The 285,366-nt window shown below is 48.0% G+C and overlaps 2 protein-coding genes and 1 pseudogene across 3 annotated transcripts; 2 read left to right on the top strand and 1 right to left on the bottom strand.

Moving 5' to 3' along the window:
* Positions 1-17,237: 17,237 nt before the first annotated feature.
* Positions 17,238-26,677, bottom strand: PEX26 (peroxisomal biogenesis factor 26). 2 transcript variants are annotated; one of them, XM_069489867.1, is made up of 6 exons: positions 26,565-26,677; positions 26,135-26,429; positions 24,595-24,735; positions 21,516-21,811; positions 19,774-19,920; positions 17,238-17,401 (listed from the first exon to the last, which is right to left on the bottom strand). In XM_069489867.1, the coding sequence occupies exons 2-6, from the start codon at positions 26,347-26,349 to the stop codon at positions 17,298-17,300; spliced, it is 903 nt and encodes a 300-aa protein (XP_069345968.1). In that variant the 5' UTR covers positions 26,350-26,429; positions 26,565-26,677; the 3' UTR covers positions 17,238-17,297. The 2 variants fall into 2 exon arrangements, with proteins under 2 accessions (XP_069345968.1, XP_069345969.1); XM_069489868.1 differs by lacking the exons at positions 17,238-17,401; positions 19,774-19,920 and adding an exon at positions 21,125-21,232.
* Positions 26,678-91,116: 64,439 nt separating this feature from the next.
* MICAL3 (microtubule associated monooxygenase, calponin and LIM domain containing 3) lies at positions 91,117-276,544 on the top strand. The gene is made up of 32 exons (XM_069490679.1): positions 91,117-91,228; positions 169,261-169,597; positions 171,511-171,718; positions 174,123-174,239; positions 174,625-174,726; positions 175,283-175,438; positions 176,424-176,524; positions 178,738-178,995; positions 179,337-179,452; positions 180,647-180,773; positions 181,833-181,929; positions 184,076-184,223; positions 186,280-186,476; positions 188,032-188,144; positions 188,233-188,295; positions 188,789-188,962; positions 202,121-202,307; positions 206,227-206,315; positions 207,193-207,280; positions 228,554-228,749; positions 236,771-237,036; positions 240,868-241,005; positions 245,986-246,099; positions 246,845-246,991; positions 247,520-247,602; positions 248,805-250,614; positions 251,073-251,167; positions 257,627-257,737; positions 258,548-258,641; positions 274,442-274,541; positions 274,694-274,767; positions 275,162-276,544. The coding sequence occupies exons 2-32, from the start codon at positions 169,334-169,336 to the stop codon at positions 275,344-275,346; spliced, it is 6,018 nt and encodes a 2,005-aa protein (XP_069346780.1). The 5' UTR covers positions 91,117-91,228; positions 169,261-169,333; the 3' UTR covers positions 275,347-276,544.
* Positions 94,183-94,330, top strand: LOC138397831 (U2 spliceosomal RNA; annotated as a pseudogene).
* Positions 276,545-285,366: the final 8,822 nt, after the last annotated feature.

Raw genomic sequence — 285,366 nt, 5'->3', positions numbered from 1 at the left:
GCGCGTGCACGCGTTCTCAGCGTACGCCCTGTGAGATCAGGCTTCACAACTCCATCTGCCCGGGAAAGCGACATAAAAACGCTGAGACAAATTGTTCATGCCTCCCCAAACTTTCGCTCTCCGCCGCCGCCATCACTAGTTGGCCCGGAGGGAAAGGCCCCTGGTGGGGCTCAGCTGACCGCAGCCACCCTCAACCCGGGAGACGGCCGAGCGGCCCGGGCTCGCGGGGCTGGCTGGCGCGGGAGCAGGCTCCGCGAGTGCGCGGGGGCCTGTCAGCCTCCGCCCGGAAGCCGGGTCCTCCCACGAGCCCACCCGCCGCCGGAGTCAAGTGCGACGGCGCGCGCACAGCTCCTGAGACGCAGCGGGCGCTCCGTGCTTCGTCTGTGCCTGTTTTTGCTACTCTCAGCGCACCTCCCCCTCCACCAGTATTTTCAAACCTCTGCCCCATCCCTTCCTACGTCTAAGTCCCAACATCAGGGTTCCCGCGGCCTCTTGCCCAGCAGTAGCGCCGCCTCTCTGCGGCCACGCAACCTGGAAGGGCAGGGTTGCCCTACCCACCCCCTAGTTGGGGGCGGGGGGGGGGGGATGAGCCTGGCCTTGGTTAAGAGCCCCTCTTTACACATTTTATCACTTTCATCAACCCTTCCTCCGCTCCCCTCGCCCCACTGGGGTGTGGGCTGCATGGTGGTTTTTCCTTGGTCTCACTGCAGAATTCCCCACCTGGGGCTATTTCATGCTGAGGGTGTAACCCCTGCTTCTCCTTCTCTGCCACTTTCCTCAGGCACCTGACCTCCAGGCACCAGGTCGCCGCAGACAAGGCCATAGTTTCTCCTCCAGACACTACTACCTAGAGTAGCGCTGCTGTGACCCGACGCCATGACTCGGAAGGTTCCAAGCACAGGTAGAGGTTTACCTTCCCTTTCACTCCCAAGAGGTGCCTATCTCTGCCCAGGAGAGAATGAGAACAGATTTTTCCTTATCTACGCAGCAATTGGTTCTGCTGGCCACCCATTCATATATTTTCCTATTTATATTAAGAGTTTGTAGAGGATAAGGCTTGTCTTAATCATCTTTGCATCTGAGAGAGTGCCAAACACAATGCTTTACTCATTGATGCATACAGTACTTAGTAAGTTATCAGTTGAATTTTTGTCTATCTTATAATGCAAAATCCTGAAAATTAAGAATCATGATTAAGCTAACTGTGCCAAGCACATGACAAATGCTCAATAAAGGATGATTATTATTATTGACTCTATATTTATTTCTCTTCCAATCTCATAGCATATTCCATTACTTCTTCCATGGTATTTATTTATCACTTTCTACTGTGGATTATAGGGGTGTGTGTGTGTGTGTGTGTGTGTGCTTAAACACTCCTACAAAACTGCAACCCTATTCATCTTAGTGTCCTCCTCGCCAAAGGTAGCTAGTTGAGTGCATCAGATATGCTCCATAAACATTGCTGAATAAATATATCATGAACAGGTTGTTACAGTCTCTGGATAAAGATGGTGATGATGATGATGCTAGCTAGAAATGATGGTGGCACTGAATTACCTGTCATTATGATGGTGTTCTTGAATCTCCTTATCTTTCCTCTTTATGGAGTTTGGGCCTGGACGGAGCTATGACTACACCATGAATGCTGAATATAGCATCTCTTGGTTCTAGGGAGATAAAAAGAAGGTTGGCTATTATGGACTGAATTGTGTTCCCCACCCAAATTTATATGTTAAAGCCCTAACCCCCAATGTAACAATATTTGGAGATAGAGCCTTTAAGGAGGTGATTAAGATTAAATGAGGTTATAAGAGTGTGGCCCTAACCCAGTATAACTGGTGTTCTTCTAAGAAGAGGAAGAGACACCAGGAGTGTGCAGGCACAGAGAAAAGGCCCTGTAAGGACACAGTGGGAAGGCAGCCATCTGCATGCCAAGGAAAGAGGCCTCAGGAGAAACCAGCTCTGCCAACACTTTGACCCTGGACCTCCAGCCTCCAGAACTGTGAGAAAATAAATTTCTGTTGTTTAAGCCACCCAGTCTATGGTATTTTGTTATGGCAGCCCTAGCAGAGTAAGACTGTGGTCTTGGAGTCTTTGGAGTAAAAAATGTCTACTTCTTTTTGGTTTTTGAGTCCTCGCTCTTAAGTTATTTGACATGTGGCATCCCAGATCTGTTACTGACTCTTCTCCCATCCCACCGCTCTTCTTTCCCCACTGAGCAGAAGTTTGGAAGGGAGAAGGGACAAGATTTTTTAGTCCCTGTGATGTTGAATTTTATGTGTTGCCTAGAATGGGCCACGGTTCGCGCAGACATTGGTCAAACATGACTGTGGGTGTGTCTGTGGGGTGTTTCCAGATGAGACTGACATTTGAATCAGCAGGACAAGTCAGGCAGATTGCCCGCCCTGTTAGCTGAAGAACACAAGAGAACAAAAAGGCTGAGTAAGAGGGAACTTCTACCTGCCTGCCTGACTGAGCAGGAACCCTGGTCTTCTCCTGCCCTGAGACTCGAACTCACGCCATTGGCTCTGCTGGTTCTCACACCTTCAGACCCAACTGGAACTGCACCATCAGCTCTCCTGGGTCTCCAGCAAGCCAACTGGAGATCTTGGGGCTTCTCATCTCCCAGAATTGCATGCGCCATTTCCTTCTAATAAATCTCTAGATATCTAGGTAGACAGATGGGTAACTCCCATTGGTTCCGTTTCTCTGGTGAACTTTAATACAGTTCCCTTTTTACAGATGGAGAAACTGAAGTCAAACCCAGGCTGTTGATGAGAAAGCCACCGTACTGTGTGACTTCAGCCTGTTAAAGAAATTACCCGACCTCTAGCACATTCCAGTGAGTATGTGTGAGTGTATTTCTTCTTGTATTAATTTTTGTGCTTTGAGGTCATTTTATCAAATATAATAATTACAGTTATGGCCTAAAAAGTTGAGCCACACTCATTTGAGTAGGAGGTAAGGTAATTTCTATCAATCGCCCAGGAAAAGAGTTAGTCTTTATGATATTTACATATGCATTATTTATGCAATATTTCCTGACACTGAGCACTTTTTATGTGCCAAGCACTGTGCTAATGGCTCTTTTAATCCTCATGACAAACCTCTGAAATTAAATTTGTATTATCCCCATTTTACAGATGAACAGTCCGAGACGTGGAAATGTTACCTCTTATTCCCTATCACGTAACTGATGAGAGGTGGAGCTGGGCTGCACTCAGGGAGTCTGAGCTCAGCTGGATGGAGAGAGCAAACCCATATAAAGAGGGCTGATCCTTGTTCTCTGAGCTCACACTTGGGAGTCCAGATGTCTGGGATGGTGCTCCAGGGTAGTGGGTGTTAAAGATGGAGTTCACCATGTAGAGGGAGCCCGGAGGAAGACGTGCAAAAGAGCTGTTCATCGCCAGCCACCCACACAGCTGGGGTGAGCCAGTGAATTACAGAAAGCAAGCAATATCTTAGGATCAGATTATCTAGATTCAGGTACTTGCCATATGTATTTAACTTTGGTTATCCCCAGCACCTTACGTACATTCATATTTAGTATGTGTGAGTGCATTCCAACCGTGTGTCAGATGCTGTAGGGCAGTAAGGGATGAGGAGGATGAACATTTTGGCCATGGTATCATACTGACAAAGTGCTTCCCCTTTGAGGTCCACGTGGTTGCAGCACCGTAATCAAGAGACCACCAAAGAAAAAAGTGAATCCTAGGACAAATTTGGGGCCGCACAATCCAGCTGGCCCTTTTCCCAGGCAATTCTCCTTCCAAAGCCAACCCTGGAGGGCCTGGACTGTTCTGCTGTAAGTAGGCGAAGGCAACACTCTCCTCTGGTCCTTCCCCTGCTCCCACTCCTCCCAATGGGTTGATGAGAGACGGCAACTTGCAGAGCATCATCTCGGCATTAGCTTTTGACCCCTGTTAAATTCACCTCCCGGATGGGGGTGCTAAACTAACATCAGGCAGTCACAAAGAACTCAGCAGAAACCCGAGGCAGCAAGAACAGAAGGCAGTGAGCACTTGGAGCTGGAGTCAGGGTGAGGCTACGAAGTCCTGCCCGCATCCAAGGCTCCATGACAGATCAGATAGCCACCTTCTTCCTCAGCTAGCTCCTAAAAAAGCACCGACAGGGAGGGCTGTGTGGGATAAAGTGGCACCACAGGAAAGACAAGGCCGTGGGTCGTTCTCTCCGTCCCTCTGAGGCCGTGGTGCTCTGTAGACAGTTAACTCCTCACTCTTCTGGGTATTTCCCTCCTCTCAGACACAGAAACAGTTGGTTGAATTGTCTCTTTTTTTTTTTTTTTTTTGGTCCGGTTATTTCACTTATTGCTATGAGCATTGCAAAGTGATCCAATCTTTCTGGAGCACATCCTAGCGGTGTGGTATAAGAGCAGGAAAACAGTTTTCTCTGTGGATATTGTAGATCCACTTTTGAAAACTAGCCCAAGAAAATAACCCAGAAAGAAAATACCAGTTTTGTCATCTTAACTGGTTTACCCAGGATTTGGCGATTTCACAGCATTTTCATATCTATCTCTTTAGAGCCATATTATTCTTAGCAGCAGACAGTTGAGGGTGGTGCGGAGGTGCTGACCAGGCTGGGTGGCCTCTTTTGGGCGTGGTGGGGCTCTGGGGGGCATGCAGAGCCTGGACCGATGGGCCACGGGCAGCGGGAGCTGCCAGCTGATGGACGCCTCGGAGGAAGAGGGCCGCGTGCTACTCCCCACCTTTGAAGCAGAATTCGATGCTGTTGTTGGATATTTAGAGGACACTATCATAGATGATGCGCTCCAGCTATTACAGAGAAATTTCATGGACAAGTACTACCAGCAGTGTGAAGACATGAAAGAGAATCAATTCATCTACATACCTACTTTTTAACATTTTTATTAATACATATTTGTACATATTTATGGGGTACATGTGACATTAAATATTTTATTACAAACATAGACTGTGTAATGATCAAGTCAGGGTATTTATTACTTCTATGTGTTGGGAACATTTCAGATCCTCTCTTCTAGCTATTTTGAAATACACAGTACGTTGCTGTTAACTATAGCCACCTGCTCTGCCATCAAGCATTAGAACTTATTCCGTCTATCTAACTGTATATTTGTACCCATTAACCCACCTCTCTTCCTCTCCCTCCCAACACACCCTTCTCGGCCTCTGGAGCTACCATTCTACTCTCTACCTCCATGAGATCAACTTTCACATGCCTCTGTCTAACCAATACATTTCTGTGGTAGAACAGCCACTGGAGCAGATTCCTGGATTTAGCAGGTGACTTTCCTAACATGATGGCACTATAATGACAAAGGGGCTGGTGCCGTGTTTGACACACTGTTCACATTTATGGATTTTCTGGCTTTTAAAGAAATGTTTCTGGACCACGGAGTAGAAAAAGAAGGCCAGAACTGGACTTAAGCAGTAGTTTAGTGGTGCGTTCCTTGCACAAATTATGCCAGCTTCCCCAGACAATCTGCAGCACTGGGTCCCATCTCCAGGCACTGAATGGGATCATCTTGATGTCACCAGCCTGATAGACTTGATGAGGACAGAAGAAAACATCTTGGAAAGACTGACTCTGTTCTGCAACTTCTCCTTCACATTAGGTATTGATGGGTCAAAAACAAATGACCTGACCCTTCCAGATCTGTTTCTATTAAAACGGCTTCTTGTATTCAGCAACCCTAGTACTCCTCCCCTCCCCAAGTAGACGCCTCTCTCGGTGCTTCTGAACCAGACTTCCCTGAAGCAAGTCCATGTGGAACATTCCACCGGATGGAGCCCTTCCCCAGCACGTGTTGGTGTACACGTGTCGGTGTGTCAACAGCGTGGAATAACCATCACCAACCCCCTTTGTCCCAGCAGGCTTGGCAGAAATCTTTTTATGCGCTCACAGTTCTTTCTCACGTGAGTTGGAGATTCAGTCCTTCAGCTTTGATGGGGTTTTTGATTATTTGTGGGAGTATTTACTCAAGCTAGCTGCCCCATGTTGAGATTTCTGAATCTCCTATGATCACAGCCAGTCTTGGCTATAGGAATCAACTGACAGCCATATCCTCTACCTAAAAGCTACATGTGAAAATCAACTACCAGTCTTACATTTGCAGTCTTTGTATCACTATGACTTCTGCTGGTCCTGACAGTCCTACTTTTTCTAGAACTCTCTTTTAAGCATTATTTGTATAGACAAATACTCAGGCTAACCCTAGTGGATATGATTTTGGAACTTCCATGGTTACCAACTCAAAGATCAAAGCATTATATGCTGTATGCTTTTCAGTTGTTAGTGCTGTGAGGGCAAAATCACTTTCTATGTTGGCGTTCCCATTTTATGCGGCACCAATGAATGTATGTTGTGTGCTGGAAAATAGACTAAAAAGTATCCTATTCTTATAGCATGTTAAGTATGTTTGTGCATGTTTGCTTAAAATGCTTTCTGTATAAACCAGTTTGTTAGGTTTTCTGCTGGGGTAGATAGGGAGTCCGCAATTTCTTCTTCCTATCAAAATCTCTCCTGCCAAGATGGCGTTCCACTGGTCTAGCTCAGCATGAGTAGGAGGCAGTAGACAGCTTTACTGGTCATCTGTCTGCTTTGGTTTAGTACAATATTTGGTAGAATCTTACTGACAAGAAAACATGTATGTCACATCTCTAGAAAGAAGAAAAAGCATAACAGTTCAATTCCCAGTATGTACCTTTCATGTTTTTTAAGTGAAAATAAGAATCTGTACTGACTTTCCCTGGGCTGTTCTGGTTTTAAAGGATGAGCTACAGGCCATGTGTTTTTCTGTAATGATGTGTTGCTTTTGTACCATGAGTAAAACTTGAGGTGTTTTTCAAGAACCATCATTTTAAAAACAGGTTGGAAAGAACTGAAATGGTTAACATGGAAATAGAAAGAAACACTGCATGACTACTAATAGGAACTAGAGGGTTGAATTGTGGCTCCCAAAAGATATGTCCACCCAAAACCTCAGCATGTGACATTATTTGGGGAAAGAGTCTTGTTGTTATTAAGGGTCTCAACATGAGATCATCCTGGGTTGGGGGGGGTCCTAAATTCAATGCAATGCATCCTTCTAGGAGACAGAAAAGAAAACATAGAGACACAGAATAAGGTCGGGTGAAGACAGAGGCAGGATTGGCATGATACTGCCACAAGCCAAGGAACACCGAGAGCCACCAGAAGCCAGGAGAAACGAGGAAAGATGCTCCCCTAGAGCCTTCAGAGGGAGATGCCTTGATGGACTTCTGGCCTCCAGAGCTAGGACAGAATAAATTTCTGTTGTTTTAAGCCTTAAATTTGTGGCAATTTGTTGCAGCAGTCCTAGGAAACAGATGCATATGGTAAGGAAGTGGACAATGTTGAAAGCTGAAGAGATGATGACGTTAAATGGAAAAGAATGCAGCACTCAAAATCGTAGCTATATGGTTGTGATAAGCACATATCAGTCAATGCATATTGAAGAGAACACGTAGGTTATTTTATTATCATGGGTTTTTTTTAGTAAGGTTATTTGAATGAATAGAAAGCATTTAATATCTTACAAATACAATAGCGTGGAATGTTAAAAGAAACCTGAAAATAAAGTGCTGGCATCCCTTGAGGCAGCAGAGCCAGGCTAGGACCCAAGCTATCTTTCAGACTGGTCGGTTTCATTTTTGGGATTTTGGCCCCAGCAATTTGCCTCACAAACCCATTGTTAAAATTCAAGTACCCCCCAAAACCTTATCCACCTGTGCCTGTTTCCCTGAAGTGGACTCTTGCCTGTCTTTCAGAATAGATTCACACCTCCTCGTCCACAAGCCTCCAGCCTTTGTCTTTAGCCAAACAGAATATTGTCTCTCAAACTCTATTGCCTCCCACTCATGGCCTCCACCATGTTCTTCCTACAAGTCTTCACTAAAAGATAAGGCAGAGGGCATGTTCTTTTTTGGCCTACTACCTGATTATTTTAAACATCCCAGAGAAAGTGCTGATTTGCAGTTGCCTATGTAATTGTATACACAGTATACACAGTTCTCTACTGGACCATTTAAATCTGACTTAACCCAACCAAATGTGCCTATGTGCAAAAGTCAATATCTATTTAACCTTTCTATTTCATGTATCTATTTTAGTTTTAATCTATTTTAATAAAAAGACTTAGACATCTATTTTACAATATTTAGTATTCTGTGGTGTTTTCAGTACTCCATTGCATATACATATGTATGTGTGCGTGTGTATTATTTAATGCCTTTCAAAGTTTTTTTAATAGACTTTTGTTCATTTTAAACAATAATATTATAAAGAAAACAGAGCAGGTAATTTTTTCCCCATCTTTGAGGTGAAAAAATTGAGACCCGAGAAGATAAAATGGTTTATGCAAAGTTATAGGCAAATTAGTAACAGAGCCAGAACCAAAACCAGCCCAATCCTGCATCCAGAAGTCCGCATTATAATTACATACTTTCCTTTATTGTCAAAATCATACCACTTCTTTGAAAAAAAGCAAGGAATAAAACAGTGTGCATAATATACTACAATTGTGTTTTTTAAAAAGGAGAAAAAAGATCCACGTCCATATTTATTTTGTATATGTATAAAGAAACTCTGGAAGAATAAGTTAAAAACTAGTCACAGTGGCTGCTCTGGGGGACTTGGAGAACTTGCTAGATGGAAAGATGGGAGGCTTTTCATACTATACCTTTCTGTACATTTTAAAACACTATATGTATTGCATATTTAGAAAACTAAATATATTCTGAAATAAACATATGTAAAAAGTCTTAGCCCTTCCTTAAGTAATTGGAGCCATTTGCAAAGCCTCGGTGCTAGGCTGAGAACCAGGAGTCCGAGGAGGCTGCCCTTTCCGTGGTGTGACGTACACGTGACGCTGGGTGCTACCGTCCCACCTCCCCGCCCATCTCACACTGAACTAACAGCAACGGTGACAATAACTAGCACCTGCTCTCCACTTGCCGGGCACCTCTGAAGTGTTTTATATGTATTAGCAACATTTAGTCCTCACAACAAACCTATGAAGTAAATACTATGATTATCTTCATTTTACAGATACGGACACTGAGGCCCAGGAAAGCTGATTTGCCCAAGGTCAAAGCAGGGTAGTTAAGATATGAGGCCAGGCGTGGTGGCTCACGCCTGTCATCCCAGCACTCTGGGAGGCCGAGGCGGGTGGATCGTTTGAGCTCAGGAGTTCGAGACCAGCCTCAGCAAGAGCGAGACCCCGTCTCTACTAAAAATAGAGAGAAATTATCTGGACAACTAAAAATATATAGAAAAAATTAGCCAGGCATGGTGGCGCATGCCTGTAGTCCCAGCTACTCGGGAGGCTGAGGCCGTAGGATTGCTTGTGCCCAGGAGTTGGAAGTTGCTGTGAGCTAGGCTGACGCCACGGCACTCTAGCCCGGGCAACAGAGTGAGACTCTGTCTCAAAAAAAGAAAAAAGAAAAAAAAGATATGAATCCAAGCATTACAGTCCCAGGGGCCACACACTTCGACACACCCCACACTGTCTCTTGCTTACACAGCAAAATTACTCCATTGGGGTTAGGGTTTGTTTGTCAAAAAAGCCTTGTAAAAATTCATGCATTTCCCAGGTTGATTAATAGGGCATGTCTTGTAGCCATTGTCTTTGGCACTTCTGAAAACAGGTGATTGTCATCTAGGAGACCACAAAATCTGCAAACAGGACAGAACACTAACGAGTACTTAGTGGAGGATCCCCAGAATGTTCCAGAGCAGTATGTGCCCACTAGAAGGAGGTTGCCATTCACTGTCTGAGCCCAAAGTCTCAGAGGTGCTGGAAATGGGTAGGGTGTCTCTTGTAGGGTGACAAAGCAATTTTATCGGTGGCTCTTCTAGGGTAGCAAGGCAATTTTACCAGCTCCCCAGCTTGGCAGTGGACTAAGAGAGTAAGCAAAACTCCCAGACAACACTTTGGAAGGGGTCAAAGATGCAAGTGGCTTCCTTTCAGAGAAAGCAGCCCATTCCTTGGGACTCAGCTAAAGCCACTGGTAACCAAGGGCATGGCTTATCTGTGGAGTCATCTGATGGAACCACCAGCTTGTATTCATACCTGCATGGAAAACACCCACCAGGCTATCTTTGTCATCGCTGGTACATTTGAGAAGGAACACCTCCTGCTCTCTCCCTGTGCAGGAGCTGAGCAAAGCTACTGCTAAAACATATGTCAAGGCTGCCGTGTCCTCACCCTCCCTCAACCCCACCCTTCAGCCCTGACACTGGCCTTTATTGCTCATCAACTTTTGTTGCTTCTGTTTCTTCCTTCCTAATTCCCAAGGCCAAAATCCAAGACCATTCAACAAATCTTTATTACATGGTCTCTTATATGCATGGCCTCATTCTAGGTGCTATGGGGGGGAGGGGGAGATAAGAATGGGAACTGTGGTGCCAGTCTGCCTAGGTTCAGATCTCAGCTCCACCACCTAATAGCTGTGGGACAGTGGGCAAGCTGCTTAGCCCCACTGTGTCTGTTTTGTCATCACTAAAATAGAGACAATAACACCTACCTCATTGGCTTGTTACAAGATTCATTAGGTAATGTATGTAAAGTTCCCAGGTGCCTGGCACACAGCAAATACCTTATAAATGTTAGCCATTATTATTACTCTTAGAAGACATGGGGGGGTGTCCCCGCCCCACACAAAAGGTTTTCATGCAGTTGGAGAGATAAGATATGGCCTCTCAAAACAGTTAAGAAACAAAACAAATGTCTATTGACTTAGTGAAATGAATGGTTTGATATGAAGTGCCAGAAAGAGTCCTGAAAATAGAAATATCCTTCTAATAGTGGGCGTGGCCAGCAGGGCCTTCCCAGAAGCAGAAATGTGGCCGGACAGTAAGTCGGGATCCGAAGGATGAACTACGGAGAGGTGACGAGCAGGGAAGAGCACCGGCCTGAGTGGGTTGGGGGCCAAGCTGACCAGCAGTAGGAAGGAAGGCCAGGAGTCTGGCTAGGGGACAAAGGGTGGGGCTTTGGGTCCAAGCTGCCTGTGCAGTTGGAATTGTAATTAGACCCAGGGAGGTCAGGGTGGATTCAAGACTGGGAGTCACTTAGGTCAAGGTGAGAGCTGAATCCATGAAAGCAAACAGACTCAGCAGGGAGCAAACGTGTAGAAAGAGGAAAGCACACTCCCTCCAAGGTTGAAGGCCACAGAAAAAGAGAAACTGGCTAAGAAAGCAGAGCCAGAGTCAGGGACGTAGAGAAGGAGCAAGGCGCCGAGGAGGGAGGCACTACTCCACTTGGAGAATGAGCCTTCTACATAAAAGTATGAATGCTTCTTTCCCAGAACGTAAGCTTTCCGAGGGTGAGAACCTGTTGGTTACATTCTAAGGACCATACAAATCCGTTTTCTGCCCAAGAAACCTCTCCACATAAATAATGTGGATGTTTTTGTTAAAGTGGCTTTTTTCTGAGCTGACACACATCTACAAAAATCTTTTCCTTTTTTAAGCAGCCTTCCGAATTATTATCTTAGCCTGTCAGTCCCCACCTAATCTAATGCTCCCATGCTCCACCTCGGATGGTACAAAAGTGACAAGAGGATGTTAAAGTTTCAAACAGGCTGTTGGAAAATATGAGCTGGGAAATATGTAGAGCTAGATATGAGCTTGTGTCAGCGTTAAAGTTAGAAGTGGGGCCAGGGGTGGTGGCTCACATCTATAATCCTAGCACTCTGGGAGGCCGAGGCAGGAGGATCACCTGAGGTCAGGAGTTTGAGACCAGCCTCAGCAAGAGCGAGACCCCGTCTCTACTAAAAATACAAAAAAACTAGCGGGGCACAGTGGTGCTTGCCTGTAGTCTCAGCTGCTCAGGAGGCTGAGGCAGGAGGATCACTTGAGCCCGGGAGCTGGAAGTTGCGGTGAGCTGTGATGACACCACGGCACTCTAGCTAGGCTGACAGAGTGAGACTCTGCCTCAAAAAAAAAAAAAAAAAAAAAGAAATGGGCCATAAAGTCCCCACCCCACCTGCTTGGACCTGGCCCTGTTGGTGAGATGGGCACTGCACAATCCCTCATGTACCTGCGGCTGTTGCGCCATCCTCCAGGATGAGATGTCTCCAGGAGGAGTCCCCAGCCTGCCCTGTCCTAGATCACTTCCACTCTCTTTAGCAGAGGACACCCAGCTGCCTGTTGGTCCCTCTCATGCATAAACCATTCTGTCTGCAAACTGCCATCTTTTCACAGATTCTGAAGTGCCCAGGCTGCCAAGAGAGTTGGGTGTTTAAATTAAAAAAACAAAACAAAACAAAAAAAACCTGAAGGAAAAATCAACGAATATTAACGGTGATTATCTCTGAGTGGTGGGATCATGAGTCCTGTATTGTCTTTTATGCAATTTCGAATATTTTCTAATATACATATGCATTGCTTTAAGACAAGAAAAATATTTGCTGCTTTATCAAGAGGCTGGCAAATAATATCTGGGTCCCCACTTCACCACTGGAGAAATGGCACAGGGAGGGCTCTGGCAGGCTCCTAAGCAATGTGCCCACCACCTTTAATATAGCTTCTTATCAGGTCAAAATACTGAGATTTCCAGGGGGAGAGAAGCAAAGGGACCCTACTGTTTTCCTGGTAAACACTCCATGTATTATGTTCCAAAGAGGTGTTAGGACAGGGAGGTGAGGAAGACCTCGGCCAGGCCACAGGCAGCTTGCCTAAGCCAGAGTGAAATCAGAATTCCAACAGACCCCACCTGCGGGTTCCAGAGGCCAAAGTCCATTAACCTAGAGGCTTTTCCGTGCAAGGAGGGAGAAAAGAAGGTGAGGTCACAGGTGGTGCCCTACTTGCAGTTTATGCCAGGCCTTTCCCTTTCTGCCATTTCTGGATGCTTTAACTGGATGGCAGAGGCTGCCCAAATGCCATTCCAGATTTAGAAAGAAACTGGGCGTCCAGAGTGTGCAATGGCCTGCTCTTATCTCCCCAAGACGGTGGTGGTGACTGCCAGCAGGTTGAGCAGCCTACTTAGTGTCTGCCCAAAAGTAACAGTAAAGAGGTCTGACCATGACTGTTAATCTTAAACTTGGGGTTGTCGTGCTTCTAGGCTTTGGAAAGGGTAGAGAGATTTCAACACAGTAAATAGGGAAAGAGCACCAGGTATACGGTCTGTGTTCTATTGCACAATGGAATAACACATGGCCAGTAAGAATGGGCAGCTCTACATGTGCTGATAGGGAACAAACACCCAAGACTGATGAAGTTTTTCTTAAAGTGTGGCACCGTGTGTGTTGTGTGTGTGGTATGCTATCATTCGTGCAAGAAAAGCTTAACACCAGAGAATATCCCTGGAGGGATAAAAAAATCGGCAACAGTGGTTGCCTCTGGGCAGGAGTGGGGGATGGAGAACGGAGGTAGAAAAATAGACTTTCTGGCCAGGCGCGGTGGCTCACACCTGTAATCCTAGTACTCTGGGAGGCCGAGGTGGGCGGATCATTTGAGCTCAGGAGTTCGAGACCAGCCTGAGCAAGAGCGAGACCCCATCTCTACTAAAAATAGAAAGAAATTATATGGACAGCTAAAAATATATATAGAAAAAATTAGCCGGGCATGGTGGTGCATGCCTGTAGTCCCAGCTACTCGGGAGGCTGAGACAGGAGGATCGCTTGAGCCCAGGAGTTTGAGGTTGCTGTGAGCTAGGCTGATGCCACGGCACTCACTCTATCCTGGGCAACAGAGTGAGACTCTGTCTCAAAAAAAAAAAAAAGAAAAAGAAAAATAGACTTTCTTTTCCATGCAATACCCTTTTTGTAACTTTTGAATTCTGGATCAGATGTGTTAAACTAATATATTTTTAAATGGTCTACATACACACATATGTAAACACATACATGCAAAAGAGTGGGGATCAGCTGCACGAAGCTATGAACTGTTTCCTGTCTCTTCCAACCCCTCTCTAGAAGCAGAACCCTACATCGTCCTCCAAGCACCATCTGTTCTGCTGCCCACCCACCTCCACCCCTGTGCTCACCCACGGTAGCATAATTTTTCCTCTCCCTTTCATCCTCCACCAGCCTCCCATCTGACCACAGAACAAGAAGATTACCAGTTCCTGCTTTCCTCAGCACCCCTAAACTTTAAAATATCTGTTCTATGTTGCATTCTTCAGGACCTTGTAGAACTAATGAACTAATCCAACTGAAGTTACCCCTCCCAGATGCATCTGCATACTAAGAGTGGGGGACTTTAGCCAGGGAGTGTCAGAAAGTGAGGATTTTTAGGGCAAGTGAGGCAGAATCAAGGTGTAGTGAAATGAACACTACCAGACCCAAGGGTCAGGAGACCTTGGTCTTATTCAGGCTGTGTGACCTGAGGCAAATCACTTCACCTCTGAGGGGCTTAATTTCCTCAACTGAAATAGTATACGATCTGCACTAGATGATCTTTCCAGATCTCACATCTTGCAAAATCCCACCGTGCAGTGCTGCTCCTCCGGCCTCCAGCCCCCTCTGAACTCAGCGATGTGTGCCGCGTGTGCTGAATAGCCCTGTCCAATAGAAATGGAATGCGAGCAACGTTCTGGGAGCAACACTAAAAAAATAAAAAGAAACAGATGAAATAATTTTAATAGATTTTATTTAACCCAGTATATGCAAAATAGCATTTCAACATACAATCAATATAAAAAATTACTGAGTTTCCTTTTATTTTTTAGTACTAAGACTTCAAAATCTAAGTGTGTACTTTACATTTACAGAATCGCAACTTGGACCAGCCTCCTGTCGAGTGCTCAAAAGCCACATTTGATGAATGGCTACCATATTGGACGGTGCATGTGTGAGTCCAACAGGGAAGCCCTCCCTTCGCTTCTGACCTCATGAAGCCCAGGGCTGATGACTGATTTGAGCACCAGCCTACATTCTTCGAAAAGGTCAAAGTACAAGGGCAGTTTGGGTTCTGAGTTCCTTGCCTGACTAGGCAGGGAGCTGGGGCTGGTAGCCAGACAGCACTGCAGAGCTCTGGATACACCTAAAACAGCAGCCGGAGGGCCTGCACACAGATCAGCACTGGCGAACTCCAGGCGAGAGCAGAAAAGTGAACTGGGCATAATCAGGTCCTCTTTATGTTCAGGGTTGCACCACAGAAAACCCCACAAGCTCACCACAAGTACACAGACCTCTTGTCACGTCAGTTATACCAATCTACTCCCTTAAACACCTCTGAGCACCTCCTACCTCCTGGGCACTCAGCTGGCACTGGGACACAACCACTCACGAGAGCTTACTCGGGGCACGTCATAAGCACGATCTCGTTGACTCACCCACAGTGCCTATGAGACAAGAACTTAACAGATGAGGGCGCTGAGGCTGAGAAGGGCAAACCACTCTCCAACAGTCACGCATGTGAGAGCAGGGATCTGAACGGGACTTACACGCTGCGACAGCTACACTCCCCAACTTCAAAGAGCTCACCGTTACTGGAGGCAACAATGAAGTTCACAAAATTGTAAGTCCAGGTGGTCACTACCAAAAAAGGGATGTGAAACAGTGGCCTGGAAGGGTTGGAAAGGATTCCCTGAGTAAGTCTGGAAGGTTGAGGAGCTCCGTAGGCCAAGGGCAGGAACAGCATGAGCTAAGGCACAGAGGCCCGAGGGAGCAGCCGGTGCTCAGGACTGGCCAAGACTGTCCTGAGTGACTGGCCGAGCAGAGGCCTCCCATCAGAGTGGAGGTGTCAGACAAAACCGGTACATACGGGCCTTAAATTCCACGAAAAGAATCTGGATTTTATCCTGTGGGCCATGGGAAGCCGTGCCCAGTATCAGCAGTGAATGGGACCAGATGTTCATTTTAAGAAATCATTCCGTAGGAGGGATTTCAAATCTTACCTGACTCCCTTTCTCTCCCCAAGGTTCTAAGCTCTATTTAAAGGCTGATATGAAAAAGCATAGATTTGTTTCCTACAGAGTTGGGCCATGCCCTAGGGACTGAATTCTAAGGGCCAGTGAAGCTGATGTACTTTATTCATTCTTCTAAAGAGACACTGTTGGCTGGCAGCATCAGACTGAGGTCCCCGGTATGGGGCGGCTTGCTTGGCCTCTGGCTGCAGAAAGGCTGGCCCTGCTGGGAACCTTTCACAATCCTGACAGCACAGTAGTGCTGTACATTTACTTGCACAGAAACATGTAAGATTCTGCGGCTAGTGAGAAAAAACACTGAAGCATTTCAACTCCTTAAATGCTAAGGCCCCACTGCCTCCTCCCCTAAGGTTTTACCGTTCACTGTCTTCAAAACCCATGTCTCCCCTCTGCCCTGCCCCCCACCCCTCCCAGCTCACCTGATTACTCAGTTCCATTTTCAGCTCAGCAGCCTCTGAGCTGGCCTACTTTTCAAGGCCACGTGAGCAGAAAAATTTGGGCATTATACAAACAACAGAACATAACTAGGACAACAGGGCATAGAAAGTGGGGAACCTGCAGCGGTGTGCACCAAGGAGGCCAGGATGCAGGCAGAAGCTGGCGAAGCAGCCTGGGACAAGTCTGCAGAGCACGAGGGAGGGAAAGAGTGGGCAGAGATGCCGAGCGTAACAGCAGGGCTTGGCTGCTTATAACGTGGAAAACTGAGCTGAAGACCAAGAGGCAGCCAGCAAGATCACCTTACCCCATGATATGAGCTGAGCAGGCTCACTGTTTTCAACAGTCCCCCAGGTGGCTCTGAAAGCCATGCCCAGTCTGAACAGCGAGAGGGCTCAAGCAGCTTTGAGCCCACTGTGGACCACGGGAACAGGGTCCCAATACATGATTAGACTCGCTCTGTGGAGAGGAGCACGGGAGAGAAGACAGAGGCCCTCTCAGATCTCACTCAGCTAATTAAGGTACTGCCCTGTGGGGCCATTCTTAGACATGGTTCTTCAAGGACGTGAAAGGCCAAGGGTCACTCCATCAGGCTTTTTCTGAACTTCCAGCTCCATCAACACCCTGACCTGAACAATCATCCTCTTGCCTTTGCCAAGAAGGTGGAATGTTTCAGGGACACAGTCCCTGTTCCCAAACCCTCCCTTGTGAGGGGCCTCTGGGTGTGAGGCAGTGCTGTTCTGGGGGAGTTGCACCCTCTGACCCCACTTGTTTCCACATCACAGACCAAGGCCACCCAGAGTGGGGTGCAAAGGGGAGGGCACCCAGGCAGCAAGACACAGCACGCCCGACAAGATGGGCTCTTTCTGGAATCAGGCTGGCCCCACTCCTGCAGGATGGGCCCCCTTGCTTCTGCTGCAGCGGGCAGGGAGGGCGGCGAGGTCCAAGTACGTGGGAAGACCGCTCAGTCCCGGACACGGAGCTGGTAGAGGCGAGAAGACACGGCCTTCTGGATCCAGCGGAAGAGCTGAGCCAACTTGTAGAGGAAGGGCAGGGAGGAAGGAGACGCTGCAGGGTACAGGACGACTGCTGTGAACATTCCTCCCCTCTTCACTCTGCTGACTCCCACCCATGGCTCCCCCCATCACTCCCCTCCATCGGCTCCCCCCATCAGCTCCCACCCGTCAGAAACACTACCACCTTGGGATCAGGCATCATCTTTTTAAAGCATATTTTGGTGCTTAATGTAATTTGCATCCTCCCCAATAATGAGAATTTTACTTTCTCTAGGATATATTCTCTGGGATATATTTTCCTTACAGTGACCTTAAAATTGCTAAGAAAAAGATCCAAATGTATTAAGTTTTAATTCAATCTTTTTGCTCCATAAGAAACAGGTAAGGCCGGGCGCGGTGGCTCACGCCTGTAATCCTAGCACTCTGGGAGGCCGAGGTGGGTGGATCGCTCAAGGTCAGGAGTTCGAGACCAGCCTGAGCAAGAGCGAGACCCCATCTCTACTAAAAATAGAAAGAAATTATATGGACAACTAAAATATATATAGAAAAAATTAGCCGGGCATGGTGGCGCGTGCCTGTAGTCCCAGCTACTCGGGAGGCTGAGACAGGAGGATCGCTTGAGCCCAGGAGTTTGAGGTTGCTGTGAGCTAGGCTGACGCCACGGCACTCACTCTAGCCTGGGCAACAAAGTGAGACTCTGTCTCAAAAAAAAAAAAAAGAAAAGAAAAGAAAAAAAGAAACAGGTAAAAGTGGCGGCTGCTAGGGAGAAGAATTTTGAGAGAGACTTTTCACTACATGTTATACCTTTTTGTACCTTTTAAATTTGGAGCCAAATGACAGTATTATTAATACCTATTTTTATCATAAGTTAATTATATTGAAGGTAAAATAAAGTAAAATTCTACTGAGTTTGTATTCCTTGTTTAAATAACTGATTTTTTTTTTTTTTTACAGGGAATGTATAGTTCTTTCTTAAAAGGAAAAAATGTTACTTTTTTAAAAAAGCTATTGACGATCTACACTCAGATATCTTTCTACCAAGTTTCGACCGAGGCCCAGGCACAGGCTCTCCCCAGCCCTTGCGTCAGCACCATGAGTCCAGCCGCCACTGAGTTCAGGGACCCCTGGGGAAGGAGCTCCAAGCAGTCTTGCAAACAGCAGGCTCAAATGGCCTCATGCTGTCCCCACTAGGAGACTGGGGTTTATGAAACTAAAGAATTTAAATTTTTATCAAGTCTCTGGAACAAAGTAGAAAGTCAGAGGTAGACAGGACTGAACACCAACTATCCTTAGCATTTCTGAGAGCTAACTGGTGACACTTCTGTAAAGCACACAGAGCTATTCGGAAGGAATTCCTGCTGCCTGTTCAGCAAAGGGTCCAGTGGACAGCCCTGAGCTACTCGGAAAAAGCTCAGTAGGAGAAAGGGAAACGGGGAAGGAGGGAAGGTCTAAAGACTAAGTCAAGAAGTGGCCATTTTAAAAATAGACAAATTGTGTGACCCTGGGCTAGTCACTTTACCTCTCTGGTTCCTCTTTGGTTTCTCAACCAAAAAAGAAAGAAAATGAAGGGACTAGATAAGGGTTTGCGGTTTTCCCTTCAGTTTTGAAAGGTCTGTAATTTTATAAGTCTAAATTCATGAGAGGAATAGAGATTAGATCATAATTCACACAGAGTAACACACATGCTAAAAATCTAACGGAGTGAGCACCTAATCTTGGTCCAGTGCTTATGCACCTGAGGGATTAATTTCCCAGAAATGACCAGGTTGTTCCCAAATACCACTTAGGGAGCTCATTTCTACTTCACAGTGAGGCAGAAAACAGAATAGTCAAAATGTTCAACAACAGGGGGTTGTTAAATCAGTCATGGAAGTTTCCATATAGTCAAATATTTAGCCATGTAAAGCCATGCTTGAGAGCATATTTACAACACACAACTGCCTATAATATCTAAATATCTAATATCTAAATCATTACAGTAGCAGATTTCTGTTTTCTTCTTTATGCTTTTCTCTATTTTCCATATTTTCTAAAATGTATGCGTATTTCATCAATGATTTAATATATTTTGAATTAACAATTTTTATAGATATTACAATGAGGGGAAGGTTTTTTTAATTCTGAGGTTCTGGTCAGAGTTCACCCCTAGAAAAAGTACCTGACCAAATGACCCAGCCAGTGTCGGGGGGTCAACAGGGCAGAAAAGACTGTCCAGACTGCTCTCAGGGACTCTAGGACGGGTCTCTCCTTGCAAGTGGCGCCAACTCTTGCTCAAGGGCAGCAATTCTCCGTGCAGAAGTGACTGGGGAGATGTCACAGGAGGAAGCTCCATCCCCAGCAGGGCCCCCTGGTGGCGTGCTGAAGAGCTCCTACTCCCACAGGCACCTATCCCAGGGAAGGTGGAAGGGAGGCTGCATCACTCACCTGGATCAAACCTCACCACCAAGAGACAGAGGATCAAGGCGGCCAGGAGGCTCTTTCTGAAGGGCAGAGAAAAGAAGTGGCTCACTGCAGAGTCCCACAGCTGGCGAACCAACGTCAGTAGTGACAGGAACCTGTGAGAGAGAGCACCTGGCCAGAGAGAGAGGACAGCTTCAGGGGAAGTCAGAGGAATCAGCTCCCCTGATTCTGAGCTCTAAGCTTGCTTATAAGACTTGAGCAAAAGGGAATGAGAATGATTTTCTCACATAGCTCATAAAGTGGTTCTGAAGGAAATTTCAAAAGCTTCAAAAATGTTTTAAGGACAGACCACACCACTAGACTACCATTGCCTTAGGAGAGGACTTTGACAGACAACAACTATGAGCTGGGTAAACTTGGCATATGTGGTTTCTTTTTTAATGGCCTCGTTATTTTATAGCATTCTTTATGTTCTGGGCTAAGATGCATGCACAGAGTTATATAGAGCAACAGTTCTGATTATCACAACAATGCAGGGAAATGAAGGGCCCTTAATACATACAGTAAAGCATTCACAAGTCGTGAATTGTGAATATAAACACGAACACTACCAACCCAAGAACCAGTGAGGCCCAGTCCTGATAGACAGCCTGGATTGCCATCAAACCCCTTTCTCACCCCCGCCTCCCCAGGAAGTGCAGGGCAGGAGGCTTGGGCAGCCGCTGGTCATCCCCAAAGACAACAACCTGCTGGCAAAGAAGTCATTCTATCTCAGCAGGTTGTGCTCTGAAGCACACAAAGAAAAATACTTTGGAGAACAGGAATTACAGTCTCCTAATTAAGCTGAAGGGCTTTCATGTAAAAAAGAAAAAAAAAAAAAAGGAATAGGCCTATTCTATGATGCTGCCAAGAGAAAAAACAGGATCAATCAGTGAGTAAAAACTACCAGGAGAAAAACTTAAATTCAGTATAAGGAAGAACTTTCCTACAGAACTGTCCATAGTTAAAAATTCAGGAAATAGTAACTTTTCTGTCCTTGGAAGTATTCACACATAGACTAGGTTATCACTCAAGGAAAAGGGGCTAAAAGGATTCAGGGACCAGGAAAAGGGTCTGGAGTAGACGACCTTTAAAGTCCCCTCTGATAACACAATCCCCAGACCACCCCTGCATAGGAGCCCTCATACAATGCCAGCCAGGCGTACAGCGTCGGGTCTTGGAGTGGTTTCCCTACAGAAGCCATCTTGCACTCTAGCAGGCAGGGGTATACATCAATCATTGACGAGAGCACTCAAAGCTCTAGTAAGTGAAAGCAGACAGAAGGCTGGGCAGGGAGCCCCCAAGCTGAATATATAAAGTCAAGTTACCAAGTTACCATGCTAGTTTTTTTTTTTTTCTGTTGGTTATCCCCAGCATGTCTCCACTGTGTCTGTATTGGGGCCAGCATTTAAAGGAAGAGTAACATCACACCGGGGCCAGCATGCTGGAGGCAAGAAATTTAGTCAGAGGACCCCAAGGGGAAGGTGACTTTTCAGGAGACAAGACCCAGCAACACGCCCCCACATGGAGCATCTCCTTCCATTGCCAACTTCAGAGGTCTGGGCTTGGCCTTGTTGAGCAACTCAACAGGCTTCCTATTCTGTGATTCAAGAGTTACTCATACAAAGAATTGCTCCCAAACTCCCAGGAATATCATGATGGACTCCAAGGTGTAGGGAAAGCTCACAACTCCACTTTGCAGAAGCCATAGAGGGATAGTGTCCTACCTTCCTGGTTTAGCTTCTGGGCCTCCTTAGAGCCTGAGTATTGCTGTTTCTGTTGTTGCCTCGCTGTGTGAATGGCCTGGAGTAAATCCAGCTGCTGCTCCTCACCAAAGGCTGCAGAGCTCACCACTAGCTCTTCAGCCTCTGACAAACAGCCCAGAGGCAGCAGGACCCGCTGCAGGTGAAGTTCTGCCAAGGCTCCATATTCTGGAAGGTCCTGGTTGGCTGGGTCTTGGAGCCAGGCACTGACCACATCCAGCACAGCTCCAGGCTCTTGCATTTTGCTGTATAAAAGAATACTGCAGCCCCAAATAACCCAATCCCCAAAAGAGAAGACTCAGTGCTCCACAGTTGGTTTATTTCTCATAACCACTATGCTTCTCCTGTCCAACCCCTCCCCTGTGTTCCCCAGTCCTTCCCTATGGAATGCTAAGATTGTTAACAATGAGGAATTGTCTATGACAAACCCACCACTAACATATTGAATGGGGAAAAGCTGAACGCTTTTCCTCTAAGATTAGGAATAGGATAAGGATGCCCACTTTCACAATTTCCATTTGACATAGTACTAGTTTCACAATTTCCATTTGACATAGTACTAGAAGTCCTAGCCAGAACAATTAGGCAACAGAAAGAAATAAAAGGCATCCAAATTGGAAAGGAGGAAGTCAAATTGTCCCTGTTTACAGATAACATGATCTTATATGTAGAAAACCTTAAAGATTCCACCAAAAAACTATGAGAATAAATGAATTCAGTGAAGTTACAGGATGCAAAATCAGTGTACAAAAATCAGCAGCATTTCTATATACTAATAGTATACTATCTGAGAAAGAGATCAAGAAAACAATTCCATTTATAATAGCTACCAAAAAAAAAAAAAAAAAGATACCTTGGAATAAGCTCAACCAAGGAGGTGAAAGATCTCTATACAGAAAACTGTAAAACACTGACGAGGCTGGGCATGGTGGCTCATGTCTGTAATCCCAGCATGCTGGGAGGCCAAGGCAGGAGGATTGCTTGAGGTCAGGAGTTCGAGACCAGCCTGAGCAAGGGCAAGACCCACTCTCTACTAAAAATAGAAAAAATTAGCCAGGCATGGTGGTGTGTGCCTATAGTCCCAACTACTTGGGAGGCTGAGGCAGGAGGATCGCTTGAGTCAGGAGTTTGAGGTTGCTGTGAGAGAGGCTGACGCCACGGCACTCAAGGCTGGGCAACAGAGCAAAACTCTGTCTCAAGAAAAATAAATAAAGAAAGACATAAAACACTGATGAAAGAAACTGAAGAGGATACAAATAAATGGAAAGATATCTCATGTTCATGGATTGGAAGAATTAATATTGTTAAAATGTCCACACCACCCAAAGTGACCTACAGATTCAATGTAATCACTATCAAAATACCAATGACATTCTTCACAGAAATAGAAAAAATAATCCTAAAACTCATGTGGAACCAAATAGCCAAAGTAATCCTGAGCAAAAAGAACAAAGCTGAAGGTATCACACTACCTGACTTCAAAATATATTACAAAACAGGAAGTAAGTAAATATGGCACTAAGAAATAAATTTAAAAAAAGACAAAATACACTACAAAGCTATAGTAACCAAAACAGCATGGTAGTGGCATAAAAACAGACACATAGACCAAAGGAACAGAATAGAGAACCAGAAACAAATTCACATACCTATAGCCAACTGATTTTCAACAAATGGTGCAGGAAAAAATGGGTAGCCACATACAGAAGAATGAGACCGGAACCCTTCCTCTCATCATATTAAAAAAAAAAAATCAACTCAAAATGTATTAAAGACTTAATTATAAAATCTGAAACTATGAAACTACTAGAAGAAAACATAGGGGAAACACTTCATAACATTGAGCTAGGGAAGGAGTTTTTAAGTAAGACCTCAAAGCATGGACAACAAAAGCAAAAACAGACAAATGGGATTACATCAAGCTAAAAAGCTTTTATACAGCAAAGGAAACAATTAACAGACTGAAGAAACAACCTACAGAATAGGAGAAAATATATGCAAATTATACATCTAACAAGGGATTGATTTAGAAAATATATAAGGAAATTAACAGCAAAAGAAAAAACCTGATTAAAAAATGGGCAAATGGGCCAGGCGTGGTGGCTCACACCTATAATCCTAGCACTCTGGGAGGCCAAGGAGGGCGGATTGTTTGAACTCAGGAGTTCGAGATCAGCCTGAGCAAGAGCGAGACCCGGTCTCTACCAAAAATAGAAAGAAATTATATGGACAGCTAAAAATATATATATAGAAAAAATTAGCCAGGCGTGGTGGCACATGCCTGTAGTCCCAGCTACTCAGGAGGCTGAGGCAGGAGGATTGCTCAAGCCCAGGAGTTTGAGGTTGCTGTGAGCTAGGCTGACGCCATGGCACTCTAGCCCGGGCAACAGAGTGAGACTGTCTCAAAAAAAAAAAAAAAAAAAAAAAAGGCAAATGACCTTAAGAGATAATTTTCAAAAGAAGATATACCATACTGCGAGTTACGGGGGGTGGGGGGATGGGAGGAGGAGGGAAGACATACCAAATGGCTAACAGGTATATGAAAAAATGCTCAACATCACTAATCATCAGGGAAATGCAAATCAAAATCACAATGAGATACCACTCCACTCTAGCTAGAATGGCCATTATCAAAAAGACAAAAGAAAACAAGTGTTGGCAAGGATGTGGAGAAAAGGGAACACCTGGCATAGTGTTGGTGGGAATGTTAGTTAGCACAGCCGTTATGGAAAACACTACGCAAGTTTCTTTTAAAAATTCCTAGGAAATAACAAACAGCTCTCTCAGCTCTGTCCACTGTCGTCTCACTTCACTCCTATTCCGTGTCCCCTCTCTTCTTCTTTTCCTCTACCCACTCCTAAACTCCTCCTTCCTCATCCTTATTGCTGTTTTGTGGTCTGAAAAAAGGTGGGGGGAAAGAATTATATTTGGAAGGAAATGGTAGGGAAGGGGAAGAGAGGAAGTATTAGATCCTGATTTAGCAAAGGACGTGAAAATCCTCTTGTTCCTGAACCGATCCAATGAGTCAGCAACAAGGACCTACCACAGCTCCAGGACTTTGGCGGGTAGCTTTTCAGGGACCTGGTAATACTGAAGGACCCAGGAGAGGACTTCCCGCCACCGATCCATTTCTGCCAGGGCCTGGATCCCCACAACACACAGGGAGCATTTCACCTCCAAGGAACTGTCAGCAGAAAGACCAATTAGGGTTAGAAGTGGTTCCCCTCCATCTCCATTCCCACACCCACCCTGGGACCGTTCTCCAGCTCCCAACTCTGCAGCCGTCATCTCTCTCTTTCTCATTAGTATTCTGGTGGCCCTCATAATGGACTGCTAGAAGTTCCCGTAAACTTCTCAGAGACAAATCAGCTATTGCCAAACACACGTCTGTATCCATGAAATCAAGTTTAAATGAACAGGAAGGGTAATCCTGAGGGGGAAATGACAACATGCAGCACAGGTGTGTGGGGCAAAAAAGAGCTGGTTTGCTTAGTGAAGAAACAGACTTGGAGCAAGGTGTCTGGCTGACTGCGGAAGGTACAGGAACCCCACAGCTGGCCTTTTAGCACGACCTAGTATGGTTTCTCCAGACATCCAGAAGCAAAGCCTTCAGCATTCACTGCAACAAGCCCACACCCGGCACCCTAAAAACACAGTTCATCTTTCTCTGTGGTCAGCTTTGATTATTCTACCCACCACCTCCCTCGTGTGGTCTAACCAAACTTTACAATCTACAGAGAAACACCATCATCTGCCAAAGGAGGCTGGTGCCATTAGAAAGAGCACTACAGGAACAAGGCTTTCTGCAGGTTCTTCAACACATTGACTGCCACACCAGGAAAAAAAAAACTTTTCCCTGGGCCATGGTGTTTTACTACAAAAACAGAATAAAAACTTTGAAAACAAAATGATCCTTTCTAATTTAATGAAAAATTTGTTATTTTTTGTTTTTCTGTGTGTGAGTTATATGCCACTCTCGTGGCGCTAGAATCAATTTTCACATTGCACGTCAACTGAGTTGTATGTGACTGACAAATACTTATTGAGTTTGTTTCAGAGAATTGAGTCTTCCTATGCTTCACGAGGCCCCAGGCTCAAAACTAGCCTGAGTTAAATACATCTCACATGGCAGTTAATGTGTTAATCCAATCCTCTCATAGGACCAGAACACTACCCCCGCCAATGGCCCCACTGCCCATCATTAGCCAAAGTCAGAGTAAACAACTTGGGGACAGTGGGAAGGTGTCACCTAGGAGAGGACTTCCGCCACCTGCTTGCAGACAGAATTTAATTTAATACACATTCAACCTCCCCATCATGCCATTCTACCCTGGAACAGGGAGCAAAGAACTGGCTGTGGGTTCCCACTAAGCTCTGTTATGCAACTTGACCACTTCATTGTACAGTGCCTCGGTTTCCTCCTCCGTGAAATGGGCACAATATGTGCAACGGGCCTCTCAGAGAGAAACCTCTCATGAAAGCGAGGTGGAAATTCCTCGTGAGCAATCTGAGAATGACAGAGATCCTGAGATCTTGAGGTCCTTCCCAAGAGCACCCCGACATGAACGGCGCCCAGCACGTACGTGCCCGCCGGCTCCTCCGCCAGGCCCCGCCAGGCGCGGTCGCAGGCCTGCAGCGCCGCACGGAAGTCCAGGTGCACCACGAGGAGATCGGCCGCCTCCTCCAGCAGGTCCACGGCCGGCGCCCGGGCCGGGGCGGCGCGCACCGGCTCGCTGCTGCGCAGGGGCCCCCCGGCCCCCCTGAGCGGGGCTGCAGACGTCGAGGAGTCGCTCTTCATAGCCGGGCCGGGCTCGGGGCCTCTCTCCTCAGACGTCAGCGTGGCCGCGGGTCGGGAGACGCCGGGATTCCCCGAGTGGCCTAGGAGAAGGCAGAGAGCGCTACAGCCTCGCCCACAACCCTGCCCGAGCTCGACTCCTGGAGAAGCCTACCCAAGGGGCCGCATCTAAAACAAACAAAGGCTGGGCTGGCCTTGCACCCGGGGAACCGGCTTACACCTCGGATTCGCAGAATTGCCGCATCCCTGGAACACCTGGCCCGAGCTTCTCCGGCCCCACGGCACTTGCCGGAACCACCTTAGATCCGCGCTCCTTGTTGCGAGCCGAACCCCTCACCGCCGGCGCCAGCACCCCGCACGGACATCTCTGGAGAGCCCACAACGCTCGCAGACACGCGGCTTCCCGGAGGCGCGGAGCACTCCGGGAGTTGTAGTTTCTCAGCTCTCGGCTCAGCTGCCCTGTAGAAGCAAACGCGAGGGCTCGGACTCCAACCCCCAGCATGCCGCGCCCCAGAAACTGTCTCTGTCCCAGGCGAAAACAAACTGGCCCAACAGCTTCGGGATGGGGAACGAGGGCAAGGGGACCATGAACAAAACCGAAGCTGTCTTGCGAAATGAGGGGATCCTCTCACGCTAACCGGTTCCAGCGGAGGCTGGACGGAAGAAATTCCAGTAATGGAGGGGGAGTTACCTGCACGCTTCTAATTCTGAGCTTCTGCGGGGGTGGCAATTAGGACGTCAGGAGAGTAGTCTAGGAAAGGGGCTGAAAAGAAACATCACAGCTCGCCGCTTTTCCTGAATATGTTCCGCCTTCCCAGGCCTAGCTCACAGTTATTCAGGGCTAAAAGGCCCGGCACTGCGTGCACTCTTACTTAATTCTTTCCTCGGCTCTTGTAGGTTAAGGACAACTGCTATCCCCATTTTACAGGCGAGGAAATTGGAGCTTATTTAAATAATTTGCCAACAGTCATGCAGCTAGTAAGTGACAAGATCTCAAACCAAGGCCCTTTTGTCTCAAAGACATGTATTTAGCCATTTATTCTCTGCTGCAGGGACGGAACTAAGTCTATGCTTTCTATTCAGGGGCTGCACACTCCTCGCAGGAGTGAGTTACATAAGCTCCTTGAGCCTTCATTTTCTCATATAAAATAAGGATATTGTGAAAAACAAAGCTGTACAGTGTGTAATGCAATTTATAATAAAGCACTGGGACCAGAGTAGGTATTCAATAAATTGTAGCTATAATAATTATTACATAATCTTACACAGATACATAAATCACGCTTACTAGATTCTGTGCTTCACCCAGGCTTTGCGAAGCCTCCCACATTTATACTAGGCTCTCTTGGTTTTAGTTTCTCCCCAGTTCTCTACCTCTTGAACTCTCTCCAAAGCTTCCCTGGAATCATTTGCTCCGCTAGAGATGAGATTAGACAGGCCAGGCACAGTGTAAGCATCATACATCCCTTTCCCTTGTCGCCAGGCATAGACACACCCATCTTCTGGGCTTTCAGCTCTCTGCAGAAAGTCTTCATGGAAAGCTGAGTCAGGAGCATCAAGACCATCAGACTCTGAGGAAAGAGAAGTATGGACCCTATAATCACGTGAAACTGAAGCCAGAGCTCCACTTATTCCACAAATACTTTTTGACTACCTTCTAGGTGGCAGGCACTGTTCTAGCCATGGGGGATCCCATGGTGACCAAAAGAGACAAAAATGTCTGCTTTCATGAGCTTACAGAGACAATAAAAAATAAGCAAGTAAAATATATATGGTAGTATGTCAGATAGTAATAAATAGTAAGGAGAAATAAATTTTAAAAAATAAAGACGAGGCCGAGCATGGTGGCTCACACCTGTAATCATAGCACTTTAGGAGGCTGAGGTGGGAGGATAACTTGAGGCCAGGAGTTCGAAACCAGTTTGAACAACATAGAAAGGCCCCATCTCTACAAAAAAATAGACAGATTAGCTGGGCGTGGTGGCACACAACTGTAGTCCTAGCTACTTAGGAGACTGAGGTATGAAGATCACTTGAACCCAGGTGTTTGAGGTTGTAGTGAGCTATGATGATGCCACAGTACCCTACCCTGGCAATAGAGTGAGATCTTGTCTCAAAAAATAAAAATAAAACTAGAAGAGAAATTGAGAGTGACAACAGTGGGGAAGTAGCATTGGTATCTGTATTTAACTTTGTTTTCAAACAGCAAATTCAGAGTAGGGGACAGGGCAGAGAGAAAAATGTGGCCCTCAGACGCAGGACTAGCCCCTGTTGATGGGGGTCACTATTCATTTTGTAACATTGCCCTTGGGATCAACATATTCTCAATGTTCTTCGTGAGGGGCTCCACTCTAAGTCCCTCCTCCTCACCAGGCCATAGTCATTCCCCCACAGAAAACTCCAGAGGCAAAGGCAAGATGCCTGGAAAGTGCACATCAATCTAAACTGAAGTTGCCAAAATGTTTGATCAAGTCTGTCTGAGATGTGACATTAGATGATGAAGATCATTAGTAATAACATAATTATTGGGCTACAAGAAAATAACAACAACCTGTTTCTCAGAACCAAGTTTAGAAGTCTGTCCTGAAAAATCAAGGAAACAGTAGGAGCATTGAACATAGACCTGACCAGGCCAAAGCAAGTTGAGACTGGCACAACCATGTCACTTCCAGGCGCACCGCCTCTAAGTGGCTGCTACCTGTAAGTCCTTAATCCCTGACAAATTTCTTGCTATTCCAAATTTTTCCAGGAGATGGCAGCACAGCCTTAAAAGAAGCAGCCTTTACGGAAACAAATTTGCCTATTTAGTAGCTAGGCAGCCAGAATGAGGTCAAAGTGTGTAAGGTGGGAGGGGGGAGTGCTAAAAATCAACAAAAATATGATTGTACTCCATTTCTATGATTCACCCAATTTTCAACTATACAGGGCTTCAGAACAGTCTATGTAACCACCTAACCTTTAGCACTGTAACACCCACAAACTGATTCCTCAACACACGTCCGCTGTAATACACCACCATCTCCTCTATGTCTGAATCTGCCCAGAATTTCTTAAGCTAAGGCACAGAAATCTCAAACAGAAGTGAATTCATTCCACCAGAGGGAGAGTAAACAGATATTGTCTACACCTAAACAGCCAACTTTCTTTCTGACTCAGGGCTCGTGATGCAAGCTTTGAAATCACCTCTCTCCCATTTTCTCATCCTTGGGATAAAACAAGCAGTGGAAACAAGGACAGATCTATAAGGCCTAGCCCATGTTAATAGCTGTATTGTGGGAATTGTTTCACTTTGGGGAAACTAGCAGAGCACATAGAACGCCAGTATCCCCATTACAACCTGTCCCCTAACCCTGCCCAAGCTGTGGCACTGGGTATTCTTTCTTCCATTGGCAGAGTGCTCAGCGTATCTTTCAATCTCAGGATGGTGTAATATATTGGGGCCTGAGTAAGAAGAAGAAAGAATCTCATTCCACCTCAAAGTTTTGTAATCTTACTTTCAGACTTGGAATCCGACTCTTGACTCTTCCATGCAAAGGCCACAGGGGCCCACATCTGTGGTCAGCCTGGCCTGTCTTGCTCCCTCCTGGCTGGTTGCACATTTCAGGCCAATAAACAGCATCTGCAGCTGCCCCTCAAACACATTCCATGCAGCCAGAGCCCCTCAGCACAGGGACGTCTGGGGCAAAGCTCTGCATACAATAAGATCATGCCAAGTATGGACCTTTGACCAGAAACAAGCCAAAGAGATAAGTATTGGCAGGGTGGAGCGGATGTTTTTCAGGATGGCCGAGAGGCACGCCTCTTTCCCTCCAGACCTTCGTCAGTTAGATGGCATTTTTATAGCTCTTTTTTAAAGCCTAGACTAGGAGTTCAGGGCAGAACTCAATGCTTCCCATGTGCTCCTCTGCCTATAGACACAGCAGAACGCTCTGCTTCTGTATCTAGGAAGTAATCATCATAATCATAGTCAACCTGTCTGAGACTTCACAGCAGTAACAATGATGGCTCACCTTCTGCAGTGCAGTATTAATATGCACCAGGTGCTCTTCTGAGCGCTCTACACTTAACTCATTTCAATCCTCAACAGCCTTATGATGAAGGTCCTAGTATCATCCTTATTTTTGTAGATAAAGAAGCTATGTGCAGAGGGGTTAAGTAACTTGCCCCAGGTCACCCAACAAGTGCACAGCAGGGGGAACTTAACCCAGGCCACTGGGCTCCAAAGTCTGTCTTCTTGACTGGTATGTAATAGTGGGCTTTGCGAGATACTTTCACTTGTCTCATTCGAGCTTGACAGCAAACCTGAGAGCAAGGTAACACGGGTGTATTATTATTATTATTCCTATTGATAGATGGGAAACTAAAGCTCAGAAACTCTACCCAAGTTTAAAACCCATGATTTCAACAGCAAAGTGGGGACAATGACCCGAGGTTTCTCACCAGATCCCATGCCCAGGGGCCATGTGTCAAAGGGCCATTAATAGCTCCTCTTCGTTGATCTTGAAGGTGACTGGGGCAGCCCCTCCATGGAGACCTTTTCTCACCCACCCCAGGAGTAGAAGGTCCACTCAGAGAAGGCTAAACAAATCTTCACACTGCCAGACCAATCTGTTCCCTCACCAAGCCTGAGAAATGGAACAGATGGTGGGTGCCCCCTGGACATAATTCGGCCCTGGCTCTATTGTGGAAGGGTGTAAAGATGTTCTCTCCTCCCCCGAGTGTTTCTGATCCTACCTAGTTTGAACTAATCACTTCTACCTTCAAACTCCCAATTGCACTTCATGTTTTTATGCCTCTCCTGTGGGTCCTTCCCAACTTCCGTGTTTCCTTATATAATAGTTATTTGTGTCATTTCCCTATTTCTGCCCTTCCTGTGGACAGGGACAGGATCTCACTATCTCTAGGACCCCTATGCTGTGCAGCATGGTGTGAAACAACAGCATGCAATGCTCTGGAGGAGCCCTGCCTCCCCTGAGCTGTTCTGCATCATTTGATCTTGACTTTCAGATGCCCTTGCTAGTGATCACTGAATGAATAGGTTCACTGAGAAAGTATGTGCCCTAGCCCAGCCTCTGCAAAAAGAGACTGATATCCCCAGCCTGCCTTCTTGCCTAGGAGTAATTTTTATTATTATTATTATTTTTTATTTTATTTTATTTATTTATTTTTTGAGACAGAGTCTCCCTCTGTCACCCAGGCTGGAGTACAGTGGTGTCATCATAGTTCACTGCAACTGCAAACGCCTGGGTGCAAGTGATCCTCCTGCCTCAGCCTCCTGAGTAGTTGGGACTACAGGCGTGTGCCACTGCACCCAGCTAATTCTTCTATTTTGAGTAAAGATGGAGTCTTACTATTGCTCAGGCTAGTCTTAAACTCCTGAGCTCAAGTTATCCTCCCACCTCTCCTGTATCATTTGCAATGTCCTTGCTAAAGTTCTCTTCCTTATTTCCTAGGAAATCACCTAATAAACTCAGTCACTCTGAGCTGTAGAATTATAGAGTTGGAGGAGCCTTATCATATGACAGTCAAGAAAACTGAGGCCCCACTCAGCATCTGTTTCTGGAGCAGAGTAAGAATGACACCAGATGGAGCACTAAAAAGTTGGTAATGTGAAGAAAACAGGTGACTGAGCATATATTTGAACCAATAACAATTCAGTTCATTTCAGAAGTTAAGGGCTACTCAGCCAAGCTCCAATCTACTTGGTTTTATAAAGACCTCTTTCTCTGCAAGTCAGTATGCTCAGGGAAAATGACCCTTCCTGGATTCATATGGCACAACTCTAAGAGGTGCCAATCACATCAAGCCTGTATGTATGTCATGGCGCCCCTCTGGAGTTGTTCAGTTTACGACCTGCAAGACCCAACATGGCAGCCCTCTTTCTTCCTGCTCCACACTAATATGGGCTTTGATGTTGAAGTCCAAATACATTCAGTTATTTCTGGGGACACTGAGTTGTTTGTGGCAACAGCAAAGAGCCTGCCCGTCCCACCAGCCCCAGTCTTTTGTCCTCACTGGGGATGGGCTGCCCAGCACACACACACTGCCTCCAACATGTGCAGACCTGCCTATGGGGAGTTCTCTGGGAAGAAGAGTATCATGAATGGTAATGCATGCGGTCATTATCCCTTCTGTTTCATGTCCCCCTGGGAAGCTTGTTTGTTCTTTGTGCATCTGGTTCTGAACCGCAGCGGGACAGTGGAAGTATATTACAGGTAGGCTTCCCACACCCATTCCCTAATCCCTCAAGACAAAAGGTGATTGGGCAGCATGAATGAGGAGGTGAGTTCACAGTTCTTTCTGACAGCCAGAGTCTAGGGAATCAGAAAGAGCAGAGGTGGAAAAACAGGAATCACATGTTGCCATAGCAAACAAGGAGATTCGTGTGTACACAGCCTGTGATTGAAGCCACCATATTATTACAGCCCATGAAATAAACAGGGATGAAAAGGCGTCTCTTCCTCCCTTTCCAGGGCCATTTTGAAGGGACTCTATGCCCCTCTGACTACTTGTCACAGGCATTTGTCATTGTGATTTTTGCAAACTGCTCCTTGCTCCCAGAAACTCCATTTTCCATACCCAAGAAAACCTTCTCTGGGGTTAAAGGAGCATCCTACGGATCCTTCCAATGTTTTACAGACTGAGATCTGATCATTCAATATCCATTGTCTTTTGTCTTAGTTGTTTTGTTTCAATGATACATACTCAGAGTAACAATAATCCAAACAAGACAAAAAAGTACATAGAGAATGAGACTCATCGGAAATCCCGCTATACATAAATGACAACTTTTGATATTTTGCTGAACACCCTTCGGTGGCACACATAGTCTGTATGCATAACTGTACACAGCCACACTGCCCCGGACCTGGCTTATCCACTCACAGGATGCCAGAGGAGTTCTTTTCATTCTTCCATTGGATATTGGTATTACCTACTATCTAAAATGAGAAATCAAATAATCCTGCTCTTACTAACCAGTTACATGTTTGCAGTTCTTTTTTTTTTTTTTTTTTTTTGAGACAGAGTGTCGCTTTGTTGCCCAGGCTAGAGTGAGTGCCGTGGCGTCAGCGTAGCTCACAGCAACCTCAAACGCCTGGGCTTAAGCAATCCTACTGCCTCAGCCTCCCGAGTAGCTGGGACTACAGGCATGCGCCACCATGCCCGGCTAATTTTTTTTTTTTTTTCTATATATATATTTTAGTTGGCCAGATAATTTCTTTCTATTTTTAGTAGAGACGAGGTCTCGCTCATTGCTCAGGCTGGTCTCGAACTCCTGACCTTGAGCGATCCACCCGCCTCGGCCTCCCAGAGTGCTAGGATTACAGGCGTGAGCCACCGCGCCCGGCCTGTTTGCAGTTCTTTGTAGCTAAAAAGCAAGTGTGTCCTTGATCCCATATAGCTCTGAAGCTGGAAGGGGAATGCTCTTCCCTCTTTGTATGTTTAATTCTAGTAATCCCTCACATTTGTGTATACTTTGCAACTTCAGAAAGCTCTTTCACATTATTTTATTTGATGACCACAAAGTGAGATAATCAAGAGTGAGATATGTAATAATAATCCAATGACAATGCTGGTAGCCTTAGCTACATTCACTGAGAAATGAGTGTGTGCTAGGTTTTATGCTAGGTCCATTACACGCACAGTCTCCTTTAATCCTCATTATCCCATGTTAAAGACAATGAAACTAAGGCTTTGAGAGGTTAAGAAGTTTTACCAAATTTTCACGGCTAATCCAGGTGGACTTCTAATCCAGGTGTGTCTGACTTTAAAATTCCCTGTTAACCACTGCATCATACTGCCTCTTGTAACAACTAATCTTTGTGCACTTTACAAAAAACTCCAGCGTATATTGTTATCTCTGTTTCATAGCTAAAGGAACTAAGGCCAGAGAGGTTAAATGATTTGCCTGAAGTCTCAGAGCCAGGATTCTAACCGTTTCAATTCTGCGTTTGCTGCTGTTTCTACTATGCTGTACTGCCTCTGTCCTCACAGTAAAGATGCTGGATCTCAAAACTCTTCTTTCAAGTCTCCAGAAAAGGGAGTTCTTATTAAGATCATTCAAAAATCCTTCTTGCTGCAACGAAATCGCAGTTCCTTCTTCTGTGGGAACAAAGGTCAGCCTCTTCCACAGAGACCGGCCCCCAGCTCACTTTATGCACTGGCAGGAGGAAGGAGGGGAAGTTTGTGGAGCTCAAATCAGGTCCAAATCTCTCCTTCTTTATAACTTTCTTGTGCCTTTGGCATGGGGCAGAGTTGGTCTGTCTCGTCTCGTCTCTTCTCTTCTCTTCTCATCTCTTTTCTTTTCTTTTCTCTTTTTTTTGACACAGAGTCTTGCTCTGCTGCCCAGGCTAGAGTGAGTGCCGTGGTGTCAGCCTAGCTCACGGCAACTTCAAACTCCTGGGCTCAAGCGATCCTCCTGCCTCAGCCTCCTGAGTAGCTGGGACTATAGGGGTGCACCACTGCGCCCAGCTAATTTTTTCTATTTTTAGTTGTCCAGCTAATTTCTTTCTATTTTTAGTAGAGACAGGGTCTCACTCTTGCTCAGGCTGGTCTCTAACTCCTGAACTCGAGCAATCCTCCCACCTTGGTCTCCCAGAGTGCTAGGATTACAGACATGAGCCACCACATCAGGCCTGTCTCATTCTTTTCTTTCAGAGAAGAGGAGAAGGGGTGTTTATTCTTGAGGATATGAAACTAGAGATGATGAAACCAAACAGAGTGAGATGCAGGGAAACCATTTAAGCACAGCGTGGGTGGCAGGCAATTAAACAGCATCTTTTGGACGCATAGGCAGAGTTGGTTTATGGAGACAATTAGGCAATCAAAATTAATATTTTCCCCTTTAGAGATAACAATTCTTATTTATAAAGCACTCCTTGCTGGAATGAGCTGAAAGCACTTAATGGGTGCTGACTAATTACCCCACCCAACAAACAATCTGGCAGCCAGGAAAAGAGAAGATAATTATTCCCATTTTATAGGTTTGAAGACTGAGCCACAGAAGAGTGGGGTCTTCCTCAAAAACAGCTCACAGAGAGGTGAAAATAGAAAGCAAGGCTCCTAATAGCGCCCTTCCATCTCACTGTGCCCAGGTTTCCTGTTTCCAGACGTCCTCCTGAGAAAGGACAGCCCATTGCTGGCCAGAGAAAAGCAGCCGCCACTCATTGGGAACTACAGCTCCCAGCAGACACCGAGGGGAGCCGAGGCCATGGCCTAGTGCCCGTTCCAGATTCCCAAGTATGGAGAAAGACTGGGCTTTGAAAGAAGAATGGAATGCTCACCCTTGAGAGAGACAGAGAGAGAGCGGGGGGATGAGGTAAGTTTGAAATATTTAACTCTGTCACCTAAACGTCTTCCTGGTCTTTGAAATGTAGCAGCCAAAGTCATGATCTTTTAATAAATCTTTCTAGATCTCACTTTGTAAATCAAGCAATTAGTTCAGCAGAACCCCGCTTTCTCCTAGGGTCAGTGTGTGATGACAGGGCAGTTGCAGTCCTAGGCGGTCGGATACCGTTTTCCTGACTCTGAGCAGCTCAGAAAGTGACGGTGGGAAGAAACCCGGTGCAGACCTGCTCTGCTGCAAAGGGAACAGACGTCCCAGAGGCTGGGCTGGGTGCAGGCCGCCCGGGAGGACAGGGTGACTCCTTCTCTGCCTCACAGGCTGCCGAGCACCCCGTGGGGAAGGCGTGAGGGAGCCATTTCCACCAGCTCTGTCTCCATTCTCCCGACAAACATAGGTGAAAGAAGCCAGGCCAAGGGCACCGGCTGCATGGCTGGGGGAGCCAAACACAGGAGCGGATCTCTGCCCGCAGGAGGCTTACTGTTGGGGGAGAAGGTGGTGCAAAGGGAAGAAGGACACAGCCGACTCAGGACAGTGTATTCCTTGTACCTTCCCTTCAGTTTTATTTAGCCACGTGCCAGGCACTGCTCTGAGCCCCTTGGAATACAATGGTGAATGCACCAAAAGAAAAAGCTTCTGCCCTTATAGATTTTACTTCTCGTAGCCCCTGATGTCTGGGGAAGAGTCCGCCAAGCAGAGGGACAGCCAGCAAGTGCAGGGCCTTGAGGTGATGCGAGTGTGGTGAGTGTGTGAGCGGAAGGCCAGTGCGACTGGAGGAGATGAGGTCAGGGAGCCAGGCTGCGCTCGGATCACACAGGGCCTCCTCGGGATAGGAAGGAAGAACTGCGTTCTAATTCTACTGGAAGCCATTGGTTTTCAGCAGTGGTTTGATGTGCACTGTGCCAAACAAGGGGAAGAGACTTCTAAAAGAGTCAGAGAATAGAGAGGTGTCACTGCACTGGGGTGACAGGAGGCTTCCAGGCAGAATGGGATGCCAGCAGAGCTTTGATGCTCAAATAAGGATTCTGATCTAGGGAGAAGGCGTGGCCGTCGAGAGGAACCTCAGAGCCAGGTGTGAAGTCAGGCTGGCACGTGACACGTTAAGATCATCCATCTGCCCAGAGACCTGGCCATGTGGGGAGTAGGGCACAGTGAGGCTGGAGAGGAAGGAGTAGGAAGGTTTTAGAGGCCACTCGGTGGGAGGCTCTGAGCCTCAGGTCAGCAGAAACGGGCAGACTCGGATACACAAGAGGCATTTTTCACAGGTTTAAATGTCCAGTCTGAGAACCTGGTCTCCACCAGGAAGCCAACATTTTCCCCAGAGAGATTTGTTGCTTTGAAGGCTTTTGAGTGCCACGTTGAAAGCAAGGCAGCTAAGCCGCACCACTCCAGAGGGCACCGTGGATTTGTGTGGCATGCGGAAGGTGCCCCTGGTGTGTGACGCAAACCACAGGGAAGGGCACCGTCTGGAGCTGTGCAATGGCAGGAGGGGCTGAATACCATTTGGGAGGATGACGTGCCAAACCTGCCCACAAGGACACATAGTGCCTTAGTAGCTCCGAGGAACGGGGGTGAGAAGAATGGGGCTGGGGAGCGGGAGGGGAGAGTGGAAAAGAGAGGACTAAGGGGCAGGTAGGGAAGAAGCACCTACCACAGGCCATGTTTTTGCCTGGTGAAGCAGGAGGGGGAAATAAAGGATTGGGAAGACAGGTAGCAAAACGGGAGCAAAGGATTGTTCAGGTAGCTGAATTGCGAGTGGTTTCAGAATTGTCCTGTGGCTGTGATTACTCTCGTGCAATCTCGTGCAATGCTGCCAGTCTGTGGAGTTCAGGACGGTGGCAAGGTGCTGAGGCTACGGTCTCAGGTGTCTAAGGAAGACCCTGCCCCTGAGAAAGACCTGGAACCACCGAGTCACTGGACACGCAGGGTCAGCTGTGAGTCTACATTAAGCAAGGAGACCTCACTAAAGGGTCTCCCCTTGTTTCCTTTCTGTCTGAATTTCGGGAAACCATAGTGCTACCCCCGTAGGTCAAAGCATATAAAGCCAAAGCACATGATAATCCTGCCATGCTTTCTTCTCCTAACCCCACAGTCAAACGGAGAAGGGAATCCGCATGAAGAGGGAGATGGCATGCTCCCTAGGAAAGGGCAGGGTGGGGTTTGGGGATTGGTATGTTCTCTGTCCAGTTGGATCCATTTTAAATTCTCAATAACAGGATGTAATAATAAAACAGTCCCTTGGCCGATCACACTGGGTTCCACACTCTCTCGGACATCGTAGAGCCAGCTTTCTAAAGTGAGCCGTTTAACAGCCGGGACCCACATTCCGACGGCGTCACCTCCCTGGCATCTCACCTCGCCTCCCTTCCCACAGCAGCGTCACTGCATTTAGAAGAGTGCTGCCCTTTCCTTCCCGCGCCAGGTACAGCTGGTAACATACAGCTGCCAGCACAGCCGCCATGCCTCGTCCTACCCTACAGAAGCCCATTTTCAAGAGCCAGTGAAGAAATTCCTGATGTCGTGTGGTAGCCTCAAAGTCTATGGGAAGAATCCTTGATCCTTTGAACTACCCAAGAATCCCACAGATATGCCCCACCAGGCTGGCTGAGAACCCACCTGCCCTGCCCACCTCCCCTGAGCCTGGGCTCTGGGACGTGTTGCCTCTGAGGCTGAGGGTACAGCCGCTGACTGCCCATGGGTGTGAGCACAAGCCCGTCCCTCTGTTGGAGGCGGCTCGCCCCATCCTGCAAGATCCAGCCCCTGCCTGCCTTCCCAGCCTTATCCCCTCACACGTAAGTCTCTCTGCCGTTGCCTTGGCCCTTCTGCTCTCTCTGAACCTGAGACTTCGAGCAACTTATGCCCTTCCCTGCTTCCTGGACTGGCTAACTCCTTTTAAGCCTCCAGAGGTCAGCTCAATTATAATATCACCCCTTCCAGGAAGGTTTTCTGGAATCTGTCCTCCCCTCTGTCACGGGGATGAAGTGCCCCCGTCTGTGTTCCTCCACACCCTGTACTTAACCCGAGCTGTGGCCCAGCCACTAACCACCTGTTTACTGAACCGAATCCCCCGCTAAACCGCTAACTCCTGCAGGGTTCAGCTGTTCCTTTTATCTCCGTATTTCCAACTCCTAACCCAGCGAGTCAGTCCTTGAATATTTGTTGAATGAGCACATAATCAGGACCGCTTGGCCTAGGGAGTAACCAGGTTGCCGGCAGTGAGGTGAAATAAAGAAGTCAGGCCTTGACCTTGACTTTCCAGGCCAACCACCTATCTCAGCAAACACATCCACTTCCTGGAAAATCGACTTCTGCACCCAGACTCTCAAGGCCTCCCTCTGCCTTCCCCTAGCCTGCCAGGTCCTCACCCCTACACCTGCCAGGCTCTGCCCCAAGGGGCCCCTTGGGTACTTGTGTGGCTAAGAAAACACTAGCATCTCTCTGGATTGCCAAAAAGAGAAGACACTGTGTCCCGGGATATAGCCTTCCTTTCCCCCTCCTGTTCCCACATCGGGAGAACGGTGGCTGCCAGCACCCTCCCCATGCTGTCGGGTCAGCCTCTGCCCCCACCCACCCCAGACCCCACCTGAATGGAGGAGGGAACACAAAACCTCAGAGGGGATCTAGAGGTGAAGACCAAGTAGAGTTTGAAAAATAGGATTTGAGCAAGCAAAATAGAGATTGAGAACAGCAGCATTTAGCTGGGAAAGCCGAGGGCAGCCCCACTGGACTCTGCCCCTGCAGAGGGCCCTTTCGGGCAGGTTGGGATGTAAGGCAGGGAGAAAGATGAAGTCAGATAGCAGCAGGAACCTCCTTGATTCCCACTGCAGGGGTTGTCTGCTTGGAGTCAGGGTAGGGAGTGGGTGTGAGGCCCCTGGAAGCCCTTCCTGCCCTGGAATCCAATGCTCAAGGCCAGCTGTGGCCTTCCTGGGACCCAAGTTCCATTGGAGCTATTTTGGTCCACGGTAAATGAGCTAGTTGGGGGAGGATGGGAAAGTACCGGCTCCTAAAGGAAGCAATTCACTAGGTCAGGATGCCCTGAGGCAACACTGGGAGTCCCTTTGGATCCCAGAACAATGGTGTCCTGTGTTCAGGATGCCCTGGGTGAGGTGGGCAAGCTCAACAGAGCCTGACCCATCAGCAGAGAGGGGCAGGGCCAGGACTCTCGATAAAACTGCAGAGACTTCCGAACCCCTGGTGCTAACAGCTCCTTCCACCATTCCTAACACCAGCTGCTATTCACTGAACGTGCGTGGCCTATGGTCCAAGCTGAGTCTTAAAAACAATCCTGCTTGGTGTTTATTAGTATTGCCATGGCTGAAGCTCAGAAGGGTTAAGAAATTTGCCTGAAGTTACCAGCTAGTAAATGGCAGAGTCAGGATTCTAACCTAGAAATGCGACACCAGTGCTACCCCACCCTCCCTCTCCCAGGAGCCCAGCAAGAGGAACCGTTCACTGAGTTGGCTGGCGGGGGTGGGGCAGTCTGGCTAAAGCTCCCCTCTTCCCTCCCCAGAAGTGGGATAAGAGGGAGGACTGAGTTCTCAGCACCCATCAGACTCACACATGTGGCACGCAATGCTGCCTCCGAGGACCAACATGTATGAAGCCCCAGGTGTCCCTTGTCCTAGCTGGGGCAGCCCCTCCTAGAGAGCACACACTCTCAGTGCTGTGCAGAAAAAGCAGGCCTGGAGGAGGGGGAGGGGTCTGGACCTGAAGAGGCATCCTGGGAGGAGTGGAGAGAGCCCTAGACCTGGGCCAGAGCGTCCAGGTTCCTTTTCTAGGTAGCACAGGACAAGTTACCTGCCCTGTGATCCTCAGTTCCTTTCTCAAGGAAAAGCGGTGCGGGGTGCAGAGTAGCGGTGGAGGGTAAGCGAAGGCCCACTCCACTCACCTCACTGGGTTATAAAGGTAAAATGCAGTCATGGATATAATAGAACATTGAAGAATATAAAGTGCCACATATAACAATGTTTTATAAAGGGCCGGGCGCGGTGGCTCACGCCTGTAATCCTAGCACTCTGGGAGGCCGAGGTGGGCGGATCGTTTGAGCTCAGGAGTTCGAGACCAGCCTGAGCAAGAGCGAGACCCCATCTCTACTAAAAATAGAAAGAAATTATATGGACAGCTAAAAATATATATAGAAAAAAAAAAAATTAGCCGGGCATGGTGGTGCATGCCTGTAGTCCCAGCTACTTGGGAGGCTGAGGCAGTAGGATCGCTTGAGCCCAGGAGTTTGAGGTTGCTGTGAGCTAGGCTGACGCCACGGCACTCACTTACCCCGGGCAACAGAGTGAGACTCTGTCTCAAAAAAAAAAAAAAAAAAAAAAAACAATGTTTTATAAAAATCCTTAAGTTCTTGTGCGTTGAATCTCCAGCTCACAATGTTTTACTGATGCTCTTGAGGTGTATTTTTTGGTGCTCAAATGGCTCAGCCTAAGCATTGAGGTATCCTGTCTGTGAGCCTCCCTGGTCAAATCACCCATCAAAATCTTGGCAAGATCAGTCCCCGCCTGGCTGTGCACTCTCGAATGCTGGACTCCTGACGGAACCTCGACTCTGCTCTTCTGAACAAGCCAAACTCTGTGTCATCACTGGGCCTTTGCAAACTCCAAGTCCTTAGCTCAGAATTCCTGGTCTGATCATCCCTGCGCCCCAGCTTAGGCCAACATTCAAAAAGCAGGGACGGTCTCGTTCGAGTTGTATTATATCTTTAACATCATTGCAGCACAGAGTGGGTGCTCCGTGAATGTTTAGGAATACATGAATTTCCCTCTGATTTCCCTCCCACCCTGCCTGTTTTTTCGTTGCTCCTGAGATGGTGATCATTCTGACCTCATCCCGTGGGGATGCCACAGAGATTAGCTAATTAATGATGGTGAACTTCTCCTGGTACTTTCTGTTAATGTGTAACACAAATAGCTGAGGGCGTAGTGGCCCAGGGAGACAATGGAGAAACACATTGACCTTGGATCATCATTCCCAGCAGCTGCCCCAGTTCTCCTCCTACTGCACTCTGTGGCAGCCTGACCCTCGCTCTCCATTGCTGCCCTGCGCTGGTCCCTCAGCAAGGCACTCCTCCAGCAGCCGCCACCCCCTGTCCTGGACATTGCCTTTCCCTCCAGGGAATGCTTGCAGCTGTGGGACACTGGAGTCTTTGGAAGCATGCAGGGTCTGCAGGCCACAGTCACCTCCTGCTGAGGTTCCCACCCCTCCTTCCACATTTCCAGGTCAGACTGTGGGAGCCAGGGAATATGGAAAAGGGTAGTTTATTTGATTATTCCTAAGACAGAAAAGGGGAGGGGAGAGGTCACTAGCAGTGAATAAATCAAAGCAAAAGACCCATGCCAACTGGAGACCATTGGGGAAAAACAGCAAATCCATGAATTACCCTGTTTACACCAGATATAAACTGATCCTATGGACCTTTCCTCGATAGATTGTGCTGAAATTACAGGCCACTCATGAAAACAAATGCATGGAGCTGTGCGTTTGCCCCTCCTTATTCATTGAAGGCTTTGGCACCACTCCACGCCAGTCTCACTGTCATCCTGGGTAACTTCAATGTCCAAACAGACCGATTATTTACAAACTAGGGGTCACACCCATTACTGTGTCATGAAGTTGATTTAGAGGATTGTGACCAGCATTTTTAAAAGAAACAGAATAGAAATACAACATCAGAGTACTTCACATGTAGGAAGGGTAGTTTTGGGGTAAAACATTTATTTCAAAAATATACATTATATAAAAATATATGCTAATAATATATTTTTTCAGTAACATAATGTATACATGTGCATTAGCTGATGATGTAAACTACATTTCTTATTCTGGGCCGTAATCAAATGTTGAAAAGAGACAAGAGTATGTACAATGGAAAGTTATTCAGCCTTAAAAGGGAAGAAAATTCTGACGCATATTACACCATGGATGAACCCTGGGGACATTATGCTAAGCGAAATAAGCCAGTCTCAAAAGGACAAATATTGTCTGATTCTACTTTTATGAGGTCCCCGGAATAGTCAAATTCATAGAACGGTGGTTGCCAGGGGCTGGCCCAGGGAGTGCGGAGGGAAGGGGAGTTACTGTTCAGTGGGTGCAGAGTTTCGGCTTGGCCAGATGAAAGAGTTCTGTGGACAGATGGTAGTGATGGTAGCACAGCAATGCGCATGTCCTTAATGCCACTTAAAACACTTAATCCACTTCATATAATGTGCTTCATACACTTAAAAATGGTTAAGATGGTAAATTTTATGTTATAGGTATTCTACCATAGTTTTTTAAAAAGCCCTAGTAGAAGCCTCCCAGGTCCTTGGCCTCACTTAAAGTGACCCTCTTATCCACTCACATCCAGCTCCCCTGCTCAAGGCCACACCCTTGTCCTGGCCATCGTCAGGAACTGCTATCTCCACCCTCTGATCTGAGCCTCCGGTCTTTCCAGCGTTCTCCCTCCTCTCACTCCCCCTGCACCAAGGCCTCTCCCTCAGTGCATTGCTGACACTCTCGCCCACCCTGCCTTCTCCTGGTCAGACACCTCCATTCCTCCCTGAATTGCTGCAACAGCCTTCTTACTGGTCTTCATGACTAGAGTGCTGCTCCCTCCACTTCATCCCTCAAGTGAGGTCCTGTAGCACTTTCTGCTGATCACATCCGAGCGCTCACCACTCTGCGCTGTAATTGCCTGCTTACTTCTCCGTCTGCCCTGACCAGACTGTCATCTGCCTTCCTGAGGCCAGGCACGGTGTCTGATTTGTCATGGCATCCCTGTGCCTGTTACAATGCCTTCCACAGGGTGGACACTCTCTGAGAGATACGTGAGTGGGTAGACAGGAGGATGTTCAAATGGATGGATTGTAGAGGTTTTGAAATTCAAACCTGGAAATCAATTTCCGTCAATACCTTCAGCTAGGAGCACCTTTGATCAAGGACAAAGGATAGTTTATCCAAATTAAGAATGAGGAAACTATGGTTCATCAGAGGTCAGAAAGTTAGTGAATGTCAGAGCCAGGACAAGTGCTCACATCTTCCCTCCAATCGCTCTACGCTGCTGCATTTGGCCTTTAGCAATGAAAAGAATCAGAATAATTAATCCTAAAATCAGAACTTTTCAGAAAATAGGGAATATGCATTTTCTGTCTTCTACAAGGTCTTACCAAGGTCCTCGTTCATAGGTACTTGGTAAGTATTAACCAGCTCCACTGCAGCAAAACTGTCCTTACTGTGCCTTGCTTTTGCACATTTTCCAGAAAAAGAAAACCAAGGACCCCAGGTATGGCGTGGTGGCTCACGCCTGTAATCCTAGCACTCTGGGAGGCCGAGGCAGGAGGATCGCTCGAGGTCAGGAGTTCGAGACCAGCCTGAGCAAGAGTGAGACCCCGTCTCTACTAAAAATAGAAAGAAATTAGCTGGACAACTAAATATAGAAAAAATTATCCGGGCATGGTGGCGCATGCTTGTAGTCCCAGCTACTCGGGAGGCTGAGACAGGAGGATTGGTTGATCCCAGGAGTTTGAGGTTGCTGAGAGCTAGGCTGATGCCACAGCATTCTAGCCTGGGCAACAGAGTGAGACTCTGTCTCATAAACAAAACAAATGGGAAAAAAAAAAACAAAAAACAAGTACCCCAAAGGACCAGTGTCTAACAACATACTGAGATACCTCTTTATATCCACCCTACATCTCTGCCGTTGCATATCAAATCCAGTTTCTTTTATCCGGTCCTCAGCGGAGAGAAATAAATAAAGCATGAATATTATTTATATCCCATCTACATCCAAAAAGGCAGAAAAAGAGAAGAGTTTATCACTACTCCCCATATAAATAACCTCTCCCATCTGCCTTGTCTAGTCCAAGTTTAAGCAGTCCTAATTGCATTTTGCATGGGATCTATTTTTCAAGCAGTCAGTCATTTTATTTGTTCTTTTTTTTTTTTTTTTTTTTTTTTTTTTGTTGAGACAGAGTCTCACTTTGTTGCCCAGGCTAGAGTGAGTGCCGTGGCGTCAGCTTAGCTCACAGCAACCTCAAACTCCTGGGCTTAAGCGATCCTACTGCCTCAGCCTCCCGAGTAGCTGGGACTACAGGCATGCGCCACTATGCCCGGCTAATTTTTTCTATATAGATTTTTAGGTGTCCATATAATGTCTTTCCATTTTTAGTAGAGACGGGGTCTCGCTCAGGCTGGTCTCGAACTCCTGACCTTGAGCAATCCACCCGCCTCGGCCTCCCAGAGTGCTAGGATTACAGGCGTGAGCCACCGCGCCCGGCCTATTTGTTCTTATATGGACCATATCCAGTTGCTCCCGGTCTCTTTTACCTTTAAAGCCAAATCTGGACATGAGTCACCAGTAAGATTCTGCTTACAGCCAAGAATAGTGGGAGGATGACGTCATGGACCTTGAGCCTTGCCCGAGGTGCTCCTTTGAGTGCAGCTCAGGCACACACGTCCACAGGGTGCGTCCACAGAGCAAGGTGAGCCCCGTGGGGTGCAGGCTGCTGCTTCTGCCCAATGGAAAGTGTGGAAAGAGCATCTGGACTGCAAAGAGCTCTTCCTTTTCCTGCACACACACCCACAGCCACTGTGGTCTCTGTCTGGGTCCATTAAGTACTGGTAACTGCCTTTTGCAAAAGTGAAGCTTGCCAAAGCCAGAAGCTCTGATTGTAGGAACACTGAGAGAGCCCCATACCTATGTAATCACAAGTCCTGGATTTTCCAGAATCATTTTGACTTCAAAAACCCTATTCTGATTTGCCAAAAACTATCAAACTCTCCTAGAAGTTCCAACATGTCTGTTTCTAAACCACACCTAAGAGAAGCCTCTTACATGTAAAGTCAATAAAAAAAAAAGATGTTTTGGCAGACAGTGTGTCCATATCTTTTATTTTAAATGATATGGCCAATGAATCCAAGTGTTTCAAAAAGCAACATCCCTTCTGCTTGCTCCAACCTACAGTTCTGCCGCTAGAGCCATACGTATACGTTTTTGTCTTAACTTGTTGTCAGGCCTCTTAGTGAGCAAATATTCTTGTAAGAGGTGCTATTTTAAACTATAATCAGATGTGTATCACTTAGCAGAATTGTGTTTTAGATTCTTTGCTGAAAGCAAAGCTTTGATCAGGAGAGAGAAAGGCAAGAGCATCTGAGGAAGGATGAGGATGCATTTCTCAGCCTTATTGCCATTATCACTCCTGTCAAGAATGTTTCTAACCACCTTTGTGTGTGCTGTACGTATGCCAATGCTGTATGCATAAAAGAGTGTGATTTTTGCCAGTCCCCCAAGAATCATCTCCCTGCCTCAGGAGCAGTATTTCCCGGGTTGAGAAGCCATGACCCCAAGGGAAGGTACATGGTGGCCAGGAGGGGAGGGCACCAGCCTGCTCCCTGCACAGCACAGCCTGGCTGTTGTGGACACGGCTGTGCTGCCTCCTTCTGCACCCTGGAACGCACAGCCATTCCCAGATGGCAGGAGCAGAGTTTAGCCCCCGTACAGTCTGTCCTCAGCTTGCGGGGTCCCATTCTCCTGGCCCTGGCCGTTCCTAGGTTAATGGCGCCCAGGTAGAGACAGTGCTGCTGGGCGAGCCGGTTCCTAACCGAGCTGCCATCTTAGTCTCACAGGGACTCACTGGGGGCCGGCAGGCGGGCTCAGATGCCGCCGCGGGTAGTCAGGGTTAGTTCAGAGGTCTGTGGGGAGGGTCTGCACTTGTCACCCTGCCATGGCTGGAGGGAGCATGTGACTGGCAGAAAGGAGAAGGGAACACCAAGTTCCATGCTCTCCTGGGAGGCCACGAGACACTAAGAAAAATCATCACAAAGTGCTCAGCCGGAGCCAGCATTGTCTATTTTCTTATAATACTAGTTACTGCATTGGTAACTAGAAGTTAAAAGAGCGGCACAGATGAAACCTAAGAGAAGAAATACAGAAGAATTGGAACTCCAACAGGGCTAAGAGCAACTGTAAGAAGCTGCGCCGCAAATGCAAATCCAGATGCAGCGAAGGTGAACAAGATCTCATGGCCAGGGCTGATGGAGCAGGCAGGAAAGCGCTCTCTAAATATAGCCAGAAAACAAATGTTTGTCTCGGCTGACGAGGTCGCCGCACGGCTCATGATCAGGCTCCCGTGTTGCTCCCGTACATGAAGCTTGGAAGAGAGCAGAGATGGGACTGGAAAGCGGGCTACTGGCCCACAAGCTTGCAGCAAGCCGGTGCAGGTATTTCTAATCAGGTGCAGCTGAAGTCACTACACCTCGGCACCATCCATCTGGAAGGCACCCCTGTTTTCACTGCCCTGCCGGCCCCACCCTTTCCACCCACACCCTACCTGGCACCGCGCTGGCTAGTGGCTGACCCACACGGGGCAGGAGGCAGACGGCCGAGGCTGGACACAGGCCTGGAGGCGGGGAAAGGCTGAACAAACCCCAGTTCCCGTTCCCTGGGACTTCCTTTTTCTCCGAAGGATACTCACTGTATAGGCCAGGAGCCAGAGCAGAGCTGGAGACCACCACCGATATTCAGGGCCCGCCATGTGCCAGGTAGGGTTCTAGGTGTTGGGAAGAGAGCAGTGAACAGACAAGTCCCCACCTGAGGGAGCCAGAGGTGAGAGACTTGGGGGCGGCTGTGGACAGACAACATAAACAAGGTACTCTGCCGCTGATAGGTGCTACAGAACACAGGCTGGAGGGAGAGTGATGCTGGGCTCCTTTAGCTCATGAGGTTGGGGCAGGCCTCTCTGACAGGTGGCATCAAAGTTGCAGCCTGAAAGGTGAGGAGGCTGGAGGAGGTCACACACTGGGGAAGAATGTCCTGAGAACATTTGAGTCAGAACGTCGAATCGGAAAAGAGCTTGGCATGTTCAGGGGACAAAAAGACGGCCATAGGACAGTACCATCGTGACCCAGGGGAGGAGAGGGGTCAGCTGCAGAAGCAGGCAGGGCCAGGTGCATAGGGCCTTGTGGGCACGGAAAGGGATTTGGATTCTGTTGGACTTTTTTAAGGGAAGAGGGCTGTGCTGCAAACCTACTTTAGAAAGACCATTCCGGCTGCTTTGTAGAGGACAGGCCAGAGGGGGCAAGAGTGGAGCTAGAAGACTTAGGGAGGGGCATTGGCGCCAGGAGGAGAGGGCGGAGGCTCTGATCTGGGTGGAGGATGTGGAGGTGGCCGGCAGTGGTCCATCGCGAAATGCACTGGGAGGTAAGATGGAGAGGCCTGATGCTTCATTGTGAGATGTAGGAGAAGGCAGAGAGTCAAGGATGAGGCTTTTGTCCTGAGCGACACAGTAAACAGTGGTTTCATTTAATACGATGGAGAAGACTAGGAAAGAGAAGGGTTTGCGGTGGGAGGGAACCAGGCGCTTGGTTTTAGACACGTTGAGTTTGAGACGCCAGCTGAATGCCAAGAGAACACAGACGGGGACGTGGGCACACCAATGTAAAGCCCAGGGCAAGGCCAGCACAAGCCACGATGAGGGTTACCACCATTTTCGTGGTTCCCACAGCTGTTGGGGGGACGAGCCCACCGAGGGGTGTGGACAGAGGGACGCAGTGGGAAGCCGGAGGACAGTCAGAGAACAGGAACATGCTGAGGCCCAGCTGGAGAGGGAGAGGAAAATGGGGTGGCACAGAGAGCAGGAGGGGACCATGCTTCTAAAGACGAGTGAGATGGTCTGTGCTAAGTCCCCAGAGGCAAGGAAGGCGGCAGGCGAGGGATAGTCAGCCATTGGCTTTGGCCAGAGGTAGGTCAGCCTCGGGAGGAGCCATCAGAGGGGACATTCGGCTACCAGGAGGGAGGGGAGGAGAGACCGTCGCAGGGAAGGGCAGCTGGTGTGATTGCGAGGCACTTTGCTGCAAGAGGAGTAAAGGAGGGACCACAGGAGAGGAGCCGTTGACACCGAGCTCTCGGCAGGTGGCAGGCAGGCTGTCTGGGCCCCCAAGTCTACCCCATCAGCGGCACAACCTTAGACAACCCATGCCTCCCTTTCCTGTCTCTAAAATAGAATGGCACCTGCTCCCTTAGAGGAGCGACACAAAGAGTCGATGAGCTGGTTTGTATAAAGCAGTTAAAACGGTTCCTGCCACAGGGTAAGCAGCACGATAGGAGTGTTTGGTATTAATATTAATATGAAGGCAATTTTTTTCTTTTTAATTGCAAATGAGAGAGAGAGACTAAAGCTTGGAGAGAAGGGGGAGAAGCCAAGTGAGGAGAGGAGGGGTGGCTCCCCGAGTCCAAGTAGCAGCCTGGCCTCGGGAATAGGGGCACTTCTGGGGCTGGAACAAGGAAGCCTGCGTGGCCCACATGCAGCTGGCCTGGGGCAGCTCTCCTCTGACCACACCAATCCCCTCTGTGAAGCATGAGGCAGGTCATTAGCTGACGGGAAGGGCAGGAAAGGGGTGCTAGAGATTTTAAATGAGTATTGGGCGTTTAAAACTGTCTTCCCCTTGGCCGGGCGCGGTGGCTCACGCCTGTAATCCTAGCACTCTGGGAGGCCGAGGTGGGCGGATCGTTTGAGCTCAGGAGTTCGAGACCAGCCTGAGCAAGAGCGAGACCCCACCTCTACTAAAAATAGAAAAGAAATTATATGGACAGCTAAAAATATATATAGAAAAAATTAGCCGGGCATGGTGGCGCATGCCTGTAGTCCCAGCTACTCGGGAAGCTGAGACAGGAGGATCGCTTGAGCTCAGGAGTTTGAGGTTGCTGTGAGCTAGGCTGACGCCACGGCACTCACTCTAGCCTGGGCAACAGAGTGAGACTCTGTCTCAAAAAAAAAAAAAATAAATAAAATAAAACTGTCTTCCCCAAAGCGGGGGAGAGCTTACCAGGGAGGCAGAGTCTGGCAGGAGAGAGAATCATCGGCATCGCAGACTGCCTCACACAGTGCAAGGTGGATTGTGCTGTTCGTTCCAGTCGTTTAATGTTAATTTTAATTTCAGTTGAGCAAGTTATAATGGGTAGCTGCTGTGCGTCTCTCGCTGGGCTGCGTGCTTTCGGCGGGTAAAGGGGGTTCACGGTATTGTGCAGTCTGGCTAAGGAGAAAGGTTCTATGGTAAATGGAATAATTTGAAGACAAATATAATTCAATCTGGAGCCTAAAGACCGTACTACAGAAAACACGCTACCAAATTTAGAGGAAATGGAACTCGTTGTGTGCTGGAGCTACGAAGGATGGCCTCTCAGCAGGGGTGAGGCCCAAGTAGGGCTGTAACTGAGCTTTGATGGGTGGGTTACAGGAACTCAACCATCCCGCAGCCAGGAGCCTCTGCTGCCGTAATCCGTGGACCTTTGTGTCCATCTCTGTCACGAATCCTGCCCAAGACTGCTCTAACAATCGAGCAGAACTGCCTGGCCTGCTTTGTCTAATCAGGGGCCATCTCGTGCCCACAGTAGAAATGGCAGCAGAAGCCTCCAGTTGGCGTCTGTTTCTCTGGGGGTACTGTCCTCCGATCCAAGAGAAGGCCCCCCGTCTTTGTTGGCTTTCCTCTCCCTAACTTTGTCACCTGCAGTGCGTATGGGGAAGAGCTCATTGGGCGGATTCTGGCAGGAAGAGAACCAGAAAGGTCATGCTGAAACCCAGCTACTGCTCTCTCCCCTGACAATGGGGCCCATATTCTTCTTGTTCCTTGCACAAAAGAACAGTCTGTTTTGCTGTCAATAATCAACCATATCCAACTCGAAGGCCAGACTTCCTCTGAGGCCCCTGGAACCTGCCCCAGCAAAGGGTCATAAGAGTCTCCACTGCCTCCCTTAAGCAGGCGGTGGGCTAAGGAGTGGGGAGATTCAGGGTTGGACTCCAAAAATGTGCTCCTCACAGTGTTCCAGATAGAAGGAGCCAAGACTTGATCTCTGCTGGAAGTTATTTTTCAAACTGGAACTGCTGGTAAGGCTGCTTCCCTAAAAGGCAACTCAAATCCTGTCTTCTGCCTGCCTTTCCCTGGAGCCATGGCTCCCTGCCATCATGCTCCCACGGAGACTTCGCCAGTCTCTCTAGGGGACAGGGTTCCTTGAGTCCATTCTCCCCTATCCCAATCCCTTAACTCTCCCTTCATCTACCCTCAGCCCACCAAGATAAAGTTGAACATTTGGAAAACTTTTCCAATAATGCTCTAGAAAAGCAAAACACCCCTCATTCCATGTGGTACAGCCCAGCCCATCCTTTCAGACTCTGGGATGGTACGAGAGTATCCTGGAGTCACTTCCCAAAAGGCTTAAGGTCAGCCCAGGACACTGCAGAACCTCCACCTGTGTGGTCTGAGCTGGTCTCAGGTTGTCCCTGGTTGTCCCTGGTCTGTCAGATCACTTGGAAGCCAGACGAATTCAGTTACCTCTTCCAAATGACTGTGATCTGCTCAGAGTAGGGTGGTTATCATAGCGGAAGAGAAAGATGGGTTCATAAAAGGCTGTGGGTTTCCTCTTCTCTGCCCTCTGAAGAGCAGATTTATGACACAGGAGAAGGAGAGGTGAGGGACCACTCCCGAGGCCTCCTGAGGCTCCCTTGGGTTTACACACTGAGAGTAAGGACCGTGACCCAGGCCCTGTGTATAAAAGCCACATCTTGCCATCTTTCTCTGCTCTGGGTGCTGCCTTCCCTGCCTTCTTGCCTGAGCCTTCAGGCGAATTCTTTCTTGGGTCAATCTGACTTCCCAGGCCAAGGGGTGCTAGCAAGAAACAGGAGAAGTTTCAAAAATCCCCATAAAAATGAAGTCATGAAGCCCTTAGAATAGGAGTGGGGACACTGCGATGTCAAAAAAAATTTTAATTTAAAATTTTAAAAATTAAAAAGGAGTGGGGACAATAAGGGAAATCCCTTAAAGGCAATAGGAGACAGACGAAAATTGGTGGTTGAGAAAAGAGGTGAGTAAGAGGAATCGGATGAGATGACAGGAGTGGGAGGAGCCTGACCCAATGACAGCAGCAGCAAGCTGCGCTCGTGTTTGCCCCGCTCCGTAAATGGAGAAGAGCAGAAAGGGTTTCTGTTTGCCTTGCACAGAAGCAACTAATCCCCTTGGGAAAAGAATGGGTTCTAAGAGTCGAAGGAGCTGCTGGAGGCAGCTCAGGACTCTGCAGAAGTAAGGGAATGTAAACCAGCCGGAGCAGGTCGCCACCGCGGCATCTGTTCTAGTCGTGCTGCTGGCTTCCTGTGAGGTCCTAGATCTGGCGTCTGCTTCCTGGATTCTTAAATGCACGAGAGCACATGGTGGGGACTTGACATTCTCAGGCCCTAGAGAAGAAGATTCTTGTTTATTCTCAGTAGTTTATTTACATCGCATGACACCCACACGGTCTCCGTAACAAAATCAATGAGAGATATGACTCTATAGTCACAGGGTCTACAGTACCAGAGGGTGTGGGTTGAGATTCCAGATTATAGGGTATTATATCTATGCCATTAGTGCTGCTTTAGAACAATGTGCTTTGCCAGAAAGTACTGTAAGGGCTGCTCCCCTCAAAGGGCCCTGGGCTTTCCTGAGCATCGTTGCTATTGGTGGAGAGATCCCCAGAACACCCTTCTGAAGAGAGTACTCTATTTTAACTCAGTCATTTGAGCCTTCAAGTTGATCTGTCTGTTTCTTTTTCCTTCTACAAATGATTATTTGATTTTGACCCAATAGGAAGCCCCCCTAGATGCTATGCAGATACACCTTAACTTCCACTGCTTCAAGTTACCATCTTGAAACAAAACGACACACAGCATAGGTTCCCAATGGCATAATTCTGTATTCATCCCGAGAAAGGCCGAATCGTAGGTTATGGATTCCATAGACTGTGGGTGCCACAAGGGCCTTAAATGTCATGTAACAGATGGGGAAACCAGGTCACGTGCCCAAGGGCACACGGCAAGGTGCCAAGCAAGATCAGGTCTTTATTTCCACTCAATCCTGTAGCATTTCATGTTTATTTGTAGATGCCATGATAACATTTAGAAGAGTTGATGGCTGGGCACAGTGGCTCACACCTATAATCCTAGCACTTTGGGAGGCTGAGGCAAGAGAGTTGCTTGAACCCAGGAGTTCAAGGTTGCAATGAGCTGTGATGACGCCACTGCACTCTAGCCTGGGTGACAGAGCCAGACTCTTGTCTTTAAAAATAATAAATAAATAAATAAAAGAGTTGAGAGATTATGACCAAGGCTGACACAGTAGAAAAGCAGATCAAATAATTTTGGTGTTGGTTCAGTTTATCATCTTGAAAGAAAATGACAGCCAAAAAGTTTGTCAATAAAAGCGTGACTTTTTATTGGATATCAGTGATACTTGGCAAGGAGTAGGCTACAAAATGGATATGTCTCATGAGAGTACAAAAGCTCAAGTTTGCCACCTCAAAAATCACCCACTGGATATATTACTGTCAATATTCTGTTTGTATAAATTTAAAGGGTACAAGTATAGCTTTGTTACATGGACGTACTGCATAGTGCTGAAGTCCGGGCTTTCAGTGTAGCTACCATCCAAACAGTGTACACTGCAACCATTTAGCAGTTTCTCATCCCTCATCCCGCTCCCACCCTCCCACCCTTTCCAGTCTCCAGCGACTACTATTCCACGTTCTGTGTTCACATGTACACATTGTGTAGCTCCCACTGTTAAGTGAGAACATGTGGTATTTCACTTTCTGTGTCTGAGTTGTTTTACTTAAGATAATGGCTTTCAGTTCCTTCCATGTTGCTGCAAAAGACATGGTCTCATTCTTTTTTATGGCCGAATAGTACTCCATTATGTATATATATCACATTTTCTTTGCCCGATCATCTGTTGATGGACATTTATGTTGATTACATGTCTTTGCCAATGTGAATAGTGCCGCAATGAAAGCATATGAGTGCAGGTATCTTTTTGATGTAATGATTTTTTTTCCTTTGGGTAATTGCTGGATTGAATGGTAGTTCTATTTTTAGTTCTCCATAGTGTTTTCCATAGAAGTTGTGCTACTTTACATTCCCACCAACAGTGTATGAGGGTTTTCTTTTCTTCACATCTTTGCCAACATCTGTTATTTTTTGTCTTTTTAATAACAGCCATTCTGACTGGTGTAAGATGATATCTCACTGTGGTTTTAATTTGCATGTTTTCTGATAAATAGTGATGTTGAGCATTTTTTCAAATACTTTTTGGCCATTTGTATGTCTTCTTTTGAAAAATGTCTCTTTCATATTCTTTGTCCACTTTTTAAGGTTTTGTTGTTGTTGAATTGAGTTCCTTGTATATTCTGCCAATATTGTAATTGTTAACAACTGTCCTTTTCACTTACATTACCAGGATGTGTGACATATCTATTTATGTAGCAATACTTTTATAGTGCTTTTTCTGAGTATTTTTTTATTACTTTTTAATCCCATTTAAAGGGTAGGCAGGCCTGGGCACAGTGGTTCACGCCTTTAACCCTAGCATTCTAGGAGGCCAAGATGGGAGGATCACTTGAGCTCAGGAGTTCAAGACCAGCCTGAGCAAGAGCGAGACTCTGTCTCTACAAAAACTAGAAAAATTACCCGGGCGTGGTGATGTGTGCCTGCAGTCCCAGCTACTGGAGAAGCTGAGGCAAGAGTATTGCTTGAGCCCAGGAGTTTGAAGTTGCAGTGAGCTATGATGATGCCACTGCACTCTACCTGGGGCAATAGAGCAAGACTCTGTCTCAAAAAAATAAATAAAGGGTAGGCAGAAGTGAGTATTTTTTTTTTTTTTTTTTGAGACAGAGTCTCACTCTGTTGCCCAGGCTAGAGTGAGTGCCGTGGTGTTAGCCTAGCTCACAGCAACCTCAAACTCCTGAGCTCAAGCGATCCTCCTGTCTCAGCCTCCCGAGTAGCTGGGACTACAGGCATGCACCACCATGCCCGGCTAATTTTTTTCTATATATATTTTTAGCTGTCCATATAATTTCTTTCTATTTTTAGTAGAGGTGGGGTCTCGCTCTTGCTCAGGCTGGTCTCGAACTTCTGAGCTCAAACGATCCGCCCACCTCGGCCTCCCAGAGTGCTAGGATTACAGGCGTGAGCCACCGCGCCCGGCCCAGAAGTGAGTATTTTAAAAAATCAAGACCCAGGAAATGTTCCTTCTCCACCCCCACTGCTTCACTTGACCAGCCTTTAAAAAAAAAAAAAAAAAAAGACCCAGGGAAGTAAAGATGGCTGGTTTAAGATTATATGGGCAATGCACTGTGGAACTGGCAATAGTCTAACCAGAGTATCTAGGTCTGGGGCCTGTGGTAGTACTAAGGCTCCAGAAGAAAGTAGGGACAGATGGGGTGGGGATGAGTCAGGAGAAGTAAAGAAAGAAAGAGAAGGATTACGAGGGCACCAGATTGGTTCTGCTTCCTCCTGAAGGCCTCCTAGCAGACGCTGTCAGCCAAGAGCAGAAGCATTGCATAGAGAATCAGGAGCACGGCAGGCAGAGATGTTTTAGCACTATGCACAACCTGAGTTTAAGAGTCGTACTGAGCTGGTCCCGATATTCAAGTCACACAGAACTTACTGCACTTCCAGGCTTCATTCCCCCTCCAGAGGGTCTCCTTCCCTCTCCTGTCGCCCCAAACTGGAGCTCTTCAGCAGTCTCCCTGACCTGTAAGAGTGCCCCTTAGTCCCTCCAAAGAGAGGAAGAAGAGCCTGTTGGTTCTTGGGCCCTAAGGCTTCACGCCCAGGAGTTGAGAGGACAGGAGGGTGGGAGGGGGTGAAGAGCAGGGGGAAGGATTTCATCTCCAGGCACGGAGCCAGTCTGGTGCGGAGAGTGATGGTGAGTAGAGTCTGGCTGTTATTTTTCTGCTGGGGTTGGGAGTTCCTGGCAGCTGGCTTTGGCCCTGGCTTTGGCCTTTGTTTCCCTACTCTCTTCTCTTGGCACAGTCAGAGGCTTTCAGTGTTGTGCTTTCAGGGTCACATGGTTAAATCTTTGCACAGCTGCCTGGGGAAAAAGAGAAAGCAAGGGAACGACTGAAACAGAGAGAGCACCCGCTCTGTTCTTACCATATATGAAGCGAAACAATTATTATTGGCATGACTCAAACCCCATCAAAGCATTCTCTCCCTGACTCTTACCCCTAGTTATGTAACAACTGCCTCTCACTCTACTTCTGGGCTTTTCACACCCAAATCATCCCTTGCCCTCCACACACATGTTTTTACTGACCTTCCCACCCCCCTCCCCTGAGTACACACACACACACACACACTCACACACAAACACCACAAAGGATGTGTGCATGTACTATCACACCTGCTTAAAGAAAAGTCAACATTTTAATCAACCTGATAACTTGTGCATGTGATATTGAATAAATAGTTTGATTTTTTTTTTCTAGAAGGTATCAGTGGCTCTGGCAATTACACACACACACATACACATGCACTGTCATGTGTGTGCCACTAGCTTTTTCCATACTATTTTAAGGTTTTACAATCCACGTCCTTAGCCTCTTTCTCCAGTATAAACTTGTAAGCGCCAACCTACTGTTTTTCCACTAATGCTGCACCTTTCCCATCAGAAAAGTTACGTACTATGATCAGACTTCACACAACCATGGTTTTTTATATATATATATATATATTTTTTTTTTTTTTTTTTGAGACAGAGTCTCACTCTGTTGCCCAGGCTAGAGTGAGTGCCGTGGCGTCAGCTTAGCTCACAGCAACCTCAAACTCCTGGGCTCAAGCGATCCTCCTGCCTCAGCCTCCCGAGTAGCTGGGACTACAGGCATGCGCCACCATGCCCGGCTAATTTTTCTATATATATTTTTAGATGTCCATATAATTTCTTTCTATTTTTTTAGTAGAGACGGGGTCTGGCTCCTGCTCAGGCTGGTCTCGAACTCTTGAGCTCGAACCATCCACCCGCCTCGGCCTCCCAGAGTGCTAGGATTACAGGCGTGAGCCACCGCGCCCGGCCAACCATGGTTTTTTTTAAACTAACCCTCATGTCTCTCCAGCCTCCAGTAGGAAGTGTTCCCCACAGCCTTTCCCACAGCACCTCGACCACTGCTCTGTTGTTTCTACGTGTTTCTATCACTACTAGTGGCTTTTGTCACCTGCTGCAGGCAGCAGGAGCTAATGGAGCAAGGCCTGTGGGCTGCCCCCGGCTGCCTCAGGCTCCCGCAGATTGGTCTATCTTAGTTTAACATCAGGAGTGGTCAACAGTAATGTGGTTTTACAAAGTGTGGTTATGAGCAAGATGATTGGTTTTCTTAAACAAACAGACCAAGTCTTAAATATTCAAATAAAGCTTCATGTAATACTGTGATCAGCGTCGCCAGGATTGGTCTCTTCCCTCCGAAGGTCATCAACAGGAAGGCAGCGTTCATTTAGATGTGAAATTGTTGATATGTTGTTCCAAAACCAGTCTTATTATTTTATAGGCCCAGTCCTGCCACATCCGAGGAGGTTTTGAAACATACAGAAGCACAAAGATAACTAACAAACACGTAGTGAAGGCTCACATCGCTCAGACCTTGGGTTATTTGTAGAAATTGTTTCCTGTGTAGGAGGGGTTGGCAGACTACGGCCCGGGGGCCAAACCTTGCTTTGTATTCTACAAGCTAAGGATGGCTTTGATATTTTTTAGGTGACTGGGAAAAAAAGCAGAATAATATTTCATGAGACATGAAAAGTATATGAAATTTGAATTTCAGTGTCTAGAAATAAAATTTTACTGGCGCACAGCCATGCTTCTTTGTTCACATAGTCTCTGTGGCTGCTTACGCACCGTAACAACAGAGTCTCAAGCCTAAAATGTTTATTATCTGGCCTTTTACCAGATAATGCTCTACAATATAGCTTTTCGATCCTTAAATATCTTTGGGAAAATATATGTATCGTTCAGGAAGAAGTTTGGTTTACTAGAAAAAGAAGCCTTAAATAACAGTGGCTTAAACAAGGTAGGGGTTTATTTTCCTTTTACATAAAAGAAGTCTGGAGTCAGGCAGACAGGACTGGTACAGTGACCCTGTGGTCATTAAGGACTGAGGCTTTTTCTGTCTTTCTCCTCTGCCGTCCTTACTGCGTGGCTTTCATCTTTAAGATGGCCTCACCGTCAAATAGTGGTTACTGGAACCCCGGCCATCACATCACGTTCCCAGTAGTAGGAAGTAAAGAGGTCAGGACAAAGAGTAGGCCTGCCAGCTGGGTTAGCGCTGGTGAGACAGCCTCCCCAGAAGTTCCATCCAAACATTCCTCTTAAGGAGGCTGAGTTTTATAGCGGAGAACATTGCCACCCAGACAACACCAAGGTTCTGCTAGTGAGGCAGAAAGAGAGAGCAGGTAATGGTTAGATAACCGGCAACCTCTGCCCTGGGAACAGAGGACCAAGCTCCACATTCTTTTCCGTCTATGCTGCATCACGGTTTCTCGTAAACTTGGGTTCTTCTTCAAGGACCATCCATGTCTTTAAGCATACATCCTCGCTCAGCCTCCTCAGGTCTAGCTCTTCACACAGTGCTTGTTTTTACACATATTGAGTCATTTCGTCATTTAGTCCCTACAACAACCCTGGGAAGCCCAGTCACTACTGGAAAAATGAGGACATTGAAACTCGGAGAGTTTAAGGAGCGTGCTAGAGGTCCCTCAGATTAGAAGTGGCAGCAGGGAGGCCGGGCGTGGCTGCTCAGGCCCAGCCTTTGGGAGGCCGAGGTGGGGGAATTGCCAGGAGTTCGAGGAGGCAGTGGGCTGTGACCCGCCACTCTACTCCAGACTGGGCAACACAGGGAGACCTTGTCTCTAAAAAAAAGAAGTAGCAGCAATGGAACTCAAGCCCAGGTCCCCAAATCCAGCTGGTTTTTGTGTTTCCACCATACCAAAACTGTACCCGCACTGATCTGATGTTACAGACTCCCAGACTGTTCCTACCAACAATACCCACGATCTTTCGTTCCCTCTTTCAACAATTCTCATCTTTCCCATGTCCTTCACTCCTCCCTAACACCTTGGCGTCATTGAGGCCCTGAGTATTTCTTCCCTGGAGACTCACAGCAGCCTCTTTTCTGGTTGTCTGGCCTCTGATCTTGTACTTTTTTGTTTGTTTTATTAAGTTTTGTGCCAATGCCATTTTTTTTGTATCTTTATACCAATAATCATATTTAAGTAACTACATGAACAGTGACATAACTTTAAATCAACAGTATATATTAATGTTCCAGGGGTCAGGTTTTTTTGTTTTTTTTTTTTAAACAAAGCTATTAACAAAGATTTCAACCAAATGAGTGGGCTGGCCTCATTCTCTGCCACTTTTCTTAATTCTTGCTGAGTTTATACTTGCTTAAAAGAACCAAGCCTTTTATCGAAGAGTCACCAAGTTTTCTATTTGACCATAGTTGTATCATTGTAAAATAATTCTTAAGTAATAAAATGTATAAAAGTACATCCAGTGAAAAGTCTCCTTTTCATTTCTGTCCCCAGCCACTAGCTCTCCTAGCTGAGACAACCACGTCTTCTTGAATATCCTTAGAGACAGTCTATGCATTTCCAAGTACATATACATATATACATACACATAGGCCTGAATGATGTTTTACTAGCAGAAATGGCAGTATATTCTATATACTGTTCTGCATCTCACTTTCCTCATGTAACAGTCTATCTTAAGGATCATCCCACCTAGATCAGCCAGATCTATCTAAAACTCAGAACTGACTATGCCACCAGGCTGCTTAAAAGTGACTGTGTCACTGTACTGCTTTAAATGTGGCTTTCCATTCCCCGCTGAATGAAGTGCATGCTACTTAGCTTAGCTTCGGGGTCCTCTCTAACCTGGCTCCTCCTGGGTCTTCAGTCCCTTCTCTGCTGTTCACTGACTCCTGATGTTCTAGTAGCTGTACACTGTAACTTGCCCTCATACTCGCTGGGCGTTCTCACAACTCAGAGCCTTGGCAAGGCCCTTCCTACTTTTCTTCACCTTCTCCTTCAAGACAGTTCAGGTGCTTCTCCCCCTGGAGGCTTTACCTGAAGTCCCAGCCTGGCCCAAAGAGCCCTGTATGCCTCCCGAGGCCCCCTGCACACCTATATCATAGCCTTTATCCTATAAGATTGGAAGTATGTTCGTGTGTGCATTTCGTCACTAAACCGCCTCAAAGCAAAGACTACCATCCCTTGTTCACTTTTGTACCCCCTGACCCTAGCACTGTGTCTAGCGTATAGAAGCTTAAGAAACATTTATTGACAAGGACTAATTTGAACTACTGCACTTCCTCTGAGCTAAGATTAGAACCTGTTTTTAAGGCTGCAAGAGAAATGAAACAGTGCACATTTCCAGAAATAAAGAGTTGTGATTCATAGTTTGGGATGGGGTTGTAGAGGAACTTTTTTGAAAAGTTGATTTGAACATGTTGGGGGTGACAGGCAAATCCTGCACTGGAAACTGGCCACGGGGCAGGGAATAAGGAAAGAGAACCACCATTAACGAAAGGAGAGAAGTGGGGAGGGGAGTGCAGTGGGGTGGGGAGGGGGCTGTTAGGCCCCAAGTCGGACATGCTGGGGATAAGGTCGCAGGAGGAGCTTTCAGCAATAGCTTCTAGTACAGGAGCTTTGGTCGCTGATAGGCAGCCGCATATCAATAGAGAAGGCCATCTCCATAGTTCCAAAAACGGCCTTCTTTCCTCCACCCTTCACTCCCTGATGTATGAGTAATCATTCTCTCAATGGTGTGAAAAACAAAAAAGCTGAATTCTCACAACGATGAGCTGAGAAGATGGACATGGAGCTGATTAGCGGCAGCCGTGGTCAGCGCTCTGCCTGGCGAATGCAGGCGCCGCCAGCACCCAGAGCAGGGGACCACCTTCTCAGAGAGGCCAGGGGAGGCGTCCCTGAGGAGAGAAGTCCCAGCTGAGTTCTGAAGGCTCCACAGGAGTTAGCCAGGCAAAGGGAGAAGGCGGGGAGGCGGCTCACACAGAGGGAAAGCCACACGGGTGGAGCCCGGGGGCAGGAAGATGGAGGAGCCGAATGAAGACTGGTGTGGGGCGCCTGGCAGGAGACAGGCTGCTGAGGTGGGCAGGGGTCCCGTCAGGCAGGGCCACAGGCACTGCGTACTTTATCCCAAGAGCAATGGAAAGCATCGTAAGGTACAGAGGAATGTGATTTGTGTTTATAAAATATCACTCTAGTCCATCAACATGTGAATGAATAAACAAAATATGATATGTGCAAACAGTGGAATAGTATTCAGCCTTAAAAATGATGGGAATTCTGCCACATGCTACAACATGGATGAAGCTTGAAAATACTACACTAGGTAAAATAAGCCAGACACTAAAGGAAAATATTGTATGACTCTATGTATGTGAGATACCTAGAATAGGCAGATTCATAGAGACAGAAAGTAGAACAGAGGTTACCAGGGACTGGCTGGGGTTGGGGGGCAGATAGGGAATTACTATTTAATAGGTAGAGAGTTTCAGTTTGGGATGATGAAAAGTTTTAAAAATGGATAGTGGTGATGGTTGCACAACATGGTAAATGTACTTAATGCCGCTGAATTATACACTTAAAAATGGTTCAAATGATCCCAAAGGGCCCCAAAGAGCCAAAACAATCTTGAGAAAGAAAAACAAAGCTAGAGGCCTCCCCCTTTCTGATTTCAAAACTTATTACAAAGCTATAGTAATCAAAACAGCACAGTACTGGCATAAAAATGGTTATGTAGACTAATGCTACAAAATAGTTTGTCCAGAAATAAACTCTTGGGTATAAGGTCAGTGATCCTCAGCAAGGGTGCCAAGACTACAGCACGGTGAAAGAATTGTCTCTTCAACAAACATTTCTGGGGAAACTGAATATCCACTTGGAAAAGGATGAAGTTGGACCCTTACCTTACACCTTATACAAAATTAACTCAAAATGGATTAAAAATTTGAACATAGACCTGAAACTATAAAAATCCTAGAAGAAAATATAGGAGAAAATCTTCATAACATTGGATTTGGCAGTTATTTCTTGGATATGACATGAAAAGTACAGGCAACAAAAGCAAAAACAGACAAACGGGACTACATCAAACTTAAAAATTCAGCACAGCAAAGGAAACAATCAATAAAGTGAAAGGCAACCTACATAGTGAAAGAAAATATTTGCCAACCATATATCTGATAAGAGGTTAATATTCAGAACATATAAAGAACTCCTACAACTAACAAGTAACAAGTAAACAAATAACCTGATTTTAAAATGAGCAAAGGACTTAAATAGACATTTCTCCAGAGAAGATAAACAAATGGCCAAAAAGCATATGAAAAGATGTTCAACATCACCGATCATCAGAGAAATGCAAATCAAAACCACAATGAGATATCACCTCATGCCCGTTAGGATGGCCACTATGAAAAAACCCAGAAAATAACAAGTCTAAAGGATGTGGAAAAATCATAACCCCTGTGCACTGTTGGTAGGAATGTAAAATGGTGCAGCTATTATGGAAAATATGAAGGTTCCTCAAAAAATTAAAATAGAATTACCATATGATCCAGCAAGCCCACTTCTGGATATATATCCAAAAGAATTGAGAAGAGGAGATCAAAGAGATATTTGCACACCCATGTTCATAACAGCATCATTCACAATAGCCAAGAGATTGGAAGCAACCCATGTCCCTCAATGGATGAATGGATAAACAAAATATGGGACGCATATACAATAGACTATTACTCAGCCTTAAAAAAAGAATGAAAGCTGTCACGCTACAACATAGATGAACTTTGAGGACATTATGCTAAATGAAATAAGCCAAGCACAGAAAGACACTGTGTGATTCTACTTACATGAGGTCTCAACAGTAGTCAAATCTTAGAAACAGAATGTAGAGTGGTGGTTGCCAGGGGCTGGGGCTAGGGGAAGGGGGGGTGTTGTTCAATGGTTATTGAGTTTCAGGTTTTCAAGATGAAAAAGTTCTAGGGATCTGATGTACAACAATATTTATGTAGTTAGCATTACTACACGGAACACTTAAAAATGGTCAAAATGGTAAATTTTATGTTAGTTTTTTTACCACAATTTAAAAAGCTGGTCCAAATGATAACTTATGTGGTATATATGCTTTACTACATTACAAAAAAGACATCACTCTCCCTACAGGGTGAATTTAAGAGAGATTAAGAACACGGACTAGGTGTTTTGGTAGATCCAAGCAAAGAGATGATAGCTTGTGCCAGAATGGTGATGGTGGAGTTGAAGAAAAGTGCACAAAATGGAGATAAATTTGGGGGGTAAAATAGACAGGTGATTGGATGGGTGGAGGCTGGCATAGAGACACAATGCTGCCCATAGTCTCCAGCTCCCACAGTTGGGTGAGTGGAGGGCTATTTCCTGGGGGACTTGGAGTCAGGACCCTGGGTTTTAGTCCCAGCTCTGGCTCTGGGACATCAGGAAGGTCACTTCCCCTCTGTAGGCTGCAGTCTCCTCATCTGTAAGCCCTTCCAATAAATGGCTCTACAATCAAACTATTAGACATTTACATCTTAGTATAAATTCGTTTCTGAGATGAATGTTTTCCATGGCACTGGGTGAGATGTGACGTGGGCTTCGAATGGAAAGGCAGATGCAGGGGAGAAACGACTTGCAGGGTAGGGTTCTGGAGGCCTGGAGGCAGCTCAGAGGGAGCGCGGAGACAAGGGGTGGTATCACGAAGAGAAACATGCAGAGTGGACACTAAAGGGTGCACAAAACAAACTATTCCCGCATCACAGGCTGGCCAAGGGTCAGCCCTCCCCTAGAGGGAAGGTTACAAGGGAGGAATTTTGACAATGATTAATCAGTTACAGCGGGAGAGAAAGCCTCAAAAATAGCCAGGAAGGAAAAAGTAAAAAGTAGCATGATCCAAATCTGATGGGATTTCATGAGATCTCTCCCTCTAATCCACTTCCTTTTGCTTTGTAATTGATTTAGGTTTTAGCCAAAGCAAGTCTCCCCAAGTTAGGCTGCTATTCCCAACCTTATTCTTATATTTGCTTTGAGTGTATTATCTCCCCAGTGAAAATGTGAGCTCCCAGAGGAATGAGCTCGTAGTCTTTTTCTTTCATATCCTTATACTGTATCCATAACAGAAACACCGTAAATGCATATTGATACATCAGGTCTAGAAGTTACTACAGAAAAATCGTGCCTGACCTGGAAAACAGAGACATGGACTTAATGCCTTTTTCTCACAAGTTCAGTGATTTGTCACTCCATGCCATAGAGGAGCTTTGGGGGGAAACTGGGGTCTTCTCTATAGAACTCCGTAGAATGGGGGGATCTTCTGGCCTGGGTCTTGGAAGCTGCAGGCTTTCCTCGGGTCAAAGGAGGCCCTAAAGCGGAGTAAGAAAGGAAGAGCTTCCCGTGTCTGGGGGAAGAGGGCAGCCAGCAGATCCTGCAGCTAAATGACATCCCAGGGAAGCGGAGAAAAGGCTTGTGAGCCAACTCTCCCACTGCCCTCACCCTGGCCCGCTGCCACCAAGCTAGCTCACTTTCTTCCTCCCTCTGTGTCACAAAGAGCCATCAGAGCAGGGAATGCCTGCAGTGTCAGCCCGTCAGATGAGGACTGCGGAACAGAGAGAAGTGAGAAATGGTGGCTCTGGAAATCTGGGGGTGGGGACAGAGAGCCCTACGTGTGTTTTCTAGGCCAAATAAAATCCTAGAGAGGGGACTGCAGACGTATGTGAAGCCTGCAGCTTCCTTATGTGACAACATGCTTCTGACTTTTGGAAAAAAAATCCAAACAAATAGGCTTTCCTGTATATACACGTGTATGTGGTTTTACCTCGGTGTGTGTGTAGCATGAATCTGTTGTCCAGGTTGTGTTATCTGCTTATGTATACATATGATTCGCACACACGGGACAACGTACATCTGCAGAGGCTGGTTATGTCTGTGTTTGTGTGTGTGCCTGGCCAGCGAGGGGAGGTGCAGGGAAGGGTGTTGAGCTGAGCTTCGTCCCAGGGGCCCCTTGACTGTGCTTCTGGACAGAGGAGAGGCAAGTGAAGGGAGCAGGCTCTCCTGCTGCCAGGCCTCCTGCTGCCTCGGGACGCAGGCTGGCACCTTGCCACTCCCCAGCCCTCTTCGCTTCCCCTCACCCTGCTGATGTGGGAGATGATCCCCATCAACCACTGTCTGATGAATGAGCCTGAGAAGGTCTCTGCCTCCCATAGAGTGGGCTGGGGTGGGGGCTCCTAAGGGTGGCTCGGCGGGAGAGAAGAGAGGGCTGCCAGGGAGCTGAGCCACGGGCCACCCATGCTTCTGGCTTCCTAGCGCATTTAACTTGCACCCCAAAGCCCCTTCTTTCCATCAGGAGACATTTGATTGAATAGGTTTGAGACTCAAGAGACTTGATTTCTACTCATCTTCATTCAAGACCACACATTCTTTGCCCACTCCCATTTCTCTCCAACTCAAATTCTCAGCTTCAGCCAAATTAGCCTGAATGTAGCTGAAGATTTCCTGCCTCTGAGTCTCTACCTGCTCGTTCCCCTGCCCTAGAACACACCTCTCCACCACCATTCCCATTCCCAAGCACTATGGCAGTCCCGCTCCTCTGAGAAGCCTTCCCTAACTGCCTGGCTGAGAGTGAGCTCTCCCTCCTCAGAGCTCCCTGGCTCTAGTCCATATTGCTCACCCCCCACTGGCCATCTGCTGCTCCCATTTAGAGATAGCTCTCTCCCTGGGCCTGCATCTCACCTCCTTAAACTAGATTACAAACCCTGGTGTACCTGACCAGAGGCCCCACTCACACTGTCTTCTCAGGCCATTTAAGTGTCCACAGAGTGTGTTTCCACACCCAGTGTCTGTGACATTGCTTTTCTTTTTCTTTTTTTTTTTTTTTGAGACAGAATCTCACTCTGTCACCCTGAGCTAGAGTGCCATGGCATCAGCCTAGCTCACAGCAACCTCAAACTCCTGGGCTTAAGCGATCCTCCTGCCTCAGCCTCCCGAGTAGCTGGGACTACAGGCACGTGCCACCATGCCCGGCTAATATTTTTCTATATATATTTGTAGTTGGCAAGATAATTTCTTTCTATTTTTAGTAGAGACGGGGTCTTGCTCTTGCTCAGGCTGGTCTCGAACTCCTGACCTCGAGCAATCCTCCCGCCTCGGCCTCCCATAGTGCTAGGATTACAGGCGTGAGCCACCGTGCCTGGCCTGTGACATTGCTTTTAACACACAGCACAGGCATAACAAAATGATCAAACAAAACACCCTGCTAACCACGCATGGCCATAGTCAATTTGCAGCCACTGACTTAAACCAAATATTAATCAATTAAGAGTGTATTTTTCTCAACTTGGGGAATCTCAGGAGGACTGGAAGTCTTTGTTTCTTGAGTTCTTTACTCAGAGCACTAAGTCTTGATAATCTTCTCTGGAAAATCATTTAAGGGGCTCACTGTTGTTTGTTAGTTTGGGTTTTTGTTTGTTTGTTTGTTTTGTTTTGTTTTTTGCTTTCTTGGTCTATAAAATCACCCCTAGGAATGGATGAATGTTGATTTGGGACCTGTGCCCTGGGTTCTGTCCTTACCCACTGTGGTGAGCTCCAAGAATTGACTGGCCGGTTTGGGAAGGATTTGAGCCATCTGCACTGTTCTCCCTTGAGCGCTCTGATTTTTTTCATAAACATCTCTCTCAGGGGTTGGCTTGGGTAACAACGACACGCTTACTGCTAGGTCTCTCATCCCAGACACAGTAAGCAGCTAAAAGCGTTCACTAAGGATGAAGTTTCTGATACCAAAAATGTAGGCTTTCCCCTCAGTGAGCCAAAGTTGCCTGCTTAGGAATCTGAACCAGAAAGCCTCGGCAGCTGTGGAGACGTGAGCAGATTCCACGTCTGCCTGGGGACGTGTATCTTTCCACCTGGACAGTGACACCGAAGGCTGCTGGGCAGACAGGCAGGGATCCTCCCGCAGGGGGACTTTCATTTGCTCCAGCCAGTCAGTGGCCAGATTGGAGGTACCTGGCGATTTCTGAGCAGCCCAGGATAGGAAGCCTCACTCTGTAGGGAGACCTTGTCGAAGCACCTGCATCCTCAGCAGCTGTTACATCTGTCTTGGCTTCAGACTTTGTTTGAGATCACCTTTTGCTTGACACTGACTCAGTTGCCTGATGCTCAGCTCTGCCTGGAGCGGTCCTACTGTTGTGACCCAGACTGATCTCCAGCCAGCCCTGAATTCTGTCGGGTTCTGTTCCTTTACTAGGATGAGTATGCAGTTGCCTGCCTCTTCTGCACCTCGTCTGTTCCCTGCAAGTTTGCACTGCACCTCCCGGTCACAGCCCTGCCTGCCTGCCTGGGGCAGAACATGATGAAGGAGGTGAGAAAAGAACGGCAGCTCTGTTTTACTATTCCCAAACTATTCTGGCCAAAACTTGAGTACAGGAACAAACTGATAAAACTGTTATTATTTATTTTAAGTAAAATAAATAAAAATTTCTAATAATCCTTTGCATTTTCATAGCACTATGAAAGCTTACAAAGTGTTTTCATATTCATTGCCATTTGCTCCTCACACACGCCTGTAAAATGGGGGAAACTGATGTTTCTAGTCCCATTTGACAGAAAAGGAAATATGTGCTCTACAGAAGTTCACTGATTTGCTCAAAGTCATGTAGCTAATAAAAGATACTACCGGAACTCAAACTCAGTGTCTAAAGACACTCTGCTTTTTCTTTTTTCTTTTCTTTTTTTTTTTTTTTTGAGACAGAGTATTACTCTGTCACCCTGGCTAGAGTACAGTGGTGTCATCATAGCTCACTACAGCCTCAAATTCCTGGGCAAAATCCTCTTGCCTCAGCCTCCTGAGTAGCTGGGACTACAGGCACACGCCACAACATCCGCGTAATTTTTCTATTTTTAGTAGAGACGGGGTCTCACTCTTGCTCAGGCTGGTCTTGAACTCCTGACCTCAAGCAATCCTCCCACCTCAGCCTCCCAGAGTGCTGTGATTACAGGCGTGAGCCACTGAACCCAGCCTCAAACTCAGTGTCTAAAGACACTTTTAAAGTACCGTTAGTGTTCAATTACCCTTGCTCATCCTGTAACAGGGCCAGATCAGAAATGAAAGATCTGAACATTCTCTGCATGACCTCCTAAGTGCAGCCTGTGTCCAGCCTTGGTCTTGGTAGATTGGGCTGAGTCCACAGAGGAGCACTGATTGTTTCCAGGCACACAGGCTCACTGTGTCCAAGTGGAGAAGAGTATTGACCTGCTCATTTATTGCTTTAAGCTAAGGAGCCTCTTCCAACACTTCAGTGCCCAGGGACCTCCTACAATAGAGAACATTCACTGGAATAGGGATTCACACAACTGTAGACAGTGCGTTTGGTGCCAGTGACTCAGCTGGTTAGCATGAAGGAAAGGGCCTGACTCCTGGCTGTGTGGGAAACTGTATAAAGGAGGATGAGGTTCCCATGGGCACACCCTTTGCTTCTGCCTACCCTTGGGCTTAGCTGTATCTAACAGGAACAGCAGCAGGAAATGCCAGGCACAGACTTGCCCCCCTTGCACCCTGGCCTGGACAAAGCCATAGGCAGGGCTTGGTCCTATCCCTATCTCCACCTGACGTGAGATGTCATCATCAAAAAGCTCCCATTAAGCGTCTACCTGCAGGTCATAGGTGAAGAGTGATTTCTGCAACACCATGCCCTCTAGCAGCAACGCAGGCTTCTTGCTTTTGCAATACTGCGGGGTAATTCTAAGTATCCTTGGGGTGGGGTGAAGGGGCAGGAAATGTTGATACATTTTTAAAGCTAAATGTATCAAAATTCACATTGATTTAAAAATAAATGTATACCATCTGGTATTTTTAGAAAAATGAAGAGGTAGTGGGTTTGGGGAAGAAGAATTGCTAAATGGCACAAAAATAGGCTATAACCACTCCAAACAGATGTGAGTCACTCTGAGCAGCTCAGTTGTGTCTTTCATTCCAAAGTCCTGAGCCAAGCAGACCTGGTAGCAGAGCTGGAGAGCAGCCAAGCCCAGGAGCTGGGCTGGGGAGGGGAAACAGCAGGGCGGCTTCTTCGCTGATCTCCGGGGAACAGAGGGGCAGAGGACGGGTAGAGGAATCCATTACCACCTGGTATCTTCCTACTAAGAAGCCAGAACTCACTTCAGACTTTGGTCCCTTGGTGACTTAATTAAATACACATTGAGGGTAGACAACTTCCGAGAGACAGAGGGTGCAGTGCATGAGGAGCACAGTATCTGGAGTTGGTAGGACGGGATGAGTAAATATACTTCAGTCATCTAGAACAGCGCCTGCGTTCTAAGTAAGTGAAATACGAATGGTGGTTATTGTTACTGCTGGGTACAGTGGAGAGCTACAGAGGAAGGAAAGCCAGCATCCCAGGGCAGCAATAGCCTGCAACACAAATGCATTGAAGACAGAAACCTGTTCTGAAGGTGGGAAGAGGTGCCAGTAGATGCGATTATGGCAGTCTGGGGCTTACCAGAGGCCAAGTTCGTGCTACCTCATTGGAGCAATACAGTATAGTTCCAGAACTGTGACTTACAGCCTGAGCAGGCTGTAAGAAATCCACATCCCATGAACTCTTCTACCAGACTCTGAGAAAAAATAAAGGAAAAACATTTCCTGTCTCATATTTAAGAAAGTCAAATCATTCAAAACATGCTGAGCATCTACTCTGTATAAAATAGTCTGATATTTGTTGTTGGAGTTAAAATGAAGTAAAAGATTTGTCCTCTGTCATTAAGGATCTCATAGTCCTGTTAGGAAGCCAAAGCCAACACTAATACAGATGAACATAAGAATCTATGATATCACACATTTCTCTCTTTGCCCAGACTTTGAGCAACCTTAGATTTAAATTCAGTGCCCAAATTCTGTAACAACTTACTTTTTCTCAGAGGTCCTCTGGACTGAATTTTTCATTAAAAGTTTTATTTGTTTTATTAATATATATATTCTAATATTTATAAACTATTCTGAATTGTTTTTGGAATCAGAAGGTCAAAAGCACTAAAATGTTATCTACTGGAGTAAAATAGTGGCACAAGAAAAATAACCCATATAGACTTTCAGAATCTTCCAGTTAAAGGGGACTTAGAAGTCATGCAATCAACTTCTTTTCCAAAGTAGGTATCCTCTTAGAAGCTCTAGAGTGTATGGATGCCATCATTTCCCTGAACACACTTCAAGACCATTCTGTTGTAAATCAACAATATTGGAAAATTCTTACAGTGAACAGAAATACCTCTCCCTTTAGCCCTCATCCCTAATGATCCTCCTTCTGCCCCATGGAGTCACATAGAACAAGCCATCTGACAGCCCCTCAGATATGTGAAGCCAGTACTCGTGTCCTTCAAGGCCTCCAGGCTAAACATGCCCAATGGGCCTGGTTCCTCATCCTGTGGAGCGGTGCCCAGGCTCTTACCACCCTCCTCTGGTGGACACCTCCTAGTTTCTCAAGGTCCCTCTTGGAACCTGGTATCCTGTACAACCACATACAGTGGTACAAGTATGACCTGGCCCACACCAAGTATTCCAAACCGGTCACTCCCTGCACATTGATCAGTCTCTGTCCATTAATATAGCCTCTGAGGTGGCACTGGCTGTTTCAGCAGCTGCTGCCCACGTGGGGCTCTTACTGAACCCATGGTTGACTTAACTCCCCCATCTTCTGTTTCACATGAACTTTAGCCAAGTCAGGCCTGTACTGTGCCATAGATTTTTCAAACAAAAAGTGCGTGTAATTACATTTATTCATGCTAAACCCCAACGTACTAGTTTTAGCCTATCATTCCATGCAGACTATTTCAATGTTTATCCTGTCAACTATAGATTAGAAACAAATTTTAATCTATTTCTATTAGTTATGTATCCTAGCTTTCTGTTGTCTGCAAACTTAATCAGTCTGCCTTCAGACTTCAAAATCACTAACAAGATGCAAGATGACCTTGAACTAGTCATTCTACCCTAGAGGCTTTGGTTTCTTTATATGTAAAACAAAGGGGCAGGGAATGACCAGCTAGGTCCCAAGGAATTTCAATACATCTTATACACATTCAAATGAAAAGATTGGGAAGTAGTAAAAAGAATGTACTGACCCCTTCCCCTTATGGCATAAAGCGGTCAAGTAAATGTTCTGTGTCCAAATATATGGATTTCAACTGAGAGAAACCTCAGGCATTCTCTTAAATTAATTAAACTCTGAAAACAACATGGTGGATAATTTCATTCATAATTAGACATTCAACGTTTGCATAGCTCTAGTTTGTGGGGGAGAAAAGCTGCAAAGATTTACAGGCATTTTGTCAATTTCATTGCAATAAATTCAATTCCTAAGTTCAGTATGCTGTCTAAAACTACTTGATGAAATATGAGTCTTATACTCACTTTAATGAAACCCATGCTAAACACTTTTTAATATCCAGAAATTCACTCAATGAGAGATTTTATGAAAAGTCTATTACCATGTTATATCCACTCTCATTAATTTTGCAGCAGCTTTTAGCCCTTTAGTAGAGAGCAAAAACCTTTTGGCCTGATCTGGTTTTAGAAGCTACCTTTTTAAATAGTTAAAAAGACTAGATCCCCTTTTCTCCTTGTCACACTTAGCTTTCTCAGTGGGGAAATAACAAATGCCTAAAAGGCTTGCAGAGATTCCAGGGTCGGTGTTGCCTCTGTCTCTTCTCTACGAATCCTCCCTCCTTTGCCATCTTCTCCAAAGGAAGAAAAAAGCCAGCAATAGGCTTCATTTCACCTTGGTGACTGTCAGTGATGTCATGCCACCTTATCTCCAACCTTTGAAAGGTGTAGCTGCTTTTCTAAGTCTCCCCCACCCTGCCCATCCGAGCCCAACCCTCTCTGACAATGCTTTTTAATTTACCTAATCACCTGACCAATGGTAAACAGTGAAATAAAAATGTGAGGATCAGAGAGAAATCAAGGGCAGCTTTCCTATAGCAGGGGTGGGCTGAGGCTGTCACTAGAGTCAACACCAAATGAGCTCCAAGTTCCAGCACTTTTTACTGACCCTGGGAAGCTTACCACTTCTCTCTCACATTTTTCCTCCCTAAGGCCTAGTGTTCATTCATTCTTTTTTTTTTTTTTTGAAACAGAGTCTTGCTCTGTTGCCCAGGCTAGAGTGCCATGGCATCAGCCTAGCTCACAGCAACCTCAAACTCCTGGGCTCAAGCGATCCTCCTGCCTCAGCCTCCTGAGTAACTGGGACTACAGCTACGCGCCATCATGCCTGGCTAAGTTTTTCTATTTTTAGTAGAGATGGGGTCTTGCTTTCACTCACACTGGTCTGGAACTCCTGACCTCAAGTGATCCTCCCGCCTCAGCCTCCCAGAGTGCTAGGATTACAGGTGTGAGCCACCACGCCTGGCTTCATTCATTTCTTGCTTATAGAGGATTTTAAAGTAATAAAGGAGATACTGAGTTTCTCTGAGTAAAACAAGCAAACAACTACAAAGAACTAACCCTAGCTTAGCAAAAGGTTTGTGAGATAAACTTGAATGCCAAATGCCAGGCAACGGCAGAGCAGATGTAGGGAGGTGGGAGAGTGGAGTGGACTGTGCGTGCCTTGTGAGGAAGGGGCTCCGTGAGTCAGAAGTCCTCACTGGAGAGGAGGATTAGAAGGTCTCAAAAATGTTCATACCCTTTGACCCCATACCCCACTTCTAGGACTTAACTGCAAGGAAATATTCACAAATATGGGCAAGAATTATAGAGAAAAATTTTATTGCCATTATTTACAATCAATAAAAATTGGAAATAACTCAAATATTCAATAAAAGAGAAATTATGATTTATTCATATGATAAAAATATATAGCATTTAAAGTAATGTTTATTTATTTATTTATTTATTTTTTTGAGACACAGTCTCGCCCTGTTGCCTGGGCTAGAGTGCTGTGGCATCAGCCTAGCTCACAGCAACCTTGAACTCCTGGGCTCAGGTGATCCTACTGTCTCAGCTTCTCTAGTAGCTGGGGGACTACAGGCATGCAACACCACGCCTGGTTAATTTTTTTTTTTTTTCTATTTTTAGTTGCCTGGCTAATTTCTTTCTATCTTTAGTAGAGACAGGGTCTTGCTCTTGCTAAGGCTGGTCTTGAACTCCTGACCTCAAGTGATCCTCCTGCTTCAGCCTCCCAGAGTGCTAGGATTACAGGTGTGAGCCACCATGCCCGGCTAAAATAATGTTTTTCAAAAATCCTCAAAAGAAGGAAAATTTTTCACAAAGTTATTTTAAGGAAAAAGCAAGATGTAATTACATATATTGATATATTTAGTTTTATCTCAACTTAGTTTTTTTTTTTTTTTTTTTTGAGACAGAGTGTCACTCTGTTGCCCGGGCTAGAGTGCCGTGGCGTCAGCCTAGCTCACAGTAACCTCAAACTCCTGGGCTCAAGCAATCCTCCTGCCTCAGCCTCCCGAGTAGCTGGGACTACAGGCATGTGCTATCATGTCCGGCTAATTTTTTCTATATATATATTTTTTAGCTGTCCATATAATTTCTTTCTATTTTCAGTAGAGACGGGGTCTCACTCTTGCTCAGGCTGGTCTCAAACTCCCGAGCTCAAACAATCCGCCCGCCTCGGCCTCCCAGAGTGCTAGGATTACAGGCGTGAGCCAACGCGCCCGGCCTGAAAGGAAATATGAATATTAATCATGGCTTTCTTAGGGTGGTAGGTTTAGGGATGATTTTATTCCTGTATGTTTCTACATTTTTCAATTTTTCTAAAATAAACATTTTATTTCTTTAAAAATAAAACAGTACAAATAGATAAAATTAGTAAATGAAAGGTGGGAGAAATTATCAGAGATTCTGGAGATCCTAGAAAGTTTTCCCCCAAGAACCACTTGGGCCATACCCAGATGGCCTCAAGCCTTCAGCTTGGCATCAGACAGAATGGGGTGGGGGGTGGAAATTCTAGCTTTGCTGCTTATCTGGCTGCATAACCTTACACAAGCAAGTCACTTACTCTTTGTGCTCTTAGGTTCTTAATTTGTAAAACAGTGATGTAAAATCCTACAGGCTGACCAAAGAATTAGGTGAAATAGCTCACGAAAAGCCCAGGCACATCGTTAAAGCTCAGTGCAAATGTGTTCCCTTCCCTGTGTTAAAGCTGGAGCAAAACACTTGGGATTGCAGGTGGAGCAAGTTAGTGCGCGGAGTGGTGCGATGAGGGAAGCCTCCCAGGAGGAGCAGGGACTGCCTCTGAGCCTCAGCCCACCCAGCAGTCCCACTCCTCACATTATGGAAATGAGGGGAACACTAATGAGGCAGATGATGATCTGATTAAGGAAACACCAACTGGGACAGGCAAGAGCCCCTTCTCACCGTGTCACCAGCCCAGGGCCAGCTCTCTTCTGAGAGTGTTGACTGGAGTCAATCTGCTTTCAACCACAGCTTCAGATGGACATAACACTGAAGCCAATGATCCTTGAAGACAAAATAATCTCTCGGCTTCTTTCTGCTCTAGTTAGAATGCTGTGATTATAATAAGCAGATGCTGATAGGAGTTTGTTCAAATCCATCCTGTCATCCATCTAATTTAGTTTAGTGCCTGGTAGATTTCTTTCAAGTTCCATGGGCAGTGACAATGCAGGGGGATGTTTGGAAGTGTGGAGAGGACTCCCCCCGCTCCAGCAGCAGGGCCTTTCTCAGAGGGCTGAGAAGGGCATGTTCTGAGTCCTGCTGCCTCTGGCACAGGTAGCCTTCCCCCAGGGCCTGTGCACTAAGCTTCAGGCCATTGTTGTAATAGCAATGATAGCAACTTCATTTTACAGCATTTTGCATTTATAAGACAACTTCGTGTCCCTTATTCTCTGGAATTTCACCACAATTCGGAGAGATTAAGTGACTGACTCAACATCCAACACTTGGTTCCCTCTCCTGCTCCTCAGAGACCTGGACTGGAGCTGCTGCTGCTGGGAGCGGTATTTGCAAGGGTGAGCCTGGCAGAGGTTTAGCCTTGTATCTAGCAGGATTCTCCGGGGTAAGGGGCTTCAGGATGGTGCTGGAATTTCCAGCCCTTAAGGTGCTAGTTTGTGTGTTGAGGTAGGGATTGAGAAAGGGGAAAAAAGGGAAAAAGACCAGGAGGGGGAGAAATGGTTTGGGTTTGGTTTTGGTTGAGCCTCCAGATCAGACTTTCTGGATGGTACCATCCAGGAGCCCCACTTCTCTTAGATCCCTGGTGGTTCAACAGCTGCCCAGGAGAGAGCCCAGCGCGCCTTCACTAATCTGTTACCTTTTCTCCACTGCCTTCCCCAGCGGCAGCCGCGGGAGTCGCCCGCTCCCGGTTACCATGGCAACCGCGCCGAGCCCGCAGCCAGCCCTGCTGCACTGACTTCAGCCTCCGCTGAGATGCTGCGGTGACGACCGACCAGAGGGGCAGGCACCCGGGACCGCGTTCCTTCCTCACTGCGTCGACCGTGAACCTCCTGAGAGAGACCTGAGAGAGAGCTGGGGGGACGGGGAGGGACAAGGGGTGAAAGGGGGGGACCTTGGAGCTTCCCGACGCTAACGACCGGGGGGATTCCGGCTGGAGGTGGAGTGTGCGGCACCCAGGATGTGCGCAGCCGTGGCGGCGACACCTGTGCCCTGAGGACCGACCGACCCTGGAGAGGCAGCGCAGCGCTCGCCCCCTACGGAGGAGATGCGGGGTTGAAGCCCTAATTGGTGAGTACCGTCCAGCCTTTCTTTGGGTGAGCACATCTCATAAAGGCCAAGGTTATGTGTCTTGATTGATGCCTTTAAAAAAAAATCACATGTTTAAATTGCTTGTGACGGGGAAGCATTTTCCTTTCCGACATCTTTGGGTTTCTTTCTCGGAACTATTTCATTCCCCTTTAAACGCACTACTGTCTTAACCGGTGGGAACTACACCCGCGTATCCCTGTCTGGGTTCCCGCGCGCGACCCCACCAGTGCGGACACCGTGCATCACAAACACTCCCCAAAGCCTGTGGGGAGGCAGCCGAGCTGAGTTTCCCAGCCATTTTCACCCAGTTTTCCTAATGTGCCTATCTCGCAGTCAAAGAAATAACGTCCCCAGCCAAACCAGTGGCGGGCCAGATGTCAGAGTAGTGCCAGCAGGCTCTTGGCGAGGCAGCGTCCTTTCTGGCGAGCTCGCGGAGGCGGCCCATGAGCTCACCCGCACGATTGTTCGCCGGCAGCGCCGCCCATCCCGCCCCAGGAGAGGGCGCCGCGCTCGCGCGCGCAGCCCCGCACGCCGGAGGGCGACCCCGCCGCGTCCGAGTCGTCTGCGCGGCTGCCGCGGGCGCAGCGCGAGCGCTTCTCTTGGGGAGCTTTAACAAAAGGATGGTTAAGCTCGTTCCCTCCTGGCAGCAAAGGGAAGGCCAAATGACTTCTGGAGGCCTGCATTTGTTTTGGACTCGGATGATTATGATTGCATGGCAAAATACTTTCTGTGTATCAAGTCCTCTCCTGGCCTTTCACCCCTTACTTCCTCCCTTCCCCCGAAAAAGCTTTCTTACTGGTCTAGCACTGTGATCAACTATTTAGAATTTTCACCGTTGTAAAGATTCAAGGGAAGCGAGAAGCCTTTGTTAAAATGGAAGACAGACTGAAGACTGAAATGCTGGGCCCTGCAGTACTCGGTTGGCTGCGGGCCCTGGCTGCATGTCGGAACAAACACCTAGGGAGCTTTAGAAAATACTGATGCCTGGGTCCCATCCCCAGAGACTCTGACTTAACTGGGCTACGGCGTAAACACTGGGATTTTTGTAAAGCTCCCATGTGATTCTAAGGAACTAAGGTTGCAGCTTACCATTCTAATCAAGCAGGAGACATTTTTCCGGGTGAACTTGGTGATAGTTTAGCCTCTCAAATAGGCCGCTGTTGTAGGGCAGGGTATGTAACTCTCATGAATGAAGCTGTAGGCAAAGAGAGCTGGCAGGGGTTTCGGCTGCTCAAAGGAGCTCAGGATGAAGGGGATGCTTCAGAGGAGGGAGGAGTCATCTCTCTCTGAACAGATCTTTCACTAAATGAAATGCTCTGATGTACGTTCCAGAGCAAGGGTAAAAGGAAATGCACACTTGTGCTAGTCTGTAGAGTAGGAAGCTGTGGCCCCCTATAGATTTGTGGATTTCATGTCTGCATATACTGGCCAGAGTCATGTGTGTAAATCGCCCCCCGCCCACCCACCCACTGCAAGGAGAATGGATGCTTAGAAGAGGGGGGGTTGGGAATGTGGCGGTCATTCTAGAATCTAGAGAAGGAGGAGGCAACAATAAGATCACCTAGAAATTATAGTGTTATCCTTCTCAGGCCTAAATCCTTCACAATGGCTTGAATGCCTCCTAAGCCTAAGGGAAATCCTAGAAACTTACTTTCCCTGAAAATTGGAGCACTAGGGCAAGATCCTCTCCACACGTACTATTGCAAACTGGGGGGCAGAAAGGTTCTTCTAACCCTTGCATTCTATGCATTCAGCTATTTCATGAATATTCATATATGCTGTGAAACAGGTGGGAGGCAGAAACCACACAGCAAGTCCACAATGACTAAGGTGCTCCAGGAATTTAGATAAGGCCTTAAAGCTCTGGGCCTGAGACATTAGAATTTTAAATACATTAGAAAGCGTTACCTACCAACCTGGGCCAGAACTTTGCCAGGCACAGTTTCCTAACCCTCTTGCTTTAATTTTGGTTAGAGGCCGGGCGCGGTGGCTCACGCCTGTAATCCTAGCACTCTGGGAGGCCGAGGTGGGCGGATCGTTTGAGCTCAGGAGTTCGAGACCAGCCTGAGCAAGAGCGAGACCCCACCTCTACTAAAAATAGAAAGAAATTATATGGACAGCTAAAAATATATATAGAAAAAATTAGCCGGGCATGGTGACGCATGCCTGTAGTCCCAGCTACTCGGGAGGCTGAGACAGGAGGATCGCTTGAGCTCAGGAGTTTGAGGTTGCTGTGAGCTAGGCTGACGCCACGGCACTCACTCTAGCCTGGGCAACAGAGTGAGACTCTGTCTCAAAAAAAAAAAAAAAAAAAAAAAAAAAATTTTGGTTAGAGAAAGGTCTCCTTGGGAGATAGGTATAAATGATAGTATTAATACTATGTCTTCAGAAACCCGTGGGCAAGGCTGTCATTCATTTCACTAACAGGCAAGGAAATGAAATGAAGATGTTATTTAAAAAGCATATAACCCATCTGATGTGGATCACAGATCCTCGTGTGTCAGGGGCCCTCAGGGAGTGGCTAGGAGGGATGTCCCCACTGCAGAATGGCCACAGCTCTCCCACTCTGCCCCGTCTGATCACTTGGCTCTGCACTCCCAGGTACTGACTACACAAGCCCTCCCCTTGTGCCCACTTACTCTCTCCAAGCAACCTGAAACAGTTATAACAACTTCCATCCTTCCCTTTTAGTCACTGTTTTTCTAGTCTGTGCACAGTCACACACACATTATTGTGTCCCCTCCTGGAGTTCACATGATCTCCTGAGACAAAGCTTTCACTTCACCTGGGCCTCCCCCAGTTTCCCCAGCACCCACTCAGCAGAGCTGGACTGTGGATGCTTCACTGTCAGCTGAGCGGGACCTGCTTCTGACTGGTTCCACGTAAAGGAGGGCTCACAGTGGCTTCTGCTACTTCCAGTCCAAACACCCTTTCCTGACAGGTCACCTTGGGCCTGCTCCACCCCGCCCCCGCACCCCGAGGCAGGCCAGGCCAACCTGCAGAGGCTGCCAGTCCAGTAGGTGGCTAATCCAGGGACAGCAAAACCATGTCTCATTTTTCATTACCCTCTCCCCGCTATGACCACCAATATCTGTCCTCTGAAAAGGGCAATTTACTTCATAGGCCACTGGGAGAAAATGGCTGATCTAGCTTAATCCACGTAGGTCAGTTCATCTCTAGGGACTACCTAAACTCGTAGTGGGAATATGGAGAGATTGTGATGCTTTAATAAAACCCTATTTTACACTTTTTCAAACTATGGATTGTGACTCATTAGTGGGTCATGAAATCAGTTTGATGGGTCATTTTAGAAAGAAAAAAATAGAATAATAGAATAGAAAATGTGAGTGCAGCATCATATCTAATGAAAGGAAGTTTTGTGTCCTGAAATTTGTATTTCAGTTTTATGTACTGTATATGTACGTTTTTGTTTGTGTGCACTGAGTCATGATGTGAAATATATTTCTCATTGTGGGTCATGCTCAAGAAACTTTTAAAGTCATTACCTTATGGCAAACACTGATGGAAACTAGAATTGAATCAAAATAAAATATTAAAAAGTCAAATTCGGCCGGGCGCGGTGGCTCACGCCTGTAATCCTAGCACTCTGGGAGGCCGAGGTGGGTGGATCGTTTGAGCTCAGGAGTTCGAGACCAGCCTGAGAAAGAGCGAGACCCCATCTCTACTAAAAATAGAAAGAAATTATATGGACAGCTAAAAATATATATAGAAAAAATTAGCCGGGCATGGTGACGCAGCCTGTAGTCCCAGCTACTCGGGAGGCTGAGACAGGAGGATCGCTTGAGCTCAGGAGTTTGAGGTTGCTGTGAGCTAGGCTGACGCCACGGCACTCACTCTAGCCTGGGCAACAGAGTGAGACTCTGTCTCAAAAAAAAAAAAAAAAAAAAAAGTCAAATTCTAGAAGAGCTAGCAAAAAATAGAATTCAATATATTTCAGATTAATGGATGATTTTGAAGTGATAGAAGAATCCATAAGGGGGAAAACTTGTTTTTTGGTTTTTTTTTTTGGTTTTTTGAGACAGAGTCTCACTCTGTTGCCCAGGCTAGAGGGCCTTGGTGTCAGCCTAGCTCACAGCAACCTCAAACTTTTGGGCTCAAGTGATCCTCCTGCTTCAGCCTCCAGAATAGCTGGGACTACAGGTGCTTGCCACTGTGCCTGGCTAATTTTTCTATTTTTAGTAGAGATAGGGTCTGGCTCTTATTCAGGCTGGTCTCGAACTGCTGAGCTCAAGTGATCCTCCCACCTTGGCCTCCCAGTGTGCTAGGATTACAGGCATGAGCCACTATGCCTAGACCATGAGGGGGAAAACTTAATTCACATTTAAAATTTCCAGGAAACGAAATAAACAGAGTGGGGGAAATATTTGCATTATAGATTACAGATTAGAAGTTACTATCTGTTAACACATTGACTGCCACACTAGAAAAAATTTTTTTTCCTTGGGGCCACGGTGTTTTATTGGGAAAACAGAATAAAAACTTCAAAAACAAAATGATCCTTTCTAATTTAATGAAAAATTTGTTATTTTCTATTGTTTTCTGTGTGTGAGTTATACACAACTTGAAAAATAGCTGTCTCGGCTCCCAAGGTGAAGAAATGTGTGAGTTACACACGCTTCATGAGGCCCTGGGCTCAAAACTAGCAATGAGTTAAATACAACTCGCAGGGCACTTAATGTGTTAAACAAAGAATCCATTTCAGAAAAGAAGAGCTGTGGGGGTGTGGAAGAGGGAGAAGCAGAGAGACTTAAGTATTGACTTGGGTCTTTGGAAGGCCCAGCTCCATATGGCCTTTTTCTTGGTGCGGTGGTACAGGAAAATAAGTTGTAAGGTAGAGTTATACCTTCTGTTCCTCCTACGCTGTACTGCTCTTTTGATATTGAGCCAACCTATGATAAAGCATTTTGAATACTGTGGAAAGAAAAAATCATTTAAAAAATTTTAAAAATCATTATAATTCCATGCATTACAACCTACTGTGTAAAATTCCATTTACATAACATTCTGGAAAAAGACAAAACTATTGGGAAAGAAAACAGAGGAGCCATTGCCAAAAGCTGGATGTATACAGGAGAACTTGACTACAAAAGGATACAAGGTGACTTTTCAGGATGATAGGACTGTTCTATAACTGTATATTTAAAAGTCATAGAACTGTATACCAAAAAGAATAAATTTTATAATATGTGAATAAATCTCAATAAACCTGACTGGAGAGGGAAAAAAGTCCATGGGTAAATTCATAGTCCGTGAAAAGAACTTCATCCATATGAGGAAATGCAATGAGCAAAAACAGATGTGTTCATTATTGACTGTAATCAAAAGTGCAAATTATGGGCCAGGTACAGTGGCTCACACCTATAATCCTAGCACTTTGGGAGGCCAAGCCGGGCGGATCACTTGAGGCCAGGAGTTGGAAACCAGCCTGAGCAACATATCGAGACTCCGTCTCTACAAAAAATAGAAAAATTAGCTGGGCGTGGTACTGTGTACCTTTAGTCCCACCTACTTGGGAGGCTGAGATGGGAAGATCCCCTGAGCCCAGGAGTTTGAGGTTGCGGTGAGCTGTAACAACATCACTGCACTCTAGCTGGAGTGATAGAGTGAGTCTGTCACAAAAAAAAAAAAAGTGCAAATTACAGCAACACCATGATACTGTATTATTTCTTGCTAATGATTAACAATTTTTAAAAGCCAAAACATATAATGCATTTGAGGTTGTAGTAAAATTGCAGTGTTTATTATGGGTTGCATTATAAATTGGTAAAATTTGGGGAGAATGCAACATAATGATATACAGGAAAAGCCATAAAATTACTATATCCAGGAATTTCTATCAATAAAGTTAGTTAACTTTTAAAATTCCAAATGCATAAAAAATATCCTCTACTGTGTTGGTTATAATAGAAGAAAATAGAAATAGCTGAAATATCCAATATTATAGGAACAGTTTAAAAAATTGTGGGATATAAGTACAATGGAATATTTTGCATTCACAACCAAAGCCTAAATCTAGAGACATGTAGAAAGAAATATAAAATATTTATGATTAAATGAACAATAGTAGAATACAGAATAGCAAGCCAATCATGTTTGTAATGTAAATAATCTGTTTGCCTGTGGAAGACAACACGTACCTGCAAGTAGCTGTGCTAAAGTGATGGATTAGAGATGAGTCTTAAGTTTGCAGAATTTGTTTGCTGTTGTCATATTGTCATTCAACAACAAAGATCCCTCAAATAAAACCTTCAAGATTAGAAGAAATGAATATAGAGGAGGAGAGGAGAAATCCCAGATATTACATATTACAATGTAGAATGTTGTTTCCTTGGTGCTAGAAATCAGAAACATTGGAGAGTCACAATTATGTTGAATAAATCAAAACTATGTGGATTTTCTGTCACTGTTGCTCCAAGCTAATGTTAACTTGGATAAAGTCCTTGCTTGTGGCAAGTAGTTTGTGAATCTACTGACTGACTAAATGTCCAGGACCACCTTTTAGTTGTACTTTTCACAACCACAGTCTTGGGAAAACCTGAATTTATCTCTGAAGAAGCATCAGAAATCTTAGTACAAATAACACTTTCACTGTAACTGTGTTTTAAGGGGACTTTAATTTTTCCAGCATAGAGAACACATCTTTGGGAACTTTTTTTCTCCCCCATTAAGAGAACTGTAAGAACATTTTAAGTAGGTCACAACTCTTAGGGGAAAGACAAGTGTGTAATGAACAGAGCTCCAGGGAAACTTTCTTAGAAATTTGCCTAATGTGGATGTTTAAATGATGTAGCTTTTTCTTTTCAAGTGGGAAAGAGGGAAGGGGAAAGAAGAAGGTGGGGGCAGGAGCAAAACCAACAACTTGGAAAACCTGTTCTTATTCTTCCAGGCTCTGGTATTTTCAGATCAAATGGCCTAGTATATAGTTCCTGGGTCCTCCTTAACCTTTGGTTTGCTATATAACCTGGAGACAAACATGTAGTGTCTGTGCTTCACTGTCACCATCCTTAAGAGGAATGAAAATTCTTACTCTATTCCTTCTCCTGAGGCAGGCTGGATGGAGGTTTAGAGTGTGCCAATATCTATGCACATCCTGTGCTCTTTTCCTAAGGGCATCTGAATTCTCTGGTAGGCCTTTCACAGGCAAGACACCAGGAAATGTCTAAGTTTAAAAAAGTAATGAGGGGCCAGGCACAATGGCTCACTGTAATTCTAGCGCTTTGGGAGGCTGAAGTGAGAGGATCACTTGAGGCCAGGAGTTTGAGACCAGCCTGAGCAAGAGAGAGACCCCATCTCTACTAAAAATAGGACAGTTAGTTAGCCAGGTGTGGTGGTGTGTGCCTATAGTCCTAGCTACTTGGGAGGCTGAAGCAGGAGGATTGCCTGAGCTCAGGAGTTTGAGGTTGCTGTGAGGGATGATCACGCCACTGCACTCTAGCCTGGGCAACAGAGCAAGACTGTCTAAAAAAAAAGTAATGAGGGTGTGGGGACAGGGGTATGAAGGAAACTCCCATGAACAAAACTTTGTGTGTGTGTGCGTGGAGAGGGAGGGAGACAGATAAAGAGAGATTGTACTTGGATCAACTCTGAATCAGTAATCTTTGAATTAAACAGAATGTCAATTATGTTGTTTAATTTACTATGCAGATATAATAATTTTAATTTTTAGGGAAGGAGCGTTAATATTTATTAAGCACATACTCTAGGCCAGGTCCTTTCATATATAGCATTTTCGTCAACCCTCGACAGCTCTGTGAAATGAACATTGTTATTCCCATTTTTTCTGATTTAGAGAGTTACTGCCATTCAGAGACATTAACATGACCAGGGATTTTACGTAGAAAGCAGAGAAGTGGGGATTTGAACTCATCTTGCCCTCACAACAAAACCCATGCTCTTGTCATGTCCCCATGTCAGACAGACTTGCGTTCAAATTCCAGCTGTGGCACTCGTTAGCTATGTGACCTTGGGCAAATTTTTTAACTTCTCTGAAGCTCAACTACCTTATATTGAAATAGGGATAATGACAGAAAATGAGGTTCTTAAGAGGATTAGAGCTTATACCTCTGGGGTTTTTTTGGTTGCAAACAACAGAAACATAGACTGTAGGGCTAATTTTAGGGAAGGGTGGAAGAAATTTATTAAAAGGATATGAATTAGCTGACATAAATGAACAAAAAGTAAACTAGGAAAGGTCTTGGGAAGGATGAGGACCCAGGGAGCTAAGGGGAGCCAGAGGATAGAGGGACAACTGGTTTCCCTCTTTGGGGTATTCTTGAATGGGTGGATCAGCTCTGCTTACTTTCAGTTCTGTGTCTCTCTGCTTAACACTTGAATTCCCAGGAAGAGAGGTCAGACAGGACAAGGCTGGGCCATGTGCCACCTGCCTCATGGATGGAGAGCAAGGTGCCTTGGTGCACGTGCCCACCGGGCCTGCAGGCAGCGGTGGAAAGAGTTCCCACAGTAGAAGACGTATGTCGTGCTGCCAAGCAAGAGGGCCTGTGTGCTGGGTGGGCAAAAGCTGCAGATGGCCACCGCACAGCTGACACAGTCAGACATCCCTGCCCAGGACCGAGCACAAAGTGGCTCCGTAAATACTTGCTTTGGTTGGTGGTGTTTTCACATCACCTCCTGCAAGGTGGCAGTTCCAGACCAGTAAATTACAGTGTAACAGTGCATCTAGAAATCCTATTTCTGTGCTCTCTGTATGTGTGTCCTGTTACGATACATGGGGTGAACTGACAAGGTGCTCCTGCAGGAGGAGGCTGATTGGGAGGCTCTGGCCCACCTGGCGGCTCTGGGAGCTGAGGGCATCAATATGTGACACCCATTAGTGATCCAGGGGTAGGAAAGCTCAGCTTCCATGGTAGAACTTTAGGCGGCTGCCATTGCCTAGCCTTAGCTCCGCCTGCCCCTCCCTTCCCCCTCCAGTGTTTAAAGACCTTCCAGCGGGCAGGGGCGTGGAGTCAGCAGTGGCAGCTCTGCCCTGGCTCCACCAGTGATCGTCAGCTGCCTTCTGTCCACTCTCTCCTTAGGGCTTTCATTGCCCAAAATTCAAGCTTTCCAGGAAATAAAAGTAACTTCTCATCTCCGTAGGGTTAGAAACATCTGGCCCCAGGGGCCTAGACTGTCTTAGAGGCTTTATCTCTCTGCATACTTGTCAGTTACAGTGTTGATTGTTAAAGTCAATGAGTGTGCTGTGATACACTCCCTGGAGGCACAGTGCTTTTCTTGTTGCGTGTAGCGGGGTTTCCAGGCAGGGCAAAGGCAGCACTGAAGACCTAGGATCAGGGGGTGGTCAGAGGACGGAAAAGACCATTCAATCTGAAAGAGATAGGGATGTTCTTCTCCATCCCTTCTCTTTTTACTCTTTTTTTTGGGGGGGGGGGTGGGGCTGGTGTTTTAAAATTATGCTTATTTTTTTCTTATTACGAAAGTGTGTTCCATACTCCATCTTCTCCCAAAATGAAAAAGCACAAATAAACAAAAAGAAGATAATTCAAAACACCCACATCCCCACCCATGCCTCTATTCATCTAGATGTTAACATGTTAGAATTTACCCTTCCAAATACTCTTTCTAACCCTCCAAGCCACCTCCTCCCTGAGGCAGTGAAGTGCTTCTCCTGAAGAATTCCTAAAGGAGGGTAGGAACTCTGCCCCTTCTCTGCAAGTGGGAACGAGGACAAGGAAAAAGGAGGCTCTCTTCTTGGAATAGCTTTTTTCATCTCCCCAGGATGAAATCCTATTTTTCTTTTGAGGGAACACTCGCATACCGGCTCTTCCATTAAACTTATCCCTGAGATGGAAGTCTTCTCAGGCTCAGGAGATAGCAATTTCCACCACACAAAGACTCTCTATTGCATGTCTCACTTTCCCTGTACTATTGTTAGCTACTTGAGGTCAGGACCTATGTCTAATTGTTGTTGGTACAGCTCTCAGCACCCAGACAAGTGCCTTGCCCATCACAGACACCCAGGGAGGAATGAATGAAAAAGAATCAGAGATTCGAATCAAACAGAAGTTCACACAATCTCAAATGGGAACAAAGAGAAAGATTGATCTCTGGGGTCCTGTGTATGCCCTCACTAATCAGAGGACAAAGGAATGTTTGACATCCTACCCTTCCCCACAGAAGGTTGAGCCCCTTGGATGTGTCTTCTCTTAAATTTGAAAATGCGAATTTGTATGCCAGTGATTTTGAGTTTGTTAGGTCCATTCTGAGGCTTTATCAGGGCATCTTCTATCACTATTCTATATCCTAAATGTGCAGTATCATATGTTTTCACCTTTTCTCTTCCTCCCTTCCCTTCCCTCAATCCTTTCCCTCTGTTCTTTTTTCTTTCACAATTGAAAACAGCGCTGTGTAAAGTAAGTCATATTCAGTTGGGCTGAACTTGACTTTTGCCACATGTAATTTTGAAGCTAATGATTTTATTTTGAAGAGCAATATGTCTGAGCAGTGGAGGAAGGTAAAATTGGAAAGACTGATAGTTTCTTCCCTGCCTCACTGCAAAAGGAACCAATCACTAGGGTGAATTTACTTGTTTTAGTTCTGCAGCTCTATAGCATTTAGTCCTCTCTGATGCAGGGCACAGAGTCCTAAGGCTTGTGCTCAAAGAATCTAAGTCCTACAGAGTGTGTGTGTGTGTACATCTATCATATATGAGATTTTTGTTGGTAAATTTTTCTTAGATGTAGCTGCATATGAAGATATAGGTCCAGAAAAATCCCATTGGCAAAATTAGTTGTGTTTACTAGAGATATTCAAGAACTCAGTCTAAATGGGCTTAGGGAAGGATCTTCCTACCAGTTACAGCAGGGCCATAGGAATCTCTGTTTTGATGATGGTTATGATGCGGTGGTTCTAGATTTTATTTTCCAATGTCTTTGGTGACTAGAGATTTCTTTCACATATTGCCATCTTGTTTTTGCCTGCTTTCACGGCATAGAATTTCTGGCTACTACAGAACATATATATGCCAATGAGTTGGGGGAAACACCTCCCAAGCTTTTGCTATGGTGTTATGAAAAATGCAGAAGTAGATTTGCAATTTTGTCAAGTTGCATTTAATTTCCTTCCTCCTGGCAGAGTAAAAACTTGCAAATCAGTCTGTAATTAGTTAAAAAGTAAAATATATATCGAATTTTTCCCCCCTCACTGTGAGATGTTAGCCTAGAGATCAACCCCAGAACCCAGGATGTCATCTTCCAGCTCTGGGACATCCCAATCCATGGATGCCCTTATCTTTCCTCTGGAAGTCTGAGTTGGTCCCAAACCAGTCCCTCAGCATAGAAGAGGGGCAAGAACATCAAGCCTTTCATATCCCATGTCTTCAGTCCGTCCATATGACAATGAATACAGCCCAGGAATCGAATCAGACCTCCCTGTTCCTCCTTCTGGACTCCGTTCTCCCACAGGAGGATGGGATGGGCTTCTGAGCCTATCCAGGGCATCCTGGGAGCCATTATGCTACACATGGCTTGGGAGTTCCCTGGAGATACCTTAAAGCTGAACACCCCTGGGGGGCATGGTAATCAGAGCTGGTGGCAGGCATGGGTGTAATATTTGGAATGCTTGGAAGGGATGGACTGAGTTCCCGTTGGACCGTGGAATCCATTCACAGCAAGTGTCTCAGTCATCATTCTTTGCTTTGCTAGCTAGTGACAGAAAGCTGACCCAAACTGGTTTAAGTTTAAAAAAAAAAAAAAGAAAGAAAGAAAGAGGGAATTTATTGTCTCACCTAACTGGCTTCCCATGAGACTTAACTCAAGGGCTCACAGATCTGAGCAGACCCAACTTTCCCTCTCTCCATTTCTCAACTCCTCTCCTTAGGGCTGGCTCTGCCCTCGTGGCCCACGATGGCTGCCAGTAGCTCCCAGAGCTACCTGCATCCCATGTCAAGTCCAGAGAGGGCTATGGTCAATCCCAACAAAACCACACCCAAACTGGGAACGGGGAAGGGTGAATTCCTCAGTACACTATAATAATTAAAACATTGAGATAACTTTTTTCATCTGTAAAATTGGCAAGGATTACAAAAGGAGAGAAATGCTCGGGATTGGTGAGAGTTCAGACAAATTGTTTGTCTATCGCTGGTGGGAACATAAACTGGTGTAAACTTCCTGAAAGACGATTTGGCAATATATGTGAGACATTTTAAAAATGTGCATACCCTTTGACCAAGCAATTCTACTTCTAGAAATATTAGGAAAGAATCATAAATATGTACATATATAGGCAATCCTTGAAGTTACACATAATAATGAAAGATTGGAAATAATGACTAAAAATTGAGTCTTGGCTAACTTAAGGTATTGCCATGTGATGAAGCTATTTAAAATCATATTTTAGAACAATATATAGTGGCATGGGAAAATTCCTAGCCTATCAAATAGAAAAGTAGATTGCAAAGCATTTTGGTCAAATTTTGTTAAAAAGATACATACAAAAAAAGAAGGTACATACACATGTACACAGAAAAAATACAGGAAAACATATGTATCAAAAAAGCAACAATGACATGCTGGTAAGGTCATGGGCAATTTTTATTTTTTTGTACTTTCCTCTATTTAAAAAATTCTTCTACAATAAACATGTATTATTTTGAAGTCAGAAAATATTTTTTTCTTAAAAATAAGACAGAATACACCACAAGTCTTCTAATGGCCAAATTGTGGATTGACATTAGATTATTCTCCCTACTGTTTGATACATGTCCACTTATTTTTGGTACCCTCAACCTCTCCACCTTTCTCCCCAGTACACCACCCATGCCCCCCGACCCCATCCCTTTTCTAGAACTCAATCCAACGCTCCTTCTCCTACTAGGGGACAGGACATTCCAACATGAGCTTGTACATTTCAAAGAAGATGGGATCCTGTCATGCACTTTCTGAGGAGCTCAGGCTGAATCCTTCCTCACTGACATGGGTCTGATGTTTATCACCCCATCCACTTGGTAGGTACACGCTTCATGTGTGATCCGTCAGGATAACCCCACACAACCTGACAGTTCTTTGCTCATAGTGGGTGCTCAATAAACGTTTGAATGCATAAATAAAGCAGTCAGATAAGCAGAGACATTTTAGAGCTCCTGGGTATGAGAAGAGACAGGAGAGCTATGGGAGTGAGAATTAACCAGATGGGTTGCCCGGAGCTAGGCGAGGCAAAGAGCAACTCAGAAGTATTGGCTTCAGAATTACCTCGCTCAGGCTTCTTAATCAATATTAAACGTTTGCTGTTCCCACACAATTTTACTAGCATGTCCACCCCTGTGAGTTTAAAAAGAATGAAATCATTAGCCCAGCCTGTATTTTCAGGGCTGTGTTCCAATGCCAGTGGAGCAGGATATTTTACTGAACAGCAGATTGAGAACTTCCCCCCAATTGGTTGACAGCAGTGCTGCACACAGAAGTCCCTTCCTCATGGACATGGGGCTGACTCTAGCTCCACTCCAGGCTATGGGGGAGCAGTTTTGTGGCCCTTTGCTATTGAATTTCCAGATATGTCAAAGACACAATCTCATTGAAAGCATATACACAACAAACCACTAAAAAGAAGTCCACAGTGCTTCTCACTCTTCATAGGTCTTCCTTGACTTGCTTTCTGCCCCAATTGTAAGCGCTTCTTGTGCCACACTCCCTGAATGCCATGGGATAGCTTTTGCTATTTTGTATTTGTTTTCTTGTTGCTTATAATTGTTCTCTTGTTGTTACATGTAAAAAGGTTGCTTTCACTCAGCCAGCAGAGACTGCAGTGGAAAGAACGTACAACTTGGAAAACCAGGCACCATGATTTACCAGCCTGTTCCCTTAGCCAAACTGGTCATCCTCTCTGAGCTGTAGTTTCCTTCCTTGTCTGTAAACAAATGACTACTAACTCTCCTCTCATGATTGTTTTGAAGCTGAAATGATATTGTAGGTGTAGAAATCAATGTAAAACATGATGTAAGTGTATGACATTATCTTTTGTATGGAATGCAGTAGATTCTCAAGAAATTGGAGATAGCATTGCATTGTGGGATTACGAGGGTGGGCACTAGAGTAAGACCTCTGTTTGCACTTGGGCAAATCAGCTTCTGTAAGCCTTAGAATAATAATGGAACTCCACAGAGTTGACATGAGGGTGAAATGAAATAATGCATGCAAAGCACTTCCCAACAGTACCTAGCACATAGTAAGCCCTTAATAAATGTAAGCTGCTGCTGTGCTCCAGTGAGAGATGGAAATATGTCAATAAGAAATGTATGTTGGGACAGAGAGCATGGAAAATTGGGGTTATGGTGGGGCAGACACAGTGTAGAAATGGGAGCTCTATAAGCTGGCAGCCTTTGGTAATCAATCTGAGAAGGCTTTGTGGAGGAACTGGACTTTCTGGAACTCTTTGGATTATAGTTGAAAAATGAGTTTTCTGGTTGGGAGTGGAGCTATAAGAAAGGGTGTCCCAAACACCTTATACAAGGTGCAAGCAGGTTGAGTGGGGGTGGGGTGACCAGATGTTGAGAGGTGGGAAGATTCTGAAATAAAGAAGGTGGAGTTGGTCTGAAGCTTGATAGCCCAAATGTAAGCCTAGCTGCCCTGTGTGAAGCTCTAAAATAGAGACTAGGCTCTCAAGGAGTGTTTGGATGATCTTAAATTTGACATGTAGTGTGCCTGCAAGCACAATTGGCCATGCATAGCTGAAGGGTGTGTTACAGACTTCAGATAGGGACAAGCACTTTAGCAGCTCTAATGAGGGGTGACCAGTGGGATTTGTTGCTGAACGCAGGAATGCTGAACAGTTCAACAGGCCAATGAATTATTAATTGAAGCTTTGTCTGATTATGAGGAGGAAGGGAGAAGGAAGAAGAAGAGGTGTCTCTTGGTTGAGTAGAAATTTTGAGATACTGGGGTTGGGGGGCGGTCTCTACATCTAAGAAGAATGCTCTTCTTCAAGAGATGAGGGACCCAGAAAGAATGTTGGATTTGGCTTTACAAAAAGTGGGGTTGATATTGTCGCTATACAGGATTTGGTGTCAGAAAGTCTACTTTCAGCCAAAGTTCTTTAAGATGGTGGTTCATGCCCCAAATTGAAGAAGACATGAAGATATTAGTAATCCTATGCAAAGGATGATAGGATCACAAAATATGAGAAGGGCCATCGGAGATCAACTGTAGTCCAATATCCTCATTGGACTAGATGAGGAAGCTGAGGCTGAGTTGGCATTACCTACTCAAGGTCATGCAGATATATCTGGTTCAATTCTCTCTATATTTTCTTTTAGCTCCCTCCTCCAAACATTTGAAGTTTCCTTAATCTCTTTGTTTCCCATCTGGATAGGGTGAGGAAGAAAGTCCTAGTTTTGTTTTCTGGAGGCTACAGCGCAACAAGCAAGTCCCCTTTAAACGCCTCCTCTCTTCTCTCCATCTGGCAGGATTTGCTATGCCCACCGTGTTTCTCCATTGGCCATTTCGTGTGGCTTCTCGCCCCCTTCCAAGACTCCCAACCAATCAACTCTTCCCTGTCTCATCCCGGCGGCGCTCAGTGGACTGTACCATATAGACCGAGCGGGGGCCGGAGAGGAGGAAGGGCGTGGCGACAGCTTATTTCTTTAGGTTATGCATACGATCCATGAGATTCTGGAAAATCTGAGCCTGCGCGTAGCAATGGGGTCCCTGAGGACCGGATCCACGTGCCGGTCCCAGAGGCTCACTGAGATCGCCCGCCCCCGAGGCCCGGGTCCCGTGGTCGGGCCTGGAGGGCCGCAGCCCCCGCCCTTCCATGTGCCCGCCCAGCCACTGGCGGCGGCGCCGCTGCTCCTGCCGTTGCCCGTGCCGGACCCTGCGGGCTGGCGCGCCGGGGCTGCGGGGCTGCGGGGCTGCGGGTCCCGGAGCGGGGCTGGGCGGCCCGGGCCGGCCAAGGGACGCCAGCGCCGAGGGGACACAACAGCATGAGGCGGAGGTGAGGACGGGGGTTCGGGTTCGCGGCCAGCCCAACCGCCCATGAGGAGCCGAATTCCCCCAGCTCCCCGAGCGCGGGGCTCCGGGCCCGGCTGGCTTCCACGGGCGGCTGCGGAGCCGGCGACCGCCGCGCCAACATGTGGGTGAAGCCCTCCCGCCCCGGCGGCCGTGAGCACCTGGCGCCTCCTTCTGGCGGCCGCTTCCAGCCCGCTCGCTGGCGGGCACGGCGCGAGCAAGCCCCTCCGGGCGCGCGGCCTTCGCCGGCCCTGTCCTTGACCTCAGGGCTTGGACGTGCGGTCGGGTATGGCGGGCGGGTCCCCGAGTTCCCGGGCAGGCTGGCGCCGGGGCAGCCGAGGTGGGCTCCCACTTCTTGTCGGGGTCAGGGTCGGAGTGGCTGGGGCTCGGGGGGCTGGGAGGCTTCTGGGGCGGGGCAGAGACGGCTCGGCTGGACCGAGGTCCGACGTCCGTCCTGCCGCCCGAGCCCGGCCCCCGGGAAGCCCCGTCTTGGTGGCCGGGTGTGGAGCCTGGCGTGCGCCGTGAGTGAGGGCTGCTGAGGCCGTCATGGCAGGTGGCCTCGAGAGAGCCCTGAAATGCTTCTTTAGTTTTTGGTGGCGGAGGTGAGTGGGTGAGGTGATGGCAGCCTCGCACGGCACTTACCTAAGGGCCGCCCCCTTCCCTCGCTGCCTTGCAAGGTGGTAGCGCTGTTGGAGGTCTCCGTGGTACGCTGGAGATTAGGTTTGAAAATCACCTTGAGGAGCCCTACACAGGTCCGTGGCTTGCCTGGTGTTGGCAGAAAGCCCGATGTAGCGAGAGCCTCAGCTTTGCAGGTTTCTGGCTTCATCAGCTCTTTCACAAGTGTTTGCTGGAAGGAAGGGGTCTGCCAGACCCCTCAGGCAGGGCCTCTGTACCTCATCCCAGTGAGCGACATGGACCTATATCTTGGCTGATTTCTCTCCTGGGTCTGAATGCAGACAAAGTATTTATTTCCAAGAATACAAAACCACATTCATATTCTTTTCATGTTGAGGTTCAGTGCAGACGTTAATTGTAGTTTGGATGAAACGGGTTAATGCAGAGGAATGTAAGTGAACTGTGGACGGTGTTTTTGTTTCTGTTTTTTTTTGTGTGTGTGTGTGAAATGGAGAGAATGGCATTTAAATATCAGGACACCAATGTTAATTTGGTCCCATCTGACAGTTTGCTGCATAGACAATCATTTAGGTTGATGGCTTGTACCCTAGGGGTGAGAATGAGTTAAGTTTTATGGTAAGAAAGACGTCTTACTATAAATCGCTGCAGCCGGCAGGAAGGCTTCCGCTTCTCATTACCAGGTCACATACATGCCAGTTCATTGTTGTGGTTGCCTTCTCCTGTGAGCATATCGCTGAAGGGCCTTTAAGAGAATATTATAAATTCCATATTTGATTATTAAATGTGCTACTCGGTCAGAAATTTGGCCCAGATTGTTTTAGCCCTACAGTGAGTTTTTCTTTTGCTCCAGGTCGTAAACGTTTTTAATCTTTTTAATAGTGTATTAAATAGCATGAGTTAATTTCAGAATTATAGGAAAGACATGATTTGGGTGTTCCTCTTGTAAAGAATGTTTCAAAACTTGGACCTGGTTCCTCAGCTAAGGCTCTTTTTTGTGTTCACAATGCTAACATTTTGAAGTCTCTAAAACGAGACTACAGATTATGCCCCCCACCCACCCATTTTGGATGATCCCCATTCAGTGGTGGTTATTTCATCGTGTTACTAGGTTTGGGAGAGAAAATGGGCTTTGGAAAGAATGTATGTTAAGTACTTAGCACAGTGCTTGGCACATGGTAGATGTTCAGTAAACATAAGTAAATTTTTCCTTTCCTCTTGGGTTTGAGACACCCGGGGATAATGAAATTGGATGCAGTTTTGATTGCATGTGCCATCTATAAATTAGAAAGATTAGCTGCCCCCACTCCTCCTTCTACTCCAACTTCCAGCTCTCTGGACATTCTAATGGTAGGTTAAAAATGAAACACCTTGGACTTAGAAATAAAAATAAGGAAAGATTGAGCTCTTTCTCCTTGGCTCATGTGTTGCATTTTTAAAGAAAGGATGGTGCATGCTCTGGAAGAGGTCTTATACCACCACTCAGTACAGGAGAGCAGATGGTAAGAATTGACCTTTTCCTGGGTCTGTTGAGTAGTCCCGCAGCAGGTGAGGATTTTGGTTGTTATTGGTTTGACATGTCCAGGTGGAACCAGAAGCATTACCTGATTTCTTCTGGCACTGGCATCTTAGAAGCGGCCCAGGATGGTCAAGGCCTGACCAGTGCCTAGGGGCAGGGTCTTGGCTTTGATGGGCCCTGCCTCTAAACAGGGTTGTACGAGCAGCAGTTGTTTCCCTCCTGCTTGTAGCAGGCTCCATGTGAGCAGATAAAAAGGCCATCAAACCTAATGTTCTTGAAAAAGTAAGGACCATTCATTATTGGCTTACTTATGTCCTGTAATCTTGGGTTTGGCATTTTAATAATCATCCTCTGGATTTACTTATTGCTTTTTCTTTGAGGAAGCGAAAGCTTTTTATCCCCTGTTAACTCATTGATTCTTGTCTCTGAGGTCATGAAAGTTTAGTATGGTGTATTATTCCCATTTTATAGATGAAATGGAGGTGATATGATTTGCTCTAAATTGCAAGTGAGTTGTCCCTGAGTTGGAACTTGAATTGGATCTTCCTTCTTATATTACATTTCATTGATACCTTTGGAGGAAAAAGCCCCACACACCTTTTTTTGGAAGCGAAAGGACTTAAAAAAGTGAAAGGCCAGGCTGGACGTGGTACGTGGTGGCTCACGCCTGTAATCCTAGCACTCTGGGAGGCTGAGGCAGGTGGATTGTTTGAGCTCAGGAGTTCGAGACCAACCTGAGCAAGAGCGAGACCCCATCTCTACTAAAAATAGAAAGAAATTATGTGAACATCACTTCTCGGCCTTTTGGCTAAGATCAAGTGTAGAAATTATATGGACAGCTAAAAATATATATAGAAAAATTAGCTGGGCATGGTGGCACATGCCTGTAGTCCCAGCTACTCGGGAGGCTGAGGCAGTAGGATTGCTTGAACCCAGGAGTGTGAGGTTGCTGTGAGCTAGGCTGACGCCACAGCACTCTAGCCCGGGCAACAGAGTGAGACTCTGTCTCAAAAATAAATAAATAGAATAAAAAAAAAGAAGCGAAAGGCCATTGTGCTTTTCTGATTACTAGATAGCTAAAGATGGTTAACATTTATTGAGTGCTTAACTGTGGGAACCTGCACTTGGTGCATTATATTCATTACTTCATTTATTCCTCACAACAGTATTTAAGTTAGGACCTACTCTCAATTTTACAGGGTTTGGTGACATCCCAGGTCAAGGGAATGACAGTAAGGCTGGGGCTCAGTCCTGGGCTTTCTGATTCCAGAGTGCATGCACGCTCCTGTCTGTAATGCTTTAATGGTGACTAATGGGTAGACCTCAGAGCCCCTGACACCTGCTGCTGCTGCATCCCTGAGTCTCATGGGTGGCTGTGGTTAGATGAGGGCCTTATTCTTCATTGCAGTACAGTTTTCACACTCCGGTCTTTTCTTTTATCAGAAGCATTCCTCTAGCCAGGTGGGAGTGTCATTACTTTAGAAAAAATAATCAGAGCTGAAAAAAATCTACATTTGGAGAATATGAAGTATTTAATAAGACCAGATGGGGAGATTAGGGACAGAGAGAATTGAAGTGGTTTGTGGACAAAGGAAATTTCTGGTAATCTAACCCAGAGGGCATCTGTAGTGCCCAGGCTTTTTTTACTTAAGCTGCTGGTTGAAATTGTAAAACTGGAGGCACGGCACTTGTGCTAAAATCTGTGCAGCAGATAAGACTCTCAGTTTCTTTTCTTTTCTTTTCTTTCTTTCTTTTTTTTTTTTGAGACAGAGTCTCACTCTGTTACCCAGGCTAGCGTGAGTGCCGTGGCGTCAGCCTAGCTCACAGCAACCTCAAACTCCTGGGCTCAAGCGATCCTCCTGTCTCAGCCTCCCGAGTAGCTGGGACTACAGGCATGCGCCACCATGCCCGGCTAATTTTTTCTATATATATTTTTAGTTGGCCTTTTTTTTTTTTTTTTGAAACAGAGTCTTGCTCTGTTGCCCAGGCTAGAGTGCCATGGTGTCAGCCTAGCTCACAGCAACCTCAAACTCCTGGGCTCAAGCAATCCTACTGCCTCAGCCTCCCGAGTAGCTGGGACTGTAGGCATGTGCCACCATGCCCGGCTAATTTTTTTCTATATATATTTTTAGATGTCAGTATAATTTCTTTCTATTTTTAGTAGAGACAGGATCTCGCTGTTGCTCAGGCTGGTCTCGAACTCCTGAGCTCAAACGATCCACCCACCTCGATCTCCCCGAGTGCTAGGATTACAGGCGTGAGCCACCGCGCCCGGTCAAGACTCTCAGTTTCTACTGTAGATGGCAAAGCTGAAACTCTGATTCCTTTTTGGTCTTTAGCTTTCACAAATAATGCAGTGCATTGTAGGAATAGTGGGAATGTTGTTTGGAAATTTACCTAAACTCTCTGTGGACTTCCCCTTCCCTCCAGCCACCCGGTCTGTCATCTTTGGTTGCACTTTTCAGAATTCAACTCTGATCCCATGGAATTGGGTGGGGTGGTGGGAAGTATCATTCACTCAGGTGCTTGGGATATTCCAGTGGACAGAACAACATCCCTGCATCCAGCAACATCACTGCCCCTGTGGGATGCAGGGATGTTGTTCATGAGTTGCTGTTTTCTTGCGGGTGGGATTTAGCCATCTCTAGGTATAAAGGCACCGTCATCAGGAAGCTGGGAGGGATGACCAGGAAACTATCACCTCAAACCCTGCGTTTCATTGACTTTTGTCATTGGTGAGTTGAAGTTTCACAGAGGAGAGAAAATTGTGCCGTATCTTGAAAAGAAAAGAAAAAGAAAGTGATCATTAGATTGAAGCAGGGAGAAGAAATAGGACTGTTGGCTTGTACCTTGGTGAAAAGTAGAAGAGGAAGGGTAGGAGTTTCTGCTAAGTAGTAAGTTCCTTGGGCAGGACAACAGCCTTTTTTGGCTCTGCAGTGCCCGGCTCAGTGTCTGTCACAGGAGTGGATGTGTGTCATGTGAGGGTGAAATCCAGTATGGGGGGCTTCCTGCATGAGGTTTTTACATGTATATCCAGCAAAGGATTCAGTCTGGTTAACTCTGGGAGGAGAGGAGTAGCACAGCCAAGTGGGTAACTAGTAGCTTATATTGACTTTTCCTTACTGCTTTAAGAAAATATGTAAAGGCGAAGTGAAACTTAAGTTACTCCCAGCCTTGCCCTTTCCCCTCCCCTGCTGATTTAAGTCGAGAGGGGGCTTGGGTCCTAGGAGGCCTTCTCCATGCCATTGTTGGATGCTTGGGAAGAGAGGAGGAGCAGCAATCGGGGAGAAGCTCCGGAGTGCTCACTCCTAGCACCTGCAGCCCCCCAAGTACAACAGACCTTGTTTAACATGGACTGTCCCCAGCCTACAAAAAATCAGCTTACTAAGGTTCCAGCTAATACTCCTCCCTGCCTGCCCCCTGCTCTCCTGCCTGCCCCGCCAAAGCTGCCTTGTGGTGATCGAGCACTGGGCTGTGGATGGACAAGGGACAGGAGTGGGAAAGCAGCACCTTATGCTAAGGGTGACAGCAGCGGTGGCAGCAGTGGAGGCTTGGAGACCATCAACTGTGCTGAGTGCTGTCCTGCGTGTCTGTATGTCTCAACGCAGTCAGTCCTCACACAGCCGGTCAGGGTGGATGCTGTTATGCTCCCGGCTTTACGCATGAGCACGCCGAGGCACAGAGGGCTAAAGAAAGTGGTGTAGTCAGGATTCAGACTTTCAGACTAAGGCACGTGGTTTCGGATGTGCGCGGTCACGGACCAGTTGAGGGCAGCTGCCTTGGGCAGAGACTCCTGTCAGGGTTATCTCCTTCCTGGGGGTCACCCCTTCCTCTTTCACGTCTGTCTCCTTTTCGCTCTTGAGTTACACATCTGCAGTGCTCCAGGAGAGATGCATTTAGGCTAACCGGCGTACTCCTTTGAATATTCCTGGCTTATTTCTCAGGGGCAGAGTCAGGAGGTAATTCTGAAGTACTAGGAAGAGAGCACTGGCCCAGGTGGGTTTCCCAAAGGGCACCCAGGACAGTATCAATGTCCTCAGGGACCTGGGGGCTGTGCCGTGGGATCGAGAAAGAGTGTTGCTTACAGCCCTGCTCCCAGAAAAGGTGAGGGAACCCTTCCCTTCCTTCTGGTTCCTAAAATGTAAAACTCAAGCAAGTCCATCATTACCCTGTCTAAACTACTTTGTGGATGACTTTTTAAAAAGAATGAGCTAGCCTGGGAGTCCTAACCACTGTATGCTTGACAAATGAACTTTCGGAACAGAACCTTTTGCCTAGTTTGGCCATGACTGGTCAGAGTCATTTATTTCCTTGGGAAAAAGGAAAAAGGAAGTATTTTAACTAGTGACATGGACTTGTGTCAGATTGTTTCCAAAACAGACAGGCTTTTCTCAAAACCAGCCTTGCTAGAGGTGGGGAAAAAAGTCCATTTTCTGCCTTTAGTATTTTAAGTACCTGTAGACAAGCGGGTCCTGTGGATGGTTACATAGAATAGCCACATAGTTATCACTTACTGGGTGTTGCTGTGGCCAGACACTGTACCAAGGGTTTTCTGTGCACACATCATTTCTAGTTGTCAGGTAGGTGCTGTCACCCCCATTTTACAAAAGAGGAACAGTTCTAGCAAGGTCAAGGACCCAGTGAGATACGTGGCTGGGCGACTCCAAATCCAGTGCATTTAATCACCTTGCTGTGAGATGGACTGTTGAGGGAGCAAAAGGAAGAGGAATGGGGGAGAAACAGGCAGTGTGAGGTGGGGGAAATACTCACAAACACTGTGTGCCTGGCCCTAGCAGGGAGGGTGGGGCACAAAAAAGCCCGTGGGAGCCAGGGAACAAAGGAGATTTGGAACTGGAGAGCTCGGAAGGGCTTTAGTAGGTTACACACATGGACTTTTTTTCAGCACATGTTTATTGAGCACCTACCATGTGTAAGTGCCAGATAATAAGACAACGTCCGCCTGCAAGAGGTCACATATTTCTAGGGGAGGCAGACACGTGCAGTAACCTGTAGCATGTTGTGATAAGTGACTTGACTGGCCAGGGAGCCCTGAGCATGGAGTGGGAGGCAGATTTATATTAACTAGCAAAATACTCTTTGATTCTGTTTTGTTTATCTCTTGCAATTTGAGAATTTCTAGAATTTACCTACTGTCTGCGGCTATTGTCTCTGGAATGTTTGTGTTTTGCAAATAGGCTCTTGTTGCAGCTCCTCCCTGAGCATCAGCCCTATGCCTTGGTTGCAAGAAAGGTTGGGGCCACCTCTCCTTCCGGGCTGCCCGAAGGCCCATCACCACTGTGAATCAGTTGGGTGTGGTGTGATTGTCCTTGCTTGACCGGCCACTGCTCACCAAGAGGTACAGGTGCTCCCATGGACGGGGCAGCCCTTCCTGGAGGAGTGTACGGCGAGCCATGCCCTTTCCCAAGTGTTGCTGCAGTGGTGGGAGCAGTACTGGGCAAGGAGGCGCCTCCTTGATGCTTTGGGCGTTAGCGTGACTGTGTTGCCTCCAGGGCTCCTTTCTAACTCCAGGACTATGATACTGTGCCTACCATAGCCTTGGAGCCAGTCAGAGCCTTGTGGTGTTGGCCAGCACAGTAGCACCCTCCCGTTCTTCCATCTTCCTTAAGCATTTCTTTGTCATGTGCTATATTTGGAAGCTGATGTATTGTGCAAAAAGGCCTAATAGGACTTATTACTGGTGGGTATGTTTAGTGGGATACAGTTTTTGTTTGAGTTTTAATCTTTTATTTTCCAAGACTTTTGGATCATTTTGATCAGGTCTATTCAAATAGAAATTACTTATATCTCCTGGTAGTTAAATATCTTCTGACCTCTGCTTCCTGCTATGTTAATCGAGGTGACTCAGTTTGGTAGTATTTCGGATGTTTTTACATGCAATTAATGAAAATTTCTTTCTGTCCGTAACCAGTGATCCCAGAGAAGTGTTCATCAGCTCAAAGGTATCCTTTATACTTTAAGCAAACGATTTATGAAAATGTGGATTTGCCCCCAAATAAAATAGTATATATCTGTATGTCTTAGCTTTAAATTAAATTCTTCATAGTAAAGGAATTTTTTGCAACAGAATTCATTCACTAGGAATGTAAAATTTTACTTTTTTGTATACAACTTTTTCAGGCAGCCTGATCTCTCACTATTGGTGGGAGTGACTGCCTGTCCTTGTCCCCCTACAACACAAACATATGCAGCCTCAGAGGCACAGATGCTAGCGGCTCTGCCTTTGCAGTCTCCCAAGGCCTGTCGTCTGGGCCTGTTAGTACGGCATGCAGAACTAGGTGCTGTCATGGGCTGTCAGTCCTGGCACATCCTGGCAGGGCCTGGCTGGCCCAGCCTTTGCTCATGCAGTATTCATTTGCACGCCAAGAGCCGTCTGGACCGTCTCTGTGCTGCCTCACTCAGTTCCATGTGCAGTTGCTTTCCTTTCACGCTTGTCTCCAGGCTATTTTTGTAAGCTTTTATGAAGTCCAAGTGCTTAGGCATAGGCAGTAGGCAGGAAAATCCAGAATGGCATGTAGATTGTTCCTTGATCTTAAAGGAGGTCATTTAGCTAAAAACCTCACTTGTATTGGGATATGGGAAAGGTGGGAAGGGCATTGACTTATCAGGAGTCTGCTTTGTAAATATACTTGATGGCATGATCTACTTTAATCCTTATAACAGTCTTACAAAGTTAGGTATATGGTGCCTACTTAACAACAGGTTGGGAAACATGAGGCTCAGTGAGGTTAGATGACTTGCCTGAGATCTCTCAGCTGGTAAATGGCGGAGCTAAATCAGATTAAGGAAATCAAAATGTGTAGTGGTTAAGTGCATGGATTCTGGAACCAGACCGTACTGTCTACACCAGTTACTAGAGTGTGTGACCTTGGGGTTATTCCTTAGCTTCCCTGGAACTCAGTTTCCCCATCTGTGCATTGAATGGCATAGCAGTCCTACTTACCTTGTATGGTTGTAAGCATTTACTATCCTGCCAGGCACATGGTGTCCTGCAGTGAGCACCCCAGTTGTCAGCAGTACCATATTGACCAGTGCTTAGGAAACTTGGAGTGGAATACCGAGGCTTTGGGCTTCCTCTCATTCAGGGAGGAGCCCACGGGTCCAGGCTATACGGTGCATCAGAAGCAGGTTTCTTTGCAGTATTTACATGGGTAAGAGTGAACAGTGCCAGCCCCATCTCTCCTGTCTCGTGGCCTTTCTCCCCTTAGTCACATCCAGGGCTGACTCCTCTCCCCTGCCCCCTTCCTCTGTCTGCATTCCTCATCAATATAGAAGTGCCCACAAATGCCTGCTCTTTGTCTTGTTAGCCCCTGATGATTTACATTTTTTTAAGGAATTCTTTAAACTTCCTGAAGTAACTTATTAATTAATTTTTTGTCTATTGGGTCTTTCCTCCAGATGTTGCACTATACTGGGAATTAGGGCAGGGGCCGGTTCATAGAAGTGTATGGCCTTGTCTCTGCTCATGACAAACCTGTCTGCTTCAGAAGATCCAGTACTAATTTTAATACACACAACAATTAGGGGAAAGAAAAGTGATGAAATCCCAAAGTGGCATGGACAGTGTGATTTAGGTGTTTGAGGAAAGCAAGGAGGGTAACTGTCACCTTTGGCCAAGTGCTAGTTTAGATGCTCTACATGCATTGTAAGCCCTGCAGGTTAGGTGATACTGTGTCAGCCCTGCCTTACACGTGAGGATGCAAAGATAGAAGCATCTTGTCCAAGGGCACTCAGTGCACAAGTGGGAGGAGCCTAGGGCTTGAACCCCAGTCCACACTGACTTTTGTGGGCCTACCAGGAGATGCGACTTGAACTGTGTCTTAGGTCATTGGTAGGATTGTCTGGGTGAGATGAGGTGTGCTGGGGTGAGCAAGGGCTCAGAGCTGAGAGTGAGTGGGATGCATTTAGGGGCAGCGAGGAGGCGAGCCTGGCTGCGCTGGAGTAGAGCTCAGTGTTTATGAACAGCTGTGCCAGGTTCTGTTGGGGGATGGGAGATGAGTAAGATGTGTTCCTTGCCCTCTGGAATCTTGCCGTAGCTGGGGAGACAGACACACAAATAGATGATTTCAGTGCTGCGTGGCAAGAACTGTGATGAGGGTAAGTATAGGGTGCTGTGGGAGCAGAAGAGAGGGAACCAGGAAATGTTCCCAGAGCATTCAGACAGTGGCAGGCTTAGCAGTTGAAGGCAAGGAGGGTTTCCTCAAAGGCAGAGAATAGAGTGAACGCAGGCATGGCCTTGTGGGCTTTTCTTGTTAAAAACCAGTTTATGGTACAGAGTGGAGTCTACAGGCAACGGAGTCCGGCAGGGGTGTTTGAACACAGCACCAGCGTGGAAGTAGTGTTATCTTAGGTCAGTTAATCTGGTGGAGGCAGGAGAGGTGAGAGTCAGCAAGATCAGCTGTGGGAGGAGTCAACAAACTTTTTTCTGTAAAGAGCTAAAAAGTAAAGGTTTTAGGTTCTGTGAGCTAGGTGGTCTCTCTGATGCAGCTATTCAACTCTGCTGTTGTAGTGTGAAAGCAGCCACAGATAACACAGAAATGGATGGGTGTGGCTATGTTCCAGTAAAGCTTTTAATTTATGGCCCCCAAATTTGAATTTCAGGTAATTTTTACATGTCACAAAATAGTCTTACTCTGATTTCTTCCCCCCCCCCAATGATTTTAAAATGTAAAAAATGACTTTTTGCTTGCAGGTTGGATTTGGCCCATGGGTCATGGTTTGCCCACCCCTGAGCGATGGGTAATAATTCAGGTGTGACATGACAAGGAACTGGAACAGAATGTTGGCCGTGGAGATAGCGAGGAAGGGACTTGATGCCAGAGACATTTTGGAAAGAGGACACTGATTAGATAGAAGAGATAAGGAGAGGGAAGAGCCCCAGATAATGCTAAAGTTTCAGGTTAGGTGCCTTTCCAGCCCCATTTGTTTTCCACTTGCCAAGAATATGACTTGATTCTGGAGAAAAACCCAGGGATAGTTGATGCCTCAGGTGCTCCCTGACTTCTGTCAGCATTGTTAATTGTTCTGAGTGTGTCCCTTGAGAGTGTCACTGAGCCAGTTGCATTTGCTGCCCTGTCTCCCAGGTGCGTTGGGGGGAGGCGGCTCCCACTGTCACTGGGACAGCATGCCCACTGTTTGCTGGCCACAGGTACAGTTTCTTTTTTGGTTAACTTTATTTTGATAGAATTTCAATATTATAGAGAAGTTGCAGGAGCAGTCCTGGGAGAGCTTCCCCCACACCTGGTATCTACATTTATTAAGTAGATTTTATTATTTACATTTTGTGCCATTCTCCCCCTTGCATTTTTTCCTGACCAATTTGAAAGTCAAAGACATTGTGCTCCTTTACCCTAAATAATTCAGTTTGGATTTATCAAGAATAAGGGTGTTCTCAGGCCACAACCACAGAGTGATCAGCATCAGTGGAGATTGATGCCATACTGTTATCTAATTGTCTTTGAAGCTAGCACCCCTCCTATAGCTATCACGCACAGCTTACCTGCCATGCGGAAATTATGGTGTGGCAGATGTTACATCACAGGTAGGCAGGGGCCTGCCTGTGTCGGGGACCCACACTCTGGACAGCAGTTCCCCAGCACCTGTGCTGGAGCTGCTCAGTGGGGCAGCAGGCCCACCAGGGGCCTAAAAGGAGAGCAGTCCCACAGCTACAGGGTCACTTGTTACCTTGGGCTTCTGAGCTTTCAGAGGGCAGAGACTTTGTTTTTCTTCACATAGTTCCTGCTATTCTCTGCCACCTCCCTGAGAAGATTTATCTCCTAAGTGGAGTAGCAGCACCTGAGATCTCAGTTGTGGTTACAAACATGTTCTCTCGTAGCTTTCCTCTCTTCTGCTGCATTGTAGCCTGTGGAAAAGGATTCTTCCAAGGTGGATTTTTTCCTAGACTTACTCTGGAAAATAAAAAATGGAATTAATTTATTTTGGAAATAAAATATGAGGAAAAAAGATATCCTACCATTTCTGACTGAGGGCAAAGGGGGATTTTCTTTTTGCTACTTTAGAAGACTGAAACCAGATAGAGAAATTTCTGATGCATATTCCTTAATTCCTTGCAGAGGTCAGTGGGAGCTGTGGGAAGGAATCTGGACGCTCTGCACTTGGAGGCAGGAGCAGAGGGAAGGCTCCCCTGTGTGCAGTGGTGACTCGCCGTGTCCAGCTGGACTCTCTGTGACTTGACTGAATGCTTAGTCTTTGCATTAAGCCTGTGTAGATGTGATTGGGGTCCTTCACTGTGTTCGTCGTTACTGACCTCTCAAGAGCCCATTCTTGTGACCCAGGACATCTGCAGTCCAAGACTCAAGAGTCTTCCGTGTCTTCAGGCTGTAGGGCCTTGCGTTGGGCCTGGGAGAGGGTGGTTTGCTTGGTCATAGGTGGATGAAGATGCCCGTCGCCTCTGCACTCCCTGGGTCCCAGTCTAGATGAGAAAGCTTTGATTCTGCTGCGGTGACTCACGTGATGGTGCCATGTCAGGTAGAGAGATGTTGGCTGTCAACGGGTTTGAAAGGGCATACTGGGGATGACATTTGAGTATAAAATAGGGCAGATGTGCTTTGAAATAAGATACGAGTACCATTTACTTGCTGATGTTTTCCTAACACAGACAGGTTACTGCCCACCGCTGGTGCAGGGGACCCATGGGCAGAGGTGTCAGAAGCTGCCCTGCTCATCCACCTGGGCCTTGTAGTTGGTGGAATCCATAAGGCAAGGCACATAGATCCAGCAAACATCAACTTAAAAGTGCCAGGGACTTTGCAAAGGGAGTAGAGGCCACAGGCTTTGTTCTCAAAGTTCACAGTTCACTTTAGAAATGAAGATTAATAAAAGAGCAGCTGATGACCACCAGGAAGATAAGAGAATCAGGTGCAAACTGCACCTGAGCATTCTGCTGCACAAAAGGCAGTGGTTACAATCCCCTGCTCTGCCCGGGTTTCTCTGCCTGTCCCTCCCACACTCCAGCCACGCCCTGCCTCAGGGCCTCTCTCAGACTCTTCCCTTTCCCTGGAACACTCTTCCCTACGACATGGCGTGTTTAACTCCCTCGGCCCCTGCTTGTCTTTGCTCAGATGTCACCTCCTCTGTGAATCCTCCTGCCACCCGGTTTAAAATTTCAACATGTCCCCTTCCCCCGCCCCTCCAGATTCCCTTTTTCCATCTTTCTGAGCACTTTCGCCCTCTAGCATGCCAGTCACTTGCTTATGCTTGTTGAGAGGCATCAGAGCCTGGGTGCTCGGCCAGGCTGCCTGGGTTAAGTCTTGTCTTCACCACTTGCTACTGGTGTGACTCTGGGGAGATTGTTTAACTCCCTTGACCTTGGTTTCCTCATTTGTAAGAATAATACCTAACTCACAGAATTTTTATAAGGATTAAATTAATTCATATTATTAATAATGATAAACTGCTTAGCATAACACCTGACGTGGAGTAAGTACTATTGTAAGTATTGGATAAATACATCTTTTATTGTCTTTTTCCTCTCACTGAAATGGGAGCTTCGTGAGGTCAGAAACTAAATCTGTTTTGTTCACTCGGGGACCCCTGACATTTAGAAGAGGGCCTGGGGCTGTCAGCGTGCATTGAGTGAATGAGTAGGCCATGGGGTATGTGGTCTGGGAAGGTGTCAGGGAGCAGTGAGGTGCGGGTCGGCGCTGTGGACAGCACAGGCCACCTGGGGCCTTACTCCAGTTCTGCATGTAGTGGCTGCTTAATTTTGGACCAGTGTCTTAATCTCTCCAAGTCTCAGGCTAACGCTTTCCTCAGAGGTGTTAGCAGAATTAGATGAAATAATGTCCAATAAGCTGAGCACAAAGCCGGCCTGGCCGGTAGCAGATGGTCAGTGAATGCTAGTTCCTTTCTTTCCTCGGCACCCCTGGAAGAAGTGAGTCAGGAACTGGCTCTCAGGGCAGTGAAGGAAGTGTGTTGGTGGGGAGGGGCAGGGGAAATCCTGAGTCGCGTACAGAGAGGGGGACAAAAACAAGGTGTCAGATAGAGATGTAGTCATCATAGACCAGCCTGGCTAGAGTGGTTAATAAGACGAGCTGCTCGTTGTTGAACTTCGATGCTAAGGTGAGGGTTTGGATTTTCTTGGGAGGGGGGTAACTTTATTTTCATATAATTCCAGAAGAGTATGAGAAAAGTGCAAGGAACTCCTGTTTACCTTTCACCTGGAGTCACCAATGGTTTGCATTTTGCCCCATTTACTTTTTCGTATTTTTTTCTTGAATTTTGTTTTTCCAGAACCATTTGTAAGTAAGTTAAAGACAGTGTGCCCCTTGACTCCTAACTCCTTCAGTCTCTGTTTCTTGGGAACAGGAGTATCCTCTTAGGGTCTGCTAGGGGGCCCTAGTATAAGGTTCTTTAGCAAGGGAGTGACGCCATGTGAAAGTTCCATGGGGAGGATGGGCTAGCAGCCTGGAGGGCCATGGCAGGCAATTTAGAGTGGTGTCCACTGGAGGGGTGGTGAGGATCAGGTAGCGACCAGAGATGGGAAAAGGGACGTGGTCCCCAGAGGCATGGGGGTGATCTTGGGCAGGTGCTGCCTGGGATGGGTGAGGAGAGGGCGGGGAGGAGTCCTGTGTGCTGGTAAAAGCAGCGCTGCCTTCTGGGGGAGGAGAGCAGCAGGCAGAATCTGAAAAAGCAAGTTCAACTTTAGTTTGGTGCTTGGGACAATGAAACATCCCCTGTCCCTTATATTTATTTTCTAATCTACGGAAGGTAAAGTTCCACCTTAGAGCAGTGGACTGACATGCTCGCATCTGTCAAAGGCTTAGGCATCAACAGGTAGGCAGGTGAATCTGAAGCAGGTTTTGTCAGGAAGATAATAGGTAGAGATGAGCATGCAGGTCCTCTGATGTGGATTTAGGAGTCATTAGTGACAACGGCAGGAGGTTAAGGATCATGTTAGAGGGCAAAGGTGCTTGGGAAGATGGAAAAAAGGAATCTGGAGGGGTGGGGGAAGGGGACATGTTGAAATTTTAAACCAGGTGGCAGGAGGATTCACAGAGGAGGTGACATCTGAGCAAAGACAAGCAGGGGCCGAGGGAGTTAAACACGCCATGTCGTAGGGAAGAGTGTTCCAGGGAAAGGGAAGAGTCTGCGAGAGGCCCTGAGGCAGGGCGTGGCTGGAGTGTGGGAGGGACAGGCAGAGAAACCCGGGCAGAGCAGGGGATTGTAACCACTGTCTTTTGTGCAGCAGAATGCTCAGGTGCAGTTTGCACCTGATTCTCCTTATCTTCCTGGTGGTCATCAGCTGCTCTTTTATTAATCTTCATTTCTAAAGCAGAGAGTATGGTGGGAAGCTCAGGGCCAAAGGCAGCCTTAGGGGTACAGGGAGGACCCACAGGGAAACTGGGGAGGGGAGAAGACCAGGGAGAGAGTGAAGGGAGGGTGGCAGTAGCAGTGTAAATAGAGACAGGATCAAGAAGGAGGACTCTCCAGGAAACGATATGGACAGGGAAACAAAAGATAAGGAAAAAAAGAAGAAAGAAATAAAGAAAGGAGGGCCTGCCTGAGCTAGAGGAGACCCAGGGAGCAGGTGACCCAGAGGTTCCTTACCAGCCCAGAGCCCTCTGGGCCTGAGGTGCTGCCTGGGCACTGTTCTTTCCAGATTGGGGAACTCAAGAACTTTAAGGAACACCCTGTGACTAATGCCACCCTGGGTGCTAAATCAGATCTGACTGCTGAAGGTTTAAAATTCACCTCCTAGCTACTGAAGTGTTTTTGTGGAAAAAAATACCTCAGGGAGAATTTGTCAAAGAAGATACTTTACATTTGAGCTTATTACTTTTAATACTAAGTATTAAAAAGACTTCCTTTTTTTTTTTTTTTAAGATAATATGTGGGAGATTGTGCTATTTTCTTTTCTTTCTTTTTTTTTTTTTTGAGACAGAGTCTCGCTTTGTTGCCTGGGCTACAGTGAGTGCCGTGGCGTCAGCCTAGCTCACAGCAACCTCAAACTCCTGGGCTTAAGCAATCCTACTGCCTCAGCCTCCCGAGTAGCTGGGACTACAGGCATGTGCCACCATGCCTGGCTAATTTTTTGTATATATATATTTTAGTTGGCCAGATAATTTCTTTCTATTTTTAGTAGAGACGGGGTCTCACTCTTGCTCAGGCTGGTCTCGAACTCCTGACATCGAGCGATCCTCCCGCCTCGGCCTCCCAGAGTGCTAGGATTACAGGCGTGAGCCACTGTGCCGGGCCTGTCCTATTTTCTTTAGCTTTGAAAATTCCCAGCTGTAGGAAAGTCTCGATTCCTCCTGGAGTAGTACACTCTTAGGTGGGAGGTAACTACAGGATTGTACTTTGTTTCCAGAAAGTGCAGTGAGCACCTTTTATGTGCTAAACACTGGGAATGTAGTAGTGAACCATGGCCTGCCAGAGCCAGTTGGTACCCTGTCATTAAACTTTTAAGGAATTTTGCAAGTTGGCTGTTAAATACAGCCATTATTATAATTAAATAAATTATAGTAAAGACAAGGGTAATAAATACTTAAAACTCATCACTTCCTCATTATTTAGCGTTACCTGGCTCTCACATGTACTGTGTTTATGTGGTGGAAATAGCATATAGTATGTACCGTGGCTCCTCTCTCTCCACCTGTGTCTGCATCCAGAGATAGCCTGTTGGGGCTTGACGTTACCTGTGGTGGGAACATTTACCCCATGGACACCGGCAGACACTACAAGTCAGGGCTTGGTTTATTGTTTTGTTCATTGTCTAAGAAAGTGATGGAGAAAAATGTTAACATTGCAGTTTAAACTTAAAGTATTTTGTGTCTGTAGCCATTATATTGTGAATAGCATAAAAAAATTGAGTAAATATTCTACTGGTGTTTGAAAGCTAGTGTCCAATTCAGTAAAAAAGATGTTCATACCATGTTTGTTCTCTATCTTCCTTGTTTGGCTTTTGTTTTACTCCTTAAAGTAAATGAAAATATCATCCAGCATTTACCCATTTGTAAGTTGCATCCATAGGTTAGCCACAGATACAAGAGTTAGGTGAGAAAAAAAAAGTTAAAAATCCATGAAAGAGTTCTGGGAGAATTAGTTGGCTATAGGGAATTTACAATAAAGAGTATATATTTTACACTTGTGACAGTTTCTTTGGCTGTGCAGAAGCTTTTTAATTTAATCAGGTCCCATTTATTTTTTTTTTGTTGATGCTATGATTGCCTTTGGGGTCTTCTTCATAAATTCTTTGCCTAGGCCAATGTCTATGAGAGTCTGTGGGACTGTAAACTAGTGCAGCCTCTGTGGAAAGCAATATGGAGATACCTTAAACAGATACAAGTAGACCTACCATTTGATCCAGCAATCCCATTATTGGGTATCTACCCAAAAGAACAAAGGACATTCTATAACAAAGACGTCTGTACCCGAATGTTTATAGCAGCACAATTCACAATAGCAAAGATGTGGAAACAACCCAAGTGCCCATCAATACATGAGTGGATTAATAAATGTAGTATATGTATACCATGGAGTACCACTCAGCTATAAGAAACAATGGTGATATAGCACCTCTTGTATTTTCCTGGAAAGAGTTGGAACCCATTCTACTAAGTGAAGCATCCCAAGAATGGAAAGATAGGCACCACATGTACTCACCATCAAATTGGTTTCACTGATCATCACCTAAGAGCACATTTAGGAATAAGATTGATCAGATGTTGGGCAGAAGTGGGTGGGGGAGGGGATGGGCGTATACATACATAATGAGTGCAATGCGCACCGACTAGGTAATGGACATGTTTGAAGTTCTCACTTAGGGGAGGGGGGCAAGGGCAATATACGTAACCTAAACTTTTGTACCCCCACAATATGCTGAAATAAGAATTAAAAAAAGTATATATTTTATTACTGTATACTTTATTATAGTATATTATCATATTTTTATTAGCATATTGTATATATATATATTTAACCATTGTGTACTCAGTAAAATTGAAAATACTTACATTAATAAATACATGCACATGTTTTTGGAGACCAGGCTGTTAAATGTTTACTGTGTACCACCACAGTGAGTTAAATAAACATGTCCCCCACAGAGTCCTCGGGGTGTGGGGGAGACAGGTGAGGGTTGATGACAGACAGCTCTGTGTGCTAAGGGCACTGGCAGGGCCCCAGGGCAGGGCTGGCAAGAGTGCAGGTTGAAGGGGCTAGTCAGGCCCTCCCAGGGGGCGATGGTGGAGTGAAACAGGAGCCCAGGGTGATTGGTGGTGGAGCTGCCTGTGGGTGAGGCCAGGGGGAGGTGTGCGGGCAGGAGTGGCAGGCAGGCAGGCAGGCGGCTTGTGGGGCTGCAGCATGGTGATAAAAGGGAAGGAGGTGGGGGTTCTGGAGAAGAGGTGTTGCCAGAGTAAACGGGTGGGCACTTGTAGGTCTTGCGAAGGTCGTGTTAACAGTGTAAGGATCTTGCCTTTCATTAGGCTCGTTGGCTACTCAGTTGCCACAGACACTTACAGGCTTCAGAAAAGAGGTGTTAAAGTAATAATTTTTGTGACATAAATACTTAAATTCAACAAATACAAATTGTCTGCTTATTGTGTGCAAGACTGCTAATGATTTTCAAGGAGCCATTAATTCTGATTGTGAGATGGGGAAGGCCATATGGACAAGGCAGGATCACAGTTTGCAATAATTTCCTTGGGGGAACCCTAGAACAGTATCCCACCTTTGACCAAAGGCCCTCACTGTCTTTATTTTCCAGTTCATCCCCATCTTTCACTGCCCTGAGTGTTTCTTATTTAACGAATGCTCATTCTGCCTAGCCAGATGGCTAGAGAGGTCCATAACCCATACTTCCCTCCTGTCCCTTAAGAGCTCATATCATGCATTTCAAAAGATTTGTTGGTTTTAAATGTATTTATTTGTTTTTGAGACAGGGTCTCACTCTGTCGCCTGGGCTAGAGTGCAGTGGCATTATCATAGCTCATTATAACCTCAAACTCCTGGCCTCAAGCGATCCTCCTACCTCGGCCTCCCAAAGTGCTGGGATCACGCGTGTGAGCCACTGCACCTGGCCCTTTTTTTTTTTTTTTTTTTTTTTTTTTAATATCCACCAGCAGAGCTTCATAGCACTCAGGTTAAGAAGAGACTTTAGACAGAGAAGATAAGCCTGATGTTTGAGAGTGTGCTGGGCTGGGAGAAGGTGCTAGAGGGAGCTCCTTTAGGCTGGGACTTTTGCAGAAGTCACTGGATGCAGCAGGAATTTCCTGTAATGAACTCTCTGCTAAAAAGACTCAACACCTCTATTCCTTTACCAACACTTATTGAGTACCTACTGTATGCCAGGCCCTGTGTTACTTATGAGAATACAGTGGCACGTAAGACATGGTTACTGCCCTCAGATATTTTTCTGGAAACAACTTTACTATATAATTCACATACTGTTCATTCATTTAAAGTGTACAGTCCAGTGATTTTTAGTATACTCAGAGTTGTACAACCATCACCACAATCAATCAATTTTAGAAAGCTTTTATCATCCCCCAAAGAAGCGCTGTACTCAAAGCAGTCACTCCATCCCTGGGCAACTACTCATCTCTTCCTACCTCTGTAGATTTACTATGATGGACATTTCATATAAATCGAATCGTACAGTATTTGACCTTTTGTAACTGCCTTCTTTTACTTAGTGTGATGTTTTCAAGGTTCATCCATGTTGTAGCATGTGTTAGAATTTCATTCCTTTTTATGGCTGAATAATACTTCATTTTGTGGATATGCTACATTATCTTTATCCATTTAGCATTTGATAGACATTTGGGTTGTTTCTACTTCTTGACTATTTTGAATAATATTGCTATGGACAATTATGGGCATGTTTTTGTGTAGATGTATGTTTGTATTTCTCTTCAGTGTATACCTAGGAGTGAAGTTGCTAGGTCATGTGATAACTATGTTTAATATTTTGAGGAGCTGTCATAAAACTGTTTTCCAGAGTTGCTGCACTATTTTACATTCCCACCAGCACTGTAGGAGGGTTCCAGTTTCTCCGCATTCTCACCAACACTTGATATTTTCTGTCTTTTTTATTATAGTCATCCTAGTGGCTATGAAGTGATATCTCATTTGTGGTTTTGATTTGCATTTCCCTAATGGTTAATGATGTTGAGCATCTTTTCATGTGTTTGTTTTGGTTATTTGTGTATCTTCTTTAGAGAAATACCTATTTAAATCTTTTGACCATTTAAAAAATTGGGTTACTTTTTCATTATTGAGTTGTAAGAGTTCTGTGTATATTCTGGATGCAAGTTCTTTATCAGATATGTGATTTGCAAATATTTTCCTTCATTCTGTGGGTTGTCTTTTCACTTTTTGGAGGGTGTCCTTTCTGCTTTGAAGCCTACATGTTTTTAATTTTGGTAAAGTCAAATTTGCCTTCAGGTCTTGAGTAAACCTAGATTTATATGTCAGGTTTCTTTTCTTTTCTTTTCTTTTTTTCAGATTTCTGTATTTTCAGATATTTCTGTTACATTTAACAAGTCTCCAGAGCTAGTCTGTAACAGTCTCGTAGCCTTCAATACTCAGAACTTCTTACGTTTGGTCACTGTTTCAGCTTTTGGAAACTGAAAATCCTTTGAAAGCAGAGGCTAACTCACAAAAGCTCTTTAAAATATTTTAGTTACCATGCTGCTGATTTTTAAAAAAGGCCAGGTGTAGTGGCTCACACCTGTAATCCCAGGACTTTAGGGGGTCAAGGCAGGAGGATTGCTTGAGGCCAGGAGTTTGAAACCAGCCTGGGCAACATCGTGAGACCCTGTCTCTACAAAAAAATTTTTTAAAAATTAGCTGGGCATAGTGGTGAGCATCTGTAATCCTAGCTGCTTGGGAGGCTGAGGCAGGAGGATCACTGGAGGCCAGGAGTTGCGGGCTGTAGTGAGCCATGATCATGCCACTGCATACTGCAGCCTGGGTGACAGAGCAAGATCCTATCTCAAAAACAAAAACTACTGAACACGTTGATTGGGGGCCAGGCTTCTGGGAATAGCTGGAGGTTGGACACAAGTGTACAGAGGTTGTATTTAAGCATATGAGCGGTGTTGTTTCCATCATAATCTAACTCCTTTGTGTTATCTAATGAGATTTTCAGCTTTGTTTACTCTAGTATAAGACATGGAATTTAATAACAAGAAGTGAATCTGGGTTATGTGGATGAGTTACCAGAATGAAAAACTTCAGCTACCTCCTACCCTGATCCCTACGACACATTTTAGCAGTTCATATTCTCCTCATATTGTCCAGACAAGATTAAAAAGAAATAAAACATTTAACTTGCCTAATAACGTTCCATTTGCTGTCTTATGTGCTGCCTCCTTTGAGCCACGTGGTGTTTCTGCAAGAGTAAATCCTGTGTCCCAGGGATGAGGGAACAAGCTCAGGAGGTGTTCGGGATGATCTGCTTCTGGTCCAAGGTCGTAGCTCACTCGCAGGTGGGACAGCTGGGTTCTCTCCCTGGGGACACACTTGGGATGACTTGCGTATGTGCTGTTTCAGAGCCTCGTTTGTTCGGTATCCCTTTTAGCTCTCTTTGTCAGGTGTTTACATTTCTAAGTTGGGGTAAATGAATTTGTTGCATTTTTTCTTTGCATGTAATCTGAGTATAAATCGTATAGCTGGGTGGGGGCTGGGAGCGGAGCACAGGAATGAAAACATGGAATGGAAGGGAAACCTGGGTAAGGAAAAGTGGAGAATCTGACAAGTTCTGTCTTTCCAAATACAGGAAAGTTGTGGGAATTTATTGGATAGGAAGTGAATCTAGTAGGGTAGAAGACAATTTTTAAAATTCCCAGGCTTGTTCATTAAGTGTTAACTGTGAGCCATCAGAATCCTTGGGTGAGTTTCCGGAGAGTATAATTTTGAACTGAAGCATGGTCCTGTTCCCATTTTGAAAGGAGCTGCCCCTGATCTAGTGGAGGATCATGATGTTGGTTTCTTGGATTGCTCTGGCCTTTTTTTTCCTGTGGAAATTAGAACCATTTCCTTATGGTTTTGTGATCACAAAGCCAACCTGAAACTGACAGTTCTTTCAAAGAAGCCACTCTTGAACTATTTTGGGGATCTGTGCCACCTTCTCTTTGCCTGCTGTGTTCTTTGGGGGACATGTTTCCATGTCCCCCATGTTCAGTGTGGGGGCTGCAGAGTCAGCCTGCTCAAGTTCAGCTCCGTCTTCTACCACTTAGGAACTGTAGGACCTTGAATAAATGAACAAACTTCTGTTTCTTCATCTATAAAATGTGGATAATAATACCTATCTCATGAGGTTATTGTGCAGATTAAACACAATCTTGTGTGTAAAGTTCAAAAGAACAGCATATGCAAAATAGTGCTCTTCACAGTGGCAGGCACTCATTGTATGTTAGGTGCTACTACTATTGTTACGAAACAACCAAAACATTAATTTGGACACAGCTCTTGTAAGTGAAGTGAGTAATCAGTTTGGGTAGCAGTATTTTTTGTAAAACTCGAGGTTTGAAAATAACAGCAATACTAATAATTCCTGTTCATTGAGTGCCTTCTGTGTGTTGGGTCTTGTGACTTAGGTGCTGCCGTGTATTGCCTCATTTAATTCTCGCAGCAGTCATTCAAGGCATGCTTTGTCAGCACTGTTGAGGGATGTGCTAGGACTCAGGCAGCCGCTCGATGACAGAGCTGGTCTTCCTCACATATCTCTCGGGAGCTGGGCATTCCTCTTTGCTGCCTTGTTCCTTCCCCTGTCTGTTGACCTTGGAAACCAGAGAAACAGGAGAGTTGTTCTTTGCCTTGAACCTGTAATGTTGGCTACTCTCATAAACCATGGTCCAGAGGGAGGTAAGATTTCCAGGACATAAATCTTTTTCTGGGTGAGTTTAGTCTTTTCTATTGTCATAATTAGTTAGGAGGAGGACCTTAAAGGGCTTGTCTTTTAGCAAGGGCGATCACCTGTTTCTAAGATGCCTGCTCTTACCTGCCCCCTGAGGGTGGGGATGAGGCTGGAAGGTGGCTTGTGGCCATGAGTGGCACTCCCTGCCACACCCTCCACTGTCACAGTGTAGGCTGTGTCTCACTCCATCTGTGCCTTATGATGGGTACAGGGTCTGTGGCCATGCCTGTGTCCTAGACTCCCTTGGGAAGGAACATGTGCTCAATTATATAATTCTACAGAAACAAGACCCTTATCAGATATATGATTTGCAAAAATCTTCTCCCATTTGGTAGGTTGTCTTTTCACTTTTATGATAGTGCCCTTGAAGCACAACATTCCTTCTGCCATCCCTGCCCCGCACCCCCCCGTTTTCCCATATGGTGAGGCTTGGCAACCATTGGGATGCCTCAAGACGTGAGCCAAGAGGGTGGCAGCAACCCCTCCACCCCATGCACATGCTTCCCTTCTCTCTCCTTCTCCCACCTGGTTGGTTAAGGTGGGGCAACTCACCCCACAGAAGAGTTAAGAGTAAAGATCCACAGTAAGTAGGCTTGGAGTCACGGCGAAGCTCTGCCTCAAAGAATTGGGGACTGTAGAGCATGACTGAGGGCCCACTCACGATATGGGCAGCCCAGGTGAGCCTGAGCACAGTGGGCCTGGCACCCCTGGCACACACAGCGGCCTGACAGCAGGTCTGTGTGGCAGTGTGTGGGCTGCTGGGGGCTTTGGAGCTGGCAGTGCCAAAGGCTACATACGCAGACAGGTCAGATTACAGTTGCTGTGGGAACTGTGACCTTTGAATTTCCTGGCTTATGCATGGAATTTCAGTTGCATAATACTATAACAACTTGGATTTTTTTCCTCTTTTCTCCCTCCTCCTTGGCATTTAATTTTTTATCCCAGTGAATGAGGTCCATAGCTGTCTGTTCCTCCTTCTCTTCTTGGGACAGACAGTCTCACTGGCTCCCCTTCTCTCACTCCCCCAGACTGTGCCCACCAGGAAACCATCCTGGGGCCCTGGCCCGTGGGAAGATTCCTCTTGTTTCCAAGCAAGGCCCTGAGGAGGGAGTGAGCTGCCACCAGGGTTGACTGCTCTATGTTTTAGGCTGGGCTCAACTGTTCCGGTGTAGTTAGTCCTCCCAGATGCTCCTTGCTGTTCCTGCCTGAGCACTTCTGTTTATACTGTCTGTGTGCCTGGAGCATCCTCCCCAGGTGGCTTAGTTGAATTCTCCCCAGACTGCAGTTTCCACTTGGAGTCCCACCACCCTCTCTGGGGAACTTGTTGTCACCGCCTTACCCTGGAAGTATTTCCCCTCCAGTGAACTGTATGAGTTGAACATTTCATTTGGCATTTAATCAGACATGCCTCAGGATATATATTTTCATGTCTCAAACTTTTTTGTTTTTTGAGGGGATAGGGTGGGATGGTCTGGTATCTTTTCTTCTACAAACCAGATTATAAGATCCTTGGGCCAAGATTTTAAGTCACTGCCTTGCTTGTTAGGTAGTCATTGATTTATATTTGATTTGCTGAATCGAGCATTTCTTTTCTTTTTTTTCTTATTCTTTTTATTTGTGTGTCTAGTCTGTAGTCAGTCTGCCTTGAGGAAGGCCTTGGGTTTGGGAGCTGTGAAGAAGGCCTTTGGTTCCGGGAAGGCCCACAGGCATTTTCATCTGCGGCCTGGGCGCCTGCGCTGCCTTCTGCCCCTGGAGCGAGCCCTCTACTGGGCACCCTCCCTCGGTGTCAGGCAGGATACCACTTTCTACCCGCCTAAGCCAAGGGGTCCTTTCGGGTAGTTTCTCTTATATTCTGCTGTTCTTTTGGTCACAGTACATAAGTATGAACTTACTTGTCTATGTATGTATTGACATTTTTATACAGACGGCTGTGTCCACCACTGTGCTTCCATTTCTGGGGCTCAGGAGGACATAGGAGTTTTGTGCACATTCTGTACTCAGACCCAACACAATGCCTAGTACCTGGTAGACTCACAGTAGGTGCTAAGTGAATGAGTGTTCTTGGAGAAACAAGTGTACTTTTCTCTAAGGGATGAGAAGGAGATATGAAGTGACCAGTGATTTGTCCTGTGTAGGTCGTGCTGCTGTGGTTGGTCTGGACCACACAGGCTCTGTGGAACCACCTGGCGTCCCTCCTCAGAGAAACACTGGTGCTTCTTTGATCTAGGCAAAATGCATGTGCTTTTTCTTTCCTTCTTTCTTCCTTCTTCCCTACCTTCTTTATTCCTTTTTTGGCTTTCTTAGAAATGATTTATGGCATCTTAGGCTCTTGATCTGAGAGGAGGGTGAGACAGGACTATTATTCTAGTCTGTGGAATTCTAGACACTAATTTTGGGACTTTTGGGATACTTACTTTTTCCTAAACTTTCAATCATTTTTGAGAAGCAGCCTATGCCACTGGCCAGAACAGCTAGGAGAAATGCAATGTTTAGAATCTCTTTGCTAACTCCCCTCAGGCAAGTCCGTATGTGTGCTTCTCCTAATCTTTTAAAGAGGACTTAATATCAACTTTCTCTGTGTGACTTGCCTGAAGGACCTAGTGAAGTCATGTCTGTGAAAGCACTAGGAGCTCTTCAGGGAAGAAGGAGTATAGCAGTTAATCAGACTTTCCTTTGGTACACTTCTCTGCCCTGGGTTTGCCTTCTGCTGCTCAGCCTGCCAGGATTAACGTACGGAAAGTAACTGGGCCACCTCTGCCAGCCCCTCCTGGCACAGTGGCACAGACTGGAGATGAACAGAACTCTGGGAGCCACTGTTTGCAGTGAGGAAACACCGATGACAGGGGCAACAGCGGTCTCCCGGAGTGAGCGTGCTGTCACGAGTCTTGGGGTCCCTCTTGGGACTCTTGTTCTGCCCCTCTTCTGGGAGTGCATGGCATTTTCAGCTGCCTTTGACACCACTTTTCTCCTTCACTGGCCCCCACTCGGGTTCTAAATCTTTCAGTCTGTCCTTGAGTGAGCAGTAACCAGCTGTGGAGCCCACACTTGGGGAGGGGCTTCATTCTGCACCCCAGGTCCCACTGGTTGGAGATCCCTTTGGGAGTCAGATGAAGAAGTCTCATCTCTGCAGTCAGAGCTGTGTCCATTTTATTCCAGGGGCAGATCATCTTACATGCTTTTAAATTTTAGTTTTCACTTCTTAAAAAGCATGATATTTCAACATTATTATCATACATACACTTTTTTTTTTTTTTTTTTTGAGACAGAGTCTCGCTCTGTAGCCCAGGCTAGAGTGAGTGGCGTGGCATCAGCCCAGCTCACAGCAACCTCAAACTCCTGAGCTCAAGCGATCCTCCTGCCTCAGCCTCCCGAGTAGCTGAGACTATGGGCATGCGCCACCATGCCTGGCTAATTTTTTATATATGTATTTTTAGTTGTCCGGCTAATTTCTTTCTATTTTTAGTAGAGACAGAGTCTCGCTCTTGCTCAGGCTGGTCTTGAACTCCTGAGCTCAAACGATCCACCCACCTCGACCTCCCAGAGTGCTAGGATTACAGGCAAGGGAGCAGAATTTGGTAGTTTTCCCCTTACTGCCTCTTCCTGTCTTTGTCCCATTCCCTGATGCCTGGCATATTCTTGGCACACAATCGGTGCTTTGAACAGTCCTGAAATTGGGGGCAGTGGGAAGAGGTGCCAAGTCCAACTGTCTTTCCAAGCCATGTAAGTTAGTAGGACTTAAGAAAATATAGAAAAACATTTTGTTGTGTCTTCCCCGTTTCTATTTCTTTTGTCCTCTTTTTCAGGACCCCGCCGGCTCTCAGGCAGTGCTTCCTCAACTGTGGCCCATGGGCTATTAAAATGTCCTCTGGAGAAAATTAAAGAATCTTCTTAATAATATAAGTGATTGAATTTTACAGATTTTTGTGTGTGTAGGGGAGGATAATTTTTTTTATAAAACTTTAAAAAACTGGTCATTTTCTGCAGCAGTTAATTTACCCATGAGACCATTTATTTGTGATTAATAAAGTATACAGTTATCTAAAATGTTGAATTCATAGTTTTTGATCACTAGACATTTTTAAAACTTGTTATCTTATGCTAATCAAAATGTACCTAACACCTCTTGTTCTCTTGTAGTATTCTTTTCATAAACTTTTATTTAAAACTGTTTTGCTGGTCAAATGTGTTTGAGGAATGCTACACTAAAGCATGGAACCAGTCTTATCTTTAAGACTGCTTTGTGGATTACCAACAGTCGTGGTAATTAATATGTAGCGCTTTTTGAATATCTGTTGTGTTGGACACTATCCTGGGCACTTCAGAATGGTTGCTTTTTTGAGCCTCACCTCAAAAATCATTATATCCTTATGAGGCAAATACTATTATATCTTTGTTTTGTCATGGGGGAAATGTAGCCTGAGGAAGCTGGACTAGCTGAGGGTCTAGTCGTGGTGGGGCCTAGATTGGAGTCTGGATCTGTAGAACTCTGGAGCCTCTGCTCCTTGCAGAGCAGCTCCTGGCTTCTGCACTACTCACCTTTTGAGAAGCGTGTCCCTTCAGTATTGCAGGTCTGAACTTTGTGGCAAAGCTGCTGTCCTTTTCTACCTTCTCCCCCTACATCTCACAAAGGTTAGGCCTGAGTGCTTGGGTTTGCTACTGCACTTCTCCTGTGCCTCAAGTTAACTTCTCTGGTCCTCTCCTCTTCTCTCTGTTGAACTTGGTCTCACTCATACTTTAGGATCTCTTCAAATCCATCTTTTCTTCTGTAAAACTTTCCCCGATTAATTTACCTGTTTTTCAAGCATTGTTTTTATTATATTAAGTACTTAGTTAAATGTTTATTGATTTAGATCTATTACATTGTTTGGAACAGCAAAGGAGCTCAGAAAGGACAAGAGGAGGTATGGGGGTTCTGCGAAGGAGTCAGGCCTGTGGGTTTCTGCAAAAGGACTGGCTGGAGGAGTAGGAGCATTCAGGTGTGGGGAAGTGCGCACACCTACCTAGGTATAGGCGGAGGGAGGAGCATGTGCACCTGGGCAGTGGGGCAGGCGGGGGCTGGTTGGCCAAACTGGACGGTGGGTATCTCAGGGAAATTGGGATGAGGTTGTGTAACTAGAGTCAGGGGGACTTGAAATCAGGCAGGAGACATGATGCAGTACATGATGAACAAATATGTATGGTTTTTAAGCAGGATGTGACAAGATAAAGCTTCTGCTTCAGAGTGATGAAGTTGGCAGCAGATAGCGGATTCCTCAAGGCAGGATGGTTGCCTTCAGATTCTCTTGTCTAGCTCTTTTTCTTAATTATTTCCTCCCTGTGTGCCCTTGGGACCTCGTGTTACCTCTTCTGGTCCTGGGAACAGCTGTCTGTACAGAGTTCCTGTGTTGGCTGATCCAACACCCTGGAGTGTGGTAAAGTGAAAAAGCACAGAATGTAGAGATCAGAGACCTAGATTTTTGACTGCTGGCCCTGTAGCTTACTAGCTGGACAAATTATCTAGCTTTTCTTAATGCTTGTTTCCACCCTCATCTGTAGTTTGCTGATAATTGTAACTACTCATGGAGTCATTTCTGGATTAAGATGATAGCAGATAGAAGTATAGAGGCTGTTTAGTCTTAGTGGTTCCAGACTTCCTGGGATCAAGTGTCAGCTATATCCCTGTGTGACTTTGGGCAAGTTACTTAACCTCTCTGTTTCCTTTTTCTTATCTATAAAATCATGCTGATAATATGCCTCACAATGAGAATTAATATCTTAATGCCTGACACATAGCAGTGATTAATAAATTATAAATGTAGTTATTACTTGTAGTATTATCATCAACATCCACTATCATTATACTGTGTAGTATGGAGTAGGTGCTTTCTCTGAGGTAAGAGACCAAAGAATAAAGCCTCTCAAATGTGTGGTAAGAAACTAACTTAAATCACTGTGTAGAAATGATATGCCTTCAGTGCTTCTCTTAAGCACTGAAATTATAACCATGTTGTGCCAATTCCAGGATCTTTTATAGATTCCAGGTATTACTGAAATCCTTTAAAAAGTCAGGTATTGCTTTCTGATTTGGAAGAACTCTTCCAATCACATCTTTTCTCAAACACAGAAATAGTTCTCTTTTTTAAGTAAAAAGAGTGGGGAGGAAGGAGAGGGAAAGGAGAGAGGAGAATGCATGGATTTCCTTTGGGGACAGTTGTCTCCCTCTTTCAGAGGACTCCCTCCCACAGTGAGTGGCAGATTCCTGCCAGGGTGGGGCAGGCCCAGCCCTGCTGGGTCTGCCCTGGGGCCACATGGTACCAAGGCCCCCATAGGGAGCCTTGTGCCTGTGGCTGTTGTGCCTCTGTTTTGGAGTGTTTACCTTCACCCGTTCCCACACCTAGGCTAGCCACGTTTAGTTTTAGCAGTGCAGTTACATTCAGCTGCCAAGGCCAGTGCCTTGTGGCTACTGCTTCTAAAATCCCCTAACCCCTTGTTCTTGAACCAACAGTGTGTCGGAGTCTTAAATTTAACTGTAGAGCGATTCTTTTTTTTTTTTTTTTTTTTTAAACACAAATCATTGGACCTTGTCCTTTGTAGATGAAGTGAGAATTGCTTTTTGAGGACTGGCTCATACCAGAAACCAGCTGGTTTTAAATTGCTGCAGATCTTTAAAGGGACAGCTTATTTGTGGACCAAATTCCTTACCCACAGAACCTCATTGTCTGGAGGATTCTAGTGTGCACTGTGACAGTGTGGAGGTGGGCTACAGCTGGCAGAAGTGCATGAGTTTGATTTTAAATGTTTGGTCTCACATAGGGTCAGAGTCCTGTGGAGCTAATCCCTTTGACACCTGCCCCCCGTCCCCACCCAGTTATAGGTGGTATACGTGTGAGTGTGTGCTGTGTGTAGAGATGGTGGACAAAACCCAAAAGCACACGTTAGTCATGTGGGCAGATCGTCAAAAGAAGTAAAGACTCAACATTTGGGGGCTGCTGGCGTTGGCAGTGGTGTCCTACGTGGAGTGATGTCCTTGGCTAGCAGCTACTTTGTAAAGGGCTGAAAGACTGGGCTTTGCATATTTGGCCTCAACCGTGCAAGATAAAAATGTGATGGGGAGGATGTGATGGAAGGGCCGGGTGCCACAGAACACAGAGTGACAGGGGATAGCGGCAAGCTGGCCTTGCTCCAGCTTTGCTCTTCTTGGATTTCCCACTGGAGCTGAGGAGGAGAGGCTGATTCTTTGGGTATTGACCGGCTCCTTTCTTCATTCTTGTCAGAACACAGAATTCCAACTCCAGTAGTAACACCATTTTGAACACTCCATTTGTAATGTCCTGTAGCCTGGGGTTAGAAAGCACGCTGACCTCTGTTTGCCTTTGGGAATGACTTGGAAGGAAGTCTCTATCAGCACTTTTGTTTTTATTGCCATTGCATTAAAAAAATACGTGAGGGTCTCAGATTTTACTATGTACTATAAATGTGATGTGGGTAGGGACACACACACCTTAAAGTATGTCCCTGGAACCTTGTGCATGTTTGACCCTGAGCTGGTTGCCCAGTGGGTAGAGTGGCCACTTGTCTGGAGCCATGAGTATCTTACGTTGCAAGGCTGGTACCCAGCCTGTGGTATTGATCTGGGTGCAGATTAGGAGGGGAGAGTGCGGAAGTGACTTTCCTGGCTCTCTCAGTGCAAGTTTCTGTGTCTTCAGTGGGGCCTAATTTTACCCCCTTGCCAAGTTTGTGGTGACTCCTGTGGCTTATAGGGCATTTGATGGGGGATTTGGGGTCAGATGAAAGGTCTTACCTCAGTGCCAAGGGGTATCAGAGCCTCAGCCCACTGTTCTGCTTGGCCGTGGCAGGGTAAGGAGTGGGAAGTAGGCCCACCTCGTGTGAGTAACCTTCTTGCTGTATGCTGAGGAGCTGGGGATTGTCAGCTCCTTCCCCCACATTTATGTAGAACCTCGGGGAGCAAAATCACTGTCATTGAGGTACAGAGATGGTTGTCATGTCATCTCATGCATGGGTGTCCCTAACAGAGTCTTCCTTTAAACATTCTTCATCTAGGAAAGTTGTAAAGTTAAGTCACCGATTGGAGTATAGAAGCGTTTGTCACCTTCCTGCTCCTGAACAGGAGAAAGAGAATAAATGAATAAAATCAGCAGTTGGTTTACATACCCTGTGTATCTAATCTGCTTTGTTATTTCTGTCTTCAGAATGTCTTCGGTAGTTGCTTGTCCCTAGCATCTAAAACTACACCTACCATAATTGGTGCTCAGAATTTGTTAAATGATTTTCCCTTTTTAAATTCTGGTTTCCACTGCTGCAGTTGTAATCTGGTCTCCCTTCATCTCATGCCCAAGTGATCACAGTTGCAGTTGTGACTGCAGTTGCAGCTTCCTCAGTGCCGCCCACCCTCCTGGCTGTGGTTGGGCCACGCTGCTTTGAAGGCTCCTGTCCCCTTTCCACATCCCTCATCAGTTCTCCTGCTGCTCCAGCAACCTCCTGCTGGACAGCCCTGCCTCCCGGCCTCCCCTGACCCCTCTGGCCCGGCTGTACCTCTTCTCTCTCCGAACACCCTGCCCTCTCTTCTCTGCTTATCCAAATCCTAACCATCTCTACCCTGTAGATGGCCTGGCCATGCAGTTTGGAACATGTTTGCTTGTTTGTTGTAGCACTTGCATTAGTTCTTTCCCTTGATTTCCAGGATCCTAAGCTTCTGGAGGGTTGGAATGGTGTCTTGCTTTTGTGAGCCTCTTTCAGCAGTTGTCACACGGGTTATGCTGTAAGCAGTCAGCAAACATCGATTGAGAAACTTACCTTCTCTGCAGTCATTGGCCTAGAGAATTACCTATGTGAAGTCGTTTCCTGTCTTTGCCTCTTTTGAATCCTTTTTTTCCATAGGTCTTATAGTCTGTCTCCATTTGAATGTCCAGGAAATGGGCCATGGGGATTTGCCTAGGAACAGAAACCCCAGACAGTAAGTTTTCAAAGACAGTGTCATGGTCCTGCAGAGCCCCCTTGCTCTTGGGAAGGTGAGGTGGTGTTGAGGAGCAGCCGCAGGTGGCCCAGGCAGTGGAGCAGGTACTGGCAGCAGGGCTGAGGGCTGGGGCCTGCCTTTGAAGGGAGCTAGCTCCAGGATGGCTAGGGGCAGGCACAGCCCCAGGGCAGGTTTGGGGTGCAGACCCTCTAGCCTCTCTTGCTTTCCTCTTCTTGTCCCCTTTTCTCCCATCCCCATCCCGAGTCTGGGCCATCCCCTGCCATGTTGGAGCTATTACTCGCTCTTTAGTAGCACAAGGGCCTCTGTGTGGGGAGGAAACTTCAGGAGCTCATGTATGTGCTGAGACTGGGGATTTTGCTTTATTGGGAGCTCTGTGAGGACCTGTTTGGACTTACTCAGGGTTGATGAGGAACTCCAGCAGGTCCTGCGGGGTGAGAGGCTGGATCCAGAGCCTGGTGCCCTTGGGGTCGGAGCTGAGGGGGAAGAGGACCTCTGGCTGCACTACCTACCTTCTCACGGTCTGACACTCCTGCATGGCGGGAACGGCTGGGGACTATGTCATCTATTCCTCTGGCTGTGGTAGGGCCCAACAGGAAGGAGATTTATGTGTTTGTGCTTTTGTTAGTTTGTTCTTCATTTATATTTTCAGTTCCTCAGACCGAAATCTTTGGATTAGCCTCTCATTCCCACACCTCATATTTTATCCTTTAGCAGATCCTGTGAAGTCCACCGTCGTGTTTTGATTCTGACTTCGACCTACACTGAGACTTCTCCAGGCCAGGCCACCACCGTCTGTCTATCTCCTGGGTTTCTGCAGCAGGCTCCCAACTGGTTTCCCTGTTCAACCCTCGAGTCCGTGGATATATCATCAACTGCCAGCCAGAGCAGTCCTGCTAACACTCTCCCTTGTCCACACCTCTGCGGCGATTCCTTGTTGTACCCCATGTAGCTAAAGCTCTCAGGGGGGCCCAAAGGGCCCCACAAAGTCTGCTTGTTCCATACGTTGCCACCCTATTCGCCGCCACTGTCTTTTGTTGAGCACATGCTCTTCCTGTGCTGGAAAGGCCTCTCCCCCGACCCCCCCGTGACCCCAAGCCTTGCCCCTCCGGCCTCTGCTCCCACTTGCCAGCCTGGGTGATGGTGCAGCCCCTCCCCAGCACACCCAGCACTCCCTGTCCTCACCACTCGGCTTCTCCGCGGCCTGTTTCCTTCTCATGTGTCAGGGCTCGCTTGTGTGCTGTCTCCCCTCACTAGAGGACAGGAATTTTTGTTTGTTTTGTTTATGTTCTGTCTACAGTGCCTGGCACATAGGGAGTGAATAATAGATATTTGAGGACTTCATTTATTTATTCTGCATCGGTTATGCACTAGGAACCGGTCTCTGGGGGACACACATGTACACACACAAACACGCAGCGGAGTAGGATGTGCCTTGCTGCCCCCGCTGAGCTCACTGCCTGGTGGGAGTGTGGTGTGTGGGAGACGGGCGACCTGCTGTGGGAACTGGGGGAGCTAATGCGCTGGGGAAGGTGGGGGGGGCCTGCACAGACATCTCAGCCCTGGAGGTGATGACTTGCCCCAAACCATTCTGCTGTTCTTTGAGCACAGCTTGTCTTCCTATCTCCCCATGGGGCTGAGAGAGAAGTTTCCTGTTGCTAATCAGTCAACAAATATTAAATGCTTTTTGCATACAGAGTACACTTATAGGCACTGGGCCATTACTGGATCTTGAAGGCAGGGAGAGTATCATGAGTTTTTTCATCTTCATGTCAAATGAGTCTGATTCCTTCAACTTTCCCTTATAAGGTCTATCTTCTATCCAGTTAATCCTTGTTTTTCTGTACCCTTTCCAGTTTTTTTCCCCCATTTATTTATCTTTATTATTCTGTCCCACAGGATTCTCTCCCTGTGGGGAGGGAGGGGTATTTATTTCCCTCACCTACGTAATTCTTTACTAGCAAAAACAATCCTGCCCCCCACCCCCAACGCTTCTTCAAATGTAGGCAGTCATTGTAGAGCACTGCTGGTGCTGGCTACATTTAGAACCATACCTGTATATAAAACAGGCCCTAAGACCAGAGCACCACCTCTTAATCCCCTTCTTGCGGTCAGTTCCCGCCCTGCTGGCTGTTGTTAGCTAGTGTTGTGGTCTATTCCATGGATGGACAGTTCAGCTTGACCTGTTGAGGATTCTCTCTGGCTTTTGGGATAGAAAAGGAAGACTGTTCCAACAGGGAATGAGGCTGAGGCTGAGGCTGAGGCTGAGGCTGAGGCTGAGGTGTCAGGCTGACTGAGACACCTTAGGCAGGAGGACAGAACCTAGCTATAGCTCTGTTTTCTTTCTTCCATAACTGCCTCCAGCCATTTGTTATAATCATCACCATTACCTGGAGTGTGGTCAACTCTTTCTCTGTTAGAGATTTACATTTTAGGGAACTTCTGGAATACAATTAGCAACACGGCCTGAGGGCCTAAAGTGACCCTAGTGAGGATGAGTTAATGAAGGTTAGGATTAGTTTTAGCTGGAAATTGCAAAATGTAGCTTAAACATGAAAGATTTTCTCTGTAAACGAAGACTAGAGATGGCAAGCCCAGACCCAATGTGGCCAATGAGTTTGTCTCCTTTCTTCTACCTAGAAAGATAGAAGTTCTGGCCCTTTAGCTGCAGCATGGTAGTTGTGTGGTCCACTCTATGGATTGACAGGTAAGAGTTTATCTTGACCTAACTCTGTTACCCTGGCACATAGTTTCTATCCCTAAGGGTTACCTTATGGTCAAACATGGCTGCTGGAGCTCCAGCCATCTTACATCTGTTTCCAGGGAAAGCATAAAAGGGAAGAAATGAAGAGAAAGACAAAAGTTGCTCTCCCATGTGAGAGATTCCTTTAAACAAGTCTTTCTGGAAGGCCCACACACTGTTGCTTATATCTTATTCGTCACAGCTGGCTTCAAGGAAGGCTGGGAAATATGGTTTTGTAACTGAGCATATTACTGGCTCTAATAAAATCAGGATGCTATTTATAAGAAAGAAGTCTTTGCTATAGTAAGCGTGTCTCATGTCTTTGCTGTAGTTAATGTGTCTACCATAATCACTTTCTTCTTCTTCCTGTCTTGTCTCCTTTGTACATCGAGAGGATCTGCATGTGCACACAGTGATCCTCTCTCCAGATACAGACTGGCTGTCCTTGCATCTCTCCTTTATTCTCTTCTCTGGCTAAATCATAATCTAATCGCAGGAGTCAATGTGAAGCCCTGTGGGTGACAGTGCATGTATTTCTGTGGGTAAGAGTCTTAGTCAACAGCAGTGGCAGTGTGGGCCTGGGCTGACTTGTGCAAGGTTGCTGTCACTAGGTCTCTGGGCTCTTCCTCCCCACCCCACTTCTGAATACCATCTGTTAAGAGGTGGTGGTCTTGATATGTGGCCCACTTAGCTTACCATTGCAGGGCCGGAGGAGCGGGCCCTAGATCTATACCCAGCACCTCTGAACAAGTTGAGTTCAGCCAGAGGAGACATTAAGTTGATGTGTGTGTTTATGTCCCCTCTCTACAGCTCTCTTCTGCAGCTGTATCTCGTACGAGATCAGGAGTTAGAGGACACTCTCTCAAGAGCCTCTCTTCCTGCTCATTTTCTTCCTTTGTGCCCATAAACATTCACAAACACCATTTAATGGTCCAAGATTTTGGTTTATGACTAAAAATCTGAAATTCCTAAATTCTCTCTGGACCTAAATCCTTAGGAAACGTGGAGTCTGTAGTCAGCTCGGTGAGTTAATCAAAGATCTCAAATCTTTTCCAGGTTTTCAAATCTCAGCAACTCTGTGATGTTGGCTTGGGGCTTTTCAGGCATGAGATCTATTTCCACCTCCCACCCGGGGCTGGAAGTTGTCCAGGAAATTGTCACTGACATACTGAGATGCATAGCAAATGGAGCTGTCAGGAGAAACGTGGGATTCATCTTAGGAAACGTTCCTCCCAGGAGCAGCTTGAGAAAGTGTTAATTTGTAAGAATTAAATGAGTATATTATGGGATGTTGGTAGGTGGGAAAAAGTGTGTGAGTGAGTGTAGTAGAGTCGTTCTTGATTCTTAGATTCTGATTGGTTCTCAGCTGGGGGCCTCTCTGGATGCCGTCTGTTCCCCCTGCTGCACACAGCTTCTTCCAAGCGTCTTCCAGTGCTGGGTAGGCTTTGGTGAGTGTGTTGCTGCCAGGTCCTCAGCATACTGATAGGTGCATCCTCTCCTGGGGAGGACGGAAGGAGGGTCCCTGTAGAGGGGGGATGGGCAGACATGGCTCTCACAGGAACAAAGGGTCACAGAGGGCATTGGGGGCAGGGCAGACACACCTGTAGTGGAGGGGCAGGACAGATGGAACAGGGCTGCGACTGCCACTCCCAGATGATTCTTTATGGTGCCTGCTTTTCTTTTCTACCCCAAACCAGGGAGATTTTTGAAGGAGTGGGGTAGAGGGAAAAGGAAATGATCATAGGTAACAGCCATCATTTGTGGAGAGCTTCTGTGAGCTAGACATTCTCAGTGGCCAAATGCATTGTCATTTAATCCTTAACAAGAATCTGTGGTGTGGTTATTGAGTATCAGAGAGATTGAGCGCTTGATTAAAGTCACACAGCTAGTAAGCAGCTAAAAAAAGATTTGAATCCAGTTCCATTTGACTCAAAGCCTATGCCCTTAACCTTATTGGATTTCTGCTTCTCCCTCTCTCTCATTCATTCAGCAAGTGTTTGAGTATCCACTGTTCCAGGCACAGTTTGATAAAAATTCTTTACCTGACCAACTTTAGTCAGGGTTCTGAATCTTTTCCTAGGCCCATCTGTGCACTTCTTTGTAAAATCTACTTTTAGCACAGAACTCTGCTAAGTTAGTTTAGCCAGAACCCCTCATCCTTGATATCTGATCACCCTCGATATCTGATCAGGTTCTTTATCCTCCGTCAGCCCCCAGGTGATGTTTGATCACCCTTCCTGTCTTCTCCAAGAATCCTGTTAGGTCGGTTCAGCCAGAATCCCCCAACCCCTGGTGTTTTCTTTTAGTCATTTTCTACCCACTGACCTCTACTTCTCCTTGGCTATAAATTTCCACTTGCCCAAGCTGGATTCCGAGTTGAGCCCAATCTCTTTCCTCCACTATAAGGTCCCTACACCTAACGTGATGGTGGTCCTGAGTAAAGTTTTCCTTACTGTGTTTTAACAAGTGTCATTGAATAATTTTTTCTGTAACAGGTTCTAGGTGCTAAAGGTGGTAGCAGGGAGCCCAACAGATAAAAATTCTTATCCTCATGGATCTTATATTCTAGCAAGGGGGAATTTCCCACCTTCTCTCACAATCAGTTTCTTGCGTTACAGCTTTCTAACCTCATATCTTACATAACGTCACACTCTTTCCCTAGCATGCTCCTTAAGTGACTCTTCTTTCTCTCAAACACCAGAGTGCGGGGTTTCTTGTTTGTTGTGGGACATTGGGATATTGATACCCCACAGTCCCATGTCCCAGAGACATCATGTGTAGACACGGGGGTGGCTGAGATATAGTGTTCTTTGGGAGGCCTGGGGAATCAGACATTCACCCATGCCTCAGGCCCTTTCCTGTCACACCATTTCTGTCTTTCTCAGGGAAGGGGACTCCTGGCTCACATGGAAGTACTTTGCCCACCCCATGCCCCAGAAGTTATTTTTGAGGTGGAAGGAGAAAAGGTCAAGAATCTGATAATGTCGATTCTTGCTATGAGCTGTCCTGAAGGTTGGTTTCAGAGAGGTTCTTGTGTTCAATTTATTTTAGCTAGTTAATTTTTTTCCTCTGGAGTCTGGTTCAGGCCTTACGTATATAAGAGAAGGTAAGTTGACTGTTTTGTCTACCTTCAGATCAGATTCGGGTGCCCAGAGATAGAGGAAAGAGGTGGGAGGCAATGAGGAGAGTACTTTCAACTCAGAACAGCACATTTAGAGGGCTTAGAGCAGGTTGTTCTTCCTATGTTCATGAGACCTGTTGAATGAAGGATTTGGATTTGATGCTACTATCACTTTACTGAAGTTAGGGATAGAAGGCAGAGTTGCCACCATCATCATTGTCATCTGTAGCCTTTATCGAATGCTTGCTATGCGTTGGGCACTATAAAAGGCATTTTACATATGTTACAGCCTTCCTCCAAGGTAGGTTCTTGTCATCTTTTGCCAGAAAAGGAAACTGAGAGAGGTTAAGAAACTGCCCCAAAGTCACATGGATAGGAAAGGGGCAGAGTTGGAATTGAAATGAGGGCCCCAACTCCTGTGCCCTTGCCAGGGCTTCACACACAGACGGTTGTCCTTTGTTCTTCAGGTAAATCCTGTATTGTCAGGTGCTCTGCCTGGAGCATGCTCTGTGGCCTTCTGTGTGGCAGACCAGCTTGTACGTGGATTTCCCTCTGCACAGCTCCCTTGCCTTAACAGCAGGTCATAAAAGTTCAGAGGTTTATTGTTGTTTTTTGCTGCATGTGATCAGTTGATCGTTGAGCCTCTCCTTTATATTTGATTATTCCCTCTTTCTGTTCCTACTCCTTTCCCACTCCCTCTCCACAAAATGTGCCCAGGTGGGCTTAGTTCTGCCTCCTCAGCTCCAGAATTGCCGCAGATTTTAGGAGGCTGTGAGAGGGGAGTGGAGTGGGGAACTTCGGGAGAAGGCTCCAGCTCACCTTGCTTGCACATGCTGCCCTGGGCGGCCAGAGCTGTGCTCAGATGCCGCTAAGAGGCTTACAGGGTGGATGCTGGGGATTTTCTCGGTGGTTCCTCAAGGAATTGAAAACATGAAGTTGCTGAGAGGGTCTGGAGAGAGGAGAATGGGATGTTGGGGTGGCTGGGCAGCACCTACCCCTACTTAGAGCAGCTTTTACCTATTCTAGGTGTTAGAGATTGGCTGCTAACAAAAGGTTTAACCACTTAGCTAGTCTAGTCCTGTCTTTTTACAGAAAAGGAAACTAATTCATTGCCCAAACAAGCGTCATGTCCAAGGATGTATGGTCCAATAAGCCAGTGCTGGAATCTTTTTCCCACCCTTCCAGGCAACTCCACCCTGGGTTTTCACGTGTCAGATAACAGGAGTTGAGTTCTAAGTGATTTGGCTCTTGCAGGGCACCTTTAAGAAATGTTAAAATTCTGATTTTTCTAGAGGCACGTTGATAGATTGCTCTCTAATTATTCCATAACAGAAAAACGTTTGACTTCATGGCAACCTTTAGCAGTTGTTTCATTCCTCAACAGTCATGGGTTTGGTGTTTGACTTGAACAAGTTCATGGTTTCTTCTCTGTGCTTTGAGTTTTTCCCTTTGTGAAATAGGAATAATGAATACTAGGTCTGTACAGTGGCGTGTGTTATGACAGGAGGAGTTTCATAAAGGGCCTCTCCTATCTCTCAGACCCTTTAGGAATGAGGGCTTGTGTTTCTGTGGTACTTGACGGCATTTGAAGCACTTTCTGTGGCTTTGAAGTTTCTCCACAACAGTAAAGTCGTAGGTAGTGCTCAGATTATAATTTTCATTTTATAAATGTGAAAATGGATTTAGAGAGGTTATGTAGTTTATTAAATGACAGAGCCCTGGTTCAGATCCCTGTCTCCTGATTCTGAATCCGGTGATCCCGGCCATACCATCCTGCCTCTTCACAAATACAGTGTGTGTGCAGCAGGGTCATCCGGGTGACCTTTGCTTACAGCCTGGGCATTCATTTCTGGTTGCTGAGGAACTTGTTGAGTAAGGGCAGTGCCAATTAGTCTGAGACGGCAGAGGAAGTGGCCCAGCCAGGAAGCTGGGCCACATCACCAAATGGCCCAGTTGGGGAGACCACTGTGCTGGCCTTTCCGCTGGGACACCCAGGCTAGAGGGCTGGCGTAGGGTGGAGCTGACAGTGGGATTTCCTTTCTTGTTCATTATGTGATGGTAAGTCTTTAAAAATGTCTCATGAAACGTTCTTTGGCTAGTGGCTGGTGGTGTGCCAAAGTTCATTGCTTTAAACTTCAGGGCTTCATCAAGTATCGGAGTCACTGGGGCTGCCTTCTGCAAGATGTTTATCATGAATGTTACTCTTTTTTAGATCAGCAAACAAAAGCCATTCGCTACTTTGAACTTATTCTCAGGCTAGTCAATAAGAGACTCTCTTCAAAGAGAATTAGGAGTTCTTCAAAGAGAATTGAGTCTCTCAATTCCTGGCAATCAAGTGTGATACAGTTTAGGAGTGTTTTTATGTTTTTTAAATAGATGGCGATATCGTAAACGACCTGTGCAGTTGTGCTTCTTTGCCTGGGTTTTGTTCCCTTTCCATCTAAAATACTATTTCTTCTCTTCCTGATGACAATCTACCCCAGACTTCTCCAGATTCTACTTAGTCCTCTAACAGCTCTGCCTCTGATTCACTTCTTGACCTTTTCTAGGGCCCCCAGCCCGGGTAGTCTTGGGAAGCACTTCAGTTCCTTGTTGATCGGTTCACAGCCTAGGAGCTCATTAGAAGTGCAGCACCTTGGGCCCCACATAGACCTACTGCTTCCAAATTTGCATTGTATTAGATCATTAAATATGAAATGTCCAATTTCAAATCAAAAATGTAGTTTATTATATCTCAAACAAGAAGCAGTACAATTAATCAAACTATGCATCTTAGCTATCGACATAGTTTTGCCATCTTAACGGGAGCTCATTTATGCCAGCAGTGAAGAAGTCTGGAGAGCAAGTGGTGATGAAATCGTGAAAGGTGTTTTCCACAGCTTGTTGAGAATTGAATATTTTTCCTTGCAAGAAGTGGTCCAAAGCCTGGAAGAAGTAGTAGTCAGTTGGTGCAAGGTCTGGTAAATATGGTGGATGACAGAAAGTTTCCAAGTCCAGCTAGTGTAGTTTGAGCAGTGTTATTTGTGTGACGTGTGGTCTAGCGTTGTCTTGCTAGAGGATTGGCCTGTCTCTCTTGACCAATCTTGGCTGCTTAATCACAAGCATCTTCATCATTTCATCCATTTGGTTGCGTTTGACATCCGCCGTAATCAATTGACCAGGTTTCATGAAGCTGTAGTGGGTAGTACCAGCACTGGACCACCAAACAGACACCATTACCTTTTTTTTTGACAAATATATGGTTTTGGACTGTGTTTCAGCACTTCTTCTTTATCCAGCCGTTGTGCCGAATGCTTGTAATTGTCAAAAAGAATCCATTTTTCATCACATGTAACAATACGGTGTAGAAGTGACTCGCCTTTATGTTGTGAAAGCAAAGGAAGGCAAGCTTTGAGACACTTTCTCTTGATTCAAGTGGAACCCATCTGTCCAGCCTGTTTGCCTTGCTGATTTGTTTCAAGTGGCCAATATTGTTGGAATAGTAACGTCATTCAAACCTTGCTGCTAATTCACACGTAGGTTGAGATGGATTTGCCTCCATCACAGCTTTCAACTCATCATTATCCACCTTGGTCTCAGGTCACATGTGGCTCATTTTCAAGATTAAAATCACCAGGATGGAACTTCTCAAACCATTGACATACTGTGTGCTCATTAGCCACGTCCTTCCCAAACACTTCGTTGATATTTCGAGCTGTCTGGGCTGCATCGGTTCCATGACAGAACTCATATTTGACGATAACACGAATTTTTGACTTATCCATGGTTTCACCAAAATCGCTTGAAAAAAATTTTGAAAGACAATCACAAACCAAGACGTGTGTTTAAAAGACTGAGGATGTACCTTCACAATAAAAATAAAACAAGAAGTGTCAAAATGAAATGTCAGAGATATCAACTGTCAAACTTAGTACTTAAGGAAATCGAACACTTCATATTTAATAACCTAATAACAGGCTCCCCAGGTGATTTTTGTGTGCACAGAGAAGCATTTGCTTATACATCTCATGTACTTTTCACTTTTTATTATTAACTGTTTTGTAGATTTCTTCGTTCACGTTACAAATTCATCTTTTGTTTGGATCTCTTCGCAGCACCTGATGCGGCTTTGACACAGAATAGTCAGTATGTGTGGACTCACTGACAGTCCCCACTTATTAAAAAAAAATTGTCAGATTATATAGAGAATTGAACAAGAGATATGACATGTACATTTATAAAAATTTACTACAGAAAGGGCAAGAAAAAGTAAAAAAGGACACAGTTAATAAACAGCAGGAGATGAGCAGGGGGGTGAGAGAGAATGAAGCTTCATCTGTATTTACAGCTGCTCCCCATTGCTTGCCATTCTCCACCCGCCATCCATGGAAAAAATTATCTTCCATGAAACTGGTCCCTGCTGCCAAAACATTGGGTACTACTGCATAGGAGCAGAGGCTTGGGAACCTGGAGACTTAGAGTGGGTGTCCTAGATCTATACTGACAGGCTTTTTTTTTTTTTTTTTTTAACCTTTTGCCGTTGGAACACATGATGTTTGTCTGGCAGAAGACATGGTATATGTGGATGAATACACAAATGTATTTCAGGCTCTTTGAAGATGAAAATCATTAAGTTAACTAGCTAGACTATCATTTCCTTTACTCTTGATTTTAAAAAAAGAGGGTATTCCAGCCATGTTTGATAGCTCTTGCCTGTAATCCTAGCACTCCAGGAGGCTCAGGTGGGAGGATTGAGACCAGGAGTTCAAGACCAGCCTAGGCCTGTTTCTACAAAAAATTTTAAATATTAGCTGGGCATGGTGGTGTGCACCTGTAGTCCCAGCTGCTTGGGAGTATGAGGCGGGAGGATCAGTTGAACCCAGGAGTTTGAGGTTGCAGTGAGCTATGATAACACCACTTCACTCTAGAACTCTAGCTGGGGTGCTAGAGTGAGAGACCTTGTCTCCAAGAAGAAAGAAAGAAAAAAAAAAAGTATCCCATGTTTTCTGCATTAGACCTGTTTTACCTGCATTTTCTCTGAACCTTATTATAAGTCATGTCGAAAATTTTTTAACTCTTGAGGGGATTTCTATACTTCCGATTTTATAATGACAGGTCTATGAAAAACCAAAATGAGCAGAATTCACTTCAGTTCATGTTGATAATTCTTTCAGAGGTGCATGTATGAAATTCTCTGAGGCTTAGTGAAAGGGCCATATCTTGTAGTTTAGAGTGAGGCAGGTACCCAAGTCTTTTCCCTAGGATCTTTTTACTCCAAATTACCTGGTTTGTAAAGGGAAAATGCTGTCGTCTCGGCCCTACGGACACGCTGTGGGTTGGTCTGCTCTTCGGGGTGTGTGGGACTGTCTTGGCCGGGGCAGCCTTGCCTGCTGGGGTGCGGGCTGCAAAATGAATGCGGCCAGTAGCCGAGCTGGCCTGGGAGAACAAAGAGAAGAAGATGTGCCAATCCACCCACGTGGCATGGTGGCCTGGCTCTGATTTAGGTGGACAACAGATATTTTATGTGCAGTGTTTCTCATCTGAAGTCACACTCCTACTTTCTTTGTGATTTAAAAAATTTCTTCCCTTCCACTTTTTGTCCCAGCTCCTTAGTCCTTATTCTTTGAAATCTGAAGTATGGAGAGGCAATACCAGGGCCTTCCCAGGCCACCTTCCTGCCTGGTGGCAGGATCCTGTGCTCCAGCTGAGCAGTTTGCTGGAGAGCAGAGGGAGGGGCATTCCCGAGGGAGGAGGGCAGGAAAGACCAGAGGCTAAGAATAGGCCACTGGTAAGAACCTGCTTACTGCCCTCTCAGGTCAGATATGGTCCTCCTGAGATACTTGCTCAGAGTGGAGTGCATTTTTGGAACAGAGAAGAGAAAAATAAATTAATCCTCATTAAAATATCACCACTCAATGTTGGCTTTTATTGCGTGTTCCAGATAAGAGGAACTTTCCCAAATCACCTGGTGGTTTTGGACGTGTAACCCCTGGTACTTCTGGGGATGTGTGTGTGAATGTGCATGTGATATGCGCACGTGTCTGTGCAGCGCCTGGGTCTGCGTGCGTGTGGCACTGTGATGGTTCAGAGTCTCAGGTGCTGAGGCATTCTTGGACTGTGGATGAGTAGTCTCACAGAGGCTTTGCCCGATAGATCTTTTGCACATAAAAAGGTGTGTCCTGAGTATAAGGCAACTTCCTTACGCTAAATGAAAGAAACTCCTCTGGGTCATGTTTGTAAGTAAATACACAGCCAGGGCCATTGTTGCACACAGGAGGTGTCCTGGTCGCAGAGCAGAGGGCCAAAATGCAAGCTGGGCTAGCTATTCTAATGTGGTGGACAAGCTGCCTGGTTCCCTTTCTTTTTGTTCTTTTAAGAAGTAGGGTTTTTCTCTCCCAAAGCCAAGGGAAGCGAAGTCTTCTCTGGCCTCTCAGGCTCTAAAGCAGAGGAGGTGCAGCTGCTCTGGTTAAAACTGGCAAGAGTCCCTCTGCACTCCCTGGGACAGCCAGAGGGAATCCAAAGAAAACTCCATGAAGTACTTGAGATACTACCTGCTTTAGGTAATTTTTACCTGCTAGTCACATCCTCATCAGAATATTTAGTACCCTGTTTTTACTAGGGAGGATTTTCTGTCCTAACTTTCAGACTGGATTTTGAATAACTTAATAAAGTTATTGCTTTTGTATCCCTGTGGGCTTGTTTCTGCTTTTTCCTGTAACCTGAGAAAGTAGCTATGCTCTTCAACAAACTGCCCCCAGCGCTGATTGTGCAGCTCATGGATGGACCTTCCACTGTGCTGAGCAGCAGTTAAGTGCTTGTGTGGTGCGTGGCCTGTGTGACTCATTTCGTTCCTTTATCTTGGTCTGCCAGCTAGCTATAAATAGCCTCTGCTCTCTCTCATCCCTTCTTTTTCTGATATCTGGGCAGAAGAGAAGCCTTGTCTATGGCTTTTGATGTGGGAGACTGGGCTGGGAGGCATTCTTGGGTGGGTGGGGGCTGTGTGGTGGAATTGGGGCACACTGGGGCTACCGGTAGGCTATTGTGGAGAGGGGCCTGGGGCTCTTACAGAGCCCATTTTGCTCCCTGGGCAGTGGGGTGTCCACGTTACCTCTTGATGTCCAGGTCTCTAGGAATAGCTTCTCCGGAAGAAAGAAAGCAGTTCCTCATGTGAATCTTGCCGTTATTTTATTTGGGGAAACCTGGGAGTGTGAGTGGTTTAGGACCTTCTTAGTTGGTGCCTTAGTTCTGATGCTTCTTTTTTCTTTAACAGGTGCAGAGTGTGGGGGAGGTGCTCAGAGAGTCCACACAGATGTGGGTAGCACATGCTGCAGGGGAACTAGCCTAGGACCCTGCTTTCTACCTGGGCCCAGAGCCCCAGGTGTCCACTTAGTATAAATTTTCATGTATATTAGTGGATGAGGGCAAAGGGAACAGAGGCCCCTGGATGTTTTCCCACTTAGGCTATCAGCTGGCAGTCTTCTCACTTCGCCCCTGGCTGAGCTAGGAAGGATGGAGGCACAGATGGGTGCTCCCCGCGCCCAGGAAACAACTCTCCAGAAAGGTGAAGACTGCAATGGCAGTGTGAGAGGGGCTGGGCTTTTCTCCTGGGAGTCATGGGGAATTGCATTCGACAGCAGTCAGCCCTAAAGGTCGTAGGTTGACTCTGGCCTGAAGTTAAGCATTAGAGTGTATATTTCTTGGCTTCATCTTAATCTTAATTTTACACCCAGTCATACTGTTTAAAAAAAAACAAGGTCCAACTGCATGTCAGTGAAGCATTCATACTTAATGGCATTTGATAGTATATTTATCATTTATAGTAAGTTTTAAGAGCTCAGAGGTATGCAGTGATACTACTGGAAGTAAATAGTGCAGTGATTTCTTAGTGACTGAGGAGAGCCCTGCTCCTGCCTAGGCTTCTCCCCCTGCCCCAAACACTGTGGCCTGTCTCACCCTAGGTGGCTGCTGGAGGACCCAGCAGTCTGTGCCTCTTTTAACATGTTCACTTGCACTCTGTCTTCAGTTAAAAATGCAATTGCTCCCATTTGCTTTCTCCTATAGCTGTACATGAACTGGTTCAGTGCCCATCCTTGAAACCTAGTCTCTTAGCCAGGTGTGCTGGTGTGCACCTGTGGTCCCAGCTACTCAGGAGGCTGAGGCAGGAGGATCACTTGAGCCCAGGAGTTTCAGGTTGCAGTGAGCTATAAATATGATGAATGCCACTGCATACCAGCCTGGGCAAGATTGCGAGATCCTGTCTCAAAATAAAAGAAAGAAAGAAAAAAAGAAACCTAGGCCCTTGAGCCTTTAATCAGCTGAGTGTAGGTACTCCCTGCCGCCTGCCTGTGCCCAGCAGTCTCAGCTGCTAGAATCCCAGGAGGGCTGGCACACACCGTTGCCAGGGCAAACTTTGCATGGAATGTTGCCCTCATGCCATTAGCAAAGCGGAGGCTGGGTCGGCTGTGCTCTCCCTGCCTCCGACTTTATTGTTTGGGACTTAATGTAATAATATGCTTGAACAGGCGGAGAGATCACATTAGCTTGGCTCTGCACTTGTAAACAATATTTGCTCTGTAAGTTTTCTCCTTCACCCCCTGCTCTCCTGGAGCCCCGTGCCCTCTGCTCCCACCACCCCCTCTCTCTTTGCACATTCTAACCTTGGCTAAACAGCTTCATTCATAATATGGCTAGTGTTTTCTGAGAAGAAAGTGGACTGAAAACAACCAAGTCCCAAGAACCTCCAGCTGTGATGCACAAGTAAAAACTGGTTAGTTTCTGGATAGAGATTTTAACTAATGTCTGCATCAGCCAAAGTCTTTTGCTTTTATTCCCCACTCCCTTCCGTGCTTTGGAACCCTATTGAAAACACACACACACACACACACACACACAACACACACACGTGCTCAGGTAATAATCAACAGCTTTCCTAAAACTCTGGCTCTGTCCTTGGCAAGGAGCACTGGAAAGATGCCACTCATGGCTTCCTGGAACAAAGGCTTCCACTGTGGGTCTTGGCAGGGGTGGGGGCACAGGTACATTCCTGGATGGTCTGTTGCTTACGCCTAGGGGATTTTAGGCTTTTGTGTTTTTTTCCATAGGAAGGTTTTTGTCCCCTGTGTTCTCAGTTTCTTCTGTAGTTTAACACATAAATAGGGTAAAAGGAAAACCCCACCTCACACCTGTGTTGCCCTTTGCAATTTGACAATTGTAGTGGTTGGTTTCGCAGACAAAACCTGCTCCACCTTCCCTGTGGTGATTGGTGCCTGATGATGTCATGGCATAAAACTCAAACTGATTGTTTTCTCTATGGGACAGGCCCCCAAAAAAGCAGAGAGCAGAGCTCTTGCTCTTTTGTTTCCTCTAGTTCACACTATCAGACAAGATGGAAAGGTGGGAGCAGAGCCATGGTTGCAGAGTGCTCTGAGTTATTTATGAAGCTCAGTCTCCAGTACCTAGAGTATGAGGGCTTCTCAGATAGGGAAAGAGCCTTTGTTTTTCATGAGAGCACATGGTATCTTTGGCAGTGAAGAGATTTTGGTCTGTTTGCCTTAATCTTCTCTGTTAAGAGAAAGATAGAGGCATTTTCAAAGAAACCATATTCTACTGGCCCAAGAAAGGTTAAAAAGAGGAGCTTTTTATTCCTTTTTTTAGGAAAATAAATAATAATCAGAAAAATTTCACCTGGTTCCTTGCAGAGCTTGGGAATTATTCCTGCCATCAGCATGTACCCATGGTAGAAGTGAACTTCAGCTATACAGTGACAACTCTGATGTGTTAATTAAGGGGATGATACAGTCTCAGTGTTTCTTCTGGTTTATTGGGAGGAAGTTGCTTGAGAGTTCACCCTTGAGTGGACTTGATGAGATATGCTTTCACCTGGGACCTTCCTGGGCCTGCTGTGGTGCAGAAAGAACAGTTGAGCTGCTGGTACGGCCTGGCCTGAATCTTGTAGGGTGGTACCCATCAAACTTGAACCCTCTAGGACCACCTTGGTTGACATGGTGGGTTTGGCTCACCTTGTACTGCCCAGTGGAATCACTAGAATTAGTAGGTTCTTGTCATCTGTAACAGCTTGGATCATTTGGAAGCCTGATGTGAGGCCAGGTTCCTTCAGAGGGCTTCTGAAACAGCGTCAATAGCAGTACCTACATGGAGCTCTCTTTTTCATCAGAGACCCGCTGGTGACTGTCTTAAAACTTGATGAGGTCTCTGAGCATCTGAACACCATTCTCCTTATATTTTACTTATGATCATTGCCAGTTCATGATCAGGGATTAGCAGTGACTTTAACAGCCATTTCTAAAAAGCTTAGTTGGAAAAGCTATCCCACTCTGCTGAGTGGAGGAGGTGGAATATGTCTGACAGGAGGCATCATTGGTGGGCAGAGGACTGGACAGGCGTCCCTCCCAACCCACAGAGCTGTCCTTGGTGGGGCTGGGCTACACTTACCCTTCTTGGAGCACCCAGGACTTTGATTTGTTGGGCGAGAGGGAACTCTAAAGCTGGCCAGGCAACCACAGCCACTCAGTGCCTGGTCTTCCTTCGCCCACTTAGATTGTGCTTAATTCTGTGCTTCCCTGCAAACATACAATCACTGGGCTATCTTTAGACATGTTGTGGTGTAACTTCACCTCAGGAGAGACAGAACATTACAGCTGGTTTACATTTCCCTTAACAAAACACACACACTCAGAGATTAGGCATATTGTTTCCTTGAATTCTGTGGATGTTACTTGGTTCTTTGGTTGGGCAACTCTCCTCTTGTTATTGTTGTTTTCAGGTTGGGGATAGTAGAGATTTGCTGAATAGGGGGTTGACATGTTTGTAGGGGAGAAGGCCCATTTGAAGGTAGAAGAACTTCCGATTATTGGGACGAGTGTGTGCTGCATTCCCAGTTCTTCCTTCTGCTTCCCTTCTCAGCCCTGGTGGCACGTTAGAATCAGGGGCAGGGGTTACCCACACCCACCCCATGCCACCACAGAGATTCTGATTTGATTGGTCTGGAGTGGGGACTAAAGATTGCTGTATTTTTTTTGAGGCTCATTGATGATTCTGATGAGCTTTATGTATACCCTGGGAAGGTCGACCAAATAGCTAATCTTAGAGTATAGTGAAATATAATAATATTTTCCCTCTTCTCCCTCTCTCAGTTCACATACCCCAAAAGTGGCATATATAAAGCACATGGTAGTTTTTCCTCAAATTGAGAATTGCTTGAATTTTATAAGCAATGACAACTCTGCTCTCGTATGGCATTTGAAGCTCAATTTGTCTCTACTTTCCCTCTTTTGACTTCTCTTTGTTGGGGAGGCCCTTGTCTGGGAAGAACCCAGTTATGGGGTCTGCTGAGGGCTTCTCTAGTCCACTGGGCCTCTCTCCAGGCCCCAGGCACTTTTCTCCAGAAAAGCTGAGAGTGGGAAAGTACATCACCCAGTCAGCAGGTGTCATCTCCACTGTGAAGATGACTAGCTTTCAACTTGGCTGCAGTTGGTGCCTTTGTTCACCGCTCTAATGCTGGAGTCTCTCTGGGCGAGAATCTTCTGAGATTCTTAGGGAAAATGCAGGCCAGAGAAAAATGGTGTAGAGCAGCTCTGAGCCTGGTTTTCTCCCAAGTAACCCCAATGAAGACTTGTTCTAAGTCTATGAGAACAAGGTGAATTGTGGGGTCCAGTTGGTGTTGATAATGTACCTGCTGTGTCCATTATAGGGTGGGCGGAAGAAGTGGTCTATTTGGTCCATTTGTCCTGTGGCCTCTGGGCATAACCGTATGTCTCCTACTTTCTTTAATGGGCAGGTGTGAGAGGAGTAGGTTGACCCATCCTTCTACCTGGGGTTATGATATCACAGGAGTTTTTGTGGTGTTTGATTTGTTTTGTATAATTCATCCTATCCTGATTAAATAGCTCTCAATGAGCATTTGATGCTGGCCTGTCCCCTGAGGCAGAGCTTATTGCTTTTCCTTTGAGCAATTAGGCCACAGATCTGGAAAATGTTCTTTAACTGCTTGAATATTCTCTACCTAATTTCTACTCCCTCCTCTGTCTACTTTCCCTCCTCCTTCCTCCTCCCTCCTCCTTCCTTTCTCTTCCTTCCTCCCCCCCACTCCCCACCTCCCTTCTCCCCCTCCCCTCCTCCTCCTCTCCCTCTCCTCCTCCTCTTCGCTCCTCCTTCCTCCCTCCTCCTCCTCCTTTCTCCTTCCTCCTTCTTCCTCCTCCTCCTCCTCCTTCCTTCCTGCTTTCTTTTCTTTTTTTTTTTTAATTTTAGAGATGGGGTCTCTCTATGTTGCCTAGGCTGGAGTGCAGTGGCTATTCACAGACATGGTCTTAGTGCACTGCAGCCTCAAACTCAAGCGGTTCTCCCACCTGAGCCTCCTGAGTAGCTGGGATTACAGGTGCGTGCCACTGCACCTGACAGGATTAGTTCTCTTCTTTGTAGGCTGACTCACAAATACTTTTCACCTATAAGAAGTCTTGTTTTTGAGGTTGTATCCAACTGGCCCAGAAAGGGCAGATATTAAAATGGCAGCTGATTGATACATCGAAAAAAATCAGACCTTGGCACTAAGGACAAAAGACTTGCCCAGGCTTTTGTCCTTAGCTTCAGAGGTATGAAATCCAGGAACTTCTCCAGTGATAGGAAGGCATGTTCTGGCCTAGGAGTATGGTGCTGCCGGTTGTGATGCTATGACTTCTAGTAAATACAGTATGTACGAACTTCGATTCCTCGTAAAGGGGCCCAGATCATTAGTGTGTGCAATAGTGTTGTTGGCCTCGAATGTCTTTTAAGTAGGGTGTCTCTGTTTCCATAGTACCTTGAATGGAGTGACTCTGGCAGTAGGCAGACAGTAGAGGATGAGACTATTTGCTATAGAAGAGGGCAGTTGTTCTAATTTAATATAAAGAAAGAAGCCTGGTTTCCTAAGTCACTCTCCAGGCAGGAAGGGCTTTTCATTTGTAAGTGGGGAAAGAAGTATTTGTCTGGCTCCTTTGGAAATGACTGCTGCTACCTCACAGAGTAGCAGAGAGAGACAGGTCTGTTCTTCATGAGGCACACACAGCTGGGTCAGAGCCCTTGGCCTGGCCGAATTCGCTATCTGTAGTCCAGCCCGGCTCTCACAGGCTTCCTGTCCTGCCTCTGGTGTTTGGCCTCCTAGAGAGAGGGCAGGAATACATGGCCACCCACATGAGCGGTGTGTACCCCTTTGTCTGTGTGGGTGCTGCTCCTCAGCAGGTGTGTGGCTCACTGAGTAGGCTGGATCTCAGACCCTGCTCCCTCCATCCCTGCCTCTTGTCTTTGTCCATTTTCTGTTGCTTATAACAGAATACCTGAAACTGGGTGATTTATAAAGAAGTGAAATTTATTTCTTATAGTTATGGAGGTTGAGAAGTCCAAGGTCAAGGGGCTGTATCTGGTGAGGGCCTTCTTGCTGTAGGGACTCTCTGCAGGGTTCCAAGTCGGTGCAGGGTATCACATGGTGAGGGGACTAGATGTGCCAACTCAGGTCTCTCTTCCTCTTCTTATAAAGCCACCATTCCCACTCCCATGATAACCTATTAATCCATTAACCTATTAATCGATGAATGGCTTAATCTGTTTATGAGGGCAGAGCCCTCATGACCCAATGACTTCTCAAAGACTTCATCTCTCCATACTGCCGTATCGGATATTAAAATTCAACATGAGTTTTAGAGGGGACAGACATTTGTACTACTGTACATCGTAGCCAAGGGTGGGAAGCAAGAGCCTGGTATTCATTCAGGGTGATGAGCTCTAGTGCCTGTGTAGACGTGTGTTTATCTTTCGTTACTTCTTACCCAAATGGTTTTTGTACAAGTGCTGAATGTCCTTGAGATTTGAGCTAGAGCCAGGAGTGCTGGCAGGGAAAATGGTAGACTTACCTTCACAGGTGAGAAGTGGCCTCAGCCTCTGCCAAATTTCCATTTAGTCCTTTCAGACTCTGGTCATCAAAGCATCATCTCAGACCAAGGGACTCCTAATTCATCTTGACACTCAAACCTTTTGTCCAAAATTGTATTTGGCACCACAGTATAGCACAATATCTGCCAAGTTTAAGCTCTTTGACAGGAGCCCAGAGGCCAAACGCAGCCTCCTTTTTGGCGAGGGCAGCATTGTAAGGACAGACAGCCCACCCCTACCAAATCTATTTGGATCTGTCTGTGGAGCTATTCATAGCTGAACCCTGCTGAGCTTGATGGTATAGAAAGCTATTGAATGATCTAAGGTTCAAAATTGCTTCCTTCCCATTGGGGTGTTCTCTTTTCCCTATGGAGATATAAATTTATATTCCATTTTTGACACAAATAAATGTGTCCCAAATGTCTTTGGGAGGAAGTGGAATAATTTGGGCTTTAAAGTGAGGCACTCTTGGGTTTGAATGTTGTCATCTTCAGCTTATTAGCTGGACAAGGTAATTACCCTGTGATCCTCAGTTTTCTCATCTGTACAATGAGAGTTGTAAGAGTTCTTACAGGATTGTTGTGAGGACAAAATGAAAAGATTTCTATAAAGTGCCCAGTGCAATGCTTGACACATAAGAAAGTCCAATAAGTGGTGATAGTGATTATAATCAACAAGAGACAACCGACAGACTGCTTATGCCTCCTTTTTCCAAAGCAGGGAGCATTTGTAAAGTCTTATACTTAGCTTGAAATCTGGTTGCTATAACTCTATACAAGAGAGAGCAGAGAATATGAGGTATTTTGTAAGTGATGTGTTTGCTTCATTCATATCTTGACCGCTTTAGTGCTGGGAATAAGATAAGACGTCCTCATTCCCAGGAACTCACAAATCTGGGGAGGCAATCATCCCAACTGGTTTCTAGAGTATAATTAAACTTTATAGGTGCCATGAGAGAAGTTAGTTTGGAGTTTGGGATATGGTGAGGCTAACAATCTTTTAATATCTTTGATAGTACTCCATCTTTTTTTGTAAGCATAGAACTGAAGTAAATGGGGGAAAACTAGGCTTTTGCATCATCCAATTTAAAATAATGTCCTTGGAGAATTGATGGGTCCTCAGAAGGACCTGTAGTATAAGTGTTAGGGAGTATTTCTTCGGCTCACTTAAAAGTAATGATGTAAGGATGTAAGGGAGGTAACGCGGAGAATTTACCATTTAAGTGAGTGCCATTGGTAGGCTGCTGTATGACCCAGGACAAGTTATTTCACTTTTCTTGACTTCTGTTTCTTCATCTGTCAAGAGGAGACATTAGCATCTGCCCCTGATCCTGGAATTGTGTGAGGAATAATTGGGATAATCTGTGTCAAAGTACTTTGAGAAGCATGAAGTGTTGCCTACATACCTGGTGGGGTTGGGGACACATGGATAGACTCCATGCTTGCCAAGGAAGATAGGATTAGAAATCGGCCAGAGAGGAAACCTACGAGAGGATCTGAGACCCAGCACATGCTCTTCCCCCTTGTCCTTCAGCCCTCTGCTTTGCGTTACTCAGAAAAGCTTCCATGACCGGCTTAGGGCCTTTCCTATTCTTCTAAGTTACTGTAACCTGTGCATTTCTTCCTAGCACTGGCATTTAGTAATTATATTCATGTTTGCTTACTTGTTTATTATCTATATTCTCTGCTAGACAGTAAGCTTCCCAAGAGCAGGCACTGTGTTTTCATTCACCAGTATAATGACAAGCATAGGGCCTGACATATATACTATGCACTCAAGTAATTTCCTGAATATCATGAAAAGTGGCAAGACACATTGGTCTTCTGCCAGGGAAACAACTGCTTTGAGGACGCTCAGATGGACATCTCACCGATGGGTTCTTGTGCCAAGGATGCAAAGGAGTGTCTGTGTCTGAGAATGGTATAGCACTGCCAAAGCACAGGTTCTAAATGCCACAGGCTGGATTTGTGACTCGTGTCTGCCCTTCCCCACATGTTTCTTTCTGCCCATTTAGGGACGCTGAACTCAACTTGCTTTCAGGGTGCACATTGAATTTGGTGACTCTGTCCCTTCAAAAGGGAAAACTCTCTCTGGACTGCAGAACTTGGTTCCAGGGAGTTGATATCTTGCCAGGCAGGGAACATGTATCCTCCTTGCTATTTATAAAGCATACAACCCTGGCTCTGGTCAGAAGCCGCACCCCAGTGGGCTCCCAGCTGTCTGCCACATCTTATGCCAAGTAGTGCTGTATTGGGTTCTTCCTTAGGATGTGAGGCATAGTGTGGATTCCGGTTACGTGTGCTGCTGGGTGTCACTCAGATTGCTGTTCTTTCAGGACCCTTAAAAGATGCCACCTTTTTTTGTTTTTGATTTTAGGTTTTTGTTTTTTTTTTTTTAATGGTACATATGTTCTGTAAAGTGCACAAATCTTGAGGGTACAACTCAAATTTATATATGTATAGACGTGTGTGTGTGTGTGTGTGTGGACAGGATTTAGTCAGGGGAGCCGAGCCGCTGTGACATTTTAGGGATAAGGGACTTACTACAGGAATCAGGCCTCACACAATTGTGGGAGGAGCTGGAGAAGGGGGTGTCCAGTTGGGGAAGTTGGGAGGTCAGAGGAGTCTCACTAGTCTGCCTGAAGCACTGGCATGGGTGGACAAGTCAGAGCTCACAGGGACATCTGAGAAGGCAAGCGTGTCTGCTGCTGAGGTGGAGCCACGCAGGTGTCTGCTGGGAAGAGGCCTGGGGCTGTTGCTGGCCAGCAGGGTTGTATGAGAAAGAAGAGCTGGCTGTGGCATGGAGGACAGGGACAAGGTGGGACCCACCAGGCCCCTGTGTCTCTGTCTATTCACCATATTTGACTGTCAGGACCTTCAGAGAGGAATGGTCACTGCTTCAGTTTCATCTTCCAAACTTACAGGATTTCTTCTTTTGGCCAGTTCCCACTCAGACTTGCGGTCCTGGGAAACAACTCCCAGCTTAACCAAGTGGACAGAATACCACCGTCCAGGTCAAAGTCCCTGCCACACCCCACTATTCTTTTTTTTTTTTTTGAGACAGAGTCTCACTCTGTCACCCTGAGTAGAGTGTCACGGCATCAGCCTAGCTTACAGCAACCTCAAACTCCTGGGCTCAAGTGATCCTCCTGCCTCAGCCTCCCACAGTGCTAGGATTACAATCGTGAGCCACCGCGCCCGGCCAAATAACCACTATTCTGACTGACATCTGTGCCCTAGATTTAAGTTTTGTTCTTGATCTTCATATAAATGGAATCATACGATATGTTCTTTTCTGTGTCTGCATTCTTTTGGTCAGCATTACTCTGAGTTTTATCTGTGGTGCTGACTTTACACTAGTTCATTCCTCCTCACTGCTGCATGGTATTCTATTGCATGACTGTAACTGTGCCTTAGTTATCATTTTGCTCTTCTTGGTTATTTGGACTGTTTCCAGTGTTGGAGTATTATGAATAAAGCTGCTAGGAACATTTCTGTACTTGTCTTTTGGTCAACACATGGACATTCATTTCTGTGGGATATATCCCCAGGAATAGCATTGCTGAGCTTTAGGGTAGATATATGTTTAGCTTCAAGAGCCTCTGCTAAACAGCTTTCCACAGTGGTTGTGCTCTCAGTGTCTGAGAGTTCCAATTATTCCCTATCCTTGCCTGCTCTTGGCATTGTCCATCTTTAGAGCACCTGTTCATATGCTTTGGCAATTTGAATGTCCTCTTGTGGTGTGCCTAACAAATCTTTTGCTTGTTTTCCCTTTGTTGTCTGTTTTTTTCTTTAAAATATTCTGTTTGTACAGAAGGTTTTTATTTTTATTTTTTTTAGACAGAGTCTCACTCTGTTGCCCAGGGCTAGAGTGCCGTGGCGTCAGCCTAGCTCACAGCAACCTCAAACTCTTGGGCTCAAGTGATCCTCCTGCCTCAGCCTCCCGAGTAGCTGGGACTACAGGCATGTGCCACCATGTTCGGCTAATTTTTTTCTATATATTTTTAGTTGTCCAGTTAATTTCTTTCTATTTTTTTAGTAGAGACGGAGGTCTCGCTCTTGCTCAGGCTGGTCTCAAACTCCTGACCTCGAGCGATCCTCCCGCCTCAGCCTTGCAGAGTGCTAGCATTACAGGTGTGAGCCACCATGCCTGGCCTGTACAGAATTTTTATATATTCTGGATATGAGACTTTTCTCGGTTACATGTAGCCCTTTGGTTTTAAAGAGGTGTGTTCCTTCTGACACAGAGAACACATGGAGTTTCAGGCATATTTGTAGAGGGAAGTCTTTGAGGAAAATGTGGTTATTTATTTGTCCTTTCTCAGGGAACTGGAAGTTAAATAACCCAACCCTTACACATGGTTTTAAAAATAAAATATTGGGCCGGGCGCGGTGGCTCATGCCTATAATCCTAGCACTCAGGGAGGCCGAGGCAGGAGGATCACTTGAGGTCAGGAGCTCCAGACCAGCCTCAACAAGAGTGAGACCCCATCTCTACTAAAAATAGAAAGAAATTAGCTGGGCCACTAAAATAGAAAAAAAAAAAAAAATCAGCTGGGCATGGTGGCGCATGCCTGTCATCCCAGCTACTCGGGAGGCTGAGGCAGGAGGATTGCTTGAGCCCAGGAATTTTGGGTTGCTGTGAGCTAGGCTGACGCCATGGCACTCTAGCCTGGGCAACAGAGCCTGACTCTGCTTCAAAAAAAAAAAGAAAGGGTGTTCCTTAAATGCTGCTTGCACACGTGAATCAGAACAGTCTTATCTCTCTCAGTGGATGAATGTGGTTACCACACTAGGTGTAACTAATATGCTTCATGAAGACACGTGTACAAGAGAGTTTTCTAAGTCTAGCTATTCCTTGCATCAAAGTAGTGTCACTGCAGTGTATGAATATGTCCACCACACTATGTTGCCTATAATAAACTGTGTGAAGACATATGTAAAAAACCCCACAATTTATCTTGAGCCCTCAAAGTATACACTTATAAACCAAACCTTTAATTCATTCCTTAAAGATCTGAATGTGTGTTGTAGGTCTAGCACTCTTCTAAGCTCTGGGAATAGAAGCCTGGCAGCGAGAAACTTGAGGTTTTCTAGGAGCCCAGAGTCTAGTGGGAGGTGTTTGGGGAGCAGAGGAGAGAGGAATACATAGGAAAAAGGAAGAGCAAAGTTGTTCAGAGAAGGCCTCAGAGCTGTGATACTAGTGCCCTGATGGGTGATGAGTAGGTTCATGGTCATCATCTGCCTTAGTTCAGAGATTTAAGGAGGCTGAAGAATGAGCAGAGGTTCAGGAATGTGTGTGCCTGGTGGGGGAAATGTGAAAACAAAACGTGCAGGAAAGGTCATGGGTGTTCCTGGAGCAGCAGGCCACTGTGGGGCGATGAGAACTGGGCGGGAGTGGGGTCTTGGGGGAGGTGGAGGTGATGAGGGTGGAGGTGAAGCTGGGCTGGTGGGAAGCTGGCCTGGCAGCGAAATGCTGTCTTTCAAGGTGTGTAAACAGGGGAATGGCATAAGTGAAATATGGTATATGAATTGGAATTTCAAATTTGAGCAGGGTCTGCTTGTGCTCCCATGTTCACAGTAGCATTATGGACAATTGCCAAAAGGTGGAACAACCCAGTGTCTGCTCATGGACGAATGGGTGAGCAAAATGCAGTGTGTGCTACAGTGGAATTCAGCCATAAAAAGGAATGAAGTTGGGATTCATGCTACAACATGGATGGGCCTTGAAAACACTATGTTAAGTGAAATAAACCAGACACAGAAGGATGAATATATAATTCCACTTATATGAGGTACCTGGACTAGGCAAATTCATAGAGACAGAAAGTGGAATAGAGGTTACCAGGAGCTGGGGAAGGAGGGATTGGGGAGTTATTGTTTAATGGATACAGAATTTCTGTTTGGGGTGATGAAAAAGTTCTGGAACTAGGTAATGGTGATGGTTTTACAACATTGTAAATGGACTTAGTGTCACCAATTGGTACACATAAAGTTGTTTAAGACGGTAACTTTATGTTGTTACAGGTCTTGCCATAAGAAAACAAACCAACCAAAAATACCTTGAGTAAGGGTCTACGTTTAGGAGACTGTTGCAAAAGTCCAGGTGGAGATAGTGAAGTTCAAGACAATGAGGTTAGAAAGGAAAGGTGGATGGGCGAGGGATTGGGAAGAGCCGGTGGGAATGTGTTCTTAGCAGAGCCCAGTCCCCTGTCTCCACCTTAGCACGGAGAAGTAAGGGAGGTGTGCAGGCCAAGGCCTGGAATTCTGGCTCGGGTGGATGGCGGTATTACTAGGATTGCAATTCAGGGGAAGGGGTAAATTTGGAAGAGAAGATGAAGAGTTCTGTTTTGAGTAACCTGACTTGGGGGTGCCCTGACATATTCTGATGGAGAGAGTTACAAAGACGGTGCTAGGATTAAATAAAAAGAAAGCCGGCCAAGGACAGGGCCCTGGGAGCCCTCATCACTTATGAGTATGGCATGAGAAACTGGGAGAAACCAGAGGAGGAGTACTCAGCTGGGTAAGCCTTTGTTGTTTGCCAGATTGGCTTTTTTGTTGTTCTTAAGGGCATGCTTTTCCCTGGGGGTATTCCTTTTCCAAGCCAGGCTGTCCCCAGGAGGGCCCAGACGTCCTGGAGTGAGGCAGGTGAGGACTAGGGGAGTGGAGTATTTATCTTCAAGCAGTTCGGTTGTATATTGGGAACTTGTAGACCTTTAGTCTTCTGACCATTTCTAATTTGTTGTCTTCACTATCCCTTCACTGCATCTTTTGGTTGTATTCTGTATGTAAAGAAAAATTGAGAGCTTTGGCCAACATCATTATCAGGATAAAAGACATCTGTAAAGCCCTACAGTCCTGTGGGTACCATTAATTAAGATGCCTATGTGTTTATGTTTTCAAGGTCACAGCATTTTTTCCTCAATAAATTTCATTTCATTTCTTCGATCAGTGATTTAGAAAATTATTGAGTTTAGTATTCACAACCCATTGCCCTACACTGTGTTTTTAAAAGCACCCAGCTGTCAGGAAGAAGGGACGATGCCTGTTTCGGTATTTAATTGAAATGTGTTTGATTTCTTGGCTTTAATATTGAAATCTGTCATAGTAAAAAGGGATTTGTGCAGTAATACTACTCAGACGTTGTTGGAGGAAGGCAGCCAGGAAAATAGACAGATGAAGGGATTCTTCCCTTTAGTTTGGAAAGCACTATGCTCAGCAGTGGTTACTTTACGTAACTGTAAGTTTCTAGGTCTCCTAGCCAAGCCCAGTTGAGTGCTTTTCATACAGGGGCAGGAAGGCTGTGACTTTGTCTTTTGCCTGCTCTGAGTTCCCTTGTTACTGAACTGGCAGCAGCAACAGTGGATACAAACTTCTTTCTTCACATTCATCATCCTCTTAAACCTGACTAAACCATAATTATCTTCAGGTTTGGGAGTTATTAAAAATCCTCTCTAGGGTGACGGAGATGTTCTAATACTAGATTGTGGTGATGGTTACACAACTTGGCAAATTTACTGAAAATCACGATTTGTACACTTATATTGGGTAAATCTTATTGTATATAAGATACAATGAGACACGGTGGGGGTTCATCTCTAGGGCAACCACAATAAAGTTGTTTAGAAAAACATCCCCTCCAGTCCTAAGCACTGCACCATTTCTCCAGTGCTGGTAAGACTTTTTGGTCAGCCATGAAGCCCTGTTCTAAGTCCTTTCGGCTTCTTCACCACGTCCTGCAGAGGTTCTGATGTCAGGAGTGTGGCATAGTCTGTGGCTGTTACCTGGGTCCCCTCCTTGCTCTGCCCAGGGTGTTGAACGCTTAGCATGGTTGGAATATTTACCAGGCATAAGCCAAGCCATGTCTGTTTCTGGCCAGAGGGTGTAAAGTAAGAAGCTCAGGCTCTCCAAGATCCAGAGGTCAGTGTCCAATTTGTGATATTTTTGGATCCCATGACTCGCTCACCGCACCCCTTGCTATTTGGCTGGTTAACACCCAGGTTACAGGTAGGTGGGGAATTTCAGTGAAGCTAAAATCTCGTAGTTTGGCCTTTCTCCGCAGTTCCGTCTAAAGTAGTGAAGGAGGCTGCACCTGTGGTTGAGCAGAGATTTCGGTTGTCTGCGTGCTCTCCAGGTTCTTAATCCTCTTTCTCCTGCTCTGTTCCTGGAGTTACCTAGGTGATTGAAAATGAGGTAACACGTGTTCCATGCCTTCACCCAAATGCCCCTCCAGTTGGATTGCAGTGGCATGAAACAAGTTGGTCTCACTATTTGATTGTTGTTGACTTTCTCTTCAGGAGCCGTGAGCTTCCATCATGGCAAAGATCTTGTCCACCGTCACTGTTGTGTGCCGGCTCTTGTCACATACTAGGTTGTTAGTGAACAGATTTGCTGTTGCTAGCAGGGATTGAAGCTAAATATGAACGAGTGGGTTAAATTCTTTGCAGGGAGAATGCAGAGCACAGACTGTATTACTGGCATATTTCTATGTCATCCTGTAGTGATATTTATTGAATTTGTACTGTGCTCACAGGGTGTTTTGAGATGCTCTGGGGCTTCTGGTCAGATGTCTTCTGAAATATAGGGTTGCTTAGTTAATGCCCTTTAATGAAGTGTTTATGTCTATAGTGTTTAGTACAGGTTGAGTATCCCCTATCCAAAATGCTTGGGACCAGAAGTGTTTCAGATTTCAGATATTTTCGAATTTTGGAATATTTGCATTGTACTTACTGGTTAAGCATCCCTCATTCAAAAGTCCAAAATCTGAAAGGCTCCAATGAGCATTTCCCATGAGTGTCATGTTGGCACTCAGAAAGTTTCAGATTTTGGAGCATTTCAGATTTCATATTTTCAGATTTGGGATGCTCAACCTGTATCTGAGTCAAATATTTATTTAAGTTAAGCAGAATACATTTGCTTTTCCCTGTCCCCGTGAGTAGTATTTCTAAGGTGGTATATTTAATCTGTTCCTGAAACAGGGGCTCAAGGGGGTGAGACACGCCCTGATGAGCTTGGCCACACATGGTACGTCATAGTCCTGTGTCATGGTACTTGGCTGCATGCACAGAACCTGTCCAGAGTGCATGAGAGGGCTGCCCGCATCCTTAGTTGCTTTCCCCATAAGGATGGCTTTCTTGGAGTTAGACTTGTTTAAGCCACAGCTGGTGAGAGGGTCACAGCCGTAAGTAACACTTTCTAATATCCCCTAGGGAGCACTTGGGTTCTCTCAGGTTTTAGATCTCAGTCCAGGGAGCAAGCCAAAGTGCTTACCTTCTGTGTCCTAGAGCCAGCAGGTCAATCAGCAGTAGTCCTACGCCTGTAGTAAATTAGACGAGGGCGTTAGACGATCAGGTGGTGGGCAAAGCACGACTTGTAACCTGAGATTGCTGCTCCACCCGAGCAGATGTAGGAAGGCAGCCCTGGGTTTCTTGCTATCAGGTGGTGGCACTGTAGGACAGGGGTAGATGAGGAATATAGCCTGTGGGCCCTTTTCTGTCTATACTGAGTAAAGATTAATAAATGTTCTGCAGAAAAATTTTGGTGGATTGCTGGCTTTGAGCCCAGAGCAGTTGGAATTTTGGAGCCCAAAGAGTCCATGGCAGTTGGTTTTTGGCAACTGGTCTTTGAGAGAAAAGAAATTAAAGTTTTGGCTGTAGTTCAATATGCCCCCTGTACAGGGCAGGGGTTCATCCCTAGGGCAGGGGGTGGTGTGAGTAGGCAGAAGTTGTGGGCTGTGGACTTTAAAGATCCTGCCAGAGGATAGCTTGGGGAATTTGCAGTATTCCTTAAGTGTAAGAAAGAAAGCTTGTGATTCTCTTTCTTTGAATGTTTCATTTCCGACCAAATGGGTCTCTTTCTCCTGTAAAAGAGTTGGGTGTGTAGCTGCAGGAGTGATATCAGAGCATAGCAGGGAGAGGGATGGCCTTGAGAAGCGTTTGATCTAGAGAAAACTTGTTGCACTGATAAGATTATGCCTAAGTCCCATACCCTTTTAAGCTAATTTGGAAGGGAAAATATATTCCACTGAGCTGGTTTAGGGTAAGCCCTCTAGGTTTATTTCTGCTTTGGAGGGAAAACTGAGATTTTCTCCATGAAGATAGTTGGAAAAAATCATGGCCTTGGAGCTAGCTAGCCCCCATTCCCTTCTGTGGCTTGGAACCAAGACAGTTTTAGTCAGTTTGCTTGGTACATGGGGAGGAGGTGGAGGCCGCACATCCATCCACCTTGTTGGAGAATCAATACCCTTTTCCTTTGTTTCCTTTGCCAGCCTCCTGAAACAGCCTTGTTCTTACCATTCATGTTTTACAGCTAGGGGCTTCTCAGAGAGTGTCTACTTGTACTTGCTTTCTCTCCTTCTTTTGCCATTTCCATCTCTAAGAAGGCTGTGGGGCACGAGTCTTCCCCTCCAGGTGTCTAACCCTTGGGAGCTTCAAAATCACAGTACCAGTGACTTAGGGAGCCTCTGGCATCTGAAAAAGGTAACTGTCATCCTGGAATGTGAATTGAAAACAACAGTCCTTTTCATAATTAGGAGCCATCCAGAGATGCCTTAGGGAACTCAGCTTTGGCCACATCCTTGGCCTTCTTTCACCTCCTAAATCAATAACAAGTTAATAACAAACTTGCAAATGCCTTTTCTCTCTCTCTCTTTTTTTTTTTTATAGTTCTGTGACATTAGACATTGTGGCTCAGGTAAGGTTTCCATTTATCTTCTTCCTTCTTTCCTGGCACCCGCTATACTCAGCGCCAACTTTTCTGCTAGCCCCTGTACTAAGTGCAGGTATGAACATGAATTCCTCTTCCTGCTAAATAGAGCCACACAAGCTAGTGGTTAGACAGACAACGGACATAATTCCAGAGCAAGCGGTAAGTGTTGAAAGGGAGGTACGCACCAAGGCGAGAGGGAATGCAGAAGAAGAAGTGATTAACTTTGCCTGGGGGATGGGGTAGGTGGGGTCATTTCGGGGAAGTCTGGAAGGATGAGCAGGAGGGGAATTCTAGGCAAAGAGAGTGATGTGGAGGCTCGTGAGCGTGTGGCAAGTTCCAGGGACTGCAAGTATGACCGAAGAAAATGGTTCGTGTTTGGCAGTGTAGGAAAGAAGGCCGGTGCTAGATCTTGATGGGGCTTTTGAACCTTGCTGAGGGTTTGGATCATGTCCTGAAGTCAGTGGAGGGCTGAAATGGGGTCACATTTGCTCTTAAAGACCACTCTGGCGCTTGTGTGGAGCATGGATTGGAGGGGGTTAAGATTAAGGGGCTGCTGTGATAGTCCAAGCTAGAAATCTTGGGTGCTGCCACCAAGATAATGGTGGGGAGATGAACTTTATAGAGGTCCTAGAAAGTCAGAATCAGCAGATTGGATTGAGGGAGTGAAGACCAGAGGAGGGTCTGTGATGACCTTAAATTTCCATTTGGTGGGTGGATGGTGATGGCATTAACTACCTGGCGATGTGAGTTGGGGGAGAACAGAAGTGTTCAGTTCAGTCTGAGGCTTGGAGGTACCTATGGGATGTCTAGGTGGAGATATTTGGTAAAGCATTTGGATCTCACAAGCAAGGTCAGAAAGATGAAAGTTTACAAGTCACCCAGTTTTCTGAAATAGAGCTGCAGATGTAAGAATTGGAGCCACCGGAGAGGAGCGAGGAGAAGGATGGTGGGAACAGCAGAGGCGGGTGGCCCAGGGCCACGGGAGGGCAGCGTATGTGGGAAGAGCTAGAAAAGGGAGCAAGTAAGTTAGGGCTGGAAAGTATCTGAGCCTGTCTCGGTTTGACAGCCATTGCCCACCTCATTGGAGCGATAGTGACAGAAGCCAGCTGGAGGGGGAGCGAGTGGATGACCAGGAAGAGTCGGTGGGGGTTGGGAAGTGGGGACAGCATGGCAGCTCAGTGGGCTGCTCTTCCAGGGTGCTCACTTCTGGAAGCCAGAGGTAGAAGCTGGTGGCTTTGAGGGGTGCAGGGCAGGCCAGGGCTCTGTGTGTGTCTGAGAGAGACTCCACTCAGCACGTGAGTAGGCCGAGGGGGAAGGAGGCTGGGAGTGAGGAAGAGGTTGAAAATGTATGACAGATGGACAATGGTGATGGCTGCACAACGTGTAAATGTACTTCACGCCACTGCACTGTACTCTTAAAGTGGTTAATGGTAGACAAAAAGTGTGTGATAGTAGATGGAGGCAGATTCAGAGAACAAAGGGTAGGTTGGGCAGCCTTTGACTGGCGCGAGCCTTCTCTGAGGCAGGAGTGGCTGAGGGCATCCTTGCCACTCTCTTCTCCACCACGTGAGGGCAGGGTCATTGAGGATGGGGTGGGAGTGGGTGACCTGAGGTACAGCTGGGCTTGGAGGAACCAGCAGGGGTTCTGAGAAAGGGTGCCTGGGCAGTGCCGAGGCCCCACCTGGGGCTGGAGATGACAGTGCAGACGTAGCCACATTCGTCCACGCTGCTGTGGCTTTCTTTTCTTCCAGCAGCGCGGGAAAGGTGCTTTTGTCCCCCCCCCACCCCATTCCACTTGTGAAGCTGCTGTTGCAAGCGTCAAGCTTTCCATCTCACTTGCCTCCTTCCCTCTCCGCCTGTCTCTAGGGGACCTTATCAGAAGCTGGTCAATGTGAAATGCACATAGCCCTTGGGTCCTCTTTGTCATGCTGCCTTGAATGAAGAAGCGCTGCCTTATCAGACACTCTGGGCTTATGACAGCTTCATGGTTTTCTGATGCAGATTTTAAACACACACACACACAACTTGGAATTAGAAATATTATGAGTCCTTCACTTATCTCTCTGGGGAAGTGGGCTGGGAGCTGTCATGCAGCATTTCATGACACTGATACCACAGTTCTTTTCTAGAAACCAGTTTCTTTTTATAGGGGACAGTTACTCTCAAACTATTTGGCTGTTGAAACAAAGCTGCCTCCAGGAACTGGCTCCTGTCCTGATCTCCTGCTAGCAAGAACAGGTCTTGAGCTAGGGGTGGGGGGAACTGCTGGGCACACATGTGTAAGTCAGGTCCAGGGCAGGCTGTGGTCATGGAGAAAGGGAAGGTGTCCAGAGGAGCGTCTTCTCCCTTGGCAGAAGCCATCCGCATTCCCCTTGTAGGATTACCAGATCCCTGTGTTCTCCTTCTCCCAGCCTGTGGCACTTGCCTGAAAACATGCAACCTGTTTTCATCTGATATGACTTCTGTCCCATGTCCTAACAGAATTCTGCCTGGATCCCCGACGTCTGGGCAGGTGAGAGACGGTTATGTAGCTGGCCATTCATTCATCAAGTGGTAGTTACTGTGCACCTGCTGTGGGCCGGGAACGGTTCTAGGTGCGATGATACAGCAGTGAACAAAATGGCAAAAGTCCTTACCCTCCTGGAGCTTACATTGTAGAAAGGAGACAGACAATAAGTGAATACCATTTGTAGAATGTCAAGTTGTAGTAAGTGCTTTGGAGAAAACCAGGGAATGAGGATAAACAGTTTTAACAGTGTGGTCAGGGGCGTCCACACTGAGAAGCTGACATCTGAATAGACAGTGCCCCGGAAGGCAGAGCTTTTTTTCTCTGTTCACTGCCATATTTCTAGAGCCTAGAAAAGTGCTTGGCATGTAATCGATGCTCAAGAATATTTTTTGAAAAAGTGAATGGATCTGGGGAAAGAGTATTTTTAGACAAAAGGAAGTACAAATGCAAAGGCTGAGGTGAGAGGCTGTCTGGTGTGTGTGAGGGCCAGCAGGGAGGCTGGTGTGGCTGGCAGCGATGAGGGAGGGCTGGCAGTAGGAAAGGAGGTGATAGGAGGAAGGTGTGTATGGGCACAGGTCTTGTAGAGGTTCCCTGAGACATTTTTAGGGGCTCCACAAGGTCAAAACTATTTTCATAATAATACCAAGTGATGGTTACTTGAGGGAATTTAGTGACGATAAAGACCCTGATGGGCCTTGAGAACAAAGCGCATAAACCCGGGGTGGGGCAGGCATCCTTCAGAAGCCACGATGCCTTGGTAGTAAATAGTAAAAGACCTTGGGCTTGTGCTGCATGGTGTGGAGCAGTCGGACGCCCTCCAGCTCAGCTCTTTCCTCTCTTAGCTGGGGTGACTCCTGCTGGGGAGATAGACAGCAGACCAACCGTACGGACTGTCGGGAGATGCCCTGGGGACAATCCGCGGGTTAGGAGGTCAGGAGTGATAGGGCAGGGTGTACTTTCTTATAGGTAGCCAGGGAAGGTCTCCGTACTAGGGCCGGCAAGACCCGAAGAAAGCGGGAGCATGTCACGCGGCCTCTGGGGAAGGCATTGCTAAGCAGGAAGAGGGCCCGCTAGTGTGGCTGGGTCCCAGGGATGGGGTGCGGGTGGTCATGCATCTGACTCATGCTGTAAGTGGACGCTCTGGCCACTTTGTGCCGTGTGTTGGGCGGGGGCTACAGGACAGGGCGGAAGTAGGGGGAGGCTGCTGCAGCGACACAGTGAGAGACGCCTTGAGGAGAGCAGTAGAGACAGGATGGCAGGAAGGGTTGGGTTTGGGCTGTATTGGAAGACAGAACGGACAGAATTTCCTGAGGAATGGACTATGGGATATGACAGAAATGAGGATAATCCCTAGATTTTTGGATTGAACTACTGGGTAGGTGGTGGTGCTGTTTGCTGAGATTCAGGCCACTAAGGAAGAAGCAGCGGGGCAAGAGTGGGAATCAAGAGTTTGGTGTTGTGTGTGTTAAGTTTGAGGTGTCTGTCAAATGTCCAAATAGAAATGTCAAATAAACGATTGGTTGTTCAAGTTCAGGAGAGAGGAAATAAATATTTGGGTGCCATTGGTGATCTATACTGTATAAATAGTACTTAAAGCTGTGGGATGGGAGGAGAACATCCTGGGCAGAGTTTTTCAAAGTGTGTTACATCTCGTTAATGGATAATGAAATCAATACAGAGGAGACCAGCTTTTTTTAAAAATTAAATATAGAATAGAAAACATCAGACTATCTCTAATAAGGGATGTTGTAAAAATGTTTGCTTTTATGCTGTTTGAGATGGGAATTTTGCCCTATGAAACTTTTAAAAATTACATTTTTTATAGAGAACTGTGTGTACTGCAGGTCACAGTTTAAAAAGTTTGAAAGCCACTGATACAGGGAGAGAATGTAGATTGAGAAGAGACTAAGTGCCGGGCCATTCCGACACACACAGGTTGGGGATTTGTCTGGGACCAGCGAAGGACACAGGGAGGGGGCCCGTGAGGCAATAGGAGGGCCAAGGGAGTAGTGTCTCCTTGTCCTGAAGGGCAGGACCGGTCAGCTGTGACTCGTGCTGCAGACAGGCTGCGGAAAACTGGGATTTAGAATTGACCCTTGGATTTGATGGTGTGCAAATCATTCAGGCTCTTGATGAGACACTTCTGTGGAGTGTGGGGCTGAGGTCTAATTGCTGTAGGTTCAAAAGACGGTGGAAGAAGAGAAAATCATAACCAAAAGCACTGACAGTTCTTTCAGGGGGGTTTGTTAGTGAGAATGGGGCCAGGACTGGGTTTTGAAAGGGGTCTTACACTGATGTGTGTAGTTCAGTGTGGGGTTCTGGAGGGGTTGATCAGGAGGAGACCAGTGGGGGGGGGGCGGTGTGGTGGAGGAAGAGAGGAGATGAGCTCGGTGCACAGGTGGAGAGCTGCTGCAGGTGTGCCTGTGGGTAGTTGTCTGTCTGTTGTCGTGGGAGGGAAAGCAGATATGAAGGTGAAGAAAGTAAAAACCAAGTCAGAAGAGAAGTGGTTGAATGAACTGAAGAGAATGTGTAGAGAGCAAATATTTGGAAGGCCATCGTGTGAAAGAGGAATAATTTTGTTCTGGATACCTCCAAGGGGTAAATTGTGATCCACTGGGTGAAAAACTATTTTGGCCTTCTACATAGAAACTGAATTCTTGAGAAATTAACATTTCAAGCTGACTACCTCATAAGGCAGAAAGTTGTCTGTCGTTGGAGCTGTTTGCATGTTACGGATGGTTACAAGGGTCAAGTGTGGGGTGGCCAAGGTGATCTTTCGGATGCTACCTGGCCCTGAGCACTGCATATTTTGTGATTTCACAGCAGTGAGGGCAGGCAGACCAGACAACTAAGAAACCCCACATTTTGTTCCGGGTTAATCTCTTGCCAGGTGTGTGTTGGGCAAACATGATAAAGCCTTAGTTGCAGGTTCTGCCCCTGGGAGAAGGAGGTAATTAAGACGTTACAGGGTGTCTTTGTAGGAAATTAAGTTTTTTTTCGTTTGGACTGCTGGAGCCTTGGTGTCTCCTGAGCCCCTGCGTGCGGCTGCCTGGAGGTTGCCCTGCGTGGCTCACCAGCCAGACAGCTTCTTGAGTCTGCACAAGTGTAGGTGGCTTAGGAGCCCTTTGATCAGTGGAACCTCATTGAGCACCTGCTATTGCCTGGAACTGGGTACATAGTGCTTAGCAAAGTAGATTGGAGCCCAGCCCTTGTGGAGAACTGCTTTTGCTTGGGATTCTCCTTTGGTTTTGTCTTATCACATCCAGCCAGAGGGTCTCACCCTTAGAGCCTAGCAGTGCTGTTGGACTGGTGGGTCAGGAAGGTCTTGGTCTTTTGGTCTCTTTGTAACTCGCTCTGTACTCTTGGTAGTGGGTAGTTAAGGTTCAACTGCTGTCCTGCCCTGAGTTCCTATAATGAATGGAGTAGCATTGGGTGATTAGAAAATGCTGTGTAATTGACGCCTCAAAGCTATTGCTGATGACTGGTGCTAGAGCCTGCTGAAGAATGCGGAGTGATAAGTGCTGTGTTAATACTATTTTAGTTGCCTAGACTTTCAGCAGCCAACAAGAATTACTGTGAAACCAGATTGCTCTTACTTCCATTTGTGAAAGGGCTCTATTTCAAAGGAGCAGATGTGGCGATAAATTGTGAGAAGAAAAAGAATCCTTATTGTGTGTCCTTGCTATATTTACATGAAACTGCATATCCATTGATAGCTGGGAGCTATCTTCCTGGCAGACAGGGTCCATGTGTATACCTGCAGGTCCCTCCTCTCGGGCAGCGAGGGACTGGGAACATGCATTCTGATGAACTTCTGTTTCACAGGCTGTATTCTCAGGTGGTTTTTGTAATGGCTAAGGACTTAGGCTCTAACGCAGACAGGTCTGGATCCAGAACATGGCTGCACTGCTCTCTTCTTGCTTTGTGACCCTTAAACTTCTTTAAGCTGCAGTTTCCCCATCTGTAAAATAGAGGTAATAGATTCTACCTCACAGGATCGTGGTGAGGCTGCCATAAGATATGGATCTGTCACTGGTAACTGTTCAGTATCCTTTCATCATTGTTGATGGCAGTCCTTATAGCTTTCTTGTTTTAACGTTTAAGTTTGGCAGAAACTTATGACACAGATTTTACTCCTTTAGCCCCTCCCACCCAATACCATCACCACACCTTCTAGAACAGATGGAATGGAGAGGGAAGAGAGTGATGATGGAGCAAACAGAGTTGCAAAACATTTTTCTTTACTTTAAAAAACAAAACTCTCTGAGCTCTATTATTCTGTTATATAGTAGCCATTTATTTAGACTGAGTATCAGCTTTTGTTGTGGGGACTTATTTATAAACTGCTAGATGATAACAGCACTACCATTGATTGGGCCGTGCTCTGTTCCTGGCACCGCTAAACATTTTACATTTATTACCTTAATTCCTATAAAACCCTGTGATTCTGTCAGTATTATTTTCATTTTACACATGAGGAAATGATTTATAAGACATTGGGCCTTTTATTCTTTTTCATTACTTGTTTTTGTTCATTATTTGGGGCAGGCATTGGCATCAGCATCAGTGATTGTATTCATTGGGTGCTTGGTTCTGATTTGGACATTTTAATGTGTATTTGGGGCAGCAGAACCACAAGGCAGAGGTCAGTTCCTGTCTGATTCACTTCATTTCTCAGGTGCATAGGTGTTCTTAACTTGGTTTTCATGAATAAATGGGTTGCTTGCAAGGAGTAGAAATAAAGGGTTAGAGAAGATATAACATAGGGGTTAGGCCATACCACTGTCTTTCAGAATTAGAGATGTGGAAGAGAACCCAGAGATCATCTAGTCTAGGCTCTTCCCAGATACCTCTAGGGAGGGGTACTCCACAGCCAAGAATAATGAAGATTCATGGTAAAAGTTTTTGCTGGCTGCTCTTCTTAGACTGTCACCATCTGCCCAGGCTGCCCGTTGCACTCTTAGATACTATATGTTGGTAGTACATTAGAAATCTCTCTGTTACACTTACCTAGTTCTCCTTCACCTTCTGCAGCCGTGCAGGCCTAGGCCGCTGCTTTTCCACCGGACCTGTCCTTCAAGTATGGAGCTATTGGGCTCCATCTTCCCTTCATCAGCTCCACAGAAACACAGTTCGTTTCTATTACAGGTCAGGCTGTAGCTGTAGAGACTTTGTCTCTGCCCTAAGGAAGCTTACGGTAGTTAGGAGAGACATTAAATAATATCCTTGCAGAATGGCAGGTGTGGATGAGGAGTCCTACTGTAAAGCGCAGGTCCATGGAAGTGGGGAAGTGGGCACAGAGCTGGGGAATGCGTACTGGTTTCCGATTTCCTCACCATCCTGCCCAGTGTCAGTCTGATGCTAAATGGAATGGGAAGTCAGAAAAGATCTGAGGAAGAAATACGTGCAGAAACAAGACTACATGAGGATTCAACACCCTTTTGATGATAAGAACACTCAACAAACTAGGAATAGAAGGAAACTACCTCAATATGGTAAAAGCCGTATATGAAAAACCCATGGCAAATATCATACTCAATGGTAAGAGACTAAAAGCTTTTCCTCTAAGATTAGGAACAAGACAATGATGCCCACTTTCACTATTTCTGTTCAATGTAGTACTGGAAGTTTTAAAGCAATTAGGCAAGAAAAAGAAATAAAAGGCATCCAAATTGGAAAAGAAGAAGTAAGATTATCTGTGTTCATAGGTGATATGGTCTTATATGTAGAAAATCCTAGATTCCATCAAAAAAACCTGTCTGAGGCTAATACCTGGAATTCAGCAAAGTAGCAGGATATGAAGTCAACATACAAAAATCTCTATATTAGTATATAGAGTTTCAGCTCTATATACTAATCGTGAACAATCTGAAAAGGAAATTATGAAAACAGTTCTATTTATAATAGCATCAAAAAGAATAAAATACTTAGGAATTAACCAAGGAAGCAAAGGACTTGTACAATGAAAACTAAAAAACATAAAGAAATTAAAGAAAACTTTTAAATGAGAACATATCCATGTTCATGGATTGGAAGACTTAATATTGTTAAGGTGTCAATATTACCCAAAACAATTTGCAATTCAGTGCACTCCCTATCAAAATACCACGACTATTTTTACAGAAATGGAAAAACCCATCCGAAAATTCATATGGAATCTCAAGGAACCCTGAATAGCCAAAACAATCTTTAAAAAGGAGAATAAAACTGGCCAGGTGGGTGGCTCACACCTGTAATCCTAGTACTCTGGGAGGCCAAGGCGGGAGGATCACTTGAGGTCAGAAGCAGAGTTCAAGAAAGACCAGCCTAAGCTAAGAGTGAGACCCTGTCTCTACCAAAAATAGAAAAAATTAGCTGGGCGTGGTGGTGAGCACCTGTAGTCCCAGCTACTTGGTAGGCCAAGGCAGGAGGATCACTTGAGCCCAGGAGTTTGAGGTTGCAGTGAGCTATGATGACGCCACTGTACTCTACCTGGGGAAACGGAGTGAGACTCTGTCTCAAAAAGAAAGAAAAAAAAAAAAGAAGAACAAAACTGGAGGGCTCATACTTCCTGATTTCAACACTTTCTACAAAGCTACAGTAATCAAATAATGTGGTACCAGCATAAAGACAGACAGATAAACTAATGGAATAGAATAGTCAAATATGGTCAAATGATTTTTGACATGGGTGTCAAGATCATTGAGGAAGGGGAAAGGACAGTCTTTTCAACAAATCATAGTGGGGCAACTGGATATCCACATGCAATAGAATGAGAATTGACCCCTTTCTCTCCCCATTTACAAAAATTAACTCAAAATGAAAGAGCTAAATGTAAGACCTAAAATACTATAAAACTCTTAGAAGAAAACATAGGAGAAAAGCTTCACAGCATTGCCGATCATTTGGCAGTGATTTCTTGGCTATGACACCAGACAGGCAACACAAGAAAAAATAGACAAATTAGACTTCATGAAAATTTTAAGCTTTTGCACATCAAAAAACACTATCAACAGTAAAAAAGCAACACACAGAATGGGAGAAAGCATTTGCAGATTATATATCTGATAAGGGATTAATATCCAGAATGTATGGAGAACTCTTAAAACTCAACAAGACGATGAACATCCCAATTAAAGCATGGGAAAAAAACTTTATAGACATTTCTCCAAAGTTGGTATAGAAATGGCCAATAGGTATGTGAAAAGATGCCAAACATCTCTAATCATTAGCAAAATGCAAATCAAAACTATAATGAGATACCGCCTCACGCTCAGTCCAGTAGGATGACTATTATCAAAAAATAATAAGAGGCTGGGCGTGGTGGCTCACGCCTGTAATCCTAGCACTCTGGGAGGCCGAGGTGGGCGGATCGTTTGAGCTCAGGAGTTCGAGACCAGCCTGAGCAAGAGCGAGACCCCATCTCTACTAAAAATAGAAAGAAATTATATGGACAGCTAAAAATATATATAGAAAAAATTAGCCGGGCATGGTGGTGCATGCCTGTTGTCCCAGCTACTTGGGAGGCTGAGGCAGGAGGATCCCTTGAGCTCAGGAGTTTGAGGTTGCCGTGAGCTAGGCTGACGCCACGGCACTCACTCTAGCCTGGGCAACAGAGTGAGACTCTGTCTCAAAAAAAATAAATAAATAAAATAAAAAAAAAAATAATAAGAAGAAAAAATACTAGAAGAAAATAATAAGTGTTGGCGAGGATGTGGAGAAAGTGGAATCCTTGTACACTGTTGGTAGGAATGTAAAATGGTATAGCCACTGTGGAAGTCTATATGGAGGTTTTTCAGAAAATTAAAAATAGAACTACCTTATGATCCAGCAATCCTAGTTCTAATCCTAATCCCCAAAGGAGTTGAAAGCAAGGTCTCCAAGAGATATGTACGTGCATGTTCATAGCAGCATTATTCACAACAGCTAAAATGTGGAAGCAACTCAAGTATCCATCAAGGGGTGAACTGATAAGCCAAATGGGTCTATACACACTGTTGAACCTTAAAAAGGAAGGAAATTCTGCAATACGCTACGCCATGGAGGAACCTTGAGGACATTATGCTAAGGGAAATAAGCCAGTCACAAAAAGGCAAATACTATAAAATTTTACTTATATGAAATACTTAGAGTAGTGGAAATCTTAGAATCAGAAAGCAGAATAGTGGTTATCAGGGGCTGGTGGGAGGGGAGAACAGGGAGTTATTGTTTAATGGACACAGAGTTTTAGTTTCAGAAGATGAAAAGAGTGCTGGACATGGATGGTGGTTGCACAGCGTGACTGGGTTTAATACCACCGCACGGTACACTTACAGACGGTTAAGATGGGAAATTTTATGATATGTGTGTTTTACCATAATTTTAGAAGTTGAAAATAAAGAATGCTTAAGGAAGACAGCTTTCCTTATTGTATTTTGAGCTCGCTTCCCAGGTTCCCAGAACCTTATCTAAGAGCTGTGCTAGATAAGGAGCTGGGAAGCAGAGTCAGAGGCTACAGGGAATCTTGTTTAAGACAGTCTCTTCCAAGTCAGCTTGCTGTCCCCTAGGTACGGGCCCAGGGTCCTCACCCATGGCACAGCAGCCAGTCACCCGTGTTGCAGAAAGGCAGGTCAGGAGTGCCAGGCATGTTGGCAATTTTGGTCCTTGTTTCTGAGACAAAACATGAGGGAATCTCAATAATCTGAAGCGTGTGTTTTTGTTTTTGTTTTTGCTTTTATTTTTTTGAGGCAGAGTTTCACTCTGTTGCCCAGGCTAGAGTGCCGTGGCGTCAGCCTAGCTCACAGCAACCTCAAACTCCTGGGCTCAAGTGATCCTCCTGCCTCAGCCTCCTGAGTAGCTGGGACTACAGGCACATGCCACCATGTCCGGCTAATTTTTTCTGTATATATATTTTAGATGTCCAGCTAATTGCTTTCTTTTTTTTTTTTTTTTTTGTAGAGACGGGGTCTCGCTCTTGCTCAGGCTGGTCTCAAACTCCTGAGCTCAAACAATCCACCCGCCTCAGCCTCCCAAGAGTGCTAGGATTATAGGCGTGAGCTACCATGCCCAGCCCTGAAGTGTTTTCATCACAGTTTCCTCCTGATGGCATTCCAAAACAAGCATTCCTGTACACCTACTTCCAAGATTATTTGGAGAAGACATACCTCTCTAACTGCATGGGTTAGGGAAGGGAGCATTTCACCAATTCCTTTTTGAGATTCGGAGATTTGCACATCTGCTGGTATATTTATGATGCAGTGGCTGGGGAGAAAATTTACTAAGCTTCACTCTGGTCCCATAATCGTGGAGTGTAATTCTTATTTCATTGTTTTGTTTCTCTTTCCTTTTTCTATTTTTAAAGATAATTCTCTTCCCTACCCACTCCACAACCAACCAACCACCTATTCTGAGAGCTAGATATTGAGTGTTCTCCTAAGCAGCCAGGAGTCAGTGACAACCTTTGACTATTGTAAATAGAAACAAACCCTGTTCCTGCATGCACTTCATAGGCTGTCTCTGCAGTGCTGTCCTCCACAGCCAAGGAATGTGCTTCTGAGTCAGCAGTCAGCTGCCGCAGGACAAAACATGCAGGATATTGTCAGCGAGCAGGGACTACACAGATGCCTGGAAACCCGGCATCACCTCCTCTTCCTCTTGCCTCCTCAGGCTCCTCACTTCCGTTACCCCTTCCTTCCACACCTTGCCTTTTCAGTCCCCAGGATTTCTGGCACTTTCCTGCCAGGTTTCCTGGTCTCTGGGTTCCTGTGATTATGAATGCTGATTGTCCCAGGATACTGGGATGAACAGTACATAGGAGTGGTCCAGGAGAGGCCAGGAGGAGCATGATCTAGCTTTGACCTTCAGGAATGAGGGAGATGGGGGTGGTAACAGGAGTGGCTCTCCTCCTGCCATTCTTCTCAGCTGTTGTCAGAGTGCACGAGACCTGGTCATTTGGCTTGCAGAGTAGGAAAAGTGAGGCAGCCCAAGGGAATTAATCTTGTGTAGTCTTACCTTGGGTGCCTGTCACATTGTTCCAAGAACCAACCTACCCTATTTATCTGTTGTCATTAGTGCCCTGCGGGTTGAAATCCCTTATACTGGGTACTTAATACTTGCCTGACGCTGGGAAACAGGCGCTCTGCAGCTCTCTGGGAGGTGTGGCTGAAACCTGTTAATTTAAAAGTGTTTTACAGCAACAGAAGGCTTGGGGGCAGTTATTAATGAAGATGTTCATCTGTGGTGGGGTTTGATTTGGAAATATCTGGTGGTGGTTGGCAGCTCTTTGGAAGTGCATATTTATTTCAAACAGAGTAGGCTACAACCAGCCCAAGGGGATGTTAGGCCACATGGCAGAACCCTTCTTTGGAATTAAATGCGTAAGACTCTCTTTTAGGGGAGGTTTTAAGCACAAGGCAGGCATTTTGACAGGGGAAAGAAAGGCTTTTGGAAGTATATGTTGCGGGACCTTTAATGTATTGGTTTCAGCAAGAACACTGTGGTTCTGAGTACTCTGAATCCTGGCAAGGAGTGGAAGGTGGCTGCTGTTTAGGAACACAGAAAAGTCATTTTCTTCCTTGACATGAGGTAGAGATAGATCAGACCAGGTGTATTCAAAGCTTGCCAAACACTGTGACTCGGGTGGAGTTAAGATTGGTTAGTAACACAAGTAGAGTATGCAGGGTCAGCATTGTACAATGCCATCTACTTGCCAAAGAGCAAATAAAGCTGATGAAATCCCCACAAAGAAGGCAAGAGGCAGAGAAGGCCCCTGGGATCTTTGTTTTTAGTCATTGGTTGTTACCCGTCACTGTTGTTACTTCTTCCTTTGGATAAGCACATCTGGCCTTTCCCTTCCTTATAAGCCATCTGCCATTTTGACTAGAGATAAGCCTTGGCTTATAAGAAAAAGAATGGGCTCTCTTTAGAAACTTTAAAATATTTCTCTGACTGCTTGTTGCTACCTAGAATAAAACTTAGGAGAAATTGAATGTTAGTTCCAGTTAATTCCATTTAGTGCTGGATTCTTGGCCATGTGGATATTGGGACAAGTTGTGTTTACTAGCAGTGCAGTTTTTAATATTCAGAGCCGGGAGGGATTGTTGAGTAAGTGATATATTTGAGGCGAGAAGCCACGTCAGTGTGTTTCAGGTGGGGAATTACCATGGTGCGTGTGGAGTGTTGTATCTGAAATGGCAGTGCCTTGTATTTAGTTATTACTTTCCCTCATGACACGTAAGATGCATCTCCGGTTGGTTTGATTGGATCTGATAGTATCATGCTCCGGTGTGGAGAGAAGCAAAATATTATTTCTGTGTCACACAGGGGGATTCTGTTGCTCATTGAATTACCCAGAGTGAGAGCTTCAGGACAGAACCCTGGGGCTCTTTTGTGTCATTCTGGAATGTGGCTCCTATCTCCCTTGGTTGGTGCACTGGATAGTGGGGTCATATCTTGCTTCTACACCCCTTGTGAACACAGTGCGCCAACAACTTCCTTCCTCCGTGTGCCGCCATCCCCAACAGTCAGTCCTCTTTAAAGCAAAGTCCCAAGCCAGCCGTGTTCACACTAGTGGTAAGCTGGCAGTGCGCCTGTGATGAACTGCCTAGAACACCAGGTGTGAGTGCTGTGGCCATGAGTTTCTCAGCACTAGACTCAGAGGACTTCAGGACTGGAAGAGAGTTTAGAGATCATCGGTCTAACCTCCTCATCTTACACAAGGGGCAGTTGAGGCCTCATGAGACAAAGTGACTAAGCAGGATCAGGCAGCCAAGGTCTGGCACGTGTGGTGTGCTCGTCCCACTGCTCCGACCTACTGTCTGTTCTCCCGTGACTTAGTTTTGCTCTCTGGCCCTTTGCCTCCTACTTCCCAGTAATCGTTCAGTAGTGATGATCATAGAATATGGTACAAAAATGGAGCAGGACCAAGGGGGTGAATGGATGAAGGAGCACACAAGGTGCCATCTCCCGTCTTCACGCCTCTGTCTGGCAGACATACAGCATGGTGGGTGTGTGGATATTTTTGGTAAGTAGAAGGTACAGACATGATTGTTCTTGTCAAATATGATTATGGGCAAAACAGAATGGCTATAAAATCACACTGTACTGTACACAGGACTTTTTGAGTTCTTTAAATCCCTGCTGAGTTTGGCACTTCTGAACTTTCTGCTTCTTAGACTTCAATGATGCCACCCTTGGTTCTCTTCAGACCTCTCTCCGCTCTTCCTCATAATCTTTTTAGAGGGCTCGTCTTCTCTGCAGCCTCTTCTAGGTTGGTGCTTCCCAGATCTCTTCCAGAGCCCATTGGCTCTTTTCTCCCCATGGACTTTCCTTGTTGATCTTACCTGCTTTTCACAGGTTCAGTCACCACCTGTGTGCCAGTGACTCCAAATCTGGGTCTGCATCCCCAGCTACTCCCTGAGCTTCACTCTCATGCCCAGCTGCCTTGTGAGCACCTCTACATGGGGACCTCAAGTGGAACAGATGGAAAGGGAGCTCCCACTGCACCCTCTTCTACCTTTAATCCACTCCCAGCCTGGTGTCACCGTTTACTCAGTGGCCTCAGCCAGAAACCTGGGGATCTGTTAGTGACTCTTTGATCTGCACGAGTCACTCACAGGCCTGCCTGTTTTGCTTTCCTGTGTCCTCACTTTTTCTCTGCCTGGCTAAAGTCTACCCTGAAAGACTCAGCTGTAGCCTCTCGGAGGCTCATCTTCAGTGGAGACCCCACCTCCCTGTAATTTAGATACTCTTACTCTGTGTTCCCCGGACCCTTGTGCCTCTCTCTCTAGTGGCACTTAGTATAGGACATTGAATCATTCTGCTTGTGTGTCTGTCTCATCCACTAGACAGTGAGATCCTTGAAAGCAAGAGCTATGTTATCACCTCTCCATCCCCAGTGTCTTGGAGAGGGCCTGGAATATCGCAGGTGTGCGACATACACTTGTTGAGTGAGTGAGTGTTAACACTTGGGAACTCCACTTGGAAAAAGAGTATGTCTCCTAGAAAGTGTCTGTAGAGACAGCAATGTGGACCATTTCTTTTCTTTCTCTCTTTTTGTTAGATTAACGTGACCGTGTCAGGTGGATCCACGGCCATCCCACAGCCCCCTCTGTGGGGTGCTGAGGGCAGGCAGCATGGAGGAGAGAAAGCATGAGACGATGAACCAAGCTCATGTCCTCTTTGACCGGTTTGTCCAGGCCACCACCTGCAAGGGAACCCTCAAGGCCTTCCAAGAGCTCTGTGACCACCTGGAACTGAAGCCTAAGGACTACCGCTCCTTCTATCACAAGCTCAAGTCCAAGCTTAACTACTGGAAAGCCAAAGCCCTCTGGGCAAAGTTGGACAAACGGGGCAGTCACAAAGACTACAAAAAGGGAAAAGCATGCACTAACACCAAGGTAAGCGTTTGGCTACTGTCAGGCCCTGGAGTCACTGATGTGAAGATTTAACCAGATGCCAAAGAGAAGGATTGAGTAGGGGTAGACTGGGTGAGAACCAGCAGAGTCTAGCCATGGCCTAGCATAGGAAGTCAGGCTTCTACCTTGTTGAAAGTTTGTGGATCTGTTACCTATATTTATTTGACTCCCATGTTCCAGACCCTATTCTAAGCATATTTCATGCATTTACATGTTGAACATTCAAAGTTTCGACTATTTAAGAACAACCTGAAGTCAAGAGGCATAGGAACATTTTATTTTGCTGATGCTTTCTTTTGAACATCACATTGTTAGGAAGATGTAGGTCATGTAGCAAGGCCATAGCTAAGCCCTGTTAGCATCCTATCTGAACATGTCTTACTGGGTCTTGGTATGTTGTCTCTACAAAGTCATAGTTCCATACTCAGTAACTGGTAAAGCATAGTATTTGCTAACTTGAGAATTTGCCACAAGCTTCAGACTTCTTCCATCCATGTTCCAAAGTCTGTTTGGATTCATAAGCAAGGTCTTTGTGAGCCGAAGTATTTCTGTTGCTTTCTTCACAATGTAGAGAAATACGATTTCCATGAAATAGATAGGCCTGGATAAAGACCCAGGATGTACACTCACCTATGCAGGGGGAGATATGAGGAAGTAGAGAAAGAAAAATACGTTTCTGGCCGGGCGCGGTGGCTCACGCCTGTAATCCTAGCACTCTGGGAGGCCGAGGCGGGTGGATCGCTCAAGGTCAGGAGTTTGAGACCAGCCTGAGCAAGAGCGAGACCCCGTCTCTACTAAAAATAGAAAGAAATTATCTGGCCAACTAAAAAAAAAAAAATATAAAAATTAGCCGGACATGGTGGCGCATGCCTGTAGTCCCAGCTACTCGGGAGGCTGAGGCAGTAGGAGGCTTAAGCCCAGGAGTTTGAGGTTGCTGTGAGCGAGGCTGATGCCACGGCACTCACTCTAGCCAGGGCAACAAAGTGACACTCTGTCTCAAAAAAAAAAAAAAAAAAAAAAAGAAAAATACGTTTCTTACTTTCCTCCTTGGAAAAAGCTAGCAGGGACACAAATTTGCAAATGACTTCATGGCTATTTTATTATGTACTTTTATGAGCTTTAATTTGCCCTTTGTGGATACCTAGAGCCCACCGCCAGTGGATTTGCATTTTCATCAACAAAATCCAAGAAATGTGAAGGCATGACTTTTGAGTGAGTGCTGGACTTTTATTAAGAACAAAAGGAATGTAAAGCCAAAAGTTGCATGTATTCCTTCTACACATACAGTGCAAACTAGTTAAGATAAGTGTCCGATCTCACCCTAAGTATTTCTCTAGAGTGTGCATTTTCACGATCATTTCCCTGGACTTTCAGTCTAGAAGTGGGGATTTTGGAACTCTTTTCAGCACATAAAACTTTGACCCTTGAAAGTTCCCTTGAGTGGTAGAACCATTCTAGGATTCTAAGATTACCTGGACTGTGTACTAATAATCTTTGTCTCCTTAGATAGAAATCTGCATGACTTAGAAATCTTCTAAAAGGTCCTCTCCTGTTGATATAAGATTAGATATGATTTTCATATTGTTTGTTGAAACGATGACCCATTTAAATATGTTGCAGATCTATGGGGCTTACAGGCTGTCCAAGGTGAATATGTGCTGAGTTTGTGTCTAGCGCTGACAATTCAGAGTCTTCTCTATCCACAGCAATCATTAGCTTGTTTCTCAAGCCATTGCAGGTGCTTTGCTATGACCCAGATGGGTGGTTTCTTGAAAGTGGGTAGAATAGCCCTATTTGGGAGCTTTAGGGAATGATGGTTATAAGATCATGAAACTTCTCTAGAAATATTTCTCAAGAGGTGCTGCCTTTGCCCTGAAAACAGCTGTTTTTTTCAGTGTCTCATCATTGGAGCTGGCCCCTGTGGTCTCCGCACAGCCATTGACTTATCCTTACTGGGAGCCAAGGTGGTCGTTATTGAGAAACGAGATGCCTTCTCCCGCAACAATGTCTTGCATCTCTGGCCATTCACCATACATGATCTGCGAGGTCTGGGTGCCAAGAAGTTCTATGGCAAGTTTTGTGCTGGAGCCATCGACCATATTAGTAAGTAAAACCAGTTCTCCTGCAGAATTCCACCCCCAGCCCTGCCCACTTGTTCAGTAGAAAAAGACAAGTAGATTATCTAAGGAATTCATACTCAACCCAGTTTGTGCTAATCTTGTTAGTATTTGTCTGGTAGCAAGCACACTCTGCTTGGAGTAAAAATACCTGCCATGCAGTGGTTCTGTAACCCAGGACTCTTAACCACAAGTGTATCACCTATGAAATGTAGAGTTTAGCTCAAAGATTTCTAAGTTAGGTCTTGGACTCTTGCTGAGCACTTACAGTGCTTAGGAGGCACACTGGGGCCAGGTGTTGGGAAACAGATGACCAACTTGGGCCTGGACCCTCTGTAGTTCTCAGTCCGGTGGAAGAAGTATTCAGGCATGCAGCTGTCTGTAATGTGATCTGATAAACGCTCTGCTACTGTAAGAACACAGTGCTGCGGGACCCAGTCCTGGGGAAGCCACACCTAGAGAAGAAGCAGAGTCCTAGCTTGGTCATGAATGGCAAGTCAATAATGGGATTCCTTTGGTTAGGTGGTTCTTGTGAAGTCTACAGCCAGAACAGCTCTTGCTGTACTGTTGTCATCACCAAGCTCAGCTTAGGCCTGTGCTCTTCTGAGGTCCGATAGGGTATAAATACAAGTTAACGCAGTCAGTGCTGTTTGTTTGACTATAAGTGGCCTATCTGAAAAGCAATTCAGAAAAGACGGTGTCTGTGTTAGGAAGTTGAAGTCTTTTTTACTGATTATCATTAATGATTCCAAGAAAGCCTTATCAAGTAACCTTTGTTCTGAGCTCCTCCAGATGTGTCCTATAAATATATTCAACCACTGAGCCTTGTGCTGTTTGAAGCAGTGGTGCCAATTTATCAAACACTGGCCAACAGCCGCCACATTCCTCTGGCAGAGAGAGCATTGCCCATCTGTCAGCCTGTAATTTGTAAAGCATCTTGGAACCCACAGTTGTCTGCAAAAGTAAAATGTGTGCTAGCACAGGATTTAATGAGTCTTTGGTAGTGTGACTCAGGAGGGTGGTGTTTGTATTGAGCTGGGGAAAATGACCACATGACCAAGAGGAGGATTTGCATGTGCTCCTAGCAGATTAGTCATGGGCCACAGGTGAGTTTGGTCTTAGACCAAGGGTCATTAATTCGGTGGATTTTTCTGCCTTCTGTGTGGCAGGATTTATCTGGGAGCTGAGAGGGTCTTAGTTCAGGGACTAAATTCATCTCTGTGTACCTGAAGTTGCTCTCATGTCTGGCATCTGGCAGGTACTCATTGGACATCGAATAAATAAATAAATCTTACTATAATAATGAGCAAGATTTGCTGTCATTCTGGGCCTCAGTTTCCACAGCTGTAGACCAGTGGTGGGAGGGGGATGGTAAGCGGATACAGCTGGGTTGTGATCTCCCTTACCTGCTGAGAATGTGAGGGTCTGCGAGGGCATGGGATGGGAGAGAGACTGTGGGTGTCTTAGGAAGTACTGCAGCAGCTTTGCGTCGGTCGGAGTGTGAAAGCGCACCCGTGGTGCACATCTTCTGTCTCCTGTGGTAAGTGCCATGTCCTGTCAGGATTGTAGATGCTGCTAGTATGATGGCTCTGGACAAGGGGAACATGGAGCAGCATCTCCTGTTGGCCACAACCCTGTGTTGTCTCAGGGCTGTTGATTGTCAGAACACCTCAGCCAAGAGGTGGGAGTGGCCTGCATGTCTCTCTAGAACATCTCTTCCACCAGATTATATCTGCTCTTAAAGAAAAGGAAGAAAGAAGTTACAGAGCAGCGTCCCCAACCTCTTTGGCACCAGGGACTGGTTTCATGGAGGACAGTTTTTTCCATGGACCATGGGGTGTGGATGGGGATGGTTTTGGGATGGTTCCAGCACATTACGTTTATTGTGCAGTCAAATCTCTCGGCTGTAATGATAATCTGTATTTGCAGCTGCTCTCCGGCGCTCGCATCATCGACTCAGCTCCACCTGAGATCATCAGGCTTAGATTCTCATAAGAAGCACGCAACTTAGATCCCTCGCATGCGCAGTTTACCGTAGGGTTTGCACTCGTATGAGAATCTAATGCCACAGCTGATCGGACAGGAGGTGGAGCTCAGGCAGTGATGCAAGTGATGGGGAACATACAGACGAAGCTTCACTTTCTCACCTGCTGCTCACCTCCTGCTGTGTGGCCTGGTTCCTAAAAGGCCATGGACTGGTACTGGTCCATGGCCTGGGCGTTGGGGACTGCAATTATAGAGCATGGCTTGGAAAATGTCTCCTGCCACGAAAGGCTTTGAGAAAATGAGTGAAGGATGCATAGGTGGAGGACTGGAAGCCTGAGCAGTGGCTAATGACAGGCACCCCCTTCTCTGTGCACCCCACCAACGTGATCTTTGTGTTTGCCCAGGTATCCGTCAGCTCCAGCTAATACTGTTGAAAGTAGCCTTGATCCTTGGCATTGAAATCCACGTCAATGTGGAGTTCCAAGGACTTGTACAGCCTCCTGAGGACCAAGAGAATGAACGTAAGTTGGATTGGACGAGTGAAGAACGCATAAAAGGGCACGGAAGGGTGGGGAAAGGAAGAAAACTAGAGACACGTGCGGATTGTTTTTAGAACTAGCTTAAGGGGAGCATCTGCCTTTGTACGGCCTGCGCCCTTGAGGACTTGACTTACCGAGGAGGCCTTAGGCACAGTATTGGACATCGCAGCCACTAGCATGGTGGGGAAGGTCCCTAGTGAGCCCCCTTTAAGCTCCTTTCTTTCTGTGCTTTGTCCTCAGTGCTTTTACATGTAGTGTTTTTGTCTCAGGGTTTTGTGCAGTCTCTGTGCCTGGGTATCAAGAGGTGTTCTTGGATGTGTGAATGTGGTCTGGGTGATGACCTCCCTTTTTTGGCTTTGGTCCACAGGGATAGGTTGGCGGGCACTGGTGCATCCCAAAACTCATCCTGTGTCAGAGTATGAATTTGAAGTGATCATCGGTGGGGATGGCCGTAGGAACACCTTGGAAGGTACTGATTTATGCTCCTTTGCCAGTTTGTCGCAGAGTGAAAGCTGGCCCTGTCCCACCCCGGGTGAGAGTTTGTGTCACCATCGTCCATGCTCCTGAGAATCTGTGCATGTGTTGTCCACTCTAACTGAATGGCAGGCCTGCCTTCTTCTAGCCAGCCCGTCCTCGGGCTGCTTCTCACAGGGCACTTGTGTTAGGGCACTAGGGACGAGCCATCCTTGGAGTGCTTGACGCTGCAGGATTTGATCTATGTATCAATAACTGGGTACCCTCCCCCCTTTTAAATCGAATCCCTTATACTGAATAATAATCTGGTCAGTTATGTTTCAAATTGTTTGCAAATGGTGTGGGAGACTTTGACTTCTTTCCAGAATTGTCATGTTCTTTGGTAGGCAAATACCTTATTTTCAGGTAGAGGAGAGCTGCCCTAAAATGTTTCCATTCATTCTCATCCCCCATTTTCCCTAATGTCTTGCTCAACACCCCCTTTCATTTGAAGTGATCTTCCTTCCTCTCTAGGTAACTGTTGCCACCTCTGAGAGTTTCTTTTCCTCCAGGATTTCGTCGGAAAGAATTCCGTGGCAAACTGGCCATCGCCATCACAGCAAATTTTATTAACCGAAATACAACAGCAGAAGCCAAAGTGGAAGAGATTAGTGGTGTGGCTTTTATATTCAACCAAAAATTTTTCCAGGAACTGAGGGAAGCCACAGGTTGGTGTAGATGCTTCCAGAGCAATAAGGATCAAAATTTGAATAACCACTCGTCACTTTCCTCTTGGGAGTTGGTGGGTGGGTGACCCTTGGTGTCATTACTGTGTTGTCAAACCCCGCCCCCCACTCTCTCTTCACTCCCCCACCCTGTTCTTAGCATGAGACTTCCCACAGAACTTGTTTCCTACTCCAGTATTCCTAACCCGTATCACAGTGACTGGGCTGCTCTGGGTTTTGTCTTTACTTATTTATTTGTTTTATTATAAAATTTTCAATTCTGCCTTTTACCAGTCTTCCCTAACGCCTTACCCTATACTGCAGTGCTCGACGTAGCATGCCAATGCCTGGTAGTTCCTGGTTTGATTGAGAACCTGACTTTAGGTATTAATTGTGTAGTCTTCTTTCTGGGTTCCAGTTTGAGCTTGAAAGCAACGACGCATGTGCCAGACAGGAATGAGACTGTTGTATGATAGCTTTTGAATAGGTCAACTTAGATATTTTGCTAAATGTGCCTTCATTCTGTCTTTCCGTCACATCTATTTTTTAGATTAATTGAAATAAAAAGTCAGTAGTTTACTTTCTGCTTGTTGAGTTGTCTATCTTGTTGTTAAGAATCTAAGAGATTCCTCCGGTTTCCTTGATGACTATTAAAGAGGTTTGACCTGTTAACTAACCCAAACCCTCCTGGAGAGGTTAGCCCCTTTTTGATTTGTTTTGGGGTTTTTTCCCCCCATTTTTATAGTTCTATTTACTTATTGTTTTGGGGTTAATTTGGGGTGTAAAGTGAATTGTAGAGCTGTACAAAGAGAAACAAAGCTCCCCGTATTTTCATGAACTGATTATGCAGGAAGTGAGAATCTGGGCATAGACATCTTTCCCTGCCTGGAGTTTTACAACCCCTGTCTCACGTACAACCTTTCTGGCCGCCTTATGCACCTTTTTCCCAGCAAACTCCCTCATGCACACGTTTGTTTTCTGGTCCCAGGTATTGATTTGGAGAACATCGTCTACTACAAAGATGACACGCACTATTTCGTTATGACAGCCAAAAAGCAGAGTTTACTGGACAAAGGGGTGATACTGCATGTGAGCAATGGATTTCCTTCAAATCTCTCTTTTGTTGAACTCGTTAATAAGAGAAAGAATTTTATTGTCTGATGGGTTTTTCCTGCAAGGGAATGAAAGCGAGCCCTGAACACATCTCCTGGTAACCCCTGATGTTTTCAGTTTAACAACTTTTGTTATGGATAAATTCAGCTGTAAATAAGAGTGGGGAAAACAGTATAATGAACCCTCGTGTGCCCATCATCCAGCTTTAATAGTTAGCATCATATGGCCAGTGTTGTGTCAGTCGTGCCCCAGCCCACTGCTCCTCCTGCCATTGAACTGTTTCGAAGCAAGTCTCAGATAGCATTTTATGCATAAATATTCAACCTAATTTTAGGTGATTTGTTTGTGGTTCTAGTGAATTCCATACATGACCAATTATTGGTTGGTTAATAGGTTACTTTTTAGTGGGGGTGACAGAGGGGAGGGGGGTTTGACCCAGAAGCAATAATTGGTGTTGGTGGGAGCCTGCCAGTGGTTCTGGTGTTACTATGGTCCTGGTATCAGAGTTCCAGGCAACGCTGACTGGATCAGGGTGTATTTAGGTCTCTGTGAGCGAACACCAAGGGCTTAATGTCCATCCTTAGTCATATCTAGCTGAGCCATTGTTCTAGGTGACAGTTGCGTGGCGAACCCAGAGATGATGATCCTGAAACATGAAATTCAGAGAATCACAGGATGGGTGGTTCCTTAAGGAGTTTGTTAAAGTCTTATTTGGTCTCATTGGTCTAAATATGAGAATTACCATCCCCATGTGACAAGAACGATAGAAGCAAAGTGTCACCAGACGTGCTGATTCAGGCCTGTGGAGTTCCCACCAGAGACTCATAGCTGAGCTTCAGGGAGTCCTTTGTCTTTGCAGGATGATGATGAATCAAGTCACTTTGGTCTGAGTGACACTACTGCCTTATCTAGGGCAGGATGGGGAGCAAGTGACAAGCACGTGCCTACCACACTAAGCCCCTTTCCACCCAGAGCCCTGTGACTGCTGCTCCGCACAGCGGTCCTGTGTGTGCAGGGAGAACCAGGACAAAGCAGTTTGTGTAGCCCGTGCTGCCAAGAGCGTAAGCAAGATGTGCTTGGTTGGATGCCCTGTAGAATTGGGGCATCTGGGGCTCTGTTGGGATTACATTGCTGTCTGTGAGAAACAGCAGTGAAGTGATTTGTGTGCCTTGGGACTAAGTTAAGATCTCAATCTACCATCAAAACAGCACTGTAGTTATCAGTAGAAATTAGGTAGGGACAATCAAGAATGCCAAGACCTGATTTACTTTTCCTTTTTATTTATTTATTTTTTAGAGGGCAGGGGCCGTGTCTTCTGTGTGTACTGCTAAACACTAAACTCATTGTGGCTGCTTGCTCAATGTTGAGCAAACAGTATTTCCAGGACCAACTTGAGTGTTTGTATTTTGACTTTTAACATCTTGTGGTGGTGGCTGAAAGTCCGTGAGGGGCACTTAAAAACCATAGGCCCCACTTTAAGGGAATAAAGACTTGGCTCAGTCTGCCAGGAACCTCCAAAACAGCAAAGGAGTGTTTCAGTTCTTTATGTGGAAAGCCTTTTTCTCTCATCTTTGTTCTTCTTTGTTGGTGGATTTCTATAGAGCCTTTCAGAATCTTATGTGTTATTTTGAAAACCTCTGTTCCACATTAAGTATGTTTTGCCCAGCCTCCTGGACTACTGTTGCTTCCACCTCTGTGTCCTTTGGCACTAAGGCTTCTGGTTCTTCCTCCAGGTCTGATGTGCTATGCAAGGCTGAGCGTGTCACATGGTCCTGTTTGCCAAAAGCCATTTGCCACTCAGAAGATAATGATTGCCGACAATACCAAACGATAAAATGCTCTTTCAGTTCACAGAGTACCATCCCATAAATTCTTTTATTTGATATTCAGAATAATTCTGTGAGGTGAATTGGACAGGATCAAAGGAGAAGCAGTTTGCTCTAAGGAAATGAAAGAGCTAGGAATGTGTTTTTAGATGGCAAAAGCTGTGCTCTCTTAGAAAGAGCATCCCCCCCTTTTCTTTTTAAATTGTGTAAAAGATTTGGGTTTGGAATGTGAAAGCGCTTTAGGGGAAGGAAAAGCTGTGACAACGGGTTCTGTCTGCCGTGGGTAGCATGGTTCTGGCTGGCTGAGCTCGTGGGCCCTGCTGGGGCTGTTCCATTGCAAGCCTCTTCTCTCTCTGGAGACAGGACTATGCCGACACAGAGCTCTTGCTTTCCCGAGAGAATGTGGACCAAGAGGCTCTACTCAACTACGCCAGGGAGGCAGCAGACTTCTCCACCCAGCAGCAGCTGCCATCTCTGGATTTTGCCATCAATCACTATGGGCAGCCCGATGTGGCCATGTTTGACTTCACTTGTATGTATGCTTCCGAGAACGCCGCCCTGGTGCGGGAGCAGAATGGACACCAGTTGTTAGTAGCTCTGGTTGGGGACAGCCTCCTAGAGGTGAGTGCTAAGGATGGCAGCACTTTATGGTGGAGGCAGTAATAATTAGGAATGAATCTGGGCATCTTGGGGTGTGCAGCACAGGCCAGTTCCCCATGGGAGTTACACCGGGAAATAGGGAAGGGTCGCGGGCTGCTGGGAGCCCAGACTTAGTAAGTAGGGATGGAGATTCTGCAGCTTTTGTGCCTTGCCCCACTACCAATTTGGGAAGTAGAGAAGTTCATTATCTGAACAGTCGTCAAACACTACTGTCAGCAGCACACTCTCTTTGTTCCTTAGTTTAGTTTTCTTGTTTTAAAAGGTAATTTATTTTAATTCTTTGTTTTATACCTCCTTCATAGCCTTTCTGGCCAATGGGAACAGGAATAGCTCGGGGCTTTCTAGCTGCTATGGACTCTGCCTGGATGGTACGAAGTTGGTCACAAGGAACAAACCCCTTGGAAGTCCTGGCAGAGAGGTAATGAGAAGTAACCCTGAGTCCCTTCGATGAGAAAACTGGTAGAAGGAGTGGTTCAAGCTCTTCTTTCTCTCTCTCCTTTCTTTCTTTTCTTTTCTTTCCTTTCTTTTTTAAATTTTAAGTTTTTAAGGGGTGGGGGGCTATGAGGAAGGGTGTTCAGTTGCCTTGTTTGTTCTTGTTAAGACAGAGTCTCCTTTTGTTGCCCTGGGTAGAGTGCAGTGGCATCATTGTAGCTCATTGCAACCTCTAATTCTCGGGCTCAAAGTGATCCTTCTGCCTCAGCCTCCCCAGTAGCTGGGACTACAGGTGTGCGCCACAATGCCTGGCTGGGTTTTTTTTCCTTTCTTTTTGGTAGAGACAGGGTCTCACTCTTGCTCAGGCTGGTTTTTGAACTCCTCCCACTTTGGCCTCCCAGAGTGCTAGGATTATAGGTGTGAGCCACCGCGCCCAGCCCTCTCTCCTTTCTTAATTAAAAATGTTTTCATGTTTAAGAGAGGAAAGGCAAGATACTATTACATAAAATCATAAAACCTAAAGATTAATCTACTGCTCTTTTCTTATCCCTTCCCAAATTAAATTTATTACTGATGGAGAAGAAATTAAAAGTGGTTTTGAAGTCAAAGGAAACACCAAACTGCCTATAAACGTTTCTCAAACCCCTAAATGTCAGATGTTTTGAAGCAGATTTTTGCAAATGAGATAAAAATCCTAGGATTTGCTGGATGCTAAAGAACTAATGCCTTGACCAGAAGAACTAAAGAGACAAGATTTCCGGGGTGAAACTGGTAGTTGATATCATTTTATCATTCTAAATCTGTTATTTAAGGCATTCTAGCTAAATGTGGTGGCAAGTTCTTTTTTTATCTGTGATTTTCTTAAAACTTAAATATTGGCTTACTTGAAAAAACAAAACAGTAAGCTGGTTGCCTTGTAGGCAAGAGTCAGGCATTCGTTACTGCTCAGAGCATTGTCCCTGTTCTTCCCCTTGACTCCTACCAGTCAGTGCCCTTGGGATGAATGAGGTGGTGGGTATGCGAAGCCAGGGCTGGTTGAGGAAAGTGGTCCAGCATGAAGATTTGTTGTATACTTTAGACAATTTGGTAGACTGTCAAAAAACAGAAATACTCCAAAAGGAGAGGGAGATGTCTATGGTGCTTGTCACTGCTCTCAGTATATTGTTGTATATTATTGCAGGGAAAGTATTTATAGGTTGCTGCCCCAGACTACCCCTGAGAATGTGAGTAAAAACTTCAGCCAATACAGCATCGACCCTGTCACTAGGTATCCCAATATTAACGTCAACTTCCTCCGGCCAAGCCAGGTAAGAGCCTTCTAGTCAGTTTATCTGCGTCTGGGCCCATTCTCAGGACTGATCAGAACTCTGATATATTGAAATGTATAAAACTATTAATATCAAACATATATAGGACACTTTTTTAGTAATCCAAGTAGATCTCCTTTTGAATTGGTGGAAGTATTATTTTCAGGTTATTTTCCATCAACAGATTGAGCAGCTAAGGCACAGAGTTGTTGATTGACTTGCAGAAGATCAAACATGACCAAAAATGGTGGATCCAGGTCTTTATCCCACATCTGCTGATTCAGATTGCATATTGTAGGGGAAAGCGCACTTGTCCAGTAGTCAGGAGTTGTGGCTTCCACTTTCATTATAGCCGCTAATCACCTGTGACTTGGACAGGTCATTTCACTTTCTCTGAACCTCAATTTCTTTACCTGAAAAATGGGGATAATAATCCCTACCTACTCACAGGACCATTGTGAGGGCAAGTGGGATTGCTCATGTAAAAGAAGTTTGAAAGATAAAACACTTTTGAAAGTAAAAGATACTGTTAGTACTATCAGTTGATTTTTTTTATCCTACTGAGTTGTTTCTCAGGATCTCTCAACCTCAGTACTGCAATGAGGATGACATCTTACACAGCACAATAATCCCAAAAAGTAGAGCAATTGTTAGAAAGCAGCCCATTTGATATATTTGCCTGTGTTCTAGTGTAATTTTTAATTCGCCTTCTACTTGAAGTTTACACCATTAGGCCTTCTATACATATATGTGGTAAGTTCTTAAGTTGTCCGTAAAACCTGCTGTTAATGGGCAGCTTAATGATCTAATAGAGACTCTCAGAGGGACTTCGGTGGCCAAGTAGCTAAGTCTTAGCACAACTTCTTACAGTTAATACGCATTTGTTTCGCTGTAACCCCACCTCATTCCATAAAGGATTTAAAGGCATCACGGTAACTTCTCTCTAAACTTTGCCCAACTTGCTTCCCAATCTTTCATCTTAGCCATTCTGCTTTTAGGTGGGAATTTATTACTTGATGTTTGATTTTCATTGTGTCTGACTTTGTAACTTTCTGCCAGGTGCGCCATTTATATGATACTGGAGAAGCAAAAGATATTCATCTGGAAATGGAGAACCTGGTGAATTCCCGAACTACCCCAAAGCTGACTCGCAATGGTGAGTGCTGGCAATGGCCTTTTGAAATGCAGGTAACCTATTCAGAGACATCTGTACTCATTTATTGAGCTGCTATGTGTGCACAGTACCGTCTGCGACAGTGGCTGTCAACCAGGGGTGATTTTGCCTTCCAGAGGACATTTGGCAATGTCTGGGGACATTTTTGATTGTCATAATTGGGGGCAGGTGCTACTGGCATCTAGTGGGTAGAAGCCAGGGATGCTGCTAAACCTCCTACAGTGCACAAGTCAGGGCCCCACAACAAATAATTACATTGGTCTAAGGTGTTGCAACAATGTGGAGATAAACCAGATACACATGCTGGAAGGGGTATGGGGAGAGAGAGGGGGAGAGCATGAGAGCTAAGGTTATGGGGGAATACTTTACAGAAGAATTGGTGGCATTTTAGCTGGGTCCTGTGGCTGCCAGGATTCAATGACAAAGATGAAGCCCACTCCATGTTTTGTGTACTGAAGATGTTGTGAAAGGAGAGTGAAGTGAGCATACCTGATCAGCTGCGTGTAAGAAGACTGGAGAAGGGAAGTGCCGGGGTCGGGGAGACGAGTTAGAAATGCATGCAGTAGTCAAGCTAAAGGTGGGAAAAGCCCAAATCTGGTCCTCAAGCTGGGGATGGAGAAGGGAGAAGTGGGTGGAGAAGAACTCAGACTTTGGGGCCAGATGCAACTGGGTCCCAGTCCAAACTTTGCCATTTGTGAAGTGTGTGGCCTTGAAGAGATGGGGAGGTGATCATGAGGGTTCTTTGACTGTGGAGAGTGCTTATTACAGTGCTTGGCATATTGGGGTGGTCATTGGCATTGATAATTATATGAGAAGAGTATTAAGGAGCCTTAGGCATGGGCAGCTGTGGGGCAAGAGGCAGGTGTTTGTGGATGGTGCGGCATCGGTGCAGACCAGGCAGGGGGGAGCTGAGAAGGTGTGAGAGAAGGTTTGAGTTCTGTTTTGGACATTTTGCATTTGACATGTTTTTGGTTTATCAGGGTGGATATGAGGACCAACAGGCAGTTGGAAACATTTTCATATTTTTCCACTGGGATGTCATTTCCTTGAAAGCAGAAAGTATCTTTATTCACTGTTCTTATTTTAGAACCTGGAATACTGAAGTTGTCCAATACATATTGCATGGTTGGATATACAGATTTGGGAGGCATCTGAATAAAGTTAATTTCTGAGCCAAGAGATGGCACTAGAAGTGGTTCTATCTGTAGTTTCAGGATACGTTTTTACTGTGAAAGACGTAAACAGGATTTTATGATATACATTTTTTATCTTATGTTCACAAATCACTAAATAACTTAGTACAAAGCTAAATATTTTCAGCTGCTTTAGGTAAGGGAGCAGACTTTCATGGACACAAATAGGAGTTCACAGATTCTCTTAAATGCTCCATATCAGAGCTCTTCTGATGTAATTAAAAAAAGGATTGTTATAAAGGCTGTTAGGGTTTTAGAAGGGATATCAAGGAACTGTAAAACATGTGTTTGCCTGTTCAGTTTTTTAAGATGTGATAATTTATAATACAAGGTACCAAACTTGGTCTGAGGGATTGTCTGGGGTTCCTGGCTTTGTCAGTGTAACTCTACAGAATTTCTTCACTTGGCAAATTGCTTGCTACCTTGGAAACTGTAAGAGCAAGACTTTGTTTACTTTTGGTTGAATGAGCTGCTAGAGAGAATGGAACCTTTTCTTATCTGTTACTTTGGAGGGAAAAGCCTTCCTCAGCCACTTGCCAAGCAACTCTCCAGGGAAATGCTAGAACTGTTGCAAGTGAGGGTGATCGCTCAGTAGGTGGCGCTCTTCCACCTAAGTCAGTGTCCCTGGGTGCCACGGGGACACTGGGCTTCGGCATGGTCAGGTCCAGACCACCCCGGGTGTGATTTATCAGTCTGTTAGGGGGGTGGACATTGACCTTAGAGTCTGGATAAATTGGTAGTTTCTTGTCTGCGTATAATAGCACTATCATGATACCAGCTACATAACCTTATTCCTCACTGTTTTCTTTTGCGATCTAGTGATAACTATTTTCATAACTACTCTCAGTAATTTTTCACACTGGATATTTGTACTGAAGAGAGAATCCTATATCCTGTGGTTACCACACTTCCAATAATGATTGTTGTTGTTTCAGAGTCTGTAGCTCGTTCAAGCAAACTGCTGGGTTGGTGCCAGAGGCAGACGGATGGCTATACAGGGGTAAATGTGACCGATCTCACCATGTCTTGGAAAAGTGGCTTGGCCCTTTGTGCAATTATCCACAGATACCGTCCTGATCTGATGTAAGTCCTGACCAACTTTGTGTTTTATTTTATATTCCACAAAGATGTCAGAGTACCCTGCTATCAAGTAGCCAAATTTCATCCTTTCTCCTAGAATAAGGTACATAGTAAGATACTTCCTCTAGAAGGCAGTGATTTTGATTTAGTTATATTTATAAGCACTATATGTCATGCATTATATAGCTCAACCCAGGAATGATCAGGTGAATTTTTAAAATCATGGCACTCATAAGTTAAAAACTGGTTTTAACACCAACCTGGGCCTATTAGCTTCACACAAAGGAAAACTGTTTATTGGCCCTGAGTTGAACTCTTCATTTCAGCCAGCTATCTCTCAAACCTTCTCGGTCACAAGGGAAACCTGGCTAGAACATTTGGCTAGCTCAAGGCAAGTATGTCACTACCAACAAAACAAAAAACAATGAATACTTCTCCTATTTATGATGATTCACTGGCATTTTCTGTTTGTTAAAGACTGTACTTTTTGCAAACATGCACTGTCAGGTCCATGAAACTCTCATCATCTTACCCACCCATACCCTAACATCTCTTTTGGCCATTCCCTGCTCACCTGTCTACAGAATCAGTACACTAGGAGGACCCCAGGCCAGCTGCAGGGACCAGTGCCCTCAGATTTCCCCATCAGCATTCGTTACCATGGAAGCCAAACAAAAGGATTCAGAAACAGAAGCGGAGCATGTTGAGTTATTTTGGCTGCTTGTCATTTTTATCATGAGGTCCACTTAAGGGCCTAGTGTCTGTTTGTTTTTTTTAAATGATTGGTTAAGGAATCGTAAAAGACATAGTCCGTATTTTTATGATAGTCATAAGCTAATGAGCCAAGCGCTCATAAAAACAGCCTTGCACAGTGTGGATGAAAAATGGGGGTTTCTGATGTGCTTGGGTGATGGTCAATGACATCCTGTGCTCATGTCCCTTAGCTCATCCAGAGTTGGTAAAAGGTAAATGAAAGCAAGGGCTTATCACTCTCACCAGAGGAAGGGGGTTGGGGGAGGTAGAGCAGCTTGAGAAAGGTTGTGCTCAGTGACACTAAGGTGCTTTAGAGGATGGGCCAGGCGAATCAGCATATTCCAAAGGCAAGGCAAGAAAAAACGGATGCAGGCAGAAGTAGTTGAGGGTGCAGATTGGATGGAGGGCAAGTGTGGAGGCAGAGGGTGTGTGTCCTGTTAGACCAGGCTGCCTAGAGAAGGTCTAGGGTAGTTAACTCATAGCAGAACACAAAGCAGCGGGGAGGTAATTGGCACTGTTTAGACTACAATGACTTCATTCAGGATGATCTCCATAGCTTAATAGGCTTAACCTACAGAGAAAAGGAATTTGAAAAAATGCTATGGGGTCAGTAGGTTCACACAAAATAAGGACTTCCAGGTTACCCCAAAATCACCTGAAGAACAATGCTATCAGTTCTTACTCTGAGTAGCAAGAAGTAACCCAGTAGGACATGTTTATTAATCTGAATACTTGGGAAAACTCAGGAAATTTAGCAATGGAAAAATCTTTTGAGGAAGCTTTTGAAATTTCCCCTCAAGGAGAAGGCTGAATAAGATTTACAAGAGCTGATTAAGTACATTAACAGCTTGTAGGTCCAACAGCCATGGTGGGTGATAATCCTAGGTCTTTAGGAGCTGTCTGATCCAAATAGCATATTTGTCATTATTTGACATAAGTTTAATATGTACTACACACAAGGTACAAGAGAATATATATTAAAGATACTTCCTATTCCTGAGCTTATATTTTAGTAAGAAATTTGTGTTACTGGAAAAATGAAAGTAGTTTTTCAACTTTTCCCCTGTTTTTTCTTTTATTGGGTAGATGTTTAATCATTTTTTCTTGAGGATGCTCTGCATTTCCTTAGTAAAAGGAAAGAGAAGAGAAGAGGTGAGATAAACAGCTTGCTGTCAGATGTCAGTAATGCACTGCCCCTGGATTTTAGCCAAAAGACTGAGAAGTGATCATGACTCCAGGATACTGTGTTCTCCGCTTTGGGGAGAGCCTACCCATCTTGATACGTTTTTCTCGTCCTGTTTCTCAGAGATTTTGATTCTTTGGATGAGCAGAATGTGGAGAAGAATAACCAACTGGCCTTTGATATCGCTGAGAAGGAACTGGGCATTTCTCCCATCATGACAGGCAAAGAAATGGCCTCCGTGGGGGAGCCCGACAAGCTATCCATGGTGATGTACCTGACCCAGTTCTACGAGATGTTCAAGGACTCGCTCCCCTCCAGCGGTAAGGCCCGGGCAGCGCTGGTGCAGAAGCCCCCATGGCCTGCTGTGTTGTGACCTGGCTTTCCTTTCCTTCCCACTGTGTCCTTCATCAGTGCCACCAAACACACACAAGCTGCCTGTTTTTGCTGGTTGGCCATCATGGGAAATCTCTGGAACTTTGCTCCGCTACTTTACCTTCTCTAACGATATGTTCTCCACCTCTCATTCTTTCCCAGATCTTTCTCACTGAATCTGTAACTATGCAAAAATCACTCCTGCCCCAGATCTTTTTCCTTGACTCCACCGCCTTTTCATACCCTTTCCCTCAGAACCCGCCTTTTTGAAAAAGTGGTTTGTGCTTGTGGCTTCCACTTTCTCAGGGCCTAAACTTAGTAACGCTTTGTAACGTGGCTTCCCTTTGTGCCACTTTACTGAAGCTGTTCTCCACAGTCAGGAAGAATCACCCACTCTGTGTTCTTTTCTCATCTCTCATCTCTCATGCACTTGGCTTTCCTGCGTTGTTCATCACTGTGGAATGATATCCTTTTTCTTCTCAGCACCTGGCACCCTGAGCCGCACTTGGCTCACTCTCCTCCTCCCTGCTGTAACCATGCCTCCTCTGGCTTCTCTTTCTACTCGTAACCTCTTAGTGTTTCCCGCAGATTTTCCCTTAGCTTGCTGCCTGTCAGAGTGTTAGGAAAAATACTTCTATTGTCATTAATTGTCCCTTGAAGTAAACGTAGCGTAATGCCTAAGAGTATTGACTACGGTGTCTGACCTGGGTTTATATACCCAGTACTTCCACTTGTTCGACCTTAGGTAAGTTACTAAATTTCCCTATTCCTTGGTTTCCCTGTATGTAAAATGGGGATGACACATATAATTACATTGTGATGTGCTAAGAAGAGTGTTTGGCAAATGGAAGCACTTAATAAACGTTAGCAATTTATTATTAGTTACTATTTTAAAAATTAATATTGTTAATAGTAAAACACTGGAATCCACAAAATTTGTGGTGCCACCCTCCAGTGCCTTCCAGCTTGTGTACTCTTAGAGGCATCTGTGGCTATTCCTGATTAGATGTGCAGTTCTTACAACAGAAATCCACAACTCTAACATTAATATGCCCGTTCCGGGAGAGCCCCTTTGTGTGCAGCTCAGAGCATGGCATCTGCATGTACCAAAACTGAAGACTCCGAGTCACCTCCTGATTTCTCTCTCTCTCTCTGTCCTGAAGTTTTTATCACACAGGTGAGGCTTCAACACTCTACTGTAACTAATGATCCCATGCAGATTCCAACTTGTGAAAAGTAAAAGCACAGGTTTTTGTAACTGAAGTAGATTGGGGGAAAGAGTTGTTTTCATTTATGTGGATGGAAAAGAGAAGGTTCAGCCTGTAGACCCAAGTGTGGTTTCTTCTGTGGAGTTCCCTACTGAGATTCACGTGCTTTGTCATAGCCGATGAACCTTGGGACCATTTGGAGATTCTGTGAGCCACCTACAAGGGAGAGTAGTTGTGGTCAGGACTCTGGCACCCTCCAGGGCTGTCCTTGAACATCGCTGATTTCTGTTCACAGATACCTTGGACCTGAATGCCGAGGAGAAAGCTATCTTGATAGCCAGCACCAAATCCCCCATCTCCTTCCTCAGCAAGCTGGGGCAGACCATCTCTCGGAAGCGTTCTCCCAAGGTATGTGGAGGAATCCTTTACTGGCTGCAAAGCTAATGGAAAGGTACGGTGACTAGAATAACACAGTTTCCCTCCTCTCTTGGTATAGGATAAAAAGGAAAAAGACTTGGATGGTGCTGGAAAGAGGAGAAAGACCAGTCAATCAGAGGAGGTGAGATTCATCTGGAGTTTGTTAGAATGACGATAATAATACTGAATTGTGCCCTTTTGGTTTAAATCTTAATTTCCACATTGGTATTGCTAGATCTCTTCATATTTGTCCTTCATGAGAATTTCTGTGGCCAGATGTTTTTTCTCTGGGCTTTTGCCTTTGTTTAATTTTCTAGAAAGCATTCAGAGAAAATAACACACATGTGCACTCAGACCTTCTTGTCTCTTTGGAATCCCACATTTGGCAAAGGACAATGGCTCTCCTGGGATATGACAATACCAGCACAAGTCTGAGACCTCTTTATACATCTGTGTTTACCAGAGTCTTGCTGACTCCATGTGTACATTAGAACCTTGAAGAGAGCTGCTGAGCTTGACCTAAAGCAAAACTGCCAGCCACTGTGCCAGGGCCTGACCACACTTCTTCTTTGAGGGAAGAGCATTTGGAGCCTCCTGTAACAAGAGCTGGTTCTTGGGTGCTTGGTGTTCTTCAGGAGGAAGCTCCCCGGGGCCACAGAGGAGAAAGGCCAACACTGGTGAGCACTCTGACGGACAGGAGGATGGATGTTGCTGTTGGGAACCAGAACAAAGTGAAATACATGGCAACACAGCTGCTGGCCAAATTTGAAGAGAATGCACCTGCGCAGTCCACCGGCATACGGAGACAGGTAAGCCCTGTCTCACACCTCACCCGTCCACATTCGGTCAGGTCACACAGGAAGGAGCGGTCTTTAAAGTCAAGTGAGACGGGCTTTGTCACAGCCCCCAGGGTTCATGGGCTCAAGACTGACGTCTGGCTTTCCCCTTGTCTGACCAGGGCAGTGAAGAGAGTTTCAGAAGCTTGCCTACACATTCAGGGCTGCTTTGTCCTCAACGTTCTGATGTGTCTGTGACAAAAATCATCAGAGGGGTCTTAAACTTGTATGTCTGTATCTATAAATCTACACATGTGTATATATTCACAGACATATTTAAATTATAAAAGAAGTACATGCTTATGAAGGAAAATGCTGAAAAGTATAATAAAGATAATTAAGGCACTTATAATTCTGTTAATATTTTGCTTATTTCTTGTCTTTTTTTTAAAGTGCTTTCTTGTTTTTATAGTTGAGGTCATTCTTAACCTATACTTTCTCTTCTCTTTGCGAGCCTCTTTTGAAATGTACCATACTTTTCTTAACCATCGCACTAGCTAGTGTTGCATGTTTAAGTTGTTTCTCATATTTCTTGATAAAATACAGAGGTAAACATTCTTGCAATAAAGCTTCTTTTGTGTGTTGCAGATTATTTCCTGGGATATTGCTAGGAATATGAACTTTCTGGCTAAATGGGACTCCCACAAGTCATGTGTGAGGTTCTAGGCAGGAGCATTTGACTTGAGGTGTCTTTGTTAAGGGGGTATCTAAAAAGTCATTCAGACTTCATACAAGAGGAGGGGCTGTTTTGAAATTCACACTGAAAGTTTCTTGTAAAACTCCTTGATGACTGGGGAGAGCAGCTGGAGGCCGGGCCGCTCTCTGCATTCTGTCTCTCTCCCCCTCTCTCCCTCTCTCCCTCTCTCCCTCTCTCCTTCTCTCCTTCTCTCTCTCCCCCTCTCTCCTCCTTACTCAACATTCCTGTGGACTGGGGAGGGGTGGTGGCTTCGTGTGGAATCTGGCACAATTAATTTCTTCTCACATAGTCTTTGCACCCCAGTCTTCTCATGTGTGGCTCACAGAAAAGATGGTGATATTCCTTGTAGACAGTTGAGGTTGGCTGGAGTTTCTGGCAGCCCCAGGTCCAGCGCCCCTCAGGAAAGCAGGAATGCTCTCTGTTAGAGGAAGGGTGCTTTCCTCATTTGGGTGGAAAGATTGGTTTTCCAAATCAACATTGGTAGTTTAGAGTCAGCGAGCATTGACTTAGGAATAAGGATAATGAGAATCACAGCTTCTGTATTCCTTTTTTTTTTTGGCATTTGCTTTTGGTTTGAGGGGAGCCTATTTTCTTTCCTTTGTGTGACTTTCTAAGAGTTGATTCTACCTCCCTCCCCCACAGTTGACAGATGTGTGTCTGCTTCCATGAGTACCTTCTGGTGTCTTCTCCCACCTTGACCTGTTTTATTCTGTTTTGTCTCCATGTCCTGTCCCTGCGCACACTTGGCCCGTGTGTCACAGCCCACACAGGTGCGTGGGGCCAGCCGGCCGTCCTGCTGCCTGCCCGAGCAGGGTCGCCCTGCTCCCAGCCCCCGGTGGAAACAGGTAAAGGAGCTGCCGGGTGCCTGCCCAGGCCTTCCCCCGCCTCTCCTCCCGCTGAGCCAGGCAGTGCGGAGGCCTGAACGCTAGAACCCTGGCTCACAGGGCAGGAGGTCCCTGTGCTCATTTAATTAGCGACTCTGGGAAGACGTTTAACAGACAGCGCTGATTGGATTCAATGATTTATTTAACTCCTTGGGATTCGAGAAACCAGTTAAAGAGTGGATTGTTAATTTGGCTTGGAATTAGCTTAAGCTATGTGGTAAGTCGTTCTGGTACCTCAGGCCCTGGGGTTTTGCCATTGTCATGTTTTTCTCAAGCTGCTTTTTTGCTAGCAGTCTCCTCATGACCACTGGAGGGAGAATCCTGACTCAGTCAAGGCTGAGAGTTGGGGCAGCAGAACATTTCACATTAAATAGAAAATTGTTATCCAAGAAAATAGTCTTGAACTATGATTTTTATTTGTTTCAAATCCTGGACAAAGGTGTTCATGGACATTTTCTTGGTGTTCTACATTTAAAATACCGTTTTTGGGAATTTTCACTGAAACCTTTGCAAGATCTCCTGGAAAACTGCTTATCCTAAGTAATACTGAACAGGGAAGATGATGGCACCTGGTATATTATAGAAAACCAGTCAGAGGGAGTGGAGGCTGCTACTGTATTTTCTCCCGTGTCACAGTTGAGAAGTCCCTGCTGTGGGGAGTGGCGCCTGGGTAGGCCATGTCATGGTCTGTGTCATTAGGACCTACACGATGCTGAGCAGTCAGATGAGTTGATCCTTGATTCCATCAGCATCTTTAACAGTTGGTTCCGCCAGCCTCTTATACTGTAAAGTGTCATCTGCCAGGAGGTGCTGGGGAGTGGCAAGTTGAATTTTATTGAAATTATATTCAGGGGAAATGCTCCTTTCTAACTATTCTTTTAATAATATGCCACATTAGTCTGGCCATGGTGGCTCGTTCCTATAATCCCAGCACTTTGGGAGGCTGAGGCAGGTGGACTGCTTAAGTCCAAGAGTTTGAGACCAGCCTGGACAACATAGCAAGACCCCGTCTCTATAAAAAAAATTAGCCAGGCACGGTGATGTATGCCTGAAGTCCCAGGTACTTGGGAGGCTGAAGCAAGAGGATCACTTGAGCCCAGGATTTTGAGGCTGCAGCAAGCTATGATCTGGCCTGTGCACTCCAGCCTGGACAACAGAACAAAACCCTGTCTCTTAAAAAAATTAAATAATAATAATATACCACATTAAAGGCAGGACCCATGAAGGAGAGATGGAACTTTGAGAGCAGTGTCCAAATTCACAACAGAAGCCAAGCTTCCCCTTTCCCTAGGCTTGGAGGAGGTCTTCTGAAAACAATTCTTCAGAAATTTACTTGGGTTTTATTTTCTTACCCTTTGCCTTGAAGTCTAGGTGGAAGGTTTAGAAAGGTGATCTTTAGTTGAGTATCTGTTGAAGGGGAAAGTGAACTCTAAGCGAGATTCCAAAAACTCTAGACTCCTATGATGTTCATAAAGGTTGCCTGAGATAGGAGCAGCAGAGGGGAAGGGAGGTGAGGAGTAATACACTCTAGTGAGTGAACAGATGCTCTAGGGTGGCATGTGCCTGGAGCAGCTTTTGGGGGGCTTGCTGGGGAGTCTTGGGTAGCAGGTGTGGCCTGAGGAGCCAGCCAACTCGAGGCCTCGGTCCTGGTGACAACTCACACATTGGCTTCTCATCTGATTGAGCTGTACTGAAAGGGTTCCGGGGGCTTGCTGTTCGTGGGACTGCTGTGTTTCTCCTGTTTAAGTGCCTGATAGCCTCAATTCCCTGGAGAATGTTGTTAGTCCCGGCCAAGGCAGCTTGACATCTGGGTGATCATGACCACAGTCAGTGGAGCAAAAGATTGGCAGGCTGAGGGGCAGCAGAATAGAACCTTGAAGTCAAATACAGGTTCTATGTCTACAAAATGGGCCCCAGAGATGGCAGTTAGAAAGAGTCACCGGGTAGGTGGATGAATGAGACTTGGTAGGTGAGAAACCGCAAACAGTGAACATACTATGAGGTCCTCAGGTGCTTTAGGTTATATCAAGTCAGGAATTGTGAGCCTAGGAGGCTGCAGGGAGATAGCACTGTGAACCCTGACTCATAGTTCTTACGTCCAAGTAAAATGTACAACATTCACATAGAATGTTTTCTTAGCACTAAATCATGAATCTTTGCTTTCTAAATTTATCCCCCGAAAGAGAGTTGGAGTTGCACTGCCAGGTGCTTGAGAAACTTGGGGACAGGAACTCCAGTGGTGCCCAGGGCCCTGCTTTGACACACCCTAATGGCTGGCCCCTGTGTCTCCCATCAGGAGTGGGGGCCAACTGGCAACACCTCACTATGACTCACTTTATGCTCCTCTTGAAGTGGTTCAGACAGGGGCAGAAGGACGTGGCAAGCACGGCAGTGACGGCAGAGTTGGCACAAGGACCAGTTTCAGCTTAGGTCGTGGTGTGGAGAAGGGAAATGAATAACTCGGTCTGCCAGTGGCTTTTCTTTTTACCTTCCTTTGGCAACACTGTGGCTCTTCCCTTCCCCACTCTTTTGCCTTTTGATCTCAGAAACGTGTCCTGAAGGCCAACAGTGCATTAACCAGCCCTGGTTTGGAAGTAGATTGTCATGTGGGTTGGGAACAAGCAGCGGAGCTGTTTCCCCAGGCGTCATGGCTTCCACAGCCTCCTTCCCTCTCCGGCCTTACCTGCACCTACTCCACATACCATCTAGGCCAGGGAGTGAGAATTCCCCTGGAAGGGATCAGAGAGGCCTGGGAACATGGGATTATTTCTGCGGTGCAGAGGGGCTCTCTGAATTAGAGGCAGACTCCCAAGGAAGGGTATACAAGGAGAGTGGAAAGAATGAAGGGAAGCCATGAACATGTATATGGCATTCCATTAAGGAAAGATGTTTAATTTTTCTATCCTGTTTCCTATACTTTCTTATATTTCATTGGTGGTTTTCCAGAACTTTTTGAGTGTGTGTACGGGGCTGAGAAGAGAGCAATGCTGCTTTGCTGCATTGGGGACACATGTGACCAAGCCTCGGGAGGGAACCTCTGTATCCCCTCATGGTGGTTGGCTTGTTAACCCTTTTGCTCCACTCAAAATCAAGCCCATTTCTTCTGTCCCCCAACCTCCCCGATGAAACCCTTGATCCCTGGCGTCTGGAAAGTACTACACTGCAAGTTCTAACCCGCTACATAGATGACCTGTGCATCTGTGCTTAACAGAAGGTACAGTCCTACCTGGAGGCCAGGAGACTGGCAGGCCACCCTCTCTGGCAGCACAGGGGTTTGCTGTTGAGGATGGAGGGGCAAGGAAGGGGGCCTGTTGGGGCACTCTGGCCAGTGCCCTTCAGTCCTCCCAGAACCTGCCTTCTGGGAGGAAACATGGCCACTGTTTCAACCATGTTCTCTCTGTTTGTGTCTGTTGGTGTAAAAGCGACGGGAAAAGGAGCGTTCTCGGACCTGCCCCAAAAAAGTGATCACGCTCTCTCCTCTCCCTACTCCACCTCCCTGTCGGGCACCTGGCAGCCAGCAGGTGATCTTCTCCGCATGCTGTATTGTCGTCTGCCTCGTCCTGCCTGCCTGTGTCGATGGCAAGTGTAGACACCAAATCAGCTTTTAATCTCTTCAATGATAACTGTTAAAAATAAAAAGAAAGACCATCTGTAGAAACCATGTGTAGCAGAAGCAACTTTTATTGCTACAAATGAGCAATTCCTGACTGGATCTAAGGACAGTACATAATACATTTAAACCCTGGGTAGTTTAATCTAGTCCCACGTCACGGTAAAATCACTATGCAATCACAAACTATAATTTACACTGTACTTGTCACAGATCTAAGGCCCAGAAGCTCCAAGAGCAACACATTTTTCTAAAACCCCCTGTAAGGCTGGCCATTTTTCTCTTGCTGCCCAAAGAGGTGTGGTTAACATGGGCGTTTGGGAGCTCTCACGGGGGTTTACTGCATGCGTTTTGGCCCTTCTGGTTCTGAGCGCCCTGCCCCTTGCTCATCCAGCCCCTCCCCGTTCACGCCACTCACCCTCCAGGCAGATCATTCAAGAACTGCTTATAGAGTGGTCCACCACAGACGTGGTTAATGAGGTCAGCAAGGGTCCATTTGTGGCAGGCACACTTATATAAAGTGTATTTATAGAATGGCTTTGGGTGACCTTTGTAGTATATTCCTCTAAAATAAAATGTTAATAATTTCGAGGGCAAGAGCTATAAAAAGACATTTTCTCAACTAAGGTGGCCTTTTTAAAAGGTGGCCACTAATAACATGTCTGATTTTAAAGGCCCAACCTGTGTCCCTGGGTCTAAGAACTGAGCCATGATAGGCTTAGTAAGTGCACTGTGCCAGGCCTCTAAATAAGAGCTAACAAACAGGAGCATTTACTATGACCCAGGCAGTAATCTAAGTTCTTTTCATGTATTTTCATGTATTATACCAACCAATTCTCACAACACTGGGAGGCAGGTACTATTATTATCTCCATTTTACAGATGAGGAGACTGAGGCATAGGGTAGAGAAGCCAAGTAATTTGTATGAGGCCACACAGCAAGTAATGGAGCCAGACTTGAACCTGGGTCATGTGACCCTGGAGCCTGTGCTCTGGCCTCATCCCGCCTACAGAGACAGTGGATAAGAGTAGCCACACCAGAAGCTTCGGATCGGTTTTTCCAGCCGTACGTGGCTGTAAGGTGAACCCTTAGTTCTCCAAAGAGTGATGAGAGTGGTCTTCCTCGTTCCCGTGATTGCCGTGTGAGTGGTTTCGTCAGATCAGCGAGGCAGCTGTGTGCCTATGAATTTCATCTCTGACCTACATATTCCTGTCAGCTCGAAACACTTCCAGTCTTTTTTCACTGCTCCCTTGAATAAGTTATGCTTCGGTCCTGTGTTCCTGTTCAGGGACCACTCCCCAGCCTGCAATTTCCTCTGGACTGCTGTAATGGTCATTTGTTCTACCAGTTTCCATCTCCCCGCCTTTCCTTTCTAGTGTCTCGCTGTGGAAAGCTTCACCCTTTTAACCTGACTCTTTTTCTAAACCTTCCACTTAACACCTCTGATCTTATGCCACTATGTGAAAGAAGTATGTTCGTTCCACCTTTGTACTAACCGTGGTTCTTTATGTATGAGCTGACCAGGTGGGCAGATTGGCTGTGCAGACAGCCGTCCTTGGGTCATGGGGCTTGACATAGATGAGATTATGGTTATGTGGGGTGGGGGTGGGTGGGGGCAGGGATATGTGTTGAAATGAACTCTGGATTTCTGGCCCTGAATTTTTCACTGTCGCTTAGTAGGTCCAAATAGAGCATTTGGATGGAGCTTAAGTTTCTACTTTGTTGCCAACAGACATACAGGGATCTTGATGCTGACAACCGTGGCAAGCAGAGTCCCCGTCATGACAGGGTAAAAGAGCATGAACCCATGGCATGGGATGCTGAGAGCCAAGCAGATGGGGCACGCGTGAGGGGGTGGGGGTGTGCAGAGGGAAGGCGACACGGGGGATAGCCCCCTTTCCCCTTGCTTTTTGCACGTTCTTATCACCCAGCCAAGCGCCAGAATTCTTTTTGCTAGCAATGTTGACCCCTGCAAGCAGCGTTCACTATAGAGCATTCACCTGCCCGGCATTCAGGTGGATGCTGGTCCTAAGTGTGTGTGTTGTTATAAAGGGCCTCATGACTTCCCATCTCTGCCCACCTTTCGAATTCCGAGACTGTACTATCTCTGCCCCCAAAATATGTGCCAGTGGTAGAAGAGCGTTGGACTGCCTGGCACAGCTTCTTAGGGGACGGGTCTAGGTCAATAAGCAGTGGCATTTGATAGTCATGGATCGTGATGTGGAAATCCTAAGAGAGCCGAAGCTCTTACCAGTGTGGGGATTTTTCACGTATGAGGAGATTGAGGGGAAGGAAGGCGATGACAGGGTGGGGGTATATAATGAAAAGCTTTAGCTAGTCTTTTCTGAACAACTAAGGGGGGAAATTACTAATTGTAAGTAGCCATCATATAATTTGATAAATGGCAGAGATGCTCCATTAAAGAGGCTCTTTATTTTATTAAACTTTTGTTGTTATTATTCCTATCTTTAAAGAAGATCTCAGAGTGGGGATAGCCTGCAGCTAGGGTAAGGAATTATATCTAGTTGTTAATCTCACATAAGCCTTTTATTTTTACCTCCTTTTCTGCCTTTGCTATCTGAGAAATACCGTTATGGGCAAGCAGTAAATTAGGTCACTCACCAGACCCATTAGGAAACTAGTCCGAGCATTGTCTTCCTGTGCCCCGTGCCCAAGCTAGCAATAGGCAGTCCGTGTGCTGCCAGGGTCGGGGGCTGGGTCAGGGAGGGGAGAACGGGGTGGCGGTGGAGGGGGGGGCCCTGCCCCACTGTGCTCCCCCTTGTTGGGGCTGCTCTTTCCCATGGTGCTGAATGTGCCCGGCCTCTTCCTCCCTTCTCCCTAGGCCGTATCCCTCTCAAAAAGGACAGTAGGCATTTTCATTGAGCAGGATAGTGCTCTACATTTTGGGGAATGTATATTCAATGAGGTGCTGATGATTTTAAATGAAACAATGCCTAAAAGAAGAAAGGAGGAAGTACGTGGAATAGAAGGAGACATTGGCATGGAGAAACAATTTGAAGTCGTCTAGGGCTGCAGTGCGGAGGGGAATGGTAGGGCTTTGAGCTTAGGCGGCAATAGGGATTGCAGGGAGTTTCTTACCTTTTCCCTGTGAGCTGGTTTCTGGATTCCCGGTGCAGGGCTGGATACTTTTGAGGGACATTGTTTATGTTGCTTTCCAGGACCCTCCCTCCACTACTCCATGGCCTTGCCTGTGCACATGCCTGTTCCCTCCACCCTACGCTGTCCCCAGTCCCCCACTTCTCGCATTAGCTCTGACTGCTCCATCACCCCAGGGGGATGCTCAGTCTTCCTTCTTGCTTCCTTTTGGTGGGTGGTGCTCTTCTACACAGATCTTCCCCAGCCCCACCCCCCCCCTTGGGGCCTGTGTTGTTGACTGCTCCCCAAGGGCTGAGCTCAGGGCCAGTGGGCTGGCCGAGTGTCTGGAGCAGAGGCTTGCAAGGCACCAGGTAACTGCCTCTGCATGTTGACACACCACGGAGCTGTGAAGGGAGAGCAGCTGAGTAGGGGGTGTGACGGATCTGCTGGGAGCTGGAAGAGCAGAGGGCTTCTTAGTGCCATGACCGTAACTCTGTCCCTGCCACCCTAAAGATAGTTCGCTCTGAACCTGGTGGGAATCTAAGCAGTTACTGCTTGCCAAAGCCTTCAGCCACCTTGCTCTCTGGGACTGGAGAGTGCGTGGCTGCATGGGACCGCCACTGAGGAAGACCCTCGCCTGCTTTTGCTACACTTGCTGTGTGCAGCCTGTAGAGGACTTGGGAGTTCAGGTCTTTTCTACTGATCATTGCTCGGGATTCAGCTGGCTCCTTGGCAAGCAGAGCTTCTCTGATCACTAGCAGTAGAGGGAAGAGATGCCACACTCCTGGCCTTTATGCAGAAGAAGCACGCTTCGCTCTGGATTTGCTGTCTCTACCGCTGCTCCTTGTGAGACGAATGGAGTGATAGGGCGGTGGTACAGTCTGTTTGGCTGGGAGAAATCCTGGCTCAGGCCAGGGAGAGGGCTCTCTGCAGAGCACAGAGAGTGTGTGTGTTAGCAGGGACACCACTGTGCTTCCCACCTCCTGGCTGGCAGCGTTACCCACTTTAGAGGGTCACTGGAGTAAGAATACCAGGCAAGACAGGGTGAGGCTTTGCTGGGTGGCTCACAGCTGCAGGTCCCTATTCCAGAGCACACTCCACTGTAAGCCTTAGGGAGGGGCAAGTTAAAAGCACAATGGAAGCCTGAATGAGGTGCTCATGCTTATGTTTGGGTCAGTGTGTGACTTTTAATTTAACCTTTCCTTTGATTTTTTTTTTTCTCCATCTTGTATTTTATAGCCAGAGCCTGAACCTCCTCGTCGATTTTTTGTCGACCAGTGGGAGCTTTCTCTTAGCCTCCGTTCCTCCCGCCCCGCCTCTCCCTCCTCCGACTCCCTCCGACAGGTAGCATGGCCTGGGCCTTGGCAAACCTCTTCCCTCTGCAGCCTCTGCTCACTTCACTCTCACAAATGTCATCTGCCCTGAGTGGGCTGTGGAGTTCTGAACTTTGGCCTGTCTCTTCAGGAAGCCAATATGCGTGTGTCTGTTTTGCGTGTGAGGCCTGTGTGCACACACCTCAGCTAAAGAGGCTGCTGGCTTTCATTGAACTGTGTTTTAACACGTCAGATTCTGTCCGAGTAAACCCACTTTGATCATATTTTAACTATGTTAAATAATAATGAGCATTTTTCAGCCATTGGCTTTTCTAACTTTGAATGTCTTCGTAATCATGTGTTATAAAATATGAACCATGGCGTAATTAAATCTCTTAAATGGAGTAGTGAATGTGCAGTATTCTGGGTGCCTCTTGACTTGCAATCATTTGAGGAATGAACCCTGCTTTTGCCCACAATGGCGCTGATCCAGCTGTAGAGGAGTTTATAGAGAGATTGGAGGGGCTTTTTGTCCTGTTTATTTCCCGTTCTTGAGCCAGTACCAGACCACGCGGGGTGTAGGTGTGGGTGGGTGTGGGTGGGTGGTGTGCAACAGTATAAGTGCAGCGACTGCTACATTTTGACTATGTTTTAAGAGTGGGAAGAAGGAAACCATCTGCTTTTCCTGAGTCTTCACCTCCCTTGTCAGTGTTACCACATCTCTGGGAATTGAATGTGACAAATGCCTTTGTAGCCTGGGGCTGTTCTGGTCGGGAGGGACCGGTCCTGGCTGAGCAGTGAGGGCCCGGGGCTTGCTCACTGCCCTAGCCTCATACTTGAGGTCTGGTCCACACTCTCACTTATCTGCTGCAGAATGAAAGAAATGCAATTTTCTGCTCCCTCGGTGCCAGCTATTAAATTCCCTGCTCAGCTTTGCCTGGTGTGTGTCTGTTCCAAGCCTAAGCTTCTTTAATGTCCCTAATCTAAAGGCCTGGATCTAAGAGCCACCTGTTTTTCTCAACCACTAATAGGCATAATCTGTGAAGTTAATTGGCAAATGGCACCAATCCTTGGAAATCTCCTTATTTTTGAGTTGAAAAATATATAATTGATTCCTTAGTTCCAGCTGAGCCTGAGCTGAGCCAGACGAGAATAGTTTTCTCACTTGTGCGTCTGTTCCCATATTTACATAGCATCGGCTCCCCTCAGAGTACTTCTGTCTGTCCCTGCCCCGCTAGGCCCTGCTGTCGTTCAAGGCTGTGATTCTCTTATATGTTTGTCCATTCGAGCCCTACCCTGAGGGGGCTGTTGGCACTGCCAGGGTAACTGCCCCTAGTGCGGGTCTGAGTCAGAATCAGAGTCAGAGTCACTCCGACTTGGCAGGGAGCACAAAGTTCTTATTCCACGAAGGTCACCCTTATTCCATAAAGTTCTTGAGAGGAGCACACATGTAGTAGGTGCCATGGTCATCTCCATGTGGAAAGGTAACCTGGGCGTGGAGTCTCTAAAGGACTTCTTCCTGGGGACAGGCTCAAGGTTGGCTGCCTAGGACACCCAGCCTGGGCATGAGCCGATGACTCATGGTGAAATGTGCACCGTTTCTCTTGTTATTTCTTCCGCATTGCCAGAAAGAGGATTGAGTTGGTTGGATTTTTTTTGTCTTTTGTCTTTTTTCAACCTATTAAAATAGACCAGGTGCAGTGGCTCACACTGTAATCCTAGTACTTTGGGAGGCCGAGGCGGGGAGTTCAGGACCAGCCTGAGCAACATGGCAAGACCCTGTCTGCACAAAAAATAAAAAAACTAGTGAAGTGTGGTGACGCATTCCTGTAGTCCTAGCTACTCAGGAGATTGAGGCAGGAAGATTACTTGAGTTCAAGATTGCAGTGAGCTGTGATGATACCACTGTACTCTAGCCAGGGCAACAGAGACCCTGTCTCTAAAAAAAAAAAAAAAAAAAAGAAAAGAAAAGAAAAAAGTCCCTCCTAGACTAGAAATAGGTTCTGACTTCCCAGGACTAATTGTGAGCAACTTGTCTACGTGACCGTAGCTCATGTTTAACTTGTCCAAGCTTTGACCTTAGCACCTGGGTGGATCACAGGAGCCTCAGTGCTGCACTCAAACCCATATTAAAGATCAGTAGAGAGAATCGGCTGAGAAGGCTCCTTCCAGTAAAGCCTGGGAATGTTGCTGCATATGACATGTGTCGTGATCAGGTGTTAACAATGAGGAAGAAGATTATTACAGGTAATACTAGAGCTAGTGCCATCTGTTACCCAAGTGGAAAGTCAGCCTTTGCAAGAATGAGCCTAGTTTCTTTCTAAATGAGGAAATAACTTCCCAAGCCCTCTCCCATACCTTGAAACATGTGGTCAGTCTGGGTATCCGCTGTTTGCATGGGGCTTGTTCTTCTTGAATTCTTTGAATGTAATCCGAGTCACCAGGGTATGGGCCCTTCTTTCTTCTCTGTTTGCATCCATCCTGTCTTCCTACCCCCACCCCCGACCTGCTGGAACTGTATATTCCACAAAGACATGAAAGACCACGTTCTCTCCTAAGGAAGACACTTTTCCCTGCAGCTGCTGTTCCCACACATGCTGGTGCCTCTGTGTGGCACTGACACGGTGTTTTTCTTACCACCCAGTTTGCCTGCTTGTGAGCACTCTGTTGGCATGGTTTGCTGCTGCACCTTATATTCGTTCATCTTATACCTTTCTAAGATTTTTTTCACTGTCTTCTTAATTTATTTATTTTTTTTCCTTCTCATTTGCCTTCATTCTGGTCATTTTATAATCTCCAACCAATAGAAGTATATAAAGATGTACACGGGCGGAGTGAGCTCATTGGCTGAGCAGATAGCCAATCAGCTTCAAAGGAAAGAGCAGCCCAAAGCCCTTCTAGACAAGAAGGAACTGGTAAGAGATGTCTCAGGGCACTGCCTAGCTAGACATAACACAGCTATGGTAAATAAGCCTGGTGTGTTCTGAGTGGTCAATATATGCCATGTGGTAATTTTTTTGACAGTTGTCTGAATTTTGATAATTGAATTTCTAGGACTGCCATAGTTGTTTAGAAAGTTGTATGGAAAAGTGATCAATCTAGAGTCCAGGGGACCCATATGTATGTGTAGAACCGTGTGAACACTGAATGTGTGTGTGTGTGTGTGTATACAACCCTCAGAACAGAATTCTGTCAAAATAATTTGGTTTCATGGCTCTGATATTCTGTAATCTTGGATCTTTCACCGGAAGCAAATTAACTTAGGTTTTCTCTTGGTTGTTGGTTAACACTGAAGCCACCTTGTGCTGGTGTCTCCGGCGGCACGTGGGCTGCAGCTCCTGCAGTGGTGCCACTGCTCTTTGGGAAAGCCAAGAGCAAAGTAAACTGCAGCCATTTAACACTCACGGTCTGCCAGGGAACAGGGTCACTTAGGGTCAGCGTCACCTACAGAGGGCTGCGCCTGTGGGGGTGGGCCCGAGAGGCACTGCCCTGAGGCGCCCCTCCCTCCGCTCCCCTCCCCACTCCTCCAGGGCTCCATGAAGAAGGAGTTCCCGCAGAACCTGGGAGGCAGCGACACGTGCTATTTCTGTCAGAAGCGGGTCTACGTGATGGAGAGGCTGAGTGCCGAGGGCAAGTTCTTCCACCGGAGCTGCTTCAAGTGCGAGTACTGCGCTACCACCCTGCGCCTCTCGGCCTACGCCTATGACATCGAGGACGGTGAGGTGGCTTGCTCTTCAGGCCATACTTAGAAACAGTGCCTGAGGCACTCTGTGCATTTGAGCTGGGGACCTTAGGACCCCTTGCTGCATTCCCTGTGTGCATTTTTTTCATTCTACCTCCTTCAACCCTTCCCATCCATCTCCTTCCATCCTTTGTTTTTTCTCTAATTAATTTCCCAAAGTCACCAGGCTGTATCATAGCATTACCCAGCAGTGATGGTAATGAGAATGGCATGCATTTGCCTATATCATTTCTCTGACTTCACAGATGCTCACTTGCTCTCTGACTTCATGGTGGGATCTTGAGATAAAAGGGACACAATGAGGATAAGTTCTGGGCTTTATAGGAGGGGAATCACAGCTCTGTAGAAGTCACATTTCTTGCCTAAGGTTGACGACCATAAATTAAAACTAGATCCCAGGCCCCTGATTTTCAGACATCTGCCTCCTGGAGACAAGTGCAGTATGCCTGGTGTTACCACCCTTCTCTGGCATAAGCATCTCACCATCCTGTATCTGATGCTTTGAGAGCTCATTTCACAGAGCCTGAATCTACTTTGCTGTGGTGTTCAGGCCTGGTCTTTAGTGACATTTACTGGTTTTTACAGTGGAAAGACTGATAGGGTAGAAGGTAGTGAATCATGCCCGCAGATGACAGAGTCTGGTGGGCAGAGGCAGGCTGGCCCACCATGAAAGGAACCTGCACTCATGGCTCCTGCACCTGTTCCTACAGGATCCTGAAGGGGCTTCGTGAGAGACAGTCTTACTGAGTTCCCTCCCCGGAGAGACACGCCACCTGTTTAGTCTCCATACTGTGGTCACTGCTGTCTGATACTTACTCATGTCATCTGCTCCATCCAGGCAGAGATCTTGTCTTTCTTCTCGCCTGGAAGACTCTCAGTGTCTAGACTGGAACCTGTCCCATCGTGGCGTCAGTAAGATGGTGAATGAATGAATGTCCCATTTACCTTAGGCTTGCCCTGTAGCAGTCTGTCTTCCCCAGTTCCCTTTTCCAGTCACTCCCATATTTAATTATCAAGATTCTTTACTTTAGACCATTGAAAATCAGTCACTCAACTGAGCCACCCATAATCTGTAATTTATAACATTAGTGTGTCTGAGATAGGCATGATAGCGTAGTGGCTAGAAGTGTAGGCTCTGGAGCCAGCTTCCGAGGTTCACATCTTGCCTCGGAGGTTTACTCACTCTGGGCACGCTGGGCAGGTTGCTCAGCCTTTCTCTGTGGATCAGTGCCTGTCTTCTTTGGGTGGTGATTAAAGTAGTGTCTAGCATATGATAAATGTTAGATAGAAATTAGCTTTTTATTTTTTTAATCCAAATAGCAAAAAGTGCCATCAAGTTGAGTTCGAGAAGGGGTATGAGGAGATAAATTAATCGAGTACCTATACTACATGACACGTGATATCTGTGTAATTTTCTCAGCCTAGGAGGTTGGTATATGTTCATTTCTGTACGAGGAAATGTGCCCAAGGGCTAAATAGTTCAGACCACTCTTGAGTGGTTGAGACAGTATTTGAACTGAGATCTGATTTCAGAGCTCATGCCACTTGTATCATGTTGTGCTGCCTTTCTAGAAAAAATAATTTTCTGGAATTTTGAGGGGAAATTTCCTTTGGTATTAGGCTTTTAGAATTTGTTTCTAAAACTTAAACCTCTTTTCTTTGTTAATTTAGGATACCAGCACAGGGTTCAGTGAGGACTCAGTTGAATTCAATTGAGTTGTATTTTAAGAGCTGGGATTGTGGCTGGCATAGTGGCTCATGCCTGTAATCCTAGCACTCCGAGAGGCCAAGGTGGGAGGATCCCTTGAGCTTGGGGGTTGAGACCAGCCTGAGCAAGAGTGAGACCCCGTCTCTATTAAAAATTTTAAAATTAGCCAGGTGTGGTAGCATGAGCCTGTAGTCCCAGCTACTCGGGAGGCTGAGGCAGGAGGATCGCTTGAGCCCAGGAGTCTGAGGTTGCAGTGAGCTATGTTAATGCCAGGGCACTCTAGCCCACCCTGGCAACAGAGCAAGACTCTTGTCTCACCAAAAAAAAAAAAAATCTTGGATTCTACTTTAGCAGAAAAAAAGCTCATAAAACAAATTAATGCAGGGGAAAAAAGTAGAAGAAAGGAATGAAAGTATAAATAACATTATATTTCTGATAATGTAATAAACAGGATTCTTGGTTACAAGTTGAAAAAGCTCAAGTCAGATTGAATTTTAAGCATTAGATTCATGTATCTTCCTTCCAGATAGCAGTCTCCAGAAAAGGGCTGCCCTTCTCCCTCATCAGCCATAATAACCCCCCAGAATGGCTCTGGTCAGGCTGATTTTAGTCACTGGCATGTGACTAAAATCACATCAGCACAGGGATTGACCAGCCTGGATTATGTGTGTCCACTTCTGGGCTGGGTCAAGGCACGTGGTTGATAGCCCCCCATCAGAATCCCATGGAGGAGGTAACAAACAGACCAAAAGAAGTCATAACGTGATTCAAGTACTAATAATATATTTTATCTTGGCCTGTTTATTGGTGGCCAAAATTCAGAAAAGCAGAGTGGTTTATTACAGATCGTAAAAGGAAACTGTGGCCAAGCTGAAAATAATAACCCGTGTCTCGACTCCCCTCATAAGAAACAAGAAGATTGAGTTTGGCCACCAAGTGTTCCTGACTACAGATGTAGTGTCTCTGAGTCCTGGTTAAGTGCCAATAGGTAGTGGAAAATTCTGTTTGGGAAAATATACTATGTTTTGTGAATATTATTTAAAATCTATGGAATTCAATAAATTTTATCTTTCTAATAGATTTATTCAGCATGGGAGGGGAAGTTCGGGTGAGACAAAGCAAGCCAGTTACTTTGAAGGAAAAAAGAAAGAAAGAATCAGATCACCAGGTGAAGGAGGAAAAGGAAGAAGGAAGAATACCATCTCATCTTTACTTTCTTTGGCTGTTTTTGGTCTCCTTATTTTAACTTGAGATCAAGAAAGCTCATTTGTCTAAGGAGTACTCTCCACAAATGAGAAGGATGAAATGGGAATTACTCCTGTTTCAACAGTTTCTGTAATCATTTAATGTAAAGAAGGAGTCAGAAAAAAATGACTTTGTGAGTTAATTCCACTACCAGTGTCATGGGAAAAGCCAAGACAGTGTTGTTCAGACTTTCTTATTCAGTCAGTTTTCAGACTGGTCCACCCCGAGTAGGACCCAGTAAACACATGTAGACGTAGTTGAGAGTGCTAAGAAATAATATTTAACTCTAATTATGCCATAGTATGCTCTGGTTTTTATTCTGTTCCATTCTACTCATAGTCTATTACAGGATTTTTTGGTTTTGTTTTGTGTTGGTTTTGAATGTTGACCCTGATCCTCAGGGGCCGGAGTCGGGGTGGTGGTCACAGCCTGCAGTTGCCCCCATGCTGGCTCGTGGGTAGGGAAGGAAGGGGTGTGTGGGTGCAGGAGGGTGAGTAGCAGAGCTGATGCCCAGCAGTGCCCACCCCTGCAGGCTTCACGCCTCCACCCACACTTGTATTCATCCTTGGTTTCCCCAGAAATGCTCCTCCCCATTTTTCATGTGACCACATCTTTGTTCTGCACACACTGCCACTTTGTCCGCTGGCCCTGCCCTGCAAGCCTCACATCTCTGCTCTGGGCACTGATTGGGTGACAGCTCAATGGCCTTCACATTCCTAAAGGAAAAGACCCCCTCACCCCAACCTTGAGGCAAGGGGGCAGGAGAGCTGTAATCAAAGTTTACAGGGAAGGAAAGGGCCAGCCTCCCTGGACGAGAGGCTGGGCAGGCTGACGGCCTGCTGTGGCTAGAGGAGAGGGATAGGAGGGACTGAGACTCGGGGTTGTGTTCAGAGTCACTGAGTCTGGCTCACTCCCTTGTCCCCTGCTTCTGTCATCTGCAGGTAAATTCTACTGTAAACCACACTACTGTTACCGACTCTCTGGCTACGCACAGAGGAAGAGACCGGCGGTGGCTGCTCTGTCTGGAAAGGTAATGGTGGTCCATCCCGTAAGTGGGGAGAAGTGGTGGGCGCCAGTGCAGTGTGGCCGCGGGCCAGCTGCGCCTCAGCGGGGCCTGCGGGTGGCCCCTGCAGCCCTGCTGTCCTGTGAGGCGAGGGCCTGAGACACGGTTACGGTCCAGTTTGGGGAGGGAACCAGCTTGTGAAGTATGCTCTACTGTTGCACTTCACTAAGGTGATGTTGCATCTGCCACCTGAGCTGGGCTTGAGAGATTATGCAGACCCTCCCTTCTGCTCTCTGCACGTTAAAGATGTTTGCCTTTGTAAATGAGCATCTCCCTGAGAGGATACCCTGCTGTTGAGGGTAACTGCCTACTCATTTTTCATTTTTGAAGGAAGGCAGTGGTGGAAAAGAGGCAGTGTGAGGAGGAGCTCTCCTGTTCCTTGGCAGCCCCACCCCAGGGTCTGGGGGCAGGTGGGAGCAAGTGCTCGTCCCCAGCCCACCAGCTCCTTGCATTACCTTATTTTGTGAGTTACTTATCTGAGAAGTTGCTTCTTTCTTACTTTTTTTTTTTTAATTGAGAGTGGCATTCTACCTGTCTGTCAGTTGAGGCTAGTAAGCCCTTTACCACCCAGTGTCACCTTGTCAGCACACAGCTAACTCAGGCCTCCTTTAGAGGCTGCCCATAAGGGGTACACTTCACAGGATCTAGACTCTGACTCCTGATGACCTCCATGGGGAGTCTGTCCTGGTGTTTTTTTTAAAGAAAGACTTACACTGTGTGAAGAATACAGCTCTGGGTTGCCCGATAAGATCAGCAGAGACAAACCAGCCCATCACATTGTCGCTGCGGCCTGAGAATTGGGTGCTTCAGTCAGAGTCACTGTTTTTCTTATGGACTTTCTTAGGAGGCCAAAGGACCCCTGCAGGATGGCCCCACTGCAGATGCAAATGGACGGGCCAGCACCGTGGCCAGCTCGGCTGAGAGAACCCCAGGTAGCCTCACTTCCTTGTTTGGCTGGGTGGTGCGTCACTCCCTCGGCCTCTGTGACAAGGCCAAGGGGATGAGCCAGCACCTCCAAAGCAACATTTCTTCAATTGGGCATCAAGTGGCCCAAAACCCTTTGGACTCCTTTTTCATGTGCCAGCTGCTTGCATTTGGAGTCCCCTTTCTCTATGGCCTGTCGGAGGTGCTGGTACAAATCGGAGGGGAGTTCCACTGGCAGACTGTGAGCCAGTGAAGGTCCATCTGGTAAGCGGCATCGCGCAAGCTGTGGGTCATGTACTGTCCCTGTCACCCCATCCCACATCCATCACACACATCAGGGTGGCTGGTCCAAATCCCATGTAGGCAAATAGGAATTCAGAACATGCTGCCCTTGCCTCTGACCCAGGTGGGTGTCCGGAGTTGCCAGGCCTTCATGTCGTCCTTGTTTTTAGACTCCTTTGAAACAGGGTGTGGAGTTGTGATGGTTAAGGCCCCACGGTCTGGATTTGCCTTCACTTGAACTTGAAGTTCTTGCATCCCACTCCATACTGAGGAGTTTGGATGAGCTGTCACTGCTCTTCTGTTTGACCTGGACCCTTAAAAGACATGACCCCTGACCAGTCTGGGGCATTCGAACTTCTAATGAGGATCAAGCTCTAATTTGTCCCACTTCCATTACCACTTTCTTTTGTCAGGAGGTGAATGACACCATCTCTACCTCTAAAAACACACTTAGAACACACATAGTGGGGCAGGACCAGGAGAGCTCATGGGCACAAGGCCTGTGGGAAGAATTGTGTTTCTTTTTTCCTTAAAATGGCCTCTTTGGGCTCCCTGTAAAACCAGCCCTTGAGATGTGTCCACAGCCCACAAACCGCTGTGGCCCTGACTCCTCCTCAGTTGCTGTGCAGGTGAGAGAGCAATTCAGCAGGGCCACAATGTCTGTCTGTCACACTTTCCTCTGGCTTAAAACAAATATATCTCAAGCAACCATTTACAAACTCATGTAAAAATTCAAGATTATCAGCCAATGTCAGAAACCAACGAGGAGTTGGTAGTGGAATTTCCATGATGGGAAATGGGAAGAATTATCCCCTTGGCCTTCGCAGAGAGGTTCTCAGAGTTGCATCTTTTCCCATTTGTAAGAGCTGGTTAATGTCAGCCCTGTGGTGCTCGTTCTGGGAGAGGGAGAACTGCCCAGAGGCTGGGCGGTACAGCCAGGGTGCAGTGATCTGGAGGCTGATGCAGCAAACCCCAGCCGAGGTAGGTGAACTCGGCTTCTGCTACATGTGCCCTTACTATAATCTGATTTTTAATGCCCTGCAGTTGGGACCAGCATTTTATAGCCATGTTTAAGCCATGAATAACTTTTAAAGCTTCTACAGTCTTAAAGATCTTCATAATGTTTCTTATGAAGTGCTGACAGCTCTTTGCAGTCAACACTTTCAGAGCATTGGGGGAATCGCTGGCAGAGAAAAATAACCAAAGGGTTCTAGACAGAGACTTTGGCTCTATGTTGTAGAATGTGCATTTGATCAGGGGAGAGCACCACCTTATTAGTCCAGGCCTTATTCCAGCAGAAATGGATTTTTCAAGGAACCTGACTACTCAGTAAAACAACTCAAAGAACTTAAACTCTCCGTTTGGGTATGGAGTACAGAACATTCTTTAAAAAGAGTTAAACACGATGAAGTTCAGATTGTTCCTGAACAAGCCAGGTTTGCTCACTTTCCCATCTGGTTCAGGTTGCCATTCTTACTGTCTAATTGAAGGTATAATGGATTTCAGGTTTTTAGGAGTTCTAAAGAAATAGGGTTCCTTAGAGAGGAGAATGTTCTACAAAGCAGGGAGAGAAGATGAGAGTTGACTATGTGGTTAAAGAATCAAAACAACCAAGAAAGAAAGCCGTGAGGACATCTCAGTCCCCATGGTTCTTGGTTTGGTGGTGACTGGCCTGGTATAGCACAGGGGGTTCCATATAGTGTCCCAAAGGAGTTGCAGCTTGAACCCTTAAGGTGAATGAAGCAGGCACTGTCTCCCTAGTTTAAGGTCCTGCTAGGCAAGGGAAGGCAAGAGAGCTTAGGGCTGATGGACTGCTGTTAGTGTCCTCCTCTGGAGGCCTCACCTTTTGGACATTAGAGCTCTGAGTCCTTAATATGCTCCAAAGCACTGGAGCTGACTCATTTTGCTAGCATCTGTAGAAAAGGAACAGAATTGTGGGTGGTATTTTGTAAGTTGGCATGAAATAGATTTCTTTTTATCGTGTGATAGACATTTTCTTCTTTAAATCCTAAACTGAAGCCTTGGTTACTTAACTAGAATTTCCTTCTGAAAAGCTTCAGAAAAGCTCAGGTATTCCCAGGGTCCAGAATACGTGCAGAGAGCAGTTATTAACCAAGATCTGGTAGGTCTCCTCACTGGACACCAGAAAAGGCGATCAATGAATGAACTTGACTGTGTCGTGTATGATGCGCCCATCCTCTCTAGATCCACATCCCTCAGCAGGAGGAGCTGGGGAAGCTGCGCTTGCGGCAGCATTGGGCCCTGCTGTGCGTTTGCTCTGTGCCTCGTCTTTCTTTCGTGGCGTTTCTCCCTTACGTTCTTTGCCCCTTATGCCAAAATTCTTGCTATTGCAAAAAAGAAAAAAAATAACCCAAATACAACCCACAAGTTCAAAGAACCCACTCTAGGCCTGCTTTAAAGTCTTGTCTTTCTCTGGTAACCTAATCTGTAACTGCTGCCTAATTTAGTGTCTGGGATACATTGTTTATGGTATTTTTGTTTGTAATGTGCTTTTAATATAGAAATCCTCTTTTTTGTTCTCAAATTTGTAAATGCTTTGTTTCCAAGCTTCTACTTACCACTGCAGATTAGTGGCCCTGGCACAGACTTTCTCACCCTGACCTGATAGCACCTGCCATGACTTTAGAAACAGTTTGGACAACAGTAAGGCAAAGAAAAACCCCAAATGGGCTTGTTTTCCCTTGGATGTGAGATCCTCAGTTGCAGGTTTTTTGGATTCTTTTTTACCCAGAGGGATCCTCTTTTTATCTCAGATAGTTGATAACCAAAAATGAAGCATAGAGGCTGTGAGGTGTAACAGGAAGGGAACAGAAGAGCTTTTCCCCCAGAGCGTTCGTCATCTGAATGAACATTCACGATGCAGGTAACAGAGAGGATGGAAGGAACACGGTCGTTTTCTGTCCTCTCGTGGAAAAGATTATGTGAACTTAAAAAGCCACAGGTCACAAGTGGCAGCTGCCTGCTCCTTGTGCCCAGACCCCCTTGCATGATGCCGTTGGGCTCCATAGTTTGGATCCTGAATGGGCCGTTAGGAAACGCAGGCATTTCCCACGCAGGTAGAAGAATAGCCAAGCCATATAAGGAATTTCGTTCAACCTGGAGCCTCCTGCCTGATAGAGGGAAGTTAGGAAATCTTCTTACTGCTTCCTAAGTCCTCTTCCCTTGTAGTTATTTCTGGAAAACCTTTCAATAGAGCAAAGAGAATTCTGCAATCCAGCTTACCTCTCCAACCCTACCCCAAGTCATAGTTGATGATGACGTGTGAATGTTTCTACATATGTACACATTTATATGTATATAGATCTGATTGCACATATATGAGTAAATATTTATTTATATATTGTATTCTAAATAACAATAATAATAATAATAATAATGAAGCTGTTTCCAAAGCTTCTTGTTCCTTGGTTCCGGAGGCTGAGGGAGCTGAACACTGGGAACCATGTGCCTGGCCGTCCTGTGCTCTGGCCAGGACGTTGAGGGCACACGTTGGCCTTAGGGCAGCATGTCCGTGGAGGTGAGCCCTCGAGGTGCGTGCTCAGGACATGAGCAGCACACACCCAACCTCAGGAAATTGACCCAGGAGCAAACGAGGAAGCAGGGGTCTGTTGCTAGTGGGGTACCACAGAGAACCAGGCACCCCACCTCCTTCTGTTTTGCCTTCAGGCTTATATATATTGGCTCTCCTGGGTTAGTTATTTCAGCTTTCCACTGTCTGTGGGTGTTCAGTGTGTCTTCAGCTGTGTTCTGCAGTACTGTAGAACATTCCTCGGCTCTCCTAAGGGGCCGCACCATGGCCTTGAATATCTAACCAGTGAGTTAAAGGGTTTACTTTCTTCCTGAGCCATGCAGCTTAGGGTGGGGGCAGGAGGGGACGGCAGCAGGCCAGATCCCCACAGCACTGGTGCAGAGGAGCCAGAGCAGGGGAGGACTAGCTGTGCCAAGGAACACGTCACCCGTCCACGCCTGGCCTTCCCGCAGCCTTTATTTTTGCCCTTGTTTTAACCTGTGCTGTTGTGAGTTTTTGGTGTGTTTCTTTGTGAGTTTTTAATTTAATTGTGTAACTTTGTTTTTGCCGTTACTGTGAAACCAAGGTGTTGTGCTTTTAATTTTTTTTTTAAACAAATGTTATATTCTTATTTAAGAGAATAAATTCCAAACAATCTTCAGGCTTCTGAGTTTTTCTTTTTCTTCTCTCTTCCTGATTGCAGGGTGGGAAAGGGGGACACTCAGGCAGGGCTCGGGAGCGGGCTGGAAAGCCGCTGTGCCTCAGACTCTCACTCCTGGGGCAGTCAGCAAGAAGGCATAGAGGGGAAACGGGAAACAGGTGTGTGTACCTAATGCAGAAACTCCTGTTAACGGAAGGGCCCCTTGTCGAGGGGCTTTGGCAGGGTGCAAGATGTTTTGCTTTGCAGCAGCTGCAAGTAGAGAAGAGCAAGAAAGACGTCACCTGTGCCCAGGGGTCCCACATGCGGTCAGCCAGCAGGAGTCGTCTGTGGGCCGGGCAGGTGGAGGGGCAGAAATTCCACGTGGAGCTGGGTCTGCATGGGCATGGATAGCCGGTGCCTTCCTCCTGTTTCTCTGACTGTAGCAGGCCGCTAAGGGGAACGGGACCAGGGATGTGTCTGTCGTCGGCCTTGAGGCTGTTGCTAGGGATACCCTCAGGCATGGTGACCTTGCTTCTGGTGATGGTGAAGGTTCTTGCTGTTTCCTCCCCATCTGACGTCTCTTTCATGCTCTTTGCTGTGACCTGGACGCTGAGCTAGGATACCCAATTCTACTTGGCCCCTCAAAGCCTGGAGGGATCATCCTATATTAAAAAACAGACTATCCCCTTCTGACACACACGCTGCTAACCTCAGCAGTGGTGGCTGCTTCTGCCGTGTTGGCATGCCAGCCACAGTGGGCACAGGCCCAGCTCTGGTGCTGAACTGGGCCAAAAGAGGGCCCTGTGGTAGATGCCAAGTCTGCTCCTGCTGAGCTCTGGGAAACTGGGTGTTTTGATATTAAAAGGCCTTGCTGGCCTCCATGCACCTCTTGGAACTCAGAGAGGTCTTGGGCTTCCCCATAGAGCAGAACAGCAGAGTCTTGGGTTCTCCTTGGCATCCTAGATAACAGTCCCTTGTCAGGGAGGGTCTGCTCCATGTGTTGCTCATAGCCCTGCTGTCACACTGCGATCTGCTTCACCTTCATCAGAGATTGCTGGTTCAGACTTCATCCCAGCCCCCCAAGTCTGTAGCCTCTTGTGCCTGTTTCTCTGATAGGGTCAGCCATTGTCCTGGTGCCCGCAGAAGGAAGAGAAAGCATTGGGATGTGGGGGCTGCAATAAATGACAACTAATAAGTTGACCAAGGATCAATAATGAGGGAGGATACATACATGCATAGAGTTTCCAGACTGTAAATCTTTGCTGCGGCTGCTTCCCACCTCCCAGCAGTTGTGGGGGCGGGGAGCACCGTCATTTAGCACAGTGTCCGAAGCGTCTCACAGGGAGGTGGGACAGCCAGCTGATTCTCTGCTGCCTTTTGTGAAGACCCTGGAGAATTCTCTTTGGATGGACTTCAGTTTCTTTCTGAAACTTCTTTTTTTTTTTTTTTTTTTTTGAGACAGAGTCTCGCTTTGTTGCCCAGGCTAGAGTGAGTGCCGTGGCGTCAGCCTAGCTCACAGCAACCTCAAACTCCTGAGCTCAAGTGATCCTCCTGTCTCAGCCTCCCGAGTAGCTGGGACTACAGGCATGCACCACCATGCCCGGCTAATTTTTTCTATATATATTTTTTAGCTGTCCATATAATTTCTTTCTATTTTTAGTAGAGATGGGGTCTCGCTCTTGCTCAGGCTGGTCTCGAACTCCTGAGCTCAAACGATCTGCCCACCTCGGCCTCCCAGAGTGCTAGGATTACAGGCGTGAGCCACCGCGCCCGGCCTGAAACTTTTTAAAATCCATTCTCTTTTTTTCTCATAAATTCCCTGGCAATTTCCCTAATTAACACACTCCCTCAGAGGGACGCTGTGGCACAGACACGGAAGAACAGGCCATGAAAATGGGCCACTCTATTTTCACGCTGGAAAAATAGGGCAGGATGATGCTTTTTAGGATCCTAGTCCCACGATTATCCCTGCCTGCAGTACAAATAGAAGAAAAGTACCCACGTGGAGCTCTCTGAAACGCAGCAGCCAGGCAGAGACCTGAGAAAGAATCCTGTTCAAATTCCGATCCCTTTCAAGAAGCTCTAAAACCTCCTTGAGACTCCAAAACAAGTCCTTACCTTGCCTCACCCAGCCAAGCATCCAGCAAGCGCCAACAAGTAGATTAGTCATGATGAAATGAGGGTACAAGCCGGACTGGCACGCCCACCGGGTTAGGTCACCGCCACTCAGAATCCTCAGCTGTGTGTGTTGCTGCTGGCACCCCTGTCTCTACAATTGCCCCTTGTCTACTCACCGCCTGCCCGCTCGGGGCCGGGGGCAGGCTTGTGCGCGGAAGCACCTTCTGTGGCCTGGGAAGAGAGGCAGGCCTCCAGGCTACGGGACTCTCCTTCTATTACTTCCAGGTTTTGCCAGTCACGTGAACACCTTCTCCCTTTTACTTCCTGTGGGCCAACTTCCACATCACTTTGCACAAGCAGTTTATGAACATTTTCTGAATATTTCTGAGGTACTTGCATAAGGGTCTCCAAGAACGACAGTGGGCAAGAGGTTGAATCACTACCAACATCTAAACCCTAACTCAGGCTAACTAAACCCAACCTTGCCACTGATGATCTTTTTCTCCAGACAATGAGATGTATGCACAGATACAGTCAGAATGTTTCCAAAAACGTGAAGAAAGCTCACACCTCTTAGAAGCCCCTTGTTGGTATGAAGGGGGTAGTTTTGGGATACCTTTCAACAGAAAGGGAGTCCAGGGCTCCGGCTCTTGGAGCCATGCTAGATGATTACTAGAAAAATCCTTACAGATTGAGTCAGAATTTTTATTGGCCTCTTGTGGGTTTTTTTCCTTACTTTTCTTCTTTTTAGAGATAGGGTCTCACTCTGTTGCCCAGGCTGGAGTACAGTGGCACAATCATAGCTCACTGCAGCTTCAACTCCTGGGCTCTAGCAATCCTCCTGCCTCAGCCTCCTAAGTAACTAGGAATATAGGCACACACCAGCACACCCAGCTAGTTTTTTTATTTGTTATAGAGACGAAGTCTCACTATGTTGCTCAGGCTGGTCTCAAACTCCTTCTAAGCCATCCTCCAGCTTCGGCCTTCCAAGGTGCTGGGATTACAGGTGTGAGCCGCTGTACCCAGCCCCTGGCCTTTTGTGTTTTCTTTACCTCTGTTTCTTTCTGTACTTACCCAGCTTGTTGTGATTGTACATTAATCACATGAAACTGTCCCAAGTGTGACTATTAAGTGACTGATTGATTTCCTTATTCTTTGATTCTGTAAAATATCAGGATTTTTCCCCACTTTGTCACTATTATTTCATAGTTAGTGCAGCCTGACTTCTTTTAGACCCTTGCCTGAAACTATTGGCCTTTAGTAATTATTTCATGTTACGTTGTCCTTGTCGCCGGGAGAACTCCAGGCCTCTCTACCCAATGCCGCCTGCTTCTCTGATTCTGACACCTTCTGCGAGGTCTGGGCTGTCCTGCACGTGGGGTCTCAATGTTCCTGGGCCTCTGCCGGCACCAGCTCCCTGAGAGAGGTGAACATGCTAAGAGGGTAAGGGCCCAGAGTTGTTCTGGTGACAGATGCTCCTTAATATAAAAGTAACTACGGAAGGCCAACACCAGGCAAGGACCCAAGGGCACCAGAAGAGCTCAGGGCCTTAGTGGGTTTTGATTGTCCTCAGCAAACACTTGGCAAAACTAAGGCTGTTTTACTGGCAAAGGCCTAAATACATGTGTTTTCATGCGGTGCTCACGTTCTTTCAAGGTTAATAAAGCCAGGAACACTGTGGAAGTGAATTCCAGAGAGGGGAGGCTTCTTGGCATGTGCTGGTTGCTCAGAGTTCAAACCTGAGAACTAGCAAGTGTGATTAGGTAAACTCTAATGGGACCTTAGGGAGAAGGATTTATCTCTAAGAAGCAAAACCATAATGGGTTTCATAGACTGAACACAGCCTGGTAACCAAGGAATAGCTGGTATTGATTATAACAGGATAATGTCTGTTTATTCTTGTTTCTCTGTTCTCCAAAACTGTGAATCGAGAAAGACCTTGTTGTAGAGAGACCAGCTGTAAAATTTCTCTCCCACCATCCCACCAACCAGAGACTAGGTCAGAAGTTTCTTCTTTTAAAAGTAAACATTCTCTCCTAGAGGTCAGTCTAACGTGAGTCACTCTAGCGAGCTCCCTGTCTTCCTTTCAGCTGGTTCGCCTCTCTCAGGGAGTTGGCGCTGGTTGAGGCACAGCAGTGTTGGGACAGGAGGTGCAGGGAAGGTGACTCTCAGCAACCCAGACCTGGCAGAGGCTTTGGAGAAGCCTGGTGGTACTGGGTACCCAGGGTGAGGGAGAGTGAATGGGTTGCGGGAGGTAAGAGCCAGAGTTGCACTGGTTTGCTGTGTTGCCAACAGTTGTCGTCCATGCTGCTGAAAGTACCATGGCAAGGGCCTGTCTGTATTTACAGTCGAGAAAGCCCTCTTCCCAGCTGAAGTACTTTCCTCAAATAAAAATAGAGAGCAAAGCTTGATGTATGCTCACTCCTCTCCCCCACCATTGTGATTAATGCTGGGTAAGCTACCATCATGGCCCTTGTCATGCTAACTCATAGAAAACAGAGTAGGAAGACACACAGTGATGGCCAACAGCCACAGCAGCAACAACTAACACGTAGCACCTGCTACGCACCAGGCGCTGTCTAGATGCTTTACGTAAACGACTCACTGGATCCTCACAACAGCCCGTGAGGGAGGCTCCATTTTGCAGGTGGGAAACAGCGCACGGAGTTTATTACTGCGTGGAAATAAAAAACGCAGAGTTGGGTAGAGTCTTTCCGGAGGACCCGAGATCAGTGTTGCACCCACCGTGCCACACAGCTTCCCTTCATCCCTTCCCCATGACCCCAGCTTGGCGCGTGTGGTGGCAGGCAAGAGCACTGAGTCTGAGTGCCCGGAGCAAGCCAGTGAGTTTCACTCCACTATTCCTGGGAAACGCAATGATCCCAGTGTGCCTTTGGAAAGACAGTAGATTAAAGGACAAAGGATTTCACCAATGATGTGTAAAGGGGGGAAAATCAAAAGAAATTGAGGAAGAGAGTAATAGCCATCTGAAATTGACTGTAACATGAAACGGACTCTCTTCATTTTCTCCGTATCAACCCTCTTTTTGTCATCTCAAATGAAATCAAGCCTAAAGTTGTATTATTAAGAGTAAGCCCTTCCTCTTTCCCTCCAAATGGACACACACCCCGCCAACGATCCAGAGGGTTGGGGAGCATGTTTGGGGAGAAGTTTGTTGTTCTCTGGGCCCCAGTGTAACGCTTCTAGCTTATAAATCTGATGGCTTTTCTTGTTGTCTACCATCTCATTTTATCCTACTTTTCAAAGGCCCAGTGATGGTTGAGCTGGCATTTTCATTCACTTACAGCTTTACAACTGCCATTCATGGGCCTCAAGAAATTACCTGCCCGGGCCCTGTGTGGGGTTTAGGGAAAGAGAGAGATGAGTTTTTACCTCCTTTTGTACTGACAGTCTGAGCTGAATCACCTATGACAGGAGAAAAATATAGAAATCCTTATCTATTCAAGTTTGGGCTACTTTGGACTCAACTCATACTTAAAATGACTTTGAAATCTTTGGGTTAAATGTATAATACATATCATTCCAGATGAGCAGTTTTGGTTGTGCCCTGCTGGATGAAATTTGGTTCAGACACAGAAATGCTTTCAGGAAGTCTCCTAGCATGTGCAGACATAGCCTTGCCCGACCTTGGCAAAGCATGCTGTGACAGGGAACCTTAGAGCTCACAGGTAGGATGTTTCTGGAAAATAGGAAAAAAGGAGAGCTGAGAACATGGAAAGAAGGTGTATTTTTCAGTGTTGTGTTCTCAAGTGTAGCTTTCTTCCTGGGTTTAGTGAGAGGAACTCGTGTAATGTCAGAGTGTAATGTTCCATCTGTCAGAGGCTCCCAGCATCCAGCTAGGGGTGATTGAGTGAAAGGAGAACAGTTAATCAGATTCATCTTGGGATCTCTTTTAATTCTTGCTTTGGCCTCACAAGACAAACATGGAGGGGGAGAAGGGGTGTGCAGGGTGCCCGGGTGGCACTGGGAGAGGAGCAGAATCGTCTGTGGTCAGTAGAGTCGTGCGATAGGGTGGTAAGTGCCGAGTGCAGGCTTCATCGCTGAGCCTCTGAGCATCCCCCCAGCTTTCCTCTCTGCGGACAGCAAGCCAAGAGCTGTCGGTTCAGCTTGACAGTTCTCAGGTGGTCCTTCATGGGTTGCACTTCATTGGTCAGGGGTCTCACCTTGGCAACCAGGGTGAAGATGCATAAGGTCACTGTTGTTAACGCACCTCGTCAAATCAAGCCACAGTCAGAGTGTTTGGTGGATTGATTGGCCTGTTTGGTAAGAGATTAGAAATACTTTGATATAACTTCTAAGCCAGGGATTCTCAAGGTCAACACTGTTGATATTTTGAGCTGGATAGTTCTTTGCTGTGGAGGGCTGTCCTGTGCATTGCAGGATGTCTGGTGTATCCTTGGCCTCTCTCTGTTAGATGTCAGTAGCACCTCCCGTCCCAAGCTGTCAAGAGAAAGTGTCAACAGACACTGCCAAATGACCCGAGGAAAAAAATCACCCCAGTTGAGAAGCACCAATGTAGACTAGAGTCAAAAGAAGAAAGGTCATGACACTGACATGCTGTTAGCCAGTAGGAGATGAGGGAAGAGAGAGAATGAGAACAATAAAAATGATACGGAACAATGTTTTGCTCTTCCGGCCGTGGTCCCCAAGTTGACTGTCTGCCGTATTAAACTGTGAGCGCATACTTCACGATGTGGGTCCCCTGTGGGGTGTGTGCTGTGGGACATATACAACAGATTGTAGAAGGCAGTTCTAAAAAACAAGCGCAGAAGTTCCAGCGTTCTTTTTCTGTACCCCAGTGGATTGTTCCTGCACCCCCAGAATGTGCTCATCCTTCTGTGGTGACCACAGCCTCAGAGAACTGAGCTGGATCTAAACGGAACAAGTGCAGATCTTGCAAACAGAAGACGTTAACTTGAGTTTCAGTTCTGCTGCCTGTCAGCCTTGCCATCTTCAGTCATGACCTCTCTGAGCCTCAGTTTCCCCATCTATAAAATTATAAAGTGGAAAAAAATGCTTCTTGCTCCTCTCTACTTGGGAAAGTTGCTATCAAGAGCGAGCACACAAGCTAAAATGTATTAAGCTTGTTTATTTAAAAGCATTACAGGATATCAAATATGATTGTCAGTGCCAGGGGTTCCAGAGAATGCTGGCGTAATTGGCATGTGAGAGAGTGAATGAAGATGGTTTTTGCTGGCGGGCTGATGGTCCCCCTTTGGTCTGTGTACCCTGTGGGGTTGGGGCAGGCTGGCCCCTTAGGATGTCTTCCCAGCCAGCAAAAGTCTGGGGAGGCAGAGCAGTTGAGAAGGGCTTGGCTTCCCAGTCTGCAGCAGAGTGGGCCGGGGTTGGCCCGCATCGCATGCCAGCTCTTTTGAAGCATTTTAAATCTCTGTGACTACTTAGCTAAATTTGGCATTGCTTTTCCCTCAGCCTGCATGGATGGGATGTGAAGTCACCTACTAATTCCATGACACCCTGTGGGCTCTTCACTATAGTAACAAAAGCATAAGCAATCCTAGATAGGGTTTACATAAAGCTGAGTTTTCAACACCTAACCTGAAGGTCAGAGGTTTGAGTAGGAGATGGTTAGTTTTCTCTTAGGCAGAGCAAGGGTTCACATGTGGTCCTGGGGTCTGCCTGGGTCTGTGCTGGTTTGACCCACAACCCCCATTCCCCAAGAGCCTCGGTGTTATGTTGTGGCCCATTTGCAGGAGAGGGGCCTGATTTCTTTCCTCTTGTGGGATCAGTGCATGGATGGGTGCTTTGTGGGTGACCAGAGAGCTGCAGCTGCCCAACTGCTGCTGATTCTGCAGCGTGGTTCGTTAGAAAGGGTGCTCTGAGCCTGTGTCCGTGCACTCTTAGCCCATCAGCCTTTGTTCTTGGTGTCTGTCTTCTTGTCTAGTGCCTCTCTGTCCCTAGAGACTAATGATTCTTTTCCAGGCCAGTCTCAGTGACCTCCTAACAGATGAGGACAAAAGCGGGGCTCTGATACCTCTGAGTGTCGGGGTAGTTGTGGGCGTTGCTGCAGGCGATTTTAGTTCCTTTCCAAAAATACATCTTTAGCTAGCCAAGGGAATGCTGGATGTGTGATTTTTTTTTTTTTTTTTATCTTTAAAAGGAAAAAGAAAGGCATCTGAACCTATGCCAGAGGGCCTTTCATTGGGATGTGGTTTTTGTCCTATCAATCATGAGAGGTTGGAAATCACTTTCATGGTTTCGAAACCAAGCCTGCTCTGGGGCTGTGCAGCTGGCCACGTAAGGGCCGTGTCAGAGACAGCTTTGGACACACTCTGGACTGGGAGGGCCATGGACACTCTATTCTAGAGGACAGGAGGGATTAGAATTTAAACCCAGTGTCCTGGGAAAAGCACATCAGCCTGGACTTCCTCACTTGCTGATTCGTGGTCCTTCTCTGCCCTCCATCTCTCCCTTCCACTTGTCGCTACTGAGTCTGTCTTCTAGCTAGCAAGCTGTTCCCTGAAACTAAACTGTTCTCCACCGTGAAGTGGGATAATTTTAGGGTAGCACATCATTTGAGATACTCTCTTCTTGGGACCTTGATGCTGAGTGTCTTGTAAGCCATTGATGTCTTCACTGGAATTTCTCTTTCATGGATGCTAAGGGAATTGTTACTGTCTTGATAGATGCCCTTTTCGGGGGGCGGGCATTTCCCATTTGTTCTTGGGGCCCTGTACAGTGTCAAGCTCCTTGAGAGACATGGCGATCTTAAAGGCTTTTTGTAAGGAAACTAACACCAGAATATGCTCAACTGGATTCCTAAAATTATAATGAAGGGCATGGCCTGGTGGCTCACACCTGTAATCCTAGAACTTTGGGATGCCAAGGCAGGAGGACTGTTTGAAGCCCAGAGTTCGAGACCAGCCTGAGTGAGAGTAAGACCCTGTCTCTACTAAAAATAGAAAAATTAGCCAGGTGTGGTGGTGCACACCTGTAGTCCCAGCTACTCGGGAGGCTGAGGCAGAAGGATCACTTGAGCCCAGGAGTTTGAGGTTGCAGTGGGCTAGGCTGATGCCACTGCACTCTAGTCCAGGCGCTAGAGTGAGATCCTATCTCAAAAAAACAAAACAAAACAAATTATAATGAAATATTATTCTAGCTTAGTCACAGGACTGGGGCTTTTCTTCTGATCACTCATTCAAAATATTTTATCGAATATCTGCCCTGATACCCTAATGGTCACCAGGGACATGAAGATGACTAGAATTAAATTGCCCTGTCTAGCAAAGGCTCTGGTTTGGGTCTATTCCGACCTGTGAACAGAAGAGAGATGCTGTAATAAAGATGCACATAGAGCCCTGTGAGAGTGCAGAGGTGGAGCCAGTCGCAGGAGTGGGTAATAATAGAAGCAGGGAGGAGGGCTGGCCTTGGCTTTGCCTGGTGAGCCATCCTTCCTCTCTTTACCCATCCCTTATGATTTCAAAGGTCAGCCCTGCAACTAGTGATGTGGTAGATTACTTGTATGTAACTGTTATAGAGCCTCCTGGTGTGTGGGGCACATATGTGAACTCATGAGCTAAAACAGTTCAAACCCCATCGCACAACTGGTGCCTTTCTGAGATCTCACCCTCAGCTACACGAAGGTGAGCATCCAGATAAAGAAGATGGAGTATTAGCTAGAGCACAGCTCTCATGGAATTTAAGGGAAAAGCCAACCAAATCGCAGTGCTGTAGACACCCACAGCTTCCCAACACCACAGGAGTAGCCATGTGGAAGAGTGGCCCAGCTGACTGATAGGAGTGGAGTGGAGCTTTATCTGTGAGATAGTTCAAGAGCTATATGACATACTGGCAAGTCTTTTTTTAAACAGAGTGTAGGGTATATACTTTAAAGGAAACCTCTTTGCCTTGGTCAGATATAGTGATGTCTATGCCAGCATTTCCATCTGCCAAAAAAGCACCTTGGGGAAGATATTGTAATAATAACAGTAAAAATAATCTGCTCACACCTGTAATCGTAGCACTTTGGGAGGCTGAGGCGGGAGGACTGCTTGAGGTCAGGAGTTCCAGACTGGCCTGAACAAGAGCAAGACCCCATCTCTACAAAAAATAGAAAATTTAGCCAGGTGTGCTGGCGCACACCTGTAGTCCCAGCTGCTCGGGAGGCTGAGGCAGGAGGATCACATGAGCCCAGGGGTTCGAAGCTGCTGTAAGCTATGATCACACCACTGCATTCCAGCCTAGGTGACAGAGGGAGACCCTGTCTCTAAAAAAAATAAAAATTGAAAACAACCCCCTAAGTTTAACACAAAAGTTCCTTGGGCTCACACAGACTGAGAGCAAAGGGCTGCGGTGATGAGAGCACCCTCAGCCCTCCAGGAGGGATCCCGATGGTGGGGGTGGGGGTGGGGGTGCTCAGCATTCCTGAGAAACAGCTTTCCAGTCTGCAGGGTGTCCCCATTCCCATTCAGGTGATTTTTCCTGGTATAGCATTGGTTTGTTCCCTATTGAGTTTTCTCCTCCTTGGCCTCTCTGGCCTATAATATTTAACTCAGAATTTCCCAACTCTTCTGGTAATTAAATATCTCCAAAGCAACTGAACTTCCCCTTGGACTCACATGACCTACATTTCTCACATAAAAATACAGTCACCCTAAGATGAATATTTCACATGTAAGGCACATTTAAAAATTCCCTCCCACATGGTTGATCGAAAGGATTACTGGGGTAGCTTCAGGGTAGTGGAGACTAGGGTTTAGTCTTGGCTCTGGCACATTTGAGACATTGGACATGTTACTTAGTATCACTGAAACTCAGAGCCCTCAACTTAGTAATAGGGGTAATAGGTCCTTGCAGGAATATTGTGACAGCTTGGTGACCAGTGTACCTGTTGCAGTACCTGACACAGGTAGCTGCTCAGCAGATACCTCTGTTTATTCCTTCGTCGCCTACTTCACAAGCAAAGAAACACCTTGTGTTGTATGATCTTGGAAACAGTCTGTGAACATGTGCTCCCTGTCAATGGACATGTGGGGGCAGAAATCACCTGGCTGCTGGGCACAGTGGCTTATGCCTATAATCCCAGCACTTTGTGGGGAGGGTGAGGTGGGAGGACCACTTGAAGCCAAGAGTTTGAGACCAGCCTGAGCAACATAGTGAGACCCCATCTCTACAAAAAATAGAAAAATTGGCCTGGTGTGGTGGTGCACGCCTGTAGTCCCAGCTACTCAGGAGGCCGTAGCAGGAGGATCTCTTGAGCCCAGGAGTTTGAGGTTGCAGTGAGCTGTGATGACACCACTGCACTTTACCCAGGGCAACAGAGAGAGACCCTGTCTCAACAAAAAGAGAGAGAGAGAGAGAGAAAGGAAGGGAAGGGAAAAAAGAAAGAAATCACCTTGCCATAACAATGGCTTGGAAACTTTTTTTCCAGACACGGCCTCAGTGCTTGTGAAGTGTTTAGTGCCCTCCTAGAATGAGTAGCTAGCTGTAAACATGGTAAAAATGTGAGCCCAGTCAAGCAAAGTCTGCTAAGGCAAATGAACCACGGGCAAAAGAGGAGAAAAGCCCAAGTTGGTGGTACCAAGTATCTTACAAATAAGCCAAGGAAGTCCTTGTGTAAATTGCGGGGCCTTTTAACTAGCCCTCTATAAATCTTTCCAACCTGGGAGTGACCTCCTCCTAACAGGGTAAAGCCCTTCTCCCACAGATACCAGATGATATGCAGCTTGCTAGAGTAGTGATGAAGTCCCCGAGGCAGGTGGTGACCCATTGTATTATTTTAGGTCTATAAGTCGAGATGGTGCCCAAGTTGTCTATGGGAACTATTTCAAATCAAAATAGAAGGAGCGAACTAATTTCCAAGTGAGTTCATCACTATTATGACGAGTGCAGCCCAAGGCCATGGAAGCAGAGCCCAGGACCCGGCCTTGTCCTCAACAGGCAAAGGTCCCTGGGCCAGACAGTGGTTCTGAACATTTCAGAGCAGCCACACTCAGACGAGTGCATCCACATTTCCCAGTCTATGAGGCAGCACGGGAGACTGTCCAGACTGTCATTTCCAACGTGCAGAAGAGGGAGCAACATTAAGGGAGAAATCTCTGTGTTCCCAAATGGCGGGAGTGTGTTTCTCTTGCAGTGGACCGATCATTTCAAATCACAGTGCCATTCTTACTGGAACGTGGCCTCAGCCACTGCCCCCACCTAGTATTGGGGCTTTGTCATCACTGCAGGAAGTGGGGTGCAGAGGAGCTGCCTGCTGAGGACCTGGGGCGACACTGCCTCTGAAGTGTCATCCACATCCCATGTCTCTCCAGGAATCAGACGGCTACAAATACAGCCTCTGGCAGCCCTTGCACATCAGCTGAGAGCAGCTTGTCCTGTTAGGAAAAATATTTCTTTCAGGATGATGCATGGAACTCACGCAGGCAGTGACTATTCCAAAACAGAACCTTAGGTCAGGCCCAGAGCCTTTTTCCTATTTAGGATGGGCCCCGATCCTGGGCGCTGTTTCCTTTTGGTATGTGTGAAGCTGCCACTGGCCTCCCAGTGACCTGAGAACTGCCTGCCCTGCCTTAGTGAAGAATCAGCCTTGGAAGTTACTTTAGATCCTCCAGCCCACTCTCAGCTGGAAAGCCCCTGGCGGCCTGTGGTTGCACTGAAGCACGTGAAGTGGAGGCTGGGGGTCTTGGCCAGCTGGCCTGCCCTGGCGGGCTGGACTTGGACTTTCAGCGTCTGCCGGTTGTTTTTAATCTTGCCCTGCTGCCGTCTCCTCTCCCCAGCTTTTCCAGTAGGTGCTGTCGTCACTGCCTCCTTGATCCCTTGGTTTATCGTCACCGTCTGGTTAATCTAACAGGGAGCCCCTTGCTCAGGGCAGAAAGTCTGGGGTGCTGATTTCATTGATTTATTTATTTCCCATGGCATTTTGAGGTTAAGGGCTGGAAATGTTAAGCGTATTTTGGCAGTTGGTGAGTTTTGGGTACTTGCCGAGTATCCTCTGCCACCTTCCCATTGGAAAAAGTGACCTCCGTGGGGACCTAGCTCTCAGGGAATGGCCTGCCACCGCATTCCCTGGTGAGTGAGTTCTAGCTCTGTGAGGGTGTGGCCGGGCTGGGCCTGGAACAGTAGAGATGACTCTATTCCTTCCCACCCCGATCCTTACAAAATCGCCAGTGAAACACGTCTTCAAGTTTTCACAGCCCAAAGCATCTTTCTCAAGGGGACTGATGTGCGAATGATCAGAAGAGCTCTGAGTGCTTCTGGTTTCTTTTTCGTTGGTTATAGCCAAAACTAGAATTAAATCAACGTTTCCCCTCCCCAAACCCCAGGCTCTGGGCTTGGACGGCCAAGTTCTGTGGTTTGATGACCCATTAGTCTGCAGAGCTTACAAAATCTCCAGAGAAATAACACCGGGAAGAGGACAGAGTGTCTGTTCCAGATGCCAGATTCTCTGCTCCAAGAAGCTTTCTTGAAATGCCATGTCCTTCATCTTGAAAATTACAGTGGGGAGGAGATCATGGGGAAGACTCCCAAGAGGGAAAACAGAATCGGCTGTTTATGGAAGCGCACCTTCGCTTTCTTCTCTTCGTAAGTCTAGGGATAGCGTGGCAACCTCCTGAGTGATTGCTTTCCTCCACAGATGCAAATCTTGGCTCCGCTGCTCACTAGCTGTGTGACCTTGGGCAGCTTACTTACTGTCTCTGAACTTCAGTTACTTCATTCGCAAAATGATAGTACCCGCCTCACAGAATTTTTATAAGCTGGCTAACTCTGTATTCCTCCAGAACACACCTGTCTTGAGTCCCTGGGGTGGGCCAAATTGCCCTTTTATGTACAGGCACACATCAGGCACAGTACTTGATACCTTATACTGAAATCGTTCCTGTAGGAGCTAGCCTGTAGCTAGCTACAGCACTTAAGGAGTAGAGAGAGTGTTTTAATCTGCTTTGTTTTCTGAGATTCTAGTAGAATTCCTGGCAAACAGTATGTGTTACCCACATGAAACAGACATCACTTCTTGAGTGTTTTTCCACATGAGGGTTTGTTTGTTCTACCTTGAAATTGCTTGGATCTGAATGGATGAATGTTAGTTTTTTGTTTTCCTTGAAGTGACAGTTCTTATTCTATTTTTCTTCTCCTATCTAAAAGAAATACCAGTTTTCATTCCGTATTTATGGAGCTCCCAGAAGACTTCTATTGGGTAGTTGCTTCACATTTATTTCCCTTTCTTATCTGCTTTCTACTTAAGGGTAGTTGTCAAAAATGCATGGTGAGACGGAACAAATCAAATGGCCCTGTAGTCACGGTATCCTCAGCTTCCCATCTTCATTGTGTCAGGACTGTGGGTTTTGAGAGGACGGGAAGACTGCTGTTTGGAAGTGATGAACTAGTGCCGTTGGAGCTGGTGCACACCCAGGGTCTGGAGGGCAGTCTGGAGAGGTGGAGCCGGGTCTACCAGCTTTGCTCTCTGCCTCTTCCCTGCCGCTACCTGTAGTCCGCATGTTTCCTAATCTGCACACCCTAGTCCAGCACCATAGCTTACACTTTTGGCGTCCTGAGTTCAGTACTGAAGAATGGTGCAGGGATGTTTAGAGTGATGCGCCCCAGGGTGCAAAGACTAGGATGGGTGTGTGTGTACCAGGGCACAGGTAAACCCAGGGATTCGTGTTCAGACGCCATCATTACACATTGACCTGAATTTATGAATGAACATGCCATTGGATCTTGCTTTTCAGTAAAGATTCTCTAGTAAATTTGAAGTGCTGTTTGGTAGAAGATCCTGGTAATTCTGGCAGATGCACTAAGATTTTTATCCAGTGACTACCTGGATTCATCAAAAGCTCTTTCTAATGCCATTACAAAGATGTTCAAAACGTTATACACAACAGAAGTGCCAGGCCTTCAGAAGACATTTTCTGTACAACCTGTAATGCCACAAAAATTGCCAAATCAATATTCCCACTCCTTTACTTCAGTGAGGCTTCGCCTGATAGATCACCTGTGACCCAAAACTCAAGTGTCATGTCTTAGAGCCTAGAGTGTCACAGGAATCAGTGACCCACCCAGCCAGGCTGCCAGGCCACCGTGCCCTGCTCGCTGCTATGTTTCTGCCTCTTCTCTGCTGCACGAAGCCTGTACCTCCTTGAAGCGCCAGTAACACAAACTGCCACTGTATGACACTGCACCCTCGAGACTGCTGCTCTCTGTCTGCTCTTTGTCAAGTAACTATGGTTTGCAGTCGAGGGCGAATGGATACAACATGCCTGTGCAGGAATACACACAAATCCTGCTGAAAATGTTGGAGAACGTCAGTCAGATCTATTGCTTAGCTGCTATTTGCGTCCCTGCGTGCCAGGCTTGGGTAGAAGAGGAAGGGGTGCACACACCCTACTGTGTTGATGTGCACAGTTTCATTCAGTATGCCTAATGACCCCGGCAGGTGGGTGTTGTCTTCATTTATAGATCGGGAAATGTGCTCTGAGTAGTTAAGAAATTTTTCTAAGTCCTTCAGCCAATCACTCTTGAGCCGAGCGTCTGACCTGGGTTTGCCTGGCTCTGCGTGTACTCGTGTGCTGCACCATGTCACAGTCAACACGCGAGAGAGCAAGTGGTGGCCTCCTCTGGCCAAAACTGGGATGATCATCAAAAGAGAGTGATGATAAGAGCGACGGGGGGAACTGTTCTAGATTAAGGGAGACTAAAGAGATACAATAGTCAAGTACAATGTTTAAGTTTTGAAAACATCCATGAGTCTATGGTGGTGCTCGAAAATATAAAGAAAAATGGGGAAAGTGCTTCTTTACAAAAGAATGATGGAGTGGGAATGACAGAATTTTTTTAATCACCGTTTTGTGGCCCCAGTGTACTGACTGACTCGGGCAAAGGCCATCGATGATGCTGCAGGCGTGGGAGAAAAGAGCCCTGGGTGGGGTGCACCTGTGGTCTCTGAGCATGGCCCCGCGGATGGCAGATTATGGACGGGGGCAGTGTGCCTGTCATCGAAGAGAAGGGTGGCAGCACCCCAGTGGAGCGGTCCAGCCGGACTCTTCCCTGCTGAGCTGTGATGCCCAGGGAGGGGCGGCAGCGCCTGCGCAGGGTTCCTGTTAAACAAAAAGTGTCCACTGCCAGTCTGACCGTGAGGAGACAGATCCACAGTGCCGAGCGTTCTGCAAAGCAGCCAGCCGGGACACCCGGTGGGGCCCGCCGGACCCAGTGCACAAGCCTTGGCTGGGACCCGGGTCGTCGGGGTGGGGCTGCTGGGAGGACTCACCTTTGTGAAAACTGCTTCGGGCTCTTAGTTCCTTGGCAGTGAGAAGAGCTTCCTCAAGGTCTAGCCCAGGTCCCTCTGTCCCTCACTGATCACCGTCACTGGGCAGGTTGTCCCTTCCGTCCACTCGGCCAGGGTTCAGGGTGATAAAAGAGAATGGACTCACCTTGTCTGTAGAGCAGCCGTGGACGGACGCGTGGTCTTTTTGTTTCTCTTACCTAGTGCAGTTCTGCCACTCTCACACCAGGGTCCTTTCCTGGCCACTAGCACATCTGTGACCTTTTTGACTCTCAGCCTGCCCCTTCTGACTTCATGAGAGGGCCAGCTCACCCTGCTGACCTGAGTGTCAGCCTTGGGTGCTAAGATGTTCCCTCCGGTGGTCCCTCCTCCCCGCCACATGCCCCGTGTTGTCCTCATATTCCGTGTCCATCACTTGTCGTCAGAACGGTGCACCTTTGCTCGTCCTGCAGGTTCCGGTGTGAATGGCCTGGAGGAGCCCAGCGTCGCCAAGAGGCTGCGGGGCACTCCCGAGAGGATCGAGCTGGAGAACTACCGCCTGTCCGTGAAACAGGCCGAGCAGCTGGAGGAGGTGCCCGAGGAGACACAGGCGGAGCACAACCTGAGCAGCGTGCTGGACAAGGGCACAGAGGAGGACATCGCCAGCAGGTCAGCCGGGGCCCAAGGCCCCCCAGGGCGGTGTCCTCAGGAGAGGCTGCCTCGGTTTGGGAAGGTGGCACAGCACCGGGTCAGCTGCGTGGAATCTGAGCCAGATTCCAAGCCCGGATTCGGGTCTTGGCCTGGCCACTTAGCTGCTGTGTGACCATAGGCAGGTTAAGTGACCTCTGCCTGTGAAGTGGGGTAACACTAGCAGCTTCCTCACAGAACTGGGGTGAGGGCTAAATGCTGGTGTGTGTAACCTGTGTAACCGCAGTGTTGAGAACAGTACTTGGCACGCTCTTGGCTTACTTCTCGTGGTGCTGGGCCATGTGAACCCGGCTTCCGTATCCATCACCGCATTTGGTCATCCTCACAGGAGTCCTGTAAAGTAGGGGAGGGCACGCGTTTGTCACCTTGTAAGTGAGGAACTGATGGTGAGTAAGGCTAGGACCAAAGTGCCTGGGACTGGAGCTGAGAGTCCCACTCAGGCTCTGGGTCTGAGCCTGAGATGCCTCCGGTCTCCCCTGCTGCCTGGGGCCCGTCCTCCCTGACCCCTTTGAGGTCTAGGTCCCCTCTCGCCAGCCAGCAGGATCGTATGCACTTGACTACTTCAGAGACTCTGCGAGCATTCGCTGAGTACCTGCCATGTTAATCCCTGAGAAGAGAACAGGAAAAATAAGGCGCAGCTTCTGCCCTCACAGTTTCAGTGGGGGACAAAGCATCACGGCGGGAGGAGAGCAACCCAAAGCAGTGCGCTCCGCCGGGCAGGAGCACGGCTGGGGGTCAGGGCGGCTGGGGGTCAGGGCCGACTCGGCCACCAGTTCGCTGTGAGGTCTCGGGCCAGCTGGAGGGCCTCTCCAGGTAAAGAGAGGGGCAGAAAACTGTGTCCCATGGGCCACACACAGCAGCAAATGGGTTCATGCTTAGCCATCCCAGTGTTGTAATTGTGTCTAGCTGGGTGACACCTCTGGGGACATGTATACAACGCCTTCCCCAGGACCCCCTGTGTCTGTTGTTTTGCACCCCGGGCTTCCAGTATCAGTGCAAAAGCGTTCAGAGTGCTCGACAGAAGACTGTAGAGGGTGCCGAGAGGCATCGACGGTGGAAAGGAGGGGCAAGGTCACTGTAGGGCAGACTGTCCTGCAGGGCTTCAGGGTGGGTGTCCCTGCAGCTGCCTGGACGGCAGAGGCTGCAGGTTGGCATCTGAGAGCATTTGAATCACACACTGGGCACTTCTGTGCAGCTGTGATGAAGGAAATCTGTGGGGGTAAAGGAAGCAGTACATTGTTTTTAAGGTTTGAGAGTGCTTTGCAGAGGGTGTTTGCCGGACAGAGCTACTTCCTGGTGTACCCACCCCCTCAGTCCTGGTGTCAGACACCGGCCGACCGCTCCCCTGTGCATTCCAGGGGCAGGCCCCCTGCCTTGGACCTGCAGTTCCAAAGCCGTCACTAATTGTACACTCATGTCCCAGAACTGCATCTCCATCCAGAGCACCATGGAGACGCACCCCTCCCTGCTGTGCCCGGATGAGGGGAGCGCAGGCTCACTCTGCACCGGCCCCACAGTGGGGATAGGCAGTGCTGTGTGTCAAAGCACAGTTACAAACCCGTTATAAAAGCCGAGCTGATGCCTTGACGTCGGGCTGAATGTGGGTCAGCACCACTTTCCCACAGTAATAACATTTTCTGATTTATAAACTGTGAAAGGCAACGGGATAGCAAGTTCATAGAACGTAGCAAGGGCATTCCAAGAAGACCAAATTGTGGCATTTATAGCAGGTTGTGACAGGAAGGGCCGCATAGAAACATGAAATCAGTCAGCGTCTATACAGGGCAATAAATGCCCCCAGTGTACTTAAATTCAAGGGGGAACAAAGGCCAAAACTAGCATTAGATGCTACATAGAATGAACGCATCTCTGAAAGTGAAGCCCAGAGGAAGGAGCTGCAGATTTTGTCCTATTTCCCTGGGAGGCCGCAGTGTGCAGGAAATGTGTTGTGTACTTTTTCCATCTTCCCTACAGCACCAAACAAGGAGTTAGGTGCACTTCCAGCCCTCAATCCTTCCTTGCTGAGATGTTTGACTTGAAGATGAGAAATGACATAGTTTTAAGGAATTAACCTGTCTGGCCCAGGAATTCACTTTCCGCAGTTTAGAGAACTCTTAACTTAGGTATCTGCTGCGAGAAGCAGTGTCGTAAGGTTTCAGGGCACGACTTTGGAGTTGAGCAGATCTGGATTCGAAGCCCAGCTCTACCACCTGCTAGCTGTAGGCAAGTGACTTACCTCTCTGTGCCTCAGTTTCCTCACCCACAAAGGACACCACACCTTAAAGGTTTGTTATGAGGATTAAGTCAAATAAAGCAAAGGACACCTGGTGACCACAGTCAATGCCAGTCACCTTGTAGCTCTCAGCACAGCACAGGCCTCCCTCACTAGGAGAAGTGGAGCCAGGGAGTCTTGTACTGGTCTCTTCAACAGACAGGTTAAGTACTAGAAGTTGGGTTTGGCTCAAACTCACCCTGTCCGAGGGCATTGGTGACTGGGTTTGCCATGCGTCAAAGTCACCCCGAGGGCTTATGCAAACACAGTTTGTTGGGCTGAGTTTCTTATTCAGTCCGTCTGGGGTAAAACCCCAGAATTTTCATTTCTGAAAAGTCCCCGTGTGATGCTGTGGTCCAAAGACCACACTTTGATAAATACTGCTCTAAGTTTCTGCATTCCCTGGTGATAACCGCTGCCTGGCACCTGGGACACTTGGTTAAATAGTAACTCCTGGGCCTTCCTCGAGGTGTCTAGTCCAGTGGGTTCAGGGTGGGAACAGGAATGTCTGTTCTGAACAGGCACCCCAGTAGATTCTCATAATCGGACCCATGGTTTAGATCACACAAGCACCTGTAAATCCTAAACCTTAAGGCAAGACTGATCAGCTCTGGGACTCCTCCTTGCTGGCAAGGTAGGGCCTGTCTTCTGGAGGAGACCCTCGAAATAGCACTTCTGTTTCCTGTGGAAAAACCAGGTGGCCAAAGACGAGGGAGACTGGCTTTACGATTGCAGCGTTGTTTTTCCTGATGCTTAGCCGGGAGAATTTGCCCCAGGCAATGAAGGTGGCTTGTGCAATGCCCAGCTGCTGGGGTTCTCCAGTGTTCACAGATTCATGGCTCTAAAGAACAAGTCAGGGGGGCTGGAGCAAACAGGTGTGTTTTCCGGGTGGGACAGCCAAGGTTATAGAGGACTCCCCAAAAGTCGATGGCACATAGGCCTTGCCCTCACTCAGAATAACTCCAGGAGGAAAGGCTGCTCTTTTGAGGCTGGCCGTGAGTAAATGGGGATTGCTGCCCGGCCCTCTCCCTCCTGCCTCACCCTTTTTCCAGCAGAGGCAGTAACATGAGCTGCTGCTGAGTAAGACGCTGGTTTTAGCCCGGAGTAAATTTCTGCCATGTGAAGGTTGCTGGCCTGTGTGTATCTTCTCCAGCGCTCTGCGTAGCAGTAGGGTGTTTGCACAGTTGTCAGAGAGATGGGATCTAAGACATGGCCAAACAGAAGAGGACTGCACAGGGTCTCTCTGACCATGAGTGGGTTAATTTAAAAGTGAAAGCCATAACTGCCCGTTTCCCTTGGAAAACCACCTGGGAAGTTCAAGTGGCAATTCCACGCGGCAGCCTGCCTCATTCGTAGTAGGGCCTGCCTGATTTCCTGGTCTCCACTCCCTAAGGTTGGATCCAGGCAGCTAGGAGCTTCAGCACGGCCTTCTTCCTGGACTTGCCACCCTGACAGCTGCTAGTGGCCGCAGAACTCTTGGGTTCTTGGAGAAACACCCAAGAGAGCACAGCAAAACAGTGTGGACTTCTCCTCACGCAAATGATCCAGCCTCCTTAGGCATCAGTTTCCTCTTTTGCAAAAATGGGGCAAACAATAGCGGCTGTCCCCTAGAGTCGTTGCGTGTTTCAGGGAGCTAACCCATGGGAAGTTCTGCACCACACATGGTCAGGGCTCAGCGGCCGTTGATCATTGTCCTCAGATCTGCCCCCCATGACACAGCAGAACCACTGCAGAGCTCGTGTAAGTTGAGCAAACCTTGTCTTTGTAGAATCCAGTCCATGTGCCATTGGTCTGCTTCCTCCTACCAGGCCCTGTCAGTGCCTACAGCTGAGGGGAAATTCGGGGAAGGTGCTTTGAGATGAGTAATTGGGTCTAACTTGAGGCAGGGAGGGTTTTGCTAGATATTCTCCTAAGTGGAAGGGTCAGCTTTTTCTGATGGAGGCTTTACCAAGGAGGGTGTGGGGGCTCCATCCCTAGTTCCTCTGGAATCAGGGGAGCCTGCCGTGGTGCTCCCTGTTTGTGGTCCCTTGTACATTCTTTCTGTCTTGGCTGTGCTGGGCCCTATGAGAAGCACAACAGTGGCCCTGGCCCTGTCCTCAGAGAGGGTGCAGCCCAGGGTGGAGGCAGACCTGGATCAAAGTCACACAGGACAATAGATTGTTACCGGTGTCAAAACAGGTATGTACTGGGAGGGAAGAGTGGTCTGATGACTAGATTTTCTGGTCCCCATCTCTCGTAGGAGGCAGTATCTTGAGAAGTTACCCTTTCCTCCCAGAGGGAGGGAGAAGTTGGTCGTCTGTATTGCATTTTTTTCTGGTATAGTGATTCTTTGTGCTTAAGAAGTTTCCAGGCTAGAGTCCAAGGGGGTACAGGTGCTGGGAGCCTGAGGTACTGACTTTACACTGTGAATCTTACATGACGTACAGGGCCTGGCCAGCCCCAGAGACTGACCCAAGACCCCGTGAAAATGGTAGCCTGCAAAGGAACAGCTGGCAGCCCTGCTGGATGTCCCTGTGTCCTTCACGAAGAGAAGGGGAGGCCGGTTTGCCTGGCTGGGATCTCTGGAAGCAAGTAGCGGGGCCTCTGGGAGGTTGCGGAGTTGCAGCTTGTGAAGAAAGGCGAGGGCTGGCCTTCTGCTCTCTTCCCTGCGTTCCTGGCCTCACTGGCTGCACTCCCATGGTCCCTGAGCTGTCATAAAACTAGCCAAGGTGGCGCTAACAGCTATAAGTGGGGCCTCGAGAAGGTTGCTGGCCCATGGCGTTTATTCATTGCCCATGTCGTGCAAGTGCAGCCACCTTTCTGACGTGGCACAGGAAAGCATGGGGCTGTGCCGAGGCCCCTCCTGCAGTAAGCCCACCGCAGCCTGTCCTGCCGCCGACTGCTGGGTGGCCCTGCTCAGGCCCTGGGTGCTCAGCCAGGAGAAAGGGAAAAGCTGGTCTTCTCTTTCCCACCGAAGATTTAAGATGAGCATAGACACGTCCTTATCCTTATTTCTTGTTTGAACTGTTAAATGACACGTGCTGCGTTACATGTTATTAATAAGAAAGTAATTTGATGAAAACACAAAGGTAAGGCAAAAACAATACCAATAAAAGAAATACTGAGAAAGAATCAAACTCTAGATGCCATGCTTTCCATGGCCCAAATTCCAGCGTTCACCCACTTTTAACTGCACCTCTCGACCCTCCACCACGGCATGGGCATATCCCACCTTCTTGTGTCATGGTGTGTGTGCGTCTCATCTCCCTTCAGAGGAAGGGTCTTTTCTGTGTCACCTGTGTATTCCTTGCAGTGTCCAGCAACCACACCGTAAGTAGAAGACACTCGGTGGACTTTATGTGGGTGAGTGAATGAGTGAAGCAGAACGCACTGGGCTGAGCTTGTGGTAAGGAGCCAGCTCTGTGTCCCCCGGCTGAGCTTCAGCAGGTGCTCAGGGATGTTCCCTGAATGAATGAACAGGTGTGTAAATGAGTGGACAAAGCAGCAAATGACTAGAGTCCCAGAGTGTAACGCAGGCATGACAAAAATAATAATCCCTCGTCTTCACAACATGCCTGCGAGGCAGTTGTCAGCATCCTCTCCTTCCTGAAGAGGAAACTGAGGCTCTGAGAGCATAAATAATCAACTCGGAGTCCCACCACCAGTGAGCAGCAGAGCCGGTGTGGTGCCAGGAGGAGTTAGCCGAGAAGGGGGAGTGCCGCCCACGAGCCTGCCCGACTTCTGACACCAACTGCCAATGGCAGCGTTTCCTGGAACCACCCTCAGGTTTGATAATTTGCTACAAGGACTCAGAGCTCACTGAAAGCTGTTATATTTACAGTTATTTACAGTTTATTGCAGCAAAAGGATACAGATTTAAATCAGCCAAGGAAAGAAATGCATAGGGCAGAGTCCGGAAAGTAGCAGACTTGGAGCTTCCACTGCCCCTCCCCGTGGGGGAGGACAGCGTTACTTTCCTTGGCGTCCGTGTGTGACGACATACAAGGCGTACCGCTAGCCCGAGGCTCAGTGTTCAGGCTTTATCGTGTAGGCAATGACTGATTGGTCGGCGGGTTGCCCACATGGCTGATCTCAGTCTCCAGATCAGCTGATACTGTGTGACCCCAAGCCCTCACCCTAAATCACATTTTAGACTATCCACCAGGACCTGAGGCCTCCAGGCAAACAATGATAGCACCCTCAGGCAGGGCATCCCAGGGATTTAGAGCTTCCCTCCCTGAGCCAAGGACAAAGGGCAGGCTTTCCCTGGGCAAGGTGAGATTCTTTGCCACACGGCACTAACAGCACTAATCATGGATGCCGTTGTCCTCATCACTATCCATTGGCTGGCCCTGTCACACTCAGCAGGCTATGAGGACACCCACCCTGGCAGAGAGAGGACCTCACCATTGCAGCAAGTCAGGGCTGGACGCCACCTCTCCACCCAGTGCTTCTGGGGCTTGGGGCTCCGTTGTGTCAGAGGTCGAGCCATTGCTTTATGGCAAAAGCCAGATTTCCTCCAGCCCAGTCCAGTACACACTTCTCACTGAGGGTGAGGCCTCTTCTGAAAGTGACTCTCTGGGAATTATCCGACCATGAGATAGGAAACTTCCCCACTTGTGCAACGATGATTGGGGTTTTTTGCCTGCACTGGTACCCCATGGCACTGTAGAGACCCCGTTCTGTTCACGTACTACCTCTGCGGGGCAGGGGAGTGGGATGTAAATGCTCCAGGAGGGTGTCCTAGAGAGTGAAGAGCCATGGTCCGGGCTTGCGTGAGTCACGCCAAGCGTGTTCCCACACGGTGCTGCGTCCTTCTCTAGCTGAGCCAGCCTGTGCTGCGGGAGCAGTGTGGACAGTACCACAGGCAGGCGGAAGGGAGGAGCCCAGGGGTCGGGCTGTTTGTCTCTGCCCTTCCCTCTTGTCACTCCTGTAGTTTAGCAGTGGCCATTGCCATTGCTGCCACCTCCCTGTGTGTTCCCAGCATCCAGCTCAGGGACTGGCCCTTCGTGGGGTCTGAAGGAGCACAGGGAAGTTGAACCTGCTGCCGCCTCTCCACCCCTGCCGGCACGCGGACCCTGAGAGCCGGTTCCGTCCGGGCCACGCATGCTCCTTCCCCGCACACCCCAGGTCTCACGAGAGGCATCTGACGCACCATCTCAGCATGGGGAACCTGCAGCTTCAAGGCCACATGGGTCCCTCCAGATCCCCACGTGCGACCCCCTCGACCAAATCCAAACTTCACAGAACAAATCCCTTTATTAGAAGGATTTATTCTGTAAAATTTGGATTCAGTCAAAAGGCCCCACTCAAAGATCCAAAAGGCCACAGGTTCCCCTCCTGTGAGGACGAAAGAAGACTTTCTCTTCTTTCTCAATTCCCAGGGTCCTAAGTTTATTTCAGAGTGAGTCCACTGCCTCTACTTGTGCCCTCAAGGCCCTCTGTGAAACTTGGCCCAGTGATCTTGGCATTTGCTGGACAGAAGCGCCCCCCAGGCGAGGCTGTCCCCCAGGCGGGTTTGTGCAGGTGGTTATACCCAGACGAGTGTCTCCTGTCCCACCCTGGAAGCCGCGCGCTCTCCTCTCCCAGCCCTCCGTGGTCGGGGAAAGGTGCTGGCCCCTTCCTGCTCAGCAGGTGCTTTGAGACACGTTGACTCTGACTGTGACTCCTAGCTTTCCCCTTCTCAGTTTGTGTCATTCCCTCACTCTGGTGCATGGTTATTTCCTCACAGCAGTTCCGAGTCTGACATGGAGGAGGAGGAGGACGAGGACGAGGAGGAGGAGGAGGGGCCACGGCTGCCCCCCTCTGACCTGGGCGGTGTCCCTTGGAAGGAGGCCGTGAGGATCCATGCTCTTCTGAAAGGGAAGAGCGAAGAGGAGCTCGAGGCCTCCAAAAGCTTTGGGCCTGGGAACGAAGAGGAGGAGGAGGAAGAAGAGGAGGAGGAGTATGAAGAAGAGGAGGAGGAAGAATATGACGAGGAGGAAGAGTCCAGTGAAGGTCAGGGAAAAAAAATCTCTGCTCCTAACCCTGACCCTATCCCCACAGTGATCCATTCCATGTGTGCATGCATGAGGTTTCTGAGGCTGACGTCACATAGATGTGCCTCCCAGAGCCTGGGGACGCTTCCTCCTGACCTGAGATATGGGGGCAGAGGAGAGGACACTGTGGCGTCTGGCCATCGACAGTGGGAATGGTGGCCCTGGGCACACTTTCATAGAAATTGGATGTGGAAGGCAGAGGGCCAGTCTAAGGACTCCATCTGAATTAGGTCACTTGTTCTTGTCTCCTCATTTTTCCCTTTTTCCCTTTAGTTTCAGTTAAAGAAGTTTATTTTGAGAAAGAAAAGGAATTGAGCTTTCTAGAGGATCCCCTGGTTCCTAGTGTTGGATGTTGGAGGCTGCTTAGGTGCCCACTGGATGGGTTCAGTCGATGACACCTAGAGTAACACTTTGGGCCAGTGTCCTGGAAAGGAGCGTCATAGTCTCGGCATCCAGTCACTCTGGTTGGTTCTGAAATATCCTCTTGCCTTGGACTCAAAATTTTTCAATTCTATTCCTATTTCTAGCTTTGTGTGACCTTCAGTGATGAGGAAGGACTTGTGGAGCCTCCTCTTCTTGACTGTAAAGAGAGGGTCATTCTTTCCCTGTCTGGTTGTGCAGAGCCTGGTGGGTGATGCGGAAGGAACCAGGATAGGCAGAGACCTGATTCCCCTGTGGACAGGCAGGAAGTGAGCAGGAAGGACATGGCCTTTATTTCTGAGCACCAAAGCCTCCCAGCGGTGTCAGAGAAGCAGGTTAAATCCTGGACAGCCCCAGGCCCCATGGAGCTGGCACCGACTAACTGCTTCTCTGTTCTCTTGCTTATCTCTGCTTTTCCTGGAATTTAGTGTGCTTGCTGCCCAGTCCCATCCCAGGGTCTGTTTTCTTGGGCAAGGCCCAAGCCCTTCCCGACACGGCTCACATTCCTGGGCTGCGCCCCTAGAGTGTGTGGCTCTGGGACACGGGCCCTGTTGAGGCAGGTTGGGCAAGAGGGAAACACACCTTTGTGTCGGCGGCGTGAATGGTTAGGGTCAGAGCACTTCCTCCAATCACTAAGGAGCTGCTTTTCTTGTTCTCCTGCAGGTGGAGGGAGGCTGGGGCAGGACCCACAAGGCGGCCTGCCCCTTCCTGCTCAGTCTGTTTATGAGAAATGAGTAAGGTCTGTGCGAGCAGGCGGCAGGCCCAGGGCCTGTGCCGGAGCCTCGAGTCCTCCTGCTCACTGCCACGTCCGCAGACCGTGGTAGGCCTGGAGTAGCTCCCACGTCCCTGCTAGTCAGAGGGGTGAGCATGCTCACAGCTCATCCAGGGGAAAGGTATTCTGTGTGCGTTATTCCAGACATCATTATCTCTATCTGATGATTAACGCTCAGTGGCTTGTAGCCCCGACACAGCTTAGGGTGAAAGCTTGTTCCCTTTTCAGGAGTGTTAGCCCAGCAGTTCTCGCAGACTTCATTTTCTGGACTTGGATCTAACGTCAAGACCAAACCTGTCGGACATGGGCTTTAACTAGAGTAATATGGGCTGACAAATGCAGCCAGACTCTGGAAGTTCCCGGGTGGGAGCCTGTGGTCCTAGCCCGCAGTGTCTTTTGGGCAGCGGCCTTCAGTGCCACCTAGGCAGGGGCAGGACGCTGTTGCCCTGCGGCTGAAGATGACTCTATTCTCTTTCCTCCTTCCATTTACGTTTCTCTCGATTACCCTGCGGGATGCTTGACGTTGTGGTGGGTGTCTGGCTCCCCCTGCTGTAGAAGGGGAGTACTGCCCCCGGGACAAAGAACTCCTGCAAGGCCAGTGGCTCCAGCGTCTCTCAGAGGAAGAAGACACGGGTACACGTAAAGGTACCCACGCTGCCCCTTTGCCCGCCTTCTACCCCGGCTCCCTACTAGCCATCCAGAATTCGCCTCCCAGAGCAGGGTTCCCAGGACAAGCCTGCAGTGCCAGGCTTTGCACACGTCTCGCTGGGCCCCCTGCACAGGCAGGGTGGCATGGGAGTCGGGAGAGCTGCAGGAGAAGTCAGACGAGACTCCAGACTGGAGACTCCCATCTATGTCCATGCATGTTTTGCTGCAAGTTCCCCTCTTCCAGTTAAGACTCAGCATCTTCTCTGTGCAGAAAATCTCGTGCCCCTACCACAGGTGCCTTTAACCTTTCTCTGAGAAAGGAGGAAGTGCTGGCTTTGTCCTGTTGATAAGCCCCCAAGGCTGGTATTATCAGGGAGAGAACATGCTCAGGTAGAAGAACTGCTGTCTTCCCTTTGTTGCTCAGAAGGGAAAGAGTTCCTGCATTTTTCTCTTTGCCTTACCTTCCTCAGTCCAGAGATATCTAAACCTTTGCTGTGATTCAGCCCCATCCAGCACCATAAAGGCAAACAGACCTTAGAAAAAGTCCATGAATATATAGAGACCAGTAGCTTCAGTAAGGGAGTATGAGAGGCGCTAAATACCCACATACAGGAGAGCACAGTGCAAGCATCCACATTTGGTGGTCTTATTGGCAATTTCTGCCCATATCACATTCCCTGTTGCTTATAGTTAAGAGGTTGTGGTTATAGTGACTAAAGCCAAGGCCAGATTGTCCGGGGAGACTGCTGAGAGGAGGCGTGATGTACATTCCCAGACGGAAGCTGGCTCCTGGCAGGAGTCCCAGTCCTCTTCAGGTCGGGTGGCACCTGCTCTTGCTGCCTGAACAGCCCCCTCCCTACAGCATGTCCCCTCCCCACAGGTTGCTAGCTGTCACTTTATCTTAACCCATCTGTGTGGCATGATCCAAGCACTAACTAAAGGGATCCACAGGGCAGGGCTGCATATTCCTTGGGCTCCGACAGCAAGAATAATCTAAAGGGCCATGGGTAAGTTTTCTCTGAGCTGAGAAGCCAGGTCTTGTGTCCAGAGGGGATCAGTGGGGCCCTCAATGGAGTTCCAAGGAAAAGGGCTTTGACCTCAGAAAAAGCAGAGAGGTATTGGTCTGTTCCTACCCATGAACTCCCAGAGCTTCGAGAATGTACAGGACAGAGTTCTGTTTGCCATCCCAGCCGTCGTCTGCACAACCCCGGGGCCTTGCCACAGACCCAGCGTGCAGCACAAGGCCCCTTAGGGGAGGGGACTTTTTCTCTGTCAAAGCAGCTCTAGCTGCAGAAGATAAAAGCTGAAGTACCAGCAAAGCACACTCTGTCCTGTGTGAGTTGCTGGCTCACGACAGAGCAACACAGTCCCCTCCCACCTCTCCCTTGTTGCTTGGCTTAAATCTCAAAGGAGAAGCAGCCAGCTTGGCAGGTGGAGGTAAGCACCTTGCCATGTGACCAGCAGAAAGGGCATGAACGGTGCCTCTTTGGGGTCTCACTGTTCTAGGTGACAGCGCTGAGTCCTCATGACCCCTGGAGGGCTGGTCCTGCAGAAGCCACTTGTAATCTGCTCTCTTTTCCCAGCTTGGCATGGGGGCCCTCAAATGCAGTTTAGGATGAAAAGAACATCAGAAAAGTTCTCTCTGTATTTGGGGTTGGAATGTGTGATTCTCTTCTTGGAAATTGATAGTACATGCCAGGCTTGAAATGACTTAATCTAATCGAATGAGTAGAAGCAGTTCACGTATGTGTGTGCGTGTGTGTGTGTGTGTGCCCACGCACGTGCTCTCAGTGTTTACCTCTTTCTGATTCATACTGATCCTGGCCAATGCTGTGACTGTTCTTTCTGTTTCCTTTCCTGTGCTGTTTCATTCCCTCCTTCCCTTGACTGTTGATTTTCTCCCTCCTTCCCCCCCTTCATCTCCTCCACCCCTCGAACCTGGTACGCTAGCCGGGAACCAGAGGCTACAGCACATCATAAACCCAGCGGATCCCTTGGAGATCCAGGCTGACGTGCACTGGACACATATTCGTGAGAAAGAGGAGGAGGAGAGAATGGTACCCACCTCTGAGTCCTCTACTTCTAGAGGTAACTGCTTGCGGATCCGAGGTCCCAGAGCACCTCTGAGCACCTCCAGCCCCTGTCTCCCCTCCTGCTGCTGTTAGGGCTGCAGCCATCAGTTTAATCAAAAGTAGGAGCCAGCAGAGTGTTTCACTGTCCTGATGTTAATCGTGACAACTGCCTTTGACTGTCATTTGAGGATATGTAAAGTTCTCTATGGATTAAGAGGTTGTGGGCTCTTTCTCCATTGATGCAAAATACTCCAGTGAGCCTGGCCTTGGGAAACCAAGAATTTGCTTTCTTTGTCCCACATTTCCAGGCAGGGTTACTCTTTCCCCACTTTGTAAGGTGTTCTGGTGCTTTCCTCATGGAGTGTGCCTGGGTGTGAATGTGCGTTGGCAGGAAGCAGGGAGAGCACGTTTTGAGGTGAGATGAATTTTTAGGAAGAAATTTATATGGAGGAGGCCTCTACAGTAGCCAGCATAATTCCCAGCTCCAGTGGGTGCAGTGATCTGTGTTGCACAACAGGATGAACATGTGCTTTATTCCGGCTTCTTTTAATAAAGGAATAGCAGTAAGAGAAAAAATGGAGACTGTCGAGGGAGGTGGCTGCCGTGCCGTCCTCCCCGGCGACACTCGGGCTCACAGACCTCTGCGTCCCTCGTACTCATCTTCATGTTTTCACTCAGTACCAGCCGTGGCCGTGCACCCCGCAGGGCTCTGAGCTCACAAAAGGGGAGGCTCCTGCTGTCGTGGAACTTAGCCTTTAACGGGACGTTCAATCCTCCCCAGCCCCAGACCTTCACCCCAGGCAGGACCAGCCTCTGTGAGTGGCCTGTGCGGCCCTGTGGACACCGAGCAGCTCTGCAGAGGTTGATGAGAGAGACTGTGCTGACCAGAGATGTCGCACTGCTGCGGACTTGGAAGAGCCCTGCAGCTCTGCACCGACCCTGCCCGCCCTGGGTTCTCTCTTCTCTCTTCGCCCTGGACACCTGCCACGCAGGCTAACTACAGGCTATTGCCCCTCACCGGTGCTGGACGGGCCTCTTGTAACATCGTCTTGGTTTCTCTTCTGTGTTGGACTTTAGGGACGACCTCAGCTCTCCTCGTCGGGAACGCTGATTGCTGTGTAACTGTGTGTTTGTCGTCTGTTTTAAATTCAGTGCCCGACCTTCCCTCCGTACGCCGCGCAGCAGTGCAGGCCTGGCTGGAGACGGTCTCCGGAGGTAGTCTGGTGATGTTTGCTCTCTCCCCTCACTGTAACCTCTCTCTCTAGGCAGCTGTGCTGGTACCTTAACACTAGAACCCTGGGCCTGTCACTAGTGCATGCCAGGGCGGCCAGAAGCGGGCGGGGGCGCGTGCATGCCTCACCCAGGCAGCCGCTCTTGCATGGGCCAGATGCGCACCCCACACCCTCAGGGCAGCTCGGAGGGAAGCAGTGGTGTAGGCAGGACAGAGGCAGAAGTTTGTCATTAATAGAAGCTGGGGGAAAGGCCAAAGCTGAAGGGACATTTTAGCACAGAGGTTTGACGTCTATTGAAATTAATTGGGTAGCAAGTAAGTGTGAAAGTCGAGGAATCAGATGATACTCCACAAACCTACCAAAGTATCAGAAAAGGAAACAGTCCAAGCTCAGGGGATATTTATGGAGAAATGATCAGCGCAGAGGGAGAGCGGAGGGTTGGTGGATAGTGTTCAGCTGAAGTGGAGGGACAGGCTCTCCAGACTGAGGGACGGGCATCTCTTTAAGCACTGAGGCCAAAAGAGAGATGAGAAAGCTGACCTGTCCTCTCCGAATTTTTCTGGAAATGTGTTTCTCAATGAGGGGCTACTGGCGTTTTGGACTGGACAGTTCTTTCCCTCACAGGAGGTTTAACATCCTTGGCCTCTGCCCTTGGAATGTTAGTGCAGCCTCCACCTCACCCCTGTCATGACGACACCACAGTCCCTCCACACGTCACCAAACCCTGCTCATGGAGGGGCAGTGTCACCCCCAGCTGAGCACACCGTCAGGGTGATTGCTTCTGGGACGGGCAGGTTGGAGCTGGTGGACCTTTACCAGCCCGTCCCTTTGTCCCCAGCAGCAGCAGGGAGAATAGACAGGGACTCGCAAGGGGGTGCCCCACGCAGCTGTGAGGAGAGAGAGAAAGCCTCCCTGAGCCGTTAGCTCTGTGAGCAGAAACCGCCCCCGCCCCACGCTGGTTAGCGGGCGTCCCGAGCGTAGGGGAAGGGCTGCGCTACAAGGACTAAAAGGAACCAAGAGCTAAGTGTGTCAGCGACTCCCGGCTTCCGTGGCGTGTGGCTCCTCAACTTGCGTGGCAGCTTCTAGCACCCCACGCTCCATCTTAACCTGGATTTAACCCCAGTTCCATCCTCAAGCTGCGTCTCTTTCAACGCCCGCTGCTGCAACGATGTTTCTCACCTGTTTGTTGTTTGATGTACATGACAATTGTTCCTTTCAAGGTACTGCCTCGGAGTGTAGGCTTCTTGCCCTTCTGACCCTACCGCAGACGCTTCCTAGTGGAAACTCTCGGTCGGGGAACTGCGCGAAGGACCGGGGCGCGGGCCTGAATCAGGCTCTTCAGGCGTGCCTTGGACTCTGCCGGAGCGGGGGGCCGTGTGGGGTCCCCTGGGTGCTGGCTTCCAGTTCACTCACCAACGAGGGCGTAAAGTTGCCATCTCGCCGCCCAGGCACTCGGAGTTGTCCAGGCAGACGCGGCAGGCGCAGGGCTCTCCACAGGACGGGCCAGGTTCTGTTCCCGCCGGGGCTTTGACCCCAGCAGCCCTCTCAGAAATGGTGTGGTGCAGGGATGGATTCAGTGCCCGAACAGGAAGCTCAGATTTGAGGAGGGGCCCAGAGGAGATTGGTGATTTTGGTAGGGCTTTTATTTGTGCCTCCTGGCGTTTGATGCACTGTCTTCCTTGAGTGACCAAAAGCAAAGCTATCACACACAGGTTTTAACCCGTGGGAATAATTGAGTAGTTTTCCCCAGTATTTCCCCCAGCAAATGCCATCATCGTAGGAAAGCACCTTGGCATTGCCCACTCCATGGGCTGCTCTGGTATCTTGGGAGGAGGGACATGGCAGTAACTTTGCCAGCTTATGCGGGGGCCACCTGTCTATTCCATTCCAAACCTGTTTCATACAGTGCTCCAAAAGCTCGATTTGAGCCATCATCTTATGAGCTGTGCATAAAAGATGAGTATACAGCTCAAGGAATTATTAAAGAAACAAAAACTTTCCTAACAACCCAGGTCAAGAAATAGAACATCATGAGTACCCTCCAAATGCCTCTTCCTGGGCACAGGCCTTTGCTGCCCACCCCACCCCAAAGGTAGTCACGTCCCTGCTGTCATTGCACTCTGACCTCAGTCTCACACGCATCCTCAGGGTGCTGAGGGTGCAGATGCATTAGGCCACCCTGGGAAAGGGTCTGTTACCCAGGCTGCCCGCTCCCATGTGAGCGCGGCTTTTTAAGAGATCCACCCAATCCTCCTCGCCATGCAGCTGGTTCCTCTAGCCCCCGGCCTACTTGTAAATATTAATACAAGTCAAAGCATAATGCGTTTCCTGAAATGAAAGCCTGTAGGAATGATTTGAGGCTGGCTGTGCTTAGAACCCTAGAAGAGCCCTTAGGACCCCTGGCAAATGGGTCCTGTCAGTCTCAGGTGGCACAGGAATCTCACAGCATCCCTAAGGCAGTGCACGTTGCTTTCTTAACTGCTCTCTTGTTCTGAGCTGCGAGTGCCAGTCCCGGGTGTGCAGAGCTCGGGGGCGGCGGGGTGTGTGTGCGCGTGCACAGGTGTGTGTGTGCGTGCACAGGTGTGTGTGTGTGTGCGTGCACAGGCGTGTGTGTGCATGCACAGGTGTGTGCACAGGTGTGTGTGCAGGGGCGGGCTCTTCTGGAGGGAGGAAACTGCCGAGTGCTCTGCCTCTTTCTGCAGCACTGAGGGGCCCCTCTTGAGTCCAGAGAATGAACTTTACATACCCCTCAGGCCCTCCTCCAGTGCTCTAACAAAGTGTTTCTCTAAATTACCCCAAGGGCAGCCGCACCTCTGCCAGCTGAAGGGGGTGGGCCCTCGGGGTCTGTCGCTCCCTCACTGGCGTCACCAATGTACCACTGAGCCTGCCGGACAGTGCCTGGCAGAAGTATGTCACTGTCTGGGCCTCAGTTTTCTCACTGAAAGGAAGGAATTAGAAATGGTCCCTCTAATTGTACTGCAGGTTGAGTACCCCTTGTCCAAAATGTTCGGGATCCAAAGTATTTCAGATTTTTTTTGATTTTGGAATATTTGCACATATGTAATGAGTTATCTTGGGGATGGGACCCCAATCTAAGCATGAAATTCATTTATGTTTCATCTATGCCTTATCCACGTAGCTTGAAGGTGATTTTATACAATATCTCTGATGATTTTGTACATGAAACAGAATTTTGCCCGTGACTCATCACGTGAGGTCAGCTGTGGAATTTTCCACCTGGGTTATCATGTCAGAGCTCAAAAAGTTTCAGATTTTAGAGCATTTCGAATTTCAGATTTGGGATACTCAACCTGAGTTATGAGGACTAAATGGCTCTCGGCACGTGAGGCGGTCAGCACAGTGCCGGCACGGGGGCACTGACGGCTGAGAGCGGCACCTCGGCCGCGTCTGGGTGCCCGCTGGGCCGGGCTGGGCCAGGGAAGCAGTGTTCCCCTCTGTCCTCCTCCAGCGTAAGGCCCTTGCAGCAGCCTGTGGAGGAAGAGGGAAAATGACCGGGCCTTCGGCTACTCTTCCCCTTCCGCTGTCCCTGCAGTGTTGGGAACAGCCAGTTCCCTGTGCTCAGGACAGGCCTGGGCAGGACAGGCCTGGGGCTCCCCAGCGCCCACGCCCTCTGACGCTCCTCCCTTCTCCTTCTGGCCCCGAGGAAAGCAATATCTACTTCCCACCTGCAGAGGCAGTCTGCCCGTCTGCCCGTCTGTCCGTCTGTCCTTTTCTTCCTTTCTTTGAACATTTCTGCTTTACAGTCCCACTGGATGAGAATGACCTGGAGGAAGATGTGGACTCGGAGCCAGCAGAGATAGAAGGGGAGGCAGCAGAGGATGGGGACCCGGGGGACACTGGTGCTGAGCTGGATGATGGTACGGCCTGACCTCCCCTCCCCCCATGGTGACGCCTGTTCCTCACTGGTGGCAGGGCCAGAGTGATTGGAACTTAGGAAAGATGAAAACAACACACTTTTTGGTTTAAAAACCAAAAGCAAGGTGCTCAGGGGAGACGGCCATCAGGTCTCCTGGTTCATTCTTTGAACTGCCCACTGGTGACTTGAATGTGTCCCATGTCTCCCTCCTGGAAGCCACCAGTTGGTGTGGCCTGCACTCATGGAGCTGCAGTTGGGATCCTGAGCAAATCTGGAGCCTTGCGCAGGGCTGTTAATGCTGATGACGCCCTCTGAAAGCTATGCACCGGGAGGCGGTGTGCTCAGAATTGCCGTGTGGTTGGTGGGGGAAGGAGGCAGGGACTGGGCTGGGGGGAACTGGGAAGGAAAGCCTAGGCGAGACCGGGGAGCACAGACCCCGACTGCAGAGTTGGGCTGCGGGTCGGGCCTGGGGTGAGGAGCAGGAGCACAGACAGTGGGGCTGGGAGGCCAGGCCCGCCCTCCACCGGCACACCCCAGCCAAGGCTTTCCCTGTCTGCCGGGGCCTGTCACATGTCATTGTTGCTGTGTTTAAAAGAAGTGGAGCCCCACAGGCTCTGAGGCACCACACTGCAAAGGACAGTGTGCTTGGAGCAGGAGAGTGCTGTTGGGCCGTCCTCTGCGGAGACGGAGAAGCTGCGTGGCCTCACTCAGAATGTGCACCCAGGTCTGTCCCTTCCCTCCGCCAGATCAGCACTGGTCTGACGACCTCCCATCGGATGCTGAGACAGAGCTCCGCCTGCAGCGCCAGGCCGAGGTGGAGGCGGAACTGGAGCTGAGGGTGTCAGAAGATGAGGAGGAGAAGCCACCCGCCTTGCCGAAGCGACAAGAGAGAGGTGAGTCTGCTTTCAGCAGGCAAAGCAGCTTCTAGAATTCCTGGGGAGAACCTCGCAAGCAGAGTGGCACAGAGCACCCGGCCCTGCAGAGAAGAGCTTGCCGCACACTGGCCCCTGGGGGCAGCCGGCTCCGTGCCTTCTCCTCCTCCCACCTGCCCTGGGCCCACAGCCCCCTCCTTGTGTTGTCTGGGGCCGTGGAAGGGTAGCAGGTGCATCCCAAAGCTTTGGCGCAGGAAGGGCTGGCATGAGGAAGGGCTGGCAAGCCCACCCGCAGAGGAGGGTGCTGGACAGCGGCCCGGAGACTCGCTCCAGGATCCCTCGCCTCTGAGAGGACCCGTTCTTTCCAGAGATTAGCAAGGAGCAGGCTCAGGACTGCGCATGAGCTAGCTCAGCTTGGCCCTGCACCATCCTCCCCTCCTCTGCAGACAGCCGCTGACAGCATGACACCCTTCCTGGGGCGGACAGGAAGGGCGCCCTGCTAGCGCGAAAGGGGTTCCTCTTGTGAGTCCCTGTGTCTGTTCTTCCCAGATCCCTCCCAAGCATCCAGCCCCGTCCGGCCCCCTCAGGAGCAAGCCCTTCTGCTCACCCCAGTCCACAGCCCTGTGGCGGAGGTAAGAGTTTGGGGCTCACAATGGGGACGGAGAACCAATGGGCCCCTGGGGGCATGTTTTAACCTCTTTGGGCCTTTGGCATGAGGCCCACAGAGACCAGAGCTGAGGCAACCCACTGCCTCCTTATTCTAAGGAAGAATAAAAAACATCTTCACTCCTTGTGCTAAGTGGAGCTGTTGGCACAGGAGCAGCCTCAGGGTTCCAGCTCAGCTCTCATGGGGACAAGGCTCTCTGGGCAGCACCTCCCAACCCTGCCCCACATGGACCCCAGACCCAAGTTGGCCATCCCTTGCCACCCTTCCAGGTCCACACACCACTTGTGTTAAAAATAAGTTTATTTTGGGGCCAGGTGTGGTGGCTCATGCCTATAATCATAGTACTTTAGTACTTTGGGAGGCTGAGACAGGAGGATCACTTGAGCCCAGGAGTTGGAGGTTGCTGTGAGCTAGGCTGATGCCACAGCACTCTAGCCCGGGCAACAGAGTGAGACCCTGTCTCAAAAAAAAACGTATCCAGATTGCCCATGGTATATGAACCACACATTGAATATGGTATGTCCTATGGGATGTGGTTGGGAAGTACTCTCTGCAGGACGGATCAGGGAGAAGGCCAGAATGCAAGAGCTGCATCTGCAGGATTTGGTCTTTGGGACTCTAGGAAGTGAGTAACTATTGGGTGATTTTTGTCTGTGAAATGCGGGCTTTGTTTACTGAGACGCTTGGATGGGGTGATATGTGGGTTAGTGCAGGAATATCTGTGCACATCTTTGAGCTTCCTAGGAAGGACAATTTGATCATAATACAGACTGGTAAGTAACTATCTTCAGTCTTATGGCATTGGCCCCTCTGCACGTAAGTCAGGGATCTCGGCTCTGGGGGTTGCCGTGGGGCAGAGAGCTGCATGCACTTGTGTCCTTTTGACCGCTGCGCATGTCAGTGGACAAAGAATATAGGATGTGCTTGAAATCAGCCACACCTGAAAGCCCAGTCTGTCCAAACTAAGTAGCGTAGTTCTAAAAATTGACAAATAGAGCAGGATGTGAGAAAGGTTCTCCTGGAGCCATTCGATTAATAGTGAAAAGGACACAGGGAGGAATTTATTTCAACAGGCTTAGGCCCTTTGATGGAGAAACCTCCCTAAGGGATTGTGCTGCCCATCGAGACCCTCGCCCTCTAAGTGGCTTCTGTCTTCCTTCTCTGTAGGGGCGCCAAATCCCACTTGCCCCTGTTACTGCCAAGGTGAAATCACCAGAGGAGCACCTTTTCCCTGAGCCTTCGCTCCCCAAAGAGAAGCCCAGAGCCGAAGCCCCCACTGATCTGAACGCTGTGCACCCTCCCATCCGATCTCAGCCGGTGGCTCTGCCGGAAGCCAGGACCCCTGCCTCACCAGGGAGTCCACAGCCTCTGTCGCCGCTGGCCTCTGCACCCCCCTCCACAGTGCTCCCCATCTGCTCCCAGCCTCAGCCGTCCTCTGAGGCCACTGTCCCATCCCCTACCCTGTCGCCCATACGCTTCCAGCCCGTTCCAGCCAAAACATCAACCCCCCTCACCCCGCTCCCCGTCAAGAGCCAAGTCGACACCAGGGACAAATTGGGCAGCCCTCTCCCTGTGGACGAGGCTCTCAAACGGAACGACCTGGTGGAGGAGTTCTGGATGAAGAGTGCCGAAATCCGCCGCAGCCTTGGGCTCACGCCTGTGGATCGTAGCAAGGGGCCCGAGCCCAGCTTCCCCTCGCCTGCCTTGAAGCCAGTGTCCCTAAAAGCCTATTCAGTTGAAAAATCCCCGCAGGGTGAGGGTCTTCATCTTCTAAAACCTCCACTTGTTCCTCAAAGGCTGGGCCTGCCAAAGTCAGAGGGCGACCAGCCCTCCCTGCCAACTCCCAAGTCACCATCTGACCGAGAACTAAGAAGCTCCCAGGAGGAGCGGAGGGACCTGTCCAGCAGCTCTGGCCTGGGCCTTCACGGGAGCTCCTCCAACATGAAGACCCTGGGCAGCCAGAGCTTCAACACCTCGGACTCTGCCATGCTCACGCCACCCTCCAGCCCGCCTCCGCCCCCGCCCCCCGGCGAGGAGCCCGCCACGCTGCAGAGGAGGCCCTGTGAGCACAAGGAAGCCCAGCCCAAGGCCTCAGTGGCCCCACCACCCCCACCTGCCACGTTTATGCGGGCCCCCGCAGAGCCTGCCCAGCCCCGCCGGGAGGAAGTGCGGAAGTCATTCGTGGAGAGCGTGGATGAGATCCCCTTCGCCGATGATGTGGAAGACACATACGATGACAAGACTGAGGACTCGAGTGTGCAGGAGAAGTTCTTCACACCCCCGTCCTGCTGGCCGCGCCCTGAGAAGGCCCTCCACTTGCCCCTGGCCAAGGAGAATGGGAAGCTGCCTGCCCTGGAGGCTGCGCTCCAGCTGCAGAAGAGGGCACTGCCCTTGGTCTCTCCGGAGGCCAAGGAGCTGGCGGAGGAGCGCATGCGAGCCAGGGAGAAGTCTGTGAAGAGCCAGGCGCTGCGGGACGCCATGGCCAAGCAGCTGAGCAGGATGCAGGAGGTGCAGGTGGCAACCGAGGCCCCCAGGTCCCGAAAGGTGGCCTCAGCACCCTCTCAGGGCAAGGACCGTGGGGCCGAGTCCCCCAGACGCCCCGAGGAGCCCACCTTGAAGCACGGAGCCCCCAGTGAGGAGGCCCTCTCCCCTCCGTCGGACTCGGGGGGCCCAGACGGTTCTGTCACTTCATCTGAGGGCTCCAGTGGGAAGAGCAAGAAGAGGTCGTCACTCTTCTCCCCCCGCAGAAACAAGAAAGAGAAGAAGCCCAAAGGCGAGGGCCGGCCCCTGGAGAAACCCAGCTCCAGCCTCCTAGAGGAAGCAGCCTCCAAGCCCAAGTCCCTGTGGAAGTCAGTCTTCTCCGGGTACAAGAAGGACAAGAAAAAGAAGGCCGATGACAAGTCCTGCCCCAGCACTCCTTCCAGTGGCACCACCGTGGACTCCGGCAAGCACAGGGTGCCCCCCATCATAAGGGCAGGTGGGTTGCAGCCAAGGGGCCACAGTGGGCAGAGCAGGAGGCTACTGTCCCTGAGGTGTTCTCAGAAGAGCCACTTTCACGTGCTGCCCCCAAGGTTCTTAGGAGCTGTGCTGATGGGGGGAAGGGAACCAAACCATGGGGTCACAGGGCATGTCCCCGCTTCATTAAATAATTCTACACCTTGGAACTGGGTAAGGGAGACTTCGAAGGTTTGTGCTCTTCCTGAAGTCACACGACCCCGGGGAGCGTGGGGGGTGCCTGCCAGGGGGAGTGGGCGGGCAAGTGCGGGCTCTGCCTCCATCCTGACAAGGGCCAGCTTCCTAGCTCCTGTCCCCCGCCCTGGTATGGAAGAAGAATCACTTAAACTAAAAAGAAATCAACTCTCCACCTCATCTGCCAGGCTGCGCGTGCCGTGGGCCGGCCACTGTCCTCACCGGGCCTCCCCTCCCCTCCCACAGAGCTGCAGCTCCGGCGCCAGCTGAGTTTCTCGGAGGACTCGGACCTCTCCAGCGACGACATCCTCGAGAGGGCCTCCCAGAAGTCCAAGCGAGAGGTGTGTGGTCCCAGGAACAGACAGAAAGGGGGTCTTCTCGTGGGCTTTTTAAGTGAGCAGCTGGGGCTTGTGCTTCCTCCCTGGCAAGAGTTCTTGTGAAGAACAGCAGGGGCGTTCTGTGCTTAGAGCGTCTCTTCACCTTTGGGAAGCAGCCTGGTGTTGTCCGTTGGTTCTTTTTTCTCTCAGAAATCCCACATGGCACGTGGCATCCGCCATGCGCTAGAGTGGCGAGGGAAGGGCTGCCGGTGCTCCGGGTGGGGACGGGGAGGAGAAAGGGAGCGGGGGGCTGAGGCAGGCGCTGAGCGGTGCTCCTGGCCACGCCGCTGCTCGGCGGCTTGTTAGCGGGAGGACTTTCTGTTCCTAAAGACCTGGTCCCGGACCCCGAGCAGGGTGTGTGCTGGGCCCGGCCTGGCCGTCTGGCTGCTCAGGGCTCAGGAGGAGCGGTGGCCGCCCCGCCCCTGAGGAGCAAGTCTCAGTGTGGAGCTTCCTCATCGTGGGCCACCCTCGGGTGCCTGTTCAGTCTTGTGATTTCCGAAGGGCTCCTGGAGCTTCGTCTGGGTCCGGGGCAGTTGGAGGAGGGAGAGGACCGAGAGACAGTGCCAGGATGAGAACTGAAACCCGCAGGCCTGGGCAGCTCGGCAGGGCAGGTGCAGCCATCCCGCCCCACCTCCGCTCTCCAGTCCGGGGCTCGGGCTCGCCGTCCTGGCCAAGGTGAAGGCGCGGCTCCTTCTACCTCTGATTTTGAATGAAGAGTGTCCCCAGAGCATCACGCACCTTCTTTATAGGCTTCTCGGGGCCTGGACTGGAGGCCACCCACCCCTTTGACTTCCGGGGAAGCCTGAACTGTTGGCCAGTAGGCCAGCCAGGGAGCGCCATGGGGGACCTGAGCCCCCGCACGGGCCTGGCTGGGGAAGGGGCTGCAGCCCAGTCCAGTTTCCTCCTCCCGGCCCGATCAGTTCCTCTTTAAGTAACTGAGCAAACTGGAGAAAGCAGGTCACTATTTCTCATCTCCTTGATGCATTGGTCTCCCCTGGCCATGCAGCGCTTTGTCCACTGTGCTGGAAGGATGCCTAGAGCCAGCCAGTGCTGAGTAAAGGTCTGGGAGTCTGCGCTCTCCCTCAGGGGCGGAGTTGCGTGCGCCTGCTGTGAGCCTTCCCAGGCAGAAGCTTCGGCACTGGCCTGAGAGTTGCTTCTGGATTTGTGTGTGCATCCCCTAGACACATCCCAACACTGGGGGGAGGTGCTGCTTTAGGGGGTCCCGCGAGCGTCAGGGAAGAAGGGAGAATGTGGTCCAAGATTCCCTTTGCCTCAGTGGTCACCATGGTGGGGACATTCGGCCAGTTGTGTCACGTTGGTCAGAAACTTCCACCTATGGCTGCTGTTGCGTGCAGGTGTCTCTACTTTGTCTCCATTAATGAAACACCTGCAGGATGCTTTGCAGCAGCTGCCGGAGCCGGCTGTGCCAAGGCTGTTGTCTCAGGCGGTCTCTCCCAGGGTCCCGCAGGTGTGAAGAGCGAGGAGCTCTCCTTCCCCTGTCTACCTGAGCAGTCACGGACCCCAGTCGTAGAAGCCTAGAGCCAGAGAGGCCTTGGAGACCTTGTGCTCCCAGTGTGCACACAGATGCAAAGCTGTTTGCTGGGGGTTACACAGGAAATATCAAAGCCAAAGCTGAGCCGAGGAGATGACTAACCTCAGAAACAGCTAACCTGACTCCACCGTGGTGGGGGGTTGGCCTGAGCAAGAGCAGAGCACTGTGCATTTTCAAGACTTGGACATTAAAGCAGGAAAACAAACCAAAACAAAAACAGCCAGAAAAGGCTGGGTGTGGTGGCTCTCGCCTATGATCCTAGCGCTTTGGGAAACCAAGGCAAGAGGATCACTTGAGGCCAGGAGTTCAAGGCCAGCCTGGGCAATATAGCTAAGACCCTTAGCTCTACAAAAAATTTAAAAATTACCATGGGGGTGTGCTCCTGTAGTCCCAGCTACTCGGGAGGCTAAGGCAGGAGGATCACTTGAGCCCAGGAGTTCAAGGCTGCTAACCTTGGTGACAGAATAAGAATTTGTCTCTTGGCTGGGCGCGGTGGCTCACGCGCCCGGCCTGTAATCCTAGCACTCTGGGAGGCCGAGGCGGGTGGATCGCTCGAGGTCAGGAGTTCGAGACCAGCCTGAGCAAGAGTGAGACCCCGTCTCTACTAAAAATAGAAAGAAATTATATGGACAACTAAAATATATATATACAAAAAATTAGCCGGGCATGGTGGTGCATGCCTGTAGTCCCAGCTACTCGGGAGGCTGAGGCAGTAGGATCGCTTAAGCCCAGGAGTTTGAGGTTGCTGTGAGCTAGACTGACGCCACGGCACTCACTCTAGCCCGGGCAACAGAGTGAGACTCTGTCTCAAAAAAAAAAAAAACTATGAAGGACATTTTTAGAAAAATTAAGGAGATTTGATCATGGACTGTATAAGTATAAATATGCAACATTATTAGATCAATGTTAAGTTCCTTGCAAGTGATAAAGGTAATTATGTAGGAAAACGTCTTTCTTATGAAGTACATGCTAAAATTTTTAGGGATGGAGGATCGTGATGTCCACAAATGATTCAGGAAAAAAGGTTATGTGGCCAGATTGCAAACATTTGTACATATATGAAGCATGTGATCAATGTTAGGCAAATATAGGTGAAGGGTATGTGGGTGTTCATTGTCTCCCTCTTTCAGCTTTTCTGTAGGTTTGAAACGTTTCCGAATAAGAAGTGTGGGAACAGGGGCCCTGCAGTGAGAATGGGATTGGACCTGCCTCGAGGGGCGGCCGCTGGCTGACAGCGCCCGGCCGTGGCGTGGCCTGCTGTGGCGGCATGAACGGAGGAGATGGCTCCTCTGTGTCACAAACCCCGCCCCAAGTCAGGCTGCTGTGAGACAAGTGCCTGGGTTTTGTTTTGTTAGGGGAAAAAAACCCACTCAGGATAACTTCTATTTTTATTTAAAATGTTCATTATAGAAACGATAATGCAGATTTTTAAAAATCACCTGTGGCCCTACCAATAAGAGAGAGAACTCTCATTTCCTTCTTTTCTTTGCTTCAACCTGACTTAAAATACAATTAACTCAGCTGCTCCTTGGGCACTGTGACTCTGGCTCCCTGGAGGCCCCACTCAGCTACTGTCCTGACCTTCTGCTCTTGGGCCCACTGCAGATGTGTCGTGATCTGTCGTCTGGTCACCACCTCTGCCAAGCTGGTGCCAGCCCCAGAAATGGGTAAATTGTGGAGAAGGCAGCCGTGGCCTCTACCCCCTTTAATTTTGACATCAGCCACAGGTAAAGATGCTAATGCTGTTCCTTAGGTCGTAGTTAATGTATTAATAGTTCCTGTGGAGTTTTTCACATGCTGCTTAGAAAAACCATTACTCTCTCTTTCTTTCTTTCTTTTTTTTTTTTTTTTTTTGTTTGAGACAGGGTCTCCCTCTATTGCTCAGGTTGGAGTGCAGTAGCTCACTGCAGCCTCCAACTCCTGGGCTCATGCGATCCTCCTGCCTCAGCCTCCTGAGTAGCTGGGACTACAGGTCCATGCCACCACACCCAGCAAATTTTTAATTTTTTTTTTCTTCTTTAACATTTCATTGTCAATACTCATAAATTTTTGTAGAGACAGAGTCTCATTGTGTTGTCCAGGCTGGTCTCTAACTCCTGGGCACAAACGATCCTCCCACCTCAGTCTCCCAAAGTGTTGGGATTATAGGCATGAGCCACCGCGCCTGGCCCTTTTTCCTTTTTCTAACCGTCTTGTTCTAATGATGATATTCTTCCTCTCACTCTGGTATGAGAGAGAGATGGTCAGCCTGAGGCAGGACAGACATGCTCAGCTTTGAAGGAGGCAGACTTATCCTTCTCCAGTCCAATGTGCTTGTGAAATGTAGTCCCCCTAGGTTGGCCCCACTGCCCGGAGAAGCAGCAAGGGCGGCCAGGGTTGCGGCCATCCTGGAGCTCTCAGGACCTCCCTGTCCTGTGGGCCTTTGGGAGCTCAAACCACCGCTTTCTCTCACTCCTTTATTTCCCTTTAGTCATTTAATGTGAAGACCTGAAGAGCAAATGTAACTTGCCTCGGCTCTGGGAGCAGCTCTGCTCAAGGTTTAGTGGGGTGAGAAGAGGTTCATGTTACTGTCTGAAAAATACTTTTTTTTTTTTTTTTGAGACAGAGTCTCACTCTGTTGTCTGGGCTGGAGTGCCGTGGCGTCAGCCTAGTTCACAATAACCTCAAATTCCTGGGCTCAAGCGATCCTCCTGCCTCAGCCTCCCAAGTAGCTGGGGCTACAGGCATGCGCCACCATCCCCAGCTAATTTTTTCTATATATATTTTTAGTAGAGACGGGGTCTCGCTCTTGCTCAGGCTGGTCTCGAACGCCTGAGGTCAAACGATCCACCCGCCTCGGCCTCCCAGAGTGTTAGGATTATAGGCGTGAGCCACTGCGCCTGGCCTGAAAAATACTTTTTGTGAATAACAGTTCCTTTTCCTGCGTACAATCAAGGGATAACACCCGTGGTCCCAGTCAGGAACACTGCAAGAGAGTCTCTCAGGAGACGATGTTCAATTCGATGCTAGTTTTGCTGTGTGTCTGGATCTGTCTCTGACAGCCGGAACCTCCAGCCGCCCCCAGTCAGCAGGAAGGTCTAAGCTTCCATGAGCAAATGGGTCAGTCAAGGAGAAATGGTGTGCATGACCCATGTGTGAACAGTCCTGACTTACACACCCGGGAGATAGAGACGAGAAGGTTTGGGGTGGTGAGGAAGAAGCTGTTTTGACTCAGTGAGTGGAAAAGGGAACCCTGGCCTTCCTCACAGCTGGGGTTCACCCAGACACTGCCACTAGGATCTTCCTCAGGCAGCCCTGTGTGACGCTGTGGAAAATAATGGTGTGTTTTCAGTCTTGTGTGTGTGTGTTAAACTTCTAACTGATTTTGCTCCGTTTCTGTGTTCTATTTTTAATTTTTTACTCATTATTATTATTACCATTCTGTTTTGTTTTCCGTTGCCATCCCCTTAAAAGTCGATTTATGTACCACACGCCTTGGCATTCAGGAGATCATATGCATCAAAGGTAGTGTCTCATTCCCACTGGCTGGTCACTGTTGCATGCGTGTCTGTGATTAACCACCGAGCAGCCCTGCCCTGGCCCCAGCCACGTCCTCACTAACCGTGTTCATCCATGCATGGGGCACAGCCGTCGTTGGCAGCAGGACTTTCTTTAGCTGTGTCATGGGAGAGAAGGTGGATGAGATACCTGTTCTCTGGCTGGAGTGCATGTGGTCATTTTGCTCCAGGTGCCCGGGTGGGGGACAGGGCTGCCCCTGTGGACGGGGCACCCCAGAGAGGGACAGTCCACCATGCTTAGCTCTGGGAAGGGCAAGGGGAGTTGCTCAGGGCACTGGAACACCGCCAAGGATCCGTAAGGACTGCCTATTCAGTGGCCCCTCGATCATGTGAGCTCTCAGAGTAAAGATTAGGAGTCTATACCCCTGAGTTGAATTTGTCTCCTTTAAAGTCTATAAAAGTGTCCTTGTTTAGTTGCCTTAGAGGCAGTAAAGAGGGTCTTGTGAATAAAGGCAAACCCCCAACGCTGGCCTGTCTGTGGTTGCTCTGTTTGTTCAGGGCATCTGGCAGTCCCCTGAGCCCTTCTTGCCCGGGTTGGCAGGCAGACGCAGGCAGTCCCGTCAGTCGAGCGGCACCAGGTTTGGGCCATTGTCTGCTCGACTCTTGATGCTGCTGGGCATGACAGCCCTGGGCAGGCTGCGTCCTCTTCTGCTCAGTGGCAGACTGTTGCCTCTGCAGACCCCAGAGTCTACGGAGACCTCCGTAGTCCTTCTTCAGACTGTATTAGTTTGGGGTTCACCAGACTTAAAAGTGAGGCATCCCTGTTTTCTCTATGTTGGGTGTCACTTATTAAAAGGAGCTCATGAATACCGCTCATCTGAGGAAAGTGGCTTTTGATACCAAGCAAGAAAATAAAAGAATCCTGATTTTTCTCTTTTTCCTTCCCCTGTAAGCCTTCGAGAAGCAGGAGGTTTGGGGAAACATTTTACCAATATTTTTACCCCCACAAAGTCTTAAAAAGAGCAGACATCCTTATTCAGGAAACAGGTGATCTCAGTGATAAAGGAGCATATGTCCCTTTGCTGTTTTAACTTGCTAACAGTCAGTCCCCACACGGCCTCCTATCCCTGTCACAGAGGGAAAATGTCTCACCTTGTGGATCTGTAGTTGTGCCCTGTGGCATTGAGGGCTGCTGCAGGCTGGGGGTCTGCAGGCCCCGTGCCCTTGTCTCTTGGCATCCCCTGCCCTGCTGGCACTCTACCTGCCAGGGGACCAGCTCCAACTTTGGGGACAGCCCTCCCGGTGCCCCTGCTGCCCAGACCTAGCTCAGCTGTGCGTGCACCTGACTGAGGGGAGATCTCTTGTTCTCTCCAGCCAAGAACCTACACGGAGGAGGAACTGAATGCCAAGCTGACCCGGCGGGTGCAAAAGGCAGCCCGGAGACAGGCCAAACAAGAGGAACTTAAGCGGCTACATCGAGCCCAGGTAAAACGCAGAGGGTGGGACCACGAGACATGCAAACGGAAACATCTCGTGGCAGCTCCTTCCTATCTGGGCCTCCTCCATGGCAAAGGCAGGCCAAGAAGGCAGAGCAGAGGTACATGGGCATCCTTGTCATCTGAGGTGACAGGCCCAGAATGCCTTTGGCTTGAGGCAACAACAGAGGCCCCACCTTTGTGGAACTGTTGGTATAAAGGGGAGTGGCTTTGAGTTTCCCAAATTCCTCTGTCTGGAGTAACCATGGTAAAGTCCACTGGTTCAATTCTAAGAACTGTTGTCAATGTCAGTTTGTGGCCTCACAACCTCTGGTGGGCCTGGGATTCCGTGGGGGGTCCGAGCTCTTCTCCCAGTCAGTAGTCTCTGTCTGCAGGCTACACAGGTCATTTCTTTTTAATTTTTAACTTGTAAAGGCAGGATTTCCACTGTAGTCTTCCAGGAGCCTCTTCCAGCACCCCAGGAAGGCCTGAGGTCACAGTACCTAGCTCCTTCCTGCAGAGTATGTCCACTTCTTCTCCTTGCCCTGCCCCAGGCGCGGCTGGCCACCGCTTTACCTACAGGCCTTGGCGCCGACTGACAGCGGCCTGGGGCCTGGAGTCTGCACAAGTGACAAGGCCAGAGTCCCTGTGCACGGGGTCTCCACACACACTTCCGAGCAGTGTGCCCACAGACTGGAGCCTTTTCCAGAGCTGTGACATCATTTGTGTTTCTCCCTCTTCGTGATTGGACCGTTAGTTTTCCTCTTGAAATCTAGAGAAAAGACAAAGCTGGGAGCTCACGCGTTCTGTTTGTCGGCAGATCATCCAGCGGCAGCTGGAGCAGGTGGAGGAGAGGCAGCGGCAGCTGGAGGAGAGAGGGGTTGCCGTGGAGAAGGCGCTCCGCGGCGAAGCAGGTACTGCCCGCCCCTCTGTGCGGAGCTTTGCTCCTGGGGGAGAGCCCTCTCCCCCACTGTGGTAGGCTAGCTCTGCATCACCTCATCTGGAATTCAGCTCCTTTGCCAAAAGGATTTTCTGGGTCCATTCATCACTGAGATTTGGGGCTACTAAAATAGCAAAAGAAAAGAAAAGCGCCTGTGTCTGGAATGGCCCCGAATGCCCAGACCTGCTGCTCAGCCCCTCTCATGGCTTGCCATGTCCCCGTAGAGTGGAGTCTCAGTCCCCGGTATCTGCTGGTGGCAAGTGCTGGGCCTCCTTCACTGCCACTTTCCCACCCCACTGTTTTCTCTGGGAGAAAATAACTGGGAACGAGGGAGATTACACTGCAAGGAGCCATCACAGAACTGCACCGGGCAGGTCCCCACCTCCTGTCTTTAGGTCCCTGGGCCCTTTCTGCCCTTGCTGGACAGAGCGCCCGAGGACACAGCCCCACAGAGCCCTCACCTTCGCCTGCTGGGGCCATGTGGCTGCCCTTGGCACACACAGATTTCCCAGGGGTCACCCAGGTTGTGTCGAGTGCAGGCCAGTCACTCAGAGCAGGTCTGGAGAGGCTCGGGGGACCGTGACAGGCTGCTGTTCCTGGCAGGGAGGAGCTCAAGTGTGGGGTGCAGTCATACTCACTCTGCCACCCACGGAACCAGTGGGTGTGGGGTCAGCACAGTTGGGCACAGAGAAAGCAAGAGAGTGTCATCTGTGGTCCCAAAGGCCCAGGAGTCATCTGTGGTCCCAAAGGCCCAGGAAGCCCAGAACCTTGAAACCACTGGGCCAGCACTAACCGAAACTCCAGCCCCAGGCGTGGAGTGACTGTTCTCTGCTTCCGTAAGCATCCACGAGTCCCGGTCTAGTCTCTGGATGGGGAAACCTCCATCTCTTTATAAAGAGAGCTCGGGAGCCACAGATTCAGCATTCAAATCGTGAGGCTAGAGATAAAGAAAGGCAGTGACCTCTTATCACCCCTCATTCTGGTGTGGCAGAGGGGAGCTGGTGGCACCTCTCCTGGCAGGCAGGCTGTCTGTGAAATGGAAGAACTGGGAAGAGGCCACCAAGACCAGGATCAGCAGCCACCATCTGATCTTGCTCGAAAACTGACGGATGGGCTGACCTCGTGGTGTGTGCCTGGTGTCAAGATGAGTCCCTGTGGTTCTGCAGGACTGAAGTTCATGGGGAGTTAAGGGAGTCAGACACAGACTAGGTCTCCTTTTCCAGGCCCTTTAAGGCCTGGAAAGTGCAGCTTATCGATCGACTCAGCAGTGACCTTCAGGTGAAGAGATGGGATGGGGGAGAAAAATGTTCAGAATGTGGATATTCTTGGTTTTGTGCCTCACCTGATGTTGGACTTAATGCTTGAAGCCCAGGCCGCCAAAGGAAATGCAAACCACTTAGCATCCAGTAAGCCAAAAAGACTGGGATGTGTTCCTGCGAGGCAAGCACTGGCAAGGAATGGAGATTCAGGTTCACCTCAAAGGGAGCCAGGCTGCCCAGTGAGCCTGGGGTGTCCTCCACCGTCCTGTGGGTCCCCCTCCCCCGCCCTGCATTCTCTGACCCAGTCTCCTCGATTACACCTGTCCTAGAGGGAGCTAGCCCCGACCCACTAGCGATGCCCGTGCCCGGCTACACCCTGGCCACAGCTCTGCCCTCGTGGCTTTCCTCTTCTTGCAGAAGATACCAGGAGGGAGCCTGGGCCCACCATCATTCCTTCGTACCCTTCTCCACAAATCACTTCTGCCAACATGGAAAGCGATAGATAGATCTCTCAGCACATAGTGAGAATAGCTCCACAGTGTATGCATCTACGTTTCATAGTCAGCATCCTCCAGGATGGAAGATGCTCCTCCCCTGCTCTCCCTCACTAGGTTCTGAGGTTCAGGTGGGTCCCGTCGAGCACCTGCTGGCTGCCATGCAGTTTGAGTCTGAAACAATACTTCAATACTTCTGTAACAGCCTGTGTCATTGAAGCTTCTGCCAATGGGCCAGAAATTATATACTATTGAAGATTGGTGTATGATTTTGCCAAAATTCTTCCTCCTACTTGTTCAGATATACAACTCAAATTTCATCTAAGTCAGTGGTTTTCAAACTTGTTTTTTAGCAGCAGAATTTTTTATAAGATTATGAGTTCAAGTTTAAAATCAAAAGGAATTACTCCAAAATGTTAATAAACACAAATTTGAAAACGGGTGACAGGAGAGAGCCTCAGCATCCAGTTGGGGTACGGTGTGGAGTACCCCCTTATACAGAGCTGGACTGTAGTTCAACCAGTGGTAACAGGGTTTTTTTAATAGCTCACTTAGAAATCTCAGGATATCTGTAATTTAAATGATATAGATGCTAAAAGCTTAAAAATGGAGCAATAGCATTTTTTTTCATAGTTGAATCTTAAGAAATCTAATAGCACTTCACATTCCTTATAAAGAGCAAATCTTCAGATAGAAAGTTCCCAAACATAAACAGAAAAACCCAACTATGCTATGACATTGTCACATAATGTGTTACCCACCTGAAGGACCTCGCTGACAGGAACGCCTGAGGGGTGGGCCTGTCGCCGAGCTCTCCCCAGTGCTCCCCGCACGCTGGCACGCGAGCAATACACTCGCAGGCCAGAACGTAAGTAAGTAAAGCTTCCCGTTCGCTAATGCATTTATAGGGAGTTCAGATACTTGCACACAGAGAGCAGGAGAACTTGGTCCTGAGGGCCCCACAAAAGTGAGTTTACCTGGCAGCACAAATTAATGTGTTGACAGTCCTCAGTGGGTTAAAAGTTGGCATGTAAAACATTTAAAGGTGATTTATTTTAAGTCTTTTAAAAGAGTTAAAAGTATTTGTAAATCAGGTATTTGGGAGACCCCTGGAATGCCTTTTGGAGAACCCTAGGGTTCCACAGAGGTTTGAAAACCACTGTTCTAGTCCAAATTCCTTCCTTTAGGTAAGTCTTCCCCAAAATATCTCAATCCAAAGGCATCCTTCTCTGCTTTTACAGATGGGCCATGGTAGCTCTGTAGGGATATTTCCCCAAGATACATTTGAGAGATTCTGAGGATATAGTGACTCCTACCATAAGAATATACTTTCAAATATATTATTTTCCTCTTACGTGAATACGTCACTTCCAAGGCCGGTCCAATGTCAGAATTCCCCGTGGCCCTGCTCCTGCTTGGCAGATACCATCTTTGGCGCTCGTGTGTGCACACTGGCCGCTCCTGTCTCTCCTGCTTCTGCGCTCCGTTCCGCTCCATTGTCTCCTTGCACCTGGCTGCGCCCTGAAGAAGGCAGCCTCAGCTAAGCATGATAATCTGGAGTCTTCCAACAGTGGAACCCCTTCCCTGGGGGCGGTACTGAGCTGGCCAGAACCTGCCATTCTGTCTCACCTGATGGTCTCCAGCTTCCGTCGCTGTCTGAGGGCGTCAGACTTTGTTAGCCAAGCTTCCCTTCCAGAGAAGAGATCTGCTGCAGACCTGCCACCCCATTCGTCTCAGTTTGTCTAAGGTTTATGTGTATCCAGGCCGCGAGGATTAGCTTCCAAGCCTTTGGGCAGAACCCAAACGGCAAGACCAAGACTTATGCCATTTCTGGTCCTGGGGCACCTGGGAAGCTTTTTTTTTCCTCTGGGATCCTGATTCAAACTTAAAACCACTGGATCAGCCTTGGGCAGGAGTTGAAAAGCCATTGCAGGATTGCATCCTGCTGTCTAACGTGCTTGTTCTTAAAGGGGAGACCAGGTAGAACAAAGGGCTGCCAGGATCTGCATTCAGAGTACGAGGTTTGGGGGAAGGGTAGCTCAGTAGCAGTTGAATGTTGCTGTGCTCTGCGTCTCTGTATGGTTCTGGGGAGCTGAGGACCGCCAGCCCCTTGCAGCGCCCAGTCTTTGCATCTCATACATGGGGAGAACCTGACACCCACGAGCCTTCAGGCAAGTAGTCAGGGGAGGAACTCTGCGTAAGCCACAACTCTTCTCCCACTTTTAAAGAGAAGCCTGGCTGAAGCTGGGGGCCCAAACCTCAGAGGAAACAGGATCTCCTTCGTCTCAGACCCATTCAGCAAAAGTGATTCTGCAAGGAGTTTGATATTTTCACCAGTGGGGTCACCCGTGAATTCTTGGGAGAGCTCTGACTGCACTTAAACCTAAGGACTGGCATCCTTGCAGAGCCTTTGTAGGATGTTCCCGGCTTGCCTCTAGCCCCTCAGTCTGGGGCTTCTAATATTTAAAAACTAAGGAAGTAAGTAGCACTGATCTGCCCTTGAACTTTCTTAAATCTTCTTAATTAGATAAGGTTGAGTTCCAGCTGGGTTGGCGTCTCCAACAACTGATCCGAGGTATAAACAGGAATCATGTTGATAATGGCTATTAACTCCATCACCAGTGGTTTTTAGTGAATTTGCCCCTCCCCCCACCACAAGGAGTGCAGATGTAGCACGTGTGTGCACACGGAACACAGTGCAGCTACGGAGACGCGGGCTTGCCGGCTGTTCCTCCTTGCCTTCTTCTGTATCACCGTGTTTCTTATGCTTCATGCTTTGGGTGTGGGGACAGGAGGGTTATCTGATTGAATAACTCTCTCTTCACCAATTCCTTGTTGTAGACTATTGGGGAGAGTCTTATTACAGTGACCTCATCGACTTGCATCTGGGTGGTATGTATAGCAGCGTCTGTCACTGACACTAACCTGCTGACACCCTCTCCCCACCTGCTCTTCCCAGTCCTTGCTCACAAAAACAAGGAGAAATCCACCTGATAACCGATGGCAAAAGCACAGACCCTTTTCCAGCTCAGAATGGAGCAGTGTGCCAGATCTCTCCATTGCCCATACGCACTCCAGAGGAGGATCTGAGCTGGCTTCTGACGCCTGGGGTTATTTTAATTTTTTACAACAAAACTTCACCTACCCCACCTCATCAACCTTGCATCTGCATCCTGGTCCCCCAATATTGTTTGTTGTGTGACAGCAACACACACACACTCCAACATGGCGTTGCCCTGAATTTCATCCCTCACAACTAGTAGGTACCACGTCCACTAGGAAGCTCACCACCAGCCAAGCCTAGGAAGCAAACATTTGAGGAACTCAGCCTCCACTGTTTTCATTAGAGTGCTCAGATTTCCCCCAGAGGAGCCAAGTCCAAGGGAAAGGCTTCACTGTTGTGATTTCTGCCCAAATTCACCAAACTTGAGGCCAGGTTGACAGATGCCTATAGTGATGTCCTTCCTTTTTTGCCCTGAGACTGATTTTGTACTTCTTTTCAATGAAGACAGGAAAAGCTTAAGGCAGTGGTTCTCAAAGTGTGGTCCCTGGACCAGCCACATTACCTGGGAACTTGTTAGAAATGCAGATTCTCTTGCCAGTGATATTCTGGGCCACTTAGACAGTGGGAACAGTCAGAATGCCTCTGTTGGATTCTGTACCACTTTGGATGAGTAATGGTAACAGTTCCTTCTCTAACTTTCTAATAAATATGACCAAGATTCAAAAAAGAAATGCAAATTCTCAGCCTCCCACCCCAGACCTTCTGAATCAGAAACTCTGGAGGGGAGGCCTGGTCATCTGTGTTTTAACAGACCTTCCAGCTGATTCTGATGCCCCCTAAAGGGGGAGAACCTCTAGCTTAAAGGAATTCCATATATTTGACATCTTGCTGTACTAAGCTCACTATTTGTGTTAGCTCAGAGAATTGACTGATCCATGAGCCTTGTTTCTAGACTTTGGGCAGTTTTCCTCCTGGAAAGCTGCCATTGTGTCAAGAGGAATGCCAAACAGTTGACACTTAGGTTAAGTAGAGGGGACTCTGGCACCTTCTTGGTGTCCCTGTACCTTGGTCGGGCAGTGTGACCTTTTCCTTTTCCTCGCCCCTTGAAAGCTGCATGCCTAGAAGTATTTTAAAACAGAAAAGCAGGCAAGGATAACTCTCTCGTTTTTTTTTATCCCAACCCTGTTCTTTTAAGAGAGTCACTTATTGGCCCATTCATTTAAAACCAAAGCTGTGATTCCTACTGTAAGACAGTAGCTCCAGCATTGGTGGGGGGGGCTCTTGGCCTCCTTGGAGAGGGGGATCGTTGCTGTCTCTGCTCTCTGTGCTCTTTGATCCTGGGCTCCCACGGCTTCCAGAGACTCCATCAGTGTCCCGGAGCTCCTGCTGTGCTCAGGGGACTCCACACCACAGCCACAGGTGCTGTAAAAGGGCTGATGCTTCCATTCCAATTAACAGACCCCGTTCCCTGCCTAACACCCTCCTGCCTCCTCCTGACAGGGAACATCTGTGTGGGTTCTAAGTGAATCTCAATGTATGAAAGGTTTTTTAAAATTCAGAATCTCCTGGAAGGAGCTGTCAAAGCTCATTTCTCCGCAGGCGTATTCGCCCCTCCCTCCCAGCCCCAGATCATCTGCCGCACTGATCATCTCCTGTCCGTCTCGTTTGTCTTCGTTATCCCCCTTGTGCAAGTGAGAAAAGGTAGCAAGCAGTTTTCACTTCTACATCCCTGGACTCCCAATAAATTTGGATTTAGAATCCCAATAAATTCTAGGAGGAAATGAAATAAATATAAAAAAGAAACCCAGTGTGCCTTCTGAACTCTAAGGCACCCCACCCTGACCACCTCTTGAAGATGGTTCTCCTCAACCCCTCACTTCCCCTTCTGCCAGCCCATTATGATTTTTATGTAAAATTTAGACTTCTCTTGTGGGCTCTGCTCACCATAGAAAGGCTGCTGCCACCGCCGACCAAGAGAGCATGAAAGGAACACTGTTCTGGAAGGAGTCACTTGTGTACTTCAGGCAGCAGAAAAAGGGTCTCCAGGCCCTGTTCTCTTCAAGCCCAAGGCAGAAGACATAGATGCCAGGATTAGGGCCCTTTTCTGTTTGTGCTGGTGTTTCATTTGTGGAGCACTTGGTAATATTACTTGGGGGAGAAATTACCCTTAGGAAGGGTATGAAGTATGTGACCTGGTTGCTCCTCTGTTCTTGCATCCCCAAAAGGCCCCACGGAAGCCCCATTTCCGAGCCGCAGCCCAGATCCTATTTCTCCAGGGGGTGAGACAGAGTTCCAGGCAGCAGGTGGGGTGTCGGGATTTCCATCTGCTGCTCAGAGGAATCCGGGTGCCTGACCCCTGCCCTGAGCTCTGCCTGTCACACTGTGTGACTTTAGTGGGCTCTTCCCGTCACTCCCTATTTCAAAAGTCTCTCTGAGCCAGAGCAGAGAGAACGATTTCCCTTCCTCACGTGGCTTGACCTTGTGCTTTTGCAAGAAAACATTAAAGGACACAAAGTAACCCTTGGGCCAGGGAGGAAGGGTCCCTAAGTAGCCATTCCCTTTCCCTCTTCTTCCCTGGCGCACTGAACAGGCTCAGCGCAGCCCAGCACGCTTCTGTCGCAGTGGGACAGAGAGATGACTGGAAATCTGTAGGGCAAACCAACCACATCCCTTCCGAAAAACTTCAGATTAAAAACATATGTAATTTCTAGTTTTGTAGACCTCACCTCTTGATTCATATGTCTAAAAGGGATATTTAAAGAATGTGAAAGGTTTGGAAATGGAAAGAGGACTGGAAAGCAGTCCTTCACCGTTGCTGGTGAGATGGGGGTGGGGGGTGCAGGGGGGCTACCCCAGCCGGCCCCTTCCCCACCTCTGAGTGACTGCCCTCTCGTTCCGTTTGCTTCCCTTAATTTGATGTTGGTAGAGTCTTGGTTTGCCTGCTCAGTCTGAGTGTTAGCCTGGCTCTGCTTTGTCTAGGAACTTTGGAACCCTTGGGGTTTCCCAGCGTGTGTGTGTGCGTTTTGGATCTCAGTTCTTACATTCTTACATGCATTTTGGGGGGTTGCCTTCATTTCCTCCCCATCTGGAGATTCATGCTACACTAGTTTTTATAGCACCGGACATCTCCTTGCCCTGTCGTGTGCATGGTAGCCTGGGCCTGCCGGACCAACCTGACTATCACGATGCCTGCTTACCTCTCCACAACATCGCAGACCAGCCAACTTGAATCCCTGGCGAGGCCGCAGTGTTTGTCATTGCCCCCAGGTTTTGGGCTGGACCTCAGCCTTGCAGTGCAAAGGCTGCCAGGGGCATGGTGTTGGCACTGCTTTAGAGCACATACCCTGCCCAAGACAGAGCAGAAAATCAATGAAAGCCCCATTTCTCAGACCACCACCAAGAAAGTCTCCCCTCCCTGGGCGCTTGGCCTTCTGCAAGTTTAGTCTGGTCGATTGAGCATGGGCGTGACAGGTAATGCCCCTGGAAAAGGGGAACAAAAACTCTGTAGTGTCGGCAGCAGGAATTTTATGAAAAGATATTGCTCCAGTGCTGGGTCACTTACCAGTAAGTATAGTGGCACTACGGCCAAAAACAAGTGTACGAAGTGAGTCCACCTCAGCACAGGGCTGGCCCAGAGTGGCAGGAAAGTGGAACCTCGAAATGTTCCTGAGAAATGAACGTGTCTCTTTCCTGGCGCCGACACCTACAAATGTGCTGTTCAGAGGCCAAAAGGAAGTCAAAACCCAAAAGAATCTCTTTGTACGTGCAGGATGTTCGAAAAGCGTAAAGGGGAAGTAAACTAACCCTGGGTGCTTTACAGATGTTTATGCATGAAAGAGGCTGCAGTGTATCAAAAGGGAAGACCTTTGGGGCCAATCTCCAGCTTTTGAAAGGGTGACACTCTATAATGTTCTCAAGCTGATTTGGAATTCTGTATTTTCATGTGGAAATGCAGTTATAAATGGTGGCTCAGCTCATGAAAAGCCATTTTCCCCATCATGTCTCTGTATACAATACTGGGCTAGTGACACCCCAAGACCTAACCACTTTCCTGGGGAAATGCAACATTCCAGGCTGGGAATTCTGGGATATAGATTTCTACTTGGCAGGCCGTGCCCATGGCCTACCAGGCACTGGCTGTAGAGACCTCTCCAGCTGTCAGCCTGTGGTAATGACGCCTTTGTCCAACAAGGGGGAGCTGGGAGCCAGTGCAGTGAGCAGAGATGGAGCCTGAGGCGAGGCAGAGCCCCTGGGCTAGAGCACAGCTCCAGACCAGCTCCCTGGCCGTCCCTTTCTTTTTGTGCAAGAATCTTTGAGAATGGCCCAACAATTTGCTTTCCTTTTGCAACTGCCCTTACCTTTGCTTCCAATGAGAAATTCTTTCCTGCTTTGGCTCTTAATGAAAACGGGCCTTCTGCATGGCTGGCCCCGGGCCTGGTGCATCAGAGGGCTCAGTAAACGTTTCTCATATAGATTATTCGTCTCTCACATTGTCCTTAAAATAAGCCCCTGATCCTTACAAGGAACTTCTAATTGTTCTTGATATTAACACCAGTGTAGAAGCCAGTGGCTTAAATATGACCCAGCGGAATTGAAGGATGGAATTGGAAATTCAGGGCCTCAGCTGACTCCCATCCCAGCACACGCTGTGCCTGTGGTCATCGGGCTGTGGACAGAGCTAGGCCTTTGACCTGGCCCCTTTGGGCTTTGTGATCACATCCTCACTTCTCCTTGTGAGAAAGGCACAAACCCTTCTCTACCTCTCAGGCGCAGGGCTAGGGCTTTTGGGATTGTGAATACCAAAAGGACTGAAGTAGGTTTTGTCTGCATTTCAGATGACTGTCCAAGCTCAGTATCTTCAGGGTTTGTGCGTTTGTTTTCTCCAGGTATCTGAACATTTCGTTTGGTTCGTTGACAGGGTGGGAGGGGAAGCTGCAGTGTGTTGGGGTCTTGTGCAGGGCCTTTATGAGAAAGCAGGGAGAAGGCAGAAATATAGAAAGAACAAGTTCTAAGAAGGGGGACTTGCCACAGAATGGTCCACCCTGTCTCCCAGCCTGGCAGCCCTTGTGCCCCACCTGGTCAGGGCCAGGTGGTAGTGTGGGGGCACCCCCAACTGAGGAAGGTGAGACCTGGATTCAGGCCCTGCCTTCACGGCCTCCGTGGCCAGGTTTCTTATCCTTTCCGAGCCTCTTCGGAGATGGGGTAGGAAGGGATGGCGTACCTCCCGTCCACGGGGAGCTGTGTGGCTCTTTGAGCTGCTTTGAGTAGCCACCATTTGTTAGATTTGCTTAGAGCCTGTGTTGGCCTTTTTTTTTTTTTTTTTGAGACAGAGTCTCACTCTGTTGCCCAGACTAGAGTGCTGTGGCGTCAGCCTAGCTCACAGCAACCTCAAACTCCTGGGCTCAAGCAATCCTCCTGCCTCAGCCTCCCAAGTAGCTGGGACTACAGGCATGTGCCACCATGCTCGGCTAACTTTTTCTATATATTTTAGTTGTTCAGCTAATTTCTTTCTATTTTTAGTAGAGACAGGGTCTCACTCTTGCTCAGGCTGGTCTTGAACTCCTGACCTCGAGCGATCCACCCACCTCGGCCTCCCAGAGTGCTAGGATTACAGGCGTGAGCCACCACGCCGGGCCTGTGTTGGCCCTTTAAAGAGAGCAGGCTCTTAGTTCAGAGTAGGAAAGGAAGATTTGGGTTCTAGTCCAGGCTCTGCCTCACTTAACTCCTTTGAGCCTTAGACCCCTCATTGAAAATGGAGACCTAGGGCCTGTCCAGGTGGCCAGCGTGAGGCCAGGTGGAACCGCATGTGGAGAGCGCTTGGAAACCAGAGTGCGCCGCCCACGCTGACTCATGCACCACACTGGAAAAGGGTGAAGCAGGCTGTGCTGTCTGATGGCATTCTGCTTTTCAAGATTCAGTGACACGCCTCACCTGCCCCCAGGTGTCAACAAGTGGGCTCTAAAGAGCTGCTTGTGGGGTCACATTTCAAAAGGCAGTGCTGCTTCAGAGGGGAGATCTAGCTCATTGCCAAGGCGGAAGGTGGGCCTGGAAAGCTTGCCGTGTTGGAGGCGGGCGGCAGAGAGGTCCGCGGATGAGAGTGAAGACCCGCTGGTGAAAGCTCCACCCTGGACCGAGCCCTGGGGAGCTGGGAAGTGATGGCCGGAGCCCAGAGGAGGCAGGAGTGGTTTGAGAGGTGACAGATAGAACTGTGAGCAAGAGAGGGAAACCTGTTACCCTGATAGTAAAAAAACCAAAAGACTTCTATTTGCCATAAGCTTGCCGATACCTTTGTCCTTAGAACCTGTGAACCAAATGATCTATTTCTCACATCTCCATAAAAGGCAAAGAAATCACCATCCAAAGCAGCGCCCGGGCCCTGCCTGCTCTCGGCAGGTGGTAGTCTGGGGTGGAACTCCCCTGGTTTGAATGGGTTTTCCCTCCCATTTCTTCTTTTGAAAATACTATTCATTGGGTGTTTTTTCTGATTGTAAAAGTAATATGCATTCATTATGGAAGTCTTGGAGCATACAGGAAAGTCTAAAGAAGAAAGTAGGAACCGCTCACGCTGTCGGCTCACCCGACCCCTCCCGAGGCATGTTCTTCTGGCCTCTCACGGTCTGCCTTCTGCCCGTTGTCTGGGACACCTTTTTCTTTTCTTTTTAAACACTTGCTTTACCTGATGTATCCTTTTTCTAATTTCATTTCCTAATTTCTGTTCTCAATATTCTGTTATCTCATATTGTCCTCTGTTGGAAAGGGTGTATGAGGATGTGGTCTACGTAAAAGGAGCTAAAAGCTGTATTTTGTGATGTGCAGAAAGCAGAAACACATTCTTTAATCTACACGTGCAGGTGCCTGCTGCTTCGTTCCAGATACTGCTTGGTTGTGTGGCCCGGCATTGTCCCTTGCTGCCGAATATGGACACTCTTCCCTCCGGGCTGCGGCCTCTTCACGCGTCATGAGAGTCCCGGGAAGCAGCAGGCTGTTCAGTGACGTTGTGTTTGGTGGGGTCCGCCCAGGGGCTCTCAGCCTCAACAGTGACACTACACCTTGAAACCAGGAAGGTGGACTGTAGGTTAGCTGTGAGGCTGAGCAAACTTTTTAGGAAAGAAGCCCTTCTCCCTCGTCCCCACGCATCAGCTGGTCTACCTAGGACCCTGGAGGATCAGCGTCTCTCTGTCTCTCTCCCTCTCACACACGCACACACACACACAGACTGTCTCTGGCTTTGGTCTGGAAGTGTATGAGATTCACTGTGCACAAAGCACATGCAGAAACCTGAGGGTCTTTAAAAAAGAGAGGACATGTACCTGTGTTTATTTAGCTGCGCGGCAGGAGGCCTCTCAGCCAACAGTTTGTCTGGCCCCTCTGTTGACTAAAGCAAGGTTATTTCTTAAACCGTGTTCTTGTAGACCACACGCTGAGCCCCTTGCAGGCCCAAGGCCCCGTCCCCCGTGTGTGCTCCTGTGGTTCTGTGATGGTCCCTTGCTACCTCCTCTCCCTCGTCCTTGAGTAGCCGTCAGATCCCAGGTCCTAGAGATGTCTCTGCACACTGTCTCTCTCAGTTCCCCGTCCGCCCCCCTCACCAGCATCATTCCTGTAAGTTTTTGGTGCGTCCTGTCAGCTCACCCCCTTTTGGTCTCACAGTCCAAAGTGTGACAGCCATCCCAGGGCGGCATTGGACCCCTCCACAGAGATGGCAGGGCCAGAAGAAGGCGGCTTGGCTCTCCCTGCACATGGGGGTCCGGGGATAGTGACAGGGACTGGTGGAAGTCACCTGTATGTGTGTACATTTCCCCCGAATCGTCCTGGCTCGGAATTGGAAGCACTGCAGAAGTCAGAGCCCTGCAGGCCCATCACGGGGACAGGTGCTGCCTCCACGGGCTCAGGATTCCCTCCTGGGGGCGTGGCGGCCTGACCGCGGCCGCCCCCTCTTGCCCCGTAGACTTATCGAGGCTGGTTCTACCTCCAGCACGTAGGCCTATGGTGAGAGAATGTTCCTCCTAGGTCTGGGTAGTGACCCCAGGTTGTCACTTAAACACCTGGAGCAGTCTGTCCCATAGAGGCAGGCAGCCCTCTCCAGGGGCTTCGGGCATCTTTGAGGAGGGAGCCTAGGACCCAAGACCAAAAAGCCACTGTGTGGTAATTCCTGGATGCCACTCTTCCCGCCCCCAAGGAACAGAGGCAGCAGGATGGGCGCCCTTCCCAGCCTGCGCCCGCCAGTGGCTGCCGCCTGGCGCCTGGGCCTGCTCTTGCTCAGTTTCTGTGCTGAAAAAAGGACTTAATTCATTTGTAGACTTTGTTTCCCTTGTTTCTGCTTCTCCATTTCTTGTATTTTTTTTCTTTTCCTGCTGTTGTTCCTTTCTCACTTCTTATGCTTTTTGTCCTCTGCTTGTTTTTTATTTCACCTTCTCCCTGTCCCTCTCCACTTCCAAATTCCTCCTCCTCTTTTTCCTCTTCCTATTTTGTCTTTCTCCGTTTCCTCCTCCTCTCCCTTGTTTGGTCCTTTTTGAAGTTGAGCCCAGTGGCGGGACTCCACGGCGTAGACCTCTCTCCTTCTGCCCTTGCTGTGTCCAGGAAGGTAACGTAACTCACCACCCTCATCCCCACTGCCTCGGAGGGGCCGTAGCAGCGTTAGTCAAACAGGGAGCCAAACTCCAACTCTCTCTCTGACCCTTGATAGCCCTGTTGCAAAATGTCATGAGTATGTGGCAGTTTCGTACAAGGCACAGTATCCCTTTGACTGTCTAAGGGGAGGGCCGGGACACAGAGTGAAGCCAGAGCACCCCTAGGTCCCAGCCTTTCAAGGCTGCAACAGGACTTCTGCAGTATTGCCCAGCCGTTCATGGCTGGGGACTTTAAGTCTCAAATCCATCAGGCAGAGGGGCCAGGAACACAGGTGAGGAGCCTCCCACCTGTGTGGCAGCTGTTTGAATCAGCAGAGTCAAGGAATACTGTCCTTACAAAGACTGGTCTACACAGGTACCCTTCAATTCTTCTCCAAAACAACCACTAAAAGCAAACTTCTCTACCTTGTGTCTTGCTGAGTGTGGTTTTTTGTTTTGTTTTGTTTTTTAAGTTTGTCTGATTTGAAGTCTGTTGTGGTGATAAGATTGTCGTGGAAAAGGCATGTGGGGGGGGGGTGTGGCCCTGACTAACCCTGCTAACCTCTTCCCTGCCCTCCACACCTCACACCCGACTCTCACCCGCCACCGCAGCCCTGCTCATCAGCTGGGCGTGAGCTCCCCTGTGGCTCCAGAGCACTGTTCACATGTCTCCTGGGGGAATTTTCGTCTCTACACGTGGGGAGGCGGGCAGGAGGGAGAGCCTTCCCGGTGTTGCTGCGGCGTGCCGCGCTGGGCAGCTTGCATGCCTGGGCTCCATCTTCCATGGCCACGTGGGCACACTGTGCAGAGAGGCTCCGGAAGGAATGCATGGAACTGAGCTGCAGGCTGGTTTGAAAGCCAAGAACCAAGTCTATTGGGCTGGGTGAGGAGAGCTCTGGCCCCTGGCGTGCGGGCAGCACTCCACAGCAGCAGGCTGGGCAGGTGGGGGCGTCCATTCCGTCCTTCAGAGCAGGGCTCCCCGTGGGAGCAAAGCTGCGGGCACCGGGGCACAGGCACTAACCCTGCTTGTGCGAGCGCCATGCATTTCTCCTCCCCAGAGTGTGGCCACCGGGTGAAGGCTAAGTGGCTTAGGCCTCGTGTGAGTCAAGCAGACAGCGCCACAGAAAGAGATTTGTCCATAGTGAGGAGGGAGCTTGATCCTGAGAGTCCCTCCCGAGGACGCACTCCCTGCGCCCCTGGGCTTGTCTTAGCAGGGCTGCAGCGTCCCCCGCAAGCAACTCAGACAGTGGAAGGGATGTTGAGAGACTTCCCAGTCCAGTGCCTCTTAACCTGAGGCCCATGGCTGGACTCAGGAAGCCTGCGAGCAGCGTGGGATTCTGTCTGAAGTTGTTTGGCGTGTGCTCATAAGCACTTTTCTAGGAAGAAAGTCCCTAGCTTTCATGAGATTCTCAAAACAGTTTGTAATTCAAAAATATTGGAGAACCACGGACATAGTCTGTCTTTTAGGCAGGACCACACTTTTGCCACGAGCTTCTTTGTACTCCAAGGAAAAGGAGTTCGTTTCCTCCTTGGGTGCTTTGATCCCTTGGAGAGTTCATTCCACCCTCCTGCTACAGCTAAGCCCAGCGGGTCAGGCCACTCCTGGTGGAGACTTAGATGTCAGCTGTGTGTTGGTTCAGGGCACCTGAGCTAGTCGGCAGGCAGCCCAGACACTGCTGTTGGACTGGGTCAGAGCAAGGCACGGCCGCCTACTTCAGTCTCTAGGGTCTGCTGCTGTTTCTCTGCTGTTGGTGAGAAACCTGCTAGTCGTCCTGGGGTGTGCTGCACGGCCCCCGAGCATGGGGTGGGACAGTGCCAGGAAGCTTGCTAGGCCACAAGTGAAGCAGAGGTGTCTTCGTGTCAGGATCCAAAGAAACGGTGTAGTAGTGGCCCCAGAGAAGGGCAGTACCCCAGGAAAGAAGTGGGCTAAATGAGCATAACTTAAAATGGGAGCAAGATACAGTTTATAAATCCACATTTGCTTCATTTATTAGACTGATTTCCACAAGGAGACCTAGTACACAGCAAGTGCCAGATAAATATTAACTGAAGGAAACAAAAAAGAGAGGGCAAAGCATTTAAGGCATACCGAAAGAGAACCATTGAGCAGGAGAGGTAAAAACAAGCTCCCAGGAGGGAGGAGTCACCACCGGCCGAGGCCACTGATGGGCACGGCAGGGCCGGGGACAGATGGAAGCGTAGGCTGCGCCAGACCCGGGGAGCGTGTGCTGGGGCCTGTCATTCTCTGCCCCCGCCATGGCTGTAGGCAAACTTTGGACCTGGCTTGGGAGTGTTCCGGCAGCATCTTGCTCGGCTCTCTTTGCACATTTGCCCCAGTGTGACGATTCCTGAGGGCCGGGGTAGACCTAAGGAGACACTCCATGCAGCCGACACACGCTCTCTCTTGGCAGGCATGGGCAAGAAGGATGACCCCAAGCTGATGCAGGAGTGGTTCAGGCTGGTGCAAGAAAAGAACGCCATGGTGCGCTACGAGTCTGAGCTGATGATCTTGTGAGTGGCCTTAGGCCAGGGGACCCAGCACGGGGGGACGTCGGCCCCATGCCTATGCCAGCAGACATACTGGCCCTTCCTAATTTAGTGGGGTAAGGGGGGTGGTCCCCAAGTCATTGTTGCTTGTTTCCTTCCCTGCCCCGCAACCTCAGTGCCCGGGAGCTGGAACTGGAAGACCGGCAGAGCCGACTGCAGCAGGAGCTCCGGGAGCGGATGGCCGTGGAAGGTGAGCGGGAGGGGGTGCCGTGGGAGGTGAGCGGGAGGGGTGCCGTGGGAGGTGAGCGGGAGGGGTGCCGTGGGAGGTGAGCGGGAGGGGTGCCGTGGGAGGTGAGCGGGAGGGGTGGCCGTGGGAGGTGAGCGGGAGCGGATGGCCGTGGGAGGTGAGCGGGAGGGGTGGCCGTGGGAGGTGAGCGGGAGGGATGGCCGTGGGAGGTGAGCGGGAGGGGTGCCGTGGGAGGTGAGCGGGAGGGGTGCCGTGGGAGGTGAGCGGGAGGGGTGCCGTGGGAGGTGAGCGGGAGGGGTGCCGTGGGAGGTGAGCGGGAGGGCTGTGGTGCACGTGGAAGCCCGTGTGGCTCCCGCCTCCAGGGCCCTCACGCCTGATGTCTTCGGCTGCTCCCCAGATCACCTGAAGACCGAGGAGGAGTTGTCAGAGGAGAAGAAGATCCTCAACGAGATGCTGGAGGTGGTGGAGCAGAGAGACTCCCTGGTGGCCCTGCTGGAGGAGCAGCGGCTCCGGGAGAAAGAGGAGGACAAGGACCTGGAGGCCGCCATGCTGTCCAAGGGCTTCAGCCTGAACTGGTCCTGAGCTCCCACCCACGCTCGCCGTTGGTCTGTTGGCATCCACCTGACCGGGCTGTGGTCTCCAAACCACCCGGATCCGAGACCCGAGAAGGCCTGGCACCGCCGTGGAGTTTGCACCCAGATGCCCGTGTGCCTCTTGAAAGGGGGGTCAAGTCTCATGTGCTGCAGGGAACCCCAGGTGACGAGGATCGTCCAAGGTGACCCCACCTCCTCCGAAGAGACTTCCCGCTCGGGAGAGAGGAGCATGTCGCGTATGACGTAGGAGTGGGGGACCCCACACACTCCCTGGGGACGCGCCGGCTGGTGCTCCCTCTCTCCACGTTTGGTGAGAGAAGGAAGCTGCTCCCTGTCTGTCGGAACCACAGCCGCCGCAGAGCGCCCCTCCGCGGGGCGGGAGGGCAGCCGTCCTCATGCTCCCTGAAGCACCACCAAAGAAACGAAAAATGCACCCCACAAAAGCAAGATGTGAGTCGAGACCTGGGAGAGGGGCAGTGGCCATTCGGGGCGGTGCCCCCCAGCATCGCATGGGACAGAGGGGCGGGCAGGCTCTGGAGCTTGTTATGCCAGCGAGGAGTCGGCAGAGGGTCTGCTCCCCAGCCCGACCCCACACACTGGACCGCGTGTGGCCAACGCCCCGGGCCTCTCTCTGGCTGTGGCCTGGGGTTGCTACGTTTTGCTTTCAGTTCACAACCATTTTGACACTGGAAAATACTGACTTTGGGGGTCAGGGCGAGGCCTTGCATCCAAGCCCCCGGTTACAGACAGGCGTTGTCACTGGTCAGTGCTGTACGTCCAGGAAGGGGATGACCTTTCTCCTGGGCATTTTTCCTGTGTTTGCACACTGAAATGAAGTTGACCTGGCAAGATGCTCAGCCGCTTTGGACCCTTTTTGTCAATTAACTTATTTTTTTAATACTTGAAAAGGAACAACTTCATTTTTATATCTGTACTAGAGACACTGATCACCTGGCACCTGGGCAGGAGTGACAGCGAGGCCTTTGCTGCCTCTGGCACAACCTGGTCCAGAACTGACCGAGTGACCAGGTGTTTGTCACGTGCACCTATTTATTAGCCTTCTTCCTCGTGTTACTGGCCTGGCTGGCACCACGGAGCAGCCCGGGACCCTCACGAGGTTCCTGCTCACAGCTTTCTGTCCCCTCCTGGAACTGTGTCTAGCCCTCCTCTGCCTGGTGCTGTGCTCTCACCGGGGCCCTGGCCTTGCCGCAAGAGCCACCCGCTTGTCGAGATGCGTTTCCAGCGCTGTCCGGGGCCGAGCCAAAGGCGGAGCTGCCGCTCTTGCCCCTCCCTGTTGGAATCCTGGCTCTGCAGAACCCATTTTGTCTGTGTTGGTGCCAGGGTTTCGCCTTCCTCGGCACGTATGTTAAAGTTTCGGGGTGAGCCCTCTACCTGGCTGGCCAAGACAGTACAGGGTGGGACCTTGTCATCCACGTGGCTGATGAGAATTCCCTCTGCCCCACTGAAGACCCAGCCAGACAAAAATGCATTCGCTGCAGCAGGTATTGGGACTTAGGCTGGTCTCTCACAAGCAGACTCCAGCCCTCCGTTCCCAAGGGTGACGGGAACCTCCCCTGTGCCAGGACCTTCACGGGCAGTAAGAGGTGATGCTAGCTCTAGGGCCAAACTGTTCGTTTCTCACAGTTCAGGCTGCGTACAGCTCATCAAGCCACTCACTGAGAAAATTGGAGGGACTGGGGTGCTTGTCTTCAAAGTAGCACACAGCCAAGGCAGGAGTCCTCCAGCGGCAGGCAGCCTGGGAGGGGCGCTCCAGCCGCCCCCGGTGCGGAGGGCTGCGTAGAGCCGGGGCCGGGCAGCCGCGCGGGCATCCTGGGGACAGGGCAGGCCGAAGGTCCGTGCTGACCTTGGAGTTTCCGTGGGGAACTACACTGTGCCTCAACTTGAACATTCATCCTAACGACAAAGGGAAGACCCTGTCTTATTCTTCTCTTGGCCCCAAAGCTGCCGTCTCTCTCCTGTGGAAACCCAGGAGATGTGCTGCTAGCAGCCGTCACAGCTCTGACTTCTTCGCTTCCTGTTTTCTGCTGAGGCAAAGTCTCCATTTTTATTCTCTTTTCTTAAAAGGGGGGAGAGCAGGGTGTTCTAGATTTCATCTTCAAACCCCAATCTTCCAGTAAAATTGGACTTGGGACAGGACCTTCACTGCCCATGTGGCCTTTTCCCGGAGCCCCTTCTCTCAAATGCCACCATAACCAGCCAAGCCCTGGCGGAGCTGCCTCCATCCCTTGTCGCTCCTGCTGATCCCAGAACAGGGGAGCAGTTGGCAAAGTGACTCATCCGGGGAGCCACAGTAGTGATCCGCTCTGAGTGGCCTAATGTAGCAGGAACACCACATGCCACCCTTGCCTCCTGCCGCTGCCCAGTCCTGGCCAGCCTTAACATCACGGCATCCTCTCAAGCACACACTGCTGCCTGCAGTCACCAGACAGGGGCCTGGGACTTCGCGGAGAGGCTCCCGGAGTCCGCCAGCCTGCACAGTGTTCCCCAGCTCCTGGCGGTGTTAGGACTTTAGATTCTAGGAGAGCACTTTTTTTTAAAGATCCCATTTTGTAACCACTAGTTTGCAGTTGATTTCAGTGCTCTGGTGACTTGTTGGGTGAGGTGTTTTCCAACTCTGGAAATGCACACGGTTCCAGGCAGGTTTTCTTCCCGAAAATGAAGTCCTCCCTTGAAGGCAGGGAAGCAGGATAGACATGCATAGACATACGCACATCGAACGCCAGCGCTCCTGCCGCAGAGGGTGCGAGCGAGCCCAGGCACAGGGCCGATCCAGGGCAGACCCACAGCCAGCACCCCCGGAGGGCACAGAAGGCAGCGGCCCTGAGCTTGAGGGTGCCAACAGCCACGCTTCGGGCCTCTGCCCCCAGCAGCCCTCCTCAAGCCTGTTTCGACCAGCAAGGATAGACTATTCTTAACCCTTTCAGAAGAGGGGAACCTTTTCAGTGGGACAGGAAGGAGAGTTAAAAAAAATTTTTTTAAGTGGTAACATCTGACCCACAAAGGGGAATGGTCCGTTTTATGCGCAATAAAAGTTTTGCAAAGAAATACAGTGTTACTTTTTAAGTCATTTTATTGTAGTTGGGGGTGAGCTGGGCTGCACTTCCATGCAAGGCGCAGTGTGTTTAGCATACGTGTGGGTGTGAACAAGGCTGTTTAAAGAACGCAGCAATTTTTTTGTTTTAGTTTGTGCTTTCTTTAGTCCTCCATACATTCCTGGCTCAGCCATCAGCTGCTGTCACTGGAAAAAATGTCTGAGGTGACCCAGTTTGGGAAGAAGCTGCTCTTCAGACCAAGCCCCGGTAGCCTCTTTTTTTTTTTTCTTTTTTGAGACAAGGTCTTGCTCTGTCACCCTGATTAGAGCGCAGTGGCGTCAGCCTAGCTCACAGCAACCTCAAACTCCTGGGCTCAAGAGATCCTCCTGCCTCAGCCTCCCCAGTAGCTGAGACTACAGCGTGCGCCACCATGCCCGGCTAATTTTTCTATTTTTAGTAGAGATGGGATCTCGCTCTTGCTCAGGCTGGTCTCCTGGCCCCAAGCGATCTTCCTCCCTCAGCCTCCCAGAGTGCTGGCATTACAGGTGTGCGACACCACGCTCGGCCCCCAGTAGCCTCTTTGAAGTAGAGATTCTCCAAATCAGAGTGACCCTGTGGTCCTGGTGACCGTCCTTCCAGGCTGGCCCAGGCTCTGTCCCACAGCATGACTGACCAGCGAGCCTAGTGGTGGGGTCTGCAGCCCCCAGGCCTAAGTTGTTCCTATGTTTCAGTGTCCCCAAGTTCATGGGGTCCTGGAGGGAGCTAGTGTCACTCTCCTATAGTCTGGAATCATCCCCAAGAGATTAAAGGGAACAGTCCTCGCCAGCTCTTCTGCCTCTGCTGCAAGACACCTCCGAGGCCCATTCCGGCTCTCTCCTCCCTTGCCTTGGTAGGCGATTCATCAGAGTATCGCTGTCTTCGTGGTCACCCACGGCGCTCGCCCTGAAGGCACCGTGCCTCTCTGAAGAAGCAGTGGCAGCCGCAGGGAGGGAAAGAGCAGCACCGGACGTGTGGTGGGCATCCTTGCTGGCCTGGAGACCCGCCGGTTCCCGAGCCGTCCAGCTATGCCGCCAGCTATTCCAGAAAGAAGAAAGGCCTGGCCAGGACGAATGTGGCCATCGTAGGAAGAACAAGAGGGCAAAATTGTGTAACCACCCCCAGAGTGAATACACTGTGGCCCTAGACTCCGGGAAGGGAAGCAGGGCTGGGGGTCGCCTGGGCTGGGGCGCCCATTTTCAGAGCCGCACTAGGCAGGCTTTGGCCGCAGTTGACGGCAACCCAGGTGGCAGGAAGTGATGGCTGTTGCTTTAGGGAGGCAACCAGAAAGAACAGCTGCCAGCCGGGCGGGCACACCCCGGGGGCACACAGGGAACTCTCCCTTCCCCAGAACCACCACGTCTGCTGGCTCCAAAATCCCTCCTGACTCCGAATCCTCTCATAGTCCCTCCCTAGGAGTCAGAGTCGAAAACGGTGAAGGGACAGAATGTGCCTTTTTCTTTTGCTTTATGAGCTGGCAGACTGGTCCACTTACGAGACTCCCCCCATTTGTGTCACCTGCCTGTGCTACTCCGCGAGGACTGTAAGAAACCATCCTCGTAGGGGGGCTACTACCCCTGCACACCAACCAGCCGGGGCCAGAGCCTCACCTCGGCACACAGCCGAGGGCCTGAGGGCAGGCACGGGGCTCGTAGACCCCAGCGGTGCTCCCGACCGGGAAGCACTTTGGCAGCTCCGCTCCTTGTGTCCCCTGTCCTAAGGCTTCCTGCAACTGGGTCTTAGATGGGAAGTTACAGTCCCAGCTTCTGTGGCTCCGCCACATGTGCCGCTGCCTCTCCCTGAGAAGCTACCGAGACGAATGTGTCCAGTGATGTGCACACACCTGCCTCTTCATGCCCACGTGGCCTTTCTGGACCAGAGTGGACATCCAGTTCTGAAGCAGGCTGGATTTCAGCCTTGGGACCACAGGTGGGCCAGCCGTGGAGGTGGCCCAGGCCCCAGGACTAGGCAGGACCTGAGTTGAGGATCTCCCTGCAGCAGTGGACACCTGGACCCTGGTGAGACTACACGTGGTCTTGAGTGTCCCCAAAGTAGGTAGAGGTAGCACCCTCTGGGCCCAGGGAAGGCTCCTTTGTAAGTGCTCAGGCGCTGCCGTGAGATGAGCACGAAGTTGCCGGGTCTGTGCCACCCACGAGATGGAACACAGGAGCCAGGTGGGTGCAAGGCCAGAGTCCAGACGGAGCGTGTGTTCCTGCCACTTCCCCTGATGTCAGCCCTAGGCACATCACTGTAACTGGCCAGTGCCTCGAGGTCCCTCCGTCTGAGGTGGGGCCGGCGACCTGCAGCGTGGGAGGCGGGGCGGAGCCCGGCAGGGCTGGTGCTGGGGCCTCCCGGGATGGGACGGTGTTCACCCTGAAGAAGGGGTGGGAAACCCTGAGGAAAAAGCATCCAACAGGCAGCAGCTCCCCTTTTCTAGGTGCATCTTATTTAACTTTAAACAAATGTTTTTAGGGCGGGGTTCAGTGGCTCATGCCTCTAATCCCAAAGTGAGGCCAAGGTGGAGGATGGCTTGAAGCCAGGAGTTTGAGACCAGCCTGGGCAACAGATAGCAAGACCACCTGTCTCTACAAAAAGTGTTTAAAATTAGCCTGGCATGGTGGTGCACACTTGTAGTCCCAGCTACTCAGGAGGCTGAGACAGGAGGATCTCTTGAGCCCAGGAGTTTGAGGTTGCTGTGAGCTATGATTGCACCAACGCACTCTAACCTGGGTGGCAGAGTGAGACCCTGTTTCAAAAAAATGTTTTTTTTTAAAGCATCAAATGCTTTTTGAGAAATGTTACCAGGGCCAGATTCTCGCACTGCAGCAGCCTCACGTTGGGACTGAACAACACTTCTGGCCCCAGTAGCTGATGTTTTGAGCCTCCATCAGATTGTTCTTCACGTGAGCATTTTCATGTGAACGCCTGGCGTGGGGGAGGGCAGGGCCGGGCCTGCGGCCACCAACCTCCTGCACTGGACAGTCGCAGCCACCAAGCACGCGATGCCTCACTGGGAACAGACCAGCTCTCGGGTGCCCCCCTTCCCCAGGGTCTGGCCTGGTCCTGGAGCTGCAGAAGCACCCCTGGGTCTGCAGAGGTCTCTCACAGGAAAAGACATGGCAAAAAGCACTGGAAAAAGCATCGAGAAAAAACAAGTTTCCCAAAATACTGTGCCTGAGAACGGGGTAGCGGGACACGCCTGTCTGGTGGGGAGCAGCCCAGGCCCGCAGGAGCTCCAGCTCCAGTGCTGCTTGCAGTTGTGTGGGGAGGACAGGGGGAAGCCACAGAAGGGAGCCGTTCTCGTGTGTGTCGTGGGGTGCACATTTGCCCTCCGACTACTCGCACGCCTCATGTGACCAACAACCAGAATAAAACCAGACAGTATTGTTTTCCTCTGTGTTGAAGAGGATCATTTCTCCCCTCAACAAGCAAATTCACACCCTCGGGGGCTGAGGTGCACCCATAAAACGCAGGGCTCCTGACACCTTCCTGCCCGGAGGACCTGGTGCGGGGACCATCTGCTCAGCCAGGCCATTGCCTTGGCATGAGCATGTATCAAAGGGCAGGCAGGAAGTTGTCTTCATCCCCAAGCTTCTTGCCAAGGCCTGGCAGCCCCTCGCCACCAGCGTGTCCTGATGCTTTTCATCTCAGAGTGGCGTGGCGGAGAGAAGCCAGCTCTGGGCCACGGTGCCAACAGGGAGGGCACTCCTGCTGGTGGAGAGGGTGGGTTGGGAGGGGTCTTGAGGGCACCAAAAGACGAGTGCGCTCAGAACCTAGCGCGGGGTGAAAAAGCAGGAGCTCACCTGCTCGAAGCCCAGATTGTGACGAGAAGGATGCAGCCTGCAGCGGAAGCAACTGGACGGCCCCTAGGACAGCACAGGCCGCCAGACCCAGCAGAGGCACCGAGGTGGAAGAGGGCTTCCTCGTGCCAGGCCCCCTGCCCACCCAGCCTCAGGGAGGGTGCACCTTTCTGCTCCCACCAGGGCAAGATGCGGAGGGGGATGAAGAACCCAGTGCCCAAATCACGTGGAAGCAAGAGAATGAGGCCCACGCCCTCCTCCTCCCAGCCCCCCTCCATGCCCTCCCTGGAGAGCTCCCCATGGAGGGAGAGCTAAGAGAGCTGCGCTGTGGACCCCCCACGGCAGCGGGAGTGAGAAGAGCTGTGCCCGGCCCAGGGGGCTGGTGGCGCAGGAGGAGGCCAACACACCCTCCCGCCGAGTGGGCACGGACTCCTCACCGAGGCAGGAACACGTGTGGTTGCATTTTCAGGTGTCAAAGAACGGCCCTTGGCTTTGAGAGCTAGACAGTGAGTTCAGCCGGGGAAGGGAGCTGGTGGCCCTGATGCTGGCTTTCCCACCCAGGACACAGGGTCTGCAGCGCCCCTTCCAGACAGTCCTATAGGTGTCCTTGGTCCCGCAGGATCTGGCTGGGCCCATGGTTCACAGCGTTCCCGTCCTCCTTCTGCTCTAAGCCGAAGGAGCTGCTGCCCCTGCCCTTCCCTTCTCCCTCGTCTTCTCTCAGGGGTCCCAAGTATCTCCCACCCAACCCCAGGAAGAAAATTCTTTACTGGAGGCCACTTGGCCATGCAAAATGAGCGTTGGACCAGACATCTGGTCTGGCTGGCTGATCTTGGACATGGCTCTCCAAACCTGTTTGACTTTGAAACGGGAAAGTACCCTTCACTTCTGTGCCCCGTTAACAAGATCCTAGATGTGCTCTGAGTTTTGTGGGAGGCTGTGCCCCTCCCGCTGTGGCTGCCAGAGTCACAGTCCCACACAGGCATCCCCTCCCTGAAGGAATGTCCCCTACTCTGGCCCTGCCCATAGCATGTCCCAGGAGCGGCTGCCTGCCCTGGGCTGTGATGGGAAACGGCCACAGCTGCTTGACTGGTTTCCAGGAAATCAGACTCACAGGGTCCCACACCCGCACCGACTCTGCCGCCTGGCATTCTCAATCTGTGCATCTTTGAGCAAAATCCTAGACCTGTGGTTTGCCCTCTCTCAGTGTCCCTGTGCTGCGTGTGATCCAGCCAACACGAGACGAGCTGACTTCAGAAGCCTGGGTGGGGAGCCCGTGCCTGGGCCGGCCCTGGTGCTGACGCCCGAGGGCCCAGCCCCGGGGAAAGTCCTGCTGCCCCTTTCCCTGGAGCCCACGCTGGGCCACAGCCAGACTGGGAGGGGACGTGTCTGATGTTTTCCAGCCCCTTGCCTGAGAAGTTCGTCCTCTAAAAGTCACTCTGCTTTGATTCCTTGCATGGTGGCCTCACTAGCAGCTGTTGGCTGTTGGTAGGCTAGAAAGCTCCCAGGGACAGGGCTGCTTGAGGCAATACAGGAAACCCCAGACTGGTCTTTTTGCCGTGCTGAGTCACGGCTGGGCCAGAGCCAGCCTGCCTTCCGGCAGCACACAGCAGCGGCGCTGGGGCCTCCCGGCCTCCGGCTCCCACGCCCAGGACAGTGTGAGTCTAACCATGGGCGTGAGCTTTTCTGCCCAGCGGGCCCTGGTCCTCGATCTTGCCAGCAAGACTGGTTTTCCTTCCGCTCTCTAGACTCCTGCCCTGCAAGGCCCAGAGCCTGGACTCTGCACTGGCCTCTGCGCATCAGCCGCAGGACAGTCATCCTTCCCTGTGAGCCACTTCCTGCCCTGCCTCCAAGCACGTAGCTGTAGCCTCCATGGCGCTCCCAACCCGCCTTCTCGGCCGGCGTTGGAGGGTCCTGCGGTTTGGAGGGAGGAGCTGCCACCCTCTCCTTGGCCAGTGTGAGGCCCTCCCTGCCGCCCCAGCTCCCGCACAGGGAGCCGTCACGGAGCGCTGACTGTATGGAGGGCTCCGTGCGGTGCCAGGCCCTCTCCTTCCCCACAAGATGGTACACTGGCACCTCCTTTTTGCTACACCAGGTCTCGGGCAGGAATTTGTTGTCAGTTTCTATTCTGGTGGTGCGGGCAGTGGGGGCGGCCAGGATGGAGGAAGCCTTGACTCCACAGCTCAGGGGCGCTCCCAGGAGCGCTGTGGGGAAGTGGGACCAGGCTGTGGACACTCCATGGCGCAGAGGCGCAGGCACTAGGGCAGAGGGGCTGGGAAGCCTTCACCCCCTGCAGTTTGGGGGGATGAGATGCCTGTAAGAGAAATGATGTCACAGCGCACCAGCACTGGGGCCAGCTGTGAGCAGGCCGGTGACGTCCTGCCCTCTCCAAGCTCCGTCCCCAGGCCAGGGGGATGCTGGCCCTTCTAGCTTCCTCGTTCCTTCTGCTTCCTGGGAGCATTTGAGCCCCAGTGAGAGGCCGGTGGCAATGCCGGGCTATCGAGATGAGGTGCACAGGATGGGAGTGGGACAGGGGGCAGGGGGCAGGGGACAGGGGGCAGGGGGCGGCCTTCAGGGCAGGGAAGGGCCCGGTCAGGGCTCGGGAGACTCACTGAGACAGGGTGAGTCTGGAATGTAGGGAAAGGGGCAGAGTGCAGCCAGCCTGCCATGTCCCTCCAGAGTCCCCCTCGGGTTCCTAGTCTCTGAACCACGTCCCGCACCCCCAGCCCTGTCCCCAGCCGGCCCCTCACACCACACGGAGCTACTAGGAGCCTCCCCGAACAGACTGCCAAGTAATGACAGCAGCCACCACTTTCCGAGTGCCCACTATGTGCCAGACACCGCCTAGACCTTTCTGTGGTTCAGTTATTCACAATATCACCCCGAGCCATGCATTACTATCTCCTTTTATGACCGGAAGTATGGGCTCAGGAAAGTTGTGCCAGGGCCTCAGGATGGGGTGACCAATGGCCAGCTTCCCTGGTGGGGCCCCGGCGTTCTCCGAGGCGGCAAGCCCAGGACGCAGGCGTTCGTCAGCCCGGCTTCCACACACTCCCGGGACCTGCCCGCTCCCTCTGACTTCTGCCTTAAGGCTGCTGCCGCCTCCTCTCCCCTGAATAGGTG

This window comes from Eulemur rufifrons, chromosome 16, assembly GCF_041146395.1.
Source record: "Eulemur rufifrons isolate Redbay chromosome 16, OSU_ERuf_1, whole genome shotgun sequence".
Lineage (NCBI taxonomy): Eukaryota > Metazoa > Chordata > Mammalia > Primates > Lemuridae > Eulemur > Eulemur rufifrons.
Note: the sequence above shows the minus strand (reverse complement) of the source record. Positions and strands in the feature narration are given on the sequence as shown.

Bases quoted from the DNA above. Each gene is read 5' to 3' on its own strand.
- PEX26 (XM_069489867.1), bottom strand. From the start codon at position 26,349: ATGAAGAGCGACTCCTCGACGTCTGCAGCCCCGCTCAGGGGGGCCGGG. The intron at 21,812-24,594 runs GTAGGTCCTTGT...TTGGGGCTGCAG, and splicing joins GCCAAAGTCCTGGAGCTGTG to TATTCTTTTATACAGCAAAA. The intron at 19,921-21,515 runs GTAGGACACTAT...CTCTCTGGCCAG, and splicing joins CCAGAAGCTAAACCAGGAAG to GTGCTCTCTCTCACAGGTTC.
- MICAL3 (XM_069490679.1), top strand. From the start codon at position 169,334: ATGGAGGAGAGAAAGCATGAGACGATGAACCAAGCTCATGTCCTCTTT. The intron at 247,603-248,804 runs GTAAGAGTTTGG...CCTTCTCTGTAG, and splicing joins TCCACAGCCCTGTGGCGGAG to GGGCGCCAAATCCCACTTGC. The intron at 251,168-257,626 runs GTGTGTGGTCCC...TGTTCTCTCCAG, and splicing joins CCCAGAAGTCCAAGCGAGAG to CCAAGAACCTACACGGAGGA.